At 45.6% G+C, this 288,358-nt stretch overlaps 1 protein-coding gene across 2 annotated transcripts; it reads left to right on the top strand.

The window, feature by feature from the left end:
- The first annotated feature begins 67,151 nt into the window (after nucleotides 1–67,151).
- On the top strand, nucleotides 67,152–250,891 carry NFKB1 (nuclear factor kappa B subunit 1). 2 transcript variants are annotated; one of them, XM_075336817.1, is made up of 24 exons: nucleotides 67,152–67,284; nucleotides 132,586–132,627; nucleotides 143,428–143,509; nucleotides 144,893–144,933; nucleotides 145,439–145,537; nucleotides 176,525–176,673; nucleotides 180,468–180,622; nucleotides 191,356–191,514; nucleotides 195,171–195,275; nucleotides 199,019–199,110; nucleotides 199,498–199,636; nucleotides 201,864–202,013; nucleotides 204,783–204,863; nucleotides 210,532–210,693; nucleotides 212,769–212,910; nucleotides 213,060–213,174; nucleotides 214,983–215,184; nucleotides 216,242–216,411; nucleotides 234,618–234,720; nucleotides 237,213–237,337; nucleotides 237,730–237,796; nucleotides 241,280–241,452; nucleotides 248,125–248,269; nucleotides 250,301–250,891. In XM_075336817.1, the coding sequence occupies exons 2-24, from the start codon at nucleotides 132,592–132,594 to the stop codon at nucleotides 250,477–250,479; spliced, it is 2,871 nt and encodes a 956-aa protein (XP_075192932.1). In that variant the 5' UTR covers nucleotides 67,152–67,284; nucleotides 132,586–132,591; the 3' UTR covers nucleotides 250,480–250,891. The 2 variants fall into 2 exon arrangements, with proteins under 2 accessions (XP_075192932.1, XP_075192922.1); XM_075336807.1 differs by having other exon boundaries at nucleotides 210,532–210,711.
- The last annotated feature ends 37,467 nt before the right edge of the window (nucleotides 250,892–288,358 follow it).

Here is a 288,358-nt window from a genome sequence, read left to right as displayed (position 1 = left end):
ATATGGTATAGTGGTTACCTGTGATCCTGTGTCCAAGAGGACCATGAGCAGGATGCCGTCCACTGCCAGAGGGATGATGGGGCGAGCTCCGACGTACCGGTCTCGCCAATCGGGGGGGCCGTTGGTGTCTACTCCTGAGGATTGGCCCTTGGCCCCAGGGGTTGCTCGTTTAACTAGAGTAGTGGCCCGGCTTGCTGCACCTGTAACAAATAGGAGGCCCATACCGTGAGTCATTGGTCCTTCTCCGCTGCATCCAGGGAATGTCCTCCGGGCTGTCGGCGAGCTGGATCCTCCCTGGGGGCTTGACTCTCGTCGGAAGCTGGAGTGCGGCGAGGATCTTGGCTAGGTCTCCATCCATGCGGCGGACCTGGGCAGCTAGCTCCTCCATCATCCCGATGGGCGCTGCAGGGGCCGGTAGAGCCGGGAGAGGAAGAGCCACCGTGATGGGAGCGGTTTCAGCCGGCCATGGGGCTGCCTCAGGAGCGTCTGGCGTTGGGGCCTGCAGGGCCTTGATGGCTCGCTCCTTCAATACTGCAAAGTCCAGATTGGGGTGTTCTAGGGCCCACAGCCGTAGCTGCTTGCGGTCTTCCGCAGACTCCAGCCCTTGCAGGAATTGTTCCACTAGCATCTTATTGCTATCCGCATCATTAATAGTGTCCACCCGCTTCAGCGTACGGAGGGCGGTTTGCAGGTGCAGGGCATAGTCTCTTATATTGTCCGTAGGCCGCTGTCGACACTGATAAAACTGCATCCGCAATTCCGCTTCCGTGTGGGTCTCAAAAGCGATTTGTAGTTTCTCGAAAATGGTAGTCACTGAGGCCCGGTCCGCGTCGGTCCAGGTCTCCGTCTCCTGCTCAGCCGCGCCGGTTAGCTGTCCTAGCACGACCACTGCCCATTGCCTATCAGTCAAGGGATATAAATCGAGGACCGGACTAATCTTTTTCCGGAAACACCTGCAAAGCATCAGGCTTCCCATCGTACTACGGTAGCCAGGTAGCACCGGGCACATAGGGCAGGGAGAACGGCATCACCTGGGCGACCGCTGGGCCCGCGGCCTCCCCCGCTCTTGTGGCCGGAGCATGGGCTATCCCGTTTCCATCTACGGGCGCTGCTACGGCTGCGACCGCCACTCCTCCGACGGCTCCGTCGGGCGCAGACATCTTTTTCCCGTCCACCCTTGGTTCTCTTTAGCACTTCCGCTTGTTGGGGTGGGGCTTTGCTTTCACGCCTTCCCTGCTTGGCGAAGACGCTTGAGCGGGAAATCTTCATGCCAAAGATGGCGGTGCTTCAAATTTTTCGGCCGGACGCCGCCGGCGGGGACTGAAATGCGCACTTCTACTGGTAAGTAGATCGGTTCAATCCTGTTCGTGACGCCAAGTTGTCACGGGCAGCGAGGCACTGCGCTCGCTAACGCTCGGGTCCAGCGCTGCTGCTGCTGCTGCTCGGTGGCTCGAGCGGTGGGCCGGATCCAGGGACTCGAGCGGCGCTCCTAGCCCGTGAGTGAAAAGGGGGTGGTTTGTTTGGGGATTTAGTCCGTGATGCCACCCACGGGTTGTGGTGAAGATGGGCACCACCGCTGCTGGTGACGGGAATCCCGGGAGCGATGGTAGGGAGCAGCTGGGATGTTGTTTCCCCCCTCTGTGGGTAGGGGTTGGTGGTCCCGGGGCCCGGTGGTGTGACGGGGAGGCAGGGTCGGTGAGGTGCAGGGTTGCAGGGACAGCGTGGCGCGGTGCCAGATGGCACTGGTGTACTCACTCAGCAACAGACGCACAAAGTCTCCGGTAAACCAAACGGCTGGATGGACGGGTCCCGCAGCCGGCTGCAGTGTCTCTCCCCGGACAGGTGATGGTAGCTGTCTTTCCCTGCACCTTTGTGTACTGTGTTGACTCCGATGGCTTCCCAACGGTAGTCCGCTCCCCGGCGTATAGGTTCGGAGGAGCCCGTTTTGCCCGCAGGCACTGGCCCTTGGATCTCTAGCCTGTGGCGGTGGCTGTATATCCTCATGGTGCGGACGGTTTCTTTCTGACGGGACTTGGGTAATTAGGAAACCCCTGAGTTCCCTGTCACACTCGGGTTTGACTATTGTCGGTGGCTCCAAGCCTGGTCGGGGTCCGATGGCCCTGCCTGTGTGCTTAGCTTCACTCCGCTCCCCGGTTTGGTACTGGTGGGCCAACGACCAACCCCGGTCCTACGGTTCCACAGAGTTCCGCTAACTCCTGCAGATGGCCACCACCGTCTACCAACCTTGCTGTCAGTGCCTGGGTTCCAACCCAGACACCCGCAGTACGTGACCTCTCACTTTCACCTCCTAGACTGATCTACTGCTTTTCCCGCCTCCAGGTCTGTGAACTCCTCGGTGGGTGGGGCCAACCGCCTGGCTCCGCCCCATCTGGTGTGGACATCAGACCCTGGAGGGAGGCAACAAGGGTTTTGTGTCTGACTAATGTAACTGTCTGGGGGGTGGGGGTGTGTGTGTTCTATCTGTGGCTACCTGGCTAGTCCAGGGCGCCACACAATGTCTATGTCTTTTACTCATTTTCACATTAGCTATGTATTTATCCCTTATTTTCTAATATTCATACAGCAGTAATGCAATATCACACTATCCTTATATTATTGAGTGCCACTGGATTTTCTTTTGAAGTAAAAACAGTGAGCAGGTAGCAGTAAGTGAACTGCTGCAATGCAGTGCCTGCATGGGTCAATCAGAGGGTCCTCCAGTGCGCCAGCCCAACACTGCCTCTGAATATAAAGTATCTGTTTTTTCTTGTAGTTTCTGCACACATTATCTTGATCCTGTGGTGGTTTTACCTGGTTGTATTTTCTTTTGCCACTAAAGCTGGTGTCACACATAACGACGACGACAACGACGTCGCTGCTACGTCACCATTTTCTGTGACGTTGCAGCGACGTCCCGTCGCTGTCGCTGTGTGTGACATCCAGCAACGACCTGGCCCCTGCTGTGAGGTCGCCGGTCGTTGCTGAATGTCCAGCTTCATTTTTTGGTCGTCACTCTCCCGCTGTGACACACACATCGCTGTGTGTGACAGCGAGAGAGCGACGAAATGAAGCGATCAGGAGCCGGCACTGGCAGCTGCGGTAAGCTGTAACCAGCATAAACATCGGGTAACCAAGGGAAGACCTTTCCCTGGTTACCCAATGTTTACGCTGGTTACCGGCCTCCGCTCTTGCTGCCAGTGCCGGCTCCTGCACTGTGACATGTGGCTGCAGTATGCATCGGGTAATTAACCCGATGTATACTGTAGCAAGGAGAGCAAGGAGCCAGCGCTAAGCAGTGCGCGCGGCTCCTTGCTCTCTGCACTGTGACATGTAGCTGCAGCACACATCGGGTTAATTAACCCGATGTGTACTGTACCTAGGAGAGCAAGGAGCCAGCGCTAAGCGCGGCTCCCTGCTCTCTGCACTGTGACATGTAGCTGCAGCACACATCGGGTTAATTAACCCGATGTGTACTGTAGCAAGGAGAGCAAGGAGCCAGCGCTAAGCGCGGCTCCCTGCTCTCTGCACATGTAGCACAGCGATGTTATGATCGCTGCTTCTGCTGTGTTTGACAGCTAAGCAGCGATCATAACAGCGACTTACAAGGTCGCTGTTACGTCACCGAAAATGGTGACGTAACAGCGACGTCGTTGTCGCTGTCGCTTAGTGTGACACCAGCTTAAGGGTCTTTTTAACAGTTGTAAAGAATGCAATTGCATGTGAGGTCGCAGTTGAGAGGTATCACACGGGTCAAAGGATGTGATTAGTGTGAGAATAAAGTCAAACTGTGGAAAGAAGAGAGACCTTGGAAAGAGTTTATCCTAAGGGCTGACTGAAGATATTCCACATTTTTGTGGTCAATATAGATGGTCACTAAAAACTTAGCCATAACATTTGCCCTTGAGAAATGGTGACACATACTTGAAGGAGCCAAGAGGTCACCTTTCCAATGAAGTAACTCTGTTCTGCTGGAGAATTTTTCTAGGAGAAAAATCCACAGCTATAATTTGTAGAATCAGAGGAATTTTGTGGGAAAAAAAGCTGCTCCTACCCCAATAGCAGATAGATTCACTTCAAGGAAGAACAGTCTGTTGACATCAGGTTGGTGTAGGACAGGACCAGTGGAAAAATATTTATGTTCTTGAAAGGCTTGAACAGCAGAATTCAACAAGTTCTAAGAATTAGCATACTTTAAAGTTAGGGCCATAAGAAGAGAAATAGCTTAAAAGTAGTTTTTAAAGAATCAGCAGTAATAACTTGCAAAGGCAATGAATCTTTTGAGGGCAGTGGCCATAGAGTAAAGGGTACTTTACACGCTGCAATATCGATACCGATATCGCTAGCGAGTGTACCCGCCCCCGTCGGTTGTGCGACACGGGCAAATCGCTGCCTGTGGCGCACAACTTCGCTAACACCCGTCACATGGACTTATCTTCCCTGCGACGTCGCTCTGGCCGGCGATCTGCCTCCATTCTAAGGGGGCGGGTCGTGCGGCGTCACAGCGACGTCACACAGCAGCCGTCCAATAGAAGAGGAGGGGCGGAGATGAGCGGGACGTAACATCCCGCCCACCTCCTTCCTTCTGCATTGCCAGTGGACGCAGGTAAGAAGATGTTTGTCGCTACTGCGGTGTCACACATAGTGATGTGTGCTGCCGCAGGAACGACAAATAACATCATACCTGTCGCAGCAGCGATATTAAGGAAATGAGCGATGTGTCAACGAGCAACGATTTTTCACGTTTTTGTGTTCGTTGATCATCGCTCATTTGCATTACACACTGCGATGTCGGTCACGGCACCGGATATGCGTCACTAACGACATGACCCTGAAGATATATCGTTACCGATATCGCAGTGTGTAAAGCCCCTTTAAATGAACGGAGCCCAGCCCATGCGTACAGGTATCTAATGTCATCTGTGCTTTGAAAGCAATTTTCATCTCTAGTCAATTTTCAGTTTTTACCATCATTAGTGATTTTTCGCTACTGAAAAAAATAAACTGCAAAGCTTCTCCTAAACACAATTCCAGCTGAAATAGTCACTGGCATTGGCGGACCCCCTTCCTGAACGGGCCTGGTTGTGGTCGCAATTGTTACGCCTCTGCTGCAGAGCCATTGCCAACACCGCTGGAACAGTACCAGTGTAGGAAGTATAAGAATTTTATTTTACTTGGAGAACTGTAGAAATTAGGAAAGGTTTGTTCAAGTAATAGACAACCCCTTTAAGGATTTGAGGAAATCAAGCAGTCGGTGGTTAATTTTCTAAGCATATTTGGCATTTATGAGCAGTCTCTGTATTAGTCTGTTCATTTTATGTGTTCATACACGTGGGAATATTTCTCATATATTTCGGTCCTATCTAATATATTCTATAAAAATAGCTTTTTTATTATTGCAAGTTGGTTCCTGTCAGGCTGATCACAGAAGTGTTTACCCCTCCTCAACACAGCCAACACCTCTGCAAAGCCTGCAATGAATTACGCAGTAATGCTCTTTATGTTCTGACGATCTGAGATAATCAAATACGACACATTACAATCCCCCACATTCCATTTCTGGTCGGTAACCTATACTGCTTGTAATCCGTCAGCTGTCATATATACATAATGCATCAACGAGCAGTATCGTGAGTGTAGGACTTTAACATTTCATACATTTAAACTTATGATCGCAGAGGTGCCACAGGTGAAACACTGAAATAGAATGATGGACATTTTTTTAACCAGCTGTGTGGGAAGAAGGGTACAACGCCATCAAAGAAACTTGTCAAATATGAGCATCCAAGTCTCTCCTACATACAGTACCGGTAAAATGTTAAAAGCATAGTCCATTCATTTTAGTAAACTGGTCACAGCATGTCCAGCACTCAGATGTATCTGTGAACGCTAGAAATGAGCGAATTGAATTGATTCAAATCTCATGGTGTGCTAGAAAACCACTGTATGGTTAAAAACGACCTTGCAATATGATTCTCCTTATCAATATGATTACGGCAATACCAAATATGTTCAGTGTCTTATTACTTCAGTAGTGGAAAAAAATCAGAAGGTTTTAAAAAAAACCTGTGGTAGTGTTGCCATTTTTCAAGGCCTGTAACATTTTCATTTTTTGATCCAAGGAATGTGTGATGGCTCATTTTTTTATCCCAGAAATGTGTGATGGCACATTTTTTGTGGGGTGAGATGACGATTCTATTGATACCATTTGTTCAAAAATATAACATTTTGATTGCTTGTTATAGCATTTTTTGGTAGTATTGCAGTGACCAAAAAAATGTAATTTTGGTTTTGTTCTTGAATTTTTTCAATCTTTGGTGTTACCAATCAAGTTAATTATTTTTATATCTTAATAAAGCGGTGTATTTTTTTAAATTATTATTATTATCTTATTTTTAATGGGAGAAAATGGGGGTTATTTGATCTTTTTGTTTCTTCATATTTTTAAAAACATTTTTTTACTTTTCACTGTATTTATTAGGGAACTATAATATGCGACCGACTGATTGCTTGTGCTATATACAACAATGCCAAAGCATTGCTCTATATAGCAAAACTCACGATCTTTGGAATCCAGCCACAGGCAGAGTTAGAAGGGAGCTCTGTAATGACAACCACAGAGGTCTTCAACAGACGCTTGGATGTCATAAAAACCCATTGGCGGCCCACGATCATGTCACCGATGATGAGCGCATAGAAGGACTCACCCCCATGCCGGCACACTGTTAATGTCGCTGTCAGAGTTTATACCCTCAATTGTTAGCAGCAGGTCCTGGCTCTAACATACAGCCATCACCTGCCGAATATGGAGTGAGCTCACCCCGTGAGCCTGCTTTATACACCCGCTTCCGACTTGAGCCGTACATGAACTAGACGTCATGACGGAGTTAATAAGGTTGTGTTTAAATTAAAGAACGTAAAATGATGTGTGTACAGTTCCAGGAGACCTCAAAGTATTAAACATATTTAAGACAATTAAAGTACTTGCGACTTGCCAATGATTTTTCCGAAGTATTCAGCAAATCTGGTGAGAACCCAGGAGAAATTCCAGATTATCAGTGCTAACACTGTAATAGGTGGGCAATGCCCTATGATTTAAATATGCTATGTTTTATGTGCATGCTGGTGAATAGTATAAATGCGTGTGTTTGTGAAACCAAGAGGATACAGGAGGTCACGAACGAGGAACGAGACCAGACTAGGTTTAAACATAAACTACTGGATATAGGTAGGTAAAGGCCGCTTTACACGCAGCGATATCGCTAAAGCACTGTCATTGGGGTCACTGAATTCATGACGCACATCCGGCCACGTTAGCGTTGTCGTTGTGTGTGACACATACGTGCAATCGACAATCGTCGCCAACATGTGCAAAATCGTTAGTTGTTGATATGCTCCCCTATTCCCAATTATCGTTGCTGCTGCAGGTATGATGTTGTTTGTCGTTCCTGCGGCAGCACACATCGCTATATGTGACACCGCAGGAACGAGGAACATCTCCTTACTTGTGGCCGCCGGCAATGAGGAAGGAAGTAGGTGGGCGGGATGTTCGTCCCGCTCATCTCCGCCCCTCCGCTTCGATTTGGTGGCCGCTTAGTGACGTTGCTGTGACACCGAACGAACCGCCCTCCCTTAGAAAGGAGGCGGTTCGCTGGTCACAGTGACGTCGCTAGGCAGGTAAGTACGTGTGACGGGTGTAAGGGATGTTGTGCGCCACGGGCATCGATTTGCCCATGACGCACAAACTATGGGGGCGGGTACGCACGCTAGTGATCTTGCTAGTCAGATCGCAGCGTGTAAAGCGGCCTTAAGTATAGGGAGAAACCTTGAGAAGTTAAGTTTTGGAGAGATTCAGTTCCAGGTAGAGGAAGAACCTGGTATTTTGAAAAAGGTTTGAATAAAGGTGGGTGATGATATCAGGATAAGAGGTGTATAACTGGGGGTCATTAGCTTATAGAAACAAAATTTGCTAGTGGTTTGTCTAAAAGGGGCAGCGTATAAAGAGAAGAGGAAGGGAAAAGGATTGAACCTTGATGAACCCCAACAGTAAGGAGAAGAGTAGAGATATGGCAAACAATGCAATGAAGAAGTGGTCAGAGAGGTAAGGAGAAGAACCAAGAGAGAGCAGTTTGTGTAAGGCTGCTGAGAGAGCGGCGCTTAGTGAGGAGGAGCTGGTGATCCACAGTGTCAAATGCAGCAGAGCGATCCAGCAGTTTAGTGATGAAGGGAAGATTAGAGACCAGTCTGTAGTTAGCTGTTCCATCAGCTCAGTCCGTATTATCTTGTCCAAGGGTTGCAGTGTGATTCCTGTTATTGTTCACACTAGGCTAGCCAATAGTGGTATTGCCCAATATTTCTCCCATGCAATCATTTTCTACAAATGTATCACTTTAGGATTATTATAAAACGTACTATGAAAGAAAAGTGAAACTGTCATACAGTGTAGACAAAGCTGTCAAGATTACATAAAATAGAAAAATGAAAGTGAATTTGGCAGAGAGTTTTTTTTTACTTTGTGTCATATTGATCTTCTAAATACAGAAATTATCTAACTGTGAGAGTAAATAAATTGGTGAAATATACAACTATATTATAACACAATCTTGTATGATTTTGTATGTAACAAAAATACTGTATTATTAAAAATTAAATTGAAATAAGAAAGGTTTAATTGACAATTACTGGCTGCCTCTGGAATTGCAAAATGCGAGTTTCATTATTTTGTGAATATGAAATAGAGCTTTTGCTTAGGAAAAAATCACAGCCACCAATTAAAGCACCACTCCAGCGTTTTTGTTTTTTTCCCACCTCTGGAGTGGTGCTTTTACAGTCCCTGTCCTCAGTCTTAAGGGTGCTTTACATGCTACGACATCGCTAACGATATATCGCCGCGGTCACGGTGTTAGTGATGCACATCCGGCGCCATTAGCGACATCGCAGCATGTGACACCAAGGAGTGATGATCAACGATCGCAAAAACGTCCAAAATCGTTGATCGTTGACACATCGCTCCTTTCCTTAATATTGTTGCTGCTGCAGATACGATGTTGTTCGTCGTTCCTGTGGCACCACACATCGCTGTGTGTGACACCGCAGGAACGACGAACATCTCCTACCTGCATCCACATGAAAAGAAGGAAGGAAGGAGGTGGGCGGGATCTTCCACCCACTCATCTCCGCCCCTCCGCTTCTATTGGACGGCTGCCGTGTGACGTTGCTGTGATGCCGCACAAATCGCCCCCTTAGAAAGGAGGCGGTTTGCCGGCCAGAGCGACATCGCAGGGAAGGTATGTCCGTGTGACGGGTGTAAGCGATGTTGTGCACCACGGGCAGCGATTTGCCCATGTCCCACAACCGACGGGAGCGGGTATGCTCGCTAGCGATATCGGTACCGATATTGCAGCATGTAAAGTACCCTTTACACTTACTCTCCAGCGTTTTCCCCTTTAATGGGCAGCTCTCCCATCGGTCTCAGACTTGCTTTGAAGAGTGACCTCCAGCTCGCTTCATGTAACACAAGGCAGGTCACAAACTGTCTGCGACCGATGGGAGTGCTGCCCATTAAAGGGGAAAACGCTGGAGAGTAAGTATAAAGGGTACTTTACATGCTGCAATATCGGTACCGATATCGCTAGCGAGCATACTCGCTCCCGTCGGTTGTGCGACATGGGCAAATCGCTGCCCGTGGTGCACAACATCGCTTACACCCGTCACACGTACTTACCTTCCCTGCGACGGGTGTAAGCGATGTTGTACACCACGGGCAGCGATTTGCCCATGTCGCACAACCGACGGGAGCGGGTATGCTCGCTAGCGATATTGGTACCGATATTGCAGCATGTAAAGTACCCTTTATACTTACTCTCCAGCGTTTTCCTCTTTAATGGGCAGCACTCCCATCGGTCTCAGACAGTTTGTGACCTGCCGGGTGTTACATGAAGCGAGCTGGAGGTCACTCTTCAAAGCAAGTCTATGACAACCTCTCTCTGGCTCTCATAGACTTGTATTGAAATCTTGTGACGTAACGTCTGACTTCTGGCCACTTAGTAGTTGCAGTGACAAGAAGGCACAGATAAAAGTTGAAAACACTGGAGGGTAAGTATAAAATCGGAGGGTAAGTATAAAATCGGGGGCTGTGACCTTAGATTAACCCCTTCATGACCTTGGACGTACCTGTATTTTTAAAGTCGTGTGCCTCCCTTTGATCAGGACTCACATGGCAAGCCCACATGTTTCCCTGCACATGATGGCTGATCTGATCAGCCAACATGTGTAGCTAACAGGCACCTATTAACTAATTAAATCCCACTGTCAATCTCTGGCAGCAGGATTTAACGCACGTCGGCGGGGAGCGCGTCATTTTGCGACCCAGTGACGTGATGGGTTGTCATGATAGCTGGGGGTCTGCTGATGACCCCTGTCACTGTCATGATGCAGTTTGTGTGAATGCCAGCTGAGAGCTAGCATTCTTAGGAGATCAGCATTTGTGCTATATACAGCTGTATACAGCACCAGTGATTAGAGTATCACAGCTTCAAGTCCCAGGTGACCAGAAAAACAATAAAAAGTGTAGAAAAAAGTTTTAAAAAATTGGAAAAAAAACAAACAAAAAACACAAAAGTTCAAATCACCCCTCTTTTGCCTAGTAAAAATAAAACAGTACTAAAAAATACACTTATTTAAAAAAATAGACATATTGCCACATTCAGAAATGCCCGATCTATCAAAATATTAAATGAAACAGTCTGATAAGTAAAAGGCGTAACATAGCCTCCCTATTTAGAGGCACACATCCCATTTGCACACATACATATATTTGTACACAGTGCCGAGTAAAAGGGTAACAATGTTGTGAACTTTTGACTTTCAGGCTCTATATCACACCACCCACTACAGCTTTGAGCATGGGATTACCTTCATTTTCCTTGGCTATCTCATACGTAAATTTGACAACTATTTAACATATGATTAGTTATGCAGATTCTTGTCATGTCATTGCATTGTTACTGTTTTGCTCCTAAAAATCTAAATTTTAATTATTTTGTTAGTACTTTGTAAGTCCACCTTTTGGCTTTCAACACTGCCTGAATCCTTCTGGGCATACTCTTCATCTCTTTCTTCATTTCTACCCACAAGTGTTTGATTGGGTTAAGGTCAGTAGCCTGTGGGGGCCAATCCAGCACTTCTATTTCATTGTACTTGAACCATTTCTACTCAAATCTTGACATATGCTTTGGGTCGTTGTCCTGCTGGAACACTATGTTGTCCTTTTTATACCCATAGTACTCGATTCTATGAAGTAGCTCATCTTGTAGGAACTCACCTATAGCTCAGCATTGAGACCATCATCGATGCTGGTGAAATATCCAATGCCTTTGGCTGTGAAACATTCTAATATTATAAGACTTTCTCCATCGCACTTGACAGTTGTCTCAAGCTCTTAATCTATTAGCCCTAGGGATGAGTGAGCATGCTCATCGCTACTCAGTGCTCGCCCGAGCATCTCCGTGCTCGGTATACTCGGCGAGCTCCAAGTACCGGCAAGATGCTCGGACAGATGCTCGGCTTCCCCTCCCTGCATGTGGGCAGTATTTACAGAGTCAGTCCACATGCAGAGATTGGCTGTCACACACTGTAATGCCACAAGCAACATGGTTGTGGCATTACAGTGATTGGCTGGCCGGACAGTGTCATCAGCTCTATATGACACCTGACGGAGCTGTGCTCGGCAGTGTGATCCACAGTCAGCTAGCGTAGGGGGAGGTGCTGCTGAGGTAGGGACAGATTTAGTGTGTAGGTAGTGTAGGTACTAGGAGACGTAACGTCACCGCTGCCACCGTTGCCATAGTAACCTATCAAGCGGGTTACTATAGCATCAGTGATCTCCGATCACCTGATTACCGGGTCCGCTATGCACTGGCTCCTGCAGGAGCCGCAGGAGTTAACTCCCTGTTTACCGGCGCCGCTTATGCAGGAGCCGCTGAATAGTGGCGCTGGGAATCAGCTGATCGGAGATCACTGTTGCTGTAGTACCCCGCTCAGTAGGTTACTATGGCAACAGTGGCAGCGGTGATGTCACCGCCTCTGCTCAATTACACAGCACGGGGAGGAGCAGCGTTCTTCCTCCCTGTGCTGTGTGATATAGCAGAGCTGTATGGGTAGAACAAAACCGAAGACCAGGATCGTGGATGGGTAAGAGGGAGTAATAAAGATGGAGTTCCTAAATATAAAAATATTTTTTCTCTGTGTGGTGTCTTTTTTTAACCCTTTATTGGAGATTCTTAATGGCCTGGTCAAACTTGGCCTGACTGTTGTGAATGTCAGTTTATGCTTTTGCTGCTGTGAGGCTCCCTCTTGTGGCCAGGAATGGTTTGGTCAGAGACCAGGTGTGTTGAGCAGTGGGTGTTTCCATTGCTAACTCTCTGCTTATTTAAACCCTGGTCTGATAGCAGGCTATGCTGGATGTCAGTTGTTCTTTGTACACCAGCCTGCTTCATCCTGCTCCAGACCACATCTACTCCAGATAAGTGCTTGGCTCTTTATTTGTTGTTTGGTACTTTTTGCTCTTATCTGAGTTTGTCATTTGCTGTGATTGGTTTCAGTTTATTTGCATGCAGGGATCTTCCCTCGCAGTTGCTTAGCAGTGAAGTTCCCTGCAGCTATGTTTGGAGTATTCCTCCTATTAGTCCATGTGTTTGTTGCTTCTTGAATTTGTAATGATTCCTGCTTTCTGTTCATTGGTATGACAAGAGCGCCTGGTATAGGACGGAGTTCAGATCTAGAGATCTGAGGGCTTTTTGTACTATCTGGTTTTTGGATTTTTGCAGGGTTTTTCTCTGGCCACCATCAGTCTCTTTCCTATCCTGTCCTATTTAGTCAGTAGGGCCTCACCTTTTGCTAATCCTATCATCTATCTGTGTATTGTGTTTTCCTATATCACCGCAGTCTTTGAATGTGGGGGGCTTGCTATTATTTATCTATTTTCTGAGGCAGAGAGTTATTCATCTTTCCTTCCTTTAGGATAGCTAGTTCTTCGGCTGGGTTCGCGGTGCACAGGATGTTAGTTCACCCCTCGGCTACTTCTAGTGTTGATGGTTAGTAAGGGGATGGCGGCCAGATTAGTTGCCAATGCTCTTGTCACCAGTTACCAATGATTTATGTTGGTCTTCCATGGTTCCGGATCATAACACCTAACATTAAGAATCTCAGGCTTAATACCAGCTGGTTAAACAAAGCTGGTATTAACCCTTTATTACCCAGCATGCCATATGAAAGCGCCATTTTTTGGGGCGGCTGAGGACTGTAATTCACATAGGGGGAGCCCAGAAAGCTTGGGCCAACCTGCGCTGAGGATTCCAATCCCCAGCTGCCTAGTTGTACCTGGCTGGATACAAAAATTTGGTGAAGCCCACGTCATTATTGTTTTTTTAATTATTTCATGAAATTCATGAAATAATTAAAAAAGGGCTTCCCTATATTTTTAGTTCCCAGCTGGGTACAAATAGGCAGCTGGGGTTTGGGGACAGCCTGTTCCTACCTGCTGTACCTGGCTAGCATACAAAAATATGGTGAAGCCCACAGCATTTTTTTTTTTTTTAGTTTTTTGAAAATAAAACTTAAAAAAGGGCTTCCCTGGATATTTCATTGCCAGTGAAGATAACACCAAGCAGTGGGGGTTAACAACCATTAGCTTCTTGGATTACTCTTAGCTAGCAATAGAAAATGCAGCGGTAGCCCACACATTTTTTTTTTACCCCTAACCCTTGGGTTAGGATTATGTGTTTAGGTTTTTTCTTATATTTTTTAATGATTTAAAAAAAAAATCAACATGGGCTTTGCCATATTTTTGTATGCCAGCCAGGTACAGCAGGCAGGTACGGGCTGCCCTCAACCACCAGCTGCCTATTTGTACCCAGCTGGGAACCAAAAATATAGGGAAGCCCTTTTTTTAAATTATTTCATGAAATAATTAAAAAAAAACTATGTAAGCTTCGCCCAATTTTTGTGTCCAGCCTGTTACAACTAGGCAGCTTGGGATTGGAATCCGCAGCGCAGGTTGGCCAAAGTTTCTGGGCCTCCCCTGCTGCGAATTGCAGTCTGCAGCCACCCCGAAAATGGCGCATTCATAGAAGCTCCATCTTCTGGCTCTGTATCCAACTCTTCCAGTGGCCCTTGTGCCGGGTGGCTGGCTGGGTAATAATGGGGTTAGGGCTACCTGTGTATTATCAGCTGGCCCTAAGCCCGAAATTAATGGTGTCATGCCAATATTAGGCATGGCCACCATGAATTTCTGGTAAAGATAAAAAAAATAACACAACACAGAGAAAAATATTTTTATTAGAAATGAAACACAACACAATTAGTGATTCCATTTTCATTGAACTAAAGAACCCCCCCTCCGCTGTAGTCCTGGGTTGAGGGTCCTGCGATGTCCAATCCGGATCCAATGTCATCTGATCGATTTGCCGATTTTGGTACCGACTTGCACGTGCCCCTGCCACCCACACTCTGCCCCACAAGCAACACCCCTGTTTCAACAGTGACGGCCGGGCCGGGGGTCAGCCTGCCGCCCCCTGGGCGGGAGATCGTGACTACACCCCCTGAGGCGCCTTCCCCCGTTACATATATTTTCATCAATTTTCTTATTGCACAGTGTAATCTTTTTAAGGCATCTTTCACACAACACACGTTTTTCACAGACATGTTAAAGACGCATATGTCCCTCCATGTACCATGATTTTGGCACATGTGTGTTCTATGTGTGCTATCCGTGATAGTGTACCGCCCTGCGCTCGGCTACAGCCGAGCCGCTCGGATCCGGGCTTGTTTGGTGGGTGACTCGAGCGCCTCCGGACCCGGGGGTCACGTCGCTCTGCAAGGGGGTTGTTGACGATCTAGATGGGGGGTGATTAGGTAAGTGTACGGCCGGAGCCGTGTTTGAGCTCATGACACCACCCACGGGACGTGGTGAAAGTGTAGACACCACCGCTGCAGTTACCGGGGCACCCGGGGGAGATAGTCATGCAGCAAGATGATAACCCCTCCGTGGGCAGGGATGGTGGCCCCGGGACCTGTTTGGGGAGAGAAGTGGCTGGGTGGTGCAGGGCGGCGTGCGGTCGAATGGCACTGTTGTACTCACGATTATTGACACACACAAGTCTCTGGTAACCAAAGTTGATGGTGGTCGGTGCCCGCAGCCGGCTGCGTCTGGTCCCCCACCCGGGTTGGTGGTCTTGGCCTTTCTCCTGCACCATGTTGTGTTTGTGTAGACTGCCGGTGTCTTAGCAACGGGAATCCGCTCCCCGGCTATGTATGTGTCGGTGGAGTCTGTTTGCCCGCAGACGCTGGCCTGTGGGATCTCTCTGTCTGTGTGGTGGCTTTCTATCCCCCTTGGTGGACTGTTGTCTTCAGTCGGGACTTGGGATGGGAATGGACCTAAAGTCCAGACCTCAATCAGTAAATTCGACGTGGTCCAGTAGCTTCTGGGCCTCGTTCCGGGTCTGAGTACTCCCCTGGTGCTCTGGTTTCCAGTCGGTTCCCCGGTTCGGTACTGGCGGGCCACTACCCTGTCCCGGTCCCTTATGGTTCCACCTGGCCGTCTTCCCAGCTCCTGCAGGCTAAGGCCACTGCCTGCCTCCTAGCCAAGGTGTGCGGGCTACGACCCTCACACCTGTCAGTTTCCGCTGCAGACCTGTCACCACAGGCCTGCTGCACTCTACTCCTCTCCTCTCAACTCCAACTGACCACTTTCAACTGTCAATTTTCGACTAACAACTGACAACTGCTGTTTTTCCTGCCTCAGGCCCTCTGGACTCCTCGGTGGGTGTGGCCAACCGCCTGGCTGCGCCCCCTGGTGTGACCATTAAGCTCTGAGGGAGGTGACTAGGTTTTAATGTGGTTGGCTGTTGTTACCTTTTTAGGGGACAGGTGTTGTGCGGGGCCTATCTGTGACTACCTGGCTAGTCCAGGGCATCACAATAGCACATGGAGATCAGGCACTCCTATACTCACCAGTTCTCGGCGCTACTCTTCATGGTGCTGATGTCTCCAGCTCTGCTATCTCCGGCAACCGTTTTCTCCCCTCTGCTGTTACTTCCATGTTGCGGTGCAGTGAATATTCATAAGCATAATTAGCCAGCCTGGAAGCAGGAGACAGCAGCTGTCAGAGACAACATCACTGGAGACAGGTGAGTATAAAAATCATTTTATTTCAAAGATACGTCTTTTCTCTGGTACGTGTCACACGGATCACACCACTGTGTGGTTCATGTGACATCAATGATACCAGAAAAAAACGGGCTTGTCTCCGTGCGGAACACAGGGACAAACATGTACGCCGCACGGAAACACGGTCAGTGGAAAGCACTGATCTCTGCGCAGACTCATTAATTTAATGAGTCTGCGTATGTCCGTGATTCCAGTACATACAAAATCAGCAACATACATACCACAATCACTGACGTGTGAAGAAGGCCAAAAGTATAGCTGTTATTTCAAGAGAACTTGCAGCAGAATAGCTGTTTGTCTCTATATCCTCCCTCCTGCATAGAGCTCTATGAGAACGAACAACCATCTCCTATCTCAGTAATAGGACTTTAATGAATACAGATTTTAGCCAGATATTTAAAATAATGAGAATGAAAGATTAGTGCAGGAGGGGAAAGAAGCTGATTTCTCTGATAAAATATAGTGGGTACAGATAGTATTCAGACCCCTTTAAATTTTTCACTCCTTGTTCCATTGCAGACATTTGGTAAATTCAAAAAAAGTTCATTTTTTTCTCATTAATGTACACTCTTCACCCCATCATGATAGAAGAAAACAGAAATGTAAAAATTTTTGCTAATTTTTTAAACAAGAAAAACTGAAATATCACGTGGTATTCAGACCCTTTGCTCAGACACTCATATTTAAGTCACATGCTGTCCATTTCCTTTTGATTCTCCTTGAGATGGTTTTACTCCTTCATTGGAGTTCAGCCGTGTAGTTTAATTAAACTGATAGGGCTTGATTTGGAAAGGCACACACCTGTCTATATAAGACCTCACAGCTCACAGTGGATGTCACACCATATGAGAATCGTGAGGTCAAAGGAACTGCCCTAGGAGCTCAGAGACAGAATTTTGGCAAGCTTACAAAAGAATTTCTGCAGTACTCAAGGTCCCTAAGAGCACAGTGGCCTCCATAATTCTTTAATGAAAGAAGTTTGGGTCCACCAGAACTCTTCCTTAACCTGGCCGTCCAAATAAAATGAGCAATTGTGGGAGAAGAGCCTTGGTGAGAGAGGTAAAGAAGAACCCCAAGAGGACTGTGGCTGAGCTCCAGAGATGCAGTAGGGAGATGGGAGAAAGTTGCACAAAGTCAACTATCACTGCAGCCCTCCACCAGTTGGGGCTTTATAGCAGTGTGGCCAACGAAAGCCTCTCTTCAGTGCAAGACATATGAAAGCCCGCATAGAGTTTGCAAAAAAACACATAAATGACTCCCAGACTGTGAGAAATAAGATTTTCTGGCCTGATGAGACAAAGATAGAACTTTTTGCTGATAATTCTAAGCAGTATGTTTGGAGAAAACTAGGTACCTTATCACAGTGAAACATGGTGGTGGCAGCATCATGCCATGGGGGTATTTTTCAGCTACAGGGACAGGACAACTGGTTTCAATTGAAGGAAAGATGAATGTGGCCAAGTATAGAGATATCCTGGAAGAAAAATTCTCCAGAGTGCTCTGGACCTCAGACTTGGCCGAAGGTTCACCTTCCAACAAGACAATGACCCTAAGCACACAGCTAAAATAACAAAGGAGTGGCTTCAGAACAATTCTGTGACCATTCTTGACTGGCCCAGCCAGAGCTCTGACCTAAACCCAATTGAGCATCATGTCTGTCCACCAACGTTCACCATTCAACCTGACGGAACTCGAGAGGATCTGCAAGGAAGAATGGTAGAGGACCCCCATTTCCAGGTGTGAAAACTTGTTGCATCATTCCCAAGAAGACTCATGGCGGTACTAGCTCAAAAGGGTGCTTTTACTCAATACTAAGCAAAGGGTCTGAATATTTATGACCATGTGATATGTCAGTTTTTCTTTTTTATAAAATTTGCAAAATGGGGTGCAGAGTATACATTAATGACAAAAAAATGAACTTTTTTGAATTTACTAAATGTCTGCAATGAAACAAAGAGTGCAAAACTTAAAGGGGTCTGAATACTTTCCGTACCCACTGTATATGACAAAATTTAGTTTTTGGGGATTTTTGTGTGTACTAATGACCTATGGGGACAAAAAAAAAATGAAACGCCAGTCACTCTAAAGAAATCATTTCCAAATAATTATGTGTCTTTATTGGAAGGTCAAATAACAAACCATCTTTTCTCATATGAAACAGAAAATTAGAATAAGTACTAAAGGGAAACTGTTATCACTGTGTGAATTCTTTGGTACATCTGTATTATTTAGACTACTTTCTATTTTACTTGCACTTTCAATTATTGCTCATTTCTGCTCTGTGTATGAGCACACAGTTACTAATGTTATCATTGTAGACTTTCACTGTACTGAACTAATGAACAATGAATAACAAAATTGTACCACTGTGCATACATATTCCTATAATATTTCTATATTCCCCAAGGAAAACTGACAGCATTTTATCCACCAAGGGAACTAGATACAGTCAATCTTGGAGGTTTAAAAAAAAAAAAAAAAAAGTGCATAAGCACTAAATGGCAGGTGGTTGCTACCTACCACCATGGCATGCAAAAGTTTGGGCACCCTTGGTCAAAATTACTGTTATTGTGAACAGTTAAATGTAAGGTGTTGCTTTTATTTATTTTTGTATTAATAATAGTGATTATGGAATCAAGTATTTTGAATACAAAATTAAACTCACTGTTTATTTTGTTTTTATTTCACTCTATTTTTACTGAAGCACTGGGGGCTGCTATCTTGGATCTGCTGTCTGTAACGACAATTACTCACCTAATTTATGGCAGCCCTCTGTGCATTGACTCTGATAGTCGAGCTCCAAACCTATTCTCTAACACAGAGACAGCGTCTGCTCTAAACTAGACATGCCCCCTGGGTTGTCCAGCTTACAGTGTGGCGCCCCTGACCTGGTCAGGCACCACTGAGTACTGCACCCGTGCTGGGGACAGTACAACACAGGTAATCCAGAAGGCTGACCGAGGTGTGACTACACAGGCGCATAGTGATCAGGTCTCACACATGTACCTTTGAGAGGACCCCTGGGGATCCCAGGAGGGGGCGAAGCCTCCACCTCCACCCGAGGGGTGGAGGGGGCGAAGCCTCCATCTCCACTCAAGGGGTGTGGTAGAGAGCCTGGTTGCTAGGTGGCATAGGCAGGCACAAGAGGGAAAAGAGGAGGAGGAGAGGAAGAGTCTGAAGCAGAGTGTGGAGGAGTGAGGAGCATGGAAGTGGAGCTCAGACAGGAGCAGCAGTGCAGGTCCCACGAGTGAGCCGGTTTAGTGTGCAGCTCAGGGAAAGCAGACGTGAGGAGCAGACCCTGGAGCTGTGGCAGTCTAACAGCGTCCGCGCAGTGACTACCGATGGGGGAGAACGGTCACCTGGGAGAGCTGCCCAAAATCCACACACAGCTAAAGAGAGAGCAACGGAGTGGAAAGTAAGGAGACTGTCAGGGAGAACCAGGCCCAAACGGGTAGCAGGTCCCAGTGCAGGGATAGATTCACCTTTCCTTTGCCAAACCTGCATGAGGGGGCACTTTACACCCCCAAGACAACACCACAGAGTCCGCAGCCACGTAGCCACAGTGAGGGCCCATAGCTCACAGGAGGCAAGCAGCCGGAGTGACCTGGTCCAGGCTACAAGCAAACGGGCCAAAACGAAGGGGAGAGAGGCACCAGCAACTTCCCTGGGCGACCCCAGCAGGGCTTCAAGCAGGGGTTACCCCAAAACACAACGGGCTAAGGAAGGCGAGTTGGTAGTCACCCTCATCAGTCAGCCTGAAGGACACCTGGTTCCAGCCTGGTTCATCCCAGCTACGCCCGGGTTACTCACCCTGCCACCTTCCGTGAGTAAAACCCCTGAAAGACATCCTGCTTGTGTTGAGTTATTCTGCGCCTTGTGGTTCTACACACCTACACGGGACCCTGGGGCATGCCTCACTCTCAGGAGGCTACTACAACTGACTGCACCTACCATCAGCCCCAGGCACCCCTAACCTGCAGTGGCGGTCTCCACTGACCGCAATTCTGAGAGTGGCGTCACGACAATCCTAGAAGAAGGTTCCCTACCTGTGACCAGACTGTTCCATCCATGTGGAGTCCCTGAAGGTAATGCACCGACACAACACTTGTGGGGCTTCACATCTGGCGTCACGAACAGGATAAGGACTAGACCTGTCCAGACAGGTGACCATGTGCCTGGGCGGTCCGCTTGGAAAATTGGAAGCGCCGCCATATTGCCACCATGAAAAGCGCGCTGAAAAACAACAGCAGCCCGCGCTGGGAGAAGTTACCGCCCACGAAGAGGTGTGGCTACCCAGAGATCCCCTGCAGAGTCCTGACCTCGCAAGTGATGAGAGCGGAGGCGTTCAGAGACGTCGGGACAGAAAGGGGGCCATAAGCCTGCTGCTGGGAAAGGAGTTGCAGGAAGTGAAGGAATTGGCACTTCGGCTGCAAGAAGAAGTCAGAAGTCTGCTGCTGAGAGAAGACCTGGAGAGCAGCGACGACGCGGTGAAGATGGCGTCTGAAGATAGGAGCCCAGAGCCGGGTTCCGCTGCCTGGTGGGCCCGGGAGCTTGCCCAGTTCAGTGACCGACTGGAGGCGAGGATCGTGCAGCAGATCAGAGAGGGACGCACGGAGCTTCTGGAGATGGCTGCAGCGGTTCAGGCCTACGAGGGGAGAGCCACGCGACGAGTGCCAGACCGAGCGGCGACGACTCAGACCCCGATGATGCCACCGATGGGTGAGTCCAGTGTTGCCCCTGCCAGCGCGAGTGCCCCGACCTCTGCTGCCACGCCCGCGGTCCCTGAAGAGGCGCCCGGCGCGGCGACGCTGAATCAGGCCGCAGCCACGCCAGGTGCGGCCCGCCAAGCCCAGGCCGCCGCAACGATGCCCTGCCCGGCCCGCAAAGATCCGGCTGCCGCCGCGACCCTCATCCACGCCGCAGGTGTGACGCTGACCCAGGCCGCCGCCATGCTAGGCCCGGCCCGCCAAGACCCCACCGCAGCAGCGACGCTCGTCCGCGCCGCAAGTGAGGTGCTGAACCAGGCCGCAGCCACGTCAGGTGCGGCCCGCCAAGCCCAGATCGCTACAGCGACGCCCAGCCCAGCCTGCACAGATCCCATCGCAGCTGCGACGCCAATTCAGGCCGCCGCAGCGAGGCCCGGCCCGCCAAGAACCGGCCACAGTAGCGATGCCCGCTAAGACTCCAGCTGCGACCCTGATTGAGACTGCGACAGCGACGCTGATCCAGGCCGCCGCCATGCAGGGCGCGGCCCGCCAAGACCAGGCCGCCGCCATGTCAGGCGCGGCCCGCCAAGACCAGGCCGCCGCCATGTCAGGCGCGGCCCGCCAAGACAAGACTGTACCACTGTTTACCCCGGCCTGCAAGGCCAGAGCAGACACCGCTCCCCAGTCTAAGGAAGTCCCTGCTAGGAAGTCCCTGCTGGGGGAGGACCCCGAATACTGGAAGCTGAAGGCTGACCTAGAGGCCCAGTTCCCACAGGAGATGGTGGACCGGTATCTGCTCCCTCCGCACACCCCCAGGAGGATTCCGGCAATATCCACGCCAAAAAGTCCATTGCCCTGGCCGGCTGATGAACACCCATCCCCAGCGCTGCCACAACAGGAGTGCTCAGAAGAACTAAGGGGGAGAGGAGGACAGAAGGCTGAGGAGCTGACCCCGGAGCCATCAGCAGGGGATCCATGCCCAGAGCCAGAGATGTTGCCATATTCCCGCTGGGATGAAGAGAGCCCGACACCCTCCGCTGAGGAAGATTTGCCCAGATACCACACCTGGGAGCCTGCAAGCAGTGAAGTAGCAGCCCAGCAGAATCCAGCCCGCAAGACACGGCGCCGCAGCAGGACAAGGGATCCACCTGCACAGCAATCTCCAGATAGAAAAGACGAAGTAACAGCCAGAGACTTGGAAGAGAAGCAGTCATTAAGGAGAGCTAAATCCCAGGTCAGAGGCCCACTTTGTCGTGGAGTAGTGGAAGACTTTAGTTTAAAATCAGGATATGGCTTTATAGTTGTACCTGGAATGAAAGAAGGCATCTTTGTGAACAGAAGGGATGTTAGAGCACATTTACCCAGAGGACATCCAGGAAGAAACCTACGGGTAGGAGACTCAGTAGAATTCACAAAACATCAAGGAGAACGCGGATGGTACGCACTAGATGTCAGACCATGTACCAGCAATCCCTACAGTAAACCTGCTGTCTCAACACTACAAGATAAAGAAAGAGAAAAGGAAACAGACACAGAAGAAGAGGAAAGAAAAGACAAAGAACCCATTGATGAGACCACTACAGATGATGACAGAGATGGAGAAAGCAACAGGTGCCACAGCCCTACAGGCAAAAGCCCTGGTAAGGAGGAAGAAGGAGCAAAGTTCATGTAAAGTAAAGTAAAGTACAGAAGTTACAAGTTTTGACAAGTTTTGCAACGTTTACATGTTCAAGAAATGTGCCCACATGAACTAATGTGAGAAACCTCTTTTTGCACTTTAACCAATGAACCTTAAGGCTATGAACTGGCTATAGCCACAAACTCTCGCAGTGTAAATAGTTACCCCAGAGGTACCACCACCAGAGCCAGCCTGTTTATGGGGCCTGGCTCTCCACCACAAACAGGGTACCTGGTCAGCACCAACTGTGGAGGCCGCCTCTACATCCTGCCAGAAGAGGCTGAAGGCGCGGCTCCATCAGGCCAGGTATACCCTGAAAACCACCAGACCATGAAAGCCGCCTCTACATCCTGCCAGAAGTGGCTGAAGGCGCGGCCAACGGGAGAGGCAGATGGTTACCAAAGGAAACCGGTGACCTGCCGCCTGAGAGGGTTTAGGGTGGGTTAACGGACTTGTGGGTGGAGGGTGGTGATGTATGGTACCTGGTAGTTTTAAAATGTTTTACCATGTTTTACTGTTTTATGCATTTTAAAATGTTGTCTTGCAGCCCGAGGACGTGCTGGTGATAACTAAGGGGGAATGTGGCGCCCCTGACCTGGTCAGGCACCACTGAGTACTGCACCCATGCTGGGGACAGTACAACACAGGTAATCCAGAAGGCTGACCGAGGTGTGACTACACAGGCGCATAGTGATCAGGTCTCACACATGTACCTTTGAGAGGACCCCTGGGGATCCCAGGAGGGGGCGAAGCCTCCACCTCCACCCGAGGGGTGGAGGGGGCGAAGCCTCCATCTCCACTCAAGGGGTGTGGTAGAGAGCCTGGTTGCTAGGTGGCGTAGGCAGGCACAAGAGGGAAAAGAGGAGGAGGAGAGGAAGAGTCTGAAGCAGAGTGTGGAGGAGTGAGGAGCATGGAAGTGGAGCTCAGACAGGAGCAGCAGTGCAGGTCCCACGAGTGAGCCGGTTTAGTGTGCAGCTCAGGGAAAGCAGACGTGAGGAGCAGACCCTGGAGCTGTGGCAGTCTAACAGCGTCCGCGCAGTGACTACCGAGGGGGGAGAACGGTCACCTGGGAGTGCTGCCCGAAATCCACACATAGCTAAAGAGAGAGCAACGGAGTGGAAAGTAAGGAGACTGTCAGGGAGAACCAGGCCCAAACGGGTAGCAGGTCCCAGTGCAGGGATAGATTCACCTTTCCTTTGCCAAACCTGCATGAGGGGGCACTTTACACCCCCAAGACAACACCACAGAGTCCGCAGCCACGTAGCCACAGTGAGGGCCCATAGCTCACAGGAGGCAAGCAGCCGGAGTGACCTGGTCCAGGCTACAAGCAAACGGGCCAAAACGAAGGGGAGAGAGGCACCAGCAACTTCCCTGGGCGACCCCAGCAGGGCTTCAAGCAGGGGTTACCCCAAAACACAACGGGCTAAGGAAGGCGAGTTGGTAGTCACCCTCATCAGTCAGCCTGAAGGACACCTGGTTCCAGCCTGGTTCATCCCAGCTACGCCCGGGTTACTCACCCTGCCACCTTCCGTGAGTAAAACCCCTGAAAGACATCCTGCTTGTGTTGAGTTATTCTGCGCCTTGTGGTTCTACACACCTACACGGGACCCTGGGGCATGCCTCACTCTCAGGAGGCTACTACAACTGACTGCACCTACCATCAGCCCCAGGCACCCCTAACCTGCAGTGGCGGTCTCCACTGACCGCAATTCTGAGAGTGGCGTCACGACAATCCTAGAAGAAGGTTCCCTACCTGTGACCAGACTGTTCCATCCATGTGGAGTCCCTGAAGGTAATGCACCGACACAACACTTGTGGGGCTTCACAACAGCAGAGGGAGGAGATCACCGCCATCTTTTTGGAGCTCACAGCATATGCTGTGTGCTGCACTTTCCCTCTGTTACCCGCCGGGATGTGTGAGTACCAGTGCCGGACAGCGGTGATTGCATTGTAACTGATCCTGGCATGCTGCCCCCCTCCCTCTCCGCTCATCACCCCCCCCTCTGCTCACAACCCCCCCTCCGGCTTACCCCCTGCCCCTCTGCTCACCCCACCTCCCCCTCCGCTCACCCCCCTCTCTACCGCTCACCCTACCTCCCCGCATGTGCTCACCTCGGGCCTCCGCTCCTCTGTACTGTGATCTCTGACAGGACATACTGCCAGGGGCGGAGGTCTGAAGTGAGTGCATGCGGCTTGAATTGGTGATCGCGGCGTGACATCTGTAGTGCAGATCACCCCTCCTTGCCGAATGTCACCTCGGACCTCCGATCGCGGCCGGCAGCACAATATATGGGGGCGCGGGATACAGTGCGATGCGGGATACAGTGAAGGATACAGTGTGGCGCGGAATACAGTGCAGTGCAAGATACAGTGTGGTACAGGCTACAGTGCGGCGTGGGATACAGTGCAGCACGAGATACAGTGCAGCACAAGATACAGTGCTGTGCAGGATAAAAGCGCGAGATAACCGGGGACTTCATTCAGCTGATGTGCTTTGACAGCTCAAATCACCACTGATCCCTCGTGGCTCACTTCACTTGCGGCCTGACCGTCACAGCAAGCAGTCATGTTCTATGGCCGCTCGCTCTGATTGTCAGATGTAGCAGAGCTGGATGCTTCGTGGGATCTCGTGTGGATTATGTCAGACCTGGAGCGGTGTTTTAGGTGGTGAAAGAGGGTGATTTTTTTGTGTTTTATTACAAATAATGAATTTTTTGGATGATTGAGTTTATTTACTTTCACTTACAGCTTAGTAAAGGGGAGGTGTCTCATAGATGCCTGCCATAACTAAGCTAGGACTTAGAGGCAGCTATGGGCTGCTGTCATTAACTCCTTATTACATCGATTGCCACCGCATCAGGGCAATTGGGATGAGCCAGGAAAGTCCCGGGACTGTCGTATCTAATGGATGCGGCAATTCTGAGCGGCTGATGGCTGATATTTTTAGGCTGGGGGGGCTCCCAATAACGTCTCCCCAGCTTGAGAATGCCAGCCCCCAGCTGTGAGACTTTATCTTGGCTGGTTATCAAAATTGGGGGGACCGCACATCATTTTTTTAACATTATTTATTTATTTAATTTACTGTACGATATAGATGCTCCCACTGGTATCTGTGATTGGCTGTAGTCAGACAGCTGTCACTCAGGGTGGGGGCGGGTCTGCCTGCAACCAATCACAGCCACTGGTGACCAGGGAAGGAGTGAATATGTTATGATTCTAATGATCGGCCGGCTCTGGAAGATGAAAGAGCTGCTGCGGCAGCAGTGTGACAGCCGACTGGTGATCGGTGAGTATGAAGCACTTGCTCCTACCCCTTTGCGCCCGATTCTGGTCCCCATAGACTTTATATGGAGAACAGTATCTGGCCAAATACCCGCGATCAATCCCCGCCGACCCGGAGTCTAGTCAGAAAAAAGCACCAAAATGCATGTAAAATAACAACTTGCGTTTTTCATTGCAGTTTTCCACACCTCATTGAATCCAATGGGTGAAAAACACAGTGAGAAAAAACAAAATAATTGACATGCTGCAACTTTGTGGTCACCACAAACACACAGCCAAAAAACCTGCAATGTGTGGGCAGCAAAAATGAAATCTCATAGACTTTGCTGGGGAAGGAAATTCATGCAGTTTTGAGACCAAAACTGCACCCAAAAAATGCGCAAAAATGCTGCAAAAACCGCAGCGTACACATATAGCCTAAAAAACTGATCAGGAGACAGGCTGGTATGCAGGACTGGAATTAAAGGGCAAGGGAGAGCAAACTGTGCAATTTCACAGGGCGTCTATTTTTCTAGGGGGCCCAGCATTGATGATAATGGGGAGATAAGGTATGCACACCAGTGACTATGGAAGGGGAATACATGGAATAGCAGAAACTGCTGTGTGAATACTGACATGAAAAATTCAATAGCTATTTGTAAGAATGAAATGTGAAAAATGGAACCTGCATTACTGCCATGAATATATGAATAAAGAGAAATTTAGCTACTGAATTGATCAATGCAGAAGAGCCCCAACACTACGCCAAAGTATTTCTCTACGTTGGGGTCCCTAGCTTGTGTGTGTCCTCTCATGCAGTTAAAAAACTTACCGTGTATGGGACGCTGAGACCCAGGCTATATATGCGTATAATGTGGATTGGCAATAGGTGTGTATGGGGAGGGTTCACAAACGAAAAACTACTAACATTAAGGAATAACGTTTGGAACTCCATTCTATGTCTGAACTGGGTGCAAAAAACCTAAAAAACATCACTATGGGGAGATAAGGTATGCACACCAGTGACTATGGAAGGGGAATACATGGAATAGCAGAAACTGCTGTGTGAATACTGACATGAAAAATTCAATAGCTATTTGTAAGAATGAAATGTGAAAAATGGAACCTGCATTACTGCCATGAATATATGAATAAAGAGAAATTTAGCTACTGAATTGATCAATGCAGAAGAGCCCCAACACTACGCCAAAGTATTTCTCTACGTTGGGGTCCCTAGCTTGTGTGTGTCCTCTCATGCAGTTAAAAAACTTACCGTGTATGGGACGCTGAGACCCAGGCTATATATGCGTATAATGTGGATTGGCAATAGGTGTGTATGGGGAGGGTTCACAAACGAAAAACTACTAACATTAAGGAATAACGTTTGGAACTCCATTCTATGTCTGAACTGGGTGCAAAAAACCTAAAAAACATCACTATGGGGAGATAAGGTATGCACACCAGTGACTATGGAAGGGGAATACATGGAATAGCAGAAACTGCTGTGTGAATACTGACATGAAAAATTCAATAGCTATTTGTAAGAATGAAATGTGAAAAATGGAACCTGCATTACTGCCATGAATATATTACCCGATGTGTACTGCAGCTAAATGTGCACAGAGCAGGGAGCAGCGCACAATGCTTAGCGCTGGCTCCCTGCTCTCCTAGTTACAGCACACATCGGGTTAATTAACCCGATGTGTGCTGCAGCTACATGTGCACAGAGCAGGAGCCGGCACTGACAGTGAGAGCGGAGGAGGCTGGTATCAAAGGTAAATATCGGGTAACCAAGGACAGGGCTTCTTGGTTACCCGATGTTTACCGTGGTTACCAGCCTCCGCAGAAGCCGGCTCCTGCTGCCTGCACATTTAGTTGTTGCTGTCTCGCTGTCACACACAGCGATCTGTGCTTCACAGCAGGACAGCAACAACTAAAAAATGGCCCAGGACATTCAGCAACAACCAACGACCTCACAGCAGGGGCCAGGTTGTTGCTGGATGTCACACACAGCAACATCGCTAGCAACGTCACAAAAGTTGTTCGTTAGCAGCGATGTTGCTAGCGATGTTGCTTAGTGTGACGGGGCCTTTAAAGCTCAAAGTACTATCGTCTTTACCAACTTCCTGATTAGTGATGTCATATTTTATCTGATAATGAAAGTCTATAAGAGTTCTGAACAGATTGTATGATACCATTCTGTAAATCTATTTAGCAACAAAGTGTAACTTGACAAGAAATTAGACCTAAGGCGGAAGGAAATGGAGTGTGGTTGACTGTCAAGCTGAAGAGATGGTTGTTGTTTCTTAACTGCAGCTTAAGGTGACCAGCCAAGCATAAATCAAGGCTGTTTTTTTAATGTTTGGTGTTTTTTTACACCTGTTTTAAATATAAAATATAATTTCAGGGGTTTTTTTACATTGTGCCTCTATATTTTTTCCAATAATGTATAAACAGTGCAGTGGTTATAAAAAAATGTTGTGCTTAAAGGGAACCTGACATTAAAAAAAAGACATTGTTAACCTGCTGATACGGGGTTATCCGCAGACTAATAGAGGTCTGAAGCAGTGGGACCACCGCACTGAAAGACCTGTTGCCGGGGGTAAATAAATTGTATTCCTTCAGGCCTATTTGGGCTTTCAGTCACCCAGTGCATAGGCAGAAAGCTGCTAATAGTGGTGGGGGCAAGGTTATCAGCGCTAATGAATATGAAGGACTACAGGGCAGTGGGCTTACTAGTACTCTAGTGATAAACTCAACTAATAAAATAGTGATCTTATCAAAACTACAGCAAGTAACTCAAGAAGTAGATATTGCTACAACAAGGGTCTCAGTCTCTACATTATGCTTCATTTACATTAGATGGCAAAAAACCTAATGTTCAGATTGTATTTAAATATAATTCCAAAATGCAACACAATGAAAAATAATAAAAAAAAACCGCAAATAATAATAGTCATAGAGTAACCAAATAACACTGTAAAAGTAACAAGCATAATCACTATACTGTTCCTTAATATACCACAGTATATGAAGACCAAAATAACAAATAATAAAAGGGCAAAAAATATTGCCGTACCATGACCATATATTACTCTGAGAGAACAGTGTCACTACAATCATCATTAGCAAAACAAGACAATGATTACCACCATACAGTGACATTTTATGTTATGGTACTTGTATACAGGTAAATCCAGTGATTCACAGGTTACAGTCTCTCTCATCACTTCATTGTCGTAGAACCAACCATATTGCCCCATCTATACTCTGAACAGTATTAATATCTACTCTGTGCCTCCATATAGTAATAATAATAACCCCACTAAGCCACCATACAGTAATAATGTCCATCTCTGTGCCTCCACATAGCAAGAATACCCCCACTATGAAATCACAGTAATGATTATGCCTGCATTGTCACGCTGTATAGTAATAGTTCTCCATTGTGCCTCGGACTAGTAGCAATGCCTGAACACAGTAATATTGCCCTGACTGTACCTACATATACAAGTGCATCTCAGTAAATTAGAATATTAAAAAAAGTTAATTTATTTCAGTAATTCAATACAATATGGGAAACACATATGTTATATAACGTCATTACTAGAGATGAGCAAGCCTCTAGAGGTTCGAGTTCGGTTCGTTGAACGGAGGCCGCGTTCAAGTTCGGTTCATCGAGCCGTTCGATGAACCTCTCGAACCCCATTGAAAACAATGGGAGGCAATCACAAACACAAAAAAAACACATAGAAAACACCTTCAAAGGAGTCCAAAAGGTGACAAACAACTCCCAAGACAACACAAACACATGGTAAAGTGACAAGGACATATACTCATGTCAAAACAAAACAGCTGGACGAGGAAAAAGAGGAGGAGACACACATATAGGCATGTCATGCCCTTCTAAAATCATGTAAAACACAGCAAGGGGACTCCAAGCAGAGTCTCCCTTTTTTCCAAAAATTGGGCCCCACAGACACCACTTCAGTGGCATCACTTGTGCCCTAGTTGCAAACTGGATGTTTGGATTTGCATCAAGCACATTCAAAAATATGCCAGCCTTAACTGTCCCCAGGCTGACACCGGGGTAGGTAGCAAAGTCTTTGCTGATCCATGATTTGTTCATCTTGGATCATTTTTAACAGCACTGCAAGCAAGTGGACTCCAAGCAGAGTCTCCATTTTTTCCAAAAATTGGGCCCCACAGACACCCCTTCAGTGGCATCACTTGTGCCCCAGTTGCAAACTGGACAGGTAGATTTGCATCAAGCACATTCAAAAATATGCTAGCCTTAACTGTCCCCAGGCTGACACCGGGGTAGGTAGCAAAGTCTTTGCTGATCCATGATTTGTTCATCTTGGATCATTTTTAAAAGCACTGCAAGCAAGGGTTACTCCAAGCAGAGTCTCCATTTTTTCCAAAAATTGGGCCCCACAGACACCACTTCAGTGGCATCACTTGTGCCCCAGTTGCAAACTGGATGTTTGGATTTGCATCAAGCACATTCAAAAATATGCTAGCCTTAACTGTCCCCAGGCTGACACCGGGGTAGGTAGCAAAGTCTTTGCTGATCCATGATTTGTTCATCTTGGATCATTTTTAAAAGCACTGCAAGCAAGCGGACTCCAAGCAGAGTCTCCATTTTTTCCAAAAATTGGGCCCCACAGACACCCCATCAGTGGCATCACTTGTGCCCCAGTTGCAAACTGGACAGGTAGATTTGCATCAAGCACATTCAAAAATACGCTAGCCTTAACTGTCCCTAGGATGACACTGGGGTAGGTAGCAAAGTCCTTGCTGAACCATGACTTGTTCATCTTGGTTCATTTTTAAAAACACAGCAAGGGGACTCCCAGCAGAGTCTCCCTTTTTTTCCAAAAATTGGGCCACACAGACACCACTTCAGTGGCATCACTTGTGTCCCAGTTGCAAACTTGACAGGTAAATTTGCATGAAGCACATTCCAAAATACGCCAGCCTTTACTCTCCCCAGGATGACACAGGGGTAGTAAAGTCCTTGCAGATCCATGACTTGTTCATCTTGATGAACGTTAGTCTGTCCACATTGTCACTGGACAAACGCATGCGCTTATCTGTCAGCACACACCCAGCAGCACTGAAGACACTTTCAGAGACAAAGCTGGTTGCGGGACACGACAAGATCTCCAAGGCGTAAGTGGCGAGCTCAGGCCATTTTTCAAGATTTGAAGCCCAAAATGAGCAAGGCTCCAGTTGCAAAGTCATGGCATCGATGTTCATTTGGAGATACTCCTGTATCATCCTCTCCAGCCGTTGACTATGTGTGAGACTTCTTGTCTCTTGTGGCCTTGCATTGGATGGTCTAAAAAAATTATGAAACAATTCCATAAAATTGCTGTTACCAGCACTAGATACGGTGTTGCTGGTACGGTTTGACTGATAATGACGAGACAGTCCCATGCTTGTCAAGTTACAACTGGGAGATTCACACATGCACCACTGGTGTTTGATGGAAAAGCCAAGCTAAGATTGAGTAACAGCTTCTGCTGATACTCCTGCATACGTGCGTCCCTTTCTATGGCTGGAATTATTTCGCCAAATTTGGACTTGTACCGGGGATCTAATAGTGTGGCAACCCTGTAGTCATCATTACTTCTAATTTTGACAATCCGAGGGTCATGTTGGAGGTAGTGCAGCAAGAAGGCGCTGATGTGTCTTGCGCATCCATGCGGACCAAGTCCTCGCTGTGTTTGTGGCGGCGAGGTGATAACCGTGCTTTCTTCCTCTGACATCTCCCCCCAACCTCGTTCAACCGAAATTTGACCAGGGTCTCCCTCATCTGCTGAGTCTTCTATGTCCATCGAGAATCCGTCCTCCATTTCTTCCTGGTCTCCTGCACCTTCCTCAACATTTTGGCTGCTACCATGCGCCCTTGTTAATCCCTCTCTCCCACCGTCCCATGCCTACCGCCTTGGTGGTGCTGATCGTCTGGACCTTGTAGATGTTGGTATCCCTTGCGCATATGAATCCTCCTGTACTTCCTCCCCTTCTTCTTGTCCCACCCTCTGACTCCGAATAGTGTTTAGTGTGTGCTCCAGCATGTAAATGACTGGAATTGTCATGCTGATAATGGCATTGTCAGCGCTAAACATATTATTCGCCATGTCGAAACTGTGCAGAAGGCAGAAGGCCGAAAGACTTCTGGAGCGATGCAAGTCGGTCAGCTGCGGCGGTTGAACGGCGGAAGTGAGCAGAGAGTGACTGTGCCCTGTGCAGAAGCCCATCTAGGCAGGGATAGTGGGTTAAAAATTGCTGGAAAACAAGGTTCAACACGTGAGCCATACAAGGCACGTGTGTCACCTTGTGCCGGCGAAGGGCCGCACCCAGGTTTGCAGCATTGTTGCACACGGCTTTCCCTGGCTGCAGGTTGAGTGGAGACAACCATTTACAAAACTCGCAAATAGCCAATGGGTAAGTTTCAAAAATTTCAAACAATGATAGCAAATTTCAGAATAGCAGCTCTCTTTGTGCACAAAAAAATTTCTTTTAAAAATTAACCTTTAATAATTCCACTAAAAATGGTCAAATAACCACAGACAAACAACACTGAAAGGTAGGTTTAGCCCCTCCTGTCACTTAGGAGATATGCATAAACCAGAACTATAGTTGAACCACAATACTAGATTGGACCCATCTCATCAAATCATGGGTGCCATTGAAGTCAACTAGTAATAATAAATTGGATTTATCTCACCAAATTTATACAGGTGCCACTCTTCAAGAAGGATGTTGGGGTCCAATTCATTCCACAATGGAGCCCTTAAAATATTATCTCCCGACGCGTTTCATTCAAAATTTACTCTTCAGGGGAGTCAAAAATCCATCCCAGGTCTCATTCAATATGTACCTGTAACCTGCATAACATGCCAGAATAAATATGTAAATAACAATAAATAGCGGCAAGTCAGCAAACCCAGGTTTAAATTCATATCCAAAGAAAACACTCACCAGTCAGCCTAGACTCATCAAGGAGTCATAGATACGGCGGACACAATCCTAGTCCCATAATACATGGACCAATTACCCAAATGACACGCTGAGAAAAAATCACAGTATAACAAAGCATCAGCAATTCAGCGGTCATCATATATCTCAGACACATGTATATAGGTAGAAGGGGAACTTACCATGTGGCAGGAGCGGCCGTGACTCTCGCTCTCTCAAGGAGCCGCCGCATAATGCCAGATTTTAAAGGTTCCCCCTCACCGGGACATGTGACGCTGTTTCCGCCCATTCAGTCACATGACAACGGCCGGATGTGCCGCGTCATGTTGTTTACACGATTGCTAAGGCAACAAGTGCCGTCCTCTCACTGCCGGGTCATGTGAGCACCACGTCACACAAGCCAAGCATAGAGATTCATTATCTCAAACCGGAGGCAGTATTCTGTATTATCACGTCACGGTCACGGCCGCTCCTGCCACATGGTAAGTTCCCCTTCTACCTATATACATGTGTCTGAGATATATGATGACCGCTGAATTGCTGATGCTTTGTTATACTGTGATTTTTTCTCAGCGTGTCATTTGGGTAATTGCTCCATGTATTATGGGACTAGGATTGTGTCCGCCGTATCTATGACTCCTTGATGAGTCTAGGCTGACTGGTGAGTGTTTTCTTTGGATATGAATTTAAACCTGGGTTTGCTGACTTGCCGCTATTTATTGTTATTTACATATTTATTCTGGCATGTTATGCAGGTTACAGGTACATATTGAATGAGACCTGGGATGGATTTTTGACTCCCCTGAAGAGTAAATTTTGAATGAAATGCGTCGGGAGATAATATTTTAAGGGCTCCATTGTGGAATGAATTGGACCCCAACATCCTTTTTGAAGAGTGGCACCTGTATAAATTTGGTGAGATAAATCCAATTTATTATTACTAGTTGACTTCAATGGCACCCATGATTTGATGAGATGGGTCCAATCTAGTATTGTGGTTCAACTATAGTTCTGGTTTATGCATATCCCCTAAGTGACAGGAGGGGCTAAACCTACCTTTCAGTGTTGTTTGTCTGTGGTTATTTGACCATTTTTAGTGGAATTATTAAAGGTTAATTTTTAAAAGAAATTTTTTTGTGCACAAAGAGAGCTGCTATTCTGAAATTTGCTATCATCATTTACAAAACTCACTCGCAAGAGCTGACCACAACTCCTCCGCTGTGTGACTCTTATTTCCAAGACATTTCAAGGTAAAGACCGCCTGATGCCGTTGAGCTCTGCTGCCAGCATAGTAAGGAGGTGTGCGGGATTCCTTGTGTGCAGTTACAACGCGGGTGGCCTGACCAGGCAGGCTTGGGGTGGAGGTGCAGGACCCAGACGAGGTGAGGAGACAGAAGCAGTGGAGGAACTTCGACATACAGAGGATTAACGCACAAGTCTTGGGGATGGCAAGGCTTGTTCAGCAGACCCTTCTCCATCTATCACCATAGTTACCCAGTGCCCAGTCAGCGACATGTAACGCCCCTGTCCATGCTTACTGGTCCAAGTATCGGTGGTGAAATGCATCCGTTCACACACAGAGTTTCTCAAGGAAGCGGTGATGTTGTGTGCGACATGCTGGTGTAGCGCAGGCACACCTTTCTTGGAGAAGTAGTGGCGACTGGGCATCTGGTACTGGGGCACTGCAACGGACATAAGGTCTTGAAAATCCACTCTGTCCATTAGGCGGAAAGGCAGCATTTCGGTAGCCAAGAGCTTACAGAGGGTTAAAGTCAACCTCTTAGCTTGGTCATGGCTTGGAGGAAATGGCCTTTTATTTGTCCACATCTGAGGGACCGAGATCTGGTTGCTGTGTGGAGACGGTGGGGAGTAGGGTGTCCCTGGAAAACTGCAGGTCTGTGAGGAAAGTGCAGACGGAAACATGATGTTGCCTTCATCCAAAGTTGGTGCTCTCGATGTCTGAGAGAGCTCTACAGCAGCACTTGTTTCCCCTTTCAAACCAACTGACGACCTGCCAAGCAAACTGCCTGTTGCGGTTAAAGTGGTGGAAGGTTTGCGTGGAAAAACAGGTGTGACAGCTGTCCACACAGTCATAGAAGATGAAGAGCGCGCGGTGGAACTTGAAGGGGCAGACAGTGTTTGGCCCACTCCGCTGGACCGTATTGCAGCAGGGTGAGCTTCCCACTGGGACTTATGCTTGTTATTCATGTGACGATTCATGAAAGAAGTTGTCAAACTGATGAGGTTTTGGCCTCTACTTATAGATTGCTGACAAATTTTACAGATCACGTGATTTGGGAGATCCTTTGCAAGGTCAAAAAAAGACCAGGCTAGGCAAGGCTAAGAGGCCATGCAACCTGCAGAGCCACCCCGACTTGTGCTCAGACGCAGAGTTGTGGCTGAGGATGCAGTTGTAGACGTGCCTCCAGTACTCCGACTCTGTCCAGGAAGGCGCAAGGTAACTTTGTCGTCAGTTGCATCCTCCTCCACCGCATCTGGTGACCTCCTTGAGTGCCTTACTGTGGGTTGACAGTAAGTGGGATCTAGAACTTCATCATCAAGCTTTGTGTTTGCACTCCCCTCGCCCTCAGACCTATCCTCTTCCTGCCCTGACTGAATAGTTAAGTTGTCATCCCAATCAGGTATCTGCGTCTCATCGTCATCAGTATGTTCCTCATTGTCTCCACCAACAGGTGTTACAGTTTGGGAATGAGGGTCTACATTATGCTCAGAAACTTGGTCATCAGGGCCAGAATCTGAGTCACAAAGCTTCTGGGCATCACTGCAGACCATTTTCTGGTCTGTACTCACTGTAGCTTGGGAGCAGACCTCTGATATCCAGGCTATAGTGTGACTGAACAGCTCTGCAGACTCAGACATCTCTGTTACACTAAACTGTGCAGGGCTGGTGGAGACTTGAGAGCTGGGAGAAAGGAAGTGTGATTGGGATGACAACTCAGAGGACTGTTGTTTTTTGGATGTTGAAGTTGAGGTGGAGGAGAGTGCACTTGTTGGAGCACTTGAGATCCATTCAAGCATATTCTTTTTTTGTGCATCATCTACCTTTGCTACAGTTGTTCAGGTCCGTAAAAAAGGGAGCACATCGGATTGTCCACGGAAAGTAGTAGACATCTTACTTTTGCTGGAAGATGGCCTATCTTCAGCAAATGTTAATGTAGCTTTCCCACCTTCCCCACGGACACAAACTTTTTTTCCTTTTCCAACACGCCTGTTTCCCTTTCCACCAGCATCTGTCCTTTTGCCACTCATTTTGTTAGCGACAAGATTGGTCACTTAAAATGTGGTAGCAAAAATTGAGAGGTGGTGTAGATTGCAGAGGTGGTCTATGGTATAGACAGCTGAAGAACCAACACTGACTATCACAGACAATTTTAGTATGCCCCTAACAGTGGCAGCACAGTTTGCAATTAGAATTGCGTATCAAAAATGGACAGGTGTGTACAATGCCGAGGTGGTCTAGCTTTATAGACAGCTGAAGAACCAACACTGACTATCACAGACAATTTTAGTATGCCCCTAACAGTGGCAGCACAGTTTGCAATTAGAATTGCGTATCAAGAATGGACAGGTGTGTACAATGCAGAGGTGGTTTAGCTTTATTGACAGCTGAAGAACCAACACTGACTATCACAGACAATTTTTGTATGGCCCTAACAGTGGCAGCACAGTTTGCAAATAAAATAGTGTGGCAAAACTGGGCAAGTGGGTACAGTGCCCGTGTTCTGTGGGTCAGTGGACAGGAAAGGAACACTAACGTAGTATTCCAGACACTTTTAGGATGGCAGAAAAAGTGTCAGCTCTTTGGGCAAATAAAATAGCGTGACAAAAATGAGAAGGTGGGTACAGTGCCCGGGTTCTGTGGGTCAGTGGACAGGAAAGGAACATTAAGTTAGTATTCTAGACACTTTTAGGATGGCAGAAAAAGTGTCAGCTCTTTAGGCAAATAAAATAGCGTGGCAAAAATGAGCAGGTGGGTACAGTGCCCGGGTTCTGTGGTTCAGTGGACAGTAAAGGAACATTAACTTAGTATTCTAGACACTTTTAGGATGGCAGAAAAAGTGTCAGCTCTTTAGGCAAATAAAATAGCGTGGCAAAAATGAGAAGGTGGGTACAGTGCCCGGGTTCTGTGGGTCAGTGGACAGGAAAGGAACACTAACTTAGTATTCCAGACACTTTTAGGATGGCAGGAAAAGTGTCAGCTCTTTGGGCAAATAAAATAGCGTGGAAAAACTGGGCAGGTGGGTAGAGTGTCCGGGTTCTGTGGGTACCAGGACAGGAAAGGAACACTAACTTAGTATTCCAGACACTTTTAGGATGGCAGAAAAATTGTCAGCTCTTTGGGCAAATAAAATAGCGTGGCAAAAATGGGCAGGTGGGTAGAGTGGCCGTGTTCTTTGGGTACCAGGACAGGAAAGGAAGCCTCACTTTCTATCCCTGCTAATGATAAAATGCAGCAAGGAATTTCCTGAGCTGAGGTACACAGACGCTGTTATCTAAAGCTGTACACAGCATTTGCACGGACCTGCCTAGCAGCTATGGCTATGAACGCCTGGAAATCAGCCCTGAAAAGGGCTGAAATAACCAGCAGTCCCTAATCCCTACAGCACGGTGTAGATTGCACTATGTCTATAGCGCACACAGCAGTAGCGGGAGCAGCAGCGTGAGCGGCAGATAATGGCGGCGACGGGGAAAATGGCTGTATCTTATAAGGTAAGGACATGTGACATGCACAGCCTATGACACATGCCCTTGCTTGTCTGGCAAAAATCCACTTAGCTGTGTGTGTGTCTGTGATTGGCTGACATCCTTGCCTGCCCCACTGCACGCGCGGTTAGGAAAAAAAAAATGGCGATCGGCATTCTATCAGCACTCAGCAGCAGCACAAATCTAAACCGCGTCCACCCCCGCACACTATACGCTGCAATTTGATAATAGCGTGAATCACAGTGACTCACACTATTACAGTGAAAAGCCAGCTAGTAACTAGCTAGGCTTTTTGTTGATCGAACCGTTCTCGAACGTAACTCGAACTGTCGAGCTTTTAGCAAAAAGCTCGAGTTTGATCTCGAGCACCCCCCAAAATCACTCGAACATGAAATTGGCGAACCTCGAACATCGTTTTTTTCTGGTAATGTTGTTGATTATGGCTTACAGCTAATGAAAACCCAAAAGTAATTATCTCAGAAAATTAGAATAATTACCAAAAAACTCCTGCAAAGGCTTCCTAAGCATTTAAAACGGTTGCTTAGTCTAGTTCAGTAGGCTTATCATGGGGAAGACTGCTGACTTGACAGATGTCCAGAAGGCAGTCATTGACACACTCCCCAAGGAGGGTAAGTCACAAAAGGTCACTGCTAAAGAAGCTGGCTGGTCACAGAGTGCTGTATCCAAGCATAATAATGGAAAGTTGAGTGGAACGAAATAGTGTGACATAAAAAGGTGCACAAGCAACCGACATAATCGCAGCGTTGATAGGTTTGTTAAGAAAAGACCATTCAAAAATTTGGGGGAGATTCATAAGAAGTGGACTGCTGCTGGAGTCAGTGCTTCAAGAGCCACCACATATAGACATATCCAGGACATGAGCTAAACTGTCGCATTCCTTGTGTCAAGCCACTCATGATCAATAGACAACGTCATAAGTATCTTACCTGGGCCAAGAAGAAAAAGAACTGGAATGTTCCTCAGTGGTCCAAGGTGTTGTTTTCAGATGAAAGTAATTGTTGCATTTCATTTGGAAGGTCCCAGAGTCGGAAGGAAGAGAGGAGAGGCCACAATCCAAGCTGCTTGAGGTCTAGTCTGAAGTTTTCACAATCAGTGATGGTTTAGGGAGCCATGACATCTGCTGGTGTAGGTCCACTGTGTTTTATTAAGACAAAAGTCAGTGCAGCCGTCTACCAGGAACTTTTAGAGCACTTCATGCTTCCCTCTGCTGACAAACCTTTTGAAGATGGAAATTTCATTTTCCAGCAGGACTTGGCACCTATCCACACTGCTGAAAGTATCAATACCTGGTTTAATAACCACAGTATGACTGAGCTTGATTGGCCAGCAAACTCGGTTGACCTCAACCCCATAGAGAATCCATGGGGTATTGTCAAGAGGAAGATGATAGACACCAGACCCAACAATGCAGACGAGCTGAAGGCTGCTATCCAAGCAACCTGGGCTTCCATAACACCTCAGCAGTGCCACAGGCTGATCGCCTCCATGCCACACCGCATTGATGCAGTAATTCAAGCAAAAGGAACCCCAACCAAGTATTGAGTGCATTTACTGTACATACTTTTCAGTAGGCACCAACATTTCTGAGTTTAAAATAATTTTTTCAGTTGGTCTTATATAATATTCTAATTTTCTGAGATAATGACTTTTGGATTTTCAGTGGCTGTAAGCCATAATCATCAACATTATAGAACAACAGAACAGAAATAAACACTTGAAATAGATAACTCTTTGTGTAATGACTCTATATAATATATGTATTTTTTATACTTATTGTATTGAATAACTGAAAAAAATTAACTTTTTGATGATATTCTAATTTACTGAGATGCACCCGTAGAAATTATTCTCCCTCTTCACCTCCATCTAGTAACAGTGTCCCTATTGTGCCTTCATATACTTCTAATGTCCCTACTGTGCCTTTACATAGTAACTATTCTATCTTTTTGCTTCCAACAAAGTAAATGTGAACCCTCTACTGCCCCCTATTGATAGTAATAATTCCTTTGAATCCTTCTATTTCCTGGCAATGAAAACAAAATAATCTGAAACTCACCTCATCTCACTCGCTGCAACTTGTGGCTTAGAATGTGTGGCAGAGCAGGGAGCTATTGCTCCCTCCTCTGCCATAGATTTTAACAGTATCTGCATCCTGATCACTTAAAATCGATGCCGATCGATGCAACCCACTGTCATCAGTTGGACTGTCCATCTGGCAATCTCTTTCTTCTGGACCTGTATGTTTAGGAAACTTGCACAGGCTGGCTCAATGAAGACTGCTGATGGATATTACCTCAGCACATCAGACTCTCACCTACCGTGGAAAGCTTCAAGAGGAACCTCAAGACCCACGTCTTCCAACAAGCCTACAACCTACAATAGCCCTCAGTCGAGTAGACCACTGCGCATCCAGCTCTGTCCTCACCTATTGTACCATCACCCATTACCTGTAGACTGTGAGCCCTCGCGGGCAGGGTCCTCTCTCCTCCTATACCAGTCTGTTTTGTACTGTTAATGATTGTTGTACGTATACCCTCTTTCACTTGTAAAGCGCCATGGAATAAATGGCACTATAATAATAAATAATAATAATAATAATAATAATCTCATGCCCCTCCATATGTAGACATATTTTTTGGACATAGGCATTCTTGATTTGGGAAATTTCATTCAACTATATTAGCAAGTTGCCTACACTTAGTTTTCCCACAAATTTATTTTCAGGGGTACTGGTTCTGCTTGAAGATTTATGATGACTTATGCAAATTAGCTCTTCTCCAAGAAAATACTCACAGTAGTCAAATCATACACCTATAGTTAGACAGGTGTAGAATAAAGTGGTATGCTATGCAGTCCACTGGACAGAAGAGGTGCATCATACCGGTGATAGGTGGGGCAGGTTGACACATATTGGGAATACAGGCTTATAGAGTACAGCATGGATTAGGACTATCAGTACTCAACTGGAATAAGTATTTCCCCAATGTGAGGGTGATGGCTACACAGGACAATAGTTAAGAAAGAGCAAGAAAGTTATCCATATTGGACTGTAAATGGGAATAACTATTGTTGGTAGCAGATGGATTCAGGTCTGCCACTGTCAGGAAGGAAGCTAAGTATGATGTGATTATTACATTCAGCCTCCTTCAAAGTACGCCACAAAACATCACTGAAGCCTTAAAAGATAAGTAAACCATACATGACCCCTCTTTTACTTTAGACCTCAACAAATTACAATGAACAAAGCTAATATTAAATTAATAGGTCATAAAATATGAAAATATTGGCATTATGTTATACAATACTTTACAATAGGACAAGAGTACATTTCAGAGTTTGTTAAACAGGCACAAGATAAATGTGATCTTATGTATGGGTCAACTACATAACAACTTAATACATGGTACAATGACTGTAGTATGTATCAGCCTACAGATGAACAACTGGTGTGGAATGTATGGCTGACTGTCACATGCATTGCCAAACAGCACAATGGTATTATCCTTTGGCAGGAGCAGTGAGTGTGTAGGCAGACTTCTATCAGTCATGCCCTCCATGTATCTGTGGCATGTTTGCTCTGAATTCCAGAGTCTGTATGCAGCGCCAGCTAAACTTAAAGGGGTAATCTAAAGACTGAAATAGAGAATAACTTTTCACTCGCTGAGGACCTACTGCTGGGACCTAATTGGAACTGCTGGAGATAGCAAAGCGCTGGGCTCAGCTGGTCTTCGGCACTCCCATAAGAAGTGCAATGTGCATGATCAATCTCCGTTCCACACAGGATGGGCCGGGGTTCCAGCGATAGGGTCTCCAGCAATTGGGAAGATATCCCCTATTCCATGAATAGGGAATAACTTACAAACTTGAAAATAACTCTTTAAAGTGAGTCTGTCGTATCAAAAACACTATATAAACTACTTTAACTACATGGTCAAAAAGGAGACTTAACCCCCCAACTTTTAATACCTTTAGTGTGATAAATATTTCTTTTGATAAAAAGCAATTAGTATTATATGCAAATTAGTATCAGTTCACCCGCTGCATAACCACTGCAAACAGTGTTCCGCCTCTCCATTACAATGCCTAGACGCCTCCCCTGTACATGGGTGACACTCACTCTTGCTAAGTGAGTGCTTCCTGAAAAGAAGGCTGCAGTGAGCAAGAAGCAGGGAGCACAGCTCTATCTTATTTCTGCTGCAGCCACTCCCTACACTAGTACAATGATCAGTGTAATGAGTGGCCACAGCAGAGATGAGTAACATGGTGTGTTTGTGTCTGTAGCCTTCTTTTCAAGCAACTCTCACTCCGTCTCTATGACTAGCTACATAGAGAAAAACGGGCAAAATGGTGAACTAAGTGCTCGTAGCCAGGCCAAGAAAGCACCGAACACCCTCATTCAGACTAACTGCTTTTTATGCACAACAAAGACAATGTTTATTACAGCTAAGGTTTGATTTTTATAGGGACTAAGTCACCTACAGTATTTAATCATGTAGTTACTTTAAATAGTGATTATTAGGTGAAAAACTAAAGGGGTTTTCCAGGCCATGTTTCAACCTCGGGAAGGAGTGTGTATTATTATTATTATTATTATTATTATTATTATTATTATCATTATTATTATTTATTCTAGTGCCATTCATTTCATGGTGCTTTACATGTGAAAATGGAGTATACTGTATATAATAAAAACGTACAATATTCATGACCAATACAAATAACCAACTGGTACAAGAGGAGAGAGGACCCCACTTTCTAGGGCTCACAGTGGATTATACTCTATTTCACACTCTTGGAACTTGTCTTGTGACTGCTCACATGAGACTTGCTTACTTGTAATCATGGTGTAAGGGGTAGTCGGACCCCTGGTAGTGAAGGAACGTTTCTTCCCCCTGAAGACGCCACATAGTATGGTGGCAAATGTTAAATGTTAATGGTAAAATGTTACCTGTTGTTGTAGTGATTAAACAGTTTCCCCACTAGGTGCCAGTGTAGAGCAGTGGTTCCCCTGGTAACGGTGGCAGGGAATGAAGGGGGCAGGGCAGCCTAGGTGGGGAAGGGAGGTCTCTGAATGCAGAGTCCACTAGTCCGGTGTGCAGAGAGATGTGACTGGAGAAAGATGTCTGAGGTGACGGGGCAGAGTGTGGAAGTGGTGCAGTGGCAGAAGAAGTGGAAGAGTCAAGACTAGTCCCAAAGCCGGTGGTGTGTACTACAGTGCAGTGCAGCTATCAGGGGGATAACAAGTGGCCCCTGCAAGCAAAGGAAAGTGCCCGTAGAGGAAGAGGAAACCGTCAGCAAGAAGTGTAACCTGTAAACCGATGCGACTTGATGCTGAAAGGTGTAAAGAGGTGTGGGAACTCATCCGGAACCGGTAGTGTGTGCTAGATCTGCCCTGCAGTAATTCAGGGTTCAGAGTACAGCTACTAGGGGGTTAACAAGTGTCCCCTGCAGGTGAAGGAGAGTGACCGTCAGCAAAAAGGGGAAACCATCAGGAAGGAACGTAATCTGTAACGTTAAAGTGAAGTACTGAAGTAACTTGCTGCTGAGAAGTGTAACAGAAAATGGAAGCCTCGTTCAATAAAATGTTTCTTAGTTTACCAGCTGCCTGTCGGTGGCTCTTTTCTGTAACTGATGAAGGGGCTGGCGAGCCGAGGGAAAACGGCGTAACGGAGAACTCAGGTACCGGCACGAATGCGTCCCTGCCACCCACACTCTGCCCCACAAACAACACCCCTGTTTTAATAGTGACGGCCGGGCCGGGGGTCAGCCTGTGGCCCAAAGGGGCCACGACTCCACCCCCTGAGGCGCCCCCTGCCCCCGTTACAAACTGGCGTAGTCGGCAGGATCAAGCCTGCATGCAAGAAACCCCGACCAGAGACTGTGAGGAAGATCAAGTGGTGCCTGACGTGCTGAACAGGCCACAAGATGGCGGCAAGATGGCGGCCGTCCTCCTGGACTCAGCAGAGGCGCGAAAAGTTGGCGCCAAATGAAAAACGCTGGGCTGGCCTGGGAGGAAGAAGCCCAGAGTGCACCGCCCAAAGAGGGGAGGTACCTGCCCCAAGAAGCTGCAGAGGTCTAGAGACGTGGGCGGCGCCGCAAGAAAGAAAAGGCGTCATCAACGCTATGCAGACCTGGTGGGTGAAGCCGGGGGCGGAGTGTGTGCTAAAGCTGGAAAAGAAGAACCGCCTCCACCTTCCCCGGCGCCATTGCAATCCCAGCAGCAGAAGCAACAGTTCCAGTTACCTGCGCTAAACAGAATGGAGGCCAGGACAGACAAGCAAGCCGTAGCGGGCGCGCTGGTGCCCGTAGGACGCAGAAGAGAACGTCCGATGGAGAGCTCGGTGGGAGAGTTACCCACCATCACGTTGCCGGCAAGCAAGATACCGGCCGTGACTGGAGTCTCGGAGAAACCAGCAAAGGTCACGTTTTTTACCTCATGGGATGCCGTTACCGTGGAAACGACGACGGAAGTCTGGGCCACCTACAAGTCCCGGCTGACTCTGGGGAGCGGGCCACCAGGAGCATCCGTACAGATTCCGGAGGCGCCCGCGTCTGTTAAGGTAGGCCCTCTGCCCCCCTCAGGAGTTAAGGCCCCGTACTGGCAAGATATCCCAGAACCAGAGGTAATCGTCCGGAAGAGAGTGATTTGTTTGCCGTTGAAAACCAGTACTGTTGAAAGCCGGTGAATGTTTTCAGTTACAGTAACGTTAAAAGTACTGAACCCGGGAGGAGCTTAATGCAGAGCTGTGCGTGGACTCCTTCCGTGACTGTTAAGAAGGAATCTTGTTGTCTTGTTGTTTTCTGCCCACCCAAAGACCGGGAGCGCTTGGAAATAGCCTCCGGGCAGAAGGTCAGCTAAGACCGGGAGCGCCTGAGGAGGGCCTCCGGGCAGATGTGCGACTAAGACCGGGCACCAAACTTGTGTGCCAGTCTGTGTGTTTTAAGTATTGTGTTTTCCTACATGTGTTGTTTTGCAGGTACGAACCTCGCCAGGAGGCTGAGGTTAAAGAGGGGAGGAATGTAAGGGGTAGTCGGACCCCTGGTAGTGAAGGAACGTTTTCCCCCCCTGAAGACGCCACATAGTATGGTGGCAAATGTTAAATGTTAATGGTAAAATGTTACCTGTTGTTGTAGTGATTAAACAGTTTCCCCACTAGGTGCCAGTGTAGAGCAGTGGTTCCCCTGGTAACGGTGGCAGGGAATGAAGGGGGCAGGGCAGCCTAGGTGGGGAAGGGAGGTCTCTGAATGCAGAGTCCACTAGTCCGGTGTGCAGAGAGATGTGACTGGAGAAAGATGTCTGAGGTGACGGGGCAGAGTGTGGAAGTGGTGCAGTGGCAGAAGAAGTGGAAGAGTCAAGACTAGTCCCAAAGCCGGTGGTGTGTACTACAGTGCAGTGCAGCTATCAGGGGGATAACAAGTGGCCCCTGCAAGCAAAGGAAAGTGCCCGTAGAGGAAGAGGAAACCGTCAGCAAGAAGTGTAACCTGTAAACCGATGCGACTTGATGCTGAAAGGTGTAAAGAGGAGTGGGAACTCATCCGGAACCGGTAGTGTGTGCTAGATCTGCCCTGCAGTAATTCAGGGTTCAGAGTACAGCTACTAGGGGGTTAACAAGTGTCCCCTGCAGGTGAAGGAGAGTGACCGTCAGCAAAAAGGGGAAACCGTCAGGAAGGAACGTAATCTGTAACGTTAAAGTGGAGTACTGAAGTAACTTGCTGCTGAGAAGTGTAACAGAAAATGGAAGCCTCGTTCAATAAAATGTTTCTTAGTTTACCAGCTGCCTGTCGGTGGCTCTTTTCTGTAACTGATGAAGGGGCTGGCGAGCCGAGGGAAAACGGCGTAACGGAGAACTCAGGTACCGGCACGAACGCGTCCCTGCCACCCACACTCTGCCCCACAAACAACACCCCTGTTTTAATAGTGACGGCCGGGCCGGGGGTCAGCCTGTGGCCCAAAGGGGCCACGACTCCACCCCCTGAGGCGCCCCCTGCCCCCGTTACAATGGTCAACTGCTTTATCTTCCACGTGTCTCAATGATTCCAATATAGTGGGAAACAAAGTGAAATCTTAACAGTGAGTGAGTATATTACACATATTTAGGAACCATTATGTTACACTCCCTCCCTAGTATTAATTATGGCCAAGAAAACTTCTTTCCCAAACTTATGTAAATACATTCACTGTATAAATGAGAAGTTTGGTAACTTTCTAATATATATAACAGGAAAAAGATTCCAGCGAAGAATCACATTGAAATATATGATAAAAATTCCCCTTTTATTATAAATATAATTAAAAAACAAAAGTACTGAAATAATCCTGGCAATATGTTAAATGTAGTCCATAATGAAATAATCAGATAATGTGTTTCTGCTTAAAGAGCCTTCATCACGATCTTTAAGGTGAAACGCGTCATCTGATTTTTCCACCATGGACTAAATTTAACGTATTGCCAGGATTACTTTGGTAATTTTGTTTCTAAATTATATGTATAACTAGCTGCAGTACCCGGGCGTTGCCCGGGATAGTAACTGTCTCTTTGTCTCTCTCCCAGTCTCTTTCTGTGTGTCTTTGCCTGTTTGTCTCTCTGTCTGTGTCTTTCTTTGTCTGTCTGTGTCTATGTCTCTGTCTGTTTCTATCTCTCTGTCTGTATTTGTTTCTGTCTATCTGTCTCCATCTCTGTGTCTGTCTGTTTCTCTCTATCTCTGTCTGTCTCTATATGTGTCTGTCTGTCTCTATATGTGTGTCTGTCTGTCTGTCTCTTTGCCCGGCTGTCTCTTTGCCTGGCTGTCTCTTTGCCCGGCTGTCTCTTTCCCGGTCTTTCTCTTTGCCCGTCTGTCTCTTTCCAGGGCTGTCTCTTTCCAGGGCTGTCTCTTTCCAGGTCTATCTCTTTATCCATCTGTCTCTTTCCCCCTCTGTCTCTTTCCCCCTCTGTCTCTTTCCCCGTCTGTCTCTTTCCCCATCTGTCTCTTTCCAGGGCTGTCTCTTTCCAGGGCTGTCTCTTTGCCCATCTGTCTCTTTCCAGGGCTGCCTCTTTCCAGGCCTGTCTCTTCCAGGTCTGTCTCTTCCAGGGCTGTCTCTTTCCAGGGCTGTCTCTTTGCCTGTCTGTCTCTTTCCAGGGCTGTCTCTTTCACGGGCTGTTTCTCTCCAGGGCTGTCTCTTTCCAGGGCTGTCTCTTTGCCCGTCTGTCTCTTTGCAGGGCTGTCTCTTTGCCGTCTGTCTCTTTCCAGGGCTGTCTCTTTCCAGGGCTGTCTCTTTGCCCGTCTGTCTCTTTGCAGGGCTGTCTCTTTGCCTGTTTGTCTCTTTCCAGGGCTGTCTCTTTCCAGGGCTGTCTCTTTGCCCGTCTGTCTCTTTGCAGGGCTGTCTCTTTGCCCGGCTGTCTCTTTCCAGGGCTGTCTCTTTCCCGGGCTGTTTCTCTCCAGGGCTGTCTCTTTCCAGGGCTGTCTCTTTGCCCGCCTGTCTCTTTGCAGGGCTGTCTCTTTGCCGTCTGACTCTTTCCAGGGCTGTCTCTTTCCAGGGCTGTCTCTTTGCCCGTCTGTCTCTTTGCAGGGCTGTCTCTTTGCCCGTTTGTCTCTTTCCAGGGCTGTCTCTTTCCAGGGCTGTCTCTTTGCCCGTCTGTCTCTTTGCCCGTCTGTCTCTTTGCAGAGCTGTCTCTTTGCCCGTCTGTCTCTGTCTGTCTCTTTCCACGTCTGTCTCTCTCTATCCGTCTCCCCACCAACATTATATTACTTCACACATAAATTTCGTGATTGTAAATGCGACGGTGTGGATTCCCTTAGCGGACATACACACATACACTCAGCTTTATATACTAGATAAAAGGTGAATTTTTATGTTATACTTCAATGTAATCCTTTGCTGGAATCTTTTTCCTGTTACATTTTCACTGCTGTGTGGTGGCCCCTGCCTCTTTCGAGCGTGGAATGCTAAAGACTAGTGTTGATCTCTCTCTCTCTCTCCATATATGGGGCTGAACTCCGGATTGGATCCGGACTTCGTTCTCAAACCGCCGGGTAGCCGCCGGACCCGGATTTACCACTATCCGCTCAACTCTACTAAAGACTGATTTCCATCCAAGCGACTGAAATGGTGAGCTGAATATATTTTTCTGTTTATTTTTAATATAAACAGTATCTTGGCCCAGATTCAATAACATTGTCATGTATCACTCCAGTTTTAATGTAGAGTAAAGTAAGATGCTCCATATGCAATTAGGTGTAGACTACTTAATACATTATGCACATCTTAAAAGTGCCACGTCGACTCTACCAGGAATGTACATTAGTCTCTCACTGGAGTACACTTCTTGTACAATTTACTACACTTTTGGCGTGCATTTTCACAAATCACACGGGCAGACTTAGCCATATACAAAGTAAAAAACTAGTAACAGAAATACTTTCATAAATTGAGACCTTTTGTTTCACGTCCTCACTAAAACTTAAATGGATCCTGACAGTGGATATATGTTGCCCAAACCATGGGCAGTATGTATCAGACTGTTGCTGCATGATATCAGCCAGGTATGTTTGACTCTGAAACGGTACGGCACTTCAAGGAAGAATATATTACTAAAGCTGCCAAGTCGCACGGGAGACTAGTCGGACAGGCGGGTCCCCGGTGGCTTCTTCCCACCCACTGCACTGGAGTGACAGGTCTGTCCCTGTGAGAGTGTTTGGGATGAGACCTGTCACTCCAGGGCAGCACAAGGAAAGAAGCTGCTGGTGATCCACCTTTCCGATATGTCGTTCAAGTTTCTAATGTTTTTCTGAGAGTCAAACTTACCTGACAGGGATAATACAGTGCATGATACGTGCTGCCCACGTCTCAGGCAGCATGTATCCGCTGTCAGGTTCACTTTAAGCATTGTAGCCTGTGATTTGTATAGCTTCTGCTGGATTAATTAGTTCCCACATCATTGTCACTGACAAGATACAACTGTATTCATTTCACAGCTGAGAAGAACTAGGTACAGTATGCAATGGTTTGCTGTCTCTAAGTGTGACTGACTTGTCATTTAACGATAGCAAATTATAAAGACAGAACATTCCATACATTTTTATGTACACAGTGGTAAAGATTTATTTACATAAAACCATACAAAAGAATGGGAGAAATTCAAATAGAGGAACATTTATGTCTTATATCAGAAGGAATTGCTTAGAAATGCAAATGTAAAGAATAAAAGGTTCCATTCTAGCATCCATTTCCCTCAAATTAACATATATACTGTATATGGGCTACCATGCAAATCTTTAGTGTCTGCAGAAAGTGAACTATCAGGTAGTGGTGGCGATAGGTTCCCTTAAAAAGGAACCCTGTAATGGAAAAAAATGCTATTATCCTGCAGATATGGGGATAATCTGCAGGTTAATAATGTTCTAAAACTGCCCTGGTGCAGCACTGAAATCCTGGCTATCAGGAAGAAATGTACTTAATTCTTCCTGGCAGCCTTGGGCTTTCAGTCATAAAGGTGCTGCCAAGTAGTTTTAGTCACCGCTCAGTACAAAATGAGAGATGGCTAAAACCGTGCCCCGGCAATAGCTGATATCCAGCTCTTCATTGCACTAATACAGGGCCTGCTGTCAGTCAGCACTAGGGCGCAGCTGCCGCTCACTATATATTGAGTGGTGACAAGCCACACTTGTATAACTAAAAGCTGCAGGGAGGAATACAGGCTTTCAGTGCAGCTCTGGGCAGATTTAGAACATTATTAACCTGCAGCTTAACCCCCATATTTGCTGTTTTTTTACATGCTACATTTCCTTTAAGTGCATAATAAGTAGGCAAAGATGAGAATGGATCACTGTTAAGGAATAAGTCTGAAAACTCGTGAAATGTGTTAACCTCAGTAACTCAAGAGTGACAAACCTTGGGTTTAAAGGTGGATGAGCTTGAGACTTAAGGCCGATTTACACACTACGATTTATCTGACGATACGTCGTCGGGGTCACGGTTTTCGTGACACGCTTCTGTCATCATTAGCGACGTCGTTGCGTGTGACACCTACGTGCGACTCCGAACGATCGCAAATAGGGTGAAAATCATTGATCGTTGACACGTCGTTCAGTTTCAAAATATTGTTCGTCGTTTGGAATGCAACAGACATATTGCTACGTTTGACACCCTGCCAACGACAAACAACATCCACACGAACGCCTTGGTCAAACAATATATCGCTGAACGATGTAGCGTCGTTTGTGAGATGTGTACGTGTGACCGCTAATAAACGACCCATGAGCGATCTCGGCAAATCTTAACAACGATCTGGGCGTGTCACATCGCTAACGAGATCGCTAGCGATATCGTGTGTAAAGCAGCCTTTAGGCAATGCTAAATAAACTAACCATATTCTTTGGTAATATGATAACAAGTGTATTCCAGTGATAGACTTTAAATGTCATTTTTTGTAAAATAAATACAAAAATAAAAAAATATAAATAATACAAAAAAGTATTTTTGGAGCAATGGATACAGGTTGTGACACTATGTACCCCTGAGAGCTGTAGGTGCCAATAATCCAATTAGGTGCCAAATATACATGTATATACAAGTGCATCTTAATAAATTAGAAAATCATCGAAAAGTTCATGAAAAAAAACGTAACAATTTTTCAGTCAATAAAGCTGTATGATGGATTATTTTTTGGTGGGGTGAGATGACATTTTTAGTGATACCATGTTGGAATAGACGTGACTCTTTAATCACTTGTTACAGCATTGTGGTATTACAGCGACCAAAAGAACATAATTTTGGCATTCTTGAAATTGTTTTGTTCAAAGTGTTCATGTATCGGGTTCCTTATTTTATATTTTGATAAATCGAACTTTTCTGAGCAGGGCCATACCAATTATGTGTAATTTTTATTGTTATTATTATCTTTATATGTTATGGTGCAATAGTGGGTAATTTGAACTTTTATGGGGGGGGGGTTTCATATTTTTTTAAAACTTTATTTTAGATTTTTCACTGTTTCCAATAGAGCCATTACCTGCCAGGTTTGGAGCCAGCTCACCCGGCGAGCCCGCATCTTACACCCGCCACCAAACATGTACGATGGGATGTCGTGAAAGGTTTAAAGAAAATCAATCAGCTGCAAGAGATCATTGTACATAACTACCTTTGAATGGTACACACATGGTAGGAACAATCTGCCTCGCGTGTATTATAATCTATAGCAAGCTAGGCAATCTATATATTCTACTATTTGCATTATTGGCCCCTATACAGTTAGGTCCAGAAATATTTGGACAGTGACACAAGTTTTGTTATTTTAGCTGTTTACAAAAACATGTTCAGAAATACAATTATATATATAATATGGGCTGAAAGTGCACACTCCCAGCTGCAATATGAGAGTTTTCACATCCAAATCGGAGAAAGGGTTTAGGAATCATAGCTCTGTAATGCATAGCCTCCTCTTTTTAAAGGGACCAAAAGTAATTGGACAAGGGACTCTAAGGGCTGCAATTAACTCTGAAGCCGTCTCCCTCGTTGACCTGTAATCAATGAAGTAGTTAAAAGGTCTGGGGTTGATTACAGGTGTGTGGTTTTGCATTTGGAAGCTGTTGCTGTGACCAGACAACATGCGGTCTAAGGAACTCTCAATTGAGGTGAAGCAGAACATCCTGAGGCTGAAAAAAAAGAAAAAATCCATCAGAGAGATAGCAGACATGCTTGGAGTAGCAAAATCAACAGTCGGGTACATTCTGAGAAAAAAGGAATTGACTGGTGAGCTTGGGAACTCAAAAAGGCCTGGGCGTCCACGGATGACAACAGTGGTGGATGATCGCCGCATACTTTCTTTGGTGAAGAAGAACCCGTTCACAACATCAACTGAAGTCCAGAACACTCTCAGTGAAGTAGGTGTATCTGTCTCTAAGTCAACAGTAAAGAGAAGACTCCATGAAAGTAAATACAAAGGGTTCACATCTAGATGCAAACCATTCATCAATTCCAAAAATAGACAGGCCAGAGTTAAATTTGCTGAAAAACACCTCATGAAGCCAGCTCAGTTCTGGAAAAGTATTCTATGGACAGATGAGACAAAGATCAACCTGTACCAGAATGATGGGAAGAAAAAAGTTTGGAGAAGAAAGGGAACGGCACCTCCATCACACGACCTGGACCGATTACTGTCATTAGAGCTGTGTCTCCCACCTATGTGTTCATCTATGTGTCAGCCACACGACTCACCTAATCAACAAACCAGTTCCCAGCCGAAAACCCGTCTTTGAAATTAATGACAATAACAATGAAGGACCTCACAGCTTCAACGAATCCACCTGTGATTAAAGCGCACTTGTAGAATCCTGAACTACAACTACGTCAATCTGACTACGACATATCAGTTTTATTCACTGATATCAAATAAGAGGAAGTTGAGATTTTGAAAACTGAGAATTGAGAGTAGATTGGGAAATGATACAATGTATTTGTTAAAAAAAAAAAAAGAAATGAGGATGAAACTGGAAATCCACTTAAAGGAGTTGTCCACTACTTGGACAACCCCTTCTTATATGCTGTATTATGCAGTGTTAACCCTCCCCCAATACTCTCCTTCCATATCGTTATCATTCCAGTCACGTTGGCATTTGTATGACATTGTTGTAAAAGGGCTCTAATGCTCACAACTAGTGATGAGCACAATCATGCTAGGGTGCTCTGTGCTCACAACGAGCAGTTGGATCGATGCTTGGACGGGTGAGACTCGAGCATAATGGAAGTCAATGAGGAACTTGAGTATTTTTATGGAAGCTCTTCAGAAAACATGTTTGCGTTTCCCATTGACTTCCATTATACTCCGTACACTAGTGTAGCGCGTGTGAGCAACCGGCCTGCTCAATTTGAGTACTGAGCACCGGAGTATGGCAGTGCTCATCACTACTCACATCTCCTCAGGATGTCTAAGTTTCGTCTTAGGGAAATGTGAATGCTGCAGCCCATTAGCGACCACTGTTTGGCTGCAGCACTCAAGTGACATCACAATGTCATGCACACACCTGCATGTGAGGTGAGTTGTGGACATCCCCATTAAACTGTTAGTCATAGATAGTAGATTCTAACACATATACTAAGTATTATTTACATTCCATGTGTATATTTATGTATGATGTCTTCTCACACTTTTATGAGGAACAATTAAAACCAAGGTTTTTAATGAGCATTGGAACCAGAGTGCTGGATTTTCTACTTATTGTACAATGAGCAGCTGACTCTGGCTGTTCTAGGCAATCTGAAAGGGTGAACTTTAATATTTACCATCTTCTAAATGTATGTTTTAGGCATTAAACATCACTGTTTGTATACATAACAATGTGCAATCAAATACTTGTATCAGTCTACGATTTATTTTACTTGCTTATATAGCACCATTAATTAAATAGACATCATCATTACTTTCCCCATTGGGGCTCACAATCTAAATTCCCTATTAATGTGTCTTTAGAAAGCTACACAAACGCAAGCGACACATACAAACTCTATGCAGATTCTAACATTGATTAGGTTTGGTTCAGAAACCTCGATTCTGTAAAGAAAGAGTGTCAACCCCTGCCTACTTAGATCTTTAACAGATCAGTTAACATAAGAGGCATTTTAATGTAATCCAATAATTATGTTTTTATGGAGACGTGATGCTGGAACAATATTTCTTCCTGTTGTGAGTTTTCTCCACTGAACTAGGATCCCCCATTTTTTTTGCACCATTCATGTATAGAAGGAAGTCTGGATGGTTCATTATATGGGGTGAGCTAAAAAAAAATCCTTTTTTTCTCTATCTGCCAGGAGTTTGTACGAGGTATGTTCGCCTCGTATTTGTGTATTTTTCCTCTGGGTTTTCCGGTTTCATCCCACGCTCCAAAGACATACAGATAGGGAATTTAGATTGTGAGCACCAATGGGGACAGTGATCACGTCTGTAAAGTGCTGTGGAATTAATAATGCAGCAGTAGAGAACATGTACAACAACCAGTCAATACATCTTCTATGGGAAAACATCTAAAGAAGTTTATAATTTATTTAAAATGCTCTACAAAGAACTCACCTTATGACAGGTGTCAGGCCATGAAATCATAACGGTTGGACTAAAGAGTAATGGGCCAAGGATTTCCTTTTAGTAATTATGTCCCTCAAGCGGACTCCGGTGGGGACATGACAACCTGTATGATATAGTGCAGCTACGGGAGTGGGAAATCAGTGGACAGACACAGCCAAACTTCCCTATAGAAGGCAGAGATGGTTTACAATCATCTCTGCCTTCCCAATCTTTGTATACACAGTGCTGAAAGCGTAATAAACAACACTAAGCACTTAGGATGACAGCACTTTCTCCTCCGGACACAGTGTTCATCGTAGGGTGTAGGGAAGGAGCTGCTGAGTCCTAGGAAACCCAATCAGCTTGTTCTATGCAGCCAGGAATCTGAATTTCTCCTGTAACAGGAGTTAATATACAAGTGCCAATTATAGTGAAATTAAAGAAAAAAATAAATTAAATTCCACGCAAGAGGTCTTTTATGATTTATGTGGGCACAGTATCTGAAATAAAAAAAATAAATATAGGAAAAAAAATACAAAACTGTTGCCAATCCAAATTGCTGTTACGAGCCTTTGCCCAATCAAGGAAAACAAAAATGTGCCCAATATATACAAATATTTTTATCGTAATGTAAACAAATGTGTTTTAATGGAACATTATTCTAAAAAAATGTAATATCAAGTGAAAAACAGACATATTTGTTCTTATTTTCCCACTCATATTAGCAAAAAAAAAAGTTTGAATGTAACAAAAATTATACTCTGTATATTATGAAAAAAAAAGATGCAAAAATTATTTGAATATGTAACCACTTAAGGATGAATCCAACCATAAGGATTTTTAGATATAAAGTCAGTACTATACTAGCACTAGCAAACTGAATGTAACCATTTGTCTTGTTCTGAGAGTGGAGGTTTTATTTCAGAAATATGTGCAAGTAAAGTTCCAACAATGCACTTGTATTTGATTGACAGGTGCAACAAGAGCGGGAATATGTGGGTTGGGTTTTGCTATCTATTCTCTCCCCTGTCTGGCCTTGGTAGGTGCTAGACTATATGGGTTGTATTTCGAACACGTCCCTATCACGTGACAGAAATTACTCACACCTGGAAGGAGCCCATACAGTCTAGCACCTACCAAGGCCAGACAGGCAGACTGGGTTGGGAATAGATAGCAAAACTCAACTCGCATATTCCCACCCCTGTTGCACCTGTCAATCAAATAACAGTGCATTGCTGGAACTTTACCTTCACATATTTCTGAAATAAAACATCCAATCTCAGAACATAAGGTATACTTACATTCAGCCTCCTAGGGCCAGTATAGCACTGCCTTTACTTTATATATGAAAATCCTGATGGGTGATTCTCTTTAACGATCAGAAATCTGACCACATGTTAATAACTCGGGAACGCTTCAATAGATCCCGGCGATTCTGAGACTGTTTTTCATGACATATTGTTTGTCATGTTAGTGGTAAACTTATTGACGATTGTTTTAGCTTTTAATTGTAAAAAAATTGGAAATTTGGTGAAAATTTTGCAATTTTCATACTTTGAATTTTCACACATATCTACGTTACATCAGCAAAGTTTTTGAAACATTTTTTGGGGGTTGGGAAGTTAGAAGGGTTCAAAGTTCATCAGCAGTTTCTAATTTTTGTCTACAAAATTTGCAAAACCATTTTTTAGGCATGCCGCCCCTGCAGCGGATCGAACCGCTCGGATCCGGGGGTGGGGATTACTCATGGTTTGGGGGTCTCCGGACCCGGGGGCTAGGAGCCACACTCAAATGTAGAAGGGGGTTATTTACAGGGGAAAAGGTATAGTTCATGATGCCATCCATGGTGTGCGGTAATTGGGAGTCATTGGGAGTACCGCCGCTGCCATTGGGAGTACCCTGGGTGATGGAGTGGGGCAGCAAGATGACGTTACCCTCCACGGGTAGTGGTAGGCCCCGGGACTCTGGATGGTGATGCGGGGAGTGCAGTGCAGGGGTTCTCACTCAGCAATGAAGCAGACGCTGACAACAAGGTAAACCAAGTCTCTGACTGCCACTGTTTCCTGAGGAGAGCTTGTCCAGGTCCCGACCCCTGCAGCACTGCCTTGTGGTCCGTAACCTGCCTCCTGGCACTAATTTAGATTGTCCGTTGTGTCCTGGTAGCCTGGAGCTTTCCGGGTCCCGCTCTCCACTGTGGCTAAGTGAATGAGCCTGCTCTCAGTAGCTCACGCTTGGGATTTCAGTGGGCCGCTTGCTAGGAAAGCCCTACCCCCCTCGTTGCGCTAGTGCCCCTGATCTCTGAGCTTCGTGGGAACAGTCCATAAAGGCCCTGTCATCCGCAGGTTAATTGCCGGGTCGCCTGAAGCTTCTCCCCGACCTAGGGTCCGTGTACCCCGCCGTACCTTCGGTCCCAGACCGGTGATAGGACCAGGCTGCTAACCTTCCTCCTTGACAGGTTCCAGGCACCTGGTCTCAATCCCTGCGACCGGGAGTCTGACTCCTCTAGGTCCAGACCACTGTGTGTGACCTAGTCTGCTTCTCCCCTGGGAGCTAAAACTCCCAGCTTCCTCAGAGCTCCTCCCAGCTTGAGGGTTCCTACTCAACTACTCTGACACCTCCTACCTCCCTGCCTGACCCCTGGGTAGGCGGCCCTATTCCTGCTTAAGCAGCCCACTGGTGTGCCTGACAGGTGTGGTGCAAAGTGTATCTAGGATTTGTGAATGCTGAAGGAGGCAGAACTGCAGGGTAGGTTCCCAGAACCATGGGGGTTTGAGTCCTGCACGGGAAGGGCAGATTGTGCAGAATGTAAAGTGCTGTGGAATTAATAGCGCTATATAAATGAATAAAATTATTATTATTGTTATTATTATTATTATTATTATAACCCTGTGACGACCCGAATAGTCCAGGGCGTCACATAGGGACCACATCATATATGAAGTGACTTTGAGAGGCCTAGGTGGCAGAAAATACCAAAACGTGACACCATTATTAAAACTGAAGTTTATTAACCCTTCAGATGCTTCACAGGAAGTAAAGAGATGTGCAATGAAAAATATACAATAAAATTAATATTTCACCTAAAAATGTTGCTCTAGCCCCAATTTATTCACTTGGTTACATGTGCATGCTGCGTTTTTTGGTGCCATTTTGTTGTCAGATAGTTCTCACTTTTGACTTCCCAGCAAAGTCTTTGAGAATTTAAATTTGCTGTGCACACATTGCAGTTTTTTTGTCTGCAGTTAATTTGTCACAAACGTCTGACAAATACATTGCAGCACGTTCTATCTTCTTGCGTTTTGTCCCTGTGTTCCACATTAGTGATGGGAGGAGTTGCAAATCAATCCCCCGCTAACTCAAGATTGGGATTAATCCCTGGTATCTGGCCGAATGCCAGTTCCCTTATAATTTATGGAGACCAGAATCTGGCGCAAATGTGATGCCCTGGCGCCACCAGGTGGTCACAGAAGAATAATTCACCCGACATAACACCATTCCACATCAGGTACCATCTGCCATAAAATCCTAGCCTCCCCCCTCAGGTTAGGAAGGACATACCAGTGGGCAGGACCAGGCGTATTGGGAGCGCCCACCCAGGGGTCTTGATGATCCGGGGGCGGGAACAAGTTACTCTAGTTTGGAGTTGAAGGTGGAGGTCGAGTGGAGAGAAGTCTGTGACAGTGACAGACTGTGGAGGTCAAGGCTGTGCCTAGTGGAGGGTACCAAGGGTAGTGGCCCTGGTCTACTAGCTAGGTGGCAACAAGTGGACCGTGTCCAAAGGTGACAGGAGTCCGGTCACGGGAAATCCAAAGTGGACTGGGGCAGGGTTGGAGCCCGCCGGTACCGACAGCGGAGATCCGGTCCGGAAACCATGCACAGGCAGGGTACCTGGACCCTAGTTAGAAGACGGTTGCAAGCCCCTTCTCTAATTAACTAGGCCGGGAGCAAGGTTCCTGACATTGTTCCAGAAGTGTTAGCCCAGATGGAGCGAAACAGCAGCCCACCGCGGGGGATAGGGTATCCGCAAACATCCACTGAGATCCCAACGGTCAGTTTTCGTGGGCACCTCTCCCAACCAGAACATACTGGGAGCGGACTTCCCCGTTGTCCAGAAGTGAGGAAAATTACACAGTGCCGGAGGAAGGGACATCAGTACACCAGCCGGGTGTGAGACCCGAGTACACCCGGACGCGGCAGCCGGCCACTGACACCTTGGTTTACCAACAGACTTGTGTGCAATTATTCAACAGAGAGTACACCAACATTCCCCGGTCCGGCCCGGCGCTCCACCTCCGGCCTACATAACTCCCCGTGTCCTGGACATTGAGCCCTGGGGCATCCACCCCTACCCACGGAGGTGTTAAACAAGCAGATGCCACTCTATCACCCCTGGGTGCTTTCCAACAGCAGCGGTGGTACTCCATATTACCACACACCGTGGGTGGCGTCACGAAATATCTACAGCAATCCCCGAACATATACATCCCCTTTTATTTGCGTGTCCGCGCGACCCCCAGGTCCGGAAACCCCTCGAGCCACTTCGGATCTGGATCCGAGCAGCCTGACTGCGGGCATGGGGGCGGCACACAAAGGGTTAGGAAGAAGCGCTTCATACTCACCGATCACCAACGCGGCTGTCACACTGCTCCCACGGTCTCATTCTTCCTTCGGGGCCACTCATTAGGCTCATACATATTCCCTGCTACCCCTGCCCACTGGTGTCTGTGATTGGTTGCAGTCAGATACACCCCCACGCTAAGTGACAGTGTGTCTGACGCTTCCAATCACAGACCTGGTCTCTGGGTCTACATCAAACAGTAAAATAAATACATTAAAAAAAATAGGTACCTCATATTATGATACCCAGTACAGATAAAGCCATGGCTACAGGTTGCAACCCACAACCATGGGCTTATCTTGGCTGTGTATCATATACTGTACTCATATATGTGGTGTGGTGGCAGTCGAGGTAATTAAGGGGTTAATGCCCCCATCACTAATCTGTAAGAAACAAACACAAACACCCCAAAAATTATTCATTTGAAAGAAAATACAAAGAAAGACTCTCTTTCACCTGTTTATTAACCCCCAAAAGTTCTCTGCATGTGTGACATAATCAACACAAGGTCCCACGATGATTCAGTTCTGCTACATCTGAATTCACTCCGAGCGGCCGTAGCACATGACCTCCCATGAAGTTCAGGCAAAGACGGAGTGAGTTACTCAGTAAGTAAATTGCGCTCGCTTTATTATTTTTTTATTTGTTTGTACATTTTTTTTTATTTCCCAAGTGTCCGACCCCTGCGGGTGCCTTTGAAATCGAGGGGGTCGGACTTCACAATCACCCATCGCTATTTTTTCACACAAATAAAACGCATCAAAATCAGAATGAACAAACGCAACAAAAATGCAGAATCATTACAAGAGGTTTTTTTTTATTATTTCCAAGCTCTCTGGGACAAGGTGCTATTTTTGGTTCCGTTTTGGTGCACTTTTGGTGCAGTTTTTTGTAACAACAAAACTGCAGCATGCGCATGTAGCCTTAGAAGAAATAACACAACCAAATGGACCTCAAAAGTTGTTACCCAGTTTCTTCTGATTGCACTGATACCCCACATGTGGACAGAAACCTCTGTTTGGACAAATGGGAGGGCTCAGAACAGAAGGAGCAACATTTAGATTTTTGGAACACAAATATGGCTGAAATATATTGCGAGCACTATATTGCATTTGCAGGGTCCCTAAGGTACCTAAACAGTAGAATCCCCCCACAAGTGATCCCATTTTAGAAACTAGACCCCACAAGGATTATCTATAGGTTTGATGAACACCTTGAACTACCAGGTGCTAGACCCTTCATGGCTCTTATCTAAGTACATAGTGAGCATTTTGAATCCACAGGTACTTCACATCACTTGATAACATTAGACCATCATATTGACATTTTTCCTTTTTTTCACAAAAATGTTGCTTTAGCATACATTTTCTCACTTTTTCAAGATGTGAAAAAAGTGAGAAAATTTGGTACCCACTTTTTTATGAACGCAGTGATACCCCACATGTAGTCAGAAAGTTCTGTTTGGACAAATGGGAGGGCTCGGAATGGAAGGAGCAATATTTGAATTTTGGAAAGCACATATTGGCTGTACACTAAGGTACCTAAAGAGGAGAAACCCTCCACAAGTGACCCCATTTTAGAAACTAGACCCCACAAGGAATTTATCTATAGGTTTGGTGAGCATCTTGAACCACCGGGTGCTTTACCATTTTTTTTAACGCTGAGCCATGAAAATAAAAAAAATACAGTTTTACTGCAAAATTGTTACTTTAACTACAGTAGATAGTTTCTTTTTAAAGAGTATCAGGAGAAAATGCACAATACACTTTATTGTGCTGATACATTAACTGTTTGGCCACATGACAGGGCTCAGAAGGGAAAGAGCACCATTTGACTGCAAAATTGGCTGATATCATTAGCGGACGCCATGTCGCATTTAGAGAGCCCGTTTTTCCTAAACAGTGGAGCTCCCCCACATGTGACCCCATTTTGGAAATTAGACCCCTCAAGGATTTTAAGCATTTTGAACAGTACTTCACAGAATTTCATAACCTTAGGTCATCATATTAAAAATTTTCTTTTTTTCAACAACAAAAATGTTTTTTTTAGCACCAAACTTCTCACTTTTACAAGCAGTAACACCAAAAAGTGGACTTCATAGTTTCTTACCCAAATGATAACCCACTTGTGGTTAAAAGTTCTGTTTGAACAAACGGGAGAGCTCAGAACGGAAGGAGCAATATTTGAATTTTGGTAAAGCTGGAATAAATTGGTGGCATCATGTCGCATTTGCGGTGCCCCTAAGGTACTTATACAGCAGAATCCCCCACAAGTGACCCCTTACTGGAAACTAGACCCCTCAAGGATTTTATTCAGGGCTATAGTATTTTTATCCCACGAGTACTTCACAGTATTTGCTAACATTAGATTGTCATATTGAAAATTTTAATTTTTTTTCACAAAAATGTTGCTCTAACACCAAATTTCTCACTTTTTTAAGAGGCAACGGCAAAAAATGAACCCCACAGTTTGTTACCCAATTTCTTATGAGTACAGGGATACTCCACATGTGGTCAGAAACCTTTGTTTGCCCAAAGAGGCGGGCTCGGTACATATGGAGCACCACTGAATTTTGGAAAGGCTGAAAAAAATTGCGGGCACCATGTCGGATTTGCAGGACCCCTAAAAATCCTCCACAAACGACCCCAATTTGGAAACTAGACAAATCAAGGATTTTAGTCAGGGGTATAGTGAGCCGTTTGAACTCACAGGTACTTCACAAATATGTTGCTGTAGCACCAAATTTCTCACTTTTAGTCTATGTGCCCACGATCCAGTGTCACTGCGTGTCGGAGATTTTCAGATGCTGGGGGGGGGGGGGGGCGTTACAAGGCATATCAAGGGTCGGTTGTTAAGGGGTTAAAGAAACAAAAAAAAAACTACAAGTCTTTCTACCACAAGTCTGAAAAAACATGAAGATGTGCGTGGTGAACAAATGGGGGTAAATAGCCCAGCCATGAGACATGAGGCAGGTCCTGGAGCTATTAAAGGCCTGAGGGCAGATTAATAGAACATTTCTAACCTAATCCACTGGGAAGGATGAGGGCAGATTATTAGCGCATTTCTGACCTAATCCACTGGGGAAGGATGAGGACAGATTATTAGAGCATTTCTGACCTAATGCCTGGGAAGGATGAGGGCAGATTATTAGAGCATTTTGGACCTAGTCCACTGGTGAGGATGAGAGCAGATTATTAGAGCATTTCTGACCTTGTCCACTGGGAAGGATGAGGACAGATTATTAGCGCATTTCTGACCTAATCCACTGGGGAAGGATGAGGACAGATTATTAGAGCATTTCTGACCTAATGCCTGGGAAGGATGAGGGCAGATTATTAGAGCATTTTGGACCTAGTCCACTGGTGAGGATGAGAGCAGATTATTAGAGCATTTCTGACCTTGTCCACTGGGAAGGATGAGGACAGATTATTAGAGCATTTCTGACCTAATGCCTGGGAAGGATGAGAGCAGATTATTAGAGCATTTCTGACCTAATCCACTGGGAAGGATGAGGACAGATTATTAGAGCATTTCTGACCTAATCCACTGGGAAGGATGAGAGCAGATTATTAGAACATTTCTGACCTAATCCACTGGGAAGGATGAGGGCAGACTATTAGGGCATTTCTGACCTTGTCCACTGGGAAGGATGAGGACAGATTATTAGAGCATTTCTGACCTAATCCACTGGGAAGGATGAGAGCAGATTATTAGAACATTTCTGACCTAATCCACTGGGAAGGATGAGGGCAGACTATTAGGGCATTTCTGACCTAATGCCTGGGAAGGAAGAGAACAGATTATTAGAGCATTTTGGACCTAGTCCACTGGTGAGGATGAGAGCAGATTATTCGAGCATTTCTGACCTAATCCACTGGGAAGGATGAGGGCAGATTATTAGAGCATTTCTGACCTAATCCACTGGGAAGGATGAGGACAGATTATTAGAGCATTTCTGACCTAATCCACTGGGAAGGATGAGAGCAGATATTAGAACATTTCTGACCTAATCCACTGGGAAGGATGAGGGCAGACTATTAGGGCATTTCTGACCTTGTCCACTGGGAAGGATGAGGACAGATTATTCGAGCATTTCTGACCTAATCCACTGGGAAGGATGAGAGCAGATTATTAGAGTATTTCTGACCTAATCCACTGGGAAGGATGAGAGCAGATTATTAGAACATTTCTGATTTAATCCACTGGGAAGGATGAGGACAGATTATTAGAGCATTTCTGACCTAGTCCACTGGGAAGGATGAGGACAGATTATTAGAGCATTTCTGACCTAATCCACTGGGAAGGATGAGAGCAGATTATTAGAACATTTCTGACCTAATCCACTGGGAAGGATGAGGGCAGACTATTAGGGCATTTCTGACCTTGTCCACTGGGAAGGATGAGGGCAGACTATTAGGGCATTTCTGACCTTGTCCACTGGGAAGGATGAGGACAGATTATTCGAGCATTTCTGACCTAATCCACTGGGAAGGATGAGAGCAGATTATTAGAGTATTTCTGACCTAATCCACTGGGAAGGATGAGAGCAGATTATTAGAACATTTCTGACCTAATCCACTGGGAAGGATGAGGATAGATTATTAGAGCATTTCTGACCTAATCCACTGGGAAGGATGAGGACAGATTATTAGAGAATTTCTGACCTAGTCCACTGGGAAGGATGAGGACAGATTATTAGAGCATTTCTGACCTAGTCCACTGGGAAGGATGAGGACAGATTATTAGAGCATTTTTGACCTAATCCACTGGGAAGGATGAGGACAGATTATGAGAGCATTTTGAACCTAGTCCACTGGAAAGGATGAGAGCAGATTATTAGAGCATTTCTGACCTAATCCACCTGGAAGGAGGAGAGCAGATTATTAGAACATTTCAGATTTAATCCACTGGGAAGGATGAGGACAAATTATTAGAGCATTTCTGACCTAGTCCTCTGGGGAGGATGAGGACAGATTATTAGAGCATTTCTGACCTAATCCATTGGGAAGGATGAGGACAGATTATTGGAGCATTTTGAACCTAGTCCACTGGAAAGGATGAGAGCAGATTATTAGAGAATTTCTGACCTAATCCACTGGGAAGGAGGAGAGCAGATTTTTAGAACAATTCTGACCTAATCCACTGGGAAGAATGAAAGCAGATTATTAGAGCATTTCTAACCTAATCCACTGGGAAGGATAAGGCAGATTATTAGAACATTTCTGACCTAATCCACTGGGAAGGATGAGTACAGATTATTAGAACATTTCTGACCTAATCCACTGGGAAGGATGAGAGCAGATTATTAGAGCATTTCTGACCTAATCCACTGGGAAGGAGGAGAGCAGACTTTTAGAACATTTCTGACCTAATCCACTGGGAAGAATGAGAGCAGATGATTAGAGCATTTCTAACCTAATCCACTGGGAAGGATAAAGCAGATTTTTAGAACATTTCTGACCTAATCCACTGGGAAGAATGAGATCAGATTATTAGAGCATTTCTGACCTAATCCACTGGGAAGGATGAGGCAGATTATTAGAGCATTTCTGACCTAATCCACTGGGAAGGATGATTGCAGATTATTAGAGAATTTCTGACCTAATCCACTGGGAAGCATGAGGCAGATTGTTAGAGCATTTCTGACCTAATCAGGGGTGGAATTGAAATTTTTAACAACAGGTTCTCTGTAAACCCCGCCCATTTGAAAACCACGCTCATTATGTAACACACCCAATTTTGTTAGCCACACCCATTTTTATCGCACTTTCCTCAACCAAAAAATACAAGTAATTTAAAGTAAAATCTCTTTCCTCTTCTTCCCTTCCTCTACCGTCACTCTCCTGTCCAGCACCAGTTGTTCCAGTCACTGTCTGTCTTATTGTATTAAACGGTTTTTCTACAGTTTTTAAAAATTATTACTAAATTAGCCCTGCTAAAATTGGAACGGACGACCTTCCCCATACAGATCCCATCCCATGTGGCTGCTTTCCCCTACAGATCCCATCCCATGTGGTCTCTCCCCCCCTGCAGATCCCATCCCATGTGGCTCCTTTCCCCCAACAGATCCCATCCCATGTGGTCTCTTGTCCCCTGCAGATCCCATCCCATGTGGCCTCTTTCTCCAGCAGATCCCATCCCATTATGGCCCCTTTCCCCTGCAGATCCCATCCCATTATGGCCCCTTTCCTCCTGCAGATCCCATCCCATTATGGCCTCTTTCCCTTGCAGATCCCATCCCATTATGGCCCCTTTCCCCAGCAGATCCCATCCCATTATGGCCCCTTTCCCCCTGCAGATTCCATCCCATGTGGTCTTTTGCCCCCTGCAGATCCATCCCATGTGGTCTCTTGCCCCCTGCAGATTCCATCCCATGTGGTCTCTTGCCCCCTGCAGATCCCATCCCATGTGGCCTCTTTCCCCAGCAGATCCCATCCCATGTGGCCTCTTTTCCCAGCAGATCCCATCCCATTATGGCCTCTTTCCCCAGCAGATTCCATCCCATTATGGCCTTTTTCCCCAGCAGATCCCATCCCATTATGGCCCCTTTCCCCAGCAGATCCCATCCCATTATGGCCTCTTTCCCTTGCAGATCCCATCCCATTATGGCCCCTTTCCCCCTGCAGATCCCATCCCATTATGGCCCCTTTCCCCCTGCAGATCCCATCCCATTATGGCCTCTTTCCCTTGCAGATCCCATCCCATTATGGCCCCTTTCCCCAGCAGATCCCATCCCATTATGGCCCCTTCCCCCTGCAGATTCCATCCCATGTGGTCTCTTGCCCCCTGCAGATTCCATCCCATGTGGTCTCTTGCCCCCTGCAGATTCCATCCCATGTGGCCCCTTCCCCCTGCAGATTCCATCCCATGTGGTCTCTTGCCCCCTGCAGATCCCATCCCATGTGGCCTCTTTTCCCAGCAGATCCCATCCCATGTGGCCTCTTTTCCCAGCAGATCCCATCCCATTATGGCCTCTTTCCCCAGCTGATCCCATCCCATTATGGCCTTTTTCCCCAGCAGATCCCATCCCATTATGGCCCCTTTCCCCAGCAGATCCCATCCCATTATGGCCTCTTTCCCTTGCAGATCCCATCCCATTATGGCCCCTTTCCCCAGCAGATCCCATCCCATTATGGCCCCTTTCCCCAGCAGATCCAATCCCATTATGACTCCTTTCCCCTTGCAGATCCCATCCCATTATGGCATTTTTCCCCCTGCAGATCCCATCCCATTATGGCCCCTTTCCCCCTACAGATCCTATCCCATTATGGTCCCTTTCCCCCTGCTTATCCCATCCTATTATGGCCCCTTTCCCCCTGCAGATCCCATCCCATTATGGCCCCTTTCTCCATGCAAATACTATCCTTTTATGGCCTCCTCTCCCCATATAGCCACATATAGCTCCCCTCTTATGTGGCCTTCTCTCCCCATATAGCCACATATAGCTCCCCTCTTATGCGGCCCCTCTCCCCATATAGCGCTCCCCTCTTATGCGGCCCCTCTCCCTGCATCTTCGGCTGACTGAGCGCTTACCTGCAGCGGCGGCCTCTCCTGTATCTCCCGTCCTCCTCCGCGGCTCTCTGCATGCTGACAGACGGCAGGAGGAGGAGCTCCCTCCTCACACTGCCGTGACCTCTGCAGCGTCATCGCGTCGCTGCACGCCGGGTCAGGGAGCCGACAGGCTCCACTGAACCAGGAAGTGCGGCGTGGAGGTACGGGCATTCATTTGTGCTAGTGTCTTAAAGAGACACTAACACAAGTGAATACAGGAAACCGGATCGCCAGAGCTGTTTCTTGCCGGTTCTGGGAACCGGCTGCTATTTTAACGACCGGTTCTCCAGAACCGGCTGAATCCCACCCCTGGACCTAATCCACTGGTGAGGATGAGTACATAATAATAATAATAATAATAATTAATAATCTTTATTTCTATAGCGCCAACATATTCCGCAGCGCTTTGCAATTCAGGAGGATCATATACAAACAAGTAACAGTTATAGAAAATACAATATTTAGAGGGGAAAAAGACAACCTCGCTCGTGAGAGTACAGATTATTAGAGCATTTCTGACCTAGTCCACTGGGAAAGATGAGGACAGATTATTAGAGCATTTCTGACCTAGTCCACTGGGAAGGATGAGGACAGATTATTAGAGCATTTCTGACCTAGTCCACTGGGAAGGATGAGGGCAGATTATTAGAGCATTTCTGACCTAATCCACTGGGAAGGATAAGGACAGATTATTAGAGCATTTCTGATCTAGTCCACTGGGAAAGATGAGGACAGATTATTAGAGCATTGCTGACCTAGTCCACTGGGAAAGATGAGGACAGATTATTAGAGCATTTCTGACCTAGTCCACTGGGAAAGATGAGGACAGATTATTAGAGCATTTCTGACCTAGTCCACTGGGAAAGATGAGGACAGATTATTAGAGCATTTCTGACCTAGTCCACTGGGAAAGATAAGGACAGATTATTAGAGCATTTCTGACCTAGTCCACTGGGAAGGATGAGGACAGATTATTAGAGCATTTCTGACCTAATCCACTGGGAAGGAGGAGGTCAGAAGTAATTCTTGTTACCAAGAGGCAGAACTAGTGATGTGCCCAGCAGATAGTGATAACTTGTATCTGTACGAGGCTTGAAGACATTTATGTGTCAAACCACAAGATGTAAAATCCCCATGACGTGTTGTCATTCCTCTCAGTGCGACATTTTATTACCATGCCTCCTCTCACTACAAACTTTTTTTCTTTCCTCTCACTACACTGACACTAATGGGAATTTCCAGTCAGGAAGTGAGAACAAGAGCGACTTCTTCAGAGCAGAGAAGCCCCACACCTCCAGCCTGGAGGAGGAGGAACCATAGTGATGAGCTGGGCTCAGTAACACCCGCCCCGAGCGCCGACAAAACAAGGAAACTGAAAGGAGCTCGGACACCAGAAGAAGCCTGCGGGCAATGGGCAGCGAGCAGCAACCTGGCCATCACTGCTGGAGCCTGATGTGACCGCAGGAGAGCAGCCCTCAGGTAATACAGGGGCACTACAGCCTGGTGTGGAACTACATAGCCCAGCATGCCATGATAATCACTGCTGCCTGATGCGACCGCAGGAAAGCAGCTCTTCAGGTAATACAGGGGGCACTACCACCTGGTGTGGAACTACATAGCCCAGCATGCCCTGATCATCTTCAGGTAATACAGGGGGCACTACCACCTGGTGTGAAACTACATAGCCCAGCATGCCCTGATCATCTTCAGGTAATACAGGGGGCACTACAGCCTGGTGTGGAACTACATAGCCCAGCATGCCCTGATCATCATTGCAGGCTCATGTGACTGCAGGAGTGCAGATCCTCAGGTAATACGTGGGGCACTACATAGTCCAGCATGCCCAGCACTGCTGGAGCCTGATGTGACCGCAAGAGAACAGCCCCCAACGGGTAATAATGGGGGGCACTATCACCTGGTGTGGACTGTAATCATAATAATAATAATAATAATATATTTATTCACTTATATAGCGCCATTAATTCCACAGCGCTTTTCATACATCAGTAACACTGTCCCCATTGGAACTCACAATCTAAATTCCCTGTCACTACGTCTTTGGAGTGTGGGAGGAAACCCACAGAAACACAGGGAGAACATACAAAGTCCCTGCAGATGTTGTCCTTGGTGGGATTTGAACCCAGGACCCAGCGCTGTAAGATTGTAGTTCTAACCAATGAGCCATCATGGGATGGAACTACATTGCTCAGCATGCCCAGCTCCCTGGCCATCACTGCAGCCTGATGAGCAGCCCCTCAGTACAGGTAATACAGGGAGGCACTCCCACCTGGTGTGGAACCACATAGCCCAGCATGACCTGATCTGCCAAACACTGAGCACATGGAGGCAGAATAGAGGATATGATGGCACAGGGGGCACTGCCAGAGGAATGCCCATTTTGTGGCCGGTCACAGCCATTTCTCACCGTCTGACATCCTAATGTCTAGAACGTTTCTGCTTCCTGTTTGAACCCTGTCGTCATCCATTACCGTGTGTGTGAATGATTGCAGCCATCATCACTGTCCAGCGTCATCGCAATCGTCCTGTATGATTTTTCTGATTGACAGATGCTTCAACCTTTGTTCACATCTGCCTTATGCCAGACCATCTGAGCCCAATATGTCTCTACGGCCCCTCATTGACTTATATTGGGGTCCGCTTTAATGCCAAGAACAGCACTGTCAGACGGATCGTTGCGCCTTAGGCTGAGTTCACATGTCCTGTAATCGTCCGTTAGACTGGATCCAGCAACAATACGTTGGCGAAAAAAGTTTTGCAAACGCAAATTTTATGTCTGTTTTTAAATAACTGATGTCAGCTGGATCCGATTTTTTTTTTAACATGGGAGTCTATGGAGAACGGATCCATTACAATGAAAAACAGGTGGATAAATAGTAATCAGTTAACGGATCCGTTTTCCATAGACTCCCATTTAAAAAAAAACAAAAACGGAGCCTGCAAATATCTATTTTATTCAAAATGTTGACAGTAAGTTCTGCAGACACGACTTTTTAGTCTATATTGCTGCTGGATCTGTTCTAATGGACAGATTACTGGACATGTGAACTCAGCTTAATACCAACGTGAATATCGACACTTTACACTCCTGTATTGCAAGAAAATTAGCTACTTTCCCTATTGATTGGTAAATGGCAACATGGATCCAAAAGGATAAATATTTGAAAAATGTATATAACATGATACAGTATACAGTGGAACCTTGGATTATGAGCATACGGTAATTGGTTCCGAGAGTGAGCTCTTAAACCAAGTTACTCTTACATCAAAGCACATTTTCCCATAGGAAATAATTGAAACGCAGACAATTCGTTCCACAACCCAAAAATATTTCCTGTATTTATACAAATTTATTACAGTAATACAATATAATGTACTGTATTCATATAAAATTATTACTGTACACTAATACAAAATACTGTACAGCACAGTGAAAAACATATAAAACAAATTAAACTGCACATTAGCTTCCAATAGAATTGTTGGTGTGCGGGAGGTACAATGTAGAGAGAAAATTATATATAAATATGACATTTATTCTAGTACAGTACAGAAAAAACACTCCAAACTATTCTCCCCAAACTAAGGGCAGAACTAAAGGCCGCTTTACACGCTGCGACATCGCTCAAGCGATCTCGTTGGGGTCACGGAATTTGTGACGCACATCCGGTCGCTTTAGCGATGCCGTTGCGTGTGACACCTTTGAGCGATTTTGCATCGTTGCAAAAACGTGCAAAATCGCTCATCGGTGACATGGGGGTCCATTCTGAAATATCGTTGCTGCAGCAGTAACGAAGTTGTTCCTCGTTCCTGCGGCAGCACACATCGCTCCGTGTGACACCACAGGAAGGAGGAACCTCTCCTTACCTACCTTATCTGCAATGCGGAAGGAAGGAGTGGGGTGGGATGTTACGTCCCACTCATCTCCGCCCCTCCGCTTCTATTGGGCGGCAGTTCAGTGACGCAGCTGTGACATCGCTGTGACGCTGAACGAACCGCCCCCATAGAAAGGAGGCGGTTCGCTGGTCACAGCGACGTCGCAGGGCAGGTAAGTAGTGTGACGGGTCTGGGCGATGTTGTGCGCCACGGGCAGTGATTTGCCCATGTCGCACAACCGATAGGGACGGGTACCCATGCTAGCGATATCGGTCACGATATCGCAACGTGTAAAGCGGCCTTAAGACAGATGTGGGGTAGGCAATATTACTGCACAGGCAATTAGATTACGGTACAAGCAATGTGCTATACTGGTTAGAAGAAAGAAAGTACAATACTGTATCTTCAAATGCAAATTCATAGACATGCTGTATATTACATACTGTACAATGGTATACTGTATACAGTAAACATTACATATGTACAGAAAGTTACCTCCAGAGCGGGTCAGAGCGCGGTGATAGGATGGAACCAGAAGTGTGCACGGTGAGTATCTGCTCTTATTGCAAATCATTGCTCTTAAACCAAGTTACAAATTTTTAGAAAGCTTTGTTTGTTTTGCAAAACGCTCTCAAACCAAGTTACTCTTAATCCAAGGTTCCACTGTATATTTAATTGATACAAAGTGATAAATATTTGACAAATTATGGTAATGTTTTTCTTTTTCATACACACGCACGCACAATAGCTGCCCTTTATTACACAGCCCCTTTGACTTTAATATGGCACCTCTATGGTTTCCACTATTCTTGCTGTCCAAAGTGATAGAAATCCTAAATTTAATCAGAGCACATATAAGAACTGGATGTTTTAGACGCATTTCTCATTGTGGATTTTTGGGGCTGAAATATGTATTTTTCTGTATGCACTAAGATATGAAGAATATCGTCATACTTCACTTTTGGTTTGTGGTGATTCAGTTTATGAGAACACAGCATACTGAAGGTACAATGTTTCCTTTGTAGGTTTCTTATTACCATAAAACACCAAAAATATCTAGACCAAATTACACAAGTTTAAAAAAATGCAAAAAAAATTAATGCAATTCAGAATAGCGTCATACCTATAGTACGCTGGGCCTTGTATAAAACCCCACTGACCCGAAAAGGCACCAAAAGGGAAGAAAAAGGCCTAAATAAATTGGGGGTATTTATTAAGGCTTTTGTAACAATTTTCTGATATCAAAAAAATGGCCAAGTTTTGGCATTTTTGCACCACTCCGTGGTAAAATTGGGCATGGTTAGCTACACAATAGGCCTACATCACATTCGTGAATTGTGACTCTCCAGAAAAGTCATCATTCTCCCTCCGGTAGGCAGGGGCAGCATAAAATGAGGAAAAATACCGGTAGAAGATGCGCTAAATTTCTGAAAGATTGTGGAATACTTTACATTGGATACAAAGTATCCAGCAATATGACTTGAAAAATTCCCCAACAAACAGTGTTAGGCTACTTTCACACATCAGTTTTTTCCATCAGGCATAATCCGGAAAAATACGGATAAAACGGATCCGGCGCCGGATCCGTTTTTCCCCATTGATTTGTATTAGCGCCGGATTGTGCCTGATGACCTTGCGTTGCATTCGGCTTTTGCCGGATCCGTCGTAATTAGCTAATGCGGCGGCCAGATGGAACGTCTCTTGTAACGTTTTTTGTCTCTGACAAAAAAACGCATCGCGCCGGATCCAGTGCGATATGGCGTGATTTACAATGTTTGCCTAGGGACGCCGAATCCGGCATAATGCGGCAAAAAATGGATGCGGCCACTGGATCCGTTTCTTAAACTGAGCATGCTCCAATGTATTGTCAAAAAAAAACTGATCCAGCAAAAAAATGGATGAAATGGATGCGCCAGATCCGTTTTTTGACTGATCAGGTATACCGGATCCGTAAAAAAAAAAAAAGGATACGACGCATCCGTTTTTGCATATTCTGTGCCGGATCCGTTACATCAGGCACACGCTGGATTGTGCCTGATGCCAAAAAACTGATGTGTGAAAGTAGGAGAAATGCGGTGCAATATATGCACATTTTTTAACACATTATTTACTTTTGTTCTTTTCCCCCACTCATTTGAATGGATGAAAAACTGTAAAAATGTTAAAAGAATTGACATGTTGTGATTTGAAAAAAATGCATTAATGGTTCAAATCCACAAGGAAAACATAAGCAGAATGTGCATGAGATTTCAGAAATCTCATAAAGGCTGTGTGCACACGTTGCTTTTATACTGCGTTTTTTCATGCGTGGGTTTCCTCCGGGTACTCCGGTTTCCTCCCACAATCCAAAGACATACAGATAGGGACTCTAGATTGTGAGCCCCAATGGGGACAGTATTGTCAATGTATGTAAAGCGCTGTGGAATTAATAGCGCTATATAAATGAATAAAATTATTATTATAATTATCCCAGCCAAGTCTATGACAATCCTGACTTGCTGTGCATCTGCTGCTTCTTTTTTCCTTGCAGATTTTGTTGCAGAAGAAGCAGCATGTCACTAGTTTGTGTTTTGTCCTGCGTCTGATATAATCATGTGCTCGATCGCTGCAGTGGATTATATCTGTCAGTGCTGCACTCTCAGCACTGACAGACCGCCTCACACACTATGTATGCATGCATGCTCATGGTCTGTGAGGCGATCCGTAGTTCAGTAACCCGGGGTTGTCATGGCAGCGATTGGGTCCCTGTGATCGCATTACTGGGACTCAATCGCCAGGGAGAGGTAATCGATCCATCACTCTTCCTGTGATCTCAGGGATTAAACTGCCAGAGACTTGGCGGCGATCGCAAGGGTACAGCGCCTGAACTCTCCATCACTTAAATAAAAGCATAAAAAAACTCATGTGAAAAACATGCAAACACGATAACAAATGCGTGTTTTTTCCTGCCAAAACATGCTTTTTATGTGGAGAGATCTGCACATAGCCCAACTTGGCTGGTACCATAAATTACAGTGATTTTATGGATGACTGTGTTGTTTCATCAGTTTTAAATTATTACTAAACAGAAAGACATGTCCTGTATTCATCCATTAGAACGGATTCTGAAGAGATCCGTCGGCAAAAAAGTTCTGTGCACACAACTGTTTGGTGCGTTGTTAAATAACTGATTTCTGCAGGATCTGTTTTTTTTCACATTAGAGTCTATGGAGATTGCTATTTATCTTTCATTTGAAACAAATGCAAGTAAAAAGGATGGATAAATTGCAATCCGTTAACAAATCCATTCTCCATAGACTGCAATGTAAAAAAAACGTATCTGGCAGAAATCAGTTATTTAACAATGGACAAAAAAAATTGTGTTTGCAGAATTTTTTTCCCTATGGATCTCTACAGGGTCCATTCCAGTGGATGATTACAGGACGTGTGTACTGATCTGTCACCAGATTTCACAATCAGTCTGATGGAAAAAAAACAAAACACTCTACCCCATTGAATAACGCTGGTCCTAGTGATGTCCTCACTGTCCCATTCATGTAACAGAAACTTACAGAAACTCATGTACCGTACTTGCTGCCAAAACAACCCCTCGCAAATATAATGGAACTGATTTTCAGTTGCAGGAATATTTGCAATGTTATCTGCCTTGGGTACATCCACGATTATTGAAAATAATACTGTATCCTTTTGGCTAATCATTTGACGTATACCCATTACTATACATGTGACAGATGGGATATCTGCAACTGAGGATTTAGAAACTCCAGTGCCCTCAGGATCTGTTCACACATCATAGGTAAATTGTGCCTCTTGTTAAGGCTGCTTTCACACTTCTGTTGTTTTGCATCTGCCACAATCAGTTGTGTGACTGGTGCAACAGATGCGTTGCAGATCGTGGCACAACTGATGTGACTGATGCTGCAAAACAACAATCCGTTGTTTGTTTTTTTTTTACTGTTTTACCAGGCTATTGTGAACGGGCAATTAGCTGATCATTCACAAAAGCCGGCAGCCGGGCGATCAGCTGATCATTCACAAAAGCCGGCAGCCGGGCGATCAGCTGATCATTCACAAAAGCCGGCAGCCGGGCGATCAGCTGATCATTCACAAAAGCCGGCAGCCGGGCGATCAGCTGATCATTCACAAAAGCCGGCAGCCGGGCGATCAGCTGATCATTCACAAAAGCCGGCAGCCGGGCGATCAGCTGATCATTCACAAAAGCCGGCAGCTGGGCGATCAGCTGATCATTCACAAAAGCCGGCAGCCGGGCGATCAGCTGATCATTCACAAAAGCCGGCAGCCGGGCGATCAGCTGATCATTCACAAAAGTCGACAGCCGGGCGATGAGCTGATCATTCACAAAAGCCGGCAGCCGGGCGATCAGCTGATCATTCACAAAAGTCGGCAGCCGGGTGATCAGCTGATCATTCACAAAAGTCGGCAGCCGGGCGATCAGTTGATCATTCACAAAAGTCGGCAGCCGGGCGATCAGCTGATCATTCACAAAAGCCGGCAGCCGGGCGATCAGCTGATCATTCACAAAAGCCGGCAGCCGGGCGATCAGCTGATCATTCACAAAAGTCGGCAGCCGGGCGATCAGCTGATCATTCATAAAAGCCTCCGGTCGGGCCATCAGCTGATCGTTCAGCCACTGAGAGTGAGAGACATTTCTTTTAATGATTAAACACAAGAGCTGAGCATGCACAGTGAAAAAAAAGAATCCCACTGCTCAAAAAATGCCACATGCTGCGTTCCTGCCGCCCGACGGTCATTCGTTCCACGAGTGATCCATCGCACAGCGGATGCAATGCAAGGCCATCAGTCGCAATCCATCATCCATACAAGTCTATGGGGAAATAACGGAATCCTGCAAAATATTTTGAAGGATACCGTATTTCCTCAAGGCGACGGATTGCAACTGATGAAAAACAACGCAAGTGTGAAAGCAGCCTAAGGTTTCATGAAATCTGGCATAACTTTGATTTGACCACCACGGGGAAGTAAACATTATTCTACTCAGAAACAGAGAAATATAGTCAATGGCCAATTGGTTTAACTCTTTTTTTTTTTTTATATGATTTTGGAGATTAATTTTAATTGTTTCTATATGAGTATTTTCAGTGGATTTGAAAAAAGATACTTTTAAGGATGGAGTCATACGGCCATATACCTGAGACGAGGATTGCATCAAAATGTTCTGACTGGCCTTGGCTCTCCTTTCCCGTGTGTCGGCTTCATGTATTTCTATGCAGCTCTCATGCTCGGGTCAGGAGAGCCACCGCCAAGTGCACTACGATGCGATCCTTGTCCAGGTTATACCGCCGTCTAACTCCATTCTTAAGGAGATCACTTTCTCAGTGGATGGTGATAACGTTTACATCTATGTTGGCCTCACCACTTTGCCAGAATTGATGATTGCCAGAATTGGGGACTCTGTTCTCTTCTGAATGGAATGGCTATTAGCACTTGTGACTTTGCTGCTTCTTTCAAATCCATGACGCTTAGAAAAATAAGGACTGAGCAGACATCGTTGTCTTTGTATTTTCAGTAAGGTGAGAATAGGGAACACAGACAGGAGTGTTCTGCTGGAATACAAATGTTGCAGTTATTGGTAAGCTTCATGGAAAGAGTGTATATCGCCAATAAATGGACTTTATGTTTCATTTTCCAGCAAAAATTGCATGATTTACTCCTTCCTCTAAGGGATTGTAACATGTTCTTTAATGGGTAATATTGTAAAGTGATTGTAAAAACAAGCAATGTTATAGATTACGTTTTCTTAAAAACATAATGTGTTCAAGAATCGAATGATTTTTAATATTATTGCTTACTGCACTTTGTCCATGTTACCAGCCAAACAGTGGTGGCCAAATATGCTTAGTGCTTAGAAGCCCTTCACACTAGAGCTTGTAAGTGCTTCTATGAAGCCAGCTGGATCACTGGAACGCAATATCTCATGTTCTGGACACTTTTTATTGTCCCTGCGCTCCTCAGGTATAGCAGAGACAAAGCTGCCTCATGTGTTCAGAACAACGGTGCAACAATGCCGCTTGTTGAATTGTCAAGCATGCCAAAGCCATTGTCCCCCCCCCCCCCCCAGCAAGGAGAAAGCTGTGAGGCTGGGGATCGGTGTGCTCCTGCAGAAGATTAGACAGTTCATACGTTATATCCACATCTCTACGTACATGATGGTGCACTCACTAAACTACCTGTACAATCGGCAGCTAAAGGACACTAATGAGAGACAAGTGTCCTTCAGCTCCACTAGTCAGAATCAGTGAAATAGTTTTTCCTTGCATGCTGTCATTATTAAAACAGTTGATATAGTTCAAAATTACTTATAGAAAATGTGCAACTGGTGCTGCAAAAGAAAGGCCTCAAGAAAGTACCAGAGGGAAAAAGTACACCTGATGGAATGCAAAAACATAATGTTACCCGAAATTGTCTCGGCCCTAATAACTCCTTTCTATAGGCTCTTTATAGATGTTATAGAAAGGGGTAAGCTATGTTCATTCAGGTTTTTATCTGAAGCAGAAACTCTTTAGGAGACACTACTTTTGGGTAGTTTTTAGAGGAGTTGTCTTTTTCCAGAAGCAGTTTTGGAAAGGCTTTGTAGGGTTATTCTTTCTTCAAATGTCCTTTGTAGCTTTTTGATTTGGTTTTACCTAGGTTGGAGAGGTTTACTTAAAGCCACTTACACACTGAGACTTTGTAGCGATCCCGACCTGGCCGGGATCACTGGAAAGTCTCTGGTGAACTGTCAAACAGGCAAACCTGGCCAACGACGCAGCAGCGATACGGACCTGCAGAACGACCTAGCTGGTCGTTGGGGACGTGTCAAATAGCTATTTGAAAGGGAAGTCGCTAACAAAGTCGTTGTTACTGTGTCAAACACAACGATGAATGCTGCACAGTGGGAAACAAAGGACCAAAAAAATGTTCCTGAGAGATGTGTAGCAATCAGCGACCTCACAGCGGGGGGCAGGTCGCTGATGCGTTTCACACACTGCAATGTCGCTGGGGAGGTCGCTATTACGTCACAAAACCGGTGACGTTACAGCGATATCGCTAGCGATGTTGCAGTGTGTAAAGGGGCCTTTAGCCTTACCCCACTATCAGTTATCAGCCTGTTATCTGAATAGCCTTTGATTAGTGGTGGCTGCACACTGTAGTTTGTAAGCCTGGTAGGTGTTAATAGGGTTTCCATGGACAGGGTTTGCACAAGCCAATTCAATTAGTAGGTCCCAATGGAACCCTGGCCATCACCCTTTAACCCCTTTAGAGGGAACTGGACTTACATAGGGCCCCTACTTTATGGACATAGAGTGACTGCTGGCTGGTGGAATGACCTAGTGACGAGGAGAGTTTTTAAGCTTTGTTAAATTTAGTTCAAAGTCAACAGAATGCCAAGATCAGTATCAGAAGGTTAAAATCAGGAGAATGCCAAGATCAGTATCAGAAGGTTAAAATCTGGAGGATGCCGAGATCAGTATCAGAAGGTTAAAATCAGGAGAATGCTGAGATCAGTATCAGAAGGTTAAAATCAGGAGAATGCCGAGATCAGTATCAGAAGGTTAAAGTCAGGAGAATGCCGAGATCAGTATCAGAAGGTTAAAATCAGGAGGATGCCGAGATCAGTATCAGAAGGTTAAAATCAGGAGAATGCTGAGATCAGTATCAGAAGGTTAAAGTCAGGAGAATGCCGAGATCAGTATCAGAAGGTTAAAATCAGGAGGATGCCGAGATCAGTATCAGAAGGTTAAAATCAGGAGAATGCCAAGATCAGTATCAGAAGGTTAAAATCTGGAGGATGCCGAGATCAGTATCAGAAGGTTAAAATCAGGAGAATGCTGAGATCAGTATCAGAAGGTTAAAATCAGGAGAATGCCGAGATCAGTATCAGAAGGTTAAAGTCAGGACAATGTCGAGATCAGTTTCAGAAGGTTAAAGTCAGGACAATGTGGAGATTAGTATGAGAAGGTTAAAATCAGGAGGATGCCGAGATCAGTATCAGAAGGTTAAAATCAGGAGAATGCCGAGATCAGTATAAGAAGTATGCCAAGATCATTATCACAAATCAAACAGGAAGAAGCAGAGTAGCAGGCACATAGCCCACAATAATTATAACTTATAGCTGGCACCACTTACAGGTTGCAAGAGGTTTAAGGCTAGGTTCGCACACTGCGTCTTTTTGACGCTGCGTTTTTGTGCGTTTTTGGCCGCTAAAAACGCACAAAAACGCACCTGCGTCGAAAAAACGTGTCAAAAAACGCATGCGTTTTTACCGCGATTTGGTGCGTTTTCGGCTGCGTTTTGATGCGTTTTTGATCTCTGCGTTTTGCTGCGTTTTTCCAATGCATTGCATGAGGGGAAAACGCAGAAAAACGCAGGAAAGAATTGACATGTCCATTTTTTTTTCAAGCTCAAAAACGCAGCTTAAAAAAACAGTTGTGTGCGGACAGCAAAATTGAAAACTCATAGACTTTGCTGGGGAAGCAAAGTCATGCAGTTTTGAGGCCAAAAACGCACCCGAAAAACGCGCAAAAACGCCGCGAAAAACGCACTGTGCGCACATAGCTTTAATAGTGTGTGGCCCCTCCCTAGGCTCAAATAAGCAACTAATTAGATGAACAATGTTAAGGTATTAACCTGGACGGAACCACATATGCCAAAAATCACTTATCTGCTCTTATATCTCCCCGCGTCATCCGCAATGACGTTGTGTCGGTGATTAGGGCGAGCTTCGATGTGCAAGTTATAGCAGTACTACATTCTGTAACAGCAGTCACTGCAGGGGAAATGTCTGGATGGATTTAGACTACCTTGGCAAAATCAACTTCTGGTTGGGTGTCTTTAAGGCTAAACGTGTTCATTGATTAGACATGCCCTTCAGCCACCTCCTATTATGTTTTAGCATTTACACACATAAAAGGAATCTGTTTTGTGACATATTCCAATCTGTATCATAAATGAAAAATAGAAATCTTGCTTTTTTTTTTTTGTTATTTTTACATAAGCCGTAAAAGCTTATTGCAGTAATGGCACAATCACAGCATTATACATATGTATATATCTTTAATGACCAGGATAAAGATAACATCAGACTCAGTTGTTTAACACTATAATTGCCATGGTCATTGCCCTCTCAGTCACTCTATTGGCTCCTCAGTAATGCAGTCTCATCGTCAAGTAGAAACTAAAAAAGAGTTGTTAAAAGAAGAACAATGTTTATTATTCATGTCCATACGTCATCAATTAATGGATGCAGTATTAAAAAAAGCCCCCAAAAAACGGAGCAAAGATAGATGCAAAATGGAAATCAAAGCTTCGGTACTCGTAAGGAGCAGTTAGATGCTAGGATGGGCTAGACGCGTGTACTGAGTATAATGGAAGTCAATGGGGAATTTGAGCATTTTTTCGGCAGATCCTTGCTTGCTCATCACTAGTTTCTTCCATAGTGATAGACTTCATAACCTGCCTGAAAAAGTGCTAAAGAAAGGCTAAAATCAATGAGCATATGCGTCGCAATGTAAAGACCACCTGCTGGTCATATGTTCAGTCTGTTGAGCTTCTGTTAACCCCTTTAGGTTTCCAAAGTCATGAAGCGGATAATAGACGTGCTGTAACGATTCCTCAGGCAGCTTGGAAGCTTCTAATTTTTTGTATAAAAAATTCCGCAAGAAAGTACTGAAGAAATTACCAAAAAACAGTTAGGAAAAAATACCGCCGGTGTTTTCCTAAAACGTCCTCTGCTTTTAAAACTCAGTAGGCTTACCTGTAGAAAGACAGAGTGTGCACATTCCCTTAAAGGGAACCTGTCACCACATTTTCGGTCTATAACCTGCGGCCACCACCACTGGGCTCTTATATACAGCATTCTAACATGCTGTATATAAGAGCCCAGGCCACTGTGTAGAACATAAAAAACACTTTATAATACCCACCTAGAAGGTCGCTCTGTTGCACAGCAGTCGGATGGGTGTCTCCATTCTTCGGGTGCGGCGCCTCCCCTTTCGGCAATCGTGGTCTTCCTTATTTTGAAGCCGCGGTGTATGACACGTCTACGTCATACGCACGCGCCAGCACTGAGGTCCTGCGCAGAATGGAGAATGGAGACACCCATCCGACTGCTGTGCAACGGAGCGACCTTCTAGGTGAGTATTATAAAGTGTTTTTTATGTTATACACAGCGGCCTGGGCTCTTATATACAGTATGTTAGAATGCTGTATATATGAGCCCAGTAGTGGTGGCCGCAACTTATAGGCCCCAAATCTGGTGACAGGTTCCCTTTACTATAAAATCTCTGCAACGCCGGAGTGCCTTATGGTAAAACACACCTGGTGAAATTGTGCAGTCAGGCTTTGATTTCGACTGCCGGTGGTTTGGTCAACATGATCAAAATGACAGAATCCCTTTCATTAAAGTTATATAATTTTTGCAATGTAAGAAATGGTGAAATTAAATTATAACTTATACAAAAAAACAAGATCTCACTTGTTTTAAGAAAAATAAAAAAGTTACAACTTTTGAAATGATGAAACAATAAAGAGCAAATTGTTGCCTCATTTTTGTACCTTCGGCAGCGACTGATTTTGGTTTCTGCCCTTTTGTGTTGTGTTCTGCTTCTGCTTCTAGAAGCCATAACTTTATACTTTGCAGTTGACATATCAAAGCCTGATTTTTCCAGGATGAGGTGTCATTTCAGACACCATTCATTTTACCAAACCATCGAAACGGGAAAAGGAAATCCAAGTGCCGTGACTTGTGAAAAAACCCCTTCAATTATACCGTTTTTTTATCTTTGTGTTCATAGTGAGGTAAAATAACCTGGCAAAAAGATTCTTCATTTCTGTACAATTATACCAAATATATAGTGTTTTACAAATTTTAGAGGAGAAAAGCAATAAAGAAGTTTGTTGTTAAATATATTAGTTTGAGTCACCATTTTTAGAGACCTGTATCTTTTTTACTTTTTGTCAATGGAGCTGGGTTAGGGCTTGCTTTTACTTTTACTTTTAATTAATGCCGTTTTGGGGTACATACATTGTAGAGTTCTCCCATTTAAAATGTCTTTTTGCTCTGTTATTTCTTGTGTGTGTTAAATAATTTTATATTTCTGTAGATCCGACTTTTACAGAAGTGTCGATTTAGAAGATTTTTACCTTTTTTACTTTCTTTTAATATATATTTTTGTTTTAAATGGGAGGAAAGGGGAAATTCAAATTTGTATGTTATTTTATGTTCTAATATTTTTAAATATTTTTTGAAGTCAGTTAAGGCAATAGGAGCCTACAGTTGTCTGACTTCATGCTCGATATACTGCAATACAGTTGCATTGCATCATGTAGCTAAAATCCTGCTTTCATATGAAGTCCATGGTGGGTTTAACAGCCAACATGGCAGCCAACGGTTCATTCAGCCATCGGCAGACCGCAAATGTGTTCTGAGGGGTGTGCGGCGAAAACGTGCACCACTAAGATTGCACTCTTTAAATGCCACTGTTGAGGATTGGAACAAATCTAAGGTAGATAGAACAGCGCAATAAGGTTTTATCCAGTGACAGATTGGTGATAAAATACAGTATCTCTTCACCTGATGTGGTTGTGTGTGACACAACTACTGCTATATATCGTATATAGCGGCTGCTGCAGACCCACAGGGGAAAACACCGGAGACAGATGAATGGTAATAAATCTGGTTCCTCTGCGCTGCCGTAAAAGACCAGAAGAGATGAGTACAGGATCATAAAATATTCAGTATCAACGCGTTTCAAAGGACACACGCCTTTTCATTAGGAAAAAAACATATACCATATATTCTTTTTTCCATGTGTGCCTTGAAACGCGTTGATACTGAATATTTTATGATCCTGGACTCATCTCTTCTAAACTTTCACGGCAGCGCAGAGGAATCACATTTATTCCCATTCAACTGTTCGAGGTTGACAGCGGCATTTAAGGGGTTAACAGCTCAGTTTTGATTGCTGCTCTTATGTAACACAGTTGGAATTTGCCGGGCATGGTGCTGGCTCAGCTCCTAAGGCCGCTCCATACACTTACACCTGATACATAGTTTAAAGTTAACAGTGGGATTTTTTAGTAAAAGGGGAAAAGGAAAAAACCTAGAAAATATTTCCACCAATGTGTCTATGGTTAGTACATGCTGAAACTTGGCAATGTGCAGTATACAAGGTTTGAACAGTTATGAAGGTCTAACCTGAAAATCACCTAGAGTCTGATTACTGGAATTGGAGAGAGCTTTGGTAACATACACAACAACTAATGCACAAAATATGGAGCTGTGCCAGTTCAGATGATCAATGTGGGTGTTGGGACTCAAGAGTCATTGCATTTGGTGACTTATCATGGGCCATCTGTATTAAAGGGAATCTGCCACCAGGTTTATGCTCCCCCATCTGAGAGCAGGGTAATGTAGAGACAGAGACCCTGATTCCAGCAATGTGACACTTACTGAGCTGTTTGCTGTCATTTTGATCAAATCAATGTTTTCTCTGCCGCAGACCTGGCAGTTATACAGAGCTCATGAATGTGCTGGACTACCAGTCCTCTAATGATATTATACTGCTGATTAATCAGGTTTTTTTTCAAAACTACACTAAGCAGCCCAGTAAGTGACTGGAATCAGGGTCTCTACTCCTACGTTATGCTGCTCTCAGATTAGGTGGGAAAAACCTGGTAACAAATTCCCCTTAATAGGGTTGTCCCACAGTTGTATATTAGTGACCTATTGTTAGGCTAGGTAATCAGTGTCAGATGGGCTTAGCTATAACATCCAGAATCCTAATGGTCCGCTGGTTGCAGGCAACAGCCGAATGTATACAATGTACAGACCTGGATCAGCACACTATGTTGTGGCCATTCTCCAGTGGTGCAACTCCCATTGAAATCATTATCACCAATGGCAACAAATTTATGTTTTATCTTTGCTATCGGTCAGCTCCATAAAAAGAACTAAATGGGGAACACAGGACTGCCATTCTTGCGATCAGTGGGGGTCCCAGAACCTCCGGCAGTTACACACTCATCACCTAGTTTCGGGAGAGATAAGTTGTGATTTTAGGATTACTTATGGGTTTGGTGTTTGTAGCTTTATTAGGGTAGCAACCCTCATTTTTGAGATCACAGTCTTTTGGGGCAACTTTATAAAAAGGATTTATGGAATTCAAGGGGGTTGCACTGATGTGGTGTAGTGATGAAAAGAATAGATATTTACACAGTGGGTTATGGGGATGCTGTAAATAATGTGATTGGACATTTGTAGTTTTATATCTGTCACTTATTAACTTAGGTCATATATTTATATGGGAACCGTGAGGCATCAGCCTGATTGGTGATACAGTTTCGGTGTTATCGGCCTCCGCTCACACTTCTTTCTTTTCAGCTTCCTCTGTCGCATCATCCTGGACCATTGTTCTTGTCATCGTGAGGTCTACATAATTCTAGGCCTTGATAAGTCTTCAAATTGTTTTGTGGATTAATATTTTATTTGTGTGCATTTTAGTAAATGTGTTTCTACTGCTGCATGATTAGAACACATTTCTGTTTTTACTATACTGTTATTAGTTATTTTTTGCATTGTTGATACTATTAATATATTGTTATTAGTTATTTTTTGCATTGTTGAGTTCAGTCCTTTTATTTTTTTCAAGACTGTGCTGTCTTGCGAAACAGTGCCTTCCGAAAGTATTCAGCCCCCTTGATTTTTTTCAACCTTCTCCCACTTTTCAGGCTTCAAACATAAAGATAAAAATGTACATTTTATGGTGAAGAATCAACAACAAGTGGGACAGAATTGTGAAGTTGAACAAAATTTATTGCTTATTTTTAACTTTTTAAAAAAATAAAAAACTGAAAAGTGGGGCGTGCAATATTATTTGGCCCCTTTACTTTCAGTGCAGCAAACTCACTCCAGAAGTTCATTGAGGATCTCTGAATGATCCAATGTTGTCCTAAATGACTGATGATGATAAAAATAAGCCACCTGTGTGTAATCAAGTCTCCGTATAAATGTTACATACCTGCCATAATGTTAAATACCTGCTCTGTGATAGTCTCAGTGTTCTGTTTAAAGCACAGAGAGCATCATGAAGACCAAGGAACACAACATGCAGGTCCATGACACAGTTGTGGAGAAGTTTAAAGCTGGATTTGGTTACAAAAAGATTTCCAACACTTTAAACATCCCAAGAAGCACTGTGCAAGCGATCATATTGAAATGGAAGGAGTATCATACCACTGCAAATCTACCAAAACCCAGCCTTCCATCCAAACATTCATCTCAAACAAGGAGAAGACTGATCAGAGATGCAGCCAAGAGGCCTATGATCACTCTGGATGAACTGCAGAGATCTACAGCTGAGTCTGTCCATAGGACAACAATCAGTCGTACACTACACAAATCTGGCCTTTATGGAAGAGTTTCAAGAAGAAAGCCATTTCTCAAAGATATCCATAAAAAGTGTTGTTTAACGTTTGCTACAAGCCACCTGCTAGACACACCAAACATGTGGAAGAAGGTGCTTTGGTCAGATAAAACCTAAATCAAACTTTTCTGAGCACAATACCAAATGATATGTTTGGTGTAAAAACAACACAGCTCATCACCCTGAACACACCATCCCCACTGTAAAACATGGTGGTGGCGGCATCATGGTTTGGGCCTGATTTTCTTCAGCAGGGACAGGGAAGATGGTTAAAATTGATGGGAAGATGGATGGAGCCAAATACAGGACCATTCTTGAAGAAAACCTGTTGGAGTCTGCAAAAGACCTAAGACTTGGACGGAGATTTGTCTTCCAACAAGACAATGATCCAAAACATAAAACAAAATCTACAATGGAATGGTTCATAAATAAACGGATCCAGGTGTTAAAATGGCCAAGTCAAAGTCCAGACCTGAATCCAATCGAGAATCTGTGGAAAGAGCTGACAACTGCTGTTCACAAACGCTCTCCATAGAACCTCACTCAGCTTGAGCTATTTGCAAAGGAAGAATGGGCAAGTCCTCAGTTCAGGCTACTGAGCATGCTCCTACACTTAATGCGAAAAGCCTCTTTGCACAGGTACTTGGACATCGTGCTGTGTCTAAGTCCTGTGTTGTGCCTACTGAGCATGTTCAGGCAGATAGTCTGATTTCCGAGACTGTTGTTCAGGCTACTGAGCATGCTCAGGCACTTAGTGCATCAGAGGCTATGTCTGACAAGGACCTCACTGGGCATGTCCGTGAGGTGGCAGGTTCTGATAGGCCGACACACATCAGGTGACCTGATGATGTGGCCACTCAGGACTGACTCGCAGAGGCCTGCCCCTATGACACGGCACCTCACCATTGGTCGTCAGACAATGACTGGTGAAGTGTTTGGGGCGTGGCTGCCATGAAGTCATCAATGACGTGACAGTTCTGGATAGGCCGCTGGTGACGTCGCTGACGACATAGCACTCTGCGATTGGACCCTGCAGGTTGCACTGTGGTCCACCCTGGGTTTGGGGCAGACCCAGGTTATAAAAGGGGCTGGAGACAACATGGGGGGTGCGCAGTCTTCACATTTGCTCAGACAGAGCACACCTCCATGTTAGAGCCTCATTGCGACATAAGCCTTTGTTTGGAAGCGGTAGGTAGGGTTAGGCATCCGGTGCTTGTCACGCCAAGACACCCGTGGCTCAGCACGTTAGGGTAAGGCGCCAGGCTTCCACCTCCTACCGTCCAGTCGTGCTTGTGCAGCCCAGTGGAGTTAACTGGGCTGCGGCTCCTGTCCGGTTGTGCCCCCTACGCACACGGACAGCGTACCCCAGGACCCCTGTGGCGTTAACAAGGAGTTCCTGGGCTGGGTGTGTGTACCCTATTCCCCTTGTAACGACTTCCCAGTCAACGCTACTGGTGTGACGACCTGGCCTGACGTGTCCTTCACACACGTGGCCAGTCGAGAGGTGACCAGAAACGCTAATCGGAGGACCGCTCGGCCTGACGTGTCCTACACACGTGGCCGACAGGGTGCTTTCGCGGTGGTCTTCCGGTCAACGCTACCTGGTCACCACCCGGCCTCACGTGTTCCCTGCACACGTGGTTGGTGTAGCTCCAGGTACACCAAAACGCTAACTGGGTTGTCATCCGGTCTGACATGTCCCTAAAAACGTGACCGGTTCCCAGGTTTCCTGGGTTATCTCAGAGCCACCGAGCTCTATATTCTCCGCCTAACCTGCGGGTTGCCAGCAGCTCCATTGCCATCTGGAGCACGGTGGGCCCCGACTGGCAATTGGGATAAATACCCCCTGGTCCTAATCTGCTGGTCCCCCTGTAACAATAACATAAAATTTTTTATCTTTACGTTTGAAGCCTGAAATATGGGAAAAGGTTGAAAAAAATCACTGTACCCGTGATTGCATATAGTATATAGGTAATCAAGAGATCACACCTTCAAGTCCCTGAACGGGACAAATATAAAGTAAGGCTGGGGCCACACGGGGCACTAGTGCAATGCTTGCACAACACTCTGATCGCACTGGCAGCACAGCAGGAGCCGAGTGTCATGCTAGTATCCATGCGACTGAGGTCCAACTGTGCGAGCAGACCTCAGCTGTGGGGGGCGGGCCAGCGTTGCGGAGGGGCGGGCCGGCACGGAGGAGGGGAGGGAGAGATTTCTCTCCCTCTCTCCTCTGTAGCCGGTTTTTGCGATTCTCGCTCTGCACGCGCGGTACACCGGTGTACCGTGAGTGCAGTGCGATTTTTCTCTTGCTCCATTCACTTGAATGGGTGCGAGAGAAAGAGGCTCGCATTACACCCGCAGCATGCTGCGATTGTTTTCTCGGTCCGATTAGGACTGAGAAAATAATCACTCATGTGCGCTGACACACAGGCTAGAATTGGTCCGATTTTTCTCGCCGTGTGGCTTAGGCCTAAAGGCATCACTCACATGAGCTTTTAAATTGGAGGAGAGCAATCTGATAAAAAAAAGGGATAGTACTTGGATCCATGTTATTCGATGAGGCAGTGCAGAGCTGCGATTTTTTTTTTTTTTTTTTTTTTCTCAGCTGTATTCGGAATGAGAAAATTGAATACGATCAGCATGCAGACAGTGCACAGATGACAAGTAGAAAACAATGGCCAACTTTTCTGGGTGAAAATTGGACTGATTTTCTTTTTTTATACGCTCTTACAACTCCAGCCTAAAAGACACTAAAAAGTATATATTAGTTTAAATCTAAAAAAAAAAAAAATCAAAGTTTTAAGTCCTTCCCTTTCTTCGGCGCTCTATTGGGAGACCCAGACGATCGGGTGTATAGCACTGCCTCCGGAGGCCACACAAAGCAATTACACTAAAAAGTGTAAGGCCCCTCCCCTTCTGGCTATACACCCCCAGTGGGATCACTGGCTCACCAGTTTTCTGCTTTGTGCGAAGGAGGTCAGACATCCACGCATAGCTCCACTGTTTGTAGTCAGCAGTAGCTGCTGGCTCTATCGGATGGAAGAAAAGAGGGCCCATATAGGGCCCCCAGCATGCTCCCTTCTCACCCGTGGTGGTGCTTGTAAGGTTGAGGTACCTATTGCTGGTACAGAGGCTGGAGCCCACATGCTGCTTTCCTTCCACATCCCCTGGAGGGCTCTGTGGAAGTGGGATCTTGCCGGCCCCCAAGCCCTGGGGCCGGGCTCCATCCACAGACCCAGAGAACCTGCTGGATTTGGAGCGGGAGTGCCGTTCAGGGACAAGGCCCTGCAACTTTCAGGTACTCTGTGTCCCCGGCAGGCACGGACACTCTCAAGGCTTGCTGAGCGTTATAGTGCGCCGGGGACAGTAGCGCTGTACGCTGGGGTTAGGTCACTGCAGCTTTGCTGAGTGACGTTACATGTTGGGAACTACTGCGCCGACCGCTCCTGGAGCGGCGGCGCAGCTGCGACTTGTGGTGCGCCGGGGACTTTGCGCCGACCGCGCTTTTACGGCGGCGGCGCTTCTAACTTTAGCCCCCGGCTTCTGCGGCCTAGCGCCGCTTCGTTCCCGCCCCCACCCTGTCAATCAGGGTAGGGGAGAGACGCTGCTCAATTGGCAGCGCCGAGGGCTGGAGCTTTATTTACATGCTCCAGCCCTCTCACTAGGCACAGGGGGAAGCAGACTTCCCGCTCTTCGTCGGTGTACGCCCAGGGCCCGCCCCCCCTCTCCACAAGGACGCCGGCAGCCATTACACATGCGATCTGGCTGGGGAAAGGCAGCAGGCTCTGGGAGACCCAGACTAGAGGGATTTCTGGCGACCACACACCGCTCCTAAGCGGGCGGTAAGCAGCACAGTAGTGCTGGCCCCACTAGTGCCTCAGTGATATATTAGTGTACTTCTTCTTGGTGCCATATATATAGATATATATATTTATATAGTGCACTGTAAGGTCGCTTCTTGGCTGGACACCCTGTACTGCTCTGAGGAGGCAGCAACATGTCATCCGCAAAACGCAAGGCTGCCAAGGCACGGGCTGTGTACACTGTTTGTACTGCATGTGGGGCTGATCTACCGGCAGGCTCCAATGACTCACATTGTGTGCAATGTTCAGTCCCAGTGGCTCTTCGTCAGCCAGAGCCTATTGTGGTGGTAGCCCAGGCAGAGACGCCTGTGAACCCTGCCCCGGTGACGGGGACAGACTTTGCAGTGTTTGCTGATAAAATGTCTGAGACTATGGCAAAAATCCTGGAGACCTTGCAGGCCAGGCCAGTTCCTCAGACCACGGACACTGCTGTGTCTATGCTCTCCGGTCCCCCTCAGTTGGAACTAATCCGTACTTCAAGGGGGTCTCAAGCATCACAAGCTGAAGTCTCTGACTCAGATGACAGTCCCAGGCAGCCTAAGCGAGCTCGCTGGGAAAGACCCTCGACGTCATCACACTGCTCAGGGTCTCAGCGAGAAGAGTCTCTCTGTGATGAGACTGAGGACGGTGATCAGGATTCTAATCCTGAGGCCCCTCTCAATCTGGATGCCCCTGATGGTGACGCCATGGTTAATGACCTTATATCGGCGATTAATAGACTGTTGGATATTTCTCCCCCAGCCCCTTCAGCAGAGGAGGCGGCTGCACAGCAGGAGAAGTTCCATTTCCTGTATCCCAAGCGTAAATTAAGTGCTTTTTTGGACCACTCTGACTTCAGAGAATCAATCCAGAAGCACGACGCTCATCCAGACAAGCGTTTCTCTAAACGTTCTAAGGATACCCGTTATCCTTTTCCCTCTGAAGTGGCCAAACGCTGGACCCAGTGCCCAAAGGTGGATCCACCAATTTCCAAGCTTGCGGCTAGATCCATAGTCGCAGTAGAGGATGGCGCTTCACTTAAAGATGCCAACGACAGACAGATGGACCTTTGGTTAAAATCTGTCTATGAAGCTATCGGCGCGTCGTTTGCTCCAGCATTCGCGGCCGTGTGGGCACTACAAGCTATTTCAGCTGGTTTAGCACAGGTGGATGCTATCATGCATCCAGCAGTGCCGCAGGTGGCGTCCCTAACTTCGCAAATGTCTGCGTTTGCGACCTATGCTATCAATGCTGTCCTAGAATCTACGAGCCGTACCTCTATGGCGGCCGCCAATTCTGTGGTTTTGCGCAGAGCCTTATGGTTAAAGGACTGGAAAGCAGATGCTGGTTCCAAAAAATGCTTAACCAGCTTGCCATTATCTAGAGACAGACTGTTTGGTGAGCCATTGGCTGAAATCATAAAACAGTCCAAGGGTAAGGACTCTTCCTTGCCACAGCCCAGAGCAAGTAAACCTCAACAGAAAAAGTGGCAGTCGAGGTTTCGGTCCTTTCGAGGCTCGGGCAAGGCCCAATTCTCCTCGTCCAAAACGACTCAGAAAGGACAAGGGAGCTCAGATTCCTGGCGGGCTCATTCACGCCCCAGGAAAGCAAATGGAGGAACCGCTTCCAAGGCGGCTACCTCATGACTTTCGGCCGCCTCCCTCCGCATCCTCGGTCGGTGGCAGGCTCTCCCGCTTTTGCGACATTTGGCTGTCACAGGTCAAAGACCGGTGGGTAACAGACATTTTGTCTCGCGGGTACAGAATCGAGTTCAGACACCCCAACCGAGCAGATGCCCTGCTGCAGGCGGTGGACTCTCTAAGAGCAGAAGGAGTCGTGATCCCTGTCCCCCCTCAGGAACGAGGGCGAGGATTTTACTCCAATCTCTTTGTGGTTCCAAAAAAGGACGGCTCCTTCCGTCCTGTTCTGGACCTAAAACTGCTCAACAAGCATGTGAACGCCAGGCGGTTCCGGATGGAATCCCTCCGCTCAGTCATTGCCTCAATGTCCCAAGGAGATTTCCTAGCATCAATAGACATCAAAGATGCTTATCTCCACGTGCCGATTGCTACGGAGCACCAACGCTTTCTGCGCTTCGTGATTGGAGACGACCATCTTCAGTTCGTGGCTCTGCCATTTGGTCTGGCGACAGCCCCTCGGGTGTTCACCAAGATCATGGCGGCGGTGGTAGCAGTCTTGCACTCTCACGGACACTCTGTGATCCCTTACTTGGACGATCTACTGGTCAAGGCACCCTCTCAGGAGGCATGCCAACTCAGCCTGAATTTTGCACTGGAGACTCTCCAGGCGTTCGGGTGGATCATCAACTTCCCAAAGTCAAATCTGTCACCGACCCAATCACTAACGTATCTTGGCATGGAGTTTCATACTCTCTCAGCGATAGTGAAGCTTCCGCTGGACAAGCAGCGGTCTCTACAGACGGGGGTGCAGGCTCTCCTTCAAAGTCAGTCGCACTCCTTAAGACGCCTCATGCACTTCCTCGGGAAGATGGTGGCGGCAATAGAGGCGGTTCCGTTTGCGCAGTTTCATCTGCGTCCACTTCAATGGGACATTCTCCGCCAATGGGACGGGAAGTCGACATCCCTGGACAGGAAAGTCTCCCTTTCCCAGACGGCCAAGGACTCTCTGCAGTGGTGGCTCCTTTCCACCTCATTATCACAGGGAAGATCCTTCCTACCACCGTCCTGGGCGGTGGTCACGACAGACGCGAGTCTGTCAGGGTGGGGAGCAGTGTTTCTCCACCACAGGGCTCAGGGTACGTGGACTCAGCAGGAGTCCATCCTTCAGATCAATGTTCTGGAAATCAGAGCAGTGTTTCTTGCCCTACTAGCCTTCCAGCAGTGGCTGGAAGGGAAGCAGATCCGAATTCAATCGGACAACTCCACAGCGGTGGCATACATCAATCACCAAGGGGGGACTCGCAGTCGGCAAGCCTTCCAGGAAGTCCGGCGCATTATGATGTGGGTGGAAGCCACGGCCTCCACCATATCCGCAGTTCACATCCCCGGCGTAGAAAACTGGGAAGCAGACTTCCTCAGTCGCCAGGGCATGGACGCAGGGGAATGGTCCCTTCACCCGGACGTGTTTCAGGAAATCTGTCGCCGATGGGGAAGGCCGGACGTCGACCTAATGGCGTCCCGGCACAACAACAAGGTCCCAACCTTCATGGCACGGTCTCGCGATCAAAGAGCTCTAGCAGCAGACGCCCTAGTGCAAGATTGGTCGCAGTTCCGGCTCCCTTATGTGTTTCCACCCCTGGCACTCTTACCCAGAGTGCTACGCAAGATCAGATCCGACTGCAGCCGCGTCATACTCGTCGCTCCAGACTGGCCGAGGAGGGCGTGGTATCCGGATCTGTGGCATCTCACGGTCAGCCAACCGTGGGCACTACCAGACCGACCAGACTTACTGTCCCAAGGGCCGTTTTTCCATCGGAATTCTGCGGCCCTCAACCTGACTGCGTGGCCATTGAGTCCTGGATCCTAGCGTCTTCAGGCTTATCCCAAGGGGTCGTTGCCACCATGAGACAGGCTAGGAAGCCCACGTCTGCTAAGATCTACCACAGAACGTGGAGGATATTCTTATCCTGGTGCTCTGCTCAGGGAGTGTCTCCCTGGCCATTTGCATTACCTACCCTTCTTTCTTTCCTGCAATCTGGGTTAGAAAAAGGTTTGTCGCTCGGCTCCCTTAAAGGACAAGTCTCGGCGCTATCCGTCTTTTTTCAGAAGCGTCTAGCACGACTTTCTAAGGTGCGCACGTTCCTACAGGGGGTTTGCCATATCGTTCCCCCGTACAAGCGGCCGTTAGATCCATGGGATCTGAACAGGGTACTAGTTGCCCTCCAGAAGCCGCCCTTCGAGCCTCTGAAGGAGGTTTCACTTTCTAGACTATCACAGAAAGTGGCTTTTCTGGTAGCGATCACATCTCTTCGGAGAGTGTCTGAGCTAGCAGCGCTGTCTTCCAAGGCTCCCTTCCTGGTCTTCCACCAGGACAAGGTAGTGCTGCGCCCCATTCAGGAGTTTCTCCCGAAGGTGGTATCCTCTTTTCATCTTAATCAGGATATCTCTTTGCCTTCGTTTTGTCCTCATGCAGTTCATCGGTATGAGAAGGATTTACATTTGTTAGATCTGGTGAGAGCACTCAGAATCTACATTTCCCGCACGGCGCCCCTGCGCCGTTCGGATGCACTCTTTGTCCTTGTCGCTGGTAAGCGCAAAGGGTCGCAGGCTTCTAAGGCCACCCTGGCTCGATGGATCAAAGAACCAATTCTTGAAGCCTACCGTTCTGCGGGGCTTCCGGTTCCATCAGGGCTGAAGGCCCATTCTACCAGAGCCGTGGGTGCGTCCTGGGCATTACGACACCAGGCTACGGCTCAACAGGTGTGCCAGGCAGCTACCTGGTCGAGTCTGCACACTTTCACCAAACATTATCAGGTGCATACCTATGCTTCGGCGGACGCCAGCCTAGGTAGAAGAGTCCTGCAGGCGGCAGTTGCCTCCCCGTAGGGGAGGGCTGTCTTTGCAGCTCTAACATGAGGTATTTCTTTACCCACCCAGGGACAGCTTTTGGACGTCCCAATCGTCTGGGTCTCCCAATAGAGCGCCGAAGAAGAAGGGAATTTTGTTACTTACCGTAAATTCCTTTTCTTCTAGCTCTTATTGGGAGACCCAGCACCCGCCCTGTTGTCCTTCGGGATTTTTGGTTTGTTTGCGGGTACACATGTTGTTCATGTTGAACGGTTTTCAGTTCTCCGATGTTACTCGGAGTGAATTTGTTTAAACCAGTTATTGGCTTTCCTCCTTCTTGCTTTTGCACTAAAACTGGTGAGCCAGTGATCCCACTGGGGGTGTATAGCCAGAAGGGGAGGGGCCTTACACTTTTTAGTGTAATTGCTTTGTGTGGCCTCCGGAGGCAGTGCTATACACCCGATCGTCTGGGTCTCCCAATAAGAGCTAGAAGAAAAGGAATTTACGGTAAGTAACAAAATTCCCTTCTTTCACCTAACATAATTAGCAAAATGTAAAAAATACAAAAATTAACACATTTGATATTGACGCATGCAGGGTTGTCCAAATTAATCAAATGTAAAAATATTTATCCCTTATGGTGAATGTGAAAATGAAAAAATGAAAAAATATATAAAAAGTATACAATGGGGAAAATAAGTATTTGATACACTGTCGATTTTGCAAGTTTTCCCACTTACAAAGAATGGAGAGATCTGTAATTTTTATCGTAGGTACACTTCAACTGTGACAGAATCCCACAAAATGCAGAAAATCACAGTGTATAATTTTTAAACAATTAATTTGTATTTTATTGCATTAAATACATATTTCATACAATAGAAAAACAGAACTTTGGTACAGAAACCTTTGTTTTCAATTACAGAGGCCAGACGTTTCCTGTAGTTCTTGACTAAGTTTGCACACACTGCAGCAGGGATTTCGGCCCACTCCTCCACACAGATGTTCTCTAGAGTTTTCAGATTTTGGGGCTGTAACTGCTAAACATTGAGTTTCATCTCTCTCCAAAGGTTTTCTGTTGGGTTCAGGTCTGGAGACTGGCTAGGCCACTCCAGTACCTTGAAATGCTTCTTAACGAGCCACTCCTTAGTTGTGTGTTTCCAATCATTGTCACGCTAGAAGACCCATTCACAACCCACCTTCAATGCTCTTACTAAGGGAACAAGGTTGTTGGCCAAAATCTCAGGATACATGACACCATCCATCCTCTCTTCAATACGGTGCAGTCGTCCTGTCCCCGTTGTAGAAAAGCACTCCCAAAGTATAATATTTCTACCCTCACTGCTTCGTGGTTGGGATGGTGTTCATGGGGTTGTACTCATCCTTCTACCTTAAAACACGGTGAGTGGACTTGATTACAAAAGTTTTATTTTGGTCTCTCCTGACCACTTGACCTTATCTCATGTCTCCTATGGATCTTGCAAATGGTCATTGGAGAACTTCAAATGGGCCTGGACATGTTCTGGCGTGAGCAGGGGGATCTTGTGTACCCTGCAGGATTTGAATCCATGATGGCGTTGTTTGTTACTAACGGCAATCTTTGAGAATGTGGCCCCAGCTCTGTTCAGGTCATTGACTAGGTCTGCCAATGTAGTTCTGGGCAGATTCATGACCTTTCTCAGAATCATCCTTACTCCACAAGGCAAGATCTTGCCTTTAGCCCCAGACCAAGTAAGATTGACAGTCATCTGGTGTTTCTTCCATTTTCTAATAATTCTGCCAACAGTTGTTGACGTCTCACCAAGCTGCTTGCCAATTGTGCTATCGCCCATCCTAACCTTGCGTAGGTCTACAATTTTGTCAGTTTTGTACCTGGTGTCCTTAGACAGCTCTTTTGTCTTGGCCATGCTGTGGATTTTGGAGTGTGATTGATTGTGTGGACAGGTGTCTTTTACACAGGTAACAAGTTAAAACAGGTGCTATTACTACAGGTAATGAGTGCAGAGTTGGAAGGCTTCATAAAAATATAATACCGGATCTTTGAGCGCCAGAATTCTTGCTGGTTGGTAGGTGATGAAATACGTATGTCATGTAATAAAATGTAAATTGATTATTTAAAAATCATACAGTGTGATTTTCTGGATTTTTTTATTATTCTGTATTCAGTTGAAGTTTACCCACAATAAAAATTACAGACCTCTCCATTCTTTGTAGGTGGGTAAACTTGCAATATCCACACTACATCAAATACGGTACTTATTTTCCCCACTGTATGTCACACCCTTTTTCCTCAGACGTAGAAAGCCAAATGTAAAGAATATCAAAGAACTACATGTTAAGTATTGATATGTGTGTATAATTGCCCAAAGTGACAAAATAAAATAAAAAATTATCCCATATGGTGAATGTGGAAATGAAAAAAAATAAAGTTAAAGAACAAAGCTAGAATTGGCCAGGCTCACCGCTCTTCCTAAAAAAAATGCAATAATAAGAGATCTAAATGTCAGATTTACTCCAAATTGGTAGGACGAAAAACATCAAGCCAGTGAGCAAAAAGCAAACCTTTTATAAAGCTCAACTGACAAAAAAAATAAAGTTATGGATCTCAAAAAATGATGATACAAACCAAGGATTTTTTTTTCCCTCAGTTCAGAATTTTTTTTAACTAATAAAATATGAAAAACTTTATACATTTGTTACAGAGAATACTATAAAAACAGAACTCAAAAACAATATTTTTCTTAATTTCACTGCACTCTGATTTTTTTCTGATTTTCAGTACAATATATAATAAAATGAATAGTGTCATTCAAAACTACACCTCGTTCTCCAAAAAAAAATAAGCCCTTGATGGAAAACAAGAAAAGATATAACTAGGAAGAAAGGGATGAAAAAACAAAGCACAAAAATAAACAAGCCACCAGGTCTTAAAAAGTTAAAGATGTTGTCACTTTAATAAAAATATCAACAGAAGGTAATGCTTATAGGGAACCTGTCACCAGATTTGGTGACTATAAGCTGCATCCACCACCAGTGGGCTCTTATATACAGCATTTTAACATGCTGTATATAAGAGCTCAGGCCGCTGTATAGAATGTAAATATCACTTTATAATACTCGCCTAACTGGTGGTGCGGTGCAGACTAGTTAAATGGGTGTCTCCGTCCTCCGGATCCCGTGCCTCCTCTTTTGGCCATCTTTGTCCTCCTTCTTCTGAAGCCTGGGAAGATCAAAGTGCCCCTGTGCAGGACCTCAATACCGGCCTGTGTGCATGACATAGAACGTGGTGTCATGCAACCAGGCATCAGAAGGAGGAGGACAAAGATGGCTGAAAGAAGAGGCACCGGATCCGGAGAACGGAGACACCCATTCAGCATGGCCACTGTAGCCAGTCAGTAGCTATAACACGGTCATTGACCATTTTTTAAAATGTTTTGTTTTTTTTCTTAAATTTTTATTTTCTAGTGCACAACATTTAAACTATTCTGAGTATTCATATGGACTATGCCACCTAACTCAAGGTTCATTTGTAAAAAGTACTATTATGTTTATGATTTTGTAAAAAAGTTTCAGTAATTGATAGAATTGCAGTTATTGCTTTAGGTTAGATAACAAGTGATGCAAAGAGCAAAGATAAAGGTGTTTGAATCTTCAAGTGGAATGTAAAAATGGCATTGTTCCGTAACCCTCAGTCCTGATCACCACATATGTTTTGGCTTTCCGATTAAGTAATTTTTAATTTTCACTTTTCAAGAGCCATCATTTTTTAGCTGCATGAGAGTTTTTTTGTTAGTTGAGTTGCGTTTTCAATTACATGATTTGGGGGTATATACCTTATATACTTTATTAATGCCTGTATGTACACTCCATGACATTTAGAGTTTTTTTGCAATTTTTTTATTATACCTTTTCATTGGACAACACTCAAGATATGACACTTTAACACAATGTAAAAGTAGTCAGTGTGCAGTTTGTATAACAGTGTAAATTTGGTGTGCTCCCTAAACAACTCAACATTAATGTCTAAACCGCTGGCAACACATTGTGCCCAAACTGTTAATATTTTGTGTGGCCACCATTATTTTAAAGCATTGGCTAAACTCTCTTAGGCATGGAGCTCACGAGAGCTTCACAGGTTGCCACTGGAATATTGGATATTAGAGACCTTACGCTCCTCCACCTTCTATTTCAGGATGCCTCACAGAAGCTCAATAGTGTTTAGGTCTGGAGAGATGCTTGGCCAGTCCAGCACCTTTACCCTCATTTTCTTTAGGAAGGCAGTGGTCGTCTTAGAGTTGTGTTTGGGGTCATTATCATGTTGGAATACTGCACTACAGCCCAGTTTCCAGAGGGAGGGGATCATGCTGAGTATGGCACAGTACATGTTGACATTCATTGTTCCCTCAATGAAGTGTAGCTTGCCACAGCTGGAAACACATATGCGGCCGCAAACTATGGCACTCCCACCACCATGCTACACTGTAGGCAAGACACACTTTTCTTTGTACTCCTCACCTGGTTTCCGCCACACACGATTGACACCATCTGAACCAAATACACTTTATCTCAACAGGACGTGGTTCCAGTACTCCTTCCCTTTAGTCTTCTTATCTTCAGCAAACTATTTGTAGGTTTCCTTGTACATGATCTTAGACAAATTTGTTGCAATGTGTGCCTTCTGGTCTGAGCACTAACATTCTGAACCCCTCACCACTATAATCTCTGCAGCAATGCTGGCAGCACTCGTACATATATTTTGAAAAGATAACTCTGGATATGACACTGAGCACATGCACTCAATTTCTTTTCTCAGTGTAATCTGTCTTGTTAAACCGCTATATGGTCTTGGCCATTGTGCTGCTGCTCAGTTTCAGGATGTTGGCAATCTTTTTATAGCCCAGGCCATCTTTATGTAGAGCAACAATTTTTTTTGTTCAGATCCTCAGAGAATTCTTTGCCATGTTGAACTTCCAGTGACCAGTATGAGAGAGTGTGTAAGCGATAGCTGTTTCAAAGTGTCATATCTACAGTGTTGTCCCATGAAAAGATATAATAAAATATTTACAAAAATATGAGGGGTGTACTCACTTTTGTGATATACTGTATATACGTAATGGAGGGGGTCAGGCTCTTTGGTGCAGGCTCAGAAGTTGAGACTGTTCCTCACAGGGCTGGTGCTAACTGTGCTATACAGTGGACACCTGCATCTAACAACAGTGATTTGAGCTGGTCTGATCACTATACATTAACTCCTTAAATGAAGCTGTCAATCACTGACAGCAGCATTTAAAAGGAACCTGTCACCTTCTTACCTGTAGGGCGGTCTGGTCCAATGGGCATCGCTGGTTTTGACCCGACACATCCTCTCTTCTTCGAAATTGCCATCTTTCTTATTGCTTTGTATAGATGACTCGTTCTATGTCATCCACACAGTGTCCTTCATTGTCATCCTGCACATGCGTACTTCTCTATCGTGCATGGATGAGTGTTCTTTCACCTTTCAGGGCTTTTATTCTAAGTCATGTATCAAGGCTCATTAAAAGGTCGATATTGAATTTTAGAATTGCTACTTCCCATAGGTTGTACTGGAGCAGTTGTTCCCAAACTCCAGTCCTCACGACCCCCAACAAGTCATGTTTTTTTAGGATTTCCTTAATATAGCACAGGTAATGCCTTGATCATGATTTCATCACCTGTTCAATAGTAAGGAAATCCTGAAAACATGACTTGTTGGCGGCCATGAGGACTGGAGTTTGGGAAACACTGCACTAGAGTTAAATGTCTCTTCATCTCTGAAGAGATAATTTAAGTGTGTCTAGTAGTGTCCCACTAAGGGCTCATTCACAAGTCAGTTTTTCACTATCACAGATAGCATTCATACATATGATATTCTATGAGTCTGTTCACATTTCAGGAACTGGCTCAAGCTCTGCAATGCAAGTCTATAGGGGGCTTTACACGCAACAACATCGCTAACGAGATGTCATTAAGGTCACGGAATTCGTGACGCACATCCGGCCTGGTTAGCGACATGGTTGCGTGTGAAACGCACGAACGACCGCTAACGATCAAAATTACTCACCTGATCGTTGACACGTCATTTTAATCCAAAATATCGTTGCTGTTGCAGGACGCAGTTTGTTTGTCGTTGCTGCGGTAGCACACATCGCCATGTGTGACACCGCAGGAACGAGAAACAACATCGTACCTGTGGCCGCCGACAATGAGGAAGGAAGGAGGTGGGCGGGATGTTCCGGCCGCTCATCTCCGCCCATCCGCATCTATTGGGAGGCCGCTTAGTGACGCCGAACAAACCTTCCCCTTAAAGGAGAGATTGTTCGGCGGCCACAGCGACGTCTGTGAAGAGGTAATTGTGTGTGACGCTGCCGTAGCGATATTGTTCGCTACGGCAACGATCACTCAGTGACGCGCCACCGACGTGGGAGGGTGCTATCGCTCGCGACATCGCTAGCGATGTCGCAGCGTGTAAAGCCCGCTTATGGGTCTATGAAAAAATCTGATAGCACACAAATACCATCCAATCATAGTCTGTTAAATAGGAAAAGATGGAGAAAAAGTGATGAAAATTGGACCAAACTAGGATGACACTGATAAAATTATGACGGATGAAACTAATTTTTCTTAAATGTGTAAAAAAACTAACTTTTAATGTTACCCAACAGTCAGTCTGTCAGGCCGTGTCTCTGGGAGCCCTCTCCATGATCCGGAACATAGAGATGCTCTGTAAAGGCAGTTACCTCTTTGCCAAACTTGAACCATTAATGTAATGTAATAGTAGCCCATCTAATATCTTGTCAAATTTACATTGTCTTGCAAATTCCCCATTTCCAAATCTCGGCAGATCGCATCTACGATCTGGTGTGTCACATCGCTAATGAGATCGCTAGCGATGTCGCAGTGTGTAAAGCACCCATTAGGCTATGTGCCCACAGGAGACTAAACCTGCTTATTTATCTGTGGAAAATCCGCAGATTTTCTGGATTTTCCAGATAAATCCGCATGTTTCAGCATGCACAGACACTCCCCATGTTATCCTATGGGACATAGGGAGTGCTGTGTCTATGCTGCGGATACGTGCGGCTGCGGAATATGCTGCAGATGTCCTGCAGCTGCACGTAATTGCATGTAAATTCTTTCAGCGAAATTACCTGCGGAAATCCCGGCTCTCCACTATGGAGATAGGGCCGGGACTTCCGCAGGAATGTCCACAGGTTTTACGCAGCTATTTCGCTGTACTACCGCATCTAAAAATAGCTGCGGATTCCGGCGAGCAGCTGCGGGAAACCTGCAGCTGTACCTGCGGATAAATCCACAGGTGCGAGCTCCCGTGGGCACATAGTCTAACTGTCAAAAAGTTTTTTCTAATATCTAATCGGTGTCCCCTCCCATTGCTTGTAGTCTTTCCTTGGGCAAATGAGAATAGGGCTGATTTCTCTACAGTGTAGACAGCCCTTGTGATATTTGTAGATCGCAATTAAGTCTCTTCCGACTAGTTTTGTACTCTGTTCCTCAAATAAATGGAAGGCACAGCGATAGGGCCAGAGGGGACTGGACAATTTTCATCAGTAGTCAATTACAGCAGGACTGGATTATGGAAGTTCTTTGTAGTTTGATTAACCAGCAATAACTTCAACAACCAATTTAGTTCAACTGGATAGAACTGCCACCCCAAGTTTCACAAAAATAGGTGAACTAGAGGGAAAGCATTTTTAAACACAGCTTGGTAATACCACAACTTAGATCAGGGGCCACAAAAGGAAATAGGAGGAATAAGGAGACTGCCTAGTTTCCTGCACACTGTCCCCCTACCTATTTGGTTGGTGATGGGAGGACACTAGTAGAGTTGAGCGCGGTTCTAGGTTCGTGGTTCTCCAGTTCAAGGTTCGAGTGATTTTGGGGGCTGTTCTAGATCGAACTAGAACTCGAGCTTTTTTGCTAAAGCTCGATAGTTCTAGATACGTTCGAGAATGGTTCTAGCAGCAAAAAGCAGGGCTTTTTACAGCTACAGTGTGCAGGAGCCATCGCTGGCAGCCTGCCACAAGCTGGTAACCAAGATAAACATCGGGTATCCAAGCAAAGCGCTTTGGTTAGTAACCCGATGTTTATCCTAGTTACGTGCAGGAAGCCCACACTTCCCCGCTCAGCTCGCTCCGCCCCCTCCTGCCCGCGGCATGTACACATACATACATACATACACACACACACACACACACACACACACACACACACACACACACACACACACACACACTCTGCACACATGGTCCCGCTCGGCTTACCTGCGGTGATGAAGTCTCGCAATCCCGACCTCAGCGCTGTCACTGTCCTCCATGGCCGCCGCTTGTCACATCACCTCTCGCTTCCGACCCGAGACTGACTAGCGGTGACGTCATGGGCCTCTCGCGATGCTTGGCTGTGAAGGCGGCAGTCATTGAACTCAGTGACAGGTGCTGTCAGTGTGCTGGAGATCAGCGCAGGTAATGTACCTCGCTGACAGCAGCACTTGTCATGCCCTGCAGTGACCTGGGCTGACCCATTGATGTTAGCTCAGGTCACTGCATTGCTCTCCCAGCCAATGGGGAACATTCTGCTCTTCATTGACTGGGACAGTGTGGATCGTCATGGCAACCCCTTGGATTACACCAGACCTGGATTTGTTTTTCTTTCTAATAAATTGGTTAAAGAGGGAATGTTTTGGGGAGTGTTTTTTCAAATAAAAATGTGTTTGTCGTCTATTTTTTTTTATTACTGACTAGGTTGGTGATGTCGGGTATCTGATAGACGCCTGACCTCACCAACCCCAGGGCTTGATGCCAGGTGACATTACACATCTGGTATTAACCCCATATATTACCCCGTTTGCCACCGCACCAGGGCGCGGAATGAGCTGGGGCGAAGCACCAGGATTGGCGCATCTAATGGATGCGCCACTTCTGGGGCGGCTGCGGCCTGCTATTTTTAGGCTGGGGAGAGTCCAATAACCATGGACCTCCCTAGTCTGAGAATATCAGACCCCAGCTGTCTGCTTTACCTTGGCTGGTGATCCAATTTTGGGGGGACCCCTACGTGTTTTTTTTTTTTTTAATTATTTATTTAATTTAAAATAACAGCGTGGGGTGCCCTCAGTTTTGGATTACCAGCCAAGGTGAGGTTGCCAGCTGTGGTCTGCAGGCTGCAGCCGTCTGCTTTACCCTAGCTGGCTACAAAACTAGGGGGAACCCTACGTCATTTTTTTTTTTTTTTTTTTTTTTCATTTTTTTGGCTAAATACAAAGCTAAGCACCCCTTAGTGCCACATGAAAGGCACCAAAAAGTGCAAAATTACAAAATGCAGGAGAGTGGGATATTATGTGTCTTTCTGCCATTATAATGACAGAAAAGACTGATATGAAGTGCACAAGCACAAGAAAATCACCAGAGCGCTCTACGCTGTGAAAAGCAGTAGAAAATGGCACTGGAGTGAACATGTGACCGCCTCATGTAGGATGAAGCTATGGATCCTGGGTAAATTTATGCATTTACCCTCATTCAGTTTTTTTGCAGTACACAAAAAAAACGGAAGGCACACGGATGACAAACAGATGACATACGGACCGTCTGCGGAACGGAAACGGATGCCACACGGATGCACCCGTGAAAAAAAACGGACTGTTTTTTGCAGACCGCAAAAATGGATCGGTCGTGTTAATGTAGCCTTATTCTGATCTGCCGTTTATAAACAGCAGGCAGAAATAAGTGAATAACGCCCCCCGGCGTCAGAAAATCTCCGGGGTTTCAGGGCTAGCTGAGACCCTAGAGATCATGATTCAGGATGGTTTTTCCGGTCCCCGCTCACGTGATCACAGGTATACACCGTACACCGATGATCACGTTACAGTAAATGACAGCGCCGGTAAAAAATTATTTATCTCCCATCTGGCATGAACAAACACTTTTTTTCCACTTTTTCTCCACTTTTTCTCCACTTTTTCTCCACTTTTTCTCCTTTTTTTTCTCCACTTTTTCTCCGTTTTTTTCTCCACTTTCTCTCCACTTTTTCTCCATTTTTTTCTCCACTTTTTCTCCACTTTTTCTCCACTTTTTCTCCACTTTTTCTCCATTTTTTTTTTCTCCACTTTTTCTACATTTTTGTCTCCACTTTTTCTACATTTTTTTCTCCACTTTTTCTCCACTTTTTCTCCACTTTTTTCTCCATTTTTTCTCCACTTTTTCTCCACTTTTTCTACACTTTTTCTCCACTTTTTCTCCACTTTTTCCTCCACTTTTTCTACATTTTTTTCTCCACTTTTTCTCCACTTTTTCTCCACTTTTTTCTCCATTTTTTCTCCACTTTTTCTCCACTTTTTCTACACTTTTTCTCCACTTTTTCTCCACTTTTTCCTCCACTTTTTCTACATTTTTTCTCCACTTTTTCTCCACTTTTTCTCCGTTCTTTTTCTATGGTCGGTCTACCCATTAGCTCTGCCATGCATAGTGTAGCTCTACACCTACTGCACATGTTACTTTATGATTGACATCTCTTTCGTACCAGAGCTGTCTAAGCCTACTCTGACCCCATATTTGTCATTACTATATTATCCTTGTACTGTATTATGACATTTGTATCATGTGTTTCATTTCTTGCTGTGTTGCAATTTTTTTGCTGCATCCCAATTGTACCTCTACATTGTTCGAGTTTATGTTATTGTTCTCTCACTCTTATGTGATGCTGATTATTGTCATTTTTCAGGATTACATGCAGATAAGTCCAATCTGACGAAGGCTCAGGCCGAAACGTCATTTGTAACTTGTTTTGGACAAAAACATATATGCTTATGAAAAAAAAATTTTTTCTTAATACGGACCAATAAAGAGTGATTTTGCATTACTATCCGTTGTGACTTACTGACTTAGTCTGGGAGATTTAGAGTGCCGAGGTTACTCACTAATTTTATCTATTATTACCTCTGAGCACCTATATACCAGTGAGCAGAGCTTCCTCTACAGTAGTTCTCCTGATTAGGCATGCCCTTACCTCGTGAGCAGGGCATTGCAGCTTTGGTAGCAACCATTACGACATGGACTCTGCTGCTGTGAACCCGGGGAGAGTGAGTGCAGATTCATTGCACCCACACTCCTCACATGGAGGGTCTGCACTCCTAGAAAATGGGGGATACGTTCCCGTTTTTTTCCTTACAATAAATTTGTGAAAGATGGAATGTTTTGGGGAGTTTTCTTTCAAATACATTTTTTTTGTCGATTTTTTTTGTTAATACTGACAGTTTATGATGTCGGGTATTTGATAGACGCCATGACATCACAAACTGCTGGGCTTGATGTCAGGTGACTTTACAACTAGTATCAACCCCATTTATTACCCCGTTTGCCACTGCACCAGGGCACGGGATGAGCTGGGGTGAAGCGCCAGGAGTGGCGCATCTAGTGCATGCGCCACTTCTGGGGCGCCTGCGGCCTGCTATTTTTAGACTGTGAAGGCCCAATAACTATGGACCTTTCCACCCTGAGAATACCAGACCACAGCTGTCCGCTTTAGGCTGCTTTCACACTACGTCTTTTTAACATGCGTCCTGAACGTTTTTTTAACGCAAAAACGGATCCAGTGCAAATGCGTTTTCATTTCAATGCATTTGCAATAGACTCGCGTTAACATGCGTTCACCTGCGTTTGCGTGCGTTATAGTGAGGATCCAGCGACTTGCAGTTTTTTAACATCTTTCAAAAACGCTACATGTAGCGTTTTTGAGCTGCGTCCAAATACTGCAAATCGCTGGATCCTGACTAAACAGCATGCAAACGCATGTGAACGCTGGCATGCTGATAGACAGGATCCTGCTTGCTCTACTGAGCATGCCCAGAACCAGTCTCACGTGATCAGTTCCTCTCTCTCCTACCTCTCTGTCTCTCCCCCTCCCTCTCCTCCACCTGAGAGCTGCGGACACTCGTAACCAAGGTAAATATCGGGTAACCACTTATCTTAGTTACCCGATGTTTACGTTGGTTACGTGTGCAGGGAGCCCGGCTCCTAGCAGCTGCAGACGCTCGTAACCAAAGTAAATATAGGGTATCCAAGCAAGTATACCCGATGTTTACCTTGGTTACGAACCTCCGCAGTTGTAAGAAGCCGGTTCCCAGTCTGGCACGTTTAGTTCCCATCACTCCCGATCACATGACTCCAATGCCCGCCCCTAAACATCCAGTGACAGGATCCTGCAAAGTAACACATGCGTTTGCATGCGTTTTTTGCTGTAAAACCAGGATCCGCTTTTGCAGCAAAAAAACGTTCAGGACGCATGTTAAAAAGACGTAGTGTGAAAGCAGCCTTACCTTGGCTGGTGATCCAATTTGGGGGTGACCCTACTTTTTTTTGTAATTATTATTATTTATAAAATAATTATAAAAAAAGAGCCTGGGGTGACCTCCACATTGGATCCCCAACCATGGTAAAGCTGCCAGCTGTGGTTTTCAGGCTACAGCCGTCTGCTTTACCCTAGCTATCAAAAATGGGGGGACCCAATATCATTTTTTTTTTAACTATTTTTTAAATAAAAAAAATTAATGGGCTTCCCCGTATTTTGATTGCCAGCCAAGGTAACGCCAGGCAGATGGGGGTGGCAACCTGTAGCTGTCTGCTTTATCTGCACTGAGAATCAAAAATACCGCGGAGCGCTACGTCATTTTTTTTAAAGATTTATTTTTACAGCACTGTCATGTCAGGCAATCAAAATACATGGAAGTCCTTTTTGTTTTTAGTTATTTAAATAAATAATTAAAAAAAATATATATGGGCTCCCGCTGCATTTTTTGTATTGCTAGCTAAGGGTAATCCAAGCAGCTACTGGCTGCTAACCCCCACTGCTTGGTGTTACCTTCACTGGCAATGGAAAATCCAGGGAAGCATTTTTTATTTTTTTTGCCAAAAAACTACAAAAAAAGGACGTGAGCTTCGCCATATTTTTGTATGCTAGCCAGGTATAGCAGGCAGGTGCTGGAAGAGTTGGATACAGCGCCAGAAGATGGTGCTTCTATGAAAATGCCATTTTCTGAGGCGGCTGCAGACTGCAATTCGCAGCAGTGGGGCCCAGAAAGCTCAGGCCAACCTGTGCTGCGGATTCCAATCCCCAGCTGCCTAGTTGTACCTGGCTGGACACAAAAATGGGGCGAAGCCTACGTCATTTGTTTTCTAATTATTTCATGAAATTCATGAAATAATAAAAAAGGGCTTCCCTTTATTTTTGGTTCCCAGCCGGGTACAAATAGGCAACTGGGGGTTGGGGGCAGCCGTACCTGCCTGCTGTACCTGGCTAGCATACAAAAATATGGCGAAGCCCACATAATTTTTTCAGGGGGCAAAAAACTTCTGCATACAGTCCTGGATGGAGTATGCTGAGCCTTGTAGTTCTGCAGCTGCTGTCTGTCTGTATGGAGAAGAGCAGATAGCAGCTGCAGAACTACAAGGCTCAGCATACTCCATCCAGGACTGTATGCAGAAGTTTTTTGCCCACCAAAAAAATTACATGGGCTTTGCCATATTTTTGTATGCTAGCCAGGTACAGCAGGCAGCCACGGGCTGCCTCCAACCCCCAGTTGCCTATTTGTACCCGGCTGGGAACCAAAAATATAGGGAAGCCCGTTTTTTTTAATTTTTTCACTTATTTCATGAAATAATTAAAAAACAAATGACGTGGGCTTCGCCCCATTTTTGTGTCCAGCCAGGTACAACTAGGCAGCTGGGGATTGGAATCCGCAGCACAGGTTAGCCCGAGGTTTCTGGGCGCCTCTGCTGCGAATTTCAGTCCGCAGCCGTCCCAGAAAATGGCGCTCTCATAGAAGCGCCATCATCTGGCGCTGTATCCAACTCTTCCAACAGCCCTGGAGCCGGGTGGCTTGTTGGGTAATCATGAGTTAATACTGGCTTTGTTTTACTAGCCAGTATTAAGCCAGAGATTCTTAATGTCAGGCACGTTTGACCCGGCCATTAAGAATCTCCAATAAAGGGTTAAAAAAAAGACACCACACAGAGAAAAAATACTTTAATAGAAATAAATACACAGACACATTAGAGACTCCATCTTTATTACCCCCTGTCAGCCCAATAAATCCCCAATAAACCTTGATGAGCTGGGGCACCTCATCTTCACTACAATCCTCACTAGTGTAGTAGTAGTGATGATTGTAGTGAGGATGAGGTGTCCCAGCCCATCACTTGATGAGCTGGGGCACCTCATCCTCACTACAATCCTCACTAGTGTAGTAGTAGTGACGATTGTAGTGAGGATGAGGTGCCCCAGCCCATCAAGTGATGGGCTGGGGCACCTCATCCTCACTACAATCCTCACTACAATCGGGAAGCAGCGTGCAGCCTTCACTCCGTGAGTGATCAGTGCTGCTAGTGGTAACAGCGGTAACGCTGACAGACGCGTTACCATAGCAATGGTGCTCCCGGAGCCGCGGTTAGCGGTGACGTCACCGCTAACTGCGTTGCTATGGCAACGGTGATCTCCGTTAATGACCGGCTGTGTCAGCCGGTCCCTAACGGAACGGGGAGTCGACCGTGTGCTAGAGCATATCGCCGGTACACGGCGATACACAAATGTGCACCGTGTACCGGAGAGATGCACTCGCAGGTCCTACATGACGCGTCATAGTCATGTGACCAGTCTGTAGCCAATGAGATAATAGCCACGTGACTGGTCACATGGCTATTTTGACGTCACGATAGGTCCTGCTTCTCTGCTGGCAGTGCCGGTCACCGGGAGGATTCAGCGATCATCGGATGGAATAGCGGCAGGAGACAGAGTGCAGGAGGGATCGCGGGGACTGGTAAGTGTTATGGCAATGTTTATTTACTGTATGTGTACATTTATAATGCATTTTTATGTGTTTGTGATTGCCTCCCATTATAGCCTATTGGTTCGAGTTCGGTTCGATGAACCGAACTCGAACGGGAGCTCCGTTCGGCGAACCGCCTCGAGCCGAACCGCGACCGGTTCGCTCATCTCTAGACACTAGACAGATTGAACACACAGCCAGAGTATGTAGATAGCACCGTGCTCGCATCAATTACCGTGGGTCTGAATCGTAACTACTTCTTCCTGGTTTGGTGAACCAACCGTGATATCTCCAACGTTTCGGCTGAATCTGAGAGAACTGGCTGGATCCCATGATGGTTTAGCCTGTATAGTTGAGTTGCTGTAAAAAAAAAAACCCAAAAAACATTTTTAAATCAGAGCTGTGATAATGAAATCCGAGAAGATAGTGAGTATTGACTTGTGTAGCTATATACACCATGCTTTGTTACAAGTAGATATGTAATTAATGTGAAATTCCCCTGGAACTTTTCAGCATGTCATAACATGTCATCATATGTACTACTTCCTGTTGCCGTATTTTTAAGAAGTTCTGTATACTTAGTAATTGACTCTTAAAAACAAACTTCTCTACATACGCTTCCTATGTATACAAGGGAAGACTATTAGGCTGGGATCACACGTTTCTGTAGTATGTCATGCAACAAAATTGCACTCTTTTTTTTTTTATTGAAAATTGTAGTTTTTTTATGATTAGGTTATTGGTCCTGCACTTTTTACAGCTAAAACACATTTTTTTACATGTTTTATCTATAAGAATTATACTCTCAATATATACATCACAAAAAGCACAGCAATTTGCAGTAAAACAGAGTGTGGTAATTATTAGCTACCATAGTATGTGAACCCAGCATGAACGATCTGTTGGTCATAGTCTATCAACTTTATTCTGTGAAATTCTGATTCCTTTGAAATTATAGAGCGACTGTGCAGCAGCATTTCCATTAATTTCACTCCCCAATTTATTTGGTCTGGTGAAGCTAAAAGTAATGTAATTTGTTATCACTGTTGGTTAAATGGACTCTGTCAGTAGGATCAACCCTCCTATGTGGACATGCAGGTCATAGAAAATTGAATAAAATGTTACATTGATATCTGCAATCCTATGTCTTATTCCAGGGGAATCCACATTTTTCTTCATATATGAACGAGCTGTTAAAGGGAATCTGTCTGCAGGCTTTTGCTACCTCATCTGAGATCAGCATGATGTAGGCAAGAAGATTCTGAATCTAATAAATCTAATGTATCACTTATATTACTGTGTGCAGCTGTTCTGACACAGTGAAAGATATTATTTTTAACATGTAGCAGAGCTCTGGGAGCTGCCCCTGCCTACACTAGACTTTCAGTGTACGTTTCCATAGACAGAAGCTGCTAATTGTAGAGCTCACCCGGAGCACAGCTCACACGCTCGTCAGCCTCACTAACGATAAAGCTAAGAGGTAAGCCTCTGAGTTTCTGTTAACATTGCAGGTTAACAGAAACACACTTTGAGATAAGAAATGCCTGGCTGTAAACTGCATATTAACTCTTACAGCATGCTGGCTTCAGATTACATAGCAAAACATCCTGACAGAGTCCCTTTAAGATCTATGGCCAGACACAGATCTCCCTGAGAATCTGCCTCCAGAGTTTATTTTATTTATTTTGTCTCACAGTACCAGTGTGAGACATGTAATGACTGACAATCTGCTCTCCTGATCTATGTGTCTCACTGATAATGCTCCCTTTCATATACAGTAAGCTAAGGATCTTAGATAGCAAGGTATCATTTTATTCAACTTTTTATAACCTGTAAGCCCACATAGAAGTCTTAGGAGGGTTTATCCCACTGATAAATTCTTTTTAAAGAAGCACTCCTATGAACTTCTCTAAATCTGTGTATATGTGTATTTAGTGTATGGTGTGTTAATATACTCAACTACCGCTGCCTTCTGTAGCATCCAGCATCATTCCGGTCTTCTTCTTAGAAACGTCAACACTATTAAGGCTATTCAGATCACTCTGTGCTCTATGCCTGAGACGGAAGTCTCTTTTACAATGTAAGCCTATGGAGTGTCATTCTGTCGGTTCTGTTCTGCCTCCCTGAGGGGTGCCTGGCAGCAACCCCTCAGGGAGGTGCTCCACAGCATGTCTGCTCTTTCTCTGTCTGACTGGAATAGCAGTTCATCATGTGAAAAATACAAAGTCAGTAAGAAAAGCGGAGAGATCTAGATCTAGCAATGTAGGAAATCCAATGAGATAGACATGAATTTTGCCAGCTTGCGGCAGTTTAGCAGTGCCTGTGGTTATGCCTTTATCATGGTTAATCATGATTAAGGCATAGGTTTGTGTCCTCTGGCCAAAATTTTTGTTGATCTATTTATCAGCATTAGATAATGGTTGTCATGTCATTCAGCATTATTTCTGAAGGAAACCAAAGATACAAAAACAGGAGATACAGTGAGTATATATGCAAATAAAATGAATTTTATTGATATGAATAAGACACATGCAAAGACAGCAATGGCCAATAAAAACAACTACCAATAAATCAAGGGGGTCACAAGGTATTGAATGTGTAAAAAAATTATTGGTTGTCACTATTAGCCGTGGGAGAGATGAGACCAATCAATTGATGGAAGTAATGAGGCAAGGCAGAACAGGAGGACATAATAACATAACTGGACATAGTCTACCAAAATCTGTCACTGATAGCCGTGGGAAAGGTAAGGCCAATCTGATAGAGAATATATAGGTACAACACAGGACAGAAGGGTATAATAACACAATGGGACACAGTCCGTATGTGTCTGTCACTGGTAGCCGTGAGAGTGGTAAGGCCAACCTGATAGAAAAGTGTATAGGCACAACACAGGACAGAAAGGTATAATAACACAATAGGACTCAGTCTGTGAATGTCCGTCACTGGTAGCCATGAGAGAGGTGAAACACATAAAAAAAATAGTCCTATTGTGTTATTATACCTTTCTGTCCTGTGTTGTGCCTATACACTTTTCTATCAGGTTGGCCTTACCTTTCCCACGGCTACCAGTGACAGACACATATGGACTGAGTCCCATTGTATTATTATACCCTTCTGTCCTATGTTGTACCTATATATTCTCTATCAGATTGGCCTTACCTTTCCCACGGCTATCAGTGACAGATTTTGGTAGACTATGTCCAGTTATGTTATTATGTCCTCCTGTTCTGCCTTGCCTGATTACTTCCATCAATTGATTGGTCTCATCTCTCCCACGGCTAATAGTGACAACCAATAATTTTTTTACACACTCAATACCTTGTGCCCCCTTGATTTATTGGTAGTTGTTTTTATTGTCCATTGCTGTCTTTGCGTGTGTCTTATTCATATCAATAAAATTCATTTTATTTGCATATATACTCGCTGTAGCTCCTGTTTTTGTATCTTGTGTGAGTAGTGCATGCATCCTGCCGGTGTATATACATACCGACAGCGTACACACCATATGGCTCTTTTATTGGGAATTGTTCTCAGGAAACCAAAGAGTCTAGATTATAGAAGGTTGAGGTGATGGCTCTCCTAGCGACACTCGGCCGTTTTGAGGAAACAGACCATATTACACGTCCACGTAACCACTCTACTAGTGAACTAGATTTTCCTATTTGTTACAACATGTTTTCAGTAATAAAATGCTGTACATATTCATAGAGGTTAGCTGGTAAGATATGCATTGAAAGGCAAAACTCAAAATATCTAAAAAAAAAAAAAATATTAAGAAAACACCTACTCTGATCACAGAAGACAAATAGAAAGTTGGGGACTAGAGGACATAGCAATATAAGAAATAAAATAAAACGAAGCATGCCAATAGTAGATTAAAGATTACTAAGATATCTGACGTGTAAGAACGGCAAGAAAAAAGGCTATCTTCCCACAAACAAATGTATACTACCTTTTGTGGTCATGTGAACCTACCCTATAAGCAAGGCGGCGTAGACTAAAAATATTAATAGGACTGTATTAGATGGAAATAAGTGCCCATCAGTTCTTATTTAAAAGTCCTTTTACGCTAGCCCATAAAAGCTGCTCAATCATTAATATGATTGTTTCCACAGGCTATTGTCAGCATTACGGTACTTTAGCGCTTTTTGTCAACTGACAATAAGCAAAGTGTGTGGAAACTCAGTTTTTATTGAGATTTTCATTAAAAGGAACTGGTGAGGTCACCACCTGCTGCCACCATCAGTGGCAAGGGAGACTATCTTCACGATCTGATACAGCGTTTGTTCTTTCTTAGGCTGCTTTCACACTTCCATTGTTTTGCATCAGTCACAATCCGTCGCCTTGAGGAATTACGGTATCCTGCAAAATATTTTGCAGGAATCCGTTTTGTCCCCATAGACTTCTATTAGCGACGGATTGTGACTGATGGCCCTGCGTTGCATCCGCCGCGTGACGGATCAGTCGCTTACTGACTGACCATCAGGCGGTAGGAACGCACACTGTAAAGTTTTTTGTGTGCGGCGGATTGTTTTTTTTACTGTGGGCATGCACACAGTAAAAAACCATGATGGACTGTAAATTCAGTTTCAGCAGCAGGAACAATCAGCTGATCGGCCGGCGGTCGCCTTTTTTGAACAATTAGCTGATCGTCCGCCGGCCGATCAGCTGATCATTCACAAAAGGTGGCCGCCGGGCGATCAGGTGATCGTTCAGAAAAGCCAACCGCCGGTAAAACAGTAAAAATAAACCAAACCCCCCCCCAAATAACGGATCTTCTTTTGCAGCATCAATCACATCAGTTGTGCTACTATCTGCAACGCATGCGTTGCATCAGTCACACAACTGATTGTGACGGACGCAAAACAACGCAAGTGTGAAAGCAGACTAAAGGCTGCTTTACACGCGTCAATATCTCGTGCGATTGCATTTGCGATCGCACCCGCCCCCATCGTTTGTGCGGCACGGGCAATTTGTTGCCCTTGTAGCACAAAGTCAGTAACCCCCGTCACACGTACTTACCTCCCGAATGACCTCGCTGTGGGCGGTGAACATCCACTTGAAGGGGGAGGGACATTCGGCGTCACCGCTAAGTCACTAATCGGCCGGCCATTAGAAGTGGAGGGGCGGAGATGAGCGGGACGTAAACATCCCGCCCACCTCCTTCTTTCTGCATTGCCGGTGGGACGCAGGTAAGCTGCAGTTCATCGTTCCCGGGGTGTCACACGGAGCGACGTGTGCTGCCTCGGGAACGATGAACAAGCAGAGCACAGAATGACGTTCGATTTTTAAAAAATGAGCTACGTGTCAACGAGCAACGATAAGGTGAGTATTTTTGCTCGTTCACAGTCGCTCATTTGTGTTACACGCTACGATATGTCAAACGAGGCCGGATGTGCGTCACTAACGACGTGACCCCGACAACATATTGTTTGATATATCGTAGCGTGTAAAGCCCGCTTTACCCTACCATGTTTGAAGAATGTACTCTTGTTCTTCATGGTCACATATACTAATGAGTCTGCGGGGGTGTCTCTTCCCCAGGACTAATCCTGTCTCAGATCTTTTAACCATGCCACTATGTGAAGCTAGGCTTGGAAGGAGTAGAGTTTAGAAAGACAAAACATAGAGATAGTTATAATTTTATAGTACTATATTAGATATGAATTGCCACCTAAATTTATTAACGGAAAGGGTTACATTGCGACTGTGGTCAAATGAGAGCAGCTTTTTTGCTATTTTAGGGCTGGAATTTGGCCATACAGTCCTAGTCCATTATGCATGAGAATATGTGAGACTGAGTGCCTCAGTCACAAGGGCATACCTTGATCGTTCCTTTTCGCTCACTTTCAGAGTGTTTAGCGTAAATACACCCAGTCGTTACGTTGTGTGGTCCATAGTCTAATAGTGAGAGAAAGACTTTCTCACAACCATGTTAAAACTGAGGCAGTCATTTCCAGACAGCGGTTTTCTGCGCTGTGTTTTATTACAGATATGTGTTTCACTTTTATCGAATACAAAAACAAATATAAACACAGTGGCTGGCATGTTCCTTCTAAGGTGGCATTTGGTGTTCTGGAATTTCAGTAGTCCACTTACTTCCTCCTGCTTTGTTTATGTACAAAGGGCAACAAAGGTTATAGAAGCGATTACTCTGTTCTGCTGTGATTCAGTTTCACAACGTCACGCATTTTATACATAACTGATTTATATTGCATGCAGCTGCTGTTAGTTTTCTGATGTCTTATTAAAGCTTCCGCTCGCACACCTTGGTGCAATAACTGTAGTATTCACTAGTGATAGAGTCCAGTCACCAGGCAGACCTCATTCAGATATTAATGCAATTCCTGTACTATACTATGGATCAGTTTACAGGAGTTTATTTAGGCCGCACGGACTAAATTGCATTAAAAATGCATGAAATTTTGCCACCAGTTACCACAGTTCTGTTTTCCACTGTGGTTTTACAGATGAAATGTGTCAAATAAGTTTGTTCCAGCTTTAATAATGCAAATTGCCTCTTCAGAGAGGAAGAAGACTTGAAGTATTGAAGTCTTGAAGCCACCTATTAGAATTAGCAATCTGAAAAGTCAAAATCAACCTTTTAATGTTTAATGAGCCTTGCCACATGACTTAGTATTAAAGCCAAACCAGAATCTGATTTTGCAGACAGTGTTTCAGGGTATTGCCCTGATTTAGCTATGTAAGAAACTTATGACTGGGGTTAAGGGGTAACTTTACTCCTAATGGTGAGTAACATACCTTTTAAAAAAACATTTTTAAAAAGATGTTACAAAGATTTTGATGCATCTCTGGCCACATAGTGCAAAAAGTCTGTATAAGAATTATTCCTAAAACCAAGTTCACACAACGCATAAGAAAAAAAAAAAAATAATCATCCAAGCATTCAATAAAATTTACAAGGCTAAATAGTTTCCTATGTTAACAATTGCAATGTATCTGTAAAAATCGGATTTATTTTTTTTCACGCAGAGATGAGCTGAATGTGAAAAAACAAACTAGTAAGTTATTGGCCATTTCATCAACCATAAAACATTTCTATTGGTTTTGGAAGCCCTTTAATCAAAATCTGATACAGTTTCGAATGAAAGCTTACTTCAATAATGCCACGTTGTATTGTTGCCGAGTAGAAAACACATCCTTCACCTCAAAAACTCTCTCCAATTTGATTGTTGGAGTTTTTGCTGTAGAATATTATATTTGTCTTTTACCATATAAAGTGAGGCTAAGGTTCAGTTCACACTTCCGTTGTTTTGCATCAGTCACAATCTGTCGCCTTGAGGAATTATTACCATAGACTTCTATTAGCGAGGGATTGTGACTGATGGCCTTGGGTTGCATCCGCCGTGTGGCGGATCAGTCATTTACTGAGTGACCATCAGGCGGGAGCAACGCTGAAGTAACATTTTTTGTGTGCGGCGGATCGTTTTTTTACTGTGAGCATGCGTACCGTAAAAAAACATGATGACTGTAAATTCAGTTCCAGTTCCAATGGACTGAAATGATCATCTGATCGGCTGGTGGCCGGCTATTGTGAACGACCAGCTGATCGTTCACAATAGCCGGCCGCCCGTAAAACAGTAAAAAAAACCCACAAGGGATCGTGATTTTGCAGCATCAGTCACATCAGTTGTGCCACTATCTGCAATGCATCCGTTGCATCAGTCACAATCAGTTGTGTGACTGATGCAACGGATGCATTGCAGATAGTGGCACAACTGAGTGTGAACTTATCCTTATATTGACAAGAATGTTTCACTGTTGACTCTTGTGCATACAGAAGTTGTAAGTTGGCTTAGTGACCATCCAGGTAACACTAAGGTTAGTCTTAGATAATGGAATATTTCACTTTACTAGTGACGTGTGATGCCATTATTAGGAGATCTTATTAGAAAATTTGAACTCTAGCCTCAAGGACTAGGTAGGGTTGCAATTCTTGAGATCAGTGTTTCTCAACTCCAGTCCTCAAGACCCACCAACAGATCATGTTTTCAGGATTTTCACAGTATTGCACAGGTTATAGTTTTCAGGATTTCCTCAACATTGCAGAGGGAATAATTCCATAACCTGTGCAATACTAAGGAAATCCTGATCTGTGGGTTGGCCTTGAAGACTGGAGTTGAGGAACACTGCTTTAGATGTTCTGTTGAGCAACATGAATCTAGTGACAGGTTCTTTTTAAATTGTTTATCTTGTGTTTCATTGTTGAAGTGACTTCTCTTTGTTATTGATGGGCGAACCCAAACTGTAAAAGTCCGGACCCGCCCGAGTTCAAATATACCCGAGTGCCCGGCTAGTGCCGGAATTTTCAGGGAATACCGGGTATTGATCCGGATTCAGCAGTGGGATAATACAAAAATAATGAAGGAAAAATGAAGAAAATAATAATAAAGCAAGTGGGCTGTACTTACCGAGTCACCGACTCTGCTGTAACTGCTCCTGAGGCCGCTCAATCACTTGCGGGACGCTCATTACCTTCATTGCATATGCACTGCTTTCCCCGATTACCAGTGTCTGTGATTGGTTGCAGTTACACCCCCCCACGCTGAGTGACAGCGTGACTGACACTTCCAACCACAGACCCTGTCTGTGGGTCTATATCATACAGTAAAAATAAAAAAATTGGCTTAGGGTCCCCCCATATTATGATACTCAGCACAGATAAAGCCTATTGTTACAGACTGCAGCCCCAGCCATGCGATTATCTTGGTTGTGTATCAAAATAAGAGGAACCGCATGTGGCTTTTTTTTTTTTTTTTAAATAAATAATGTCAAAAAATGGCGTGCGGTCTGCCCCACTTTTGATACCCCGCCATGATAAAGCCCAATAGTTGGGGGCTGGTATTCTCAGGTTGGAGAGATCCATGGTTATTGCCCCCAGCCTAAAAATAGCAGCCTGCAGCTGCCCAAGATTGCTGCATTCATTAGATACGACAATCCCAGCACTTTACCCAGCTCTTCCAGATTGCCCTGGTGCAGTGGCAATTGAGGTAATAAGGGGTTAATCACAGCTCGCAGCTGCCACTAAGCCCTAGATTAGTAATGGGAGGCGCCTATGAGACCACCCATTACTAATCTGTAAGTAAAAAGAAATAAACACCAACACCAAAAATTACTTTATTTAAAATAAAAAACAAAAAACACCCTCTTTTTACCACTTTATTAACCCCCAAAACACCCCGTCAGTTCTGACGTAATCCACATGAGGTCCCACGACAATTCCAGTTCTGCTACATTATTGAAGGCATAGCACTAGGATTTCAGGCAGAGACTGAGCAGCGATCAGCGGTGACCTCACTCAGGTAAGTTGCGGACTCAGCTGGAAGTTCCCACAGCTCTCCACCTCTGATCGCAGGTCACTTGACCTCAGGTGACTTCATTAAACTGTGACTTCACCTGGGGTGGGGTCACTGAGTTAATTGAGGTCCCCGGAGGTTAGGCTACCTGTAGTCAGAGGTGTAGGTTTGTGGGTACCTTCATTTGTGCCCGCAACTTGCCTCAGTGACATCGCTGCTGATCTCTGTCGCTCAGTCTCTGCCTGAAGTCCTCAGCAGGCAGTCATGCACCATGATCGTGCGCTGTGCCTTCAGTAATGTAGCAGAGCTTGAATCGTCGTGGGACCTAGTGTCGATTACATCGGACCTGCAGGAGTGTTTTGGGGTTTAATAAACTAGTAAAAGAGGGTGCTTTTTGTCTTTTATTTCAAAAATTGGATTTTTTCGGTGTTTGTGTTTATTTATTTTCATTTACAGATTAGTAATGGATGGGTCTCATATTACTAATCTAGGGCTTAGTGGTAGCTGTGAGCTGTAATTAACCCCTTAATACCACGAATGCCACCACAGCAGGGAAATCGGGAAGAGCCGGGTAAATTGCTGAGATTGTCGCATCTAATGGATGCAACAATTCTGGGTGGCTGCTATTTTTAGGCTGGGGGAGCCCAATAACCATGGGTTTCCCCAACCTGAGAATACCAGCCCCCAGCTGTCGGGTTTTATCATGGCTGGGTATCAAAACAGAGTAGGACTGCACGCCATTTTTTTTAATATTGAAATAATTTTTAAAAAACAAAAACGCATGCTGTTCCTCGTATTTTGATACACAGCCAAGATAAGCTCACGGCTGTAGGCTGCAGCCTATTGCTTTAGGCTTTATCTATGTTGGGTATCATAATATGGGGGGCCCTACACCAAATAGTTTATTTATTTATTTATTTTTATTCCACAATAGATGCACAAAGCATCTGTGACTGGAAGCAGTCAGCTGACACGCTGACACTTAGTGTGAGGGCGCGTCTTACTGCAACCAATCACAGACGCCGGTGGGTGGGGAAAGCAGTGCATATGCAATGAAGGTAATGAGCAGCCCCAGAAGTGAATGAGGTACCTGAAAGCAGTGTACAGCTGTGCCAGAGCCTCAGTAAGTACAGCTTGCTTGCTCCTATCCCCCTATCCCTTCTACCACCATTTTTAATCACTGGATTCTGGACCCCATAGACTTATATTGGGACTGCCGCCTGGCCAGATATCCGGGACCAATCCCAGGCCTAAATCGGGTTTTTACTTTAACCTGGGTAGACCCGCTGGTCCCGGTTATCTGTGAGTTTGCCCGTCACTACTTTATGTGATAATTTAACAAGGCACAATCTAATACTATATGGACGACTATGTGAGGCCCATAGTACTAAATGTAGGACTATGTGTGGCCCATAATACTATATAGATGACTATGTGGGGCCATTATTCTTTATGGAGGACTATTTGGGGCCCATTCTATATGGAAGGATTTCTGGGTCCCATTATTCCGTATGGAGGACTAAGTAGGGTCCATAATTCTGTATAAAGGACTATGTGAGGCCCATTCTATATGAAGGGCTCTGTGGGGCCATTATTCTGTATCGAGGACTATTTAGGGCCCACCAAACTGTATGAGGACTATGTGAGGCCCATTATTCTATATGGAGGACTATGTGGAGCACATTATTCTGTATGGAGGACTATCTGAAGCCTGCTACGAGGTTGGCCCTTGATTTTGTCAAAGTTTTTAATTTTGGCCCACTGTGTATTTGAGTTTGACATCCCTCCATTAGGGTCTTCGGAAAAAAGCTTACTATAGCTGCAACATTTGAAGCATATCTGGAGCACAAACTGTTATTCTATCAAAGTAAAATACTCTGTAGATATAGGAATAGTCAAAATTACAATGTATAATTGCCATTTTTAGTGTATACAGATGTGAAAGTAAAATGAAGTAAAGCAGTGGTGTAAACTGTACGGCACAACGGAAGCTATTTAGGAGCACATAACCTTTACATTTCTGAAACTACACATGTATATTAGAAAGCACTGATCTCTATCTTCCAGTTTGAAAGTGTTTAGTGTTTTTATTGCATGCATCAAATGTAATGTCTCAGAGGGTATTCTATCATTATAGGGGGATCATTTCTAAAGTTCTTAAAATGTTTTCATGGGCGAGTAGTATTGTAACACTTTATGAAAGGAACATATGGTGATCAAATGGATCTGATATACTTGTTAAAGGGGCTTTCACCTTATTTATAATGATGACCTATACTTAAGGAGTAAAAATAAATTTAATTTTTATTTCATAAATCAATAGTACACGTGAAAATGAGCATATTTGCAATATGTCTTATCACGGAAATCTACTTTTTCCACTTGGATTGATGTTTCACGCTCAATGCACAGGTAAAATCTGTTTTCAATCAAGACATATTTTCACATTACTATTGCAATTGGTGCTTTTAAAATTCTATGAAGAGGAGCTAGAGGCAGACAGACATTCTGTTGTAAGTTCCCAGCTTACCAATGGGAATTTATTTTCACTGAATACATATGATTGTACTTGTTCTTCCATTGGTTTCTAGTACTGGTTACCAACTTATTCCCTATTGTTAGAATAGGTCATCAATATTGGTGCATGTCCATCACTTGGCCCTCCACCCTTCATCTGTTACCAGCAGATTAGCTCCTATTTATTTGAATGAATGAATGAATGAATGAATGAATAAATGGGTGAGGGTTCCAGGCTGTTCAGGTGGTTGCCAACTGCAACATCAAGGTGTAGAATGAATGGGGAGGAGGCTGCACACATGATACTTTCTTCCCATTCACAATAGGAGTTACAGAACCTGTAGCCAAGCCCATTCTCATCATAATTGCGCTCACTCGTGCAAGAGCATCAGATCTGATATAGTAATGACTAAGCTTAGACTCTGCTGAGATTTTCTTCTATCGTACCCCTCCGTATTATCTGTCTACGTTACGCTAAGTGAAGGTCTGAGGTGGGACTGGTAGCTATCTTTCATGTATGGCATGAACCTGTGGAAATTTCATAGCGAAGGTTGGGAATACCCCTTTTAAGGTGGAAGTATGGTTAAAAAATAAAATAAATTACCCTGTGAGTTTCCATTTTAAGGCATGTTGCCTGAATCCAGTGTTGATACTTGTTTCCTCATTCATGAAATATCTTCTGGAGCTTTTGTATTGAAGGGATATATCAGCTGAATTTCACCCCAAAACTATTTATATTAACATTTAGCTCTTTCAAAGATAAGTCCAGCAATACCTTTAGGCCTAAGACACACGGAATGAAAATCAGAGCGAGTGGAGTACGATAAAACATCGCATTTCACTCGGACCAATATTAGCCTATGTGCCAGCACCCATGAGCGATTATTTTCTCAGCCCTAATCAAACCGAGAAAACAGTCACAGCATGCTGTGGATGCAATGCGATTCTGTTTCTTTCGCACCCATTCAAATCTATGAGACGAGAGAATAATTGCACTGCACTCGCAGTACACCGGTGTAATGCGAGTGTAGAGTGAGAATGGTAATAGCAGGCAACGGAGGAGAGAGGGAGATAAATCCCTCCCACCACTCCGCAGCACTGGCCCGCACCTCCTCAGTGCCGGCCCGCCCCCTGCAGCTGTGGGCCGATCGCATGATCGGACCTCAGTCACAATGACACTCGGCTCCCGCTGTGCTGCCAGCGTGAGCCGAGTGTCATGCGAGGATCGCTGTAGTCCCAGTGTGGCCCCGGCCTTACATGACCAGTCAGTTCCTCCATTACTGAGAAATAAGCGCTTGAATTGATAAGCTGTAAAATGTGCATATGTATTTTTTGTTCTAATAGTTGCCCTTAAAGAGGTTTTCCACTAGCATTTGATCCCCTTTCATATATTCTAATTCCATAGCTCCCAAACATCATGGATTCTGCAGGGCTGTCACCAATTTGAGAGCTCAACCCTACTGGCCCAGGCCATCTCCCTTCTTTTGTCAACTCTCCCCCAAAACGTGAACTCACAAACTCCATGTTTGCAGACATCAGCGAGAATTTAATATACTTGAGTTGCACTGCAGGCATTGAACCCAGAAGCAGATTATACAGGTACAATTCTACTCAAAAGTTTACATACCCCGGCAGATTTTTTGCTTTCTTGGCCTTTTTTCAGAGAATATGAATGATAACACAGTATTTCTTTATCGTTCCTATGGGAGACCCAGACATTGGGTGTATAGCTTCTGCCTCCGGAGGACACACAAAGTACTACACTAAAAAGTGTAGCTTCTCCCTCTGAGCATATACACCCCCTGGATAACCAGATCTAGCCAGTTCATTGCTTTGTGTTCAGGAGGCATACATCCACACATGCATTCTCATCTGATTTTTCATTTTTGGAAAGTTTTTGAAGAAAAGCGGGTCCAAGCCTGGACTCCCGGCATGTCCCTTCTCACCCCACTGTGTCGGCGGTGTTGTTAAGGTTGATTCCAAGGCTGGAGCCTTACATGCCGCGCTCCTTCACCATCCCTCCTGGGCTCTGGCTTGAAGTGGGAGCCAGCACGGTTCTCCTTGCTTTGCAGGAGACCGGTCTCCATCCGCAGCCCTTCAGGATCCTGCTGGACGGAGCACTCATCCCCAGGGACTTGGAACCCTGCGTCTCAGCAAGCTAAGTACCTGAGACGTTTATATTCGGGGGCTCCCGGTACTTTATTATGGTGGGAGAGTGTGCTGTGTAACTTTTCTGACATTTCCGGCCGGTTCTCTGGGTGTCGCCTGAGAACCGCGCCGATGGTGCCTGCGCACTGGCCGCATCGCTCAAATTTAGGCCCCGGCTTCGCCGGAGGCCTACTTTCGATTTCACTGCCCTCGCATGTCAATCATGCAGAGGGACAGTGCGGCTCCGCCCAGCGGCCGTTCTGCACAGGGGAGGGACACTCCTCTCTGAGTACATGTCCCCTCCCCTGTAAGTCTCCTTGGCCCTCCAGATCCCGCTCTCAGAGCAGGTCCCGCCCCCTCTCCTCACTCCGGCGCCATTTTATCAGCGTTTTTCTCTGCGATCAGCGCTGGCTGTAGCATCCCTGCTAAGCTGCTTGGGGGTCCGGGCTGTGGGATCTGGAGGGCACACAAATGGTCTGGTAAGCCACAACCTCCGGTTGTGGACCTTCTTATATACTCTCTGGGGGTCATTCTGGCTCAGAGCCCCCACTCCAGCAGCATGTCTCACACGAGGAGCAAGGCTGCAAGGCTGTACTCAGTATGCACTGCATGTAAGCTCGTGCTGCCTGAACCGAGCACATATCCACATTGTGATGCCTGCTCTAACCTGACAATGCCTCAGCCTGGAATCGCACCCACAGTGGTCCCTCCGGCTGCTCCGGCTCCGGTGGCTGAACCCCCGGCTTGGGTAGAATCCTTCTCTAGGTCAATCTCCCAGTCTTTTGCCGACTCCATGGGACAGCTGTCCCGGACTTTGCTGAACATGCATCAGCCCCCTTCTCAGGGCGCCTCTGCTGCTAGGGCTCTCTCAGCGGAGCTCACAGAGGATTCTTCATCTGGTCCCAGACCCCGTCCTCCTAAAAGGAGACGCAGGGTCCCCTCTCCTTCCTCGTCCCGCGGCTCTGTTTCAGAACCTGACTCGCAGGACGAGGAGGATGCCTTTACAGGGGGCTTGGAGGCTACCTCCATGTTCCCCATTGATCTGTCTGAAAGTGACTCAGATGTTAGTGATTTGATTGCGTCCATTAATTCTGTACTGGACCTCAATCCGCCAGCATCAGAGGAGCAACCCTGTCTGGCAGAAAAGCACCAGTTTACCTTGCCTAAGAGGACAAGGAGTGTGTTCTTTAACCACTCCAGTTTTCAGGCCACTGTGACCAAGCCTAGGGCCTGTCCTGACAAACTTCCCAAAGCGTGGTTCTGATGACCGTTTTCCCTTTTCCCCTGAGGTGGTCAAGGAGTGGGCTCATTCACCAAAGGTAGACCCTCCGGTGTCTAGACTCTCAGCCCGGACCGTTGTATCAGTGGCTGATGGCACCTCTCTTAAGGATTCCACTGACCGCCAGGTTGACCTTCTGGCCAAATCTGTATATGAGGCGGCAGGGGCCTCGTTCTCCCCATCTTTTGCAGCAGTGTGGGCTCTCAAAGCCATCTCTGCTTCTCTAGAGGAGATGCATTCCCTCACCAGGGAATCTATGCCCGAAATGGTTGCCTTAACTTCCCAAGCTTCAGCTTTTTCATCCTATGCTATGTCTGCCATGCTGGAGGCTTCTCACTGCACGGTGGTGGCTTCGGCTAATTCCCTCGCTATCCGCAGGATCTTGTGGCTTCGAGAGTGGAAGGCAGATGCTTCTTCAAAGAAGTACTTGCTGGGCTCCCCTTTGCTGGATCCAGGCTATTCGGTGAACAACTGGATGAAATTATTAAGGAAGCTACTGGCGGGAAGAGTACTTCCATGCCACAAACTAAAACCAGGAAACCTGCCAAGGGTAGGAACCAGTCGAGGTTTCGTTCCTCCAACTGGTCATCCTCTAAGCCCTTGGCCTCGTCCAGTAACTCAGCCAAGGACCAAAAACCCAACTGGCGCACAAAGGCGCGTCCACAGAAGACCGCAGGAGCTGCTGCCACTAAGGCAGCCTCCTCTTGACTATCTGGCCACGCCAGCAACGTCCTTAGTCGGTGGCAGGCTCTCCCACTTTGGCGACGTGTAGTTTCAACACGTCTCCGATCAGTGGGTGCGGGATATCATCTCCCACGGCTACAGGACAGAATTCTCTTCCAGCCCGCCAAACAGATTTTTTCTGTCAACTCCCCCCTGCTCCAAGGCCGCTGCCTTCTCTCAGGCCGTGGCATCCTTGCAGGCCAACGGAGTAATTGTACCGGTTCCCGCCCGGGAACGGTTCAGAGGTTTCTACTCAAATCTCTTCCTAGTCCCCAAAAAGGACGGTTCCTTCCGGCCCATCCTGGATCTCAAGCTTCTCAACAAGCATGTTCAGGTGCGGCATTTTCGCATGGCGTCTCTGCGATCAGTCATTGCCTCAATGACCCAAGGAGATTTCCTGGCATCCATCGACATCAGAGATGCCTATCTGCATGTGCCAATTGCAGTTTCACACCAGCGTTGGCTACGTTTTGCAATCAGAGAGGAACATTTCCAATTCGTGGCTCTCCCCTTCGGGTTAGCCACGGCCCCTCGAGTACTCACCAAGGTCATGGCAGCAGTGGTTGCGGTTCTGCACCTCCAGGGGTTGGCAGTGATTCCTTACCTGGACGACCTTCTAGTCAAGGCTTCATCCAGCGCAGACTGTCAGCGGAGTGTCTCGCTCACTCTCGCCACTCTAGCCCAATTCGGGTGGCTTGTCAATCTGCCCAAATCCACTCTGACTCCGACCCAGAGGCTCATGTACCTAGGGATGCAGTTCGAGACTCTGCCGGCACTTGTGAAGCTGCCCTTAGTCAAACAGCAGTCCCTCCATCTGGCGGTGCGCTCTCTGCTGAGGCCCCGCCGTCATTCCATCAGGCACCTAATGCAGGTGCTGGGTCAGATGGTGGCGTCAATGGAGGCTGTTCCCTTTGCCCAGTTCCATCTGCGTCCTCTGCAGCTGGACATTCTCCGCTGTTGGGACAAGCGGACTTCCTCCTTGCACAGGCTAGTGGCTCTGTCGCCACAGACCAGGGGCTCCCTTCAGTGGTGGCTTCGGCTCCTCTCTCTGTCTCAGGGACGCTCCTTCCTGGCCCCGTCCTGGGTGATCCTCACCACGGATGCCAGTCTATCCGGCTGGGGAGCGGTATGTCTCCACCACCGAGCACAGGGCACTTGGACTCCGTCCGAATCAGCCCTCTCGATCAATGTGCTGGAAACCAGAGCTGTGCTTCTAGCTCTCCTAGCCTTTCACCACCTGTTGGCGGGCAGGCACATTCGAGTCCAGTCAGACAACGCGACAGCGGTTGCCTACATCAATCACCAAGGCGGGACACGCAGCCGCCTGGCAATGTTGGAGGTTAAACGCATCCTTCAATGGATGGAGGACTCCAAGTCCACCATATCCGCAGTCCACATCCCAGGCGTGGAAAACTGGGAAGCAGATTATCTCAGCCGTCAAACCGTGGACAGTGGCGAGTGGTCCCTGCATCCGGCAGTGTTTCAGTCAATCTGCCGCAAGTGGGGCACTCCGGAAGTGGATCTAATGGCATCCCGGCACAACAACAAGGTTCCGGTTTACGTGGCTCGCTCCCACGATCCTCAGGCCTTTGCATCGGACGCTCTGGTTCAAGATTGGTCCCAGTTTCGTCTGTCCTACGTGTTTCCCCCTCTAGCTCTCTTGCCCAGAGTTCTGCGCAAGATCAGAATGGAGGGCCGTCGGGTCATCCTCATTGCTCCGGACTGGCCCAGGCGAGCTTGGTACCCAGACCTGCTCCATCTGTCCGTAGAGGTGCCGTGGCATCTTCCGGACCGTCCAGACCTTCTCTCACAAGGTCCGTTTTTCCGCCAGAATTCTGGGGCTTTCAGATTGACGGCGTGGCTCTTGAGTCCTGGATCTTGACGGCTTCTGGTATTCCTCCTGAAGTCATCTCCACTATGACTCGGGCTCGGAAGTCTTCCTCGGCCAAAATCTATCACAGGACCTGGAGAATTTTCCTGTCCTGGTGTCGCTCGTCCGGCCATGCTCCTTGGCCTTTTTCCTTGCCGACCCTTCTGTCCTTTCTACAGTCCGGTCTGCAGCTAGGACTATCCCTCAATTCCCTCAAGGGACAAGTCTCGGCTCTGTCAGTGCTGTTCCAGCGGCGTATCGCCCGGCTGGCTCAGGTCCGCACCTTCATGCAGGGCGCGTCTCACATCATTCCGCCTTACCGGCGGCCCTTGGATCCCTGGGACCTCAATTTGGTCCTCACGGCCTTGCAGAAACCCCCCTTTGAGCCTCTTAGGGAGGTTTCTTTGTCTCGTCTTTCACAGAAAGTGGTCTTTCTAGTGGCCATAACTTCCCTCAGGAGAGTCTCTGATTTGGCTGCGCTCTCTTCGGAGTCACCTTTTTTGGTTTTTCATCAAGACAAGGTGGTTCTCCGTCCGACTCCGGACTTTCTCCCTAAGGTGGTTTCTCTGTTCCACCTTAACCAGGACATTTCCCTGCCTTCCTTTTGTCCGGCTCCTGTTCATCGCTTTGAAAAAGCGTTGCATACTCTGGATCTGGTGCGGGCGCTCCGGATCTATGTGTCTCGCACCGCTGTTCTTAGGCGGTGCACCTCTCTTTTTGTGCTAACCACAGGTCGGCGTAAGGGCCTCTCGGCTTCTAAGCCGACCTTAGCTCGTTGGATTAGGTCGGCCATTTCCGATGCCTACCAGTGTACTCAGGTGCCTCCCCCGCCGGGGATCAAGGCACACTCGACCAGAGCTGTCGGTGCCTCTTGGGCTTTCAGGCACCAGGCTAAGGCTCAGCAGGTCTGTCAGGCTGCCACTTGGACTAGCCTGCATACCTTTTCAAAGCACTACCAAGTGCATGCTCATGCTTCGGCAGATGCGAGCTTGGGCAGACGCATCCTTCAGGCGGCTGTCGCCCATTTGTGAAGTTAGGCTCCGCCTACTTCTCAGTTTTTCTGTTTATTCCCACCCATGGACTGCTTTGAGACGTCCCAATGTCTGGGTCTCCCATAGGAACGATAAAGAAAAAGAGAATTTTGTTTACTTACCGTAAATTCTTTTTCTTATAGTTCCGTATTGGGAGACCCAGCACCCTCCCTGTTGCCTGTTGGCAGTTTCTTGTTCCGCGTGTTATCACCGGCTGTTGTCGTGGACAGAGTCTCCGGTTGTTCCGGTTCTTGCTCTGTCTTTACTTGTGGGTGGCTATTCTCCTTCAGCTTTTGCACTAAACTGGCTAGATCTGGTTATCCAGGGGGTGTATATGCTCAGAGGGAGGAGCTACACTTTTTAGTGTAGTATTTTGTGTGTCCTCCGGAGGCAGAAGCTATACACCCAATGTCTGGGTCTCCCAATACGGAACTATAAGAAAAAGAATTTACGGTAAGTAAACAAAATTCTCTTTTTTTTTTCTCACTCATGGTTAGTGGTTGGGTGAAGCCATTTATTGTCAAACTATTGTGTTTTCCATTTTTAAATAATAATGACAAATAAAAACATCCAAATGACCCTGATCAAAAGTTCACATACCCAGTTCTTAATACCGTGTATTGCCCCCTCTTAACTACAGGAGTTAATAGCAGTGCAGCAACATGGGATAGGGATAGTGCAGAGGAGGGTTAGGGTTTGGTCAAGGGGGGGTTAATGCAGGGGTCCCAGAGGTTACTTAGCCCAGTATGCTTGTCCTGATGCCAGCAGAGAGACAGAGCATGTGTGCTCTTGTGCTTATAAACCCACAGAAATGTGGGAATGTATAGTCCCAGGTGTGGGGGAATGAAGCCTAGGTTTCCTTACCCCATCAAACGTGGGTGTGTCCATTCCCAGGTATGGGGGGAATGAAGCCTAAGGTTCCCTCCCCATCCCTGGTAGAGAGCCAAGATGAACCTTTGCTCAATCTGTTGCTAGGCCAGAGTGGAACAGTAGCTTTATTAACAGCTGTCCCATTCCTGTATCTCCCTTGTTCAGTGCATACCTTCCCCCAGACTGTGGTGGATGGGAAGGGAACTTCTGATAAAGAGCTATATATTTTACACACATATCCAACACTCACCCTCACCTTCACACAGCTTTTCTACATATGCATATATAGACACACAGCTCTGCAACCTATGCATATATAAACATACAGCTCTGCATCATATGCATATATAGATATGCAGCTGTGCTACATATGCATATATAGACACAGCACTGCTACATTTGCATATATACACGTGCAGTTCCTTCCAGGCATGAGACTGATCACATGACCTGAAAGGTCCTTGATTTAATCATGTGGAAGTTCTTTGAGCTGTCCAGGACATGCAGGTCCTGGCAGTTTCAACTCCTGTTCTGCGCTGATCACTTAGATCATTGTGTAGCAAGAGGAGAGAGAGGAGACCTCTTTCTGATTTGGAAGGATGCAGTGACTTTGTTCTCCTCCATCACAGAAAGCTGCCTGTGCACACACTTTTTAGCAAGATTTTTCTTGTTAAAATGTGTCTTACAATCTGAATAATATGGTACATTTTTGCCATTTTTTTTAAAATATCAATGACCAATATAGCAGAGGTGTATCTAAGCTTTCCAGCACCCGGGGCAAGAATTCAGTTTGGTGCCCCCCCCCACCAAGCAATTTGGGTGGTCGTCATGTGACCAGTCACTCATATATGATTTGCACACTTACAGTCATGTGGTAACGAGCTTCTCTTAATAATTCTCTCAATGTTCAATGAGAAACGTATGAAGAAAAGCTAATTGTCACATGCAAGTATGAAAATCACATATGAGTGGAGTGGCCATGTGATGACCAGTGAGCAGAGCTGAATTGTGACAGTGGGTATATTACACGCTGTTAGAACTGAGGATACTACACTGCTTAATTTTGTAATTAAAGGGATTGTCCAGATTAGAGATGAAAGTCTGCAGTGAATCTATTCATGACTTCACGCTTCTAAATTCTGCTCTGCACACTTTTAGGATTCTCCGGTGCCAGTGACGAGAGTGGACGATCATGTGAGCACAAGTATGAGATTTGTACACTTCTGGCCACATTCTGGTTTGATGTGTCTAGCTTCAGTCAATTCATTTTCATTGAGCATGTCTGTTCAGCACGTGACCACATCTATGTAAATCGCATACTTGCAGCTTCATAACCTCCCACTCTCACCGCTGGCATCAGAGAATCCTGACAGCGTGCAGTGTGCACACTGTGAGAATTCAGAAGTCTGCAGTCACATAGATTGACACAAGGAGTGACTGCACACTCATCACAAACTTGGACAACCCCTTTAATGCTCCTAACAACATAAATAAAAACATAGTAACCCTTAACTTGTCAGATGGCACAAGACTTAATTAAAGAGATTGTCCACTACTTTAACACTGAAGGCCTTTCCTTAGGATAGATCCCCAATGTCTGATTGTTCAGGATCCGGCACCTGGCACCCCCACCAATCGCCTGTTCTAGGTGCCGTGCCGGTGGTGGTAGGTGCCCGGAAGTGCTCAGTTCTGGATCTGCTCCGTCTTCTGATAGTGGCAGCAGGTTCCTATTAAAATCAATGAGGTGGATGTGCAGTACCCGGCCGCGGACACCATCAGAGGACGAAGAAGATCCAGAAATAAGCATTTCCGGCCACTTGCATCAAGAGCAGCTGATCAGTGGGGGTGCTATTGCGCTCTCATAAGAAGCAATGCACAAGTGGGACCCAGGCCTAATGATGACACAGTCAGTATCACAAATAAATATTTACATTCAAGTACCTGAAGCCGTTTCTTTCTATTCACCTTGTTCTGACGCCATGATGACTTTTCACATTCACATCTCGTCTCTGCAGATTTCCATCTTCTCTGGTCTTCTGCAGCACATCCCATCACGATGCCCCTAAAATAGCAGAATAATTATAATACTTGATTTAAAAATATCTGCCTTACACTGTGCCCCAGAATAAATAATGGCCCCTCACTCTGTTCTCTGCACAAAATATGACCCACACTGTCCCTCTTATATGCCCCACACACTCCCTCTCCTTTCCATACTACTCTTCACACTGTGCTCTCACTGTATCACCCTATACTGCCCAGTCTTTATACTGTGCCCTCTCATCCCACCCCTCCTCGCTATGGCCTCACACTGTCCTCCAATTCTGCCCCCTCTCCATACCACGTCCCTCCACTACCCAGTCTCTATTATGTGCCCCCTCACATTTTTCTCATCCCTTACTGTCTTCCTCACTACCGCCTGCGTGTCCATATACTTTTCCACCTCACTCCCCATCCTGCCCACTTGCTCCTCATATATCATGTCACTCTTTATTCTGTGTCTTCAAAATTTCTTTCCCATTTGCTCCCCATACCATGTCTGTATACCATGTCTGTATACATGTATGGGGAGAGGGAGTGGTGCCTCCCTCTCCCCATACATCCCCCCTCCTCATTCTCCCTCTCCCCATACATCCCCCCTCCTCATTCTCCCTCTCCCCATACATCCCCTCCTCCTGTGGACGATCAACTTTTTGGGCAGCACCAACCACAGCCTTTCAAACATAACTAAGAGAGAGGTGTGCTGTTTTCCTTCACCATAAATCTTATGTTTAAGAAGGGCTAGATACTCACAATATGGTTTAAGTAAGGTGAGAAATGGTGAATGTCATTATTCTTTTATCCTTAAGGCCTTTACTGGTTAGCCAAACCATGGAGTACTTTGATACATACAAGGGAGCATTGTCCTACCAAAAAAAAAAAAAATCTCATCTTTAGCTCATCTTTAATAATACTAGCCCATAGCAGTACCCCTTCACCTTGCTGGCGACTGAGTCGAAGTGAAGTTCTCTGTGCATTACTGATCAAGCCACAGGCTTATCCATCTGGTTAATCAAGAGTCACTCTTATCTCTTCACTACATAAAACATTTTACATTTCTTGGCCCAGTCTTGACATTTCAACTTATGTGTCTTGTTCTGTTGTGATCAAGTTTCAGCCTTCCTTACCTTGGCCATGTCTCTGAAGATTGAAGACCTTGTACTTCTGGGCGCTTGAGGGAGATAGCAGTTCTGAAATATGACAACTCTAGAGGATAATGAGTTCCTGGTCACTTTACATTTGACTCTACTGTACTCAAATCTTTGGCAATTACCGTATTTTTCGGTTTATGAGAAGCACTGGATTATAAGACGCACCCCAAATTTTGAGGAAAAAAAAAAGATAGAAAAAAAATGGGGTCTGTCTTGCAATCTGCTGGTTTCTTACCAGAAGGGCGATGGCAGCGGTGGTGGAGTGGGGTCCCAGGAGGCAGGGGCAGTGGTGGAGTAGGTCGATACTGCGGGCGACGGGTGTCCGAAATGCTGTGAGGTAGGCAACTTCCAGAAACTGTTGGCGGTGTGGGCTTTAAATAAATGGCACCCGGACTCGACAAGCCAAGATCTCATCTGCGCACACGCCACCTCCGGGCGCCATTTTCCTTAAGTCCGCTGCTGGGAGATCAATGTGCTGAAGGCGGCTCATGCACTGATGAGATCTTCAGCCGAGAGCGCCATCTGCGCATATGCCACCTCCGGGCGCCATTATTTGAACCCTGCATCGCTGACACTTTCAGGATGCCCATTGCCTCACAGCCTACCGCCCCACCGGCCCCAGCATAGCCCGCCGCCACACAGGCCCAAGCACAGCTCACTGCCGCACAGACCCCAGCACAGCCCGCGGCCACACAGGCCCCAGCACAGCCCGCCACCGCACAGGCACAAGCACAGCCCGCCACCGCACAGGCCCCAGCACAGCCCGCCACTGCATAGGCCCCAGCACAGCGCTTCTCCACCTCCCGGTAAGGTGCATTCGGATTTTAAGACACACCTCTCATATTTCTCACAAATTTTTGGGAAGAAAAGTGTGTCTTCTAATCTGAAAAATAAGGTAAGATGCATCATTTTCTCAACATGTTTTTTGTGACTCTGTTGACTATTTGCAAAAAATATTTGATGTTTCTGTGATCACACCTATCCTGTTCCAGCTGTATGGACATGTGACTGCTGCTACTAATCACTAGTTGCAGAGGACGTTTGCTCACTGAACATAATGAGATGCATATCTTAACCGTATGCTAAGTTAAAGTGGCTTAATTTACTGCATGTGAACTGTCAGGACAATTAAGCATCTCTTATCCTTAATATAGAAGGTAATTCACCACGGCCATGTAGCTCTCTAACTATTATATATTACGGTATATATTAATTGATATATGTCTGTGAGTTTACATATTTTTTTAGTTTATGATGGCATTTGGGAAGCTTTTGAGCCAATTTCTAGATTTCCATAATTTTAAAATTACATTTGTCATCACTCAATGTATTAATAAGCATTTTTTTCAGAAACCTTAGGACGAGTTAAAAAAATAAGACACATCATTGATCCCATGATCCTCGTGTTCCAACATTGCCTGTTCCCTGACAGTCAGCGGCTATAATGGCTCACATTCAGGTTTTGATGCAGATTTGGCACGGTTTTCATCCTATGTACTGGAAAAAATTGATCTGCAGACTTAAAATGCAAACCTAAAGCACTTTTAACGCTAATCAAAAGAACAGAGCTTTTACATCATGACCTTGCGAAGTTCTACTGTTTGATTTACATTATACTAGTTCAAAAAATTATTTTATTAAATTGTACTTTGGGGAAGTTGTACCTCCATACAGTGCAATACAAAGCATTAGGAAAGCAGTCAGTAAGCTGCTGTTCATGGATCTTTTATTACTTTGAATTTATTTTATTATGTTTGTAGCTATTATTAAAGTAAATATATTGTTCTTCTCTGAGGCTATAATATAGCCAGAGTTCTCGGTCTTGTTTTTTTTTCACCCATTCAACCTTACATGGCTTATAAAAAGTAGTAGCCTGAAACAGACAATCCCTCTAAGTTAAATTACTCAAATAGTTTCCTGAAGTCTTATTAGATAGAACAGACGACAAAAGAGCAAAACATTCAGTCTCAAAGCAATAAGTCAAAGTGTTTTTCTTAACGCCCTTTACCCTGGCCTACCTTGTATGTAGTTATCATATATTGTATGTTGCTCAGTTCTATCAGGTTTATCGGTTGGTGGCTTTCCTGAATTTTCTCTAAACACCTATAAACATACCGTAATTGTTGTTAGTATCTGATTTAAGTATCACTTAAAAAATTTGAGATGTGATTATTTTTATCATATACATAACCTGTAGGAGGTTAAGAAGGTAAACCATAATATGGAAATTTTAATAGACATGTTACAAAAATGTAAAAGTAATGAGCTTATTTTTATAATGATCTGAATGATAACATTTGACTCTTTGCTTTGCAGGCAGCTATGGCGAAAAACATGTTCGAGATGGCTGACCCGGCGGTAAGTATCATTTCTCATGAATCTGATTATTGGCTCTGTCCGCCATAAATGACATTGTTAGGGCTTATACACATCAGTTTTTTTGCTTACGAGTACTGTCTACACTTTTACAGATAGCACTTATTTTTACAATATTGTGAATGGGGCTGATCACATGTCTGTGATTTTTCGTGGACCAAGTGTCAGATCAAAGTCGGCAATGCACGCAGTTCCATTTTCACGGACTGTTAGGGCTCATTCACACAGACGTTTTTTCACATGAGTACTATCTGTGTTTTTCTGATGAAAATCATTGCTGACATTTGGTCATTTTTCTTTTACATGAAAAAACTGACATCTGAATGAGGCCTTAGGAAAAAAACGGTGCAGTCAGTGGCGTAGCGTGAAGCTCATGGGCCCCAGTTCAAAAGCTTCAATGGAAAGCTCAATTATTGCAAGTCTTTATTAGTATTGGTCTTTTTTATATAGGCCTAAGCTCCAGGGTCCGGGTGCAATTACAACCCCTGCACCCATGTTAGTTACAACTTTTTTTTTTTTCCAAGTACGAGAAAAACTGATGAAACTTGGATCAAACTCTGAAGAAAATCTGTCCAAAATCACTGAATAAACTTGGGCATGAAAAAAACTGACGTGAATGAATGCCAAGATGTATTGGTTGGAACACCAGCTTTGTACTTTACTGCAGTTTGCTTAACTGCACTGCTTATTTATCAGAATGATTCCTGATGTCCACCTTTCTTCGACAAGTAGTTTACACCCTACACAGTTCCCTTCAGCTGGATATATTTTCATCGGTGGCACCATCCTTAGCATACACTTCTGCAAGAGAACCATCCTGAAGGCTAGCAGAGATTGAACTACTGCTCTGGCCTCTTTCAAAGTTACTCAGATTTTTCAATTTTTGCATTTTAATATGGTTTCCCTCTGAAAATCATGAACTGACATTAGATTTTATGATTTTATGCTGCACCCCGGGGTCACGTGTCTAGTTTCCCTGCATCGAATTGTGAAAGAGCCTTTAATAAAGTGGCCATATAACCATTCTGAATGGTTTTGTAGTGAAAATGGAAACAAGTGGGCTGATAGTTATTGTACATGGTATTAACTTCCATTTCCTGCATGTGCCTGAAGGAAGTGTGGTTCAGATTCACTGTTTGACACTTTCCATTTGCTGAAGAAGAGAAGCATTGTCCCCACTTTGTGTGTTTGATAAATCTATATACGGTATATAAAGCAGACAATCTGTGTGTGCAGCCCATTGAATACAAAACCTCAGTTTTCACCCAATTTGAGTGAAATTTTTCCTGGCCCATCTTTAACAAGACACTAAAAATACTGCAATTTATTAACCCCTTCTTGACCTATGACATACTAATACGTTATAGGTTGTGTCCCTTCCTATGATGCGGGCTCACATGCAGAGTCTGCATCTTTACCTGCACATGTCAGCTGATCTGATCAGGCGACATGTGCCTCTAACAGCGGCAGGCAGGTCAGCGTTATTCCCTGCTCCTATCGGCAACGCCAAGACATGATTGTGGAACGGCAATGTGTTGTCATGACAGCCAGGGGTCAGCTGATGACCCCTATGCCTGTCATGACGAACTTCCTGTTAAAAGCTGGCGTTGATAGGAAATAATTTCAGCTATACAGAGCAATGCTGATGCACCGCTCTGTACAGCAAAAGCGATCAAAGCTTTAAGTTCCCTAAGGGGATCTATGAGATAAAAACCCCAATACACCATATTGGGAAAATACTGGTGGTCACAGTGGTGGTCACATGTGTACTTGTATTAGCAGTATAGCATTAACTTCACTAAGGCATGAAGAAAAATGTTATGTTAAAATATTTTATTAAACAAATACAATGGTTTAAAAATAATAAAACACAAAATGTGTATGCAAGGATTGAATATAATGAGGCTGCGTACTGGTTCATTCAAATCCAGGATATTACATTGCAACTAAACTATAATATAGAACCAACTAAGGTCATGGAATGCAAGGACAAATGCCGCATATGGAAATCAATCCTGAAAAGAAAGCAATATATCAGGGCAGCAAAGAATCATCATAAAGTGAAAATGTGCAGAAAACTTATTGCTGACAGATAATATACCCATTTATGAAAATAACGCTGTCACAAAAAGCCTGACCACAAAGCCCCAACGTACGTTTCGCATCTGTTTCAGTAAGTTTGCTTCATCAGGGGGAAGGTTAGTGATCATAAATGGGTATGTTATCTGTCAGCAATATGTTTTTTGCACATTAGCACTTTGTGATTATCCTTTGCTGCCCTGCTATACTGGTCTCTTTACAGAATTGATTTCCATATGTGGCATTTGTCCTTGCATTCCATGACCTTAGTTGGTCTTCTATTTTATGCATTATAGCACTTTAACAAATATAAATATATGGATGTCATTAACTTGTGCTATGTTTAGTTGTACTTTAATATCCTGGATTTCAATGAACCAGTACACTGCCACATTATATTCAATCCTTGCATACACATCTTGTGTTTCATTGTTGTTAAACCACTGTATTTGTTTAATAAAATATTTTCAACCCCTAAGGGGACTAGTAAAAACAATAAAAAATGGGGAAAAAAAGAGTCTTAAAAAGATATGAAAAAACTCCTCAAAAACAGAAACGCTCAAATCACTTCCCTTTTGTCCCATTGAAAATAAAAAAACAAATGAAAAAAAATTGCGCATACTTTGGTATCGCCTCTTTCAGAAATATCCGATCTATCAAAATATAAAATAAAATTAAACTGATCAGTAAACATCGTAACAAAAAAAAATCAAAATGCTAGAATTAAAACATTTTTAGCCACCACAACATTACAATAAAATGCAAAAAGAGGCAATCAAAACAGTATATCTACCAAAAGTACTCATTTAAAAACATCAGCTCAGGGTGCAAAAAATAAGTAATCACACAGCCCCAGATCCCAAAAATTGAGATTGTTGCAGGTCGCGGAAAATGGTGACAAAAGTGCAAATTTCTTTTTATTTTGGAACAAATTTCTGATTTTTTTTTTCACCAATTAAATAAAAGAAACTATAAATGTTTGGTATCTATGAACTCGAAGTAACCTGAGGAAATTTTATTACAAGGTCAGTTTTACTTGTATATAGTGAACATGAAAAAAAAACACTAAATAATTCAGTAATTGCACATTTTTTTTTCAATTTCACTGCACTTGGATTTTTTTTCTGTTTTCTAGTACACTATATACCATGTTTTTCCAAAAATAAGACACTGTCTTATTTTTTTTTTGCCCCCCAAAAAAGCGCTAGGGCTTATTTTTGGAGGAGGTCTTATTCTTGGAGAAACACGGTTGGGGGTAAGTTTACCTCCCAAAAAAGCAGACCCCCCACTTCCCAGGAGACTCATACTCACCAGACCAGGACGTCTGCGTGGTTCCCAGGTCCTCCTGTGATCTCCGGTCGGTGCTGCACACCGTCCTACCCTGCTGCTAGCTGACACGCTGACACACACAGAAGATCCCAGACACACACAGCAGATCACAGATATACACAGCAGATCACACACAGCAGATCACAGGCACACACAGCCGATCACAGATACACACAGCCGATCACAGATACACACAGCCGATCACACACAGCAGATCGCAGATATACACAGCAGATCACACACAGCAGATCGCAGGCACACACAGCCGATCACAGATACACACAGCCGATCACAGATACACACAGCCGATCACAGATACACACAGCCAATCACAGATACACACACAGCAGATCGCAGGCACACACAGCCGATCACAGATACACACAGCCGATCACAGATACACACAGCCGATCACAGATACACACAGCCGATCACAGATACACACAGCCGATCACAGATACACACAGCCGATCACAGATACACACAGCCGATCACAGATACACACAGCCGATCACAGATACACACACAGCAGATCGCAGGCACACACAGCCGATCACAGATACACACACAGCAGATCGCAGATATACACAGCAGATCACACACAGCAGATCTCAGGCACGCACAGCCATCACAGATACACACATCCGATCGCAGACACACACAGCCGATCACAGATACACACAGCAGATCACACACAGACACACAGCAGATCACCGATATACACAGCAGATCACACACAGCAGATCGCAGGCACACACAGCCGATCACAGATTCACACACACAGCAGATCGCAGATATACACAGCAGATCACACACAGCAGATCTCAGGCACGCACAGCCATCACAGATACACACAGCCGATCGCAGACACACACATCCGATCGCAGACACACACAGCCGATCACAGATACACACAGCAGATCACATACAGACACACAGCAGATCACAGATATACACAGCAGATCACACACAGCAGATCGCAGGCACACACAGCCGATCACAGATACACACAGCCGATCACAGATACACACACAGCAGATCGCAGACACACACAGCCGATCGCAGACACACACAGCCGATCACAGATACACACAGCCGATCACAGATACACACAGCCGATCACAGATACACACAGCCGATCACAGATGCACACAGCCGATCGCAGATACACACATCCGAACGCAGACACACACAGCCGATTGCAGAAAACACAGCCGATCGCAAACACACACACACACACACACACACACAGCCGATTGCAGACACACACACACACACACACACACACACACATCACATCACATCCAGCACTTATGGCAGCAGGGAATGAGAGCAAGTCACGTGTCCGGCCGCAGGTCCTGTTCATCGCGCTGCACCGCACTGCCTCTCAGGATTCTCCCGGCGAGAAGAGATCGGTGTCACTGGATGAGGTGAGTGTGTATGCGATCCGATGTGTGTGCGATCCGATGTTTGTGTGTGTGTGTGATTTGTTGTTTGCGTGTGAGGCGATGTTTGTGTGTGCGATCTGATTATGTGTGCGATCTGATTATGTGTGCGATCTGATTATGTGTGCGATCTGATTGTGTGTGTGTGAGATCTGGTGTGTGTGAGATCTGATTGTGTGTGTGTGTGTGTGTGTGAGATCTGATTTTGTGTGTGTGTGTGTGTGTGAGAGCTGATGTGTGCGGGTGTGTGATCACTGCAGGTCCTCTGCTCGGTGTCGGGTGAGTGTAATCGCCGGGTGCCGCTGTCTATAATGAAGTGTCCTGCAGTATCTGTATCTTTTTTTAGCTGCACGGACACTTCATTATTGATCCGGGACTAGGGCTTATTTTCGGGGGAGGGCTTATATTTACGCCTTTCTCCGAAAATGCTGAAAATCCCTGCTAGGGCTTATTTTTGGGGGAGGTCTTATTTTTGGAAAAACACGGTAGTAAAATGAATAATTTCTTTAAAAATTACAACTCATCCCACAAAATAACAAGCCTCGATACATCTATGGTGATGGGAAAAAATAAAAAAGTTATGGCTCTTGGAAGAACAGGAGGAAAAAAGAAAACGAAAAACAGAAAATCTCTGGATGTTGTAGGGGTTAAAACTCGAAATCCCCCCTTCTATAGAAATAAAGGAGTAAATGGGTGTCTGTATGTTGAATGGAAAACCACAATTATTTCCCAAAGGCCTTAAAGAATTAAAGGAATGGTGCCCAAATAGTCGCTCTTAAAGGGACAGCAACTACATAGTCAATAAGGTGGGGCAACCTGCAGTTCCAGCTGCAGAAACACATCCCCACAGCATAATTGTGACTCCACCATGCTGCCCTGTGAGTATGGTGTGCTTTGGGTGATGGCCAAGGTTTTTGTTTTTTTCAATAATATTTTTTGTAATTATGGTCAAACAGTTCAACCTTGGTCTCATTAGGCCATAACACATTCATCCACATATATTTGGCAGACTTGATATACACCGTGTGTAGACTTATTAGGCAAGTTGTATTTTAACGGATTTTTTTTATTATTCGTCAACAGCTATGTTCTCAATCAACCCAAAAGACTCATAAATATCAAAGTCCATCCATAGATTCTGTCAGTTGCTTGATCTGTTTATGATCAACATTGCGTGCAGCAGCCACCACAGCCTCCCAGACACTGTTCCGAGAGGTTACTGTTTTCCCTCCCTGTAGATCTTACATTTTATGAAGGACCACAGGTTCTCTATGGGGTTCAGATCAGGTGAACAAGGGGGCCATGTCATTATTTTTTCTTCTTTTAGACCTTTACTTGCCAGCCACTCTGTGGAGTAGTTGGATGCATGTGATGCATTGTCCTGCATGAAAATCATGTTTTTTTTTTTTAACGATACCAACTTCTTCCTGTACCACTGCTTGAAGAAGTTGTCTTCCAGAAACTGGCAGTATGTCTGGGAGTTGAGCTTCACTCCATCCTCAACCCGAAAAGGTCCCACAAGTTCAACTTTGATGATACCAGCCCATACCAGTACCCCACCTCCACCTTGCTGGCGTCTGAGTCGGAGTGGAGCTCTCTGCCCTTTACTGATCCAGCCTCTGGCCCATCCATCTGGCCCATCAAAAGTCACTCTCATTTCATCAGTCCATAAAACCTTTGAAAAATCAGTCTTAAGATATTTCTTGGCCCAGTCTTGACATTTGATCTTATGTTTCTTGTTCAAAGGTGGTCATTATTCAGTCTTCCTTACCTTGGCCATGTCCCTTACTATGGCACACCTCGTGCTTTTTGATACTCCAGTAACGTTGCAGCTCTGAAATATGGCCAAACTGGTGGCAAATGGCATCTTGGCAGCTTCACACTTGATTTTCCTCAATTCATGGGCAGTTATTTTGCGCCTTTATTCCCAAACACGCTTCTTGCGACCCTGTTGGTTATTTGCCATGAAACGCTTGATTGTTCGGTGATCACGCTTCAAAAGTTTGGCAATTTCAAGACTGCTGCATCCCTCTTCAAGACATCTCACAATTTTGGACTTTTCAAAGCCTGTCAAATCTCTCTTCTGACCCAAGGAAAAGCTTCTGTCTTGCCATCCTACCCCACTGGCTATATATGTATGTACAGTCATATGAAAAAGTTTGGGCACCCCTATCAATGTTAACCTTTTTTCTTTATAACAATTTGGGTTTTTTCAACAGCTATTTCAGTTTCATATATCTGGACAGTATATCTAATAACTGATGGACTGAGTAATATTTCTGGATTGAAATGAGGTTTATTGTACTAACAGAAAATGTGCAATCTGCATTTAAACAAAATTTGACCGGTGCAAAAGTATGGGCACCCTTATCAATTTCTTGATTTGAACACTCCTAACTACTTTTTTCTGACTTACTAAAGCACTAAATTGGTTTTGTAACCTCATTGAGCTTTGAACTTCATAGGCAGGTGTATCCAATCATGAGAAAAGGTATTTAAGGTGGCCACATTGCAAGTTGTTCTCCTATTTGAATCTCCTATGAAGAGTGGCATCATGGGCTCCTCAAAACAACTCTCAAATGATCTGAAAACAAAGATTATTCAACATAGTTGTTCAGGGGAAGGATGCAAAAAGTTGTCTCAGAGAATTAAACTGTCAGTTTCCACTGTGAGGAACATAGTAAGGAAATGGAAGAACACAGGTACAGTTCTTGTTAAGCCCAGAAGTGGCAGGCCAAGAAAAATATCAGAAAGGCAGAGAAGAAGAATGGTGAGAACAGTCAAGGACAATCCACAGACCACCTCCAAAGACCTGCAGCTTCATCTTGCTGCAGATGGTGTCAATGTGCATCGGTCAACAATATAGCGCACGTTGCACAAGGAGAAGCTGTATGGACGAGTGATGCGAAAGAAGCCGTTTCTGCAAGCACGCCACAAACAGAGTCGCTTGAGGTATGCAAAAGCACATTTGCACAAGCCAGTTACATTTTGAAAGAAGTTCATGTGGACTGATGAAACAAAGATTGAGTTGTTTGGTCATACAAAAAGGCGTTATGTATGCATGGAGGCAAAAAAACACAGCATTCCAAGAAAAGCACTTGCTACCCACAGTAAAATTTGGTGGAGGTTCCATCATGCTTTGGGGCTGTGTGGCGAATTCCGGCACTGGGAATCTTGTTAAAGTTGAAGGTCGCACAATAATGTGCAAGAATCAGTGACGAAGTTAAAGTTACTCAGGGGATGGATATTTCAGCAAGACAATAATCCAAAACACCGCTCCAAATCTACTGAGGCATTCATGCAGAGGAACAATTACAATGTTCTGGAATGGCCATCCCAGTCCCCAGACCTGAATATCATTGAAAATCTGTGGGATGATTTGAAGTGTGCTGTCCATGCTCGGCGACCATCAAACTTAACTGAACTGGAATTGTTTTGTAAACAGGAATGGTCAAATATACCTTCATCCAGGATCCAGGAACTCATTAAAAGCTACAGGAAGGGACTAGAGGCTGTTATTTTTGCAAAAGGAGGATCTACAAAATATTAATGTCACTTTTATGTTGAGGTGCCCATACTTTTGCACCGGTCAAATTTTGTTTAAATGCGGATTGCACATTTTCTGTTAGTACAATAAACCTCATTTCAATCCAGAAATATTTTTCAGTCCATCAGTTATTAGATATATGAAACTGAAATAGCTGTTGCAAAACCCCAAATTGTTATAAAGAAAAAAGGTTAACATTAATAGGGGTGCCCAAACGTTTTCATATGACTGTATATATGTATATGTCTATATATAAATAAATATATATAAATAAATATATATATAATGTATATATGTATGTGTGTGTGTATGTGTGTGTGTATATATATATATATATATATATATATATATACACACACATACACACAGTACACTACAAAAGTGAGTACATCCCTCACATTTTTGTAAATATTTTATTATGTCTTTTCATGGGACAACACTGGAGATGACACTTTGTTGCAATGTATAGTGGTCAGTGTACAGCTTGTATAACAGTGTAAATTTGGTGTCCCCTCTAAATAACTCAACACACAGCCATTAATGTCAAAATTGCTGGCAACTGTAGTGAGTACACCCCTAAGTGAAAATGGCCAAATTGTGCCTAATTAACCAGTTTTCGTCCCTGGTGCCATATGACTCATTAGTGTTACAACATCTCAGGTTTGAATGGGGAACAGGTGTGTTAAATTTAGTGTTACCACTCAAGCACTGTCTCATACTTGTCACTGGAAGTTTAACATGACAGGTTCCACTCAGAACAGGACTCCTCATGGTCGACCAAAGAGGTTGGGTGCACAAAGTCAGCATCGCATCAAGAGGTCTTTTCTTTATAGATGTGTGAATGCTGTCAGCATTGGTGCAGAGGTTAAAGGAGTGGGGGGGGGAGGGTCAGCCTGTCAGTTCTCAGACCATACTTTGCACACTGCAGCATATTGGTCTGCATGGCTGTCATCTCAAAAAGAAGGTTCTTCCAAAGATGATGCACAGATTAAGGACATGGTTTACGGGAATCATGTTCTGTGGTCTGATGAGACTAAGATAAACTAATTCTGGTTCTGCAACTGGAAAATGTCAGGGAAATTCTACTAGATCGAAAGTAGCAGCAGTTGGGAAATGGCAGTTGTATCCGGGTACTAACAGCAGTATTGAGAGCTCCTAGATACTACCGTTGATTCCATACCATTACTACCTCGATCGTCATCTGTACTCTCTGGGTGCGTTGAGTTTTTTTCATATATACACTGGCGTTTGTCGCACACAGCTCACCCACGTGAGTGATCGACATCCTTTCATTTTTCCCATTTCTTTGGGTTTTTAGACAGGGAGTGCTCCCTTTATTTTTCTTCATTGTAGGAAAATCCTACTATAATAGCTAAACTTTATATGGGGTTAATCAGTAAACAATGACAGCTGTTTAATGGGAGATTAAAGGTCATGGGATAATTCTGAGCGCAACCACATCCCGAATTATAAGAGGGTGCTGTGCAACCACACTGTTTTTAGTTTTATTATTTTTATATTCCCCATCAACATGATTTCAGTTTTTCTCAATGGATCTGTCCAGATTCTTAGTGACATTGAGGCCACCTGCGTCCTAGACGCAGTGTGTCTTCTCCTTTGGAGCCATGAGTGCTCTCCGCTGGAGACCGCAGCTGCCCGTGCCCACGATCAGAGTTCGGGCCGCTGTGGTCTCTCTCTGTTCTTCCTACGGAGAACTCTTGCATCTCTGCATCAATAAATTGACATGCTGTGATTAGGAAAGCAGCTCCACAGGTCAGTTTACACTGTGGGCAAAACAAGGATAGTGGGCATGGGATTTTATAAATCCCATCCACTGTGCTTGTACTGTTCTATGCAACATTTTGGACACAGCTAAAACACTCTGCATCTAAAATGCTGTGAACTCTGATCATGGGCGTGCTGTCTAATACATTTCCTCATACTGTTCCACTTCTGGTTTTGGCTTATAAATACTGAGGGAAAACAACTCGCAAATACTCAACATGTGCATGTGGCCAAAAGGTGGAACAAGTTCTGAAATTACTCTTGGTATGATTTCTTAACATGACTAAGACATAGCATTTTAACAGGAGTGGGTAGAGTTTTTAGATCCACTTTAGACACGTTTCCAGTTTAGTGAAAGTGAGATGTTAATTTTTAGACCTGTGAGTTTCACTAATTTGTTATTTCAACATAGTAAAAAACATACTGCCTGCCAATGAACATGATTCAAGCAGAAGCCATAACATGCATTTTAATGGCTGGTGAGCAAGTTAATAATTGATTAAAGTGCACAGCTTTACAACTGAGCCTGGAAAACTAATAGGAAACTTGAATAGTATTGGAAACTGCTGTCTACTACATATCCTTTTTATTTTGCAGTTGCTAGATGTCTACTTCACAACAACACCTAACTATTTATATGATGAGCAAATCATACCGCATGATACGCCGCATAGGAATGGTAAGCAAAACGCAGATATAAGACTTTAGTGTGCAGTATCTGAATATCCCTATCAATTGTATATTGTATCATTGGGATACCCTAGATATCAAAGAGCATGCACTCTTCCCCAATTTGATAAGGATTTATAAAATTGAAGGCAGTGGGGTAACGCAGAGCATGACCCTACCCTGAGTATGACCCTATATATTTAGTGTATTACATATTCATAAGTAAGCTATATGCCACTTAGTATGCCTTTGGAACTTAAAGCATTCTATAATTTTGTGCATGGCTCTTAGAGGTAAATGAAAGGCATCAAAATACAGATCAATGCTTTTATTGAGGCACAACTGAATAACCAATAAACAGTGTAGAGAAATGTTCATTGGAACAATGTTATTGTCATAAGTTCATCACATATTCAACATATATAAGTGCAGCATGCAAAACCAACTTGTACTGGCGTCATCAGTGTCGGTGTTTACAGTCTAGAATTCTATAGTCCTCTTAAAAAATGTGTCTCCAACCATAGGTAAATCTACTGATGAGATATTAACTGTAATCTGCTGAGTAATCAAACAGCAAGTGTTTGATTCCTTAAAGGGATCAAAGGGATTCCACTTTTTCCCCCAGTTAAAATAAAAGCCCTGTATTCACCTCCCATGCTGTATACTGGTGCCGTTCCAGCGCTCTCAGTAACCGTGGTTTGGGGTTCATGGGACATTGTGACATCACTTGAGCCCCACAACCAATCACCGCCGGTTTCTCTCTCCCTGCCTTTGAATCAAATGAGTTCATCCACAGGAAGTGACGTTGTGGCTGCCACTTACTGTTGATTGCTCATATGGTCTAAAGGCGTGGAGAGAGAAGTCGGAAGTGATTGGACGCAGGGCTTGCATAACAACACAATGTAACATGAGCCGACAGCGGTGGAACAGCGTCAGAATGGGAGGGGACTATAGTTTTTAATTTTAACTGGGGTAAACAAGTGGAATCATTAGGGGTTGTCCTAGTAGTGGACAACCCTTTTAAAGGGACACCACAGGGAAGTTAAATATTTTATGATGCCAATGGCCATGTATATGGACATGTTAGGTCTTCCGGAATCAGGGGAGTTCATATTAGTTAAGAGATGAGGGTTCTGAATCTGGGTCTCTCTTGTTATCTAAACTTATTATTAATGATCACTATTAAGTATTTTAAGCTTTCTAAATCTGACAACCCCGTACGTAAACTATTTTTATTCAGATTCTTAACAATCACAAGTATTAATGAATAAAAATTAGACAATTGATGATGAATTGGCCATACAGATATGAGTAAGAATATGCAGTTTACTATAATAAGTATTTAAACCAAGGTTCTTCTGATACTTCTAAATATTCTTCTTTTTTCATTAAGTTGATGGACCCTATCTCGACATTGTAGAGCAACCTAAACAGGTAAAGAAAAAAACAATTTTCGGACATTTTATTATATATACTTTTTAAGCTTTATTGATGGCTGGGTTATCTGTCACTTAATATCATTAGCTTGTGTCAGCATGGGAGCATAACTTCTGAAGTTATCATGCTGGACGCTTCAAAGTCTTCTGATCACTGACAGAGCTGTATGATTCAGAGAGTTAACAATTGCGATAATGTCTTAGTGCTTTAAGGGCCTTAAGGAAACCGCACATAAAATGATGGGACAACTCTGTGATTATTATCAAGTAAAGAAGTTATTGAATTTTTGGGCGTTCTGTACATGGCCTAATTTCCACACTTGTGTTATGATCGGTTAGCCTGTTGATATCTGTCAATAGCACTCCACTACGCTAGTGGTTTGAAGTGGAACATACCACTAGTGATCTAATATCCGTCACTAATGCAGTCATTTTATATGTAAAGCATAAACTGGACATAAAATATTAAATTTATTGTCTGTTCATTTATACTATCTTTGTAGAGAGGTTTCCGCTTTCGATACGTCTGTGAGGGACCTTCTCATGGTGGACTTCCTGGAGCTTCTAGTGAGAAAAACAAAAAATCCTATCCACAAATTAAGGTTAGGTTTCTATCCATTGGCTAAAATTATTGATATTTAATGTATTTTGAATAGTAATCTACTTCAAGTTAGTAAGTCTGGGCAGCCAAAAAAAATCCAGAAATTCCAACCTATTATTATGATTATACTATGATTATTCAGAAGAAAAATAAAAGAAACCCCATAAACCTTTTGCCAGATTATATTCTTCTTGGCTGGGGGTTGTCCTGTGGTAAACAACAGCCTATAAGTATTAGTATAAGTGAAAGTATCATCAGAAAATGGCATGTGTCACCCCTGGCTCCATTTTATTGAAGATTGTTTATAGAATCACACTGCATAGTCTTCAATAAATTGGCGCTAGGGCAGCATATTCACAGATCGAGATTTCGGCTTAATGAAGAGATGAAGAGGTCAGTGAGCTCAAATCTTGATCTGCGCACCCATCGCTTTTAGCGCCATTTTATTGAAGACCTGCAGACCGGCCGCAGAATCACACTGCGCATACGCCGCCCACTACCATGATGGCAGCAGTGGCGACAAATTTCAAAAAGGATGCAGGTTACTGAATAATCATGACCAGTGGAACAGAGGAGGCAGGCGAAGGGGCAGAGAAGAAGAAGACCCTAACCCCAAGTCTCACCCTGATGCACAGAAGATGTCATCAGCTGAAAGAAGATTATTCAACAACCACAAATCGGATCAGTTTCAGAATCACAGCACCATTATGGCAGTTGCTTTACTTTAGGGTATGTGTGCACACTGCAGTTTTGTTTCTCCAGCGAAAAACGCACCTCTGGCCGACAAACCGCAAATTTTTTTTACGTGTTTTCAATGCATTTTTGACACGTTTTGGTATGTTTATGCCTGTGTTTTTTTTTAACATGTCAATGGCAAAACACAAGGAAAGACGTAGAAAAGAAGTGACATGCTGCTTCTTTTTTCTGCAACCAAAACTTCAGGCAAAAAAGAAGCAACGTGCGCACAGCCTTTCGGATTTCTCATACACTTAGCTGGGGAAGGTCATACATGCAGTTTAGGACCACAAAATGCACCCAAAACTGCACCAAAAAAGCAGCACAAGGCCTTAGGCTATGTGCGCACATTGCGTTTTTTCATGCGTTTCCGCAGCTTTTTGAACTGCAGCGTTTTAATGCAAAAATGCATGCGTTTTGATTTCCAGGCAAAGTCTATGGGAAATAGGAATATTCTGTGCGCGCAATGCGTCCAAAAACGCTGCGTTTTTTTGTGACAAAAATTTGTCAAAATCTCTGCGTTTGAAGAAGCAACATATCAATTGTTTTGAGCGTTTTGGCAGCGTTTTGGTAACATTGAAGTCAATAAGAATTATCAAAACTCATCCTAAAACAAATTTCTAGCATTTTACATGCATTTTTGATGCAAAACGCATGCTTTTTTGTCAAAATCAAAGCTTGCGTTTTTGGCATTATTGTGAGGTCAAGAGGTTTCCTTTTGCCCTCATATCCAGCCCGACTCAAAAAAAGAGTTAAACAATAATTTTACTTTATTTATCAACATAATTATTAACTCTCAATTATCATTTTCGGAAAATTATCATTATAGTGTATGATTTAAAGGCTTAATTTTTTTTTTTTTTGTCACTTTTTTCCTAGTGTTTGAATGCTCAAACTTTATTTAGTAGTGTCTTTGCATTGAAAACGCATCCCATTTTAAGCACTGGAAATGCATGTAAAACGCGTTCAAAACGCAGCAAAAATGCTATAAAAACGCATGCGTATTTCCTGCGTTTATGTGGTCAAAACCAAATTTGACAATGACAAATTCTGCCAGAGGATGCGTTCATTTCTGCAAGGTACTGAACGCAACGTGTGCACATGGCCTTATAGTGACAAATCCTGCTGACTGGTTCTCTTTAAATATAAATACATGATTTCTATAGTGTTCAAGTTCCTTCTATTTAGGGAAACTGAAACTTCCTCTTTCCTGAACGGTTGACTTGTAAGTGCACAACATGTATATATTAAATAAATAATTATTTATACCTTAAGCCTGTATCTTGCAACTTGGCATTTCCTATATACGGTATTGTATATGTTCTAAAACATTCAGTCCTGGCCAAAAGTTTGAAGAATAACAATTGTCATTGCCTATCTCTGTCATGTAAAAATCTGTTTTCACTGAGGACAAATTTTCCCCATGCATTGAGAATGATTGATCAGACCTGGCGGATAAATACGCAGACTTCTTTGATAACATATATTACAAAGTTTCTTATTTGCATGTGTAATATTGATTTATAAAGTAAAAATTAAAACAACGGTTACTCATTAACTCTAACTTGTTATGAATTGTGAATGGATGAATTGCAAAAAATTGCAGCAATTTCTTGCCATGAAAATTAATTTAAAAGGGTTTTTTTGCTCAGTGTAGCAGTATAAGGTGTTACTTTTTTGCGACAAGTGGTTGTTGTGTTGGTACCATTATTTGATACATGTACATTAAGGTTTAATTGTTATTTCTGCAGAAATGCTGAAAAATTAATTCTGCTGTAGTTTTGATTTAATTACTTATTTTTACAGTGTACACCAATCAATCTGTATCTTAATGCCTGTATGTTACCTGAGTACCATAAGTACCGTGATAGTTGTTAGGGTGTACTCAACAAGATGCAATCAAACACGAATTTGCCTGTTTTCCTTTTAAATGGTTCGATCAGCATGGACTTCATCACTCATTAAGGCCGCTTTCACACGTCCGTGAAAAACCACGCACGTTTTTCACGAACGTGTCAAAGGTGCGTTGTGCCCTCCGTGAGCCGTGTTTATGGCCACGTGTGTTCTCCGTGTGTTATACATGATAACACTGTGTTATACATGATAACACACAGAGAACGGGAACTTTCTATTCACCTGTCCCTGGCTTCGCTGTCCGTGGTGCTGATCTTCGGTCTCCGATCCTGCCGACGCCCCGCTGCTGCTACTGCTTCCGGCCGCAGTGAAGTGAATATGCAATGAGCATAATGAGTGACGGTCGGAAGCAAGTGACAGCAACGGCAGAGACAGCAGTGCTGGAGAAGGTGAGTAAAGTTTTTTTTATTATTTTCTCAGACACGTGTGTTTTCTCCGGCGCGTGTCACACGGAACACCTCCGTGTGGTCCGTTTGCGTTCCGTGTGACACCCGTGATGCCGGAGAAAAACGGACATGTCTACGTGTGGAGCACACGGGCAAACGTACGTATGCTCCACACGTACACACGGTCCATGGCAGAATATGCACGTGAGCGCAGACCCATTGATTTAAATGGGTCTACGTGTGCCCGTTTCTCCAGTACGTGAGGAAATGGACCAAACACGTGCCGGACACACGGACGTGTTAAAGAGGCCTAAGCAGCAGAGATCAGCTTCTCTTCTTACATCTGTTGTTTGTTGGGGAATGTAGTGATGTATTTCTGCCATTCACCGCTCATTATCCAATTGGACCAGGAGCTGAGAAGTGAAAAGAGCACTGGTTATACAGATAAAGCAGTGTGATGGACACACTCACCTGGTACTGTTGTACATCAGGTACAACGCTGGGGAGTTAGCCTTAAGGGATTACAGGGTGTACAGCTCGGCAGCTACAGGGAGCCGGTCCTATCAAACCCCCAGGAGTCCTGTCCTAGGTGGCTGCTCACTCGATCGATTCCACGTAGAGATCGCAGCCGCCAGACCAGCGCTGAAGTGCAGCTCCTCCTCTGGGATGGACGGTCCCGTGAAAGCGATGCCGCTGACTCACCAGCCCTTCAGGCTTCAAAATGTGAATGAAAGCAGTATGTCTGGTCATCTTGTGTGGTTTTGACAAACACAGCATTGAATTGATTTAAAATGAGAGTTGCTGCAGAATCCACGGACTGTAAAGCCAAATGCGGACTGAGAGGGAAAGGAAACGTGGACATGGACCAGGATTTTAGGAGGTTTATTCAAGATTATATCCTGATGAAGAAGTCTGAATAATTCAAAACGCATTGATTAAACCGCATCAAATCCTGGTCCATGTACATCCTGAATTCTACAGCAGCATGGACAAATCATGTTTCCTTTCCTTCTGAGTTCTTAAAGGGAACCTGTCACCAGTTTTTTCACTATGAAACCAAAAGTGTCACCTTCTGCAGCTCCTGGGCTGCATTCTATGAAGGTGTACCTTGTGCCCTGACTCCCCTTGCAGACCCCGAATATAACTTTATAAAACCTGGCCGTTAGGTATTCTAATGACCTGTGGGGCTCAGATGGGCGTGCTTATTTTCATCTCCTGTTCCTCCTTGTAACCTTCTTCGCCATCCTCCTTTCATGATTGACGGGATGACGCCGCCATAATGCACACTGCTCGGCCAATTGTTGCATCTGTGCAGTTATTCCCCCGGCTCGCGTAGGTGCAGTTCATCCTCACTGTGTTTGCTCATGCTCAAAATTATGGTCGGGTACGAGGATGACGCAGGGGATGTCATGCACATTGTCGACCATAATCTCGCACTTTCACAAACACTGCACCAGCTTACGTGAGGGTGAACTGTGCCTGCGCGAGCCGGGGAAATAACTGCACAGATGCGTGATTTTGCCGAGCAGCGGGCATGATGACGGCGTCGTCATGTCAATCATGCAAGGAGGATGGCGAAAAAGGGTACAAGGAGGTACAGGAGATGAAAATGAGCACGTCCTTCTGAGCCCCACAGGTCATTAGCATACCTAATGGTCAGATTTTATAAAGTTATATTTGAGGTCTGGAAGGGGAGTCAGGGCACAAGGTGCACCTTCGTAGAATACAGCCCAGGAGCTAAAGAAGGTGACACTTTTGGTTTCATAGTGAAAAAACTGTTGACAGGTTCCCTTTAACCCATTGGCGCACACTTATGCACCTTGAACGAGTTAACATGTCCGTTCTTTTGCTTCCCTGAAGATAGGACAGTGCCAAATGTCTTATCTGCCTCACCCTAGTGACACTTCCATGTCTGTGTGTTTATTGAGGGAAGTTGGTGTAGAGAGCTGAATACTTGTTAAGCTGACCGCTATCTCATGCATATAGAAAGCATTACTCTGATGTTGATTACATTTCCCCCACTTCTCCATGGTATTATGCTTGATAGATTACTTTGTTTTCCTAAAAGCAATAATAATCTATATATATAATTGCCTTATTCTGTCTGTCTGTCTGTCTGTCTGTCTTGCTCCAAAATTGTGTCCTTACGGTGACACAAAGCTAATTGGCCGCTGGGCTCGCCATGGCCCCGCCCCCCCGCACGGATTGGCCGCTCGCCCAGGCTGCGCTCCCACACGGATTGGCCGGCAGCTCGCCCAGGCTCCGCCCCCCCACAGATTGGCCTCTTGCCCCGGCACCCTGCAGGCATTGGCAACTCGGCCACGCCCCGCCCCCCTCACGCAATGCACGCTAGCTCTGGCCCCGCCCCCCCCGCGCATTCCCCGAACCGACACGGTCACGGAGCCACGACTACCAGGTGAGTACTGTACCCCTGTGAGCCCACATCAGCGTACGCCGCCAAATCAGCCGACACATACCCTCGCATTGCTGGGGCTGGCCGGCGTATGCTGGTGTGGGCTCCCGTGCGAGCGGGGGACGAGATACGCTGGTAACCATGGTAGCATAGTTACCAGCGCATCAAGGTCCTGCAGCGGCGGAACATACACACACGCACACACATAACAGCACACACACACACACATCAGATCACACTCACTCTCACACACACCTGACACACACATCACATCGCATCCACATACTCACAACATCCTGGGATATCGCTTGCTTCTCGGCGGCGATACTATGCTGTGACCTTCCAGGACCTGCTGGAGGATCACATGGCCAGAAGCATGTGGTATCTCCGGATGTTGTGAGTATGAGCACGTATGTGCAATATCGTCAATGTGTGTGTGCGTGAGTGTATGCGATCGGGTGTGTGTGAGTGTATGCGATCGGGTGTGTGTGAGTGTATGCGATCGGTGGTGTGCGTGAGTGTATGCGATCGGGGGGGTGTGTGAGTGTATGAGATCGGGGGTGTGTGTGTGTGTGTGTGTGTGTGTGTGTGTGTGAGTGTATGCGATCGGATCTGTGAGTGTCGGCAGAGGAGCACGGCGTGCTGGAGGAGGCTGGGAGGAGAGAGGCTGATCCTGGGGAAGGCTGGGATGGGGAGGCTGAGAGAAGAGAGGCTGATGCTGGGGGAGGCTGAGGCTGGGGTAGGCTGGGAGGAGAGAGGCTGATGCTGGGGACCAAAAAGGCTGATGCTGGGAGGAGAGAGGCTGATGCTGGGGGAGGCTGAGGCTGGGGTAGGCTGGGAGGAAAGAGGCTGATGCTGGGAGGAGAGAGGCTGATGCTGGGAGGAGAGAGGCTGATGCTGGGGGAGGCTGAGGCTGGGGTAGGCTGGGAGGAGAGAGGCTGATGCTGGGAAGAGAGAGGCTGATGCTGGGAGGAGAGAGGCTGATGCTGGGGGAGGCTGAGGCTGGGGTAGGCTGGGAAAAGAGAGGCTGATGCTGGGGACAGAAAAGGCTGATGCTGGGAGGAGACAGGCTGATGCTGGGGGAGGCTGAGGCTGGGGTAGGCTGGGAGGAGAGAGGCTGATGCTGGGATAAGAGAGGCTGATGCTGGGAGGAGAGAGGCTGATGCTAGGGACAGAAAAGGCTGATGCTGGGAGGAGAGAGGCTGATGCTGGGGACAGAAAAGGCTGATGCTGGGAGGAGAGACGCTGATGCTGGGATGAGAGAGGCTGATGCTGGGAGGAGAGAGGCTGATGCTGGGGACAGAGAGGCTGATGCTGCGGGTAGAGAGGCTGATGCTGGGGACAGAGAGGCTGATGCTGGGGACAGAGAGGCTGATGCTGGGATGAGAGAGGCTGATGCTGCGGGTAGAGAGGCTGATGCTGGGAGGAGAGCGGCTGATGCTGAGGGCAGAGAGGCTGATGCTGCGGGTAGAGAGGCTGATGCTGGTGCAGCATGGGGGATGGAGCACGATGGGGGATGCGCAGCATGGGGGATGGAGCACGTTTGGGAGTGCGCAGCATGGCGGATGGAGCACGTTTGGGAGTGCGCAGCATGGCGGATGGAGCACGTTTGGGAGTGCGCAGCATGGCGGATGGAGCACGTTTGGGAATGCGCAGCATGGCGGATGGAGCACGTTTGGGAGTGCGCAGCATGGCAGATGGACCACGTTTGGGAGTGCGCAGCATGGCGGATGGAGCATGTTTGGGAGTGCGCAGCATGGCGGATGGAGCACGTTTGGGAGTGCGCAGCATGGCGGATGGAGCACGTTTGGGAGTGCGCAGCATGGCGGATGGAGCACGTTTGGGAGTGCGCAGCATGGCGGATGGACCACGTTTGGGAGTGCGCAGCATGGCGGATGGAGCACGTTTGGGAGTGCGCAGCATGGCGGATGGAGCACGTTTGGGAGTGCGCAGCATGGCGGATGGAGCACGTTTGGGAGTGCGCAGCATGGGGGATGCAGCACGATGGGGAGTGCGGAGTATGGCGGATGGAGCACGTTTGGGAGTGCGCAGCATGGCGGATGGACCACGTTTGGGAGTGCGCAGCATGGCGGATGGAGCACGTTTGGGAGTGCACAGCATGGCGGATGGAGCACGTTTGGGAGTGCGCAGCATGGGAGATGGAGCACGATGGGGGGTGCGCAGCATAGGGGATGGAGCACGATGGGGAGTGCGCTGCATGGGGGATGGAGCACGATGGGGAGTGCGGAGTATGGCGGATGGAGCACGTTTGGGAGTGCACATCATGGCGGATGGAGCACGTTTGGGAGTGCGCAGCATGGCGGATGGAGCACGTTTGGGAGTGCGCAGCATGGCGGATGGAGCACGTTTGGGAGTGCGCAGCATGGGAGATGGAGCACGATGGGGGTGCGCAGCATAGGGGATGGAGCACGATGGGGAGTGCGCTGCATGGGGGATGGAGCACGATGGGGAGTGCACTGCATGGGGGATGGAGCACGATGGGAAGTGCACACCTCCCCCCAACACACACACACACACACACACACACACACGCGCGCGCACTGCACAACACACCACACACACACACTGGGAACCACAAACAACTGCCCTACACAGACACCCACTTACACAGACAACGCTGCACACACACAACACCCAACACACAAACACCACGGCACACACAAATATACGCACATACCGCACAACACACACATTGCACAAAACATACCTCCCCCCAAAACACACCACACACACACAAACCGCGCAACACACACACACAAACCGCGCAACACACACACAACGCTACAGACACACAGCGCTCCACAAACAACGCAACACACGCAACACACATACAACACCGCTCTCACCCCCCGCCACACCCAGACAACACCCAGAACATGTACAGCGCCCTACACAAACACTTGGTAACTACACACAACAACATCTATATATATATATATATATATATATATATAACAAAAATCATACATGAACTACACAATACGTAAATTCTAGAATACCCGATGCGTAGAATCGGGCCACCTTCTAGTAATCTATATATATAATTGCCTTATTCTGTCTGTCTGTCTGTCTTGCTCCAAAATTGTGTCCTTACGGTGACAACCGTCTGATTGGCCGCTGGCTTGGCCTGGCCCCGCCCCCCCCACGGATTGGTCGCTCGCCTCGGCCTGGCCCCGCCCTCCGCATGGATTGACCGCTCGCCCCGGCCCTTCGCACGCATCGCCAGACATAACCTTGCGCTGCTGGGATCGTGACGGAGCCGGTGAACGCTGGTAACCATTATACACATCAGGTAACTAAGGTCCCTTAGTTACCCGATGTGTATCATAGTTACCAGCGTACACCGGCTCCCGGTACATATGTGCAGGGAGCCAGCATTATACTCCTCTCCCCCCAGGACTACTCCTCCTATTACAGTCCTCCTATTATACTCCTCTCTCAGTATAATAAGAGAACTATTATAGCATGGGGGATGGAGCATGATGGGGTGCGCAGCATGGGGGATGTAGCACGATGGGGGGTGCGCAGCATGGGGGATGTAGCACGATGGGAAGTGCGCAGCATGGGGGATGGAGCATGATGGGGAGTGTGCAGCATGGGGGATGGAGCACGATGGGGGATGCGCAGCATGGGGGATGGAGCACGATGGGGGGTGCGCAGCATGGGGGATGTAGCACGATAGGGAGTGCGCAGCATGGGGGATGGAGCACGATGGAGAGTGTGCAGCATGGGGGATGGGGGGTGCGCAGCATGGAGAATGGAGCACGATGGGGAGTGCACAGCATGGGGGATGGAGCACGATGGGGAGTGCGCAGCATGGGGGATGGAGCACGATGGGGAGTGCGCAGCATGGGGGATGGAGCACGATGGGGGTGCGCAGCATGGGGGATGTAGCACGATTGGGGGTGCGCAGCATGGGGGATGAAGCACGATGGGGAGTGTGCAGCATGGGGGATGGAGCACGATACGGGGTGCGCAGCATGGGGTATGGAGCACGATTGGGGGTGCGCAGCATGGGGGATGGAGCACGATGGGGAGTGCGCAGCATGGGGGATGGAGCACGATGGGGAGTGCGCAGCATGGGGGATCGAGCACGATAGGGGGTGCGCAGCATGGGGCATGGAGCACAATGGGGGGTGCGCAGCATGGGGGATGGAGCACGATGGGGGGTGAGCAGCATAGGGGATGGAGCACAATGGGGGGTGCGCAGCATGGGGGATGGAGCATGATGGGGAGTGTGCAGCATGGGGGATGGAGCACGATGGGGTGTGCGCAGCATGGGGATGGAGCACGATTGGGGTGCGCAGCATGAGGGATGGAGCACGATGGGGGGTGCGCAGCATGGGGGATGGAGCACGATGGGGATTGCGCAGCATGGGGGATGGAGTACGATGGGGAGTGCGCAGCATGGGGGATGGAGCACGTTGGGGAGTGCGCAGCATGGGGGATGGAGCACGATAGGGGGTGCGCAGCATGGGGGATGGAGCACGATGTGGGGTGCGCAGCATGGGGGATGGAGCACGATGTGGGGTGCGCAGCATGGGGGATGGAGCACGATGGGGGGTGCGCAACATGGGGGATGGAGCACGATGGGGGGTGCACACCTCCCCCCAAAACACTCACACACCGCCACACACGCACTGCACATCACACTACACACACACTGGGAACCACAAACACCGCCCTACACAGACACCCAACACACAAACAGCGCGGCACACACAAATATACGCACATGCCGCACAACACACACATTGCACACAACATACCTCCCACCAAAACACACACACACACCCCACACCAACCGCGCAACACACACACACAGCGCTCCACAAATAACGCAACACACACAACGCATCACACAAACAACACCGCTTTTACCCCCCGCCACATCCAGACAACACCCAGAACATGTACAGCGCCCTACACAAACACTTGGTAACTACACACAACAACATCTATATATATAGCAAAAATCATACATTAACTACACAATACGTAAATTCTAGAATACCCGATGCGTAGAATCGGGCCACCTTCTAGTAATAATAATAATAATAGAAAACCTATCGTGATTGCATCAGAAGCCATTTTACAAATCCTCTAAAAGGAAGCTAAAACTTATTTATACTTTGATATAAATATCTGATGCTTAGTGTGATTGACTTAGCCTAAGTTTGGTTTCACATATTCATTCATGGTCCATGTATGGACCGCCTCATATGAGCCTGTTGAGTTTGGGTCAGGTGACTGGTGGACACTCTTGACATCATAATGCATAGTCGAATCATGAATGTTGGACTTGTAAAACTGGCCTAAATCATCAACAACATTCAACACATGCAAGTGTAATGCAATGTAAAATATGTTTTTCCGTAAATAATTTTTATTGAATTTAAAGGCATAGTGATCAATATATTGCATATAACACATGCAAGAGAGTAATAATGATGTTGAAACTTATCTAAATATTCGGTTCATTCAGAAAATTTTGTATCAAAAGAATAGTTTCACAGGAATGTGACATAGTCTCTTAAGAAAATAAAGCAAATAAAACATATCAACTTAAAATAGACCTTACTATGGAATGTAATCTTATAGAAACATTACAGATATCAATATTAAATGTAAAGACTAAATGTGAGTCAGAAAAAAGAAATAAAGAAGGGAAAGATAGAAAACAGAGAAAGGGGTATGAGAAGAGGAAGGGGTAGATATGGGTAGATCCATGGTAGATAGGGTGCCCAAAGAGCCCCCTCACAGAGATAGACGTACCTATTTGTATGTTGCGAACATTAGCTACATGTCAGAACCTGTGGGGGGAAAGACCCAGGTAAAAGCCTCTAACTGAGCCAAGATGTACAACCCGAGGTCCCTCGGAAAAGAGTCCAAGAAAACCAAGTGTTAACATATTTATCCCATTTGTCACTATCGTCCGCCATCAGGGATTCCATACGTTCTAGTCTATTCATCTCCTCCAAAAACTCCCTCACAGAGGGGACTGTATTTGTCCTCCAATGTCTTGGGATAATCATACAAGCGGCGATGAGAAAGAAACGCAGGACACCCCCTTTGGCTACAGAGAGGGACCCAGGAAGTAAGGACAACAAGGCTATTTGAGGTGTGGGGGTCACCCGAATACCCGTCACCTGAAAGTATATTTCAAAAATTGAATCCCAGAATGTCCTTACCAGAGAGCAATCCCACCATATGTGTTTCATAGTACCAATTTCGATTCCGCACCTCCAACAGGTATCTGGTACTGTGGGGAAGATCTTATGCAATACATCAGGGCATCTATACCAGCGTTAAAGAATTTTGAAATTCTTCTCTTGTGCGCTACAAGAAATGGACATTTTATGAGAAAGTGTAAATATTTTGAGACAGTCCTGCTCCGACAACGTGATCTGGAGTTCTCTTTGCCAAGTCTCTATATATGATGGGGTACCTCTATACTGGGCTGCACATAAGAGGTTGTATATCAATGCAATGGCATGTTTCGGTGCCACAGTAAGTGAGATTAGGGTCTCAAAATGTGTAGGTAGGGATGATAGAGCATTTTCCGGGAATTTTTTTTTTAGGAATGTGGTCAATTGAGTATATTCCAACCAGGATAGTCTCCTCTCTGGCCAGGTCCCCAGCAAGGCCCCAAAAGATGCCGTTCCAGATAGTCTATTGGCAACCTGTCCCAGTGTAACTCCGTCCGAGGAGTTCCAACACAGGAAGGAAGATCTCTCCATCGCAGGGGGGAAGTCTAAGTTATTAAAAAGTAGACTCATACGCCCCGGTCTGTGTGATAAGTTTAAAGTCTCCAGATGTCTGTCCCAGAAAAGCATGAGTGCCTGAGTCAAAGTCTATGTCGGTCTATGCTGTGGGGGGGGCCATAGGAGCTGCGCTAACGGGAAGGGGGAAAGAAGGGTCTCAACACCCACCCATTGTTTATTTAAAATTTTTCAATGGTGCCATATTGCGAAAGTAGTGGATATATACAAAGAATTTAAAGATTGTATCCATTTTCTGTAAACATCTATTGTCCTTTCTATAATTTCTGTTAAATTTATAAAAATCTTAGTAACTTTACTGAAGGAGCATCTAACAAGTTCAAGGACAGTTAACATACTTTTTCGGAGGCAATACTATTTGGGTGTTACAGTCATGCCCGAAAGTGTTGACACCCTTGAAATTGTTCCATAAAATCAACTATTTCTTCCAGAAAATTATTGCAATTACATGTTTTGTTATTGATGTTTATTTCCTTGTGTGCATTGGAACAACACACAAAAACAAACTGAAAAAAGGCAAATTGACATAATTTCATACAAAACCCCAAAAATGGGCTGCACAAAATTGTTGGCACCTATTGAAAATTGAGTAAGCAACTTTGTTACCAGCATGTGATGCTTGTTCCATCTCACCTGTAGCAAGTAATAGGCGTGAGCAATATAAAAATTACACCTGAAACCAGATAAAGAGGGGAGAAATTGACTCAATATTTTCATTGTGTCTGTGTGTGCCACACTAAGGGGTACTTTACACGCTGCAACATCGCTACCGATATATCGTCGGGGTCACGTCGTTAGTCCGGCGCCGGTAGCGACATCACAACGTGTAACACTAATGAGTGACGATCAACGATCGCAAAATCGTTCCAAAACGGTGATCGTTGACACGTCGTTCATTTCCTATCATATCATATCGCTGCAGCCACCGGTACAATGTTGTTCGTCGTTCCTGCGGCATCACACATCGCTATGTGTGACACTGTGGGAGCGACGAACATCTCCTTACCTGCGTCCACCGGCAATGCGGAAGGAAGGAGTTGGGCGGGATGTTACGTCCCGCTCATCTCTGCCCCTCCGCTTCTATTAGCCGACCGCTTAGTGACGCCGCAGTGACGTCGCTATGACGCCGAACGCACCTCCTCCTTGAGGGAGGGATTGTTTGTCGGTCACAGCGACGTCGCTGACCAGGTATGTGCGTGTGACGCTGCCATAGCGATAATGTTCGCTACGGCAGCGAGCACCAAATGTCGCACGAGCGACGGGGGCGAGAGCTATCACGCGACATCGCTAGCAATGTCACAGCGTGTAAAGTACCCCTAAGTGTGGAAAACAAAGAAGGTAGAAAAGAAATGTCTGAGGACTTGAGAACCAATATTATTGAAAAATATCAACAATCTGAAGTTTAAAAGTCCATCTCCTGAGATCTTGATGTTCCTTTTTCCAAATTGCGAATTAATCAAGAAATTTACAACCCATGGCATTGTATCTAATCTCCCTGGACAAGGACAGCAGAGGAAAAGTGATGAAAAGTTGCAACGCAGGAATAGTCCAGATGGTGGATAAGCAGCATCAATCACGTTCCAAAGAAATTCAAGCTGTCCTGCAGGCTCAGGGTACATCAGTAGCAGAGCAAACTTTCTGTTGACATTTGAATGAAATGAAATGCTATAGCAGGAGACGCAGCAGAACCCCAGTGCTGACACAGAGAAATGAAAAAGCAAGACTGCAGTTTGCCAAAATGTAAATAAGTAAGCCAAAATCCTGCTGAGAAAGTGTCTTGTGGTCAGATGAAACTAACATAGAGCTTTTTGGTAAATCACATCATTCTGCTGTTTACTGAAAATGGAATGAGTCCTACAAGAAAAGAACACCGTACCTACAGTCAGATATGTTGAAGGGTCTAAGATGTTTTAAGATTGTTTTGCTGCTGCTGGCATTGGGTCCCTTGATTGTATGTAAGACGTCATGAGATCTGGAGATTTCCACTGGATTTTGGGTCGTAATGTAGTTCCCAGTGTAAGAAAGCCTTGATTTTCAAGCAGAACAATGTATCCATCCATTTCTGGGTGCTTCTTGAGAGAGTTGTGAAGTTGCCGGCACTGAGTCCGGAACTAAATTCCATTGCACACTTGAAGAGAAATTTTAAAATTGCTGTTTGAAGAAGGCCCCCTTTAAATGTGACGGAACTGGAACAGTTTTCAAAAGAATTGTCTAAAATTCCATTTGAGAGATACAGTCATATGAAAAAGTTTGGGCACCCCTATTAATGTTATCCTTTTTTCTTTACAACAATTTGGGTTTTTGCAACAGCTATTTCAGTTTCATATATCTAATAACTGATGGACTCAGTAATATTTCTGGATTGAAATGAGGTTTATTGTTCTAACAGAATATGTGCAATCCGCATTTAAACAAAATTTGACCGGTGCAAAAGTATGGGCACCTCAACTTAAAAGTGACATTAATATTTTATAGATCCTCCTTTTGCAAAAATAACAGCCTCTAGTCGCTTCCTGTAGCTTTTAATGAGTTCCTGGATCCTGGATAAAGGTGTATTTGACCATTCCTGTTTACAAAACAATTCCAGTTCAGTTAAGTTTGATGGTGGCCAAGCATGGACAGCGCGCTTCAAATCATCCCACAGATTTTCAATGATATTTAGGTCTGGGGACTGGGATGGCCATTCCAGAACATTGTAATTGTTCCTCTGCATGAATGCCCGAGTAGATTTGGGGCGGTGTTTTGGATCATTGTCTTGCTGAAATATCCATCCCTTGCGTAACTTCAACTTCGTCACTGATTCTTGCACATTATTGTCAAGAATCTGCTGATACTGAGTTGAATCCATGTGACCCTCAACTTTAACAAGATTCCCAGTGCCGGCATTGGCCACACAGCCCCAAAGCATAATGGAAACTCCACCAAATTTTACTGTGGTAGCAAGTGCTTTTCTTGGAATGCCGTGTCTTTTTGCCTCCATGCATAACGCCTTTTTGTATGACCAAACAACTCAATCTTTGTTTCATCAGTCCACAGGACCTTCTTCCAAAATGTAACTGGCTTGTCCAAATGTGCTTTTGCATACCTCAGGCGACTCTGTTTTTGGCGTGCTTGCAGAAACGGCTTCTTTCGCATCACTCTCCTATATAGCTTCTCCTTGTGCAAAGTGCGCTGTATTGTTGACCGATGCACATTGACACCATCTGCAGCAAGATGATGCTGCAGGTCTTTGGAGGTGGTCTGTGGATTGTCCTTGACTGTTCTCACCATTCTTCTTTTCTGCCTTTCTGATATTTTTCTTGGCCTGCCACTTCTGGGCTTAACAAGAACTGTACCTGTGTTCTTCCATTTCCTTACTATGTTCTTCACAGTGGAAACTGACAGTTTAAATCTCTGAGACAAGTTTTTGTATCCTTCCCCTGAACAACTATGTTGAATAATCTTTGTTTTCAGATCATTTGAGAGTTGTTTTGAGGAGCCCATGATGCCACTCTTCATAGGAGATTCAAATAGGAGAACAACTTGCAAGTGGCCACCTTAAATACCTTTTCTCAGGATTGGATACACCTGCCTATGAAGTTCAAAGCTCAATGAGGTTACAAAACCATTTTAGTGTTTTAGTAAGTCAGTAAAAAGTAGTTAGGAGTGTTCAAATCAAGAAATTGATAAGGGTGCCCATACTTTTGCATCGGTCAAATTTTGTTTGAATGCGGATTGCACATTTTCTGTTAGTGCAATAAACCTCATTTCAATCCAGATATATTACTGAGTCCATGAGTTATTAGATATATGAAACTGAAATAGCTGTTGCAAAAACCCAAATTGTTATAAAGAAAAAAGGTTAACATTAATAGGGGTGCCCAAACTTTTTCATATGACTGTATAAAAAGCTTGTTGATGGTTATAGGAAGCTATTGATTTCAGTTATTTATTCCAAAGATTGTGCAACCAAATATTAATTTAAGGGTGACAACAATTTTGTCTGACCCATTTTTGGAGTTTTGTGTGACATTATGCCTACTTTGCCTTTTTGCTCTTTGTGTTATTCCAATACACACAAAGGAAATACACGTTTTGTTATACACATGTTTAATTGCAATACATTTCTGAGAGAAATACTTCTTTTCTGGAACAATTTCAAGAGTACTAATACTTTCGGCCATTACTGTAAATATGTAAATGTGTATTACTGGTGTTTAATATCTAAAAGGGTTATCCCACAAAAAATAGATATCTGCTATGGAGAAAAAGTGAGAAATCGTAAACACCAATTACTAGACCAGCTATGTTCAGTTGTCCGTCAAACAAAAAACAATAAGTAGAACAGCCAGGTGTTACGGCGGGACCGGCAGATTAGGACCAGGGGGTATATATCCTAATCGCCAGTCGGGGCCCACCGTGCTCCAGGTGACAAAGGAGCTGCTGGCACCTGAGGGTTAGGCGGAGACTATAGAGCTGGATGGCTCTGAGATAACCCAGGAATTCTGGGAACCGGTCACGTGTGTTGGGACACGTCAGACCGGACGACAACCCGATTAGCGTTTTGGTGCACCTAGCGCTACACCAACCACATGTGCAGGAAACACGTCAGGCCTGGTGGTAATCAGGTAGCGTTGACCGGAAGACCGCCAGGAAAGCGCCCTGTCAGCCACGTGTGTAGGACACGTCAGGCTGAGCGGTCCTCCGATTAGCGTTTCTGGCCACCTCTCGACTGGCCACGTGTGTGTAGGACACGTCAGGCCAGATGGGTACACCAGTAGCGTTGACCGGGAAGCCGAGGAGGATAAGGAACACCCTGTTAACTCCACAGGGGTCCTGGGGTACGCTGTCCGTGCGCGTAGGGGGCACAACCGGACAGGTGGCGCAGCAGGTGCGTTGTCTGTGTGCGTAGGGGGCACAATCGGACAGGTGGCGCAGCAGGTGCGTTGTCCGTGTGCGTAGGGGGCACAATCAGACAGGTGGCGCAGCAGGTGCGTTGTCCGTGTGCGTAGGGAGCACAATCGGACAGGAAGCACAGCAGCCGCAGCCCAGTTAACGCCACTGGGCTGCTATAGCAAGACTGGAACGGCAGGAGGGAAGCACGGCGCCTGACCCTGATGTGCCGAGCCACGAATCTTGGCGTGACAGGCACCGTTCGCCTAACCCTACCTACCGCTTCCCAACATAGGCTTATGCCGCAATGAGGCTCTAACATGGAGGTGTGCTCTGACTGCGCAAAAGTGAAGACTGCGCACCTCCATGTTGTCTCCAGCCCCTTTTATAACCTGGGTCCGCCCCAAACCCAGGGTGGAACCACCAAGGCCAAATAGCAGAGTGCCATGTCATCAGTGACGTCACATGCGACCTATCCGGAACCGCCACGTCATTGATGACCTCATGGCAGCCACGCCCCAAACACTTCACCAGTCATCGTCTGACGACCAATACTTAGGTGCCAGATCATAGGGGCGGGCCTCTGCGAGCCAGTCCGGAGTTGCCACGTCATCAGGACACCTGACACCCTCTGCCCTATCAGGGCCTGCCACCTCACGGACATGCTCAGTGAAGATCTTACCGGACCTAGCCTCTGGTGCACTAAGTGCCTGAACATGCCCAGTAGCCTGAGCAACAGGCTCAGAAAGCAGACTATCAGTTTGAGCATGCTCAGTAGGCACATCCCAGAACTTAGACACAGCACGAAGTCCAAGTACCTGTGCAAAGAGGCTGTTAGGGTTAATTGTGGGAGCATGCTCAGTAGCCTGAACTGAGGACTTAGTCTCAGACATAACACAATCAGGCTGAGCATGCTCACTAGGCAAAACACCGGGCTTAAACTCTGGCTGGGGTAAATCGGCGCACGCATGCGCACTAGCCGCCTCTCCACACTTAGACGTGGTGGAAGGAACAGCCAACTGGACGACCCGAGGCACGGCCAAGAACGGCAGCCGACGCCTGGGCGCAACAGGAACCGCAGCAGGCTGCTTGCGGCTATGGCGGCGCCGGTTCGTAACACCAGGGCACATCTATGTGATTTGTTGGGCCTCCAACGTTCATAGTTTTATTACCTATCATGTGGACCCGTGATTGCTTTTCTTGTAGGATCTTATCATAGTCTTTTGTTAAAATGATTGACCAAACTTGGAACGAAAGTCTCACGTCACTTTGTGACTACAGGTTGTGAATCCTCACAGTGCGCTCTACCAGGATTCTCCAGTGACCGGCAGCGGGAGGTCATCTGGCCACAAGTATGCTTACTTCTGGCACACAATCTGACTAGATGTGTTCAACCTCACTAAATACTAATGAATTGAACAAGGCCGCGCATTTCTTGTTAGACTGTGTTTGGAATTATGCATATTGCCTACTTGCAGTCACAAGACCACCGGCACCGGAAAATCCTTACATTCTACTTAGAGGATTTACTAGTCTTTATTCACATAAACTGACTGCAGACTTTGTTGTCTAACCTGGACAACCCCTTTAACATACCAATATTAGATCAGAAATGGGTCATCATTGACGTTTATAGGTCGATGCTGCAGTGCGTACAAGGGCAAACCAGGTTTTGTGCATGTATTAAAATAATGACTACTGCCAATACGAAGCCCAGCCAGCGTCCACAGTAACTTCGTTGGATTTATTTAAGTGAATGGTTCCACTGGGTTCTGTCAAATTACAGTTTATACGGATTTTGACAGAAACCTTGACATAGTGCTTGGCAATGTGCACTGCATTATTATGAACATAAGCATAAAATGGTCAATTTTGTTTATTTTTTTTTAATCTTATTATGCCAAGTGGTTAATTGGCATTTTTTCTCGATTTAAATTAAGAATATTTCATCAGGAAAAAAAGAGCAGACTTTGATCCAGTAAGAGCCTACAGTGACTGACATAGTTATTTTTTTATGTTATAGTTATAAATCTGTTCTTTATAAGATAACTGATATACAGTTAGATCCAGAATTTATCATTTTAGCTTGTTATGTGTGTTATATATATGTATATGTTAGCAAAACATATTCAAAATATAGTTATATAATCAATATGGGCTTAAAGTGCAGACTCAGATATTTACAGCTCTTTAATATGTAGCTGCCTCTTTTTCAAGGGACCAAAAGTAATTGGGCAGTTGTCTCAAAAGCTCTTTAATAAGCGGGCTATTCCCCCGTTAATCATCAAATGAACAGGCAAAAGGTCTCAAGCTTATTCCACATGTGGCATTTGCATTTGGAAGCTGTTGCTGTGAACCCACAACATGCAGTCAATGGGGCTCAATGGAAGAGAATCAGAGACATAGCAGAAATGTCAGGAGTGGCCAATGCAACAGTACTTGTGAGCTTGAGAACTCCAAAAGACCTGGATGTCCACAGAAGGCAACAGTGGTGGATGATCTCAGAATCCTTTCCATTGTGAAGAAAACCCCCTTCCCAGCATCCACTCAAGTAAAGGACACTCAGTATCTAAGTCTTCTATTAAGAGGCTTTATAATTACAAATATAAAGGGTTCACCAAAGGTACAAATTATGAATCAGCGTTGAAAATAGAAAGACAAGATTAGACTTTGCCCAAAATCATCTAAGTAAGCCAATCCAGTTCTGGAATAGCATTGTATGGACAGATAAAAGTAACATCAACCTGTACCAGAATTATGGGAAGACGAAAGTATGGAGAAGGCGTGGGACGGCTCATGACCCCAAGCATACCACACCCTCTGTAAAATATGATGGAGGCAGTGTGATAACATGGGCACACAAGGCTTCCAATGGTTCTGGGTCACAAGTGTTTATTGATGATGTGGTTGAAGACAAAAGCAGCCGGATGAATTCTGAAGTCTACAAGGCTATACTTTCTTCTCAGATTCAAACAAATTCTGCAAGGCGGTTTGGACTGCGCTTCACAGTACAGATGAACAGTGACCATGGACAAGCAACCCATGAGTTTTTTAAGGCAAAAAAAGTGGAATATTCTGCAATGGTCGAGTCAATCACCTTATATCAACCTCACGGAGCATGCATTTCAAATGCTTAAGACAAAATGGAAGGCAGAAAGACCCACAAACAAGCAACAACTGAAGGCAGCTGTAGCAAAGGACCACAACAGAAAAACTCAGCGTTTGGTGATGCCATAGCTCCCAAGCTTCAGGCAGTCAAAGGATTCTGTGCAAAGTATAAAAAAATGATCTTTTTCTCCATTCCATGGCTTTGAAAACTTTATTTTCTATATGTAGCTCCTAATCCATAAATTCAATATATTAATCAATGTGAAAGATATTATTCCACTTAAATTCATCTTTATGACAGTCCTGGTATTTTAGAAAAGCGAGTAACCAGTCAGGAGATAGTGTCTTTATTCCTAAGTGAAAATTTTCAGTTTGTAAATATTGCTATATAAGGTTCCCTTCACCAATGCACACATCGTACCATTTTATCCATCCACCATATGTGTATGTTTGTGACGTCCGTGTGACATCTGTTTTACATGTACTAGATAAAAAAGCATGACACTGAAATTAATAGTTTGGTTGAATAAAAGAGATAGATATATATCTAAGTAGGTCCCCCCAATAACCAGCAAAGACAAAGCAGACAGCTGTGAGTTAAGATTAGCAGGTGGGGATGGTTATTGGACTTTTTTAATAAATTGGTAAACCAGGGATAAAGTCAGGGGGTGTTTTTTAAAATAATCTATTTTTGTGTGTTTTTCTTTTTCGTTACTAAAATTAGTAATGGGGGTGTCTGATAGACTCCTCTCCATTACTAACACCATGGCTTGATGTCAGCTGAAACTAGACAGCTGACATTCCATTACTCTTCTTATCAACGCACCAGAGCAATCAGGAAGAGCTAACACAGAGCACCAGAATTGGCACATCTAATGTGATTTGCCACTTCTGGGGCAGCTGCGGGCTGGTAGTTTTAGGCCAGGAAGGCCCCAATAACCATACACCTTTCCAGCCTAATAATAGCCTGGACTATCTACTTTACCTTTGCTGATTATCAAAAATGAGGAGCACTCCTTTTTTTTGTTTTTTTTTCTTTTAATTATTTATTTGGCTAAATAGCTGTACAATTTATCATCTATCTACATCTCTATCATCTTTGCACATCTTCAAAACATAAAAATCTTTACTTTCTTGAATGCATTTAATTTTTGGTACGTGTCACACGGACAGCAGACGGATGGCCCTTGTTATCTGTGCTGACTAAAATCCAGACATATCTCCCTATGGATCACACAGAAGCACATGTGTTTCACAGGGACACATGGCCCATGTGAAAACATGGAGGTGTGAAAATCAACAGAGATTTTATTGAGTATATGTGTGAACACAGGTTGTGTGAAGAGGGCCTAAGGTAAAGTTGAGATTTATATAAATGTAAATAGTTTTTTATATGGTTTACTGTTTTTTTATGTATTTCTGTCCTCTCATTTGTAATAGAAAAACAAAATGTTGATTAATGTACTTTTCAAAATGAAAACCATCTGATTAAAAAAATGAACATTTTATTTATGGTAAATTTCTCCAATTTCGCTTGAGCCCCTGTAAAGAGGAGGCTTTGTAGAATTATTGCAATTCTTAAATGTTTTACAGGATATTTTTGTTCAACCCTTTTAATTAAACCAGAAAGTCTGCACTTCAATTGCATCTCAGTTGTTTCATTTTAAATAAAAAACATAGTGCCATACAGAGCCCAAATTATAAAGATTCGGTCATTGTCCAAATATTTATGGATGTAATCCTTTTCACACCAGAGCTTATTTTTGTCTGGAGCAGTAAGTTTGTTGTACGTTGATTTGGGAAATTCCATGGACCGGTTAGTGTACTTTCCAATATAGGGAAATAGAAATACTTTGGCTGCCTTCCAGATGTTCAGATATATTCAACAGCTACTGCGTACATTTGTGATTAAGTTTTGGGGTTATATCTTTGATTTCTATATTTGTATAAGGCATTTTTTATGTTATAGTGGATATACTGTTTTTGTCCTGCCTGTATATAATACTGATCTTGTCATTTTAGAACTTTACAATGAAAAAAATCCCCTAAACATTCAACTTTTTCACAGTAACACACTCATTCCCCATTTATAAATTAAAGGGAGTCTATCAGCAGGTTTTTGCTATGTAATTTTAGAGCAGTATCATGTAGGGCCTTAATTCCAGCAATGCTGCCCCACTGTGTCCTCAGCTGCGTCATCTGCCCACGTTTTGCAGTCATGGACGTTCAGCTCACATGCACCATGTATGTATCAGAACTGATTTAGTTTTTATATACAGTACAGACCAAAAGTTTGGACACACCTTCTCATTCAAAGAGTTTTCGTTATTTTCATGACTCTAAAAACTGTAGATTCACATTGAAAGCATCAAAACTATGAATTAACAAATGTGGAATGAAATACTTAACAAAAAAGTGTGAAACAACTGATAATATGTCTTATATTCTAGATTCTTCAAAGTAGTCACCTTTTGCTTTGATTACTGCTTTGCACACTCTTGGCATTCTCTTGATGAGCTTCAAGATGTAGTCACCGAAAATGGTCTTCCAACAGTCTTGAAGGAGTTCCCAGAGATGCTTAGCACTTGTTGGCCCTTTTGCCTTCATTCTGCGGTCCAGCTCACCCCAAACCATCTCGATTGGTCTGGTGACTGCTGTGGAGGCCAGGTCATCTGGCGTAGCACCCCATCACTCTCCTTTTTAGTCAAATAGCCCTTACACAGCCTGGAGGTGTGTTTGGGGTCATTGTCCTGTTGAAAAATAAATGATGGTCCAACTAAACGCAAACCGGATGGAATAGCATGTCGCTGCAAGATGCTGTGGTAGATATGCTGGTTCAGTATGCCTTCAATTGTTAATAAATCCCCAACAGTGTCACCAGCAAAGCACCCCCACACCATCACACCTCCTCCTCCATGCTTCACTATGGGAACCAGGCATGTAGAGTCCATCCGTTCACCTTTTCTGCATCGCACAATGACACGGTGGTTGGATCCAAGGATCTCAAATTGGGACTCATCAGACCAAAGCACAGATTTCCACTGGTCTAATGTCCATTCCTTTTGTTCTTTAATCCAAACAAGTCTCTTCTGCTTGTTGCCTGTCCTTAGCAGTGGTTTCCTAGCAGCTATTTTACAATGAAGGCCTGCTGCACAAAGTCTCCTCTTAACAGTTGTTCTAGAGATGTGTCTGCTGCTAGAACTCTGTGTGGCATTGACCTGGTCTCTAATCTGAGCTGCTGTTAACCTGTGATTTCTGAGGCTGGTGACTCGGTTAAACTTATCCTCCACAGCAGAGGTGACTTTTGGTCTTCCTTTCCTGGGGCGGTCCTCATGTGAGTCAGTTTCTTTGTAGCGTTTGATGGTTTTTGCCACTGCACTTGGGGACACTTTCCAAGTTTTCCCAATTTTTCGGACTGACTGACCTTCATTTCTTAATGATGGCCACTCGTTTTTCTTTACTTACCTGCTTATTTCTTGCCATAATACAAATTCTAACAGTCTATTCAGTAGGACTATCAGCTGTGTATCCACCAGACTTCTGCACAACATAACTGATGGTCCCAACCCCATTTATAAGGCAAGAAATCCCACTTATTAAACCTGACAGGGCACACCTGTGAAGAAGTGAAAACCATTTTCGGTGACTACCTCTTGAAGCTAATCAAAAGAATGCCAAAAGTGTGCGAAGCAGTAATCAAAGCAAAAGGTGGCTACTTTGAAGAACCCAGAATATAAGACATATTTTCAGTTGTTTCACACTTTTTTTGTTAAGTATTTCATTCCACATGTGATAATTCATAGTTTCTCTGACGCCTCATTTGGGGACACAGGACCATGGGTGTTATGCTGCCTATCCATAGGAGGACACTAAGTAGATGCAAAAGCATAGCTCCTCCTCTGCAGTATACACCCCCTGGCCAGGCCAGGCAGCTTAGTGTCTGTAGGAAGCACATCTTCCAAGGTTTTTGTAATTTTTTGAGGGCGACTGTTTCCTTTTGGGACCGATCTCCCAATACCATCAACGGGCGGGAACGCAGAGTGCTGCCTCCACGTATCCCCTCCTGCGACGCTGGATCCTGGGCTGCATCTCGCTGGACGACGGGTCCCACAGACACCGATTTTCCAGAGCCCAGGGCAGAAGCACAATTCCTCAGCTCCTCTTTGCAGGCTCTGAGTTGAACATTGCACTGTGTGACCGGATACAGCAGGCTGACTCTGCTATTCCCACTGCCTGGACTGAAGCAGTGTTTAAGGTGAGATCCCCCCTGACTGGTTTCCCAGACAAAGGGAGAAAAGACGGTGCAGAAAGTCCCTTGCTGATTGCAAGGAGGAGAGCCCCAGGGATCCTGAAAACACGGTGTTAATTCTTTCCCTAGCTGCTTGCTGGCTGGAGGGGGGGGGGAAGTCCCTCGCTGTTTGCAGAGAATCTGCACAGATAATTTACCGGTGACAGGGGGGGTGGGGGGTGGGAAGGGCCCAGAGCTCAGGAACTCACACTGTTTATTTGCTCTGATTATTTGCTCCAGCCGCGTGCTCTGATTGCAGGAAGACGGCAGAGATTATCCTTCGGTGACAAGCTGTGTGCTGACTGGAGGGAGATGTCACAGAAGCTCCCTTCCCGCTGTTTTTTTTTGCTACCGACAGCACAGAAGCCCCCCCCCCTGGAAAGCGTGCGAAGACCTACACACAGAGGTAACAGCTCAAATCAGAGCTTACTCCTTCCTGAAGACGCTGATTCTGGTGAGGTACTTGCTTCACTTGTAGCTCTGCTGACCATTGCTCCCCCTCCTGGCATACTCCTATTAGGAACATGCAGAATTCTAAGGGCACTAAGAGCGCTAAGGCTCACAGTCTGTTATTCAGCCTGCATTGCCTGTCACGCTGAGCTACCACGAAAACACACCTCTTCTCTCTGTGGTTCCTGTGCCCCTATAGCCCCCCAAGACCCTCCTGCCACTACCGCCGCAACCGTCAGCCCAGAGCCTAGGGCTCCCAGCCCACCGGAATGGACACAGTTTGTCCGAATCCATGGAAAAATGTCACAGAACCTGGTTCTGGCTATACAATGTCGTCCTCCACACCCTTCTGGGTCCCTGGATGGAACGCAGCCTGAGGATACCCCAATGGAGGATCCTTCTGAGGTAATCCGGGCACATGCTTCACCGGTTGCAGGGATCAGGAAAAGAGCACACGGCTGGGTGTCTCCAGCACTCTCTCATGGCTCCCATGACTCTCCCTCGGGAGCACACAGGGCAGGCACTCCCACACGCTCCACGGTTTCTGAAGAGCTGGAGGAGGGAGAATGCTGTTTGTACCAGGAGGATTCCTTGGTTTCATCCTCCCCAGATGATTAAACTGCAATAGACTCCCTTATAGGAGCAGTCAACCAAACACTGCATGTGGAGGATCCCCCATCCACTACCACTGACCATGTGGTCTCCTTTAAGAGGGCAAGGAAACCCCAAAAGGTTTTCGCTGATCACCCAGAGTTTCAGGATATCCTCACAAAGCAAAGGGAGAAGCCTGACAAGCGCTTCGGTAACCGAAAACTCATGGAGTACCGGTACCCTTTTGCCTCACCTGCCCCTAAGGGCTGGGCCGATCCGCCCTCGGTCGACTCCCCCGGTCTCCCGCCTTGCCACAAAGACGCTCCTGTCTTTACCTGATGGTTCCTCCATCAAGGACCCGACAGACAAGTGGAGCACCTCGCCCGCTCTGCTTTTTGAGGCTGCGGGTTCCTCCCTCTCGCCCTCCTTTGCCTCTGTGTGGGTCGCAAAGGCGATCTCGGTCTGGGCAGAATCCCTTAACACTTCGCTTGAGGAATCCCAGTTCCCTCATACCTTCACAGAGGTAACAGCTCAAAATTGCCGCTGCGGCGGAGTACCTCATGCAGGCCTCCATTGACGCTGCTACCTGCGCAGCATTTGCCGCCTCAAATACCATAGCCATCTGTAGAGCTCTCTGGCTCTGACAATGGCGAGCGGACTCTGCCTCCAAGAAGTCTCATGGGCCTTCCCTTTTTTTTCAGACCGATTTGTTTTTTTTTGCGAACGTCTGGACAAGCTCATTTCTGATGCCACAGGAGGAAAGAGTACCTCCTTTCCCCAGCTGTCAAGGACAACCTTCACCAGACGTCCGCAGTCCTCGTTCCGCTCCTTCGGAACTCATTTGGTTGGTCAACATCCCGCGCTGTCCCCGCCGCCAGCCGCGGACTACGCAGGGACCGACCTCAGCTCTCCCCGAAACCCACTTCGTCATGGCAACCTAGACCGAAACAGTCCAGGACTAGGGAGACTCGTCCACGACGTTTTCTCCCCTCATGACTCCTTCGGCGCCCCGGAAGACACACTCATTGCAGGAGGTCGACTGCGGCTCTTTTCAACACATCTGGGCTGCTGCCTCAGACGACAAATGGGTGCGAGACCTTGTGTCTTCCGGTTACCAGGACCCGACCCCCGAGTCGGTTCTTTCTCTCAAACCCCCCAAAGACTCGAAAACGACACGAAGCTTTTTTTCTCAGCAATCCACTCGCTCCAAACAGCAGGAGTGATAATACCAGTCCCGGACGACGTGAAGTTCAGGGGTTTTCATTCCAATCTCTTTGTGGTCCCTAAAAAGGATGGGTCAGTTCGACCCATCCTGGACCTCAAACACCTGAACAAACATGTCAGATTCAGAATGGAGTCCCTAAGGTCCATTATTGCATCCATGGATGAAGGGGAATTCCTCGCCTTAGACATCAAGGACGCGTACCTGCACATACCCATCGCCCCAGATCACCAAAAGGTCCTCCGCATCGCAGTTCAGGACTCCCACTTTCAATTCGTAGCTCTACCCTTTGGCCTTGCCACCACACCAAGGGTCTTCACCAAAGTCATGGCGGCCGCCATGAGCGTCCTTCACGCCAGGGGAATTGTCGTTCTCCCTTACTTGGACGACCTCCTCATCAAGGCCCCCTCCTCCCGCGACTGCTCAACCAGCGTACAGATCACTGTGGACACCCTATCCCGCTTAGGGTGGCTAGTGAATCTAGACAAATCATCCCCGATCCTATCACGATCCTTCACCTTCCTGGGCATGTCCCTGGACACCCGTCGGGGCTTGATCCTTCTCCCCCTGGACAAGGCGATCGCTCTTCAACGAGCGGTACGCTGCCTTCTACGTCCTCCGTCTCGCTCCAATCGATAAAGCATGAAGGTGCTCGTTAGGATGGTGGCGGCTATGGAAGCAGTACCCTTTGCTCAACTGCACCTCCGCCCACTGCAGCTAGCCCTTCTAGCGGCCTGGGACAAGAGCCCCTTTTCCCTGGACAGACATCTTCACCTGACGCCTTCAGTCAGGTACGCACTCCTCTGGTGGCTTCAGTCCTCATCCCTATCGAAGGGGAGATCTTTTCTCCCAGCGAACTGGCTGGTCCTGACCACGGACGCCAGCCTCCTAGGCTGAGGAGCAGTGTACCGGCACCACACTGCTCAAGGACGTTGGATGCCCCAGGAGTCTTCCCTACCCATAAACATCCTGGAAATCTGCGCGATCTTCCTCGCGCTCAGGGCATTCTGCTCTCTGTTAGCGGGTCATCAGATTCGAGTCCAATCGGACAATGCGACAGCTGTAGCCTACATCAATCGCCAAGGGGTACACCTGCAGCAAGGCAGCTTATCTCGAGGCCCACAGGATCCTCAGCTGGGCCGAATCGACAGGGTCAGTGATATCAGCTGTACACATACCGGGAGTAGAGAACTGGGCAGCAGACTTCTAAGTCTCCAAGGCCTGGCCGCCGGAGAGTGGTCTCTCCACCCAGAAGTGTTCCTACACATCTGCACTCGCTGGGGTACACCAGACGTGGATATAATGGCCTCAAGGTTGAACGCAAAGGTACCCGCGTTCATACCCAGGTCACGCGATCCGCAGTCCATTGGCGCGGATGCTCTAGTCTGCTCTTGGCTCCACTTCCGCCTGCCTTACATATTTCCACCCCTACCTCTGCTGCCGCGGGTACTCAGGAAAATCAAGGCAGAGGGAGTCCCGGTGATACTGATAGCACCGGATTGGCCCAGGCGCGCCTGGTACGCTGAATTAGTACAAATGCTCGTAGACGTACCGTGGCGCCTTCCAGACATCCCAGACTTGCTGACACAAGGGCCCATTTCCCATCAGAACTCCAGAGCCCTGAGGCTGACAGCATGGCCATTGAGACCTGGGTATTAACAAGAGCAGAATTCTCCCCCGCGGTTATCTTCACCATGATCAGCCCCCGAAAGCCTGCTTTATCCCGCATTTACCACCGTACGTGGAAAATCTTCCTTTCATGGTGCAGGGAAACTAACGTCCAGCCTCTGCCTCTGGCCAGAATTCTCGATTTTCTGCAGGTTGGCTCTCAGTTCCTTTAAAGGGCACGTCTCAGCGCTCTCAATCTTCTACCAATGCCGCCTGGCTATAAAAAAAAAACAAAACGCAGGTCAAGACCTTCCTCCAGGGCGTTTCCCATCTAGTTCCCCCGTACAAACGGCCACTGGAACAATGGGACCTCAATCTCGTTCTGGACGGTCTCCAGAGGTCCCCCTTTGAACCTCTCAAGGAATCCTCCCTTGCTTTTCTGTCCTGGAAGGTAACGTTCCTGGTGGCAATTACGTCCATCAGACGGGTTTCGGAGCTAGCAGCACTCTCTTGCCGCGAGCCTTTTCTGATTTTTCACCAGGACAAGGTGGTTCTGCGCCCCCTTCCGGATTTTCTTCCAAAGGTTCCTACCCCGTATCATTTGAACGAGGACATTGTTCTGCCTTCCTTTTGTCCACACCCAGTTCATAGGGTGGAAAGGTCTCTGCATTCGTTAGACCTCGTCAGAGCTCTCAGATATTACATATCCAGGACAGCCCCCTTTAGGAAAACGGACTCTTTGTTCGTCATTCCTGAGGGGCCTAAGAAGGGACAGGCAACTTCAAAGGCGACTCTGGCTCGCTGGATTCGCTCTGCGATCCAGGAAGTCTACCGCTTGCAACTCAAGCCCATTCCTAGTGGGCTACGGGCTCATTCCACGCGAGCAGTTGGCGCTTCGTGGGCCATTCGGCATCAGGCTTCAGTGGAACAGGTGTGTAAGGCTTCGACCTGGTCTAGCCTACATACGTTTTCAAAGCATTACAGAGTCCATATCCAGGTTTCAGCTGAGGCAAATCTGGGTAGGACAATTCTGCAAACGGCAGTAGAGCACCTTCTCTCAGTAGGTGCTCCAGGCTGTCTGGGACTGGTTCCTAGTCCTTGGGTTGCGTTGTCTTGTTTTTATTTTTCCCACCCATGGACTGCTTTAGGACGTCCCATGGTCCTGTGTCCCCCAATGAGGCGTCAGAGAAAAACGGATTTTTGTGTACAAATCGTAAAATCGTTTTCTCTTAGCCATTATTGGGGGACACAGCACCCACCCTGTTGCCCTGTTGGGCCTTGGTTCTCTCAGTACCTTATTTGGTTATGACTTTTTTTTTTCTCATGTTCCTCTGTTGTGGTAAGTTTTTACTGGCTTTTCCTCCTACTGCTTGTGTACTAAAACTGAGCTTGCCTGGCCTGGCCAGGGGGTGTATACTGCAGAGGAGGAGCTATGCTTTTGCATCTACTTAGTGTCCTCCTATGAATAGGCAGCATAACACCCATGGTCCTGTGTCCCCCAATGATGGCTAAGAGAAAACGATTTTACGGTGAGTACACAAAAACCCGTTTTTTGATGCCTTCAATGTGAATCTACAATTTTCAGAGTCATGAAAATAAAGAAAACTCTTTGTATGAGAAGGTGTGTCCAAACTTTTGGTCTGTACTAATTATATATATATATATATATATATATATATATATATATATAGAGAGAGAGAAATATATGTATATAAATCTTCGTTTGCATTGGAGAGTGAGATGGAGGACAAGCAGCGTTCATGGATTCACTGAGTTCAGTAGCTCTTTATCACTTATTAGTACTTACTCTACTATGTTTCCTCTGATATGACTTAATTAGAATTATTTACACTTCTGATGCCGTACTTCATTATGTAAATTTCATGATGAATTAATATCCAACTATCGCAAATACTCACCAAATCGTTGATTGTTGACACTTCGTCCATTTTCAAAATATCATTGCTCGTTTGGGACGCAGGTTGTTCGTCGTTCCTGAGGCAGCACACATCGCTACGTGTGACATCCCGGCAACGACGAACAACAGCGTTCCTGCATCCTCCGGTAACGAGGTGGGAGTGACGTTCATGCGGCTGCTCTCTGCCCCTCCGCTTCTATTGGTGGCCTGCTGTGTGACGTTGCTGTGATGCCGCACGAACCGCCTCCTTAAAAAAGAGGTTGTTCGCCGGCAACAGCGACGTCGTTAGGAAGGTAAGTATGTGTGACGCGTACCGGCGATATTGTTCGCCACGGGCAGCGATTTGCCCTTGACGCACAAACGACGGGGGCGGGTGCTATCGCTAGCGACGTCGCTGCGTGTAAAGCAGCCTTAATGCTTGATCGAGTAACAAGCAGTGCCGAGCACGCTCGCCCGTTACTAAAGAAGTCATGGATGGATTTCTTCTTTTTGTTAAAAAAAAAAAAAAAAAAAAGACCCATCAACCCATATTAACTTGTGATTTTTCAGATGCTGTTTTCATTGACAATTTAATAATAATACTAACACAAAAGAAAAAAAAATCTTGTATTACTGTTAGTGATCCTTCCTTCTTGCTGGCCTATAACTTTTGGTGTTTCATATTTTTGTACTTTTGATAGATAAATAATTATGTTGGCCAAGCCAAAATCATTGTGCAGCTGGTGACCAATGGCAAAGACGTGCGGCTCCATGCACACAGCTTAGTGGGAAAGCATTGTGAAGATGGGATCTGCTCTATAAGCGTAGGACCTAAAGACAACATTGTTGGGTGAGTGGTTCTTTCTTTATTATTACAGGTGATTCTGGGTATATATGGGTATATATGTAAAGTAGAAGAAAGCAGGAAATAACTAGTAAACCTATGTGCTTGATTTCTTCAGATATTCCAAACCACAGCATGTTTCACACTTGCATGACATTCGTTTGCGGGTTTTGTGCTTTGACATCGCACTACCCACACTAGATGACTAGTAGTTCTGATATGTACACACTCGGTTTATCTGAAATGTTACAGCCTCTTTACTTCTAGAAGCTTTCTAAACCACTGATGAACAATCAAAATGGGGATTAGATATCAACATCAGAAGAATCAATGTATGCAGGCAGCCATGAACAAGATCAAATCCATTTGTAAGAGAGAATGGCACTCACCAGATATATGCTGTGTGGAAACGTATTTATTCAGGCTTGGAGGTTACATGTGCAGGGCGGGTAGGTGAGGAGGGAGAGCTAAACACGTCCGACGACGGCCGTTTCGCACTTGCAGAGGTAAACACGCCAGCCCGGTATTCTCAGGCTGGGGAGGGCAAGGGCCAGGGTTAATGCCCCCCCCCCCACCATCCCGCAGCCGAGAATATCAGCCCGCAGCTGCTGCGGGACTGTCGCATCCATTATGCGGCAGTCCCGGGGTGTCCCCAGCTCTTCCAGATTGCCGTGATGCGGTGGCAATCCAGGTAATAAGGAGTTAATTGGCAGCGGATCGCTGCCAATTAAGTCCAGGCTTAATCATGGCAGGGTCTATGATACCGCTTACATCATTAACTCATAAGTAAAGTGAATAAGCACACACCGAAAAATCCTTTATTTTAAATAAAAGATAAAAAAGCCCCCTCTTTTACACCTTTATTACACCCCCCAACACACAGCTCCGGCGTAATCCACGCAGGTCCCACGACGCTTGCATCCAGCCGCGACTGACATACTGTACAGAATGCAGCCTCGTAACAAGACTACAGAGGTAATTACAGGTCATTTCTCACGGTCGGTAATGTGAACACACTACCGACAGTGAGAACTGCAGTGTCCTCACAGGGACTCTATCTATTGATTGATAGAGGACAGATCAATCTATTGATTATCCATCTATCCTTCTATCTATCCCTCTATCTATCTATCTATCTATCTATCCTTCTATCTATCTATCTATCCATTCATCTATCCATTATCTATCTATCCATTATCTATCTATCCATTATCTATCTAGCCATTTATCTATTTTTTTTTTCAACATGCTTTATTTATATATTATTGCAGTTACAGCATAAAAAAACGCAGGGACCAACCTGCGGAAAAACCGTGGCAAAAACGCGGCAAAACCGCATGCGTTTTTCCCGCGGTTTTGGTGCGTTTTTTTATCGCAGATGCGGTAAACTTCAACTCCCAAACGTTTCGCAAGAAATTTTCTTGAGAAAAATCACTTTTCTAGTGCGCACATAGCCTAAACGCTGTTTTCATTTCTATTTCATAAATAATCAAAATAAGTAACTGTGTAATATAACTTCTTAAATAAATTTCCTTTATCTTCCTGGACTGATCGTTTATTCTCAATTCACTGGAATAATCTGTCCTCAGTGAACACAAATTTTCTCATTATAGAGATAGGAGGGGACAGTTTGGTGCACTGAATGTTCTATGGAGAACTTGAAACAGAATGCCTGTATCTGCCACAAGTGCCCCCATCTGACTCTAGCTCCTCCCCTCTCCATAGAATTGTAAAAGCACCAACCTCCATCTCCTATCTCAGTAGTGGGAATGTCTTCACTGATTACAGATTTTACCACAGAATTGAGAATTTTAATAATGATCGATCAATTCTGGCAGAGAAAGAAGCTGATTTGTCTGATAAGATATATTACAGAGTTCCATATTTTCATGTTTACTAATGGGTTATGATCTAAAAATTAAAATAACAGTTTTACTCTTGAAGTTGTGTGTACAGTTAATAATTTAGAATTCAGAATAAACTAAATTAATAATAATGTCTGACATTGCCCAGAAAGAAACAAATTGTCGTAATTGTTCTTAAATGTTCCCTGTATATTTGTGATACCAGTACTACAGACATTATAGTTTTAATTAACATTATATATACCATATATTGTTAATAACAATATATGGTATATTGTGAAATCTATGATTTTGTGAAATGTAATCATTGGTCTTACATTGCTAGTGCTTATTACATAAGGTGAATAAAATGCAACCACCCTGGGCTAGTTTACAATGGTGCATAGGAAAGTTTGAAAGATTAGATACTGTTAATAAAATATTATGGAATACATGAGAATATTCCCAGCTGTGGTTGTTGGAACGAAGGTGACCGATACAATGGGGGCCCCTTAGTGACCCCTTAAATACTGATTTCTGTGGAAAGCGTTAGCAGTCATTATCCTGATAATAGGGGCTCTGGGTGTCACTACTGTGACTGGGGTGGAAGCTGGATGTGGCTCCTGACCCTCTGTGAGAGCCAAATATGGCTCTCAAGGTCAGAAAGTTTTGGGACCACTGGTTTAAAGTATAGTTAAATGAAGGCAAATGTGACATGTACAGGGCCTAAGATACACAGGAGAGGGTCAAAGTGACTGTGAATAAAACTGTTGTAATCTGGTAGGTAAACATTAAAAGATTTAAAGGGGGTTTTCTGGTTTTGGAAATTCCCTTTCTTAAAGCTGTAGTTTGTTTAAAAAAACAAACAAACAAAATGTGCTTGACTCACCCGCTCTGGACCCAGCGCTTAATTTCCACTGCTGTTTCCGGTTACTGTTATTTTTTTGCAGCACTGGTGTCACGTCGACAGCACTGCAAGCAGTAACTAAGCCTCTAAAGGGGGCTTTACACGCTGCGACATCGCTAATGCGAAGTCGTTGGGGTCACGGAATTTGTGACGCACATCCGGTCGCATTAGCGATGCCGTTGCGTGTGACACCTATGAGCGATTTTGTATCGTCGCAAAAACATGCAAAATCGCTCATCGGTGACATGGGGGTACATTCTCAATTATCGTTGGAGCTGCAAGTACGAAGTAGTTCGTCGCTCCTGCGGCAGCACACATCGCTATGTGTGACGCCGCAGGAACGAGGAACCTCTCCTTACCTGCCGCTGGCCACAATGCGGAAGGAAGGAGGTGGGCGGGATGTTACGTCCTGCTCATCTCCGCCCCTCCGCTTCTATTGGGCGGCCGCTTAGTGACGTCGCTGTGACGCCGCACGGACCGCCCCCTTAGAAAGGAGGCGGTTCACTGTTCACAGCACACTGCCTTGGGAATGACGAACAACCTGCGTCCTCAACAATCAACGAATTTTTGAAAACGAGCGACGTGTCAACGATGGACGATTTGGTGAGTATTTTTCATCTTTAACGGCCGCTCGTTGGTGTCACACCCAATGACATTGCTAACGATGCCGGATGTGAGTCACGGAATCCATGACCTCAGCGATATATCGTTAGATACGTCGTTCCGTGTAACGGGGCCTTTACACTATATGAAAAGGCCAATATCTTTGGAACTATATGGCGGAATTGTAAACAGCAAAAGAGAAAATAGGCAGGGAACCTGTGGGAATAAAATATGCGCAAAAACTAGTCATTTTAGATCTGGTGACAGGTCCTCTTTAATAATAATAATAATAATAATAATAATAATAATATAATATAAAAAGGAAAAAGTTATACATTGAAAAGACAGGTGCTGAACTTTGTTGTAAAGCAGGCGAATGTGTAATACTTGTGCCACTAGCATACAAAATAATATTTTATTTCTTCCCTTGTTGATTGTTTGAATAGGTTTCCCAATTTAGGGATTCTTCATGTAACAAAGAAAAAAGTGATTGAGATACTTGAGACGCGCATGGTGGACGCTTTTAAGAAGGGTTATAATGCCGGTCTTTTAGTGCACTCTGAATTAAATTATCCATATTCAGCGGACAGGCCGTTGACAGGTCAGTGACACCTCACACTTGGAAAAGTTTGTTTCAAAATGCACAATATACTTACCGTATGTTGTTTACATTGCAAATGTGCTCATTTTATATTGCATCAGTGCTCAGCCTAGAACTGTAAATGTAGTATTTCTCTGACGCCTCATTGGGGGACACAGGACCATGGGTGTTATGCTGCCTATCCATAGGAGGACACTAAGTAGATGCAAAAGCATAGCTCCTCCTCTGCAGTATACACCCCCTGGCCGGGCCAGGCAAGCTCAGTTTTATCTTAGTGTCTGTAGGAGGCACTTCCTTTCAAGGTTTGTTATTTTTTGAGGGCGACGGTTTCCTTTGGGACCGATCTCCCACGACCATCAACGGGCGGGAACGTGGAGTGTCGCCTCCACGTACCCCCTCCTGCGACGCTGGATCCTGGGCTGGACGACGGGTTCCACAGACACCGATTTTCCAAAGCCCAGTGTAGAGGCCTGTGCCCCTATAGCCCAATCCCTCAGCCCCTCTCTGCAGGCTCTGAGTTGAATATGACACAGACACAGCAAGCTGACTCTGCTATTTTCACTGCCTGGAAAGCAGTGTTTTAAGGTGAGATCCCCCCTGACTGGTTTCCCAGACAAAGGGAGAAAAGACGCTGCAGGGAAGGCTCCCAGGACATTTACAGTATTTATTATGTGCAAGGAGCAAGGATCCTGCACACACAGTGTTAACTTTCTCTAGCTTGCTGGCTGGAGGAGGGGGAAGTTCTGCTGTTTGCAGAAAGTCTTGCAGATAATTTCCCGCAGGGGGGAGGGCCCAGGGCTCAGGGACTCACGCTGTTTTTATTTGCTCTGTTTATTTGCTCTAGCAGAAAATCCGGCTGATAACCACCGGTGACAAGCTGTGTGCTGACTGTAGGGAGAGGGGGGAAAACTCAGAAGCTCCCTTCCCGCTGTTTTTTACTACCCACAGCAGGGGGGGCACACCGACTCATCTTCCCGCTCTTTTAGCGCTAAGCCCCGCCCCCAGCGGCCACGATAAGCCCCCCCCCCCAGGAAAGCGTGCGAAGATCTTCATAGAGCTTAATCCCTCCTGAGGACAGGGTCATCGGCTGATTCTGGTGAGGTGCTTGCTTCAATTGTAGCTCTGCTGAGCAGTGCTAGCTTTGGCAGCACATATGCTCAAAGACAGAGCTACACAGAAGATTGATTAGCATATTAGCATGGCCCCTGAACAGCAGGCCAAGGATGATGACATGGAAATGAAATGAAACATTCAACATTTAATTGCTCCCCCTTCTGGCATACTCCTATTAGGAACATGCAGAAATCTAAAGGCACTAAGAGTACTAAGGCCCACATAGTCTATTATTCAGCCTGCACTGCCTGCCACGCTGAGCTACCACGTAAACACACCTCTTCTCTCTGTGAGTCCTGTGCCCCTATAGCCCCCCAAGACCCCCCTGCCACCACCGCCGCAACTGGCAGCCCAGAGCCTAGGGCCCCCAGCCCACCGGAATGGGCACAGTTTCTGTCCCAATCCATGGAAAAACTGTCACAGAACCTGGTTCTGGCTATGCAATGTCGTCCTTTAGAGCCTTCTGGGTCCCTGGACGGAACGCAGCCTGAGGATACCCCCATGGAGGATCCTTCTGAGATAATCCGGGCATATGCTTCACTGGTTGCAGGGATCAGGAAAAGAGCACACGGCCGGATGTCTCCAGCGGGCTCTCCCTCGGGAGCACACAGGGCAGGCTCTCCCACACGCTCCACGGCTTCTGATGAGCTGGAGGAGGGAGAATGCTGTTTGTACCAGGAGGATTCCTTGGTTTCATCACCCCCAGATGATCAAACTGCAATAGACTCCCTTATAGCAGCAATCAACCAAACTCTGCATGTGGAGGATCCCCCATCCACTACCACTGACCATGCGGTCTCCTTTAAGAGGGCAAGGAAACCCCAAAAGGTTTTCGCTGATCACCCAGAGTTTCAGGATATCCTCACAAAGCAAAGGTAGAAGCCTGACAGGCGCTTCGGTAACCGAAAACTCATGGAGTCCCGGTACCCTTTTGCCTCACCTGCCCCTAAGGGCTGGGCCGATCCGACCTCGGTCGACCCCCCGGTCTCCCGACTTACCACAAAGACTTTAACCGATGGTTCCTCCATCAAGGACCCAACAGACAGACAGGTGGAGCACCTCGCCCGCTCTGCTTTTGAGGCTGCGGGTTCCTCCCTCTCGCTCTCCTTTGACTCTGTGTGGGTCGCAAAGGCGATCTCGGTCTGGGCAGACTCCCTTAACACTTCGCTTGAGAAATCCCAGTTCACTCATACCTTCACAGAGGTAACAGCTCAAATTGCCGCTGCGGCGGAGTACCTCATGCAGGCCTCCATGGACGCTGCTACCTGCGCAGCATTTGCCGCCTCAAATACCATAGTCATCCGTAGAGCTCTCTGGCCCCGACAATGGCGAGCGGACTCTGCCTCCAAGAAGTCTCTCACGGGCCTTCCCTTTTTTTCCAGACCGATTGTTTGGTGAACGTCTGGACAAGCTAATTTCTGACGCCACGGGAGGAAAGAGTACCTCCCTCCCCCAGCTGAAGTCCAGGACGTCCTTCACCAGACGTCCACAGTCCTCGTTCCGCTCCTTTCGGAACTCATTTGGTTGGTCGACATCCCGTGCTGTCCCCGCCACCAGCCGCGGACTACGCAGGGACCGACCTTCTCAGCTCTCCCCGAAACCCACTTAGTCATGGCAGCCTAGACCGAAACAGTCCAGGACTAGGGAGACTCGGCCACGACGTTTTCCCCCCTCATGACTCCTTCGGCACCCCGGAAGACACACTCATTGCAGGAGGTCGTCTGTGGCTCTTTCAACACCGCCGCCTCAGACGACAAATGGGTGCGAGACCTTGTGTCTTCCGGTTACCACGTAGAATTTCGGACCCGACCCCCGAGTCGGTTCTTTCTCTCAAACCCCCCAAAGACTCGAAAACGACGCAAAGCTTTTTTCTCAGCAATCCACTCGCTCCAAACAGCAGGAGTGATAATACCTGTCCCAGACGACGAGAAGTTCGGGGGTTTTTATTCCAACCTCTTTGTGGTCCCCAAAAAGGATGGGTCATTTCGACCCATCCTGGACCTCAAACACTAAACAAACATGTGCACGTACGGAGATTCAGAATGGAATCCCTAAGGTCCATTATTGCATCCATGGTCGAAGGGGAATTCCTAGATCACCAAAAGTTCCTCCGCTTCACAATTCGGGACTCCCACTTTCAATTCATAGCTCTACCTTTCGGCCTTGCCACCGCACCAAGGGTCTTCACCAAAGTCATGGCGGCCGCCATGAGCGTCCTTCACGCCAGGGGAGTAGTCGTTCTCCCTTACTTGGACGACCTCCTCATCATGGCCCCCTCCTTCCGCGACTGCACAACCAGCGTACAGATCACTGTGGACACCCTATCGCGCTTAGGGTGGCTAGTGAATCTGGACAAATCATCCCCGATCCCATCACGATCCATCACCTTCCTGGGCATGTCCCTGCACACCCGTCGGTGCTTGATCCTTCTCCCTCAGGACAAGGCGTTCGCTCTTCAACGAGCGGTACGCTGCCTTCTACGTCCTCCATCTCGCTCCATTCGATTCAGCATGAAAGTGCTCGGCAGGATGGTGGCGGCTATGGAAGCAGTACCCTTTGCTCAACTGCACCTCCGCCCACTGCAGCTAGCCCTTATAGCGGCCTGGGACAAGAGCCCCTTCTCCCTGGACAGACATCTTCACCTGACGCCTTCAGTCAGGTACGCACTCCGCTGGTGGCTTTGGTCCTCATCCCTATCGAAGGGGAGATCTTTTCTCCCAGTGAACTGGCTGGTCCTGAAAACAGACGTCAGCCTCCTAGGCTGGGGAGCAGTGTACCGGCACCACACTGCTCAAGGACGTTGGACGCCCCAGGAGTCTTTCCTACCCATCAACATCCTGGAACTCCGCATGATCTTCCTCGCGCTCAGAGCGTTCTGCCCTCTGCTAGCAGGTCGCCAGATTTGAGTCCAATCGGACAATGCGACAGCTGTAGCCTGTATCAATCGGCAGGGAGGCACCCGCAGCAAAGCGGCTTATCTCGAGGCCCACAAGATCCTCAGCTGGGCCGAATCGACAGGATCAGTGATATCAGCGGTACACATACCGGGGGTAGAGAACTGGGCAGCAGACTTTCTGAGTCGCCAAGGCCTGGCTGCCGGAGAATGGTCTCTCCACCCAGATGTGTTTCTACACATCTGCACTCGCTGGGGCACACCAGACATGGACCTAATGGCCTCAAAGTTGAATGCAAAGGTACCCGCGTTCATAGCCAGGTCACGCGACCCGCAGTCCATCGGCGCGGATGCTCTAGTCTGCTCCTGGCACCACTTCCGCCTGCCTTACATATTTCCACCTCTACCCCTGCTGCCGCGGGTAATCAGGAAGATCAAGGCAGAGGGAGTCCCGGTGATACTGATAGCACCGGACTGGCCCAGGTGCGCCTGGTACGCCGAATTAGTACAAATGCTCACTGACGTACCGTGACGCCTTCCAGACATCCCAGACTTGCTGACCCAAGGGCCCATTTCACATCAGAACTCCAGAGCCCTGAAGCTGACGGCGTGGCCATTGAGACCTGGGTATTAACAAGAGCGGGATTCTCCCCCGCGGTTATTGCCACCATGATCAGTGCCCGAAAGCCTGCTTCATCCTGCATTTACCACCGTTCGTGGAAAAATCTTCCTTTCATGGTGCAGGGAAACTAACGTCCAGCCAATGCCTCTGGCCATCCCCAGAATTCTCGACTTTCTACAGTCTGGCTTGCAAGCGGGGTTGGCTCTCAGTTCCCTTAAAGGGCAGGTCTCAGCGCTCTCAATCTTCTACCAATGCCGCCTGGCTCAAAAACCGCAAGTCAAGACCTTCCTCCAGGGCGTTTCCCATCTAGTTCCTCCGTACAAACGGCCGCTGCAACCATGGGACCTCAACCTCGTTCTGGATGGTCTCCAGAGGTCTCCCTTTGAACCCCTCAAGGAATCCTCCCTTGCTCTTCTGTCCTGGAAGGTAACATTCTTGGTCGCAATTACGTCCATCAGACGGGTTTCGGAGCTAGCAGCACTCTCTTGCCGCGAGCCTTTTCTGATCTTTCACCAGGACAAGGTGGTTCTGCGCCCCCTTCCGGATTTCCTTCCAAAGGTTCTTACCCCGTTTCATTTGAACGAGGACATTGTTCTGCCTTCCTTTTTGCCCACACCCGGTTCATAGGGTGGAAAGGTCTTTGCATTCGTTAGACCTCGTCAGAGCTCTCAGATATTACATAATTACATATCCAGGACAGCCCCCTTTAGGAAAACGGACTCTTTGTTCGTCATTCCTGAGGGGCCTAAGAAGGGACAGGCAGCTTCAAAGGCGACGCTGGCTCGCTGGATCCGCTCTGCGATCCAGGAAGTCTACAGCTTGCAACTCAAGCCCATTCCTAGTGGGCTGCGGGCTCATTCCACGCGAGCAGTTGGCGCTTCGTGGGCCATTCGGCATCAGGCTTCAGTGGAACAGGTGTGTAAGGCTTCGACCTAGTCTAGCCTACATACGTTTTCAAAGCATTACAGAGTCCATACCCAGGTTTCAACTGAGGCAAATCTGGGTAGGAAAATTCTGCAAACGGCAGTAGAGCACCTCTCTCAGTAGGCGCTCCAGGCTGTCTGGGACTGGTTCCTAGTGCTTGGGTTGTGTTGTGTTCTTTTATGTTTCCCACCCATGGGCTGCTTTAGGACGTCCCATGGTCCTGTGTCCCCCAATGAGGCGTCAGAGAAAAACGGATTTTTGTGTACTCACCGTAAAATCGTTTTCTCTTAGCCATCATTGGGGGACACAGCACCCACCCTGTTGCCCTGTTGGGCCTTGGTTCTCTCAGTACCTTATTTGGTTATGACTTTTTTTTCTCATGTTTCTCTGTTGAGGTAAGTTTTTACTGTTTTTTTTTCTCCTACTGCTTGTGTACTAAAACTGAGCTTGCCTGGCTCGGCCAGGGGGTGTATACTGCAGAGGAGGAGCTATGATTTTGCATCTACTTAGTGTCCTCTTATGGATAGGCAGCATAACACCCATGGTCCTGTGTCCCCCAATCATGGCTAAGAGAAAACGATTTTATGGTGAGTACACAAAAATCCGTTTTTTACTGTTAATTTTCTCTCTAAGAAGATAAGTCTTTATATATTGGGATAGTATTGAATTATTATTCAGTTATGAATATGCAAGTTTCACATTTTTATGTATAAATCTTTAGCGAACCATTGGTTAAGTCTTAACATTAGTGATGAGCGAGTACCAAAAAGCTCGGGTGCTCGAGGCTCGGGCCGAGCATCCCAAGATACTCGTGTACTCGGCCCGAGCACCGAGCCCAATGTTATCCTATGGGAGACCCGAGTATTTTTCTGAAATGACCCCCCGGCAGCATGTAGAAACCCTACAAATGTCACAAAAGTCTCAGAAGAGTGCTCAAATGAAATGGCAACAGCATGGGGAAGACCCCTTGAAGCATTTATCACTCAGAAGTCACAGCTGTGAACAATTTTGTCCGAGTTTTACGCCATTTTTACGGACTCACCAGAAAACCTTCCAAAATGACACCAAAATGAATTTTCATGGCGGAAATGTTAAGGGCACATACCCAATAGTGAGATAGAGCTGGTGTATGTTACTTTTTGAGATTATTACATGAAAGATTTTACGTAAAAACATTGTGTGGCACTCCGATGTCCAAAACGCACGTTTTGTGCTTTTTACTAGCGATGTCGGTCATTTTTTTTTTTCATTCTATCTCCCGTCGGTCGGTCTCGCTCTGTCGGTCTCTCTCTGTCTTGTCTGTCCCCCTCTCACAGTCTGTCGGTCATTCTCCCCCCTCTCTCTTACTTACCGTTCCCCGATCACTGCCGCGGCGCTGCAAAGCTGTTCACTAAACTCCGGCGGCTTTTCCTCTTTTGAAAAAGCTGGCCGCTCATTAAACAATCTCGTATTCCCTGCTTTTCGGCGCCTATGATTGGTTGCAGTGAGACACGCCCCCACGCTGAGTGACAGGTGTCTCACTGCACCCAATCACAGCAGCCGGTGGGCGTGTCTATACTGTGCAGTGAAATAAATAATTAAATAATTAAAAAAACGGCGTGCGGTCCCCCCAATTTTAATACCAGCCAGATAAAGCCATACGGCTGAAGGCTGGTATTCTCAGGATGGGGAGCTCCACGTTATGGGGAGCCCCCCAGCCTAACAATATCAGTCAGCAGCCGCCCAGAATTGCCGCATACATTAGATGCGACTGTTCTGGGACAGTACCCGGCTCTTCCCGATTTACCCTAGTGCGTGTTGGCAAATCGGGGTAATAAGGAGTTAATGGCAGCCCATAGCTGCCAATAAGTCCTAGATTAATCATGTCAGGCGTCTCCCCGAGATTCCTTCCATGATTAATCTGTAAATTACAGTTAAAAAACACACACACCCAAAAAATCCTTTATTAGAAATAAAAAACACTAACAAAGTCCCTCATCACCAATTTATTAACCCTGACAAACCCTCCATGTCCGGCGTAATCCACAGTCCTCCAGCGTCGCATCCAGCTGTGCTGCATGAAGGTGACAGGAGCTGCAGAATACACCGCCGCTCCTGTCAGCTTCACACAGGGAAGAAGGGAATATGAGATGGCTGTGTGCATAGCACAGCGCGCCCGCTGGTATAAAGGCTCGGTCACGTTGTGCGGGCCGGCCAATCACTGCAATTCCACAACTAACAGGGCTGTGGCATTGCAGTGGTCTGCCAGCCAATCCCTGCATGAGGGTTGGCTCTCAAAAGAGCGCCAACATGCAGGGATGAAGACCACGAGTACAGCACGAGTATCGCGAAATTACTCGGTACCCGCCGAGTAGCCCGAGTACAGTGATACTCGTGCGAGTACCGAGTAGTGACAAGCATACTCGCTCATCACTACTTAACATCCATCTGCTAATGGTCAGTTAGATGGGCAATGACTAAGTAAACCTAGTTCAGCTATAGAGTCAGTGTTTTTAGCATTTGTTTCCAGTTTTTGTTGTGCACTACAAGTCAAATACTCTTATTACTAAGGGCCCATTTAGATGAGCCAGTCATGGCCATTAGATGACTTATAGACACTATATATTGGCGGTAGATTAATTGCCTATTTACATAGGTCAATTATAGATCTTTGTGCACATAATGAACATTAATATGATTGTCCTGTGCACATATAACATCATTATCTGCACATATATCCTGTTTACATCAGCTCATCTAAATGAGCCTAGTCCAAAATCTACAGGTACTCTGTGACTGTAGATCACCAAATTGTGGCATTGTGCTGTGTTGTATGTTATCATGATTTCCTGGTGATAGTGGGTAGTCACACAACTGTGTATGTGATTTGCAGACTTGCAGTCACGCGCCAACTAGACCTGACAATTCTTTCTCAATTCACTTCTATTTAGCTTGTCTAATCACTATTTGACCACAAACCTGCAAAGCTCATATATAATAATAATAATTAATAATAATAATTGTATTCATTTATATCGCACTATTAATTCCACAGCGCTTTACATACATTGGCAACACTGTCCCCACTGGGGCTCACAATCTAGAGTCCCTATCAGTATGTCTTTGGAGTGTGGGAGGAAGCCGGAGTACCCGGAGGAAATCCACGCAAACACGGGGAGAACATACAAACTCCTCGCAGATGTTGTCCTTGGTGGGATTTGAACCCAGGACCCCAGCGCTGCAAGACTGCAGTGCTAACCACTGAGCCACCGTGCTGCCCTATACAGTGCCTACAAGTAGTATTCAACCCCCAGATTTAGCAGGTTTACACATTCGGAATTAACTTGGCATTGTGACATTTGGACTGTAGATCAGCCTGGAAGTGTGAAATGCACTGCAGCAAAAAAGAATGTTATTTCTTTTTTTTTTTTTTTTTTTTTTTTTAAATTGTGAAAAGTTTATTCAGAGGGTCATTTATTATTCAACCCCTCAATCCACCAGAATTCTGTTTGGTTCCCCTAAAGTATTAAGAAGTATTTTAGGCACAAAGAACAATGAGCTTCACATGTTTGGATTAATTATCTCTTTTTCCAGCCTTTTCTGACTAATTAAGACCCTCCCCAAACTTGTGAACAGCACTCATACTTGGTCAACATGGGAAAGACAAAGGAGCATTCCAAGGCCATCAGAGTCAAGATCGTGGAGGGTCACAAGGCTGGCAAGGGGTACAAAACCCTTTCCAAGGAGTTGGGCCTACCTGTCTCCACTTTTAGGAGCATCATCCGGAAGTGGAAGGCTTATGGAACTACTGTTAGCCTTCCACGGCCTGGACAGCCTTTGAAAGTTTCCACCCGTGCCGAGGCCAGGCTTGTCCGAAGAGTCAAGGCTAACCCAAGGACAACAAGGAAGGAGCTCTGGGAAGATCTCATGGCAGTGGGGACATTGGTTTCAGTCAATACCATAAGTAACGTACTCCACCGCAATGGTCTCCGTTCCAGACGAGCCCGTAAGGTACCTTTACTTTCAAAGCGTCATGTCAAGGCTCGTCTACAGCTTGCTCATGCTCACTTGGAGGACTCTGAGACAGACTGGTTCAAGGTTCTCTGGTCTGATGAGACCAAGATCGAGATCTTTGGTGCCAACCACACACGTGACGTTTGGAGACTGGATGGCACTGCATACGACCCCAAGAATACCATCCCTACAGTCAAGCATGGTGGTGGCAGCATCATGCTGAGGGGCTGTTTCTCAGCCAAGGGGCCTGGCCATCTTGTCCGCATCCATGGGAAGATGGATAGCACGGCCTACCTGGAGATTTTGGCCAAGAACCTCCGCTCCTCCATCAAGGATCTTAAGATGGGTCGTCATTTCATCTTCCAACAAGACAACGACCCAAAGCACACAGCCAAGAAAACCAAGGCCTGGTTCAAGAGGGAAAAAATCAAGGTGTTGCAGTGGCCTAGTCAGTCTCCTGACCTTAACCCAATTGAAAACTTGTGGAAGGAGCTCAAGATTAAAGTCCACATGAGACACCCAAAGAACCTAGATAACTTGGAGAAGATCTGCATGGAGGAATGGGCCAAGATAACTCCAGAGACCTGTGCCAGCCTGATCAGGTCTTATAAAAGACGATTATTAGCTGTAATTGCAAACAAGGGTTATTCCACAAAATATTAAACCTAGGGGTTGAATAATAATTGACCCACACTTTTATGTTGAAAATTTATTAAAATTTAACTGAGCAACAGAACTTGTTGGTTTGTAAGATTTATGCATCTGTTAATAAATCCTGCTCTTGTTTGAAGTTTGCAGGCTCTAACTTATTTGCATCTTATCAAACCTGCTAAATCTGCAGGGGGTTGAATACTACTTGTAGGCACTGTATATGTGGTATATAGGGCATATATATATATATATGTGGTCACATGGCCACCCTGCATATTACTGGCAAGTCCAAGGAAATATGACTTTGTATACAGTGCATGCTGTCAGAATTCAGTAGTCTGCAGTCACACAGAATGGCTGCAGACTTTTATCCCAAGAGTGGACAACTCATTCAAGTATTTGTTTAGTAAATGTACATGTCTCCCAAAATAATACAGATAAATTTACTGAATAAGCTTACCTTATCTTTAGTGCTATTTTACGTTGCATAAACTAGATTTGATGATATTGTTTACATGTGTTGTGTTTTTTATGCAGAACGGGAAAGAGAGCTAATTCGACAAGCAGCTTATCAACAGTCAAGAGACATTGATCTTAGCGTGGTACGACTGATGTTCACTGCTTTCTTGCCAGATAGTAATGGGGGTTTCACTAGACGACTTGAACCTGTCATGTCAGTTCCCATATTTGACAGCAGTAAGTCATTTTCTGTGCATATTATTAAATTGGTGTCCGTATGAACAGCACCCTGAAACTAAAATTGCTTAAAACACCACTTCAGTGGGGTTTTTTTTTCAGTGCTGGGTTGGTGCTTTAAATCTAAGTCAATTGTCCCTGGTCTTATACTCACCCTCTAGTGTCTTCACCTTTTACCAACGCCTCTCTGGTCCCGCAGTGCCATCTTGTGATCATAACTTCTGACTGGCCAATAGTCAAATGTTACGTCACAAGGTCTCAATAGAAGTGTGTAAGTGCCAAAACAATACCAGAATTAGGCTCTTATAAATATGTATTGAGTTGTGACCTCCGTTGCGCTCCATGAAATACTAGAGCTGCCGGCAGGTCACAAAGTGCCGGAGATCAACCAGAGTGGCGGGGATAACAAATCAAGACAGCAACAGGTGACTATAAGCCTAGGGGCAGGGGACTTAGATTTAAAGGGGTGGTTCACTACTCAGCATTAGTGGCCACGTTGCTGTAAAACTCATAGAGAAGGCTTTTCTCAAATACGGTGTTCTATAATCTGCCTCTGAGTAGTGCTATTGTGATCTGCTCATCCCCATCAAGTGAACCCCGGGCTTCGTGACCTCTGAGATCCGGTGATGTCACGCCAACTTCCAGTTGACTTGAAATCACCGAGGTGGGCCGCATTTTCCCTGAGTGGCTGGGCTGTGTGCAGAGTTTCACCGCACATCACAGCCCAGCATGTTGCGTGCTCTCTTTTTTGCTGCAGAGCACCACAAGCAGGAGTGTTGCTGGGCTGTGACAAGCTGTGAAACTCCTCTCACAGCCCAGTCCAGTCACTCAGGGAGAATGGGGCCTGCCTCAGTGATGTCAGGTCAACTGGAAGTTAACGTGACATCACTGGATCTCGGAGGTCACAGAGCCCGGGGGTCACTTGATGGGGATGAGCAGATCGCAATAGCATCACTCAGAGGCAGAATGTACTACGCAAAGTATTTGAGTAAAGCCTTCTCTATAAGTTTTACAGCAATGTGGCCACTTATGCTGAGTAGTGAACCACCTCTGTAAAGCACTACTCCAATGATGAATTAAAAAAAATGCTGGAGTGGTGCTTTAAGAATAAATAATAATTTGGTTATATACATTTAATGTCTATTGTCCACAATGGACTTCAGTCCATGTACCTCATGCAAGTTATTAGCTTTAGATGAAAGTTTTTAACATTAATTTACATCTTGTTAAAAAGATTGTATCAAGTTAATCCTTGATGGTCCCACAGCACCAGCCAACTCAAGAATGTGGCTCTGTCATACACCTTTCGAATGGAGTGGTAGTCAAACACGCGCAACACCTCTTCATTCATTGTCTGTGGAACTGAACTGCCGGAGATCATTGATCTTTGTACACCGCTATCTCCAACAGTTCCATAAATGATGCTTCATTCCAAACAGGGCATGCCAGAGCCCTGTTCTTTAATGTTAACAGTATGAACAACACTCCATGTTCTGGCTTTTAAAGCATCAATTAGGGTGCACACTAGATTTTGGATAACGATAGGTGGACCACCACATGAGAGACAAAATACTAGCATAATAGCGTGAATAATAAAATTCCAAGTGTGTTGCAAACAAATATTTTAGTCCAGCAAACTAAGAAAGGCTAACATTATAGCCGAAATGCTGGCTTTTTTGCTACAAGCTTCTTTTGCTGCCTCCTTCTTATATTAAAGCCCCGTTCTTGGGATCTGTGGGAGTCCAGGGGGAAATCCCAATTGGTCAACACTTTCTCACTTATTCTGTGAATAGGGAGTCCTTTTCTTATATGGTATAACCAATTTAACCGCTACCCAACATTCGCCATACATGTGTGCCAGATGTCTGTTTTGCATGTTTGGGACGGGCCCATGAGCTAAGCCAGAACCGCACCAGGTGTCTGCGTCTGGGCATTCAACAATACACTGCAATACAAAGGTATTGGAAAATCAAATGGTTGCAGCTTCAAGTCTCATAGAGGGGCTATAAATTCTAAAAAAAATTACTGGAAAAGGGTTTAAAATACTTAAGAGTAAAAAATATATAAAAAGCTAAGGTTTCAAATAGCAAAAAAAAAGCATCTCTGGTGGTCAGATCTTTAAAAATCTAAAATGATATGATAGAGCATTGTGATACAAGGCAAATTAAACAAAAAATACAAGCTCTAAATGTATTAAATGGGTAAGATATCGAAAAACTATACAGATTTGCCATCGCTATAGTCGTATAGGAATAATGTTACAAGGCAATTTTTACTTCACAATGAGTGCTAAGAAAACAAACCATATCACTGCAATTGGTGATTAAAATCTCTCATATCGCTATGTTGACAGACCATTAAAAAGTTATGAGTCTTCGAAGAAAAGACTAAAGTGCAAAATTAAAATGGGCAGACAGGAAGGGGTTAAATGTTATATTAGTTGTCATGTTGCTTTTATGGTCTTTACATAAAAAAAACTCCTCGGGCAATATAAATTGGTGAAAAAGGCTCTGTTATGTATCTGGAAAAGGTCACAATACAAAGAACCCTTAGGTCACATACACATTGAGTATTTGGTGAGTTTTTACCTCAGTATTTGTAGCCAAAACACGGAGTGGGTGATAAATACAGAAGTGGTGCCCGTGTTTCTATTATACTTTTCCTCTGATTGTCTCACTCCTGATATTAACATACTGAGGTAAAAAACTCATCAAATACTCACCTTGTGCTTGTGGCCTTAAAGACTCCAGCACGAAGTACAGCAGCTCCTTCTAAAGGCTGCTTTACACCAGACAATCTATCGTGCGATAGATCGTCGGGGTCACGGTTTTTGTGACGCACATCCGGCATCGCTGGCGATGCCGGCCTGTGTGACACCTCCTAGCGATGCAGTATCGCTGACAAATCGTGAGTCGGGTACTGCTCGCTAGGTTCCATAATATCGTTTAATTTAGTTGACCATCGTTTCCGTGGTAGCACACGCCGCTTCGTGTGACACCACGGGAACGATGAGCAGCTCACCTGCCTCCCGCGGCCGCCGCCGGCTCTATGTGGAAGGAAGGAGGTGGGCGGGATGTTTACGTCCCGCTCATCTCCGCCCCTCCGCTTCTATTGGCCGGCGGCCGTGTGACGTCGCTGTGACGCCGAACGTCCCTCCCACTCCAGGAAGTGGACGTTCGCCGCCCACAGCGAGGTCGCACGAGAGGTAAGTATGTGTAACGGGGGTTACTGACTTTGTGCGCCACGGGCAGCGATTTGCCCGTGACGCAAAAAGGACGGGGGCGGGTACGATCGATTGTGAAATCGCACAATCGGTCGTACCGTGTAAAGCAGGCTTTAGGCCATGTCCACACATTGAGTATTTGGTGAGTTTTTTACCTCAGTATTTGTAAGTCAAAACCAGGAGTGAAAGGAGACAAATGACAGACAATTGAAAATCGTTGCCGGCAATGGTATCGCTGGTATTATCCTGTACAGTCTAGCATTTTACAGAGGTGTGGTGGTAACAAGAAGAAGTCAATGTGTCCTGAACATTGTCCTTACAAACTATTCCTAAGGTTTGGTTGGTTGCAGGTTTCCAGACCTGCAATGAGAAGCTGAATTTGTGCTGCCTACATTGCTATAAAAGTATTAACTGTTGATCTTTTATTTGGCAGAAGCTCCTAATGCATCTAATTTAAAAATTGTACGGATGGACCGAACCTCCGGCTGTGCAACAGGAGGTGAAGAGATTTATCTTCTGTGTGATAAGGTTCAAAAAGGTAAGACAGTAACCAAAAGGAAAGGAGTTCAACACCTCAAATATGGAGAACTTATTTTATTAGTGTGGTATATGGGAAAATGCTATTATGTAGCAAAACAAATCAGATGTTAATTTAACATTGTAGTCTTAAAGCTTGTGGCTACAGGTATCAGCAATAGCAGTGAGCCATTCTTCTGGCATGGCGCAGACTAGGGAAGGACCGGTGTGAGGCCAAAGTTACAACTAAACAGGGGTAACAGCACGACAAACAAGGCGTCCATGGGAGACACTACCAACAGTGGGGCCCTAGTGCTGTACCACTCCTAGCCAGTCTCTATACAGGTCCTCACCTGTCGCGAGCAGAAACCTGAAGTCCTGAGTGACCTTTAGAAAAGCCCTGGCTAGAGTGTGGATAAGAATCACACTGGGACAACACACCGGGGAAGGAAGACAGACTGGGGGAAAACACCACGACAGACAGCTGCAGTCAGCACCTAGACTGCAGCCACCACAGCAACTTCAAGAGTGGGTTTCAGCAGCTCCTTCCACCTCTTGGCCAAGCATCCAAATGAATCAAGAATAACTGGCACCCCCTGCTGGTAGCAGAAACTATATAAAGGGACTGGTAGTGGTCCTAAACCAGAAACACCTGACCAGGAGTCAGAAGCTGCCGGAAAGCAAACTGACATTAACCCTACAACTGCCAAAGGGAAGGAAACATGTTTAATATTAAGAGTCAAGAATGGAAATGACTCTCAAGTCCTGACTCTGTCACTAGTCTCAGAATGCAGACAGACAGCTGTGATATCCCCTCTCTGATTAATGTAAACCAACAATCTAGTAGTTTTTGTTTTCACCACCTGAATGGTATCACTAATGTAAGTTACAGCTGCCATCTTTTTCTGTTCATGGAGCCGCTTCGGTAATTTTTTGCTCAGATATGCCTGATCATTCCAGTGTTTGCTAAGTGATCAGGCGGTCATTTCTCAAGGTAAGTGTATGAGAACAAGGCTCTTATAAACATACATTGAGAGTTTGTGACTGTTACCTCTGACTTCCGCTCGGTAAAGAAGCTGCAGTAACAAGATGGTGGAGCAGGACCGGAGAGGAAGAGCAGAAGATGGCGGCTAGTATTACTGAAGGAAGGGAAAATGCATTAGTGATACCATTCTAGGGTGAAATAAAAAAAGCTGGAGTGGTGCTTTAAAGTCATGTCCAGCATAGACAGTATAGTGTACTTGTCAACAAATTTTCCCTGGTGCAAACCTATATTCAATTGATTCTTTTCTTACATGTATGTTAGAGGCTTCTAACAGTACATACATGGAACCATATACGGAGTTCTTTACTTTTACCATTTGGAGCCAAAATGATACATTATACCCTTTGTGGTAGATCGGTTCACTTGGTTGCTTAACGAGGTAGACATAGGAATGTTTTTTCACTGGATTTTTAAGATACCATAAGCCAAGACAGAAATAAAACAAACTAATACAGCCTATCCAGCATGGAGGAGATAAACAGCTCTTAACAGTCCATAACACTGCAGGGTCTTCTAGCTCAGGAAAAAGTTTCAGCTCCTTCAGCATGTACACAGCTCTTGAGGAGTGTTCATCTGTCTACACTCACATGGAGTGGATCCAGATGACTTCATTTTACCTGTTGGGCCACACGCTAAGGTGGAGATATGTGAACAGCTGTCCAGCCCAAATCTTAAGCTGTTCACAAACCTGACCCTCATGATGGCCAATCAACCCTTCCAACATATAACGTAACATATAGCATGCTTCCATGTTCACATCACTGAGGCTGAAAATCTCAGTGAAAGAAATCTCCCCTCCAGGAGTTCACCAGTGACCATCTTATACCACCTAGTACCAAATGTTGCCTAAAGAGCATTACTCCTTGACTATGGAGGGTCAGTCAGTTCCTACAGAGACATAATATTCATATTGTGCTAGTGTGTGCCAAATAATACCTACTTAGTGTTAAACAGGATTCCTTGTAGACGGAGCTAATACTGATATAGCAGAGTTGCTGCATTAGTAGTTGATGTAACAGTGCTGGAACAGGGATGATTGATATAGCAGGGCTAGCACAGGGGGAACGGTGGAATGATTTAGCATGTCAACTAGCTGAATACTCATGAAATACCCTGCTGCCTGAGCTGGGATTAAATGACATGGATTGACAGTGTCATAGGATGAAATCGCATGAGAACTGATAGGACTGGTTAGCAAAGCTTATTGGAACCAGACCAGGTGAATACACCTACATACATACACTGCTGATATAGCGATACAGTGGCTACTTATCCCTTTTTTTGACGATTCTGTGTAGAGGAGACAACATATGGGTGCATGCATCTATGTTGGAATCTAAAGGAGTTCTGAAAAGAGAGGCAAAAATACCGTCTCATATCTCCTTACCCTGCAGAGGAAAGAGATGTGGTCTGGGATTGATTTATTGGATGCGGAAACAATAGGAGGGAGGCTTAAGCTGGGTTCACACATAGCGACAACGGCGTCGCTGTTACGTCACCATTTTCTGTGACGCAACAGCGACCTTGTAAGTCGCTGTTATGATCGCTGCTTAGCTGTCAAACACAGCAGACGCAGCAGCGATCATAACGACACGCGTCGCTGTGCCTTGCACTCCTAGCCACAGTACACATCGGGTTAATTACCCGATGTGTACTCCAGCTACGTGTGCAGTGAGCAGGGAGCCGGCGCTGGCAGCTGAGAGCACACCGCTTAGCGCCGGCTCCTTGCACTCCTAGCCACAGTACACATCAGGTTAATTACCCGATGTGTACTCCGGCTACATGTCCAGGGAGCAGGGAGCCGTGCACACTGCTTAGCGCTGGCTCCCTGCACATGTAGCTGGAGTACATATCTGGTAATTAACCCGATGTGCACTCCGGCTATGTGTGCAGTGAGCAGGGAGTCAGCACTGGCAGCGTGAGCGGCAGACGCTGGTAACTAAGGTAAATATCGGGTAACCACCTTGGTTACCCGATGTTGACCTTGGTTACAGCTTACCGCAGGCTGCCAGATGCCGGCTCCTGCTCCCTGCTCGCTTTAGTTCGTCGCTCTCTTGCTGTCACACACAGCGATCTGTGCTTCACAGCGGGAGAGCAACGAGCAAAAAATTAAGCTGGACATTCAGCAACGAGCGGCGACTTCACAGCAGGGGCCAGCTCGTTGCTGGATGTCACACACAGTGACAGCAACGGGACGTCGCTGCTACGTCACAGAAAATGGTGACGTAGCAGCGACGTCGTTGTCGCCGTCGCTATGTGTGACACCACCTTTAGATGTCTGACAGACTAGGTGCACTTAGGGCAGGGAACATGAAGACACACAATAAAGGGTATGTGCATATGTTAAGAATTTGCTGCAGACATTTCTGCATCAAAAACTTTTGTCTTGGCTGGAAAAATGCTGCATAATACAATGGGTGTTTTTGATGCGTTGTTTTCCCCATTCATTAAAATGTGTGGAAAAACTACACAAAAACACTGAAAGAATTGACGACGTGCTGTAGATTTGCTGAAGTTTGTAAGGATAAAATAATGCGCATGTGCATAAGATTTCAGAAATCTCATTTAATTTGATGAGACAGTAATGAAATGCTGTTTTTTTGCTGCAAAAATACGCAGAAAAACTGCAACAGGAATGCTACATGTGAACATGCCCAAACAGTAGTTCAGTTATATGGACTTAACATGAACACTATATTTCTATAATTTGGCTTTTGCAGATGATATTCAAATACGTTTCTATGAAGAGGATGAAAATGGACACATCTGGGAAGGATTTGGTGATTTTTCACCTACAGATGTTCACAGACAGGTATGTATTGTACTGTGCATAGGTACAGAGTTAGTATGGTTGGAAAAAATAAGTCATAAATAGAGAAGGTTTTATGGTTGTGCTAGGTGTGGGGATTTATGAATGTCTTCTCAATGTAACAAATGGTTGATGTAATAATTAATTACATGTTACGTGCAGCACAAGTTGATTTGGAATTTTAAAGGGGTTTTCCCACTAACAAAGTAAATTTTAATCGATAGATCTTGAGAAAAAAAAGTTCTACAGTTTGATGTGTTAAAAAAAATGTTCCTGTGCGAAGATATTCTTATAAATGCGCCCCTGCTGTGTACTGTGTTAATGACTGTTTGTGGGACAACTCCTGTAAAGAATATTTGTTACATTTTATTATTTATTTTTATTTTTTAGTTTGCCATCGTATTTAGAACTCCGAAGTATAAGGATGTCAATATTATAAGGCCTGCCTCTGTATTTGTACAGCTTCGGAGGAAATCAGACTATGAAACTAGTGAACCCAAACCATTTCTGTACTATCCAGAAATCAAAGGTAAGAAGCAGAGATGAGATTCCAGAGTGATCTGATATTAGCCATGCTTTATACCTTTACATCAGCGTGTGTTACTCACGTGTAAATATCCAAAAAAACTGACCCGCACATCCATCAAATGTGAACAGGTGCTAACCGAAAAAACATAGTAACTATAAAATGCATACAGCTGCACATTGAAAAGCCAAAAATGTACATGGGAAAATATGGTACTGCATTACTACAAAAGAGAGATATTTAGTTTATGTATTGGCCAATGCACGTAAGCCCGGAAACCAACGGCAAGGTATATCTCTGTAATCCTGGAACCCAACTTAAATGTCACTATCTAGGTTAAAAACATCAGTGTCTGGACAACATGCCACTATTTGGACTACAAACCTCCATGTATGGGCAGCTAGGCTCCTGCTATAATGGTTATGAACACAGCTATGTCTTAGGGCGGAGTGCTCAGTCAGAAAGAGACTCACTACAAATATCCAAAAAACTGACCCGCACATGCAACAAATGTGAACAGGTGCTAACTGAAAAAACATAGTAAGGCTCTGTGCGCACTGGGAAATGAAATTTCCTTGCGTAAATTCCGCATGCTCTCAAAGATTACCGCACCCGCGGTAAAAAACCGCGGGAAACCGCACCCGAAAACCGCATGCGGTTTGCTGCGGTTTTACCGCGGTATTGTTCGCGGTATTGCCGCGGTTTTGCCGCGTGCGGGTTGGGATGTGCTTTATTGCATTCAATGCAATAAAGCACATTGAAGAAAAAAAAAAAAAAATACATTTAATTCTGATAGTAGATAGACAGAAGAATAGATAGAGGGATAGATAGAGGACAGATCGCTGCATTTCCCACGGTCAGCAGTGAGTTCACATTACCGGCCGTGGGAAATGACCGGTAATTACCTCTGCTGTCTGCTGCTTTCATTCAGCGCTGTGTCTGTGACAGTCGCGGCTGGATGGAAGCAGCGCAGGACGTCGGACCTGTGGATTACGCCGGAGCTTTGTTTGGGGGGGTTAATAAAATGGTGAACGAGGCTTGTTGGTTTTATTTAAAATAAAGGATTTTTCGGTGTCTGTGTTTTTTTCACTTTACTTACGGGTTGACCATGTCAGCTGTCACATAGACGCTGCCATGATCAAGCCTGGAGTTAATGGCGGTGGTCCCCCACCACCATTAACCCCTTGTATTACCTTGCCACCACTGCTACACGGTGGCAAGAAGAGCCGAGGACACTCCGGTAGTGCCGCATATTGCATGCGACAGTGCCGGGGCAGCTGCGGCTGATATTCTCGGCTGCCGGAGGGGGAGTGAGGCGGGAGACATTACCCCTGCCCCTCTCCCTCCCCAGCCTGAGAATACCGGGCCGCCGCTGTGTGCTTACCTCGGCTGGAAGGTAAATATGCAGCGGAGCCCACGTTCTTTTTTTTCTATATTTCTGTTTTCTTTCTATGTGTGTTCTATGTGTCTGTGTCTATGTGTTCTGTGTCTGTGATGTGTTCTATGTCTTTGATGTGTTTGTGTTTACTCTCTGCACGGCTTCCTCTTCCTGTAATGACATCACTTCCCTGCAAAACCGCAGACAAGCGATGCACATTACCGGAGGTAAACCGCGAAATACCGCAGGGAATAACGCAGAAAAACGCAGTGAACCGTACAGAATTTGCTTCCTGCGTTATTCCCTGCGGGATTTCATGATTAACATTGAGTCAATGGAGTGAAATCCCGCAGCGATGTGCGGAAAAGAAGTGACATGCACTTGTTTTTGCTGCGGGATTCCCGCAGCAAAACATGCAGCTGTCAAATTCCGCCCAGTGCGCACAGGATTTTTTTTCTCCATAGGATTTGCTGGTGATTCACTGCAAAGATGTTATGAACATTTTCTGCAGCGAAACATGCAGCAAATCCGCGGAAAATCCGCGGCAAAATCCGGTAAGTGCGCACATAGCCTAACTATAAAATACATACAGCTGCACACTGAAAAGCTAAAAATGTACAAGGGAAAATATGGCACTGCATTACTGCAAAAGAGAGATATTTAGTCTATGTATTGGCCAATGCATGTAAGCCTGGAAACCAACGGCAAGGTACTACTCACGTGTAGTCAGTAAATATGTGGATAAATTCCTATGTGGAATATACACATTTGAAAATATTTTATTGCAGATCTTTTTATCTTCTCATTGAATTTTCCAACTTCCTCCATTGCTATTATGAATTTATTTTCTAGATAAAGAAGAAGTTCAACGAAAGCGACTGAAACTCATGCCAAACTTCTCCGATGGCTTTGGTGGCAGCGGGGCAGGATCTGGAGGTGGAGGGGCTGGTGGTGGCGGTGGCATTTATGGAAGTGGAGCTGGAGGTTCAGGCACAGGAGGAGGTACAATAATCTTAAAGCTTACCTCCAATTAGTAAAGGAAAGGAATTGTACTGCAGGACTTTGCATCAAAATGGTCCATGTTTAAAGGGTTAACCCCATGTTCATAGATGCATATTGTCAGATAGTGCTTGTAAATACATAATATTTTGTACTAATTTACCACTTCTTTAACTTTTCAGCTGTTCTTGAGCCATTAGGACTTTTTGATTTGTTTGCAGCTCGTTGCTCAGGAGACCATGCACCACTTATGTCAAGCCTTTAAGCACTACGCTGAACCTGACGGGGATTAGAAGATAATAGTTACTCCCCAGCTTCAAAACAGTGCTTACAAGCTCAATGGAAATGAGTTTGAAGCACTGCATATGTTCTTTTGTTTAGCAGTGGTGGTCTGTCTCCAAGGCAGCAAGCCGTAAACAAGAGAAGTATAAATATCTTAACAATTTAAATAATCGGTAAATTGCAAAATTGCTTGTATTTACAAGCGATATTCATTAAGATCCATTCATGAAGATGGGAATAAGCCTTTAACGAGACAGATGGAGACAAAGTTCTTTGCTTTGCCTCCTAGGCCTCCATCTTTGGTAACTCTTGCTCCATTTAAAGTACCCTAATACAGTGGTTTAGAAAAATGATTAGAATGCAAAGTCCTGCATTAAAGTAATTTTTTTTATACTATTGTGATGGCTGTATCTCCATCACACGACATTCTCCTCTCGGCCTAACACCCATCAGAGGTATTGTGAAGTAGCCTCTGCTAGTACTACGCTATTGTGTCTGGCCTAAATGACGCCACTGCCAAAAAGGAGGTCAAACTGAGTATATGTTTCCATATTTTACATTCTGTTTGCCTATTTTGACCATATGAGTCATATGAGGTTGTTCAGAATCTCCCTTTGATTTCTAACCCCCTTATAATTTACAGATGGAAATGATCCTGACTTTTGTCTCAGTACATATGCTGTATTGTAATGGTTTAGAATAGGAAACGTATACAATTATATAATAAACCCAGTAAAACAACTGACTCATAGTACAAGAAAACTATAAGAAGTGGATACTTTACTGTCAGCCCTGTGCATGCCGCAGCTTGTATTGCATGAATCACTCACATTGAAAATGAGCATTCAGCGATTTCTTGCACTTTCCTCTATGTGGAAAGGTGATGTCTTCTTGTCCTTACTCCTCTTGCTAAATTACATTCTGAATTTCCATGGGTTAATGTAGCTACTTACCTGCAGTCCCAGTAGACTTTTCTTACACCAAGGCCCTGAGAAGAATATTCTTATATTCACCTTTGCCAAAAAAGCAGAGAATAATGGCGGGATTAAAAATGGTTTAGTTGTAGAGACCAAGTAGAGAGCTCCTTATAGAGGGAGTATTAAAATATTAAGACTTAGCAAGTTTAACTGCAAGAAGAGACATTACAGAAATGAAGAAAGTGATCTGCAAAAGAGAGCATGGAGCAATAGATAAAATGCAAATTTATAAAGCTACGTGACCCTTGAGATTTTTTGTCATGTTCCCACTTGTTCAACATTTTATGTTGAATTACAATTTGTGTAGGGTGTATTTTATGAAAAGTATTTCCTCATGGGAAGGCTTGGATAATCCCAAGTGTTAGGCACTAATCTTACAAAACAATGTCATTCACTTTACTTTGGCAAACATTAAAATTGTGCGCACACCTGTTAGGGTGCGCGCCCACGATCATTGTTTGCAGCATTTTAGGTGCAGCGTGTTTTCGCTGTGTCCAAAACACTGCATTGTACAGTACAAGCACAGTGGATGGGATTTTTAGAAATCCCATGCCCACTATGTGTGTACGGCTCGCAGTTAAAATTGACCTGTGCGCCGCTTTCCGAGCCACAATCATCACAATCACAATTCTTTCCTGTGGAGTCGCAAGCATCCTCTGTAGGGAGAACAGAAGTGAGAGACCGCAGTGCCCCGAATCCTGATCATGGGCAGCTGCGCTCTCTTGCGGAAAAGACTTGTTGCCCCGCAGGTCACGACCCATCACGTCCAGGACGCAGCGGGTCCTAATCGTGGGCACGTACCCTTAGAAAGCTAAATTTTCAATGTATTATAAGGAAAGTCAAATTTTTTTGTGTATCTAATTCACTGCAGTTATTATCATAATCATTGTTTTAAGTGGATTACACCAACATAGCCATGTTCATCCAAAAACAGTCCACACTCAGCCACTGGTAGTGCGTGGTATTACAGCCCAGCCGCATTCTGTTTAATACAACTGAGCTTTATAGCCAGATAGAACCTGTGGACAGGTTTAGCGCTGTTCTTAAAAGTATGCATCCAGTTTGTTTCAAATCCTGTACAACCCCTTACATTATTTGCACTGGTTATACTGGCTTCTTCTCTCCTTCATTAGGACCAGAAAAACAGAATTAACTGCTGTGATAGATTTCTCACGTAATGAAAACATAGGGTCCCAATGGACTTTGACTTTATTTGGCCCCAGGTGCCTAAAACTTGGAATAAATTTGGTGCACATTTTGAAAGACACATTATGGCACAGTTCTGCTACATTTAGCTTCATAAATATGCCCCTTTGTCCTCCATTACAATTTTCTGAATTGTCTGGGAGAACATTCTGTGGAAGTTGTTCTAAGAAAATGACTCCTTTAGGTAACAGGCATCACTTTTGTTTGCAATGTGTTTTGTTTTTTTTTAGATGAGCCAAAAAAACAAAACTAAGGTGTAAACCAATAGAAGGAACGTTCTGAACATGGCGTTCTGTGTTACTTACAGGTTACGGCTACCCCTCATTCAACTATACGAATAGCTACAGTGGAATGAATTTTCATGGAGGCACAATGAACCGCAATATAGGTAAGTTACAGGCTCGGTTTAGAAGCCCTTTCATTTACAGCTTAAAATCTTTACTCATGTTTAACTTATTCTTAGAAGAGACATGCCATGTTAAATGCTAGGGAATAAATGGCTTAAAGGAAATCTACTTACAGGCTATTTGTTAACTACTCTGAGAGCAGCATAATGTAGACAGTCTGGCTTGCTGTAGTTTTGATAAAATCTCTATTTTATCACTCAAAGAAATCTGCTGCCATGTAGTCCACCATATTCATGAGCTGTATAACTTTGCCCCTACCACTGATTTGCAGCTTTCTGCCCATGGCCGCTGTACACAGAAAGCTGCCAATCAGTGGTGTGGGCGGGGTTATACATATAGCATTCAGAGAACTGGTAGATCTGCAGCAAATAAAACGGATTTTATCAAAATTGCAGCAAGCAGCCCAGTAAGTGATACATCATTAGAATCAGGGTCTCTGCACCTACATTATGCTGCTCTCAGAGGCAGTAGCAAAAACCTGGTTATAGATTTCCTTTTATGCTTGCTGTAGTATGTACATATTATTATTATTTATTATTATAGCGCCATTTATTCCATGACGCTTTACAAGTGAAAGAGGGCATACGTACAACAATCATTAACAGTTCAAAACAGACTGGTATAGGAGGAGAGAGGACCCTGCCCGCGAGGGCTCACAGTCTACAGGGAATGGGTGATGGTACAATAGGTGAGGACAGAGCTGGTTGCGCAGTGGTGTTCTGGGCTGAGGGTTATTGTAGGTTGTAGGCTTGTTAGAAGAGATGAGTTTTGAGGTTCCTCTTGAAGCTTTCCACGGTAGGGTAGAGTCTGATATGCTGAGGTGGAGCGTTCCAGAGTATGAGGGAGGCATGGCAGAATTCTTGTACGCGATTGTGGGAAGAGGAGATAAGAGAGGAGTAGAGAAGGAGATCTTGTGAGGATCTGAGGTTGCGTGCAGGTGGGTACCAGGAGACTAGGTCACAGATGTAGGGAGGAGACAGGTTGTGGATGGGTTTGTATGTCATGGTTAATATTTTGAACTGGAGTCGTTGGGCGATGGGAAGTGAAGGGATTGGCAGAGTGGCGATGCTGGGGAATAGCGAGGGGAGAGGTGGATTAAGGGGGCCGCAGAGTTTAGGATAGATTAGAGGGGTGCAAGAGTGTTGGAAGGGAGGCCAGAAAGCAGGAGGTTGCAGTAGTCGAGGTGGGAGATGATGAGGGCATGCACTAATGTTTTTGCTGATTCTTGGTTAAGGAAAGCACGGATCCGGAAGATATATTTTTGAGTTGTAGTCTGCATGAGGTGAAGAGCACTTAGATGTGTGGCTTGAAGGATAGAGCAGAGTTGAGGGTTACTCCAAGGCAACGAGCTTGTGAGACTGGGGAGAGTGAGCAACCATCAAGTTTGATGGAAAGGCTTGTTGGAGGAGATGAGTGAGGAGGAGGAAAGAGAATGAACTCTTTTTTGTCCATGTTACGTTTTAGGAATCACGCAGAGAAGAAGGATGAAATGGCAGATAGACATTGTGGAATTTTGGTTAGTAGAGAGGTGTCAGGTCCAGAGAGGTAGATCTGTGTGTCATCGGCATAGAGATGATACTGAAAGCCATGGGACTCTATGAGCTGCCCCAGGCCAAAGGTGTAGATGGAGAACAGCAGGGGTCCAATAACTGAGCCTTGGGGGACACCGACAGATAGGGGGTGAGATGAGGAAGTGGTGTGAGAATGGGAGACGCTGAAAGTTCGGTCGGTTAGGTATGAGGAGATCCAAGATAGGGCCAAGTCTGTGATGCCCAGAGATGAGAGAATCTGTAGTAGGAGGGAATGGTCTACTGTGTTGAAGGCAGAGGACAGGTCCAGGAGGAGGAGGATAGAGTAGTGTCGCTTGGCTTTGGCGATTAGTAGAGCATTGGTGACTTTGGTTAGGGCAGTTTCAGTAGAGTGATGTGGTCGGAAGCCAGATTGTAGCTGGTCAAAGAGGGAGCAGGAGGAGAGGTATGAGGACAGTTCAAGATGGACATACTGTTCCAGTATTTTTGAGGCATAGGGGAGAAGGGATATGGGGCGATAGTTTGACACAGAGGATGGGTCAAGGGAGGGCTTTTTGAGGATGGGTGTAATGGAGGAATGTTTAAAGCATAAGGGGAATACACCACTTGTTAGTGATAGGTTGAAGAGATGGGTTAGGGCTGGGATGAGGACTGCGGTGATGTTGGGGATGAGGTGCGATGGGAGCGGGTCCAGTGCACAGGTGGTTAGATGTGATCTTGAGAGTAGAGTAGAAAGATTGTTTTCTGTCTTGGTGGAGAAGCTGGATTTGGAGGAAGAGGGCTGAGTAGCTATGATGAGGGGCCATGGTGATTGTGGGCCAAAGCTTGTTCTGATGTTGTCAATCTTCTGCCTGAAGAAAGAGGCAAAGTCTTCAGCTGAGATGAGAGGAGAGGGAGGTGGTGCTGGAGGACAGAGGAGAGAATTGAAAGTGTTGAATAGCTGTTTAATGTTGTGAGAGAGAGAGGATATGAGGATGAGAAGTAGGTTTGTTTTGCAGCAGTGAGTGTGGACTTGAAGGTGGTGAGGTTCTCTTTATATGCAATGAAGTGCTCAGTGGAATGAGACTTCTTCCATCTGCGCTCAGCAATTCTGGAAGCCCGTCTCAGTTCTTTAGTTTGACTCGTGTGCCAGGGTTGCCTGTTGATTGTGCGGGTTTTGTTGTGTGTGAGGGGGCAGCTGATTCAAGAGCTGCAGAGATTGTAGTGTTGTATAAAGTTGCAGCAGCATCATGTAAAAATGCAATGTCTGTGAGAGGGAGAAGGGACTGAGAAAGTGCGTGTAAATCAAGGTGTTTGATATTTCTGCGAGGGTGTGAACGTTTGTGGAGGGGGGGTTGCGTACTTGGAGAAAAGAGGGAAGAGAATGTGAGTAGGTTGTGGTCAGACAGGGGGAGAGGTGAGTTAGAGAGGTTAGATAGGGAACAGAGGCGAGTGAAGATGAGGTCCAGTGTGTGGCCATCTTTGTGAGTAGCTGCACAAGACCATTGGATGAGGCTGAAGGAGGAAGTGAGTGTTAGAAGTTTGGAGACAGATGAGTGGGAAGTGTCAATGGGGATATTGAAATCACCCATGATGATGGTGGGGGATGTCGGTGGAAAGGAAGTGTAGTAGCCAGGTGGTGAAATGGTCAAAAAAAGGCAGTGGCTGGCCCTGGAGGACGGTAAATGACAGCCTGTTGAAGGTTGGAGGGGGCGTAGATGCGTACGGAGTGCACCTCAAAAGATGGGAGAGCAACAGAGGGTGGTAGTGGAATTGGTGTAAAGGAGCATTGGTCGGACAGAAGCAAACCAACTCATCCACCATGCTTGTTACTGGGGCGGGGGGTGTGAGAGAGTTGGAGCCCGCCATAAGAAAGTGCAGCAGGGGAGGCTGTGTCAGAGGGGGTGAGCCAGGTTTCAGTGATGGCGAAGAAGGAAAGTTTATTAGTGATGAAAAGATCATGAATGTAGGATAGTTTGTTGCAGACAGAGTGAGCATTCCATAGAGCTCCTGTTAGTGGGACTGGGGGAGCGGGGGCTGGGTGAATGGGTATGAGGTTTGAGAGGTTGCGGAAATTTGTGTTATGTTGTGGATGAGGGTTTGAAGTGACAATAGGGATGTGGTGAGGAGGACCAGGATTAGGAGAGATATCCCCAGCAGTGAGGAGAAGCAGTGAGAGTGATAGTAGGTGGGAGCAGGAGAGGCCATGAGATGGTCGTGTGTCTGGAGACACTGGGTGAAATGTGGAGGAAAATATCTGAGGGGAAGATGAGATGGGTGGGGAGGATGGTGGGAGACATGTAAATTATTTTTTCCTAAATGATAGTTGAACGGAAAATAGTTTAGGGAGGCCTGTAATCTGAAATCTCCGGTTCCTAAGTAGCAAATTGCTACATTTTAGTGGTGGCAGGTAATTACATTCGTCCCCAGTTGACTTCTCCTCCTGGAAGACAACAGCCTTTCAGAACAAGAGTAGAGAATAATGATTAGACTATGAACTGCATCAGAGCATAACAATTGGAATGTGGATAGTTTTAATGAGAAAGTATTGAGATTTTTCTGAAATAGAAGAGTATGGAAATATTGGAACTAATTTCCTGGGAGAGTCAAGAGAATGAGACCAAAGTCTACTTCCTTTTAGTTGTCAATACCTTTAAGTATCTCAAATAGATCTTGTCGTAATCATGGCTAACAAAACCCATTGTTTGGCCTTTCAAAGCATGTCCTGATATGTCCATGAAATGTCTAATAGGACTTTGTATCCAAGAAATTACAGGTTTTCCAGCTCAAGATCCAAGTATCAAGACAGCCCTTAAGGCTATGTGCGCACTAGAAATGTGAAGTTTCTCAAGAAAATTTCTTGAGAAACTTCTGGGAGTGAAAGATTTCCGGACCGCCGGAAAAAATCCGCACCAAATCCGCATGCGGATTTGCCGCGATTTTCCCGCGGGTGGTTCCCTGCGGATTTTGCAGGCTGTACTGCCGAAATCCGCAGGGTACCTGCGGAAAAGAATTGACATGCTCATTTTCTCAAGAAATTTTCTCGAGAAATTCTTCTCAAGGAAATTTCTTGAGAAAAATCCGCACAGTGCGCACAGCTATTTTTTTTTCTCATAGAATTTGCTGGGAAATGTCTGCACAAAGATTGCAGACATTTAGACATTTCTCAAGAAATTTCCGCGGCAAATCCGCGGGTAAATCCGCGGGTAAAACGCACTAGTGCGCACAGAGCCTTAGGCTTTCATTATTGTACATATACATCCAGTAGACCACTACTGCACCCCATATTTTAGATTTTCCCCTTGGGTATCAGTTTGTGGGTTGTAAAGAGTTTTGAAAAAATAATCCCAAATCCTATCCTATTTTTCATATAAACTTCTTGCTTGACCACTTTTTTTTTTAACATTTTATTTTTTTCTATTTTATTTGAGATGTAATGCTAGGGATGTAATTCTAGCTAGATAAGAAATGCTTGCTATGTATATTTTACAAAATAAAGTTTATACAATTTTCTAATATTCTTCTGTTCTGTTCTAGTGATGCTCTGTTGTCATCGTCGGTCCTGGCAGCTCCACTTCTACATTGATACAGGAACGAGCGTTCCCCTTTGTCGGTGACATTTATAAAGGGGGCTGGCTGTCAGCCTTAAATCATTAGTTAAGACAGCTCCCTTCTCTGTATATTAGTGACTGAGATGAAAGTTGGCGTAGCTGGTGAGTCCGACAACCAGTCCCCTATCACCGACAGGGAGGTTACTTTGTCAAAGCCCATGCAATACGTTGAGCTACAAGGAACGGGGCTAACAACAGGACATCAGTGGAGCTTCTCTTAAGAAAACTGTATCCGTTTTAACTTTAAATATATTTTTAGGTAACTTGATATCCCCTTTAAGTATATAGAAGTCATGTTAGACAGGTAAAGGGTATTATATGAGCGTGATTGTAGCTTGAGAACGATTGAAATCTCCCAAATTAATGCTACCTTTTCACTCTGAGTTGAGAATGTAACATTGAATACAGAATAGTAATTCCTGCATGAAGTCACTATTACGGGAGTTGTTAAATACAGTGAAGTGTGAGTTATTCATCATAAGGAAGTTTTTAGGTATTATATAACATGCAAATAATTTGTGTACACCTAGCCCCGCAGCCCCATTGTGGAGGCGACCAGGAAGAAGGTGAGCCTGTGCTCTCCCAGCTCAGAGAGAGTGAAACGCGCTGCGAGCGCCTGGAGGCATCACTTACACGCAGTGACTCACAAGCAGATCCTGCAAGAGAGGAAGTAGAGGCCTGTAAAGTACCTGGTAAATGCAAACAGAGAAGTACAGTGGCTTTTATCCATTACACTGATTTAATGTTAACTCCTTTCATCCAGGGTGCATGTCTGTACAGCACGAAATGGGTTTTATGCAGTATTTTCAGAGCGTCTGCATCTGATCCAGTAGTGGGAATACATTGCATGAAGGGTGTTATATGAAGTATGAAATTCCCAATTGAATGTAAGGCTTATTGGGTAAAATGGGTTGTGAAATGCATCAAATGAAATACACCAACTGTTTTTATTCTGCTGAAATTGCTCCAAAGAACAGGCAGGTAACAGCTACCTTAAAGGGAACCTGTCATCAGAAATTTGGCTTTCAACCTAAATGTTTCCCCCTCTGCAGCTGGTGGGCTGCATTCTAGTAAGGTTTCTATACTTTTTTTTTTTATTTCTTTTTTTATACCCCTTTTAAACCAAAATAAATACTTTATAAAACTGTACCTTTCGGTTTGAAAATCTTGTAAATCGTCCATGGGGGCGGGCCGTGTGGCGTCCGTTGCTGTATCTTACGCCGTCCCCCATGCTCCAAATCATCCCTCAGGACGCCGCCCACTGCGCCCGAGGTCCCGTGCACACCAGGACACCTGGTGACGTGGTCGCACGCACGAGAGTATGGGCGGCGCTGTAATTGCATCGCAAGTGCGCGCCCATACTCTCGTGGGCGCGCTCTCCCCTCTGTACGTCGCTCAGATCCTCTCGGCTTCTCCTGTAGTGGCCTGCCCCGCTCCTCCCATCTATTTCCTGCTGCAGGGTACGATGGGAAGGAGGTGACGTCGGGCCGGCGCAGAACGCTGGAGGCAGTGGGGAAAGGGCGGTCACGAGAGTATGGGCGGGCACTTGCGATGCAATCACAGCGCCGCCCATACTCTCATGCCTGCGACCACGTCACTAGGTGTCCCGGCGTGCACGGGACCTCGGGCGCAGTGGGCGGCGTCCTGAGGGATGATTTGGAGCATGGGGGACGGCGTAAGATACAGCAACGGACGCCACACGGCCCGCCCCCATGGATGATTTACAAGATTTTCAAACCGAAAGGTACAGTTTTATAAAGTATTTATTTTGGTTTAAAAGGGGGCACAAAAAGTATAGAAACCTTACTAGAATGCAGCCCACGAGCTGCAGAGGGGGAAACATTTAGGTTGAAAGCCAAATTTCTGATGACAGGTTCCCTTTAACTCTTCTTGACTACTCAATTCAGCACTGTGTTTCACGGCAAATTAAATTAGCTATCCATGACTGATTCAGATATATCACCATGCACAGCCCCTTAAAGTTTACAGCTGGCACAAATTAAGTCAGTTCCCACTGCTAAACACAAATACCAAGGCTACGATGTGAGGCAAACAAAGCAAAAGTGCTAGGACGCTGCCCCATCGAATTGCAACAGAATTCTAGCCAATGTTTTGTTTCATTTTTGAATCTTTTATTTTTTTTAAGATTACTTTTATCTTTTAATTATTACTTATTAATGTACAATTTCATTTCTTGGCTTGCTATATTATGTACGGGGTAATGTCCTTGCTGTTAAAAATTAAAAGGATGTATTTTTACTAGTCATGAGCGAGCAATACCATGCTCGGTACTAGTAATTAGCAGTCGGACTCTCGTTTGGGCTTGACTCATGTACAGAGTATAATGGAAGTCAATGGGAAACTCAAGCATTTTTCCGGAATATGTTCTGGAAAAATTCTCGAGTTCCTCATTGACTTTAACTATACTCTGTACACGAGCCGAGCCCTTTGGCGCATCCAACTGCTCTTCACAAGTATCGAGCACCCAAGCGTGGTAGTGTATTTTTTATATACACTTTTAGTGTATTTCCTCTAGTAGTGTCCAGTGCCAAGGTTGTAGGTTATTTTGATTGCTTTAAAGGGGTTGTCCAGCGCTGCTTACTTTTGCACAGAAGGCAAGCAACGCTGATGACATCTCCACATATAAAGATTTTTCATTAAGGAAGGATTCTTACATGACACCTGAGAATCTGGCAGGGATGTGCAGACAGTGATTTACATCTGTAGCGGTAACACAAAAGGTGACTATCACTGTTATTGTCCTCAGGTTGTCAGTTATTGGAAAAGACTCTGCAACTTGCAAAGCGACATGCTGCTTCCCTGTTTGACTATGCAGTAACAGGAGATGTGAGACTGCTGCTGTCCGTACAGCGTCATCTAGCGTCAGCTCAAGATGAGAACGGAGACAAGTAAGAATAACTACAGAACCGCTTCTACAGTATGTCATTGCATTGATGAGCTTGGCTGGAAAGTGAATTAATAACGGCCTGGTACTCCGATGTATAGGAGTGACAAAACGGTGATTCCAGAATTACACTGTTTTCTTTTTTCCCCCCAGTATTCTTCATCTGTCCATTATTCATCTTCAATCTGCTCTTGTGAAGATGTTCCTGGAAATAACTTCAGGAATTATATGTCAGGACATTATCAATGTGCGGAATGATCTGTATCAGGTATGTTATCCATTATGAAGATTATTTAGAATGCTTTGTATTCGATTATGTGTATTACTACTAAATCTTTTCACTGATAGTTGTTTTCTACGAAGAGTTTTTGACTTACTAAAAAAATTTCATCTTCTCTTGTCTATCCAGGGGATTTTTAAATCTTAAAGGGTTATTTTTCATCATCATCAGTGGTTACAATTGTAAAGTGCTTGTAAGAACAGGCAACTTTACAATTTACTTTTAATTCTATTGTGTACTGCATTCTATAAGAGGAGGCCGGTCTACTAAGTAAGGAGGGCAGAGCTTACAAGCTCTTCCCAATAGCTGTCAGCGCTGCTCTGAAGCCAGCCACAACGCTGAATTCAGCCAGCTTTGTTGTCACTTCACTCCCTTGGAGTAACAGAAGTAAAACGTCCACTGGTTGCAGCATCAGAGATGCACAGTTTGGGCCAGGAGCATGTTGATGATTCTGGTCCAGACTTTTAGTCAAGCAGAAACAGACTGATCCCTGAAAAGCCGGTAGTGTAGAGGTTGTGACACCCTAAAAATTAAAAGGAGAGAACACCTTTGCGTTTATTTTTTTATATTTTGTCTAATTGTTACTATATATTGCTGTGCACCTGCTCAAATGAACAGTAACTCAGAGCCACCTTTCTCATATCTCTTTCTTTGATTACTTAGTACAAAAAACCTGCCATACACCGTAAATGCATGTTGACTTTTAAAAAAAGATGATATACCAATTGTGTAAGGTTTTTCCAGAACTATATTATTATGCTAAGACAAATGACACTTAGAATTTGCCAAAGCATAAACCGATTTCCATGTTCCTGGGACACCCTTTGGTCTTTTAAACCTTGTCTAGTATCATAGGGCCAATGAGACCCCATGAAGATTTATACATCTAGTATTTTTTTTTTCATGGTACCAGACAACTGATCTATATAAAGTAGTAGACCGATTCACGTGGTCCACAAAAGATGTGGCAAAGACTAATCAATGAGTAAAATCAAGGTTGTTGAGCTCCGTTCCCACAGTAAGCTTTTGGAGAGTTTTTGAAGCTGCATTATTTTGCTGTATCAAAAACGCATCGTCTTACGATTCTAGCAAAGTGAATGGGATTTATAGAAATCTCCTGCCTGCTGTGCTTGTGTTCTACTCCGCATAAACTGACCTGCGGTGCGGCTTTCCAGGCCACAACATATTTTCTCTTGCAGGTATGCTGAGCTTTATATCAAGATTTTCCCCATAAACTTGCATTAAATGCCCTTGCGTTTTTAATGCATTGGAAACACTTCAAAAATGCATATAATACATATCTAAGTATATCAATAAAGTTTTTTCAAAGCCAACTATCAGGAAGTATCAAAAACAAATCAGCTTTATTTAATTTTTTATTTATTTTTTTTTAAACAGTGTCAAAAACGCAATATACACACATGTTCAAAAAATGTGCATAAAAATGCAATGAAAAAACATTAAATACCTCATTAAAATAATAGGTGCAGAAATGGTGCAGAAATTACGCAACATCAAACACTCACCAAATCTTCATCATGGGAACGTAGTCTCAAGCTCCCGGTGGTATCTGGATAATGGAAATGTACCTTTTTGGCTAATTAAAAAGATGGCACTTTTACTGCAGTTTTAAATAGACAGTAAGACAAAGGTCCTATTCCGTTGCCGATTCATGTATAACCTAATATAAAAAAAATATAGTTTATAAGTTGGCATTCATTGGAATTGGAATTTCCCAAGATAGCCACTCTTAAAATCAGAAAGTCTTTCATATAAAATTCTTTGAAAATTTCCAGACTCCCTTACATTTGGCTGTCATAACTCATCAAGCTGACATTGTTCAAGATATCCTGCAAGCTGGAGGAGATCCATTAATGTTAGACCGCAAGGGAAATTCTGTTCTGCATCTTGCATGCAAAGAAGGAGATGCAACAAGCCTAAGCATTCTCCTCGATCATCCAAAGATAGCGGAGATGATAGATCATCCAAACAATGAGGGTGAGTACCTGTTACCCAGATCTCAATACTGCCTTAAAATGTTACAACTTGTGTATGATCTAATATGTAAGGGTATCACCTACCTTTCTCCTAACTGCAGATATTGGGAGAATGAAGAACAGGGCATGTTGAATCTTTACTGACCCGATTGTTCTCCACATTTTATGAGGTCAAGTTGCATGTTTATGGAGGAGTCATAAAAATAACTATTAGGACTGTTTCACATGTCAGTGAAAAACAGACGTTTTTCACTAACGTGTTAAAAACGCATATGCCCCTCCGTGTGCCGTGATTCATGGCACAGGTGGGTTGTCCATGTGCAATCTGTGATACGTGATCCATACTCTATGATTGCACATGGCGATAAACTCACCTGTCCCCGCTCCTGCTGTCCGTGGTGCTGAACTCTTCGGCTCTGCTGTGTTTCCGGCCACCGCTGCAGCTACTTCAGGTCGCGATGTCGTGCATAATTGCATATGCATGACCATAACGAGCTGGCTTGGAAGCAGCAGCCAGCTAAGGCCAGAGACAGCTTCTCTGGAGAAGGTGAGTATAAAACGCTTTTTATTTTCAATGTCCGGTTTTTCTGGTACGTGTTTCATGGATCACACCACAGTGTGGTCCATGGAACATCAATGATGCCAGAAAAACCTACCTACCTATGTAGTCCTCCATGTTCATGATCTTTGTATAATTCCACCGCACTACTAATTGACAGCTGTCTGTGTATACTCTGCATAGGCAGGAAGCAGACAATCAGTGGTGTGGGTGGGTTATATAGAGCTCAGCATTCAGAGAACTGGTACATCTGCAGCAGGTAAAACAGGGATTTTATCAAAATTGCAGCCAGCAGCCCAATAAGTGATACTTTGCTGCAATGCGTGTCTCGGCCCCTACATCATGCTGTTCTCAAATGGGGTAGCAAAAACCTGGCTAAAGATTCCCTTTAATAGATTAAAGCTGAGATAACATACTTTTGATATTTAGAATAAAATATATGTAAAAGCAAAAAATCTGAAAAAAATGTGTAGAACAATAATTCTATGTTTGCATGCAGGTTTGAATGCAATTCATGAAGCAGTTATCGCAAATAGCATGCCTTGCCTTAGACTGATGATATTAGCAAGTGCCGATGTAAATGCACAGGAGCAGAAGTCCGGGAGAAGCCCTCTTCATCTGGCTGTGGAACAAGACAATATTTCCCTGGCGGGCTGTCTTCTCCTTGATGTGAGTAGTTCCCAACTGTTATCTTTGGTGTTAAAGCACTGAATGTGCAAATATTCACGTCATTATTAAGACCACAAAATGTATGTAAAAGTGAAAATGAAAGTACAAATTTTCTCAATTGAAGGATAGCTGGGATGAATTAGGAAAGCCTGCACTTGCAGGGGTTGGACCCGATGGCCCTTGAGGTCCCTTCCAACTATACCATTCTATGATTCTATGAAGGAGAAAAGTAAATCTGTTACTATTAATTATTTACATCTGGACCATCTATACGCTATTAACCTCATAACGACAGCCGTACGACTTAAAGCGGCGGCAAAACAGGGTACTTATTCTGTTCCGCCGCTTTAAAGCGGCGGCCCGAAAAAACCCTGTAGCGCCCCCCAGCGACCGAAAATCTCGGGGGTTTCAGCTACCGGGGGTAGCTGAGACCCCCCAGATTATGAATCGGGGTGTTTTTTTTGGACCCCGATCATGTGATCGGCGGTATACACTGTATACCGACGAACACATGAAAAAAAAAGAAATTGCCGGCAAAACTGATTTCTTTTTCATCTGACATGATCAAACATGTCAGATGAAAAAGAAATCTAAACCCCTAGTGCCCCCAAAGCCCCCGGTACCGGAGAGTCCCCCCACCACCCCTACCCCCCCTCCGGAGCACTCAAAATGGCGCCGAAGCGCACAGAAAACTGCAGCCGCCGCCGGCTCTGCATTCATTTCCCTCCGATCTGAAATGATCAAACATTTCAGATCGGAGGGAAATGTCCTCCCCCTGACCCCTCCTCCGGTCCACCGGAGCCCTCTGGTCACCGGAGCCCCCTCCGGTTCTCTAGAGCCACCCCCCCTCCCCCCTCCGGAGCGTGGAAGATGGCGGCGCGCCGCCGCATTCATTCTGCTCTTTCTGCCGCATGTGACACGTCACATGCGGCAGAAAGGTGTCCCCAGGTCCCACTAGGTCACCCCCCGTCACCCCCCCCCCAGCCCCCGGTCTTAGTTACCTGTCTGGTGATCCGTCCCGCGATCACGCCGCCTCCTTCTTGAATGCTGGCGGCGCATGCGCAGACAGCGGCTGTCAGCTGGATCCCCGCTGACGTCGCTGCTGCACAGGCTGCTCCACTGTGGACCGGGGGAGAGTGAGTGCAGTAATCTGCAGCCACACTCCTCACATGGAGAGACTGCTGTTCCAGAAAATGGGGGGTACGTTCTGTGAGCGTGCCCCTCATATTCTGGAATGAGGTTACTGCAGGTCACTCTGCCTTAAGTTGGACCGGGGCAGTGTGAGTGCAGTATTCTCAGATTACTGCACCCACACTGCTCATGGAGAGCTTGCTCTTCCAGAAAATGGGGGATACGTTCCCTGAACGTGCCCCCCATATTCTAGAAGATCCAGAGTCGGCGTGGGACCTCCAAAATGGATTACAGCGACCGGAATTTCTTTATTTTCAATAAATTGGGGAAAGAGGAATGTTTCGGGGAGTGTTTTTTCAAATAAATTTTTTTTTGTCTTTATTTTTTTCTATTACTGACTGGGTTAGTAATGTCGGGTATCTGTTTAGATGCCGTGACATCACTAACCCCAGGGCTTGATGCCAGGTGACATTACAGCTGGTATCAACCCCATATATTACCCCGTCTGCCACCGCACCAGGGCGCGGGATGAGCTGGGGCGAAGCGCCAGGATTGGCGCATCTAATGGATGCGCCACTTCTGGGGCGGCTGCGGCCTGCTATTTTTAGGCTGGGAAGAGTCCAATAACCATGGCTCTTCCCACCCTGAGAATACCAGACCCCAGCTGTCCGCTTCACCTTGGCTGGTGATCTAATTTGGGGGGGACCCCACGTTTTTTTTTTTTAAAAAAAACGCCTGGGGAGCCCTCCAAATTGATCACCAGACAAGGTGAAGCTGTCCGCTGTGGTTTGCAGGCTACAGCTGTCTGCTTTACCCTAGCTGGCTATCAAAAATAGGGGGGACCCCACGTCGTTTATTTTAATTATTAATTTTTTGGGGGGCTAAATACAAGGCTAGGCACCTTTAGTGCCACATGAAAGGCACTAAAGGGCGCCAGCTTAGAATATGCAGGGGGTGGGACGTTATATATGTTTGACATCTATCCATTCATCCATTGTAGCATTTTAGGCTATGTGCCCACAATCGGGGTTTGCAGCGTTTTGGGCGCAGAGTGTTTTCCCTGCGTCCATAACGCTGCATTGTGCAGTAGAAGCACAGTGGAAGGATTTTTAGAAATCCCGTCCCCACTGTGCTTCTTTTCTCCGCAGCATACACTGACGTGTGGCGCAGCTTCCCGAGCCTCAGCATGTCAATTTATGCTGCGGAGATGAGTGTTCTCTGCAGGTAGCATAGAGCTCCACAGCGGCCTGAACCCAAATCGTGGGCATGGGCAGCTGCGTTCTCCCGTGGACAACACTCACATCTCTGCAGGAAGGCTGGCACTGTGTACTAGACGCCGTGTCGCTGGATCATGGCCACATAGCCTAAAAGTGAGACATTTGTTGCTACAGCAACATTTTTGTGAAGTACCTGTGGATTCAAAATGCTTACTATACTCCTGAATAAAATCCAGTTTCCAAAATGGGGTCACTTGTGGGGGGTTTCTAATGTATAGGTACCCAAGGGGCCCTGCAAATGTGACATGGTGCCCGCAATTTATTTCAACTTTTCCAGAATTCAAATGGTGCTCCTTCCATTCCAAGCCCTCCCATTTATCCAAACAGAGGTTTTTGGCCACATGTGGGGTATCCCTGTGCTCATAAGACATTGGATAACAACCTCTTGGGTCCACAGTTTGTTATTGTCTCTTGAAAAAGTGAGAAATTTGATGCTGAAGCAACATTTTTGTGAAAAAAATGAAAATTTTCAATATGGCAACCTAAGCTTCTGTGAAGTATTCGTGGATTCAAACTGCTCACTATACACCTAGATAAAAGCCTTGAGGTGTCTTGTTTCCAGAATGGAGTCACTTGTGGGGGACCGCCACTGTTTAGACACCTCAGGGGCTCTCCAAATGCAACCTGGCGTCCACTATTGATTCCAGCCAATTTTGCAGTCAAATGGCACTCCTGCCCTTCCGAGCCCTGCCATGCGCCCAAACAGTTGATTTCCACCACATATAAGGTATCGCCAAACTCAGGAGAAATTGCACAATAAATGTTATGCTGAATTTTTTTCCTTTTACTCTTGTAAAAAAAAAAAAGCTACCTGGTTGAAATAACAATTTTGTGGTAAAATTTTATTTTTTTTTTTTCATGGCTCAAAGTTATAAAATTCTGTGAAGCACCTGGGGGTTCAGGGTACTCACCAAACATCTAGATAAATTCCTTGAGGGGCCTAGTTTCCAAAATGGGGTCACTTGTGCGGGGTTTCTGCTGTTTAGGTACCTTAGGGGTCCTCCAAATGTGTCATGGTGCCCGCAATCTTTTTCAGCCAAATTTCCTTTCCAAAATTCAAATATTGCTCCTTTCGTTCCAAGCCCTCCCATTTGTCCAAACAAAGGTTTCAGACCACATGTGAGGTATCACCGCGCTCATAAAAAAGTGGTTAACAAACCTTGAGGTCAAATTTTTGGAATTACCTCTTCAAAAAGTGAGAAAATTGATGCTAAAGCAACATTTTTGAGAAAATTATTAAAATTTTCAATATGACAACGTAACGTTAACAAAATCTGTGAAGTACCTGTGGATCTAAAATGCTCACTATACTCCTAGATAGAAGCCTTGAGGGGTCTAGTTTCCAAAATGGTGTCACTTGTGAGGGATTTCTTCTGTTTAGGTACCTTAGCGGACCTGTAAATGCAACATGGTGCCCGCAATCTATTTCAGCCAAATTTGCTTTCCAAAATTCAAATATTGCTCCTTCTGTTCCGAGCCCTCCCATTTGTCCAAACAGAGGTTTCTGACCACATGTGGGGTATCGGCGCACTCATAAGAAAGTGGGGAACAAGTTTTGGGGTCCATTTTGTTGTGTTATTTCTTCTAAAAGTGAATAAATTTGGGTTAGAGCAACATTTTTAGGTAAAATTTAATTTTTGCTTTTTTTCATTTCACATTGCTTTTCTTTGTCGCTCCATTGGGAGACCCAGACAATTGGGTGTATAGCTTCTGCCTCCGGAGGCCACACAAAGTATTACACTTTAAAAAGTGTAACCCCTCCCCTCTGCCTATACACCCTCCCGTGCATCACGGGCTCCTCAGTTTTATGCTTTGTGTGGAAGGAGGCACACATCCACTCATCATCTCATTTTAGTTATATCGGTTGGAAGAAAAGTGGGCCCACACGGGGCCCCCGGCATGTTCCCTTCTCACCCCACTATGTCGGCGGTGCTGTTAAGGTTGAGGTACCCATTGCGGGTACAAAGGCAGGAGCCTCATGCCGTCTCCTTCACCATCCCTTAGCGGCTCTGGGAGAAGTGGGATCCTGAGCGGTCATCCAGTCACTGGGACCGTGCTCCCTCCGCAGCCCCTGGGGGAATCTGTTGGACAGGAGTTTGTTTATCCTCAGGGACCGGGCCCTGCATCACTAAGGTACTCTGTACCCCCATGGAGGATGTGCATGGAGCGCCTTCATCCCGGACGCTGCAGCAGCTGCTTATTTGTGTCGGCCGGCGGACTTCCGCGCCGACCGCGCCTGTTTGTCGGCCGCGGTATTAAATTTAGTCCCCGGCTTCAATTGCGGCCTAGTAGCAAAACTCCCGCCCCCGGGCCTGTCTATCAGGGATAAGGGCGGGACTGCCGACCTGACGTCGGCTGTGAGGGCCAGGGCATCCTGTATGTTCCTCCCCCCCTCACTGATCACTGTGGGGACTCCAGATTCCCGCACTTTTCTAGCGCCGCCCACGGCTCCTCTCCTCCCCTGAGAGCTCCGGCAGCCATTTCTTTGGCATTCTGCCTGTGGAAGATTTCCTGGAAAGAGCTCTGCAACACTGGGAGACCTAAGGCAGGGAATCTGGAGGACACACACTCCGCTTTTTAGCGGTCGGTAAGCCACACCGGTCACCCGGTGCTGGTCCCCTTAGGGTGCCGGAATAGATACTATATATATTTATATATTTCTGTTCGGTCGGGCTGTATACCCTTCCCATATACCCTCAGTGATCACTCTCCTGGGAGACAACAGCATGTCGTCCACAAGGAGCAAGGGTGCCAAGACACAGGGTTATTTTGCGACCTGTACTTCTTGTGCGGCTAAGTTACCTGCGGGTTCCACCTACCCTCACTGTGAGCAATGCTCAACCCCTGTTTTGCTTGCTCAGCCGGAGCCTCGTTCACTAGTGGGCCCCTCGGCTCAGGTAGAACCCCTTGCTCTCCCTGTCCAGGCGGCTGGGACAGAGTTTGCAGTTTTTGCTGAATATCTCTCTGAGTCACTCTCACAATCCATGGCTCAGTCTATGGACAAATGGTCTGCCAAGCTGCTTGAAGCTTTGCAGTCCAGACCGGTCCCTACACAGGCCCCGGGCCCTGTTGGATCTTCACCCCCAGGCCCCTCTCTGCCCGCGCCGCAGCACGTTCCCAAGGGGGGCCCTAGGTCTCACGTGGAGGACTCCGGCCCGGACCACAGTCCCAGACCGGCTAAGCGGGCACGCTGGGAATCTTCCCCGACTTCTTCACGCTGCTCAGGTTCCCAGCGTGAGGACTCTCTGGAGGACGAGGCGGACGTCGCTGCTCAGGGCTCTGACACTGACGTTGCCCTCAATCTTGATACACCTGAAGGGGACGCCATAGTAAATGATCTTATCTCGTCCATCAACCAGGTGTTGGATATCTCTCCCCCACCGCCACCTGTAGAGGAGTCGACTTCTCAGCAGGAGAAACACCAGTTTCGGTTCCCTAAACGTACACGGAGTGCGTTTTTCGATCACTCTAACTTCAGAGATGCTGTCCAGAAGCCCAGAGCGGTTCCGGACAAGCGCTTTACTAAGCGCCTTACTGACACACGTTACCCCTTCCCTTCTGACGTTGTTAAGGGTTGGGCTCAATGTCCAAAGGTGGATCCCCCAGTCTCTAGATTGGCGGCTAGATCTGTGGTATCGGTTGCAGATGGATCATCGCTAAAGGATGCCACTGACAGGCAGATAGAGCTTCTGATGAAATCCATCTATGAAGCCACGGGCGCGTCTTTTGCCCCGGCCTTTGCAGCCGTGTGGGCACTACAAGCTATCTCAGCTTGTCTGGCTGAGATTAATGCGGTTACACGTAATTCTGCTCCGCAGGTTACGTCTTTGACTTCCCAGGCGTCAGTTTTTTCTTCCTACGCCATGAACGCAGTTTTAGACTCTGCTAGCCGTACAGCGGTGGCATCTGCTAACTCTGTGGCAGTCCGCAGGGCCATGTGGCTGCGCAAATGGAAGGCAGATTCGGCCTCCAAGAGGTTCTTAACCAGTTTGCCGTTTGCTGGCGACCGATTGTTTGGCGAATGATTGGATGAGATTATTAAGGAATCTAAGGGAAAGGACTCATCCTTACCCCAGTCCAAACCAAAGAGACCTCAGCAACGACAGATACAATCGAGGTTTCGGTCCTTTCGTCCCTCCGCCAAGGCCCAACCCTCTTCGTCCAGCAGGCCGGAGAAAGGCCGGAGGAACTCATATGCGTGGCGGGCTAAGTCACGCCCCCAAAAGGCCGCAGGAGGCACTGCTTCCAAGGCGGCCTCCTCATGACTCTCGGCATCCCCGAACCGCATCCTCGGTCGGTGGCAGGCTCTCCCGCTTTTGCGACGCCTGGTGGCCACATGTTCAAGACCGATGGGTGAGAGACATTCTGTCTCACGGTTACAGTATAGAGTTCAGCTCTCGTCCTCCGACTCGTTTCTTCAGAACATCTCCGCCCCCCGAGCGAGCCGATGCACTTTTTCAGGCGGTGAACGCTCTGAAAACAGAAGGAGTTGTGATCCCTGTTCCCCTCCAGGAACATGTTCGCGGCTTTTACTCCAACTTGTTTGTGGTGCCAAAGAAGGACGTCTCGTTCCGTCCCGTTCTGGACCTCAAACTACTCAACAGACATGTGAGCACCAGACGGTTTCGGATGGAATCTCTCCGCTCTGTCATCGCTTCAATGTCACAAGGAGACTTCCTAGCATCAATCGACATCAAGGATGCTTATCTCAGTGTGCCGATCGCACCCGAATATCAACGCTTTTTGCGCTTCGCCATCAGGGACGAACACCTTCAGTTCGTGGCATTGCCTTTCGGCCTGGCGACAGCCCCACGGGCGTTCACCAAGGTCATGGCATCTGTTGTGGCGGTCCTACACTCTCAGGGACACTCGGTGATTCCCTACTTAGACGATCTTCTGGTCAGGGCACCCTCTCAGTTGGCGTGTCAAAACAGCCTTTCTGTCGCTCTGGCGACTCTCCAGCAGTTCGGATGGATCATCAACTTTCCAAAATCCAAGTTGACACCGACCCAATCACTGACATACCTTGGGATGGAGTTTCATACTCAGTCAGCGGTGGTCATGCTACCGCTGGACAAACAGCTTTCTCTGCAGGCAGGGGTGCAATCTCTTCTTCGGGGTCAGTCACACCCCTTTTGGCGCCTCATGCACTTCCTGGGGAAGATGGTGGCAGCGATGGAGGCAGTGCCCTTCGCACAATTCCATCTGCGGCCACTCCAGTGGGACATTCTCCGACAATGGGACAGGAGGTCGACCTCACTCGACAGGAACGTCTCTCTTTCCCTTGCAACCAAGACGTCACTTCAGTGGTGGCTCCTTCCCAACTCTCTGTCGCAGGGGAAATCCTTCCTACCCCCCATCTGGGCTGTGGTCACGACGGACGCGAGCCTGTCAGGGTGGGGGGCGGTTTTTCTCCACCACAGGGCTCAGGGAACCTGGACTCCGATAGAGTCATCCCTTCAGATCAATATTCTGGAGATAAGGGCAGTGTATCTAGCCCTATTGGCCTTTCATCGGTGGCTGGAGGGCAGGCAGATCCGACTCCAGTCGGACAACGCCACGGCCGTCGCGTACATCAACCACCAAGGCGGCACTCGCAGTCGTCAAGCCTTCCAGGAAGTCCGATGAATTCTGCAGTGGGTGGAAGCCACAGCTTCCACCATCTCCGCAGTTCACATCCCGGGCGTAGAAAACTGGGAAGCAGATTTTCTCAGCCGACAGGGCATGGACGCGGGGGAATGGTCTCTTCACCCAGACGTGTTTCGAGAGATCTGTCGCCGCTGGGGAACGCCGGACGTCGATCTCATGGCGTCACGGCACAACTTCAAAGTCCCGGCATTCATGGCCCGGTCTCAAGATCACAGAGCTCTGGCGGCGGACGCATTAGTTCAGGATTGGTCGCAGTTTCGACTTCCCTATCTGTTTCCTCCTCTGGCGATGCTCCCCAGAGTGCTGCGCAAAATCAGATCCGACTGTCGTCGTGCCATTCTCGTCGCTCCAGATTGGCCGAGGCGGTCGTGGTACCCGGAACTGTGGCACCTCACGGTGGGTCAACCGTGGGCGCTCCCAGACTGCCCAGACTTGCTGTCTCAAGGGCCGTTTTTCCATCTGAATTCTGCGGCCCTCAACCTGACTGTGTGGCCATTGAGTCCTGGCTCCTAGCGTCCTCAGGGTTATCTCAAGATGTCATTGCCACTATGAGACAGGCCAGGAAACCAACGTCCGCCAAGATCTATCACAGGTCTTGGAGGATCTTCTTATCCTGGTGCTCTGACAAGGGTTTTACTCCCTGGCCCTTTGCCTTACCCACTTTTCTTTCATTCCTTCAATCCGGAATGGACAAGGGTTTGTCTCTCGGCTCTCTCAAGGGACAAGTATCGGCGCTTTCCGTATTTTTTCAAAAGCGTCTAGCCAGGCTTCCGCAGGTCCGCACGTTCCTGCAGGGAGTTTGCCACATAGTCCCACCTTACAAGCGTCCGCTGGAACCCTGGGACCTCAACAGGGTGCTAACGGCTCTTCAGAAACCACCTTTCGAGCCGCTGCGGGAGGTCTCTTTATCACGTCTTTCGCAGAAGGTGGCTTTTCTAGTGGCAGTTACATCGCTCCGTAGAGTGTCGGAGCTGGCAGCGCTGTCATGCAAAGCCCCCTTCCTGGTTTTTCACCAGGATAAGGTGGTTCTGCATCCTGTCCCGGAATTTCTCCCTAAGGTGGTATCCCCGTTTCATCTCAATCAGGATATCTCCTTACCTTCATTTTGCCCTCATCCAGTTCACCAATGTGAAAAGGATTTGCACTCGTTAGATTTAGTGAGGGCACTCCGGCTCTACGTGTCTCGCACGGCGCCCCTGCGCCATTCAGATGCGCTCTTTGTCCTTGTCGCTGGCCAGCGTAAGGGTTCGCAGGCTTCCAAGTCAACCTTGGCTCGATGGATCAAGGAACCGATTCTTGAATCCTACCGTTCTTCTGGGCTTCCACCTCCTTCAGGGTTGAAAGCCCATTCTACCAGAGCCGTGGGTGCGTCCTGGGCACTGCGGCACCGGGCTACGGCTCAGCAGGTGTGTCAGGCAGCTACCTGGTCTAGTCTGCACACTTTCACGAAACACTATCAGGTGCATACCTATGCTTCGGCAGACGCCAGTCTAGGTAGGCGAGTCCTTCAGGCGGCTGTTGCCCACCTGTAAGAGGGGGTCGTTTTTCGGCTTTTTATCGAGGTATTCTTTTACCCAACCAGGGACTGCTTTTGGACGTCCCAATTGTCTGGGTCTCCCAATGGAGCGACAAAGAAGAAGGGAATTTTGTTTACTTACCGTAAATTCCTTTTCTTCTAGCTCCTATTGGGAGACCCAGCACCCGCCTCTGTTCCCTTCGGGCTGTTGTTCTATTGTGTACACATGTTGTTCATGTTGAATTGTTCTTTTGGTTCATGGTTTTCAGTTCTCCGAACATCCTTCGGATAGAATTTACCTTAGACCAATTTATAAGTTTCCTCCTTCCTGCTTTTGCACCAAAACTGAGGAGCCCGTGATGCACGGGATGGTGTATAGGCAGAGGGGAGGGGTTACACTTTTTAAAGTGTAATACTTTGTGTGGCCTCCGGAGGCAGAAGCTATACACCCAATTGTCTGGGTCTCCCAATAGGAGCTAGAAGAAAAGGAATTTACGGTAAGTAAACAAAATTCCCTTCTTGTTCATGTGAAGCACCTGAAGGGTTAATAAACTTCTTGAATGTGGTTTTGAGTACTTTGGGGGGTGCAGGTTTTAGAATGGTGTCACTTTTGGGTATTTTCTGTCATCTAGGCCTATTGAAGTCACTTCAAATGTGATGTGGTCCCTAAAAAAATGGTTTTGTAAATTTTGATGTAAAAATGAGAAATCGCTGATAAACTTTGAACCCCTCTAACTTCCTAACAAAAAAAAATTTTGTTTCCAAAATTGTGCTGATGTAAAGTAGACATGTGGGAAATGTTATTTATTAACTATTTTGTGTCACTGAAATCTCTAGTTTAACGGTATAAAAATTCAAAAGTTGAAAATTGCTAAATTTTCAAAATTTTTGCCAATATTAAATTTTTTTCATAAATAAACGCAAACAATATTGTCCTAAATTTGGTACTAACATGAAGTCCAATATGTGACGAAAAAACAGTCTCAGAATCACCGGGATCCGTTGAAGCGTTCCAGAGTTATAACCTCATGAAGTGACACTGGTCAGAATTGCAAAATTTGGTCTGGTCATTAAGGTGAAAATTAGCTCCGTCATTAAAGGGTTAAAGGGAACCTGTCAGCAGAAATTTCGCCCAAAACCTAAAAGATTCCCCCTCTGCAGCTCCTGGGCTGCATTCTAGAAAGGTCCCTGTTATTATTGTGCCCCATGTGAGACCAAAATAAAGGCTTTATAAAGTGGTACCTTTTTGTATTCAGATAGTGTAAATGTGACACGGGGGCGGGCTTTCTGCCGTCCGTTATTCTGCCTCCTGGTCCTGTATGCCGCCCCCATCGCTCCTTTCCATAGCTGATGCACCGCCCACTGCTCCAGCCATCCCCGCGCATGCCCAGTGCCAGTCTCACGGGACTGAGCAGTGTGACCGCTGGTGACGTGTGCGCAGGCAAGTGATTATGGGCGGGGCTGTGATTGTTATCAGCAAGTACCCGCCCATAATCTCGTGAGCGCGCAAACCTCACCAGCGGTCAGACACACTGTGCTCAGGGTAGTGCTAGACTGTATGGGCTGCTTCCAGGGATGACGTCCCTTTTGTCACGTGATAGGGGCGTGTTCAAAATACTATCACGTGACAAAAGGGACGTCATCCCTGGAAGCAGCCCATACAGTCTAGCACGACCCTGAGCACAGTGTGTCTGACCGCTGGTGAGGTTTGCGCACTCACGAGATTATGGGCGGGTACTTGCTGATAATCACATACAGGACCAGGAGGCAAAATAACGGACGCCAGAAAGCCCGCCCCATGTCACATTTACAGTATCTGAATACAAAAAGGTACCACTTTATAAAGCCTTTTTCTTCTTCGTTCCTTATGGGAGACCCAGACCATGGGTGTATAGCTTCTGCCTCCGGAGGACACACAAAGTACTACACTCAAACGTGTAGCTCCTCCCTCCTAGCATATACACCCCCTGGTAGCCAGTCCTAGCCAGTTTCAATGCTTTGTGTTCAGGAGGTCACACACACACATGCATTCTCTGATTTTTGATTTTTGATTTTTTGGATTTCAAAGATTTGGAAGAAAAGCGGGTCCAGTCTGGACTCCCGGCATGTCCCTTCTCACCCCACTGTGTCGGCGGTGCTGTTAAGGTTGATTTTACAAGGCTGGAGACTTCACATGCCGCGCTCCTTCACCATCCCCTGGGGCTCTGGCTTGAAGTGGGAGCCAACACGGTTCTCACTGCTTTGCAGGAGACCGGTCTCCATCCGCAGCCCTGTTCAGGATTCTGCCGGACGGAGCGTTTAACCCCCCCCCAGGGACATGGCCCTGCGTCTCAAAAGCTAAGTATTGAGACGTCTTTACCACAGAAAGTGGTCTTTCCAGGGGTCCCTTGTACTTTATTTATTGGGGGGAGTGTGTTATATGTCTGTGGTAACATTTCCGGCCGGTTCTCCAGTTTTCACTGGAGAACCGCGCCGATGGTGCCTGCACGCTGGCCGCATGTTTAAATCTAGGCCCCGGCTTCGCCTGAGCCCTAGTTTCGGTTTCACTGTCCCTGCATATTAGTTATGCAGAGGGACAGTGTGGCTCCGCCCAGCGGCTGTGCAGCACAGGGAACGGATACTCCTCACTGAGGAAAGATTCCCTCCCCTGTCTACATCATTTGCCCGCTCTCAGAGTAGGCCCCGCCCCCTCTCCTCGCTCCGGTCGCCATTTTATCAGCGTTCTCAATGTCTGCATAGGCACAGAGATACCACATTGTGACAAATGGGGGCCTGGGCTGGGGGACTGGAGGGCACAGAAATGTATGTTAAAGCTGCTTATATTCTCTGTTTATATACCCTGTTGGGGGTCATTCTGGAGATGCATTCCCTCACAGAGCCCCCACTTCTGCAGCATGTCTCACATCAGAGCAAGGCTGCAAGACTGTTCTTAATATGCACTGCATGTAGACTCGTACTGCCTGTACTGAGCACATAACACAGTGCTCCCTCAGCCTGGAGGCTCATCAGTGGTCCCTCCAGCTGCTCCGGTGGTGCTTAGCATGCATTAGCCCCCTTCAGGGCGCTTCTGCTGCTGCGGCTTGCTCAGCAAGCTCTCAGAGGACTCTTCATCTGGTCTCAGTCCCCGTCCTCCTAAAATGGAGACGCAGGGTCCCCTGTCCTCCCTGTCCCGCAGCTCTGATTCACGACCTGACTCACTGGACGAGGAGGATGTCTTTACTGGGGGCTCGGACGCTACTTAATGTGCCATTGATCTGTCCAAAGGTGATGCAGATGCTAATGATTTGATTGCGTCCATTATATTTGTACTGGACCTCAATCCGCCTGTATCAGGGGAGTATCCCCCTCTGGCAGAAAGGCATCAGTATACCTTACAGAGAACAAGGAGTGTGTTCCTTAACCACTCCAGTTTTCCGCCCACTGGACCAAGCCCAGAGCCTGTCCTGACAGACGCTCCCAAAGCGTGGTTCTGATGACTGTTTCCCCCTTCCACCACAGGTGGTCAAGGAGTGGGCTCATTCACCAAGGGTGGTCCCTCCGGTGTCTAGTATTTCAGCCCGGATAGTTGTATCAGTGGCTGACGGCACCCCTCTAAGGATCCCACTGTACATAAATTCTGTACTGGACCTCAATCCGCCAGTATCAGAGGAACAACCCTCTCTGGCAAAAAGGCACCAGTTTGCCTTGCCTAAGAGAACAATGAGTGTGTTCCTTAACCACTCCAGTTTTCAGGCCACTGTGACCTAGCCCAGGGTCTGCTCTGGCAAACGCTTCCCAAAGCGTGGTTCTGATGGCAGTTTTCCCTTTCCACCAGAGGTGGTCAAGGAGCGGGCTCATTCACCAAAGGTGGTCCCTCCGGTGTTTAGACTCTCAGCCCGGACCGTTGTATTAGTGGCTGATGGCTCCTCACTTACGGCTTTGCTGTCCGCCAGGTTGTCCTTCTGGCCAAATCTGTATGGAGGCGGCAAGGGCCTCGTTCTCCCCAGCTCTTGCAGCAGTGCGGCTTTCAAAGCCATCTCTGCTTCTCTGGAGGAGATGCATTCCCTCACAGGGACTCTTTGCCCGAAATGGTTGCCTTAACTTCCAGACTTCAGTCTTTTCATCCTATGCCATGTCTGCCATGCTGGAGACTCTCACCGCACTGCGGTGGCCTCGGCTAATTTCCTCGCTATCCGCAAGCTCCTGTGGCTTCGGAAGTGGAGGGCGGATGCTTCTAAAGAAGTTCCTTGCTGGGCTCCCTTTGGCTGGGACCAGACTATTCGGGAACAACTGGATGAAATTATTAAGGAAGCTCTTGGCGGGAAGAGTTCTTCCATGCCACAAACCTAAACCAGGAAACCTGTCCAGGGCACGAATCAGTCGAGGTTTCGTTCTTTTCGTTCCTCCATCTGATCGTTCTCTAAGCCCTCGGCCTCGTCCACTGGCTCAGCCAAGGATCGTAAACCCAAATGGCGCACAAGAAGACCGCAGGAGATGCTGCCACTAAGTCAGCCTCCTCCTGGCTATCTGGCCACGCCAGCAACGTCCTTGGTCGGTGGCAGGCTCTCCCACTTTGGCGACGTAGGGTTTTAACACGTCTTCGATCAGTGGGTGCGAGATACCATCTCCCACGGCTACAGGATAGAATTCTATCCAGCCCGCCAAACAGATTTTTTTCTGCAACTCCCCCCTGCTCCAAGGCCGCCGCCTTCTCACAGGCTGTGGCATTCTTGCAGGCCACTGGAGTAATTGTACCGGTTCCCGACTGGGAACGGTTCTGAGATTTCTGCTTAAATCTATTCCTAGTACCCGAAGAGGGCGATGCCTTCCGACCTGGATCTCAAGCTTCTCAAGCATGTTCAGGTGCGGCATTTTCGCATGGAGTCTCGGCGATCAATCAATGACCCAAGGAGATTCCCTAGCATCCATCGACATCAGAGATGCCTATCTGCATGTGCCAATCGCAGTTTCACACCAGCGTTGGCTACGTTTTGCATTCAGAGTGGTCCAATTCGTGGCTCTTCCCTTGGGGTTAGCCACGGCCCCTCGAGTATGCTCAAGGGCGGGGCAGCTGTGATTGCGGTCCTGCACCTCTAGGAGTTGGCAGTGATCCTTTTGTCCTGGACAGCCTTCTAGTCTGGGCTTCATCCAGTGCAAACTGTTAGCGGAGTGCCTCGCTCACTCTCGCCACTCTAACCAATTCGGGTGGTTTGTCATTCTGTCCAAGCCCACTCTGACTTCGACCCAGAAGTTCATATTCCCAGGGACGCAATTCGAGACTCTGTCGGCACTTGTGAAGCTGCCCTTAGTCAAACAGCAGTCCCTCCGCTGGCGGTCGACGTCGTTCCATCAGGCACCTAATACAGGTGCTGGATCAGATGGTGGTGTCAATGGAAGCGATTCCCTTGCCCAGTTCCATCTGCGTCCTCTGCGGCTGGATATTTTCCGCTGTTGCAACAAGCGGACTTCCTCCTTCCACGGGGTGGTGGCTTCGCCACAGACCAGGGGCTCGTTTCAGTGGTGGCTTCGGCCCCTCTGTCTCAGGGACGCTCCTTCCTGGCTCCGTCCCGGGTGATCCTCACCAAGATGCTAGTCTATCCGGCTGGGGAGCAGTATATCTCCACCATGGAGCGCAGGGCACTTGGACTCGGTCCGAATTAGCCCTTTGGATCAACGTGCTGGAAATCAGAGCTGTGTTTCTAGCTCTCTAAGCCTTTCGCCATCTGTTGGCGGCCAGGCACATTCGAGTCCAGTCAGACAACGCTACAGCGTTTGCCTACATCAACCTCCAGGGCGGGACACTCAGCCGCCTGGCAATGTTGGAGGTTCATCGCATTCTTCAGTGGACGGAGGACTCCTAGTCCACCATATCCGCAGCCCACATCTCAGACGTGGAAAACTGGGAGGCAGATTGTCTCAGCCGTCAAACCTTGGCTCCACGATCCTCAGGTTTTTGCGGCAGACGCACTGGTTCAAGTTTGGTCCCAGCTTCGTCTGTCTTACGTGTTTCACTCTCTAGTGCTTGCCCAGAGTCCTGCGCAAGATCAGAAAGGAGGGCCGTCGGGTCATTCTCATTACTCCAGACTGACCCAGGCAAGCTTGGTACCCTGACCTGCTCCGTCTGTCCGTAGAGATGCCATAGCATCTCCCGGACTGTCCAGACCTTCTCTCACGAGGTCCGTCTTTCCGCCAGAACCTGCGGCTCTCAGACTGACGGCGTGGCGTTTGAGTCATGGATCTTGACGACTTCTGGTATCCCTCCTGAAGTCATCTCCACTATGACTCGAGCTCGGAAGTATCCTTTGGCCTTTTGGCCTTGCCGACCCTCCTGTCCCTTCTACAGTCTGGTCTGCAGCTAGGACTATCCCTCAATTCCCTTAAGGGACAGGTCTCGGCTCTGTCAGCGTTGTACCAGCGGCGTATCGCCCGGCTAGTCCAGGTGCGCTCCTTCATGCAGGGCGCATCTCACATTATTCCACCTTACCGGCGGCCTTTGGAGCCCTGGGACCTTAATTCGGTCCTCACGGTTTCCGGAAACCCCCCTTTGAGCCTCTTAGGGAGGTTTCCTTGTTTAGTCTTTCACAGAAAGTGGTCTTTCTAGTGGCCATAACTTCCCTCAAGGGAGTCTCTGTTTTGGCCGCACTCTCTTCGGAGTCTTCCTTCATCAAGACAAGGTGGTTCTCCGTCCGACTCCGGACTTTCTCCCTAAGGTGGTTGCTGCTTCCACCTTAACCGGGGCATTTTTTCCTGCCTTCCTTTTGTCTGGCTCCTGTTCATCGCTTTGAAAGGGCATTGCATACTCTGGATCTGGTGCGGGCGCTCCGGATCTATGTGTCTCGCACCGCTGTTCTTAGGCGGTGCACCTCTCCTTTGTGCTGACCGCTGGTCAGCGTAAGGGCCTCTCGGCATTTAAGCTGACCCTGGCTCGTTGGTTTAGGTCTGCCTTTTTTCCGATACCTACCAGTGTACTCAAGTGCCTCTCCCGCCGGGGATCAAGGCACATTTGATCAGAGCTGTCGGTCCCTCTTAGGCTTTCAGGCCCAGGCTACGGCTCAGCAGGTCTGTCAGACTGCCACTTGGACTAGTCTGCATACCTTTTCGAAGCACTACCAAGTGCATGCTCTTGCTTCGGCAGATGCGAGCTTGGGCAGACGCATCCTTCAGGCGGCTGTCGCCCATTTGTGAAGTTAGGTTTCGCCTACTTCTCAGTTTTTCTGTTTATTCCCACCCATGGACTGCTTTGGAACGTCCCATGGTCTGGGTCTCCCATAAGGAACGATGAAGAAAAAGAGAATTTTGTTACTTACCGTAAATTCTTTTTCTTATAGTTCCGACATGGGAGACCCAGCACCCTCCCTGTTGCCTGTCGGCAGGTTTCTTGTTCCGCGTGTTATCACCGGCTGTTGTTGTAGACAGAGGTTCCGGTTGTTCCGGGTTTTGCTCTGTCTCTACTTGTGGGTGGATGTCCTCCTTCAGCTTTTGCACTAAACTGGCTAGGACTGGCTACCAGGGGGTGTATATGCCAGGAGGGAGGAGCTACACGTTTGAGTGTAGTACTTTGTGTGTCCTCCGGAGGCAGAAGCTATACACCCATGGTCTGGGTCTCCCATGTCGGAACTATAAGAAAAAGAATTTACGGTAAGTAACAAAATTCTCTTTATTTTGGTCTCACATGGGGCACAATAATAACAGGGACCTTTCTAGAATGCAGCCCAGGAGCTGCAGAGGGGGAATGCTTTAGGTTTTGGGCGAAATTTCTGCTGACAGGTTCCCTTTAATGTTCAGGCAATCCGCACTTTACTATAAAATGACAAAAGCAGGACAAGAAGCTTGCATGAGATTGTGGCTGTGTGGTATCATGCTCGCCTTCCTGATCGCTGTGTACCAGCATTGTGTATACCGATTAGGAAGCACTGACTGTGCATCCTCCTCAGGACCCAGTGATCATTTAATCTCTGGGTATAAGGTGGGAGCTAGAGCTGCTGGGTCCTAGGAAAGACAGTTAACTCTTCTATGGACCTCTGTAACTAGGGATAGGGTTACCTGACCCAGCTACATTAGAATTCAGCAATAAAAAGAACCTATTAATGTTTAAATGCTTTCAAAGCTCTTTTAAAACCTCATGGAGGGAGGGTGAGGGGAGGTGGGCACAGTGTATGAAATATATGAAAAAAAAAGGAATCATGACCAAAAATAAATAAATAAAATGTGAAAAAGACAGACATTTCCTATTTTTCTTTATATTCCCTCCTCCCTGATAATCACAATAAAAGAGAAAATAATATAAAAAAATGCTATGAAATGAAGCCAGTGAGAAAAAAAAAAGGCAAAAATGTACTGAGTTTTCAAACAAGAACATTTTTCTTAGAGCTGTGAAAAGCAGATATATGAAAAAAAACCGTAAATGTGCCAGGAACCGGGTAAAATAGATCGGTTCTGAACTGGTTAATGTAACTCAAGCAACTGAGGAAGCACTGTTCATTTTCACAGGTGTATGAAATTGGGCATTTTGTAGGCTTTTAGTGACTTCAGAAATTACGGTATATTTGTGTTAATGAATCAGTGCATTAGTGACGTAGATGAATTACCCCGTTATAATGTCTACAGGTATAGGCTTTGTAGTGACTAGTAGTATTTTATGTTCACTGTCTTAGGGAGATGCTTGTGTGGATAGTACAACATATGATGGAAATACCCCTCTCCACATAGCAGCCGGGAAAGGCTCTACCAAACTAACTGCACTCCTGAAAGCAGCAGGTACGTCCTCATGTATTGCTTTTTTATGACTAATTTGTTTATTAGGCTATGTGCGCCCGTTGCGTATTTAAATGCAGTTACGCTGCGATCTGCACCGCAGCGTAACTGCATGCGTCCTGCGTCCCCAGCATAATCTATGAAGATTATGCAGGAGACGTGCGCACGTGGCATATTAGAGCGCAGCGCTTCAGCTGCTGCCCGAAGCGTGCGTTCTAAGAAGTCACATGTCACTTCTTTCCTGCGCTCTGCATGCAGGTGCCGCTCTGTCTATGGGAGGGGCTGCACTCAGAGCGCATGGAATCTGCTTTTTTTTTTTCATTACGGACTCCTTCTGCAGCGATTTGAAGCGCACTTGTGCTGTTCAAATCGCTGCAGAAATTTCTGCAGGGACAAATGCTACGTGCGCACATAGCCCTAGGGTTCGCTCAGATCTGCGCATAAATACGATGAGTGCAATGTGAGGGAAATAGAAATGATCACATTGCAGTGGCACCAATGTGAACCCTCATAGTAATTTTTAGGCCCCCTTCACACGTCCGTGAAAAAACACGCACGTGTGTTACGTCCATTTTTTGGGTCCGTGTGCCATCTGTTTGAATGCCGTATGCTAGCCGTGTGTGCGTGTTGGTTGTCAGTTTATGCGAGAGAAATAACTGACATGTGTATGTGTTGTCCGTGTGAATTTATGCGTGTTTGTGATGCACAATGTCGTAGATACATACCCACTGACAGCAGACAGAGTCGCGCGTAGAGAATGAACTGGGGTGAACTTCACCCGACTTCATTGTCATACTGCGGCTCTGTCTGTGCCGCGTCCTGATTAGCGGTCACCCGTGAAGGACTCACCGGTGACCGCTAATCACCAGAGTGACTGAATGGAGTACCCCTTTCGCATACTCACCGTTCCATGATCACCGGCGCGGCGCTGCACGGCTGTTCTCTAAACTTTTGGAAAAGCCGGCCGCTCATTAAACAATCTTGTATTCCCTGCTTTCCCCGCCCACCGGCGAAAAATCCTTTATTAGAAATAAAAAACACTAACAAATTCCCTCGTCAACAATTTATTAACCCCAACAAAGCCCTCCAATGCTGGCGTAATCCAAGGACCTCCAGCGTCACATCCGGCTCTGCTGCATGAAGGTGACAGGAGCAGCAGAATACACCGCCGCTCCTGTCAGCTCCACGCAGCAAATGAGGTGAGTAGCGTGATCAGCTGAGCTGTCACTGAGGTTACCCGCGGCCACCACTGGATCCATGGTGAATTTGTTAGTGTTTTTTATTTCTAATAAAGGATTTTTCAGGTGTGTCTGTTTTTTAACTGTAACCTACAGATTAATCATGGAAGGTATCTCGGGGAGACGCCTGACATGATTAATCTAGGATTTAGTGGCAGCTATGCCATTCTGGGCGGCTGCTGGCTGATATTGTTAGGCTGGGGGTGTCCCCATAACGTGGAGCTCCCCATCCTGACAATACCAGCCTTCAGCCATGTGACTTTACCCTGGCTGGTATCAAAATGGGGGGGGGCCGCACGTCGTTTTTTTTTTAATTATTTATTTATTTTTTTAACTGCACAGTATAGTCCCGCCCCCGGCGGCTGTGATTGGTTGCAGTGAGACAGCTGTCAATCAGCGTGGGGGAGTGTCTAACTGCAACCAATCATAGGCGCCGGTGGGCGGGGAAAGCAGGGAATACGAGATTGTTTAATGAGCGGCCGGCTTTTTCAAAAGAGGAAAAGCCGCTGGAGTTTAGAGAACAGCCGTGCAGTGCCGCGCCGGTGATCGGGGATCGGTAAGTAAGAGAGAGGGGGGAGACTGACCGACAGACAGTGAGAGAGGGACAGACAAGACAGAGAGAGACCGACAGACAGACAGAGAGACCGACCGACGGACTGAGGGAGATTGGCCGACATAGACAGGAAAACAAAAAATGACCGACATCGCTAGAAAAAAGCACAAAATGTACACGGAGCATACAGAGATGCATCCGTGTCACGTATTGTGCGCGCATAACCATTGACTTTCATGGTGTCCGCGTGTGCGTGTTCCGTGCAGAAAACGGACATGCTTTTGTGCAAAACAGAAACACATACGGATCACGGACACACGGACATTATGAAATAACGCACATGTGCCCTCAAACATAGATTAACATTGGTGCACGTTTGGCCGTGTCTCCGGTACATATGGAAACGGACCAAACATGCACGTGTTTCACGGACGTGTGAAGGGGGCCTAAGACTGTTTGTTAGCCAGGATTTGCAAGTCTATCCTATGTTTTGTGGTGGTTCGATGGCTTTATTCTTTTTTTTTTTTCACAATAACTAATGTATTGGACACTAGAAAATTGGCATATACATATGTTATTAGTATAATAATTTAAAAATTATAATAAAAAAGCAAAGAGAAGCAAACAGGTGATAAAGTATGGAAAGAAACCTAAAGCATGTAAAATGTTCGCTTTGATGGTGCTTAGATGTTATTATTATCCAGGTGCCGATTCTTTCATCGAAAATTTTGAACCCCTTTACATTCCTGGGAACGTAGAGGATGACAATGATGTAGATGAAGGAATTGTCCCCGGTACAAAGCCCCTAGACATGGCCATCAGTGATGAGGTAAGCAACTGATACCTTTACTTTAATTATAAAACCACACTTCTATTAATTATCCTGTCCTAGCCTTCATACCTATTTAATGTACTAACCTGTACAGCACCATTAATTTCACAGCGCTTTACAGACATCATCACTGTCCCCATTGGGGCTCACAATCTGAATGTGTTAGATGAATGACGGTTATAGTTTACCAGAGGGCAGTCCATATCAGTAATGGATGATGCTGTTAGATCACATCTCAGATGAATAAAATCAGTGGATAAATTTGCACAGGGAAGTATACAGAAACGGATAGGAAATCCATCTTTCTTCAAACCCATCAGTGACTTTCAATGCATTAGACACGTCTTAATGATTGACATTTTCTTTTTCATTTTTTATTAATCTCACAGGTGTTTGAAATACTAAATGGAAAACCATATATGTCACCAGTATCTTCTGAAGACATCTGTTTAGAAGGTATGTATCTTTGTGCCAGAGAACATCGTAATGTATAGGCCATTGATCACTATTCATTTATAAAACGCGTGGGAGTGAAGTATGCCTTGTTTGCAGGCTCAGACTAAAATAATTAATTATTAAATCGATTACAACTATGGAATTATAAAGATGATCCACAGTAGAGGTAGTAATTCACCATTTATGTGGCCTGCTTTTAGAGCCTTGCAATAAAATAGAATTTGCTTCCACTGTGGCATCACAATGATTGATGTGTCGGATGTTATAAACCAATCCGTGTCCTTCCATATTTCTCATTTATATGACAAATATGTTAACTTGTGCTAACCTGCCAGATCTTTTTTATTATTCTCTGTGATGGCATGGGCAATACCATTGTATAATTTGATCATAGCAGAGATTGGGACCTGTTAGACAATAAACTCTGTGTTTTTCCAAAAATAAGACACTGTCTTTTGCCGCCCCAAAAAAGCACTAGGGTTTATTTTTGGAGGAGGTCTTATTCTTGGAGAAACATGGTTGGGGGGGTAAGTTTACCCACCCCCCAATAAAAAACAGACACCCCCCCCCCCCCCTCCCACTTCCCAGGAGACTCATACTCATAGCTTTTCAGGATTCTGCCGGCGAGAAGAAATCTGTGTCGCTGGATGTGGTGAGTGTGTGCGTGATCCGATGTGTGTGTGATTCGATGTCTGTGTGTGTGTGTGAGATCGGATGTATGTGGTGGTGTCATCACTGCAGCGCCTCCCGCTCAGCGACTGGGGAGTGTGATTATGGTGTGTCCGCTGTCTATAATGAAGTGTCTTGCAGTATCTGTAACTTTGTTAGCTGCACAGACACTTCATTATTGAACCGTGACTAGGGCTTAGTTTTTGGGGGAGGGCTTATATTTAAGCCTTGCTCCGAAAATCCCTGCTAGGGCTTATTTTTTTAAAATCACGGTAGTATATCACAAGCACAAGTTCTTAGGTGTGTTTTATTCAGTTTGCATCCATAAGCAAGTATCTACCTCAAGAATGCAGGTTAAGCTATATTTGGAGAACTATATAGATCAATATTATCCAAACTGATAAGATTACACAGAAAAAGAGAAAAAAAAATAGTGCCATATGCCACAATCTAGCCTAGCTATAGAGGGGGAAAAACTCCAAGAAGCAATAGAATTCCTACAAAACATGGAGTCATGGGTCTGCCAATTCTAATAAACAATGAGGTTTATTGAAAATCACAAAAATGACAAAATACGTATGAAAATAGTAGTAATACAGCAATAAAGTCAGAGGTGGAGACTCAAGCATTAAAGAGTCAAGATATAAAAGCACATGTAGGGAGGGGCAGCATGAATAAGAGGGGTATTCCCATCTCATTATGTAGTAGGTGTAGTAATAGGAATATTAGCAAATACTTCCAATTATATATGTAGTCTACTTTTCATAAGCTGTGTAACTTACCTCATGTGCAGGGCATTGCTTAGGCATCCATGGTTACAACCACTAGCAACTAACTGTCCCAATATGTGTGGCCATAAACTTGGATACCTAATCTATTGTAATGCCCTGCACATAATAAGGTATGTGACATCGCTTTTCAGGAGACTATCCTACATTTGTAACTGGAGGCATTTGCTAATATTCTTTATTATTACACCTACTACATATTGGGATAGTATCTTGGAGATGAGATTACCCCTTTATTGTATAATACATAAACTGATTGCAATGGTAAACAAAAAATTCATCCAATCACAATTAAAAAAGGATCCAAGTAAAGAAAGTATGAATAGTCATTAAAATATAGAGAATATTGAGGAAATTCAAATATACGGTCAGTATCTTAAACTCTATGGCTTTCCAATTACTCCCTGTGTCAGACCACGTACTTACAACCATGATGCACATTTTGCGTGGGCTTACTTGGAAGGTTGTAAAGGTGTGTGCAGCCAACATTATACAGTGTGTCCACCCATATCCTGTCCACCACCATTAACTTGAAAACGGCAGCAGCTATAGGCATAGAAGTGGTGTCTAGGTATAGTAAAGTAGCCATGCGCTACGCAATGAAACCACCTATAGCGCCACCTGGTGAAAAATAATGGAGTTAGCAGGTTTATCTCGAAAACGGAACAAGATAGAGGAAAAAAAGTGAATTAAAAAATTGTAGGGCATCAATTCAATACGAATCGACACCTTGCATACAGAAATGCTATGATATGAAACCCATGACCCCCCCCCCTTCCCCAAAACATTGAATGCTAGTCATGCATATGGCGCTCATTTAACTTTGATGCTCAAAGTGGCCACCGTCAGCTGCAATGCACATCTGGACTCTGGAAGGCATACTGTATCTTGCTGCACATTGTGCAATAAGGTAGGGAACATGTTTGCACAAGCATTTGTGATACGTCGTCGTAGGTCCTGCAATGTTGGTGGAGGGGTCGCATACACCTGCTGTTTGATGTGACCTCACAGAAAGAAGTCCAATGGGGTGAGGTCAGGTGAGCGTGGAGGCCACTCCACGCAGCCACCATACCCAATGACTTGTAGGAAGGTCTCCATGAGGTATCGCTGCTTCACATCCGCAGCCTTGTGAGTTATACACAATCTAAACATAACATTTTTGTATGCAAGGTGTCGATTGATATTGAATTGATGATGCCCTACAACTTTGTAATTCATTTTTTTCTCTATCTCGTGCCGTTTGAGATAAAAATGCTAACCCCATTGTTTTCCACCAGGTGGCGCTATAGGTGGTTTCATTGCGTAGAGCATGGCTACTTTACTATACCTAGACACCACTTCTATGCCTATAGCTGCCGCCGTTCTCAAGTTAATGGCGGTGGACAGGATATGGGTGGACACACTTTATAGGCGTCATACATTTGACCACATAAAGGGGCGCATGCTGACATTGAGTTGAAGAGAAATCTTATAAATAAATCGTAACACTATGTAGATTCAGCTTGTGTTGAAGTAAAATATTAAAAAATTATGGAGTTGATGGCTTTGTACAATGGTCTATGTTAAAAAAAACAGTTTGTTTGCTTTGGCGAGTAGAGCCCTATACTCTCAGGGCGGGTTTACATTATCCGACCTGCGGCATCAAGCGATCCAAGATTAACCACCTGTTTGCCGAACGGCTGTCATTTAATAACTTGTTTATACGGGCAGACCACATATCTAAAGCACATGGAATGATTAGTAATAAATAGTTCTGTGCAGAGAGACAGTGTTTTCGCCAGAACAGTTCCTGTGTACATAGAACGATGACTTTTTATCGTCCGCTCAAAAATCATTTCACCTGACGAATGTGCATTTTACTTTTTCATCGGGGTGTTGTCAGCCTGTTTACACTGCCCGATGACTAAGAAATGAAACTGGTTCACAATAATAAACCAGTGCATGCACAAATTTGTACAATATTCTACAGTGAATTTTAAAAAGCAGAAAACTTCTTTAAGCCAAACTATTTTTTTCTTTTTTCTAGGAGACATGAACAGCCTTACTGATGACTCAAAGCAGCAACTTTACTCATTGTTACAAATTGAAGATGCAGACAAGAACTGGTCGGCGCTGGCACAGCACCTCGGCTTAGGAATTTTAAACAATGCTTTTAGGTTAAGCCCCTTACCTTCCAAAACATTACTGGACAATTTTGAGGTAAGCACGACTTGGGTATGTGTCCTTATTCAAGGGAAATTAAGATGTGACCAATTTTGAAAAAAACTGTATCAGAGTATGCAGCATGCAGCAGAGTATCCGGCTTCGCCGGAGGCCTAGTTTTGTTTTCCTGCCCTCGCATGTCACTCATGCAGAGGGACAGGTTCGGCTCCTCCCGGCGGCCGTTCTACACAGGGGAGGGACACTCCCCACTGCTGGGGCGTCCCTCCTTCCCTGCAGGTCTCTATAGCCCCCCAGTTCCCGCTCTTTTATAGGAACGCCCCATTTCTCAGGCAGAGTTCACTCTGCTCTGGGACATCCTGCAGCATCTCTGCTGAGGTGCTGCGCACTAAAGCCCCCACTCCAGCAGCATGTCTCACACAAGGAGCAAGGCTCCAAAGCTTTATGCTGCATGCACTGCATGTAAGCTCCTGCTGCCTGAGCCGAGCATTTATCCACACTGTGATGGTTGCTCTAACTTGGCGGTGCCACAGCCTGGAGTCTCACCCCCAGTGGTCTCTCAGGCTGCTGCTGCTGCACCTGTGACTGAACCCCCAGCCTAGGTAGAGTCCTTTTCTAGGTCCATATCCCAGTCATTTGCTGAGTCCATGGGACTTTTGTCCAGGACTTTGATGAATATGCATCAGCCCCCCTCACAGGGTGCCTCTAATACTCTTGACAGAGGACTCCTATCCTCTGACCTCCGTCCATCAGAGCTCACGGAGGATTCATCATCTGATCCCAGACCCCGTCCTTCTAAGAGAAGGTGCAGGGTTTCCTCCCCCTCCCCATCCCACGGCTCTGTCTCAAGAGCTGACTCTCAAGATGAGGAGGATGCCCTCACTGGGGGATCGGAGGCTATGTATCCCTTCGATTTCTCTGAGGGTGACTCGGACCTTAGTGATTTGATTGCTTCTATTAATTCTGTGCTGGATCTCAATCCGCCAGTGTCAGAGGAGCAACTCTCTTTGGCAGAAAAACATCAGTTTACCTCGCCTAAGAGAGTGAAGAGTGTGTTCTTTAACCACTCCAGTTTTCAGACCGCTGTGACCAAACCCAGGGCCTGCCCTGACAAACGCTTTCCAAAGCGTGGTTCTGATGACCGGTTTCCATTTCCACCTGAGGTGGTCAAGGAGTGGTCTCACTCCCCAAAGGTAGACCCCCCGGTGTCTAGGCTCTCAGCCCGGACTGTTGTGTCGGTGGCTGACGGCACCTCACTTAAGGATTCCACTGACCGTCAGATTGACCTTCTGGCCAAATCTGTGTATGAAGCTGCGGGGGCCGCGTTTTCCCCGACTTTTGCAGCAGTGTGGGCTCTCAAAGCCATCTCTGCTTCTCTAGAGGAGATGCATTCCCTCACCAAGGAATCTATGCCTGAGATGGTTACCTTAACTGCTCAGGCTTCAGCTTTTTCATCTTATGCCATGTCTGCCATGCTAGAGGCTGCTCACCGCACTGCGGTGGCTTCAGCTAATTCTCTTGTTATCCACAGGATTTTGTGGCTTCGAGAGTGGAAGGCAGATGCTTCTTCCAAGAAGTTTCTTGCTGGGCTCCCTTTTGCTGGTTCACGGCTGTTTGGTGAACAGCTGGATGAAATCATTAAAGAAGCTACTGGCGGGAAGAGTACTTCCATGCCACAAACCAAGACCTGGAAACCCGCCCAGGGTAGGAATCAATCGAGGTTTCGTTCCTTTCGTTCCTCCAACTGGTCATCCTCTAAGCATTCCACCTCGTCCGCTAACTCAGCCAAGGATCAGAAATCCAACTGGCGCCCAAAAGCGCGTCCGCAGAAGACCGCAGGAGGTTCTGCCACTAAGGCAGCTTCCTCATGACTCTCGGCCCGCTCCAACCACGTCCTTAGTCGGTGGCAGGCTCTCCCACTAATGGCGACGCTTGGTTAAAGCAAGTCTCCGATCAGTGGGTGAGAGACATCATATCTCACGGCTACAGGATAGAATTCTCTTCCAGCCCTCCAAACTCCCCCCTGCTCCAAGGCCGCCGCCTTCTCGCAGGCCGTGGCATCCTTGCAGGCAAACTGAGTGATTGTCCCAGTTCCCGCTCAGGAACGGTTCAGAGGTTTTTACTCAAATCTCTTCCTGGTTCCAAAAAAGGACGGTACCTTCCGGCCCATCCTGGATCTCAAGCTTCTCAGCAAGCATGTTCGGGTGCGGCATTTTCGCATGGAGTCCCTGCGATCAGTCATTGCCTCTATGACCCAAAGGGAGTTCCTGGCGTCCATCGACATCAGAGATGCCTATCTACATGTGCCAATCGCAGTGTCACATCAGCGTTGGTTACGTTTTGCGATAGGAGAGGATCATTTCCAATTCGTGGCTCTCCCCTTCGGGTTAACCACGGCCCCTCGGGTATTTACCAAGGTCATGGCGGCAGTGATTGCGGTCCTGCACCTCCAGGGGTTGGCAGTGCTCCCTTACCTGGACGACCTTCTGGTCAAGGGTCCATCCAGCGCAGACTGTCAGCGGAGTGTTTCGCTCACTCTCGCCACCCTAGCCCAATTCGGGTGGATTGTCAATCTTCACAAATCCACTCTGACTCCGACTCAGAGTCTCACGTACCTAGGGATGCAGTTCGAGACTTTGCCGGCACTTGTGAAGTTGCCCTTAATCAAACAGCAGTCTCTCCGGCTAGCGGTGCGCTCTCTCCTGAGGCCCCGCCGTTATTCCCTCAGGCGCCTGATGCAGGTGCTGGGTCAAATGGTGGCTTTCATGGAGGCGGTTCCCTTTGCCCAGTTCCATCTGCGTCCTCTGCAGCTGGACATCCTCCGCTGTTGGGACAAGCGGCCTTCCTCCTTACAGAGGTTAGTGGCTCTGTCGCCACGGACCAGGAGCTCTCTTCAGTGGTGGCTTCGACCCCTCTCCCTGTCCCAAGGGCGCTCCTTTCTGGCTCCGTCCTGGGTGATTCTCACCACGGATGCCAGCCTATCCCCCTGGGGAGCGGTACATCTCCACCACAGAGCTCAGGGCACTTGGACTCCGTCCGAGTCAGCCCTTTCAATCAATGTGCTGGAAACCAGAGCTGTGCTTCTAGCTCCCCTAGCCTTTCACCACCTGTTGGCGGGCAGGCACATTCGAGTCCAGTCAGACAACGCGACAGCGATTGCCTACATCAATCACCAAGGCGGGACACGCAGCCGCCTGGCAATGTTGGAGGTCCAACGCATCCTTCAATGGGCGGAGGACTCCAAGTCCACCATATCCGCAGTCCACATCCCTGGCGTAGAAAACTGGGAGGCAGATTATCTCAGCCGTCAATCCGTGGACGGTGGCGAGTGGTCCCTGCACCCGGCAGTGTTTCAGTCAATCTGCCGCAAATGGGGCACTCCGGACGTGGACCTAATGGCATCCCGTTACAACAACAAGGTTCCGGTTTACGTGGCTCGCTCCCACGATCCTCAGGCCTTCGCCGCGGACGCTCTGGTTCAAGACTGGTCCCATTTTTGTCTGTCCTACGTGTTTCCCCCTCTAGCTCTCTTGCCCAGAGTCCTGCGCAAGATCAGAATGGAGGGCCGTCGAGTCATCCTCATTGCGCCGGACTGGCCCAGGCGAGCTTGGTATCCGGACCTGCTCCAACTGTCCGTGGAGATGCCGCGGCATCTTCCGGACCGTCCAGACCTGCTCTCGCAAGGTCCGTTTCTCCGCCCGAATTCTGCTGCACTCAAATTGACGGCGTGGCTCTTGAGTCCTGGATTTTGATGGCTTCTGGTATTCCTCCTGAAGTCATCTCCACTATGACCCGGGCCCGTAAGTCTTCCTCCGTCAAGATCTATCACAGGACTTGGAAAATTTTCCTGTCCTGGTGTCGCTCTTCCGGCCATTCTCCTTGGCCATTCTCGTTGCTGACCCTTCTGTCTTTTTTACAGTCCGGTCTGCAGCTAGGACTGTCCCTTCACTCTCTCAAGGGACAAGTCTCAGCTCTATCAGTGCTGTTCCAGCGGCGTATCGCCCGGCTGGCTCAAATCCGCACCTTCATGCAAGGTGCGTCTCACATCATTCCGCCTTATCGGCGGCCCTTGGATCCCTGGGACCTTAACTTGGTCCTCACGGTATTGCAGAAACCCCCCTTTGAGCCTCTTAGGGAGGTTTCTTTGTATCGTCTTTCTCAAAAGGTGGCCTTTCTAGTTGCCATAACTTCTCTCAGGAAAGTCTCTGATTTGGCTGCGCTCTCCTCAGAGTCCCCTTTTTTGGTTTTTCACCAAGACAAGGTAGTTCTCCGTCCGACCCCGGACTTTCTTCCTAAGGTGGTCTCTCCCTTCCACCTTAACCAGGATATTTCCTTGCCTTCCTTCTGTCTGGCCCCTGTTCATCGCTTTGAGAAAGCGCTGCATACTCTAGATCTGGTGCGTGCTCTCCGGATTTATGTGGCTCGCACCGCTGCGCTTAGGCGGTGCACCTCTCTTTTTGTGCTAACCACAGGGCGGCGCAAGGGTCTCTCTGCTTTTAAGCCGACCTTGGCCCGTTGGATTAGATCGACCATTTCGGACGCCTACCAGAGTACTCAGGTGCTTCCCCCGCTGGGGATCAAAGCACACTCGACCAGAGCTGTCGTTGCCTCTTGGGCTTTTAGGCACCAGGCTACGGCTCAACAAGTCTGTCAGGCTGCCACTTGGACTAGCCTGCATACCTTTTCGAAGCACTACCAAGTGCATGCTCATGCTTCGGCAGATGCGAGCTTGGGCAGACGCATCCTTCAGGCGGCTGTCGCCCACTTGTGAAGTTAGGCTCCGCCTACTTCTTAGTTTTTTCTGTTTATTCCCACCCAGGGACAGCTTTGGAACGTCCCATGGTCTGGGTCTCCCAAAGGAACGATAAAGAAAAAGAGAATTTTGTTGCTTACCGTAAATTCTTTTTCTTATAGTTCCGTATTGGGAGACCCAGCACCCTCCCTGTTGCCTGTTGGCAATTTTCTTGTTCCGTGTGTTATCATCGGCTGTTGTCATGGACAAGAGTCTCCGGTTATTCCGGTTCTTACTCGGTTCTACTTGTGGGTGGCTATTCTCCTTCAGCTTTTGCACTAAACTGGCTAGGACTGGCTACCAGGGGGTGTATAAGCTCAGAGGGAGGAGCTACACTTTTTTAAGTGTAGTACTTTGTGTGTCCTCCGGAGGCAGAAGCTAAACACCCATGGTCTGGGTCTCCCAATACGGAATTATAAGAAAAAGAATTTACGGTAAGTAACAAAATTCTCTTTTTTTATAACATGAGTGTTGACCGATAACATGACACTAGGATTATGTCCTTTAGAGGACCAGTAACAGGATGGTCACTGTAATATAATATTGGGAATGGCTGGTCTCAGGACTATTATGTCAGTAAATATAAATTATATTAATAAACTTTATTGATGTAGCATTTTTACAATCACATTGATTTTAGATTTACATTTTTTTTTATTGTCCTTTAACTTGTTTTTTACTTCACTAATTGTTAAAGTGCAGTTGAATAAATTGGCACTGTATATATAAAGAATATTTTTCCTGTTTTACAATCTTAGATTCTACTTTTTGGAAATCTTTTATTTCATAAATGTATGCCCTTTACAGAGCAATTTTGGGCAGATCAATCCCTAGAGCCTCCAACCTGCCATTATCTACTGTACTTTTCAGATTATAAGACGCACATTTCCTCATAAAAATTTGGGAGGAAAATGAGGGGTGAGTCTTAAAATTCGAATGTAGCTTACTGGGGGGTGGTGGAGAGGGGTCACAGGAGGCTGGGAAATGCAGTGCCCAGTGCTGCTGCGCTGCTGCGTGCGGCCCTGCTCTTTGCGGCAGGCGGCCCTGCTTTGTGCAGGCTCTGTGCGGCGGGCGGCCCTGGTCTGTGCGGCGGGCAGCCCTGTTCTGTGCAGCAGGTGGCGCTGCTCTGTGCGGCACTGCTTTGTGTGGTGGCTGGCACTGCTCTGTGCAGCGGACAGCAAGGCTCTGTGCAGTGGGCAGCGAGGCTCTGTGTGGTGGGGAGCGAGGCACGGGGCATTTGAAGATGTCGCCGGTGGGAGTTTCAAATAATCGTGCTCAGATTCGGTGCGTGCAGATAGAGCTCTCTGCTCAAGCTCTCATCTGTGCACATGCAGACTCCGGCTGCAATTTCTTTGAAGCACTCACCACCAACATCTTCAGAATGGCCAGTTCCTCCCCACCCACAGCGAGCACCAGCACAGAGCATCTCCTGCTGCCCCACCACAGAGCAGCGCCTGCTGCTCCAGCACAGCTCTGCAGTGAGCATCTGAGCCCCCCTCTGCACCGCCGCAGCATCGCCATACTCCAGCACCGCCCCTGACTCCGGCTTCCACCACCACTGCTGCCCCACTTTCCTGGTAAGACACCACTGGATAATAAAATGGACCCCATATTTTTTTTACCTTTTTTATCTCTAAATTTGGGGTGAGTCTTATAATCCATTGCGTCTTATAAAACGAAAAATACGGTTAATCTTCAGCGACTTGTGACCTGCCGGCAACTCCAGTGTTTTATGGAGTGCGCCAGAGGTTACAACTAAACGACAGTCTAAGAGAGCCTCATCTGTATAGCTGCCTACCTGTCAGTTTAGAACTGAAAAGGAATAATGTAGTCTCCAGTTACAAATGGGTGACTTGAAAGGGTTAAGTGTCAGCAGCTGCTTTATATTTTCCAACTTAATCTTTCCCACCACACTACAGGTCTCTGGAGGAACAGTAGCAGAGCTTCTTACTGCCTTTGAAACAATGTCATTCACAGAAGCTATTGATATCATTGAGCAGTCACAGGCAAGCATTAAACATACACCCCAAGGCTCTGGCTCACTTTCTGAGACACCAGAAAAAGGTGAGTGTGGAGTGGTCCAGCACTAAGGGGCAAAATACCTCTGAGAAAGCTTAAAGGGGTTGTCCCACAAACAAAATAGACTTTATGCAATGGATTTTGGAATAGAAAGATATTTCACCATTGATTGTGTTAAAAAAAAATTGCTATGCTGAGATAATCTTATATATGTCTCCCTGCTTGTACTGTGTAATGGATGTGTCTGACCGTACACGGACAGGTTCTGCATATATCAGGGGCAGGGGAGGTAGCAAAAGAGTATACATATATCACAGTAGGATTTGTTTTCTGAGGTAATACATTTCCCTGCCTGTTTAAAAAAACATTTTACCTCACAGAATGAATCAGCAGTGATCCCTTGCTGTCCTGACTGTATAGGCTCTTGTTTCCTCTCCTCGCCATGAGATGTGGTATGTTCAACCCATGAACTGGAGCAGCTCTGCACGGTCAGACACGGCCATTACACAGGGACACATATATAAGATTATCTCCACACAGGAACATTTATTTTTAACACATCCAATTGTGGAACCTATTTTTATTCTAAGATCTATTATTTAAAATCTGCTTTGTTTGTGTGATAAGCCCCTTTAGACACACATCCTAATTATAGTAATTTATTCTGCGGGTCAATACGATTACGGAGCTGTCCCATTTATATAGTTTATTTTGTTTACTAATTAAAAAACAAAAAACTACAGCTGCTAATAAACAGAAAAATGTAGATATAGGTTCGGGCTACTAGCTTAGTGTCTATGCTATGAAAGCCGCACTGCTGCAGTATGACAACATCATAGAAGTGTGGAGACAAAAAGTTAACAGGCTGCCTGAGCCGTGACATAGAGGAGGTGTGGCCCGATCTCAGATGGTTCTGCTGTACATAGAGCCTGGACTTCTTTGGTCGCCAAGGAAGACATGGAACTCAGAGAATTAAGCAGCTCACCTGGAGACTAGCAAATTGATTAATGGGCCTGGGACAGCCACCATGCCGCCTGCTTGCTACAACTCTGATTCTGGAGCAACAAAGTCTCTGTTCTAAAGTTAACATGCATTAAAATTAAGTACCCAAATATGTGATGGCACCAGTGATCATATAAATACCCTAGTGCAAAAGAGCGACTGGGATACATTTTTCAGTTGATGCTTTGACTTCAATGAAGAAATCTGCAAATAATGATTTTTTTTCTATGAGGTGCCACTATGTGGTCATCAACAGAAGCGCCAATTTAGTTTTTTAAAGGCTTCTCTGTGAATTGTTATGGAATAAATAAAATACTTTTCAATATTTTTTTTTCTAAATACCTTTATTTAGCTATAAGTTTTGCTTTATCTAGTGTTCTCTGTCAGGATTTTAAAAATGGCATCTGCCATCTATCAGTGTGCATCCCAGTAGGGTAGGCTGCGTGAAGACATATGGTAAAGACAGACATCAAGTCAAAGCAGCGTCCAGTGAAGCTTCATGAACTCACATTCCTCTGTTAAGTCAACCTGACAGGGCACTGAGCAGAGAGGACTAAAGGAGAAGTTAAACACCTTTCTTTAGCTGACTGAGCAAGAACATCCATCTCAGTCAGCCTGACAGTTTTAGTGCAGTGCAGGGGAGGCGCCTATCTTGATGCTCTTCACACAGCCCATTCTATGGTGTGCATCCTCTGAAGTGTATGACTGGCTTCACCATAATAGATGGCAGTTGTCATCTTTAAAATCAGAATGCTTTATCTAGTGCACATCTTTTTTGCCAAATAAAGGTATTTAGAAAACTGTGTATTTTATGTATTTATTTTATTAAGAGAACCCCATTAAGAAACATGCAGGTTTTACCACTGGTTTTCAAATCATGCCTTTATAAATGTATAATTATAATGAGGTCATACCTTATGCTATGCCATGTAGAGGATATTTGTGATTATGGAGGAGATACAATTCAAAATTATTAGTTGTGATTTAACATACATCAGTTTTAATAGCAGCTTTATATGTTTGTTTTTCTTTTTTTTCAAACATTGAATTTCTTTTTAATTCTCTATTCCGTAGATCCTGAGAGTGCAGTATCAGATGAATACAAACGGCAATACCAAGAGAGTATGTGTGACAGCGGGGTGGAAACGTCCTTTAGAAAGTTGAACATTTCACACTGTGAATTTGAGAAAGTAGGGTCTGGACTCTCTGATCTCCATTGTGAGCGGGACGCTCCTCTCATCTGCAACAATTAAATTGTGCTCAATTAGAAAGGACTGTGCTTTCAGAGCATGACTGTTTTACACTGGAAGGACTAGAGCCACTGATAACGCTTGCACGCCTTGGAGCCAGTGTAGACTTATTACTTATAGCACTTCGAAGTGTGTAACCAAAGATGAATGTCGGTCGCTTATGTCATAGAGCAGTGACTTGGAGGTTTGCACTTTTTTTTAGGTTTGTTACACATAATATAATTATTGAGCATACTCTGCCATTTTCTCCAGTTGTCAGTAGAGCGGTTTGTAACGTAATTATTTACGTATTGCTGTGGAAATCATATCAAGGAGGACACCTTGTAACCATTTTTATGTCTTGTTTTAATTACCTAATATTATCTATTTTCGAAAAGGTTTTATATTGTGCATTTTATAAAAAAAATTAAAAATCCTTGCAGAGTCGTCTCGAGTTGTAATTGTGAGAATTGATTCTCCATTTTTTACATTATATACATGATCACACTCCAGTGATATTTAGTGTAGAATGGCACAATTTTCTAGCGCTAAAGAAAAAAGAGGCGCGATTAAAAGAAGACCCTTTTATTATTGGATTTGGCTGGCCATTAGAAGTAAAATGTTACTCTTCAATTAAATTGTGTATGTAATATTATTATGATTTAGATGACTACTGAAAAGCAAGCTAAACAGAGAAAATATCCACCTTAGGGTGAGCTCACATTAGCGTATAGCATCCGATGAAATATGCCACTCGGCTCAAACTCTACTGCGAACGTGAGCTGAATTGCATTCTTCTGTGCTCCTATTTTCTTACATGTGAGAATAGGATCACAGGAGTGGATAAGAAGATATTAATCTCTCTTTCTCCATTACCTGTCTTTGCTTATATCGTCATCCGAGTGCAGTCCGATGTTTCACGTGCACCCATAGAGTTGTATAGCACTCGTGAGCCAAGACGCTACCAATCTCAGCGATTTTTTTTCCTTAGTCCGATTAGAGCTGAGAAACTCTCAAATCTGCTCTGCCTGATCGACTATTATTGGTCCGAGTGCAATGTGAGATTTTCTCGTATTGCACCTGTCTGATTTGTACACTCATGTGACCCCGACTTAACACAATATTAAACTTTAGAAGGGGAGAAAAATGTGGTCTCTGCGCTGCTGTGAAGGTCATAAGAAGAGGACAGGATACCTGGGCAGGAACTATTGCGGTTTATTGTAGACGCGATTCAACTTTTTTCAAACTTCTTCAGCACAAACCGAATTACAACATGATGGCGGAGGACTGGCACATAAAGATGTGACGGGGTGTACATCAGAGCAAAGAGAGACAACAGGCCGAGGATGATCCAACAGGTTTACTAACAGGACTACAGGAACAGCACACGACAAGTCCAAATAAAACAGATTCGGGGGCACCTCCCGATAATCCAAAGTGCCAGATCACAACGTAATAGTCCTTTTCAGAGTCCCAGAAATCCCACACAATCCACTGGACGGCGAGGTCTGTCCGCAGATTCAGATCTCGCTCCCTTCCTCTTCAAAAACTCAACTCCCAACTGCATTTAGAAACAGGAGTGAATTGTTTGAGCTCGTGGGCCCGCCCCTCAAGGGTAGGGGTCTATGCAATGGTTGGGCCCACTAGAAGATTCTAGAAGGTTGGCTCCGAGATGTCTACAGGTTTGTGTAGTTGGCGTTATCCACTGCTTACGAAACAATGAGAAGTTCCCCTGGCTGTGTGGACAGGAGATAATTGCATTATGGGCCCAGAGACACAGGAGATGGGGGGAAGGTATGGTTACTTACATCCCAAGACATTTCAAAGTGTTCAGTAAGTACAACCAAAGGAAAGTGACATCACATCCTGACATAGTATTACAGCAAATACAGTGAGAAGGTAAAATACATCATGACAATTCCTTCCCCTCCCAACTTGTGTACGTACTAGGGACCTCTACAGGTCGCTGGTTAAGTACACGCAGGCATGGCTGACAGGACTCAAGGCTCCTCTTGTCTGGACAGTCCATCTGCATTTTGGTGTTGGCTGCCCCTTCTATATTGTATGGTAAAGTTATAGGGCTGCAGAGCCAGGCTCCATCGCAGTAAGCGTCCATTGTCCCCAGAGACTCTGTTCAGCCAGGTGAGGGGATTGTGATCAGTAACCACAGTGAATTCCCGTCCATACAGATACGGCCGTAGTTTCTTAAGGGCCCACACTACAGCCAGACATTCCTTCTCAACAGTTGCATAGGCCACTTCTCGGTCCAGCAGTTTCCGGCTGAGATAGGCGATGGGGTGCTCGTCCCCAGCTGCATTCACCTGGCTGAGGACAGCTCCCAGTCCATAAGCAGAGGCATCCGTTTGCACAATGAATCTCCTCTTGTAGTCTGGAGCAGCCAGGACAGGATCGCAGATCAAAGCATCCTTCAGCCGGTTAAAAGCCTCATCACAGGCTGGAGTCCAGATCACCAGCCGGGGCATTGTTTTCTTGGTCAGGTCGGTAAGAGGCTTGGCCACAGTACTGAAATGAGAAACAAATTTTCGGTAATAACTGGCAGTGCCCAGAAAAGACATAACTTGTTTCTTAGTTTGGGGTACAGGCCAGTCTCTAATAGCCTGGATTTTGGCAGGCTCAGGTCGGAGCTTCCCTCCTCCCACTCTATGTCCTAGGTACTGGACTTCCCCCATCCCCAATTGGCATTTATCGGGTCGAATCGTTAGGCCGGCTGCAAGAATCAGGTCCAAAATAATGGCTACTTGATTCAGATGTTCCTCCCATGTGTGGCTGAAGACGGCGATATCATCCAAGTAGGCACAAGCAAAGTCATCACATCCCCGGAGGATCTGATCCACCATTCTCTGGAAGGTGGCCGGGGCATTTTTCATTCCAAAAGGCATGCTTAGAAATTCATACAGACCAAAGGGGGTTATAAAAGCGGACCGTTCTCTCCCTTCATCCGTTAGAGGGATCTGCCAGTATCCCTTACTGAGATCCAAGGTAGTGACATATCGGGACCCAGCCAGTCGGTCTAGAAGTTCGTCAATACGAGGCATTGGGTAAGGATCGCTGACGGTATGGTCGTTTAGTCGCCGATAGTCCACACAAAATCGAGTACTCCCATCCTTCTTGGGTACTAACACCACAGGGGAGGCCCAAGGGCTATGGGAGGCCTGGATTACCCCAAGCTGTAACATCTCCTCCAGTTCGTGCTGCATGGTGTTTCGAACTGATTCAGGTACCCGGTAAGGAGCCAGTTGTATGGGACGGATGCCCTGAGTGTCCACATGATGTTGGGTGACGGTGGTTCGACCTGGTTGGGATGAGAAAGCAGCCCGTCTCTGTTGAAGCACTTCCAGCATCTGGATTTTCTGTAAGGAGTCCAGGTAATCTCCCAGGGGAACCTGTTCCACAGTGGATGGGGCTCTCGCTGCTTCCACGAGATCAGGTAGAGAGTCCTCATCCTCTTGACCATCTTCTGAAGCCAACCGACAGCTTGCTATCATTGGAATGTTCCGGTCATGGTACTCCTTAATCATATTCACATGGACAGTCTTTTGCCTTAGCCCCTGATCATCTAAAGCAAGAAGGTAATTGGTATCATTCAGTTTTCTGAGAACCCGGAAGGGACCCTCCCATGTGGTCTGCAGTTTATTCTGCCGATGGGGAACAATCATTAAGACTTGTTGTCCTTCTACAAACTCCCGATAGCGTGCGTTACGGTCATACCATGTCTTCTGTCTGGTTTGAGCCATACGCAAATGACTCTGTGCAAAACTAGCAAGTTGGGCCAAGGTTTCTCGCAGCTTTAGGACATAAGGGACAACAGGGGTTCCTGTATCTTCAACTTGCCCCTCCCAGTATTCCTTGAGCAGGGTTAAGGGTCCTCGGACCTTTCTTCCATAGAGTAGTTCAAAGGGGGAGAACCCAGTGGACTCCTGGGGAACTTCCCGATAGGCAAACAAGAGATGGGGTAGGTACTTCTCCCAGTCTGAATCTCGGTCCGTGAAGGCCCTCAGCATATTCTTCAGAGTGCCGTTGAATCGTTCACAAAGTCCATTTGTTTGGGGATGATACGGGGTCGTTCGGATCGCTCGTACTCCACAGGTGCGCCACAGACACTGGACCAACTCTGACATAAACTGGGAGCCTTGGTCCGACAAGATCTCACTGGGGAATCCTACTCTGGTAAAAATAATAACCAAGGCCTCGGCCACCTTGGCTGCAGAGATACTTGACAAGGCCACGGCTTCTGGATATCGGGTGGCGTAGTCCACAACAGTGAGAATGTACTGCTTTCCAGATTTACTTGGTTTAGCCAGAGGTCCAATGATATCAACAGCTACTCTTTGAAAGGGTTCTTCTATTATAGGGAGCGGTTGCAGGGGTGCCTTTGGGTGATCTCCGGGTCGCCCTCTACGCTGACATATGTCACAAGTTCGGCAGAAATGCGCCACTGCTTGGGAAATCCCCGGCCAATAAAAAGTTTGAGTCAATCGTCTCTCGGTGCGGGTTTTGCCTTGATGGCCAGCCGTAGGAATGTCATGAGCCAGGTGTAATAGGGGAATTCTGTACTTCTGAGGAACAATCAGCTGTTTGCTATAAGTCCAGGGCTTATCTAGGGAGTCGGCATTGGCAACCCGATACAGAAGTCCATTTTCTCTGATAATTCTTTCTCCGTTTTCCCCTAGCTGCCCTATTTCAGCCCGAGTTCTAAAACTAGCAAGGGTGGGGTCAGTCTCTACTTCTTGTCTAAACTGAACTTTATCCCAAGTAACATTCATATTATCCCCACAAGAAGAATCACTCACCGGCTGTAATGGCAGTTCTGGTGGCCTCAGTTCCATGGATGGGTTGTACACGTCCACATGGGCTGCTCTCTTGGCTTGACTTCTGGTTACCGCACCGACAAAGTGGCAATGAAGATTCCCCACATCATTTCCTAGAAGAACGTCTGCAGGGAGGCCGCTCATCACACCGACCACACATTGTTTTGCCCCAAAGCCATAATCCAGGGTCACACTCGCTCTTGGAATATATCTCTGGGTACCTCCTGCCAGTTCAATGGCAATTCCTGGTCCCTTTTGAATTGCTTGTGGTTGAATTACTCGGGGATCGGCTATGGTGAGGAAAGCCCCAGTGTCACGGAAGCCAACAACTTTTTGGCCATCCAGCACGACCTCCTGTAGATGTTTGTCCTGAAGATCAGAAGAACAGGTGGCTGGAGCTCGCACCCCATAGACTCCGGGTAGGGGAGCCAGGATATCTGAGTCACTTGGCAAGTCATCAGGCACAGAATCCAGCTCTTCTCCTGGTGAAGGTGTCTGTAGGTAATGAACAGGCAAAGGCGGTCTGTAGCTGTTCTGTCTACGAACACCTGGACATTGGAATTGCATGTGCCCAGGCTGCCCACATCCATAACATCTGCGCTCTGGGATTCTTCCTCCGCGTCGTATTCCCAAAGGTGGAGCATGAGTAATGCGAGGCACAGTCACACGAAGGTCCCCATGAGTTGACGGTCTAGGGTGATGGTGAACATTGGGGCCAGAAGGACCAGGGGCCACCAGCGTTGGGGGGTTGGTGTTTTTTTTCTCACTGGGTAGTAGTTTTTTCCACTGAGGCTTGATGGTGAGAGCCTCATCAGCTAGAGCTGCAGCTTCCTCCACAGTGGCTGGTCTCCTTTCACGCACCCATTCCCGGATCTCAGCGGGGCACTTGAAATAAAACTGCTCTTTTAGGAGGACCTGAAGGACGGTCTCCAAGGTTAAGGCCTCCTCTGCCTCCAACCAACGATGCCACAGATGTTTGAGTTTGTGGGCATACATCTTGAAGGACACTTCCTCATCACATGCTAGAGTACGGAACTGAGTCCTGTAAGTGTCTGGCGTTACAGCATAATGTTCTAGAATAGTCTGTTTAATATCCGCATACTCACAGTTCCACCGAGGGTCCATAGCTCTATAGGCTGCAGCAGCTCCACCCTCTAAGAGCCCAACCAGATGCCGGACGCGCTCCCTTTCTGGGACTTCCATTAATCGACACTGATGCTCAAAGTCCTGGAAGAAGCCCTCAATGTCACCAGCAGCCTCATTAAACTGCTTGAAGTCTTTGCGGGACACTCTGGGAAGTTCCCTCATGATGGGTGCTGGGGTTACAGTCTGTCTGGAACCTCTCGCGGCTTCCACAGCGAGCTGCTTATCCAGCAATGCCATCTCCTCCATCCTGCGCTCCTTCTCTTCAGCTCCACGCATGGCCTCCCTCTTATCTTCTATGGTGGCCTCATCTCCAAGCAGTGCCATCTTTTCCTTGTACCACACAACCCATTGACTTTTTTGGGTATTCACCTCCGGCTCCCGTCTTTGCTCCCCTTGCTGTGGAAATTGTTCCTCGGTGCCATCTTGCAGGCAAGCGTGTTCCAATGCCTCAATTAGTTGCTCCTTAGAGAGTCCTTTGTAGCCGACACCTAATTCACGGGCCTTTGTTTGTAGACTCGCCACAGTCCAGTTCCTGTATCCTGAGGTTCTGGTTTCAGACGTCGATTGGCTGTTGTCCTCCATTTCTTCTGCTCTGATCCCGCCGCTGCCACCAGTTTGTGACGGGGTGTACATCAGAGCAAAGAGAGACAACAGGCCGAGGATGATCCAACAGGTTTACTAACAGGAATACAGGAACAGCACACGACAAGTCCAAATAAAACAGATTCGGGGGCACCTCCCGATAATCCAAAGTGCCAGATCACAACGTAATAGTCCTTTTCAGAGTCCCAGAAATCCCACACAATCCACTGGACGGCGAGGTCTGTCCGCAGATTCAGATCTCGCTCCCTTCCTCTTCAAAAACTCAACTCCCAACTGCATTTAGAAACAGGAGTGAATTGTTTGAGCTCGTGGGCCCGCCCCTCAAGGGTAGGGGTCTATGCAATGGTTGGGCCCACTAGAAGATTCTAGAAGGTTGGCTCCGAGATGTCTACAGGTTTGTGTAGTTGGCGTTATCCACTGCTTACGAAACAATGAGAAGTTCCCCTGGCTGTGTGGACAGGAGATAATTGCATTATGGGCCCAGAGACACAGGAGATGGGGGGAAGGTATGGTTACTTACATCCCAAGACATTTCAAAGTGTTCAGTAAGTACAACCAAAGGAAAGTGACATCACATCCTGACATAGTATTACAGCAAATACAGTGAGAAGGTAAAATACATCATGACAAAAGACACTGCTTTCAAAGATGGTGTTTTTGGCGTCTCATTCAAATCTATCTTGAGTGTGCAGTGTCTTTATAAGCCGGTTTGGAAAACTTGGAATTGCGTCCACAATAAACCACTATAGTTCCTGCCCAGGTATTCTATCCTCTTCTTTTGACGTTCACAGCGGCGCAGAGAGACCACGTTTTCTTTCCTTCTACTTGTCATTATTGGCTTTTCAGTCAGTGGATTCTGCAGCAGCTGTCACATACAATACGCTGTTTGTCTTGTGGTCTCCACAACCAAGCATGGTGAGCAAGATATCTTTGCATGTCATCGCAGTTATTTGGATAAAAGCCATTGCACTTATTGTTTCCTATAGCTTTGTTTCAATATTAAACTTTGTTGGCAAGAGTGAAAACTTCCTGGTTCTAGGATTTTTTTCTCATCCCTTTAAGAGTCAGTTTGTTATTTTTTAGGGAACAGCACTTTTTTTTAATTTTTTTTTAGCATGTTACTAGTTTTCTTGAGAACCCGATTTACTTTCTCAGTCAAGGTAGCCATATAAGGTTTTTTCTTTTGCAGGAGAATTACTACACTTTTTTAATTGCACCATTTTGGAATACAAAGGAATATCTTAGGGGTTGGGGGCTGAATGGGGAAAAAAATTCCTACATTTGTGTGCAATTTAATCATGTATTAAATAATGTAGTGTAAGTGATATTAACTATTTTAAGGGACAGTACAAGTATGTCAATGCCAAATTTTTATTTTTTAATTTTTTTTTTGTAACTTTTGCATAATGAAGGACTTAAAATATTTTCTTTTTTGTCACCATATTATGAGAAAACATATTATTCAATCAACAGTGCGATATCAGGGCTTGCTTATTCTTTGGAAGAGGTGACATTTTCATTAGTACAATCTTAGGATACATATGATTTTTTGATCACTTTTGTTAATTTGGAAGGCAGATAAACAAAAACAACAATTCTGGCATTTTTGTTACCATGTTTACTGTATCGGCAAAACATTGATTTATTTTTTGAAGTTTTTCCTTTCCATGATCAGGTAGACCAACATAAATTTCGGCAACAACTGCCAGGATAATTGTTAGCAATGCAAAGAAAAACCCACAACATCAGCTGAAATACAGGACTCACTGAAAACTAGCGGTGTGGCCATTTCAAGATGCACAATAAGGAGGCACTGGGGCTGCATAGTCTAGTCGCCAGAAGAAAGACAGTGCCACAAAGTATCTCACCTACAATACACCAAACAGCACAGAAACAAGCCTCCAAACTTCTGGAACAAGGTAATTTGGAGTGATGAGACCAAAATCAAACTTTTTCGCCACAACCATAAATGTTATATTTGGAGGAGAGGTGTCAACAAGGCCTATGATGAAAGGAACACCATTCCTACTGTAAAGCACGGAGGTGGATTGCTGATGATGTGGGGATGTGTGAGCTACAAAAGGCACAGGAAACTTGGTCAAAGTTGAAGGAAAGATGAATTCATCACATTATCAGCAAATATGACCCCAGAATCAAGAAGAACAGATGAGTCTCTTTTGTTGAACCCGGAACCAGTCCATCTAGTAGGCTTGAACCATTCGGCCAAGATTCTCAAGTTCAAAAATACAATCTACACCGCGTGCAGAATTATTAGGCAAGTTGTATTTTAGAGGATTTTTTTTTATTATTGATCAACAACTATGTTCTCAATCAACCCAAAAGACTCATAAATATCAAAGCTTAATATTTTTTGAAGTTGGAGTGGTTTATTTTTTAGATTTGGCTATCTTAGGAGGATATCGGTTTGTGCAGGTAACTATTACTGTGCAGAATTATTAGGCAACTTATTAAAAATTAAATATATTCCCATCTCACTTATTTATTTTCACCAGATATACCAATATAACTGCACAAAATTTAGAAATAAACATTTCTGACATGCAAAAACAAAACCCCAAAAAATTAGTGACCAATATAGCCACCTTTCTTTATGATGACACTCAACGGCCTACCATCCATAGATTCTGTCAGTCGCTTGATCTGTTTACGATCAACATTGCGTGCAGCAGCCACCACAGCCTCCCAGACACTGTTCCGAGAGGTTTACTGTTTTTCCTCCCTGTAGATCTCACATTTTATGAGGGACCACAGGTTCTCTATGGGGTTCAGATCAGGTGAACAAGGGGGCCATGTTATTATATTTTCATCTTTTAGACCTTTACTGGCCAGCCACTCTATGGAGTAGTTGGATGCATGTGATGGAACATTGTCCTGCATGGAAATCATGTTTTTCTTAAACGATACCGACTTCTTCTTGTACCACTGCTTGAAGAAGTTGTCTTCCAGAAACTGGCAGTAGGTCTGGGAGTTGAGATTCACTCCATCCTCAACCCGAAAAGGGTTCTTTGATGATACCAGCCCATACCAGTACCCCACCTCCACCTTGCTGGTGTCTGAGTCGGAGTGGAGCTCTCTGCCCTTTACTGATCCAGCCTCTGGCCCATCCATCTGGCCCATCAAGAGTCACTTTCATTTCATCAGTCCATATAACCTTTGAAAAATCAGTCTTACGATATTTCTTGCCCTAGTCTTGATGTTTGATCTTATGTTTCTTGTTCAAAGGTGGTCATTTTTCAGCCTTTCTTACCTAGGCAATGTCCCTGAGTATGGCACACCTTGTGCTTTTTGATACTTCAGTAACGTTGCAGCTCTGAAATATGGCCAAACTGGTGGCAAATGGCATCTTGGCAGCTTCATGCTTGATTTTCCTCAATTCATGGACAGTTATTTTGCGCCTTTTTTGCTCAACAAGCTTCTTCGGACCCTGTTGGCTATTTGCCATGAAACGCTTAATTGTTTGGTGATCACGCTTCAAAAGTTTGGCAATTTCAAGACTGCTGCATCACTGTGCAAGACCTCTCACAATTTTGGACTTTTCGGAGCCCGTCAAATCTCTCTTCTGACTCATTTTGCCAAAGGAAAGGAAGTTGCCTAATGATTAAGCACACCTTATATAGGGTCTTTATGTCATTACACCACATCCCTCCTCATTACAGAAATGCAAATCACCTGATTTACTTAATTGGTAGTTGGCTCTCAAGCCTATACAGCTTTTAGTAGGACAACATGTATAAAAAGTGTCATGTGATTAAAATACTCATTTGCCTAATAATTCTGCTTACAATGTATTCTTTTAAGCATAGGCCTTCACATTGAGGGCATAGTCCTTAGTTCTCCATTAGATTGGGGGTATCATCCTTTTAGCTACAGTCTAGTCCATTAGAAAAGCACACAGATTCTTAGCAAAGTCATCCTGGATTGGGCAGAATCCTTAGCGAAGAGCATGCATCCCTCTTACAGCTTCAAAGCCCCTCAATCCAGCAAGGTTGCTCAAATAAATAAGCACAAGGGATATAACAACTTCCTTCAGCCAACCATGGCTATAAGAGTTAAGAGTCCCGGATTTGCGGGTCTTTAGACTTGTTGACTTGTGGCCTTCTATAATCTTAAAAACTGCTCAGCTTTTAAATTTACAAGATCTCCTTGTTTAGAGCCATTACATCGCAATACAGCCCAATCCAATGAACTAAAGCGGCCCTGTTTTGGGCTGCTTCCCGTGTGGGCACTCTCTTGCCTGCGCCAATGTCCTCCACGAGTTACAAATCCTGACAATTTTTTCCATTAAATGTCAGATTTCTTGTGGTATAGAAAAAGTCATTATTATGCTACCTGTAGCTGTCCATATATCTATAGTGGACTAACATCTAGGGAGCTGCGGATACGAGTGAGGGACATTGGTATGGCCAAGACAGTGGAGGATGTCTCTCTTTTAAAAACTATACCCTGTCACTTCAGAAAACACCATGGATATGACCCAAATTCCTCACAATACGAGGGATTGACGTTGTCCATTGTGGAATAAGGGGAGGCAACATTAAAAAAAAGTTAGCCCAGAGAGAGACGAAATGGATTGTGGCTCTTGACACTGTCACTCCGCGAGGTCTCAATGAGGCATTAAGTTTTGCCTCATTTTTTATAGGTATTGTCTCTCCATCCCTGCTAATCATAATTGATTATTGTATCTCTGGCATATGTATGCACGGATGATTTTACAGGCTCGAACGCACATTTTTTGCCCTTGCATTTTTTATCTGGTTTCTTTAGGGGTGTTCAGTTTTCATTAATTTATATTTTTTTGAATTTTTATTTTTCCTAGTTTTTAACTCTATTTCTGCACATGGAATCCTATCTGACCTGGATTAATTTTGGAGCCTTATAATTGGCAAAATGTGAATTCCAGACATTCCTACCGATCTGCCTTATATTTAATAATTTTTTATATGATTGTTATTTCTGTAAACAAACTCTTATTGTTATTATAATGTTGCATTTTATTTATTTTTTCAATCTATTTTTTATTAAGATTGTAGAAACAATAATCAACATAGAATGCATTTTGGCAAAATCGTGTAAAAAAAACAAGGTCTAACCAACCTATAACAGAGAGCGGTCACTGACAGGTATAAACACACGTTCAAGTATTAGCAATCATTATCTAGCAATAAACGTGTAGGAGTCTGCTAAGCCTTCACCAAAAGGTAACCGCAGGAGAACTATTTAGGAAGTGAGAAAATATGATTCCTAAAACTAACTATTCAGACTATTATAATAAAACAACTGTATTCAGACAAAAGGGGTATAGAAAACCCCTGGTGGAAGAGAATCCAAAGAGTCCCAGAGGTAGATAGGAAAAAGGAAAACGGAAAAATATTAGCAGATGGGAGAAGAGCAGTCAGGGGAAAAAAACAAACAAAACAGGAAAAAGAGGAGCAGGAAAGAGGGAGGCATCAGACGGGTCCTCTCAGAGTTCAATGCTAGGACAGACCGTATATCATCATGGAACACCCTGCATCCATCACCCCACACCAACCCGTGTCCCAGTCAGCCATCCCTGGGCCCTAATGAAAAAAGTTTGTGGAAGTCCAGAGAATTCCGAAACATTCACTCCATGTCTTGCAAAATTTATCATTAGAGCCATACACATCAGCAGAAAGCTCCTCCATCTTGCAAATGTCTGCCATTTCCGAATACCACTCCGCTATAGAGGAGGGCGTATTGTACTTCCAAAATCTAGGGATTACAGAGTGTGCCACAGTTAGGCAATACTGAAGAATATCCCTTTTGTGGAAAGCTATGGAGTATGGTAAAATCGAGAGGAGAGCGATTTTAGGCTCTCTCTCGACCGTCCTTCCAATAATAAAACCGTAAATTAGCAAAAACTTTCCTCCAAAAAGGCTTTACAATTATATCTATCTTAACGGGGTCTGCACCACATGATTTTTACCATCCCCATTCCCCCCCTTTTTGTGTCATTATTTCATGTGTTTATCTTTCATTTGCACTGTGCACCTTGAATTTTATAATAAATATTTTCATATATCAGCAATTTTTGCTCATGTGTTCTCTTTGCTTTTCATGTCTAATATGAGCTGCTGCTAACCAAATGTGGGCTCCTCCCACTTTGGTTTATGTTAGTATTCTTTGATGGAAGTTAAGTTTCTCAGTAAACTTAATATGCCAGACTTATCTTTTTAGCAGTAATATTGAATCATGATTAGGTACCTGAGGCCAAATATGTACCGTTAATGACATCTAGTCCAAGAGCTAGGCAAAGATCATGTTATTATGTTCATCTCCGATAGTCCGTAAAACTTGAAAGGCACCAATGCACCTCACACAACACATTAAATTTAATCAATACGTCGTATTTCGTTCTCCAGAATGTAGATGAAGTCGTCTTTCATAGAGAAACAGACCTGGTCCTGCTTAGCTATGACCCCATATTCAAGATGAACAGATGAGTCTCTTTTGCTTAACCCAGAACCAGTTCATCTAGTAGGCTTGAACCATTCGACCAAGATCCTGAGGTTCAAAAAAATACAGTCCATTCATTTAAGCGTAGCCCTTTGCATCAAGGGCATAGTCCTTAGTTCTCCCATAGAGTGGGGATACCATCCTTTTAGCTACAGTCCAGTCCATTAGAAAAACACACAGATTCTTAGTTGGCAGAGTTCATCCTGGATTGAGCAAAGTCCTTAGCGAAGGGCATGCAGGTCTCACACATCTTCAAAGTTCATCAATCCAGCAAGGGGTGCACAAATAAACGAGGACAGGGGATAAAACAACTCCTTTCAGGCATCCATCGCTACAAAAGGCAGGAGTTCTGGATATGCGGGTCTTAGACTTGCTGAGTTGTGGCCTTCCACAATCTTCAAAACTGCTCAGCTGGTGCAACAGGCACCACTCTGCCTCCTCACTATCCCACTCCACTTCTCTATCTGTAACGGGTTGTCGACCAGCTGTATTCAGACCCAGGTATTCCTTGCTTCCATCATCGGCATATACACGGCCAATTGAGCTCCATGTGCCACAATGCAATGTCTGCCTGGAGCCACAGACTCAGACTGGCTGTAAAGGGTGGCTAGAGGAAAGCCGCTCACAAAGCAGGACCCTGAGAACTCTGCAACCCTTTAACCCTTATACTGGAATTTGGAATTAGACAGAGCCCCAGAGAACACCACCTGTGGTAGGCTGTAGTCCGTGGTAGTCAGGCAGGATCAAAAACCAGGAAATGCAATACAGGAACAGAATTGAAAGGCAATGGTGTAATAAGGAAACAAAGCAGAGGTCAAATCCGGGACTGGCAGCAAGGTACAAAACGGCAGGCAGCAGGGTAGTCAGAAAACAAGCAGAGGTCAGCGCACAGGAATCACTATACAAACAGAACTATCTCTGGCAGTGGTCAGCAGACAGGAGGGGGAATAAGAAGGGTGTGATGTCTTGCCATTGGTTGTAGCTGAATGATGGTAACTTCAGCTGGAAGACACATGCCACCTACAGTCAGCCAGTGGTACTGCAGATCCCAGGGAAACCCAGCCTAGTGGATTAGCAGAGCCTGCGTCCACCAGCGCGCTGGCATCGACTCCTCGCCAATCACCAGCACTATCCATGGCAGGAACACGGCGTCGCCTGGTGATCGAAGCAGAAGTCGCTGGAGCGGACTCCAGTGGGGACATAGCACACAAATATCGGAAGTCCAGATTGGCTGCTATCTAAGACAGTCCTGAGATCCTCAACTCCTCCAGGAAACCATGGGGACTGGAGGCAGTCTCCCTGTCGACACTCCTCACATGAGTCTCCGGGCTTGGTGGTGTCAAGGCCCTAGGGACGGACCATTCTCCAATCCCTGGTCTCACTCCGGTGACTGCTACCACAAGACAACCTTGCAGCCAGTCTTCTTTTCAGAATTGAACTGACTCACCTAGTTGCAGACTGGGACCGCGACGGAGAGAACTGTCATTGACGTACCCTTCATGCCATACATACATATACTGCGCTCCTACTGATGTAAACACAGCTCTCCTAAATACACAAACAGCTTTTGCACACACTCACAAATCTGCTACATACACACACTGTTTTGCTACATACACAGCTTAAAATTCTTTCCAAGAATGTGACTGTTCACATGAGCTGAAAGTTCCTACAGCTACAGAGGATGTGCAGCATCCATGCAGGTCCTAGTATCTTTTTCTCCTACACCAACCACACTGATCAGACAGATCAGTGTGGGGCAGGAAGAAAGAGAATAGGTCTTTCAGCGATCAGGAAGGATGCCATCAGCATTCTACTCGATCAGAATAATCTGCCTCCAGAACTGTAAAACACATACAGACGTCTTAACAACATTTAATGTTATCCAAATGATATTGGAGCTAAAAAGTACATTTGTTTACAATGCATTTTTGTCATGTATGTTGTCACTGGTCAAAACCAAGAGTTTTACCATGCTGTTTTCTTTTGTGGTGCCTTTAGCACTGATAAGTAGTTGTCACACACTTGCTTAATGTTTTAGTATTCTTCCAGTTAACTTCATAGGGTGTTTTACACACTGCGACATCGCTAGCAATCGCGCGATAGCACCCGCCACAGTCGTTCATGCGACATTTGGTGCTCGCTGCCGTAGCGAACATTATCGCTACGGCAGCGTCACACGAACATACCTTGTCAGCGACGTCGCTGTGACCGCTGAACAATCCCTCCCTCAAGGGGGAAGTGCGTTCAGCGTCATAGCGACGTCACTGCAGCTTCACTAAGTGGCCGGCCAATAGAAGCGGAGGGGCGGAGATGAGCGGGACGTAACATCCCACCTCCTTCTTTCCGCATTGCCGGTGGACGCAGGTAAGGAGATGTTCCTCGTTCCTGCGGTGTCACACATAGCAATGTGTGATGCTGCAGGAACGGCGAACAACATCGTATCTGAGGCAGCAGCGATATTAACCCCTTCACGACCGCGGGCAGTAAAATTACGTCCTATTTTAACGTGACTTAACGACCAGGGACGTAATTTTACTGCCTAAAGTTCATTTTATTGCCGTGGCCATAGCAACGGCTTTCAAATGATATCCCCTGCTGTTTCTTACAGCAGGGGACCTTTGCTTCACCCCAGGGGGGGTGGCATCGCCACCCCCCATCGACGATCGATGTGATTGGCTGTTCAAATCTGAACCGCCAACCACATCTTTCGCACTGATTTCGGTAAAAATAATGCCGGAAATAGTGCGATACTGTGAGATCCGGCTATGAAATGCTGTAGCAGCTGCAGCATATCATAGGTGGACCTCAAACATGCCGCCCCCAGCCCCTGCAGCACTGATTGGAGCGATCGTGCTATGACGCGCAATCGCTCCAATCAGTGTGCAGTGGGGCGGTTTCATTTGCTGGTGGCTGCCCTCCCCAGGCCTGTGCTGGTCTGGGGACCATCCCCCAACATGTCTGCAGCGTGCAGCACTGGCTGGTACTAGTGGTACCACGCCACCGCTGCTGCTGCCGCTGCTGTCACGTGGAGCAGGAGCGGTGAGTATTGTGCTCACCTTGCAGCTCCTGCGCGCTCCCGTAATGGCCCCTGCCCGTGCCCCCCTGCGATCTGCCCCCCGACATCCCGATCTGCCCCCCGACATCCCGATCTACCCCCCCCGACATCCCGATCTGCCCCCCCGACATCCCGATCTGCCGGCCTCCCCCGTGATCTCTATTCTGCAGCTCCTCCGGTATCTCCCTCCTCCTCTGCTCTTCCCCTCCCCCTCTGCTGTCCCCCCGACGTCCTCTTACCTGTCTTCAAGGGTCCTCCGAGGTCTTCACTGGCCCGATCACATCTGCCTCCATCGCTGGGTCCTTCTTCCTGGGTCTTCTGCTGAGCTGTCCAACTTCCTGCCTGCTGCTCCTGTAAAGCTGTTCCTCCTGCTAATCCTCTGGGGTACTGTGAGTATAACTTTTTTTTTTTTTTGTTTTCCTCTATCCCTTGTCCATTTTTACACCTCTGCATCCGTGGTCAGTTCTCGGCGGGACTTTTTTTTTCCTGTATCCCCGACGCTTTTTGTATCGCATCAGTCCGTGCGTCCCGCCGAGCGCTGATCAGGGATGCACATAACGGATCGGCATCCCTGCTCAATTTTTGGCGTGACAAAAAGCATCGGGGATACGGAAAAAAAGTCACGCCAAAAATTGAGCAGGGATGCTGATCCGTTATGTGCATCCCTGATCAGCGCTCGGCGGGACGCACGGACTGATGCGATACAAAAAGCGTCGGGGATACGGAGAAAAAAGTATCGCATCTGTCCGTGCGTCCCGCTGAGCGCGGATCAGCATCCCTGCTCAATTTTTGGCGTGACTTTTTTTTTTTTCTGTATCCCTAGCGCTTTTTGTATCTCATCCGACCGTGCCTCCTGCAGCGGCCGATCAGTGCACTGCGTCTGTGCGTTTGAAAAGTCAAATGGCGTTCCTTGTCTTCTGAGCCCCGCCATGCGCCCAAACAATTGATTTCCACCACATATGAGGTATCTGCGTACTCGGGAAAAATTACACAATACGTTTTATGGTGCATTTTTTCCTGATACCGTTGTAAAAAAAAAAAAAAAAAAAAAAGCTACCTTGTTGCTGCAAAAATGTAAAAAAAAAAAATTAAAAAAAAAAAAATAATTTTCACGGTTCAACGTTATCAACTTTCAGTGGAGCCCCTGGGGGTACAAGGGGCTCACTAAACATCTAAATTCCTTGAGGGGTCTAGTTCCAAAATGGGGTAATTTGTGGGGGAGCTCCCCTGTTTAGGCACCATAGGGGGGGGGGGTCTAAAAACGTGACATGGCGTCCGCTAATGATTCCAACCAATTTTGCTGTCAAATGGTGCCCTTCTCTTCTGAGCCACGCCATGCGCCCAACAATTACTTTCCACCACATGTGAGGTATCTGCGTACTCAGGAGAAATTGCACAATACGTTTTATGGTGCATTTTTTCCTGATACCCTTGTGAAAAAAAAAAAGCTACCTGGTTCAAGTAACAGTTTTGTAGTAAAACAAAAGAAAATTGTATTCATGGCTCAACATTATCAACTTCTGTGGAGCCCCTTGGGGCTCACTAAACATCTAGATAAACTCCTTGAGGGGTCAAGTTTCCAAAATGGGGAAACTTGGGGGAGGAGCTCCACTGTTTAGGCACCTCAGGGGGTCTCCAAACGTGACATGGTATCCGCTAATGATTCAAACAAACTTTGCTGTCAAATGGTGCTCCTTCTCTTCTGAGCCCCGCCATGCGCCCAAACAATTACTTTCCACCACATATGAGGTATCGTCGTGCTCAGGAAAAAATGCACTATAAATTTCATGGTGTATTTTTTCCCGATACCCTTGTGAAAAAAAAGCTACCTAGTTGAAGCAACAGTTTTGTGGTAAAAAAAAAATTTTTTCTTTTCTCTTTTCACGGCTCAATGTTATAAACTTCTGTGAAGCCCCCAGGTGTTCAAAGTGCTCACCAAACATCTAGAAAAATTATTTGAGGGCTCTAGTTTCCAAAATGGGGTCACTTGTGGGGGAGCTCCATTGTTTAGGCACCTCAGGGGGTCTTCAAACCCGACATGGCGTCCGCTAATGAGTGCAGCTAATTTTGCGTTCAAAAATTCAAATGGCGCTCCTTCCCTTTCAACCTCTGCTATGCACCAAAACAATTGATTTTTACCCCATATGGGGTATCAGCGTACTCAGGAGAAACTGCACAATATATTGTAGGGTGCACTTTCTCTTTTCTCCCTTGTGAAAATGAAACTGCTATGGCTAAAGTAAAATTTTTGTGTTAAAAAGTAAAATTTTTTCCTTCCACATTGCTTTGGTTCCTGTGAAGCACCTAAAGGGTTAATAAACTTCTTGGATGTGGTTTTGAGCAGTGTGAGGGGTGCAGATTTTAGAATGGGGTCACTTTTGGGTATTTTCTGTCACTTAGGCCTCTCAAAGTCACTTCAAATGTGATGTGGTCTCTTGTAATTTTTTTGTTGGAAAAATTAGAAATTGCTGATGAACTTTGTCCCCTTCTAACTTCCTAACGAAAAAAACATTTCTTTCGAAAATTGCGCTGATGTAAAGTAGACATGTGGGAAATGTTATTTCGGAACTATTTTGTGTGACATATCTCTCAGATTTATGGGCATACATTTTCAAAGTTTGAAAATTGCGAAATTTTCAAAATTTTCGCACAATTTCCTAAATTTTCACAAATAAATGCAAAAAGTATCGGCCTAAATGTACAACTGACATGAAGTACAATATGTCACGAAAAAACAATGTCAGAATCGCCAGGATCCGTTGAAGCGTTCCAGAGTTATAACCTGTCAAAGTAACACTGGTCAGAATTGCAAAAAATGGCCCGGTCATTAGGTTGTTTGAGTGGCCGGGGGTGAAGGGGTTAAGGAAAGGAGCAACGTTTCAACGATCACCGTTTTTGAACAATTTTGCGATCGTTTATAGTCGCTCCTTGGTGTCACATGCTGCGATGTCGCTACCGGCGCCGGATGTGCGTCACTAACGACGTGACCCCGACGATATATCGGTAGCGATGTCGCAGCGTGTAAAGCACCCTTATGTGCCTGACTGCCTTTTTAGAAGTAATATTGAGATGTCCTAAAGTACCTGAGTCTTAATAAGTACCACTGTTGGCGACTAGTCCAAGAGATGAATGAATCCTATAGGTGTAGACCACCTCATTATGTACTAGTGACTGCTAAAATAAAGAAGTAATATAGTTCAGGCAAATAAAAAAAATTGAAGTTTCATAAATACATAATACACCAGTTATAAAATAGGCAGACCTCACATGTATAGATTGGTTGCTACATCTTCAATTTGCTCCTAATTTAGACAAAGTAGCTGGAAGATTACTTCTACCTGTAATTGTAGGCAAGACACTTATCTTGGCGATGGATAGGACAGCTAGAGCTGATCTGGAAGAGGCTGCTAATTTTTTTGATGAGTGTAATTTCACCCATTTGCTGATAATTTAAGGAAAGTAAATGCTAAGTATATTTGATTCTGATGCAATTTTTGTATCTGTGTTGTCAATGGTTAAATTTGTTGTGTTAGATTCTTTTACAGGTCCTCTAGCACTAGTAAGTTGCAGGCTCTTGCCTAGGAATTTAGCATACACAACCCATGGCAAAAATTATGGAATCACCTGGCTCTGAGGATGTTGATTCATTTGTTTACTTTTGTTTAAAAAAATTCACGGCGATTATGCAGCCACCGTAACTGCAGCGATGGTAATTGCATGAAGGTGCTTGCTGTTTCTGTCAGGAGGGCACTTGGACTCGTTGCCACAGGGTGTGGCACCACTGCCACCACCTGCAACTACGATTGCTGAACAGCCATTCACAGCGAATGAAATTGCCTAAAACATTTAAGTCCAGCTATGTTCAGTGTAGTAACAGCAAGGTTCGTAGGCACTAGGCAGTGACCGCTCTTCTCTGCCTCATTCCTACTTGGGAGACATGAGGAGAAAGGTCACTGTGCTCTTCTACCGAGGATCTGCTGAAACCTTTGTGCCACAAGTTTTTTTAGCCTCTGCCACCACTTCTCGAGCTGCCAATGCTGATGTTCTCTTGCAAATGCGAATCGCCCTGCACAGTGTTGGGCTGTAAGCACCCCCCCACACACACTTGTGGACGTCAGGCTCTCATACCACCCTCATTGAGTCTATTTCTGACAGTTTGAGCAGACACATGGATATTAGTGGCCTGCTGGATTTCATTTTGTAGGACTCTGGAACTGCTCCTCCTGTTCCTCTTTACACAAAGGTAGAGGTAGCGGTCCTGCTGCGGGATTGTTGCCCTCCCACGGCCCTCTCCAGGTCTGCTGGTATATTGGCCTGCCTTCTGGTATCTGCTCCATGCTCTGGACACTGTATTAACAGACACAGCTAACCTTCTTGCTACAGCTCGCATTGATGTGACATCCTGGATGTGCTGCACTAACTGAGCAACTTCTGTGGGTTGTAGACACCCCCTCACGCTACCTTTAGGGTGAGAGCAATGACAAAATGCAAAAGTGACCAAAACAACAGCCAAAAAGAATGAGAACAGAGAAATGGTCTGTGGTCACCACCTGCAGAATCACTCCTTTATAGGGGGTGTCTTGCTAATTGCCTATCATTTCGACCTGTTGTCTCTTCCATTTGCAGAACAGCAGGAAACATTGATACACAATCAGTGTTGCTTTATAATTGGACAGGTTGATTTCACAGAAGTGTGATACACGTAGTTACATTGTGCTGTTTAAGTGTTCTCTTTATTTTTTTGAGCAGTGTATAACACTCCAGTGTATAACACTCCAGTGTTCTGCATAGCTATGACACGTGAAAGTTTTTGAGGACATTCATAAATTTTTGCATTTCAACAATAATGCACAATATCCTTCCCAAGATCACCCCAATTTTGACTGACTTTTCAAAATTCATCATTGAAAATTTTCTGAGATATACCTTACCCAAAGGAACATCTCCATAGATGAGTCCCTAATACATTTCAAAGGGAGGCTGAAATTCCGGCAATACCTGCACAATAAGAAGGCCAGGTATGGAATTAAACTCTACAAGCTGTGCGAGAGTACCTCAAGGTACACCCACAGATTTAGGGTTTATCAAGTGAGGGACACCTGTATTCAACCCCCTGAATGCCCCCCTGCTCTGGGAATGAGTAGGAAAATTGTGTGGGACTTTGTCTACCCACTACTGGATCAGGGTTATCACCTGTATGTAGATAACCTTTACACCAGCATCCCACTCTTCAAGTCCCTCTCTGTCAGAACTACCATAGCTTGTGGTACTGTGCAGAAAAAAAAAGTGTTCTTCCTAGGTTGCAAACTGGACAACTGCTCCAACAACTGCTGGACAACTGGACACAGCTCCTTCCCTTCTGGCCCAGTAGTGTGTCCAAAGAATTATTTTCCATCACATATGGGGTATCAGCATATTCAAGAGAAGTTGCACAACAAATTGTATGGTGCAATTTCTCCTATTATCACTGCAGCGACCTATAAATCTCTCACTAATAATTACAATTCACTGGCTATGTGATCAAAATGTTAAAAATTAACTTTTATTAATCCCTTATAAAAACAGATAATACTTATATACACTTTTTTGAAGCCTATCTGAAACTCATGGTTAATAAATAACCAGGTTCAGATACAAAAATAAGCAGATAGACTCACCAATGTTGATTCAGTCCTACTCTGCTATGGAATTAACACTAGAACTACTGGACTCGTGACACCTGTATAGAAATACATGGTGCAAAGTAGTCAAAATGACTACCTCAGTAGTTCTAGTGTTAAATAAAATAGTGTCCCAATTTAATAAGTAGCTGCTCAAAGCACAACTTGAATATTCTGTTGTACTAAACACTAGACAATATGAATTAATACACTGCTCAATATCACCTAGTGACCGGAATCACTGTCAGTGCCATAAAGCTGAGCTAAATTTTACCTATACCTATTCATAGACTCATAAGGTATATCCTTTCTCGCTGCTCATCAAATATCGCAGACTCAAAGGGCCCAAACCCCAGATAGGTCTCATTAATAAAATGGAGAAAGATACTATTATAGCCACCCTGGCATAACCCCTTCCTGCCTGGGTGCATAAATATCTTTAGCAGCCTAACTTAATGGATAAGAAAAAGGTGGGAAAAAAATAAATGTCTGTGAATGTTGTGGCATTAGATTTTTTCTAGAAGGGGCTGTAAATAAAATAAATAATAATAATAATATTATAATAATAATAATAATAATAATAATAATAAAATAAAAGTAAACATCTTTCCTTTTTTTTTATTAAAAAGGTGAATTACAAAAGGAAAACAAAGTCTATTAGTACTCCGCTTTGTAAAAAAACTGTCAATTTGGCTTTGGAGACCTGCTTTTTAGGCTAATTTAAAGGGATACTGTGATACTCTGGGAAAAGGCACACATGGCTTCAGGTAGATCATTACTGAATCTACAGGGAGTTTACCCACATCATCAGGCCCTTCTGACCATAATTTTTTACACATGGAATAGAGATCATCACAATAGGGAGTGCCCGTAGGGGGCAAGTCTCTTCACATCCTTCTGGGGAATTTAGTTTAATCAGGGTGAGAGTAATACCTCCACCATCATAATTTATGGCGGCCTTTAATTTAACAAATCAAACCAGCAACTCCCACTGGGGCAAAAATAGAAAACTATGGTCGGGAGTTATATCAGACACTTTATCAATGGAATTTGCTACAACAGTGTCAACTATAAATTTGAAAGAGGCTCCTGCAATACTTCTTATTTAACCTTCGTCCGGCTGAGTAGGTACAATTGTAACTATTCCGTTTTAAAATTGCAATACATTTTTTTTTCCAAAAGCCATACAGGGCTGAAATTTCGTGACATCTCTGCAGTTTTGGTCCAGAATATATTGGCCAAATTTCAATAAAATATCTCCACCCCCTTCCGAGATAAGGGGTCGCTGTTAACGTTGTAAAATTATGCAGCCTGACGAAGTTTAATCTGACCATTACGGTATAAATTTATGGGCGGTTGGCTTTGGTTTTGGGGCTTTGGACAGGAGACTGAAATGGTGGGGCACGGCAATTCCGTTGCTGGCTCTGCTGGTTTTGTTGATTGGGAGCTATGTCTATGTAGATGGGGTTTGGGCCCTGTTGGTGCATGGGCTGTGGTGGGGGCTGCACCGGCGTGTTTGTATACACCAATACTGGGGTGTTCCTTTTGGATTTGGGGGCTGGATGCTTTACCAGGCTTTTCTGGAAACTTTTAACAACCAGAATAGCATCTATGGCAGGAAGATTTATGATCTCGGGTTGAGTGGACATCACCATGTCCTTAAGATCTGTTTGCAGATCTTCAATAAAGGAGGTGGTTAGGAGGTTGGCTTGTGACTTATTGGTCGTAGTGAACCCGAGATCTAAAAAGACTCGTTGGAGCCTGGCATTATATTTTTCAGCAGATTCCCCTTTCTCCTATACAACGTCCTTCAAATTAGCGGCTTGTTCCACCAATTGATCTTGAGCCTATCTTTTTAAAGCGGCACAATACTGTTGTCCACTTTGGAAAGTGGTGTCATCAGTGCCTGGGGGCATTGTAAGATGGGGTTCCATTAAGGGCCAAAAACTGTCTCCTGCTTTTACCTTGCTGAGATTAACAAGGTCCTTCTGAGCAGCTGAATACAACTGGTGGACCTGTAGCATTTCCCTATAAAATTGTATAGGGTTAATTTTGGGATCTGGCAGGCAGTGGATTAATGCCGCTGACTGAGTGGGTTTGAAGGGGACGTATTTGGGTGTGGGCTGTTCTTCATCGGGTTCGAAGTCTACTGAATACTCCGAATGGCTTTCTGTCTCAGTCTTGACCGACACATGAGGTGCTGTTGGCAAGGGAACCGAGTCTTCCCGTTGAGCTGTTGCTACTGCATGATAGACAGCAAGTTCTCCATCCAACACTAACCTGACCTCCAAATGCAAATTAGAACCTCTGACTATAGACATTATGCTTTCAACAATGACCCTTGCAGCTCGCTCCACAGGAAAACCAAATAAACCAGCAGATATCAAGGGCAGTGAAACACTTCTTCGGGTCAGCAAGGTAACATCCAGATCAGAGACATAAACAATTGAACGGTTTACACAGTCCCTGAGAACATTTTCAGAATCCCGGTGATGCATGGGATCAAACTGGGGGCCTACAGCATGAACAATATAGGCTGCCAGAAGAGCACCTCCTCGAGTTACACCAATATAACTAGGTTCAATACAAACATGCTGTCTGATATATTCATCCGATTCTTCCTGGATTATCTGACCACCCTGCAAAACCATTTGCCGGGCCACGCCCCCAGCATGATGCAAATTTGAATTAGCCGGATTAACATATACCCCTGTCTCCTGTGTCAACAAATCTCCCGTCCCTATCCTAAACAAAATCTGAGCCCCTCCGGGCGTAGCAAGCAACTGAACATATCATGGGTTAAACAACTCCAGACGGGTCCGGGATAGTTTGGAATAAGATTCACCATGTGTCGTAGAGAAAGGAGGGGGATCCAAGGGGAGGGGATTGGTAACTGGGGAGCGTGGCATCAGACTGGCCAGTAGGGGGTGAGACGGCATTGCAGGTACAGGAGGGGCCAGGGGTATGGGTGTGGATAGCAGCTCCTGAGTCTGTTCGGTTGTTTTCTGATGTAGAGGTGGCACATAGTAACCTCCTCTCAGAGTTAAAACAGGGAGGATTAGGACAGGCTTATGCCCATGACTTAGGTGAGGGCGGTGAGCTGCATAATTATAACAACCATCTCTCCAGTCTGTGTTTTGGTAGCCACACTGATAACATGTGCAGCTGGCTGGGTCATATTTCTCAATTGGTACTTCTGGATAGATAGAGGCAGGAGTGGGCGGGGTCAATGTGGGAGTTGTGTGGGGTGGCTCTACTAACTGTGAGGTGGGTGCTGGGACAGAGGGAACTAAAGGTGGTGTGAGCAGTACAGAAAGTTAAGGGATTCTGGCCAGTGGGTGGGACTGCAGCATCTATGAGCAGCCTGGGACAGGGGGAATAGAATGGGGATCAAGTTGTGGGGCAGCAACAAAACAGCCTGCCGGAGGACCCTCAGATCCATCCTCAGACTTGGGTAACACATAGTAAAACACAACATTCCCTTGCTCATCCTCTTCTTCAACCTCAATGTATCCTTCTGATAGCAATGCCTGAGATACTCTGCCAAACAATTTTGCATCATTCAACAATCTCCTGTCTTTTAACTTGCCCTTTTTTGCTTTCAGTGCTGTTGCCCATAGTGACGGCTGTAGCCGACCTCCTTTTGGTAATTCTAACATTTTAAAAATCTCCGGGGCATGACGTACAGCTTGCTTTCCTTCTCTCTCTGCAACTAGCTCTAACACAGTCTGCTAACCTTCAGACCTCTCAACTTTCTGTCTTCGCCGTTTGAACATTTTTTTCTGTCTTGGTGGTGGTTGGATTACACTAATTTATGACTATGCGGTGTGCTTTACAGTCCGTCTGTAACTTAAGGCCACACCTCTATACTAGCTGGCAACTTCTAAGCTGAATAGTAATAATAAGGGTATCCCGCGACAGGAGGAGAATGTACAAAAATGTCACATACAAAAATCTTCCGCTTTCCGGACTTGATCAGGTGCACCAATTTATTGTCCTAATCCCTATCGTCGATCACAGATATGTATCCTATGAAAGGAGGAGGACGTTCAAAAAAATGTATGTGCACATACAAATAAGTCCCGGCCTCCAGACTTGGTCAACTGTATCAAATTTAATTATACCAATCCTAATTCCTATGCTAATTCCTAGTTGATCTGTCCCAGTGGTCTGTACCAATTCTTAAGTATGGTCTGTCCCACCAATCTGTTCCTGGTTAGTCTGTACCAGTGTTCTGTACCAGTGTGTAGGTCTGTCTCACTGGTCTGTCCCAGTCCTAATCCCTAACTTCGATCACGGGTACCCCCCGCGTCTTTAATTACAGACCGGGTTAGTCTGACTAGCTATATCCGTCCACCACCGTCTTTCCTGCCCTAACAACCGTCCTCTGGATCCCGTGTGACACTCTCGATCCTCAGGGCTGGGATCGTGCCCCAGCAGGCACTACCCCTGAGTCACAATCAGGTACCTTTTAACACCAATAAGGACACACAGCCCATCACTCCCTCCTCTCCAAAACCAACCACAACGGTAGTGAATACACAGTATGTAAGACTTACCGGGTTGGAGGTGATCAGCCTAATTGAAGCGGAGGGAGGTCTCAGTCCGTATTGTCCAAACCAATGAACACAAGACATGTTCTCTTAGCTCAGGCTTTCATCTGAACTCATATATTCCATAGATCAGATATTAGTATTACATTTCAACCTTTAGACATGTACAAAAGTATCAATCTGTCTTTTCTCACACATCAAAACAGTACAGGGAGGTGCGTAGGGACAAAGAAACCCACATTTCATCCCACAGATGACACATTCCTCCTTTGTGTGAAATTATTGCTAAGCATAAATACTTTCTCTGTTCATTGTTTGTACATCTGTTCATTTGTCCTTGGTAACCCTCTCTTGAACATACAGCTTAGAATCATATTATGGCGTCCGTGCGATTGCCATATAGAGACACAGATAATTATGCAACTACATCTATATTTTGATTATTTACATACACAGATAATCTTATTACGTTTGAACAATCTATAGCCCAGGCTACCTTCACACCTCTACCCTGTGCCAGTCATTGCACTGGTTACTAGAGATAAGCAAGCCTCTAGAGGCTCAAGTTCGGTTCTGTTCGTCGAACGTAGGCCGTGTTCGAGTTCGGTTCTGCGAGCCCTTCGACGAACCTCTCGAACCCCATTGAAAACAATGGGAGGCAATCACAAACACATAAAAACACATTATAAATGTACACATACAGTTAATAAACATTGCCATAACACTTACAGGTTCCCGCGATGAGTCCTTCACGCTGTCTCCCGCCGCTTTTCCTTTCGATAATCACTGCGTCCTCCCAGGAACCAGCACTGATGATAGGACCTATCGTGACGTCAAAATAGCATTTTTTTTTTTTTTTTTTTAGATTTTCCTTAGCAGTAATGCAGGTCCATGTTCACACATTCATGGTTTCCATACTTTAGCATTATCAGAGCGCAAACTGTCTTTTTTTTTGTATTTTATGTCATGTTCAGTTATGCGCCTGTTCACACGTCAGGTCGATGAGGCTGAGTGCAGGCAGTCTTTTTTGTCTATATCAAGAGGGTCATACCTTCTGACCGTGCACCCCTCCCCCAGTTGCCACAGGTAATCTCATTCTATATAGCAGGTTCCTACGTGCCCATACACAGGAGGTTTTTAACCCAGAGAGAGGCTTCAGAATAGCGTTAGGTACCCAGTTACGAGATATGCCGTGAAGGGGCAACTGGGCAGATATACAAATGGCCATTTCTATATGCTAAATATCTCATTTTTTTTAGATTTTCCTTAGCAGTAATGCAGGTCCATGTTCACACATTCATGGTTTCCATACTTAAGCATTATCAGAGTGCAAACTCTTTTTTTGTCAAAATAGCATGTGACCAGTCACGTGTCTATTATCTCATTGGCTACAGACTGGTCACATGGCTAGACATCATTGCGAGGTCCTGTCAGTGCATCTCTCCGGTACGCGGTGATCGTTCCAGCATGTCCGTATCCCGGCGAGATGCTCTGGCACACGGTCGGCTTCCCCGTTCTGCTTCCCCCTTCCGTTATTCACCGGCTGCCACAGCCGGTCAATAACGGAGATCACCGTTGCTATAGCAACGCGCCAGTCAGCGGTGACGTCACCGCTTACAGCCAGCAGCCTCCGCTCACTCACAGAGTAAAAAGACTGCACAGGGAGCAGCAGCGTCTTCCTCCCATGCAGCGCTGCTGATGTAGCAGAGCTGCATGGAAAGAAGGAGAAAGAAGACAGAAGACCATGGATCGTGGAGGGATAAGAGGGAGTAATAAACATGAAGTCTCTAAGTGTGTCTGTGTATTTATTTCTATTAAAGTATTTTTTCTGTGTGGTGTCTTCTTTTAACCCTTTATTGGAGATTCTTAATGGCCGGGTCAAACTTGCCTGACATTAAGAATCTCTGGCTTAATACTAGCTAGTAAAACAAAGCTAGTATTAACCCATTATTACCCAGCGAGCCACCATCACCAGGGCAGCTGGAAGAATTGGATACAGCGCCAGATGATGGCGCTTCTATGAAAGCGCCATTTTCTGAGGCGGCTGCAGACTGCAATTCGCAGCAGAGGGGCCCAGAAAGCTCAGGCTAACCTGTGCTGCGGATTCCAATCCCCAGCTGCCTAGTTGTACCTGGCTGGACACGAAAATGGGGCAAAGCTCATGTCGATTGTTTTTGTAATTATTTCATGAAATTTATGAAATAATTAAAAAAAAGGGCTTCCCTATTTTTTTTGTTCCCAGCCGGGTACAAATAGGCAGTTGGGGGTTGGGGGCAGCCTGTAGGTTCCTGCTGTACCTGGCTAGCATACAAAAATATGGCGAAGTCCACGTCATTTTTTGGGTGGGCAAAAAACTCCTGGATGGAGTATGCTGAGCCTTGTAGTTCTGTAGCTGCTGTCCTGCATACACTAGTGAATGGAGCATGCTGAGCCTTGTCGTTCTGCAGCTGCGGTCTGATCTCCTCCATACAGACAGACAGCAGCTGCAGAACTACAAGGCTCAGCATACTCCATCCAGGACTGTATGCAGTTTTTTGCCCCCCAAAAAAATGATGTGGGCTTTGCCATGTTTTGTATGCTAGCCAGGTACAGCAGGCAGCTACGGGCTGCCCACAACCCCCAGCTGCCTATTTGCACCCGGGTGGGAATCAAAAATATAGGGAAGCCCTATTTTTTATTAATTTCATGAATTTCATGAAATAATTTAAAAAAAAAAAAAAAAAATGACGTGGGCTTCGCCCAATTTTTTGTGTCCAGCCAGGTACAACTAGTCAGCTGGGGATTGGAATCCTCAGCTCAGGGTGCCCAAGCTTTCTGGGCACCCCTGCTGCGAATTGTAGTCCGCAGCCGCCTCAGAAAATGGCGCTTTCATAGAAGCGCCATCTTCTGGCGCTGTATCCAACTCTTCTAGCTGCCCTGGTGATGGGTGGCTCGCTGGGTAATAATGGGGTTAGAGCTAGCTGTATATTATCAACTGGCCCTAAGCCCGAAATTCATGGTGTCATGCCAATATTAGACATGGCCATTATGAATTTCTAGTACAGATAAAAAAAAAAACACAACACACAGAAAAATATTTTTATTACAAATAAAACACAATTAGTGATGCCAGCTTTATTGAAATAAAGAACCCCCCTCCACAGTAATCCTGGGTCAAGGTTCCCGCGCTGTCCAATCCGGAACTAATATCATCTGATTGGTTTGCTGGAAGGCAAAGCGATCAGATGATGTGTCAGGTTCAAGGGTTTGAATCACATGACACAGCAGCTGATTGTATAAACGGCTTTTATACAATCAGCTGATGCATCAGTGCAAAAAAAAAACCAAAACTGTACACTTCAGTGCAGACTCCTGTCCGACAGCACCAGCTGATATTTTATCCGGTCAGGCGGTAAAAAGCCGGCCTCACCGCTCGACTGATAGTGGTCAGCTGATTCCATCAGGTGACCGCATCAGCTGATCATCGCCAGGTCTGAAAGAGAGAGAAAGAAAGAGAAGAGAGAGAAGAGGAAGAGAGAGAAGAGGAAGAGAGAGAAGAGGAAGAGAGAGAAGAGGAAGAGAGAGAAGAGGAAGAGAGAGAAGAGGAAGAGAGAGAAGAGGAAGAGAGAGAAGAGGAAGAGAGAGAAGAGGAAGAGAGAGAAGAGGAAGAGAGAGAAGAGGAAGAGAGAGAAGAGGAAGAGAGAGAAGAGGAAGAGAGAGGGGAGAGAGAGAGAGGAGAGAGAGGGAAAAAGAGAAAAAGACAGAAAAAGAGAGGAGAGAGAGAGAGAGAGGGAGAAGAGAGGGAGAAGAGAGAAGAGAGAGGAGAGAGAAAGAGAAAAAGAGAAAAAGAGGGAGAGAAAGAGGAGAGAGAGAGAGAGAAAAAAAGAGAGAAAGAGAAAAAGAGGGACAGAGAAAGAGAGACAGAGGGAGAGAGAGAGAAGAGAGAGCAGAGAGAGCGAGAGAGAGAGAAAAGAGAGAGAGAAGAGAGAGAGAGCAATGCAGCCTCATTCCGTGAACTGCTCCGATTTTAGAGGTGTGTACCGCGACTCACAGCTGATGTCAGGCTCCTCCCCTCAGTGCATAATTAAATTAAATTATAAATATCTAATCATTATAATTTAAAATTAAAAATAATAAAAAAAAAAAAATCTTTACCGGGACCGGAATTAGAACTCGCGACCTAATGCTTCTGAGGCGAGCGCTCTATTCACTGAGCTACTGACTCTTCTGATAAAAATAGGCACATTTGGTAATCTTGAAGTCTGCATTGCTGAAGTCTATGCTGACCGCGCGATTCACTTCATTGCTACGTGGAGCTGATACAGCGCGATGGTGTTCTACGGTGCTGCTGCATCTTCAGGGAGCAGAGCTGACAGTGTCGTGTTGATTACGTCGGAACTGGAGGGGTATTTGGGGATTAATAAAGGGGTGAAACAGGGTGTTTTTTTGTCTTTTATGCCAAATAAAGGATTTTTTGCTGTGTTTATTTACTTTCACTTTAATCATGGACGGTATCTCATGGAGACGCCTGGCATGATTAACTCATTATTAGCTCGATTGCCACCGCACCAGTGCAATTCGGGATGAGCTGGGTAGAGTCCCCCGGGACTGTCGCATCTAATGGATGCGGCTATTCCGGGCGGCTGCTGGGTGATATTGTTAGGGTGGTGGGCTCCCGATAACGTGGTGCTCTCCATCCTGACAATACCAGCCTCCAGCCGTGTGGCTTAATCCTGGCTGGTATCAAATATGGAGGGGAACCGCTTTTTTTTGTTTTATTATTTATTTTACTGCACGATATAGACCCGCCCGCCGGCGGTTGTGATTGGTTGCAGTGAGACAGCTGTCACTCAGCTTGGGGACATGTCTAACTGCAACCAATCATGGGCGCCGGTGGGCGGGGAAAGCACGGAATAACTAATTGACTAATAAAGCGGCAGCCATTTTCTAAAGAGGAAAAGACACCGCAGAATTGTGACAGACGTGGAGCGAGGTGATTGGTGAGTAGGGATTGTGCTGGGGACGCAGGACGCATGCAGATAGCAACATGTGCACATAGCCTTACTGTGAAAAGCCACGTTTGTGGTGATCGAACCTAACTCGAACTGTCGAGCTTTTAGCAAAAAGCTCGAGTTCGATCTCGAGCACCCCCCAAAATCATTCGAACATGAAATTGGCGAACCTCGAACATCGCTCAACTCTACTGGTTACACATCAGCTGCAGAATACAATATAAACATTTCACTCACACCCATCAAACTCTCCACAGTTCTGAACCGCCCTACATCTCCTCCCTCATCTGTCTATCACCCAACCTTCGTGCTCTGTTCTGCTAATAATAATAATAATCATTATTTTATTCATTTATATAGCACTATTAATTCCACAGCGCTTTACATACATTGGCAGCACTGTCCCCCATTGGGGCTCAAAATCTAGAGTCCCCATCTGTATGTCTTTTAAGTGTGGGAGAAAACCCACGCAAACATGGGGAGAACATACAAACTCCTTACAGATGGTGTCCTTGATGAGATTTGATCCCAGGACCCCAGCGCTGCAAGACTGCAGTGCTAACCACTGAGCCGCCCTAATGATTTAAGATTAACATCCTCTTTAATCTGCACCACCCATTGTCATCTCCAAGACTTTTCTTGTGCTGCACCAGTTCTCTGGAATGCACTACCCCAAATAATCCGATTAATCCCAGTATATACAATTTTAAGTGTGCTCTAAAAATGCATTTCTTTAGACTGGTTTATTACAGCACCTTGTTATTATGACAAAACCCTGTTCTGCTTCCCTAACGTTTTGTCAGAGTTTTGCACAAACTTCCCTGACTGCCAGGGCAGCATTGGTCTCTGGTCAGATTGCAGATTCTAACGCACTACCCGCTGGTTTCTCTGGTGTCTGGGATCAACATAGGCAGACTTGTGCGTCGACCTGCCATGTGCTGATTCATAGGCAGGCTAGTAATAGTTAACCCCTGCTGGTCTGCTTGCTCCTTTGAGCACATGTTGTGAGGAGGCCTATCACATCTGCTCCCCTCATATTTATGCTGGTTGAATCCTTCCACCCATGCCAGCTACAGTTTGTTCTATGTTGGTCTGTGAGGTGTGGTGTCCCAGACTGTCTGGTGAAAGTTGTGATCATTGCTTGGTGCAGTTGTGGAGTTTACCTCTCTTGTGTTTCCTCTTGAATCTTATAGTCTTTACCTTTTGTGTCTGTGTGCTGTTTGACAGAGTTTTGGTTTCCCCTTGCAGTCTTTATCTGTGGGTTTCAACACACCTTTCCTGTCCCTCCCCAGGGGGAGTGTGAGAATGAATCAGATCAGGACTAGTCAGGAGTAGGGCCAGGAAAGAGATTCTGGCATCTCCACCATCAGGAGTATCCCTAAGATAAGAGATGGCATAGGACCCCCTCCCTAGCTTGAGGGACAGATTAGAAGCCCTGGTTCCCCACTATCCCATAGTCATTGTGACACTTTTCCTTCGAATCTGGTCCCTCCAATTAAGTTTCCTCACTCTTTATGCACCTATTAGCACTTTATATCTGGACATCAACAGATACTGACTCATAACGGGTTCATGCAGCGTTATATGGATACCCCTATCTATTATATTGATGGATGGACCAAATGACCAAATACGAAAAGCACTTTTTTACATTTCGTGTTACCTGATTCCTTGTGGGTGGAGCCCTGGCTCCTCTTGTTTGAATTGTTGAATAATGTATTGCTTTGTAATGTCTTATATAGTTCATACATATTACATCTGAATTGTAAAAGTGCTCCGGAATAAGGTGGTGCTATAGAAATTAAATTATTCATAAATCCTATAAATCATCATAATCCTATAGAATGTAAGCCCGCAAGGGTAGGGCCCTCTTCCCTCTGTACTAGTCTGTCTACTGTAACTTGTATATGTATTCTGTATGTAACCCCCTTCTCATGTACAGCACCATGGAATTAATGGTGCTCTATAAATAAATAAATTAATAATAATAATAATATTCCTAACCACATTACTTGCTATTGAACCTACTTAAATCTAAAGTAAAATATCTTAAACCATAGGATTTTAGTAGTGGGAATGATCACTTCTGGAGATTTCTGAATTTCTCTATTTTTTGGTGTTTTTCTATCAATCTTCTGCAACTAAATGATATTTTTAAATGGATTTTTTAATTGTTTTTTTTTTTTTGAGTATTTCATTTCATCAGTCAAGCAACATTTTTCCCATCTGCTAAATGTTTGTGATTTTTCTTTTTCCACTATAAACTCAGATTAGATTAGGTTAGATTTTAATCTAAAAATGGAGGTCATGGATATTACCTGTCACATATATTTTTCAGTATTGATTTGAATTGAGTGAAAAGATTCACATTGCCTGGTCTGATGTCCAGACTGGTCCTAAGTGGCAGCCGGAACAGGGCAGTCTTTGTGACGCCGTAGCCTATCATGTCGTCACATTGTATTGTGCAATCTGCCCTTCTGCACAGTATCCACTCCTCCTTGGTTACGGATCCTGGTCCTTTGGTGTTGCTAACAGCTTAGCCAATCAAAATCCTAGGAACACTTTGCACCGAACCCACCAGACACACCATTGGGGGGGCCTGAAGGGAATAGGGCCGCCCATATGGGGGGTTGGCAGGGGAAGGTGAGAGAAGTAAAACAGGAGTGGAAGGAGAAGGAGGTGAAAAGTGACTCTCTGGGAGAGAGGTCACTGGTCCAGAGCAGGGCTCCTGGAATCTACAAAGTGGCAGACGTTGGTCTTGGCCTGGTAGGAGCTGGGACCCCGGTCGCAGGGGATCGCGTCAAGTGGCACGGTCTGCCGAGGAGGGCAGCCGGCAGCCTTCAGCCATCACCGAGCAGGGGCCAGGGCACGACGGGTGTATGACAGCAGGCAACAATATGTTCAAAGTGTCAGCAACTGATAAGCTTAATGTATAGTACCCTGCTTGATACATTATTGCAGGAGCACATCACAGTATGGCTCAGATGTGCCTCAGTGTGACCCCATTCTTAGTTTTTATTTAGGGATTAATACAAGTTAATTTTTAACATTTTGTTCACATTGCATTTTTCACAAGGGTAACAGGAAAAATTGGCTATGTTTGGGGCTAAAGTAACATTTTTTTGGGGAAACTTAAAATTTTTATTTTTTTCTTCCACATAGCATTTGTTCATGTAAAGCACCTGAAGGGTTAATAAACATCTTTAATATAGTTTTGAGCAGTTTGAGTGTTACGGATTTTAGAATGTTAGTCTTGGGTATTTTCTGTCATATTGGTCTCGCAAGGTCACTTCAAATGTGATGTGTGGTCCCTAAAAAAAGGGTTTTGTAAATTTTGTTGCAAAAATGAGAAATTTCTGAAACTTTTATTCCTTCTAACTTGGTAACAAAAAAAAAAAATAAATGTTTCAAAAATGGTGCTGATGTAAAGTAGACATGTGGTAAATGTTATTTATTACCTATTTCTTGTGACATAACTCTTGTTTAGAGGCATAAAAATTCTAAGTTTCAAATTAGTGAAATTTTCACTAAATTTCCATTATTTTTACAAATAAATGCATAATCTATGATCCTAAATTTATCACTATCATGAATTACAATCTGTTGAAGTGTTCCAGAGGTATAACCTCAAAGTGACCCTGGTCAGAATTAAAAAAAACTGCCGTTCTCAGGTATGTGAAAACAGGCTGGGTAGTGAAGGAGTTAACTTATTACTTTGATTGTTGGTATAATTCATTGCAATGCTCAAGTATTGCAATACATTATACCTGTTAGGCCTGTTTCACGTCAGTGAAAAACAAAAAGACATTTTTCACTGATGTGTTAAAAACGCATATGTCCCCCCGTGTGCCATGATTCATGGCACATGTGGGTTTGTCCATGTGCAATCCATGATCTGTACTACGTGCTCCATGATTGCACAGAGAGATAAACTCACCTGTCCCCGCTCCTGCTGTCTGTGGTGCTGAAGAGTCCTGCGGTGCAGCATCCGGCTGCCGCTCTCTGACCTCTGACCGACTTCCGGGTTGGCTGTGTCGTGCATAATGAATATGCACGATAGTAATTGGCCAGGCAGGAAACAGGAGAGAGCAGAGGCAGAACACAGCGTCGCTGGAGAAGGAGAGTTAAAAATGCTTTTTATTTTCAATATCTGTGTTTTTCTGGTATGTGTTTCCCGGGTCACACCATAGTGTGGTCCGTGGGACATCAGTGATGCCAGAAAAAGACAGACATGTCTCCGTGCGGAGCACACAGACATGCAGCATGGAGAGACGGTCAGTGAAAAATCAATGATGTGTGCACAGACCCATTGATTTTAATGGGTCTGCGTATGTCAGTGATTCTGGTATGTATAAAAACAAGCATATACATACCAGAATCACTGACATCTGAAAGAGGCCTTAGTGTGACACTGAGAGAATGCCTGTTAGACAATGTTGCTGGCATGGTCTAATAGGTTTGCTGTAGCTGGTAGACCCAAAGGTAGTCATTTGACCTCGTCGAAAGTGTCCCAATCGGGTGGTAGAGTGAGCCCTATCGCAGCCCTCTAAATGCTACGATCACTATTGATAGCGGCATTTAAAGGGTTAAACAGCAAGGTGCACTGTACAGTCTCTGGCTGTGACAGCTGGATATCGGCTATAATTTTTAAGGAGCGCTCAGGAATGATGTAAACTTATGTCAAATGCTGTGAAGGGGTTATAAAAGCAAATAAAAAATGTATTTTAATGTATCCTGGCAGTGGGTGTTGCTCTCTTTTGTAGGATGTATAATGGTCACCATCCACCACACTAAATTAAATTTTGCATTTCTGGAGCTTTGTCTTTGTAGTTTCTACTTTATTTAATATTATAAAGTATATGATCTTTGTGATTAATTTACGTATATATCCATGAAAAACACTGATGACAGATTGATAGTGAAAATAGACACATGAACCAAACACTGAGGACACGGATGGTAAAAACGGACACACACAGACCAGTCACTGATCCAAAACACTAATGCAACCGGTACCATTTTTTCACTTTCGTGTTTGCACGCACACATCTGAATGAGGCCTTAGTAGTATTTATCAGTAATATGGACGCCTTTTTTTTTTTTTTAAAATAAAGTCATAAATTAACTTGGATAAGTAATTCGGACCTTATTAGTAGACATGATTAGGCATATCAATATAATAGCAAAAATAAAACTAAATGTACTGGAACTCTGGCCCAAGTTACAGGAAAAAATAAAAAACAACAAATAATAAAACAAAGCTGTCTTACAACTTCCACCATATTACAAATTTTAAAAACTTTCTGTGCCTTGTCCAACAAAAGGTGTGCCCTAGAGCCTGTACAATATGTAAACAAAAGTGTGCCAAAGTTTAGGCACAAATTCCTGGCATGCACTAAGCTAAAGAGTGGTATAAATTTGAAATTGACAGTCTAAAAATATACCAGTTTTATCAAACAGTATGAACCACTAATAAATTTGGCACATTTTAAGGCTGTCGGGTAAAAGTTTAAGTTTTCAAGAACCTATGGATGGTATTAACCCCTTAGTGACTGAGCTAATTTTCACCTTAATGACCAGACCAAATTTTGCAATTCTGACCAGTGTCACTTCATGAGGTTATAACTCTGGAACGCTTCAACAGATCCCGGTGATTCTGAGATTGTTTTTTCGTCACATATTGAACTTCATGTTAGTACCAAATTTAGGACAATATTTTTTGCGTTTATTTATGAAAAAAATTGAATTTTGGCAAAAATTTAGAAAATTTTGCAATTTTCAACTTTTGAATTTTTATACCGTTAAACCAGAGATTTCTGTGACACAAAATAGTTAATAAATAACATTTCCCACATGTCTACTTTACATAAGCACAATTTTGGAAACAAATTTTTTTTTTGTTAGGAAGTTAGAAAAGTTCAAAGTTTATCAGCGATTTCTCATTTTTACATCAAAATTTACAAAACAATTTTTTTAGGGACCACATCATATTTGAAGTGACTTCGATAGGCCTAGATGACAGAAAATACCCAAAAGTGACACCATTCTAAAAACTGCACCCCCCAAAGTACTCAAAACCCCATTCAAGAAGTTTATTAACCCTTCAAGTGCTTCACAAGAACAAAAGCAATGTGGAATGAAAAAAAGCAAAAATTAAACATTACCTAAATATGTTGCTGTAACCCAAATTTATTCACTTTTAGAAGACATAACACAACAAAATGGACCACAAAACTTGTTCCCCACTTTGTTATGAACGCACTGATACCCCACATGTGGTCAGAAACCTCTGTTTGGACAAATGGGAGGGCTCGGAACAGAAGGAGCAATATTTGAATGTTGGAAAGCAAATTTGGCTGAAATAGATTGCGGGCACCATGTTGCATTTACAGGTCCGCTAAGGTACCTAAACAGAAGAAACCCCTCACAAGTGATGCCATTTTAGAAACTAGACCCCTCAAGGCTTCTATCTAGGGGTATAGTGAGCATTTTGGATCCACAGGTACTTCACAGATTTTGTTAACGTTACGTTGTCATATTGAAAATTTTAATAATTTTCTCAAAAATG

This window comes from Anomaloglossus baeobatrachus, chromosome 1 (genome assembly GCF_048569485.1).
Source record: "Anomaloglossus baeobatrachus isolate aAnoBae1 chromosome 1, aAnoBae1.hap1, whole genome shotgun sequence".
NCBI classification, from domain to species: Eukaryota; Metazoa; Chordata; class Amphibia; order Anura; family Aromobatidae; genus Anomaloglossus; species Anomaloglossus baeobatrachus.
The sequence above is the reverse complement of the archived record's forward strand: the minus strand, read 5'-3'. Positions and strand labels throughout refer to the sequence as shown.

Coding starts and splice junctions, on each gene's coding strand:
- NFKB1 (XM_075336807.1), top strand. CDS start 132,592: ATGGCGAAAAACATGTTCGAGATGGCTGACCCGGCG. Junction 143,510..144,892: donor TGATACGCCGCATAGGAATG/GTAAGCAAAACG, acceptor TTTTTCATTAAG/TTGATGGACCCTATCTCGAC. Junction 241,453..248,124: donor CATTACTGGACAATTTTGAG/GTAAGCACGACT, acceptor ACCACACTACAG/GTCTCTGGAGGAACAGTAGC.